This window comes from Erinaceus europaeus, chromosome 12, assembly GCF_950295315.1.
Source record: "Erinaceus europaeus chromosome 12, mEriEur2.1, whole genome shotgun sequence".
Classification (NCBI taxonomy): Eukaryota; Metazoa; Chordata; class Mammalia; order Eulipotyphla; family Erinaceidae; genus Erinaceus; species Erinaceus europaeus.
The window spans coordinates 70,059,483-70,346,901 of record NC_080173.1 but is presented as its reverse complement, the minus strand read 5'-3'; the positions used below and the strand labels follow the sequence as shown (position 1 = coordinate 70,346,901).

Below are 287,419 nucleotides of genomic sequence, written 5' to 3'. Positions count from 1 at the left end.
TCATGTAAGTCAGACCAACAGATAAGCTTTTACTTTTACCTGAGTGGAAAGTGTGTTATTTACTTAGATACTTAGGGCCTTTTTTCTTGTCTGACCTCCTCAAACAAATTTGAGGGTTGGTGAGGAGAGGAGTGTTAATTATAAGATCCAAATCATCATATACAGTGCCAGGGATTGAGCCTGGGACCTTATGCATGCAAACTGTATCACTAAACCACCTCTTTGTCCTCTGTGTGTATTTTAAGGACCAGAGTCCCTTGTATGCACAGTTTCACCACTCCTGGGTCAACTTTTTCATTCTTTCTATTTCAGATGAAGTTACAGATTTATATAGATCAGATGAAGGAGATCACAACATGGGAATTTACCCCAGTGTGTGGCACACCCATGTGATGTTAGGGCTCGAACGTGGGCTGCACACATGACAAGGCACACATCCTACCTGGAGAACTATTATGGCTCTAAAAGCTAACATATCAGTGAGTAAAGAAAAACAGGAGGTGGTCAAGATGAAACTCAAGGATCTGGGTTGCTTTTGAGTGTAGGTATATGAAGGAAGAAGAGAAAAAACTACCTACCTACCTACCTACCTCTTACTGAGAAAATTGTGGCTTGTGTGCCACACATTATTAGTTATTCTGCTGCCTTTGGCATGAAATATGCCTTCTTTAGCTGACAGCTCATAAGAGGAACAAGTTTAACTATTAGGAGGGCATGTCTGTCTCAAATGTAAAACCTATTTTTATTCAGTTTTTCTATTTTTTCTTAGTGCAAGAGAATGGACTGAGGGCCTTGTGCATATGTGACACTGCCAAGTAGCTTCCCCAGCCTAATTTTGGTTTTTTCATTCCTTAGACAGTAGAGTACCAGGGGCCAGCCGCTTAAGCACACACATTACCAAGCACAAAGGCCTGGGTTCAAGCCTCCACCCGCCACCTACAGGTTGTCTGCTTCATGAGCAGTGAAGACTGCAGATCCCTATTTAATATTTATTTATTTATTCCCTTTTGTTGCCCTAGTTGTTTTACTGTTGTAGTTATTGTTGTTGATGTCGTCGATGTTGGATAGGACAGAGAGAAATGGAGAAAGGACGGGAAGACAGAGGGGGGGAAAGAAAGATAGACACCTGCAGACCTACTTCACCACCTGTGAAGCGACTCCCCTGCAGGTGGGGAGCCAGGGGCTCGAACCGGGATTCTTTTGCATTTTGCGCCACCTGCGCTTAACCCGCTGTGCTACCACCCGACTCTCTCAATTTTTTTTTTTAACATTTACTCATTTCCCTTTTGTTGCCCTTGTTGCTGTCTCAATTTTTAACTGTCCTATCTAACAAAGAAAAAAAAAAAAGGCTACCAGGAGTGGTGGATTCATAGTGCTGTCACTGAGCCCCACCTTGGTGGTAATTTAAAAAAAAAAAAAAGAGGAACAACAGAGTACCATTCCACAGAGATCCCTTAAGTACTATCATCATGCTTTATAAGTGGTGAGATGTACTGCAGGTGGTTTTTGTTGTTGTTTGCCTCTAGGGTTATTGCTGGGGCTCAGCGCCTGCCCTATAAATCCACTGCTCCTGAAGGCCATTTTTCTCATTTTTGTTGCCTTTGTTGTTGGAGAGGACAGAGAGAAATCAAGAGAGGGGGAGAGAAAGATAGACACCTGCAGGCCTACTTCACCACTTGTGAAGTGACCCTCTGCAGGTGGGGAGCCGGGGGCTCAATCTGGGATCCTTATGCTGGTCCTTGTGCTTCTCACCATGTGCCCTTAACCCTCTGCGCTACTACCTGCCCCCCTGCAGGTGTCTTTCTTTCTCCCTGTCTCACCCTCCACTTCCTCTTTCTATCCTAGTAAATTAAAAAAAAAAAAAAATCAATATAATTATAGGGCCAGAGGAATATACAGAAACAGTGCACCAAATTTGCAATGCCTCAGGCCCAAGAGGTCTCAGATTCAACCCCTGACATTGCTGCATGCCAGAGCTGAATAGTGTTCTGATCTCTGTGTCTCTGTCTGAAATTTACAATAAATAAATATTGGACCAGAAGATAGCTCATTTGGTAGAGTACATACTTTACCATGCGCATGGACCTGAGTTCAGAATCCCAGCCACCAGGTGAGAGCCCCATGCAGGGTTGGGAGTTTCACAAGCGTTGAAGCAGTGCTGTGGTATCTTCTCTGTCTCCCTTTCAACCTCTTTCTAAGAAAATAAAAAGTTCCCTGGGGCCAGTGAAATCATGTAGGCTTAGAGCCCTAGTGATAACCCTAATAGCAAAAAAGTAAATTCTCTCTACTAGTGATTTAATGTTGATTTACAAAATTACAAGACAATGGGTATAATTATAAAGTGATCCCACCACCAGAGTTCCACATCCCCATTCCCTCCATTGGAAACAACAGTAATTTTCCCAAGATCACATATATGGGTTGACTTTCAAAAAGTAAATATCTTTTTATTAATGACATAATAGTGATTTACAAGATAATATATAAGGGTTTTCTAATAGGGAGATCATTTCACACCATTCCCATCACCAAATTTCTGTTTTCCCCTACCCCCAACGGTAACCACCATAATTCTCCCAAGGTCATAGTTATGGGTTGACTATTTTTTTTCTAAAGAAGTAAATCTTTGGGGGTTGGGCGGTGGCACAGTGGGTTAAGCGCATGTGGCGCAAAGCGCAGGGACCTGCGAAAGGATCCCGGTTCGAGCCCCCGGCTCCCCACCTGCAGGGGAGTCGCCTCACAGGCGGTGAAGCAGGTCTGCAGGTGTCTGTCTTTCTCTCCCCTTCTCTGTCTTCCCCTCCTCTCTCCATTTCTCTCTGTCCTATCCAACAACGAATTGTGTCAACAAGGGCAATAATAATAACCACAACGAAGCTACAACAAGGGCAACAAAAGGGGGAAAAAAATGGCCTCCAGGGGCGGTGGATTCATGGTGCAGGCACCGAGCCCAGCAATAACCCTGGAGGAGGAAAGAAAAAAAAAAAAAAGAAGTAAATCTTTTGGGGCTGGGCGGTGGTGCACCCAGTTGAGCACACATGTTACAGTGCACAAGGACCTGGGTTCTAGACCCTAGTCCCCACCTGCAGGGGGGAAGTTTCACGAGTGGTGCAGGGCTGCAGGTGTCTCCCTCTCTATCACTCCCCTCTAAATTTCTGACTGCCTCTTTTCAATAAATAAAGATAACAAAACATTTTTTAAAAAAGAAGTAAATCTTTATAAAATAAATATCATAGAGGTGGGGGTAGATAGCATAATGGTTATGCAAAGAGTCTCTTACCTGAGGCTTCAAGGTCCCAGGTTCAATCCCCGCACAACCATAAACCAGAGCCATGCAGTGCTCTGGTAAAAAAAAAAAAAAAAAATCTGTATATCATAGCCTGGGAAGTGGTGCAGTAGATAAAGCATTAGACTCCAGCACGAGGTCACAAGTTCAACTCTCAGTGTCACATATGTCAGAGTGATGGTCTGGTTCTCTCCTTTTATTCATTTATTTATTTTTCTTCTTTTTACCAGAGCACTGCTCAGCTCTGGCTTATGGTGGTGTGAGGGATTGAATTTGGGACTTGACAACCTCAGGCATTAAAGTCTCTTTACATAACTATTATGCTATACCTCCACCCGGTTCTCTCCTTTTTAATACTTTTAAGTTGGATAGAGACAGAGAAATTGAGGGGAGGGACAGATATAGAGGAAAAGACACACTCGCAGTCCTCCTTCACCATTCATGAAGTTCCCCTCCTTCCAGTTAGGATCAAGAGCTTGAACCTGGGTCCTTGTATAGTGTAATATATGCACTTAACCAGGTGTACCACTGCCTGGCTCCCTCACTAATTTATAAATAAATATTTTTTAACTTATTTATGAAGGGAGAGAAAGAGAACCAGAACATCACTCTGGCACACGCGATGCTGGAAATCAAACTTTGGACCTCGTTCTTGAGAGTTCAGTGTGGTATCCACTGCACCATCTCCTGGTCTATAGTAAATCTCAATGAATAATGGGCTGGCAAAATAGCTCATTTGGATAGTGTGCTGCTTTGCTATGTGCGTAACCCAGGTTTGAGCCAGGTCCCCACTGCATTAAATAAAGTTTTGGTGTTGTTCTTGTTTCCTCTTTCCCTGCCTCTCTTTAAAAAAAAAAATAATAAATATAACATATGACATATATACTGTTGATTCCCCAATAAATATCCACAGTCTTGACTTTTGCCCTTAGAATCATCCTGTATTCCCTTAGCCTTCAAATATAAAGCATTCATTAAGTCTTCATAGCTATGCCTCTAAAATAGACCACAAACCTGACCATTTCGTTGTCTCCACTTCTTCTAGCGTTTGCCCTTCTTCCGTAGCCAGTCAACAGCGTCAGGTTGAGCCTGATGTAAAGTTTCGAGACCTCCTTTGAATCTGGAGAGGTGGCAGTCGGTGACTATGTGGGTCACAGTCTGTCTGGAGCCGCAGGGGCAGTTCGGGTCGTCTCTGGCTCCCCAGCGATGGAACATAGCGGCGCACCGGCCATGGCCTGTTCGATAGCGATTGAGGAGGGCCCAATCATAACGTGCTAGGTCAAAGCCGGGTTGACGCTTGCAGGGGTCTGTGATGAGGTGTTTGTTCTTTGCCTCAGCTGACTGCCAACTCTGTTTCCAAGAGTCTGGAACAGAGAAGTTCAGTGTAGGCGTAGGGGACCAGATTGGGTGACGAGACGTCAAGCGTTGGACAGGGTGGGCGAAGATATCCGCGTATATTGGCAGGTCCGGTCGAGCGTAGACGTGGGAAATGAAACGTCTCCACTGGTCCTAAACAACAATTCTTGGATTAATTGTAGCCTATCCTGGGGGGGAGGGGTGGTGGCACACCCAGTTAAGTGTACATAGTTCTATGCGCAGGGGCCCAAATTTGAGCAAAACAGGCCTACAGGTATCTTTTTTTTTTTTTTTTTTAATCTCCAGGGTTATCGCTGGGGCTCAGTGTCTGCATTACGAATCCACTGCTCCTGACGGCCATCTTTTTTCCTTTGTTGTTATTGCTGTTATTGTTGTTGCTACTGTAGGTGTCATCTTTCTCTCCCTCTTTCTGTCTCCTCATCCTCTCAATTTCTCTCTGTCCTATATAATTTTAAAAAATAATTGTAGCCTATCCTCTTTGACCCTACCCTAGCCACAATCCATTATCAAGAAAATGTCAAGTCTTGATTCAAGTTACATCCTGACACTACATCACATTATTCTATGAATCCATGTGCTTATTTATTTGTATATAAATCAGGTTCCCCGTCAAAATATAATGATACCCACTATCATGCACAAAGATCTAATTTAAAAAATTATTATATTTATTTTCCCTTTTGTTGCCCTTGGTTTTTTATTATTATTGTTATTGATGTTGTCATTGTTAGATAGGACAGACAGAAATGGAGAGAGGAGGGGAAGACAGACACCTGCAGACCTGTTTCACCGCTTGTGAAATGACTCCCCTGCAGGTGGGGAGGCGGGGCTCGAACCAGGATTCTTAGGCTGGTCCTTGCGCTTTGCACCACATGTGCTTAACCCACTGTGCTACCACCCGACTCCCAAAGATTTGATTTCAAGCCCAGTTTACAAGGGACACCTTTACTATCAGTGGAGCAGAACTGTAGGTATCTTTTCTTCTCTTTGTTTCTCTCCATCTCTACCTCTTACTCTAACAAAGAGAGAGAGAAAAATTAGATTAAATATAAATAAAAATTTTAAAATACTGATCAAGTCACTCCATCACCTAAAACTCTACACTGTAAATTGCCTTCATGGGATGGAGGTGGTAAATGAAGAGTTGAGTGGAGGGATGTACTTCCGGATCCTTGTTTAGGCCTTTCATAGCATTAAGAAAAAGAAAAGAAGGGCAGAGGTGGATAGCATAATGGTGATGCAAAGAGATTCTCATCCCTGAGGCTCCAAAGTCCCAGGTTCAATCCCCCACACCACCATAAGCAAAAGCTGAGCAGTGCTCTGGTAAAAACAAAACAAAAAGTACACAAAAAGAAAAAGAAAATGGCCTTTTGCCTGCAGCTTCTTCTCCTGGTCACAAGCATGTCGGCAGTGGTGCCCCAGTCATCCATCCGCCATGTCTACTTCTCCTGGGAACTGAACACGTGTGACTCTGCAAGCCGGTAAACTTTTAGACCCCTCTACAGCCATGAGCAGCCTTTACCAGAGCTGATAATTGTTTATCTTATGGGACTAAACTTTGATAACCATATTCAGACTTCATACAGACCTAGCATACACTTAACCCTTGATGATAAGCATTTATTTTGCCTTTTACCTGTTTCACCCTAATAAACCGTGTATTGTTTAAATCGGTAAAAAAAAGAAAAAAAAAGTAAAAGAAAATGGCCAGCTGGAGTAGTGGATTTATCATGCAGACACTGAGCCCCAACTATAACCCTGGTAGCAATAAAAAAGAAAAGAGTTTTATTCAGGGCCAGAAAGATAACTCACTTGGATAGTGTGTTTCCTTTGTCTTGAGTACCACTTAGCTTTAATCCTGGCCCCCACCACACTCAGGGAAGTTTCAGTGCTGTAGTGTGTTTCTGTCTTTCTCTCTAACTCTGTCTACCTGAAAGTCAGCCTGGAGTTATGAAGTCCCAGTATCAATAAAAATAAATATACTCAATGGTGAAAAACTGGAAGCATTTCCACTCAGATCAGGTACTAGACAGGGCTGCCCACTATCACCATCACTAGTCAACATAGTGTTGGAAGTTCTTGCCATAGCAATCAGGCAGGAGCAAGGAATTAAAGGCATACAGATTGGAAGAGAAGAAGTCAAACTCTCCTTATTTGCAGATGACATGTTAGTATACATGGAAAAACCTAAGGAATCCAGCAAGAAGCTTTTGGAAATCATCAGGCAATACAATAAGGTGTCAGGCTATAAAATTAACATTCAAAAGTCAGTGGCATTCCTCTATGCAAACACTAAGTTAGAAGAAATTGAAATCCAGAAATCAGTTCCTTTTTCTATAGCAACAAAAACAATAAAATATCTAGGAGTAAACCTAACCAAAGAAGTGAAAGACTTGTATACTGAAAATTATGAGTCACTACTCAAAGAAATTGAAAAAGACACAAAGAAGTGGAAAGATATTCCATGTTCATGGGTTGGAAGAATTAACATCATCAAAATGAATATATTACCCAGAGCTATCTACAAATTTAATGCTATCCCCATCAAGATCCCAAGCACATTTTTTAGGAGAATAGAACAAATGCTATAAATGTTTATCTGGAACAAGAAAAGACCTAGAATTGCCAAAACAATCTTGAGAAAAAAGAACAGAACCGGAGGCATCACACTCCCAGATCTCAAACTGTATTATAGGGCCATTGTCATCAAAACTGCTTGGTACTGGAACATGAACAGACACACTGACCAGTGGAATAGAATTGAGAGCCCAGAAATGAGGCCCCACACCTATGGACATCTAATCTTTGACAAAGGGGCCCAGACTATTACATGGGGAAAGCAAAGTCCCTTCAACAAATGGTGTTGGAAACAATGGGTTGAAACATGCAGAAGAATGAAACTGAATCACTGTATTTCACCAAATACAAAAGTAAATTCCAAGTGGATCAAGGACTTGGATGTTAGACCACAAACTATCAAATACTTAGAGGAAAATATTGGCAGAACTTTTTTCCGCATAAATTTTAAAGACATTTTCAATGAAACGAATCCAATTACAAGGAAGACTAAGGCAAGTATAAACCTATGGGACTACATCAAATTAAAAAGCTTCTTCACAGCAAAAGAAACTGCTACCCAAACCAAGAGACCCCTCACAGAATGGGAGAAGATCTTTACATGCCATACATCAGATAAGAGTTTAATAAGCAACATATATAAAGAGCTTGCCAGACTTAACAACAAGACAACAAATAACCCCATCCAAAAATGGGGGGAGGACTTGGACAGAATATTCACCACAGAAGAGATCCAAAAGGCTGAGAAACACATGAAAAAATGCTCCAAGTCTCTGATTGTCAGAGAAATGCAAATAAAGACAACAACGAGATATCACTTCACTCCTATGAGAATGTCATATATCAGAAAAGGTAATAGCAGCAAATGCTGGAGAGGGTGTGGGGTCAAAGGAACCCTCCTACACTGCTGGTGGGAATGTCAATTGGTCCAACCTCTGTGGAAAATAGTCTGGAGAACTCTCAGAAGGCTAGAAATGGACCTACCCTATGACCCTGCAATTCCTCTCCTGGGGATATATCCTAAGGAACCCAACACATCCATCCAAAAAGATCTGTGTACACATATGTTCTTGGCAGCACAATTTGTAATAGCCAAAACCTGGAAGCAACCCAGGTGTCCAACAACAGATGAGTGGCTGAGCAAGTTGTGGTATATATACACAATGGAATACTACTCAGCTGTAAAAAATGGTGACTTCACCGTTTTCAGCCGATCTTGGATGGACCTTGAAAAAATCATGTTGAGTGAAATAAGTCAGAAACAGAAGGATGAATATGGGATGATCTCACTCTCAGGCCGAAGTTGAAAAACAAGATCAGAAAAGAAAACACAAGTAGAACCTGAAATGGAATTGGCGTATTGCACCAAAGTAAAAGACTCTGGGGTGGGTGGGTGGGTGGGGAGAATACAGGTCCATGAAAGATCATGAATGACATAGTGGGGGTTGTATTGTTAAATGGGAATCTGGGGAATGTTATGCATGTACAAACTATTGTATTTACTGTTGAATGTAAAACATTAATTCCCCAATAAAGAAATAAATTATAAAAAAATAAAAATAAAATAAATAAATAAATAAACACTTATTCATTTATCAACATGAGAGGAGAGGAAACCAGAGCATCACTCTGGCCATGCAATGGCAGGAATCAATCTCAGGACCTCACGCTTTGAAGTCCAACACTCCAGCCACTGGACTACCTGCCCCACCCACAAAAACTCATTTAGTCTTAATGCCCCTTTTTCAGATGTCATGAACAGCCATCCTCCCATCCTGTCACTACATGACGCTCCTCTACGAATCCATGTGTTTACTAATTTATACATAAACTATGTCTCCCTCCAGAATATAAATTCCACACAAGGACAGGGAATGTATCTGCCTTGTTCACAGCTTAAAATAACCAGAGATACATAATTAGGCTTAGCAAACTGCCAAATGTATAATACCCACATAGCAAAGTTGTTCAGAAATGTGATTTAACAAAAAAAAAAAAAAAAAAAAAAAAAAGCCACCGTGACTAATGAAAGTCTGAATCAGATAAAAATCGGTCAGGTAGCTTAAACAAATGGCTAAGCGACTCTCTTCTCTGATGAAGCTTTTGCCAGTTCCAAGAGCAATACGAGGAGGTATACTCAAACCTCTAGCATGTAATGGACCTCCCCAGCATTTAGCAGCTATTAAGAATCCCTATGACACCAAATAAGCAATGGAATGTGTCCATATATCAGTGGAATCAGATGGGCAGTCCTGACTGCTTAGAGGCCTCTTAAGTGGAAAAAAGAAGGAATAAAGTGATTCAAAATCAGATCAAGATGAAAGAATAGTAAGTGCACATGCTCAGGCTGCTTTCAGCCCTCAGTCCCCTCTTCTGCTATCACCATTTCATTTGCCTCACACCTTCTGTCACTTGGTACTCAGGGCTAATTCAGAATGAGTCTACATTCAATCATCCTTCATGGAAAGCACTCCCAGTCTCTCACAGGAGGAAAGGAGTTCCATCTGGCTGCACCTCCATTTTGTTAATAGCATTTGTTGCCTTTCAAGTGCACTAGGAAGCCAACAGTCACCTTTAGGGGAAGTTTGGAGAGTGGCATTGATTGGGAGGTTGACAGCAGTGCTGGTTCTTTACTGTGTTGTTTGTTATTCTGCTAAATACGGTTATAATAGAGTATCAACCAAACCAGGTTGTCAGGATTATTAATAGCTATCACTTAATAGAAAACTAACCCTATACTAAAATTTTTTTTAAGATTTATGAATTTACTAAGGGGAGAAAAAGGAGAGAGAGAACCAGAGAATCACTCTGGAACATGCGATGGTAGGGACTGAACTTGCGACTTCATGCTTGACAATTTAACACCTTATCCTCTGAGCCACTTTCCAGGCCTAGATCTAAGTCTTTTTTTTTTAATTAATTAATTTATGTATTTTTGGTTATTTCATTTTTTGGAATTTATTTATTTATTAATGAGAAAGATAGGAGGAGAGAGAGAAAGAACCAGACATCACTCTGGCACATGTGCTGCTGGGGACTGAACTCAGGACCTCATGCTTGAGAATCCAATGTTTTAGCCACTGCACCACCTCCCAAACCACTAGATCTAAGTCTTGATATACACTATCTCTAGGGGGCCAGCAACTCAACCATAGACCACATATGTTAGTTAGCATGCATAAGGACCCAGATTCAAGACCTTGGTCACCATAAGGGAGAAGCCACAGTGAGGAAAGCTTCACAAGTGGTGGAACAGTGCTACAGTGTCTCTCCTTATCTCTCCTTGTCTCTCCTCTCACTCTTTCTATCTCTCTCTGTCTCTCATCCTCTTTCTAAAGGAAAGAAAGGGGGTGGGTGCCTGCCAGAAGAAATTGTTTTGGGGACCAGGTGGTGGCACACCTAGTTGAGTGCACCTGTTACAATGCACAAGGACCCAGGTTCCAGCCCCCAGACCCCACTTTTTTTTTTTGGGAAAAAAAAAAGACACCATCTCTAATCTTCTTATCAAACCATTAAATTATATAATACCTTCATTTTGCAAGTGAAGCTGATGCTAAAAGTAAAAACTTGTTCAAAACTTCCTACTCTTCTTTTTACCCCATGTTATTATTATTTAACATTAACTTGAGTGGAGCAGATAGTATAATGGTTAAACAAAACCATTTCATGCCTGAGGCTCAAAAATCTTGGGTTCAGGGAGTCAGGCAGTCAGTGGTGCAGCGGGTTAAGCTCACGTGGCACAAAGTACAAGGACCGGAGTAAGGATCCTGGTTCGAGCCCCCGGCTCCCCACCTGCAGGGGAGTCACTTCACAAGTGGTGAAGCAGGTCTGAAGGTGTCTGTCTTTCTCTCCCCTCTCTGTCTTCCCTCCTCTCTCTAGTTCTCTCTTTCCTATCCAACAACAACGACATCAATAACCACAACAATGTTAAACAACAAGGGCAACAAAAGGGAAAATAAAATAAAATTAAAAGTCCTGGGTTCAGTCCATTGCACCACCATCAGCCAGGACTGGAGTGTGCTGGTAAATAAAAATAAATAAATAATTTTTTAAAACATTAATTTTTATTTTATTATTTTTAAATCTATTTTTCCTTTTGTTGCCCTTGTTTTGTTGTTGTTGTAGTTGTTGTTATTGATGTAGTCATTGTTGGATAGGACAGAGAGAAATGGAGAGAGGAAGGGAAGACAGAGGGGGAGAGAGAGATAGACACCTGCAGACCTGCTTCACCACTTGTGAAGTGACCCCACCCCTTGCAGATGGGGATCTGGGGGCACAAACCTGAATCCTTGTGCAGGTCCTTAAGCTTCATGCGATGTGAGCTTAATGCACTGTGCTGCCACCCAGTCCTCCACTTTGTACTTTTTAAGACCACACTTGAGGGGGGTCGGGCAGTAGCGCAGCGGGTTAAGCGCACATGGCCCAAAGCCCAGTGGTAAGGATCCCAGTTCGAGCCCTGGCTCCCCACCTGCAGGGGAGTCCACCTGCAGGGGAGTCGCTTCACAGGCGGTGAAGCAGGTCTACAGGTGTCTATCTTTCTCTCCCTCTCTCTGTCTTCCACTTCTCTCTCCATTTCTTTCTGTCCTATCCAACAATGACGACATTAACAACAACAATAATAACTACAACAACAGTAAAACAACAAGGGCAACAAAAGGGAAAATAAATTTTAAAAACATTTAAATAAAAAAAAAAAAAGACCATACTTGAGTCTTAAGTAATTATTTGTTGTTTCTGCCTCAGAGGCAATGTCACACCTCTACATATACTTTAATGGGAGGAAGTAGCTTTGATCTTTTCTTTTAGGTTACATTAATTAATTAATTTCTTTATTTTTGTCATTGCCACAACTTCACTGCTTAACCCCAATTTTTTTTCAAATAGAGACAGAGGGAGAAAGGGAAAGACACCAAAACACCACAGCACCTACACTTCCCCCAGTACCGTGGGGCCAAGCTAGAAGGAGAATCATACACATGACAAAGCAGGCATTCTCCCAGGAAAACTATCTTGTTGGGCCAGAATCAACATTTTAAACAAAAATTTCAGGAAATGCTGAAGTGGCAGAAAACAATGTTAGAAGTAATAATTTAGGGAGTCGGGCGGTAGCGCAGCGGGTTAAGCGCAGGTGGTGCCAAGCGCAAGGACCGGCGTAAGGATCCCGGTTCGAGCCTCAGGCTCCCCACCTGCAGGGAAGTCGCTTCACAAGCGGTGAAGTAGGTCTGCAGGTGTCTCTCTTTCTCTCCCCCTCTCTTTCCCTCTCCCCCTCTCTTCCCCTCCTCTCTCCATTTCTCTCTGTCCTATCCAACAACAAAGCAACGTCAACAATGGCAATAATAACCGCAACGAGGCTGCAACAACTAGGGCAACAAAAAGGGGGAAAAATGGCCTCCAGGAGCGGTGGATTCATGGTGCAGGCACCGAGCCCAGCAATAACCCTGGAGGGAAAAGAAAAAAAAAAAAAAGGCAACAAAAGGGAATAAATAAATATTTAAAAAAAAAGAAAGTGACTTTAAAAAAAAAAAAGAAGTAATAATTGAGGGGGTCGGGCAGTAGTGCAGCGGGTTAAGTGCACCTGGCGCAAGCACAAAGACTGGAGTAAGGATCCTGGTTCCCAGTTCGAGCCCTGGCTCCCCACCTGCAGGGGAGTCACTTCACAGGCGGTGAAGCAAGTCTGCAGGTGTCTCTCTTTCTCTTCCCCTCCTCTCTCCATTTCTCTCTGTCCTATTCAACAATGAAAGACATCAACAACAACAATAATAGCCACAACAATGCTACAACAACAAGGGCAACAAAAAGGAAAAAAAATAGCTTCCAGGAGCAGTGGATTCATGGTGCAGTCACTAAGCCCCAGCAATAACCCTGGAGGCAAAAAAAAAAAAAGTAATAATTTAATGTCAAGTCATCTGTTGTGATAATAATTGAACCTGTCTCAAGGTTTATTATGAATACTTTAAAATATCTGTTTCGGATAGAGACAAAGAGAAATTGAGAGGTTAGCAGGAGGTAGGGAGAGAGAGACATACACCTGTAGCACTGCCTCACCACTTGTGAAGCTTCTCCCCTGCAGGTGTGGACAAGGGGTTTGAATTCAGATCCCTCTACACTGTAACATGGGCACCCTACTGGGCCTGTCACTGTCCAGTCATTATGAAGTCTTATTTATTATATTTTACCAAAGCATTGCTCACTGCTCAACTCTGGTTTATGATGGCACCAGGGATTGAACCATGGATCTCTGGAACCTCAGGCATGAAAACCTATTGTGTAAACTGGTTTTGCTATTTTCCATGACCCTACCCTCATCCCTTTTTAAATTTGCTACCAGGGCTTCACAGTTACGTGATTCCACTGTTCCCAGCAGTCAGTCTGTCTGTCTGTCTGTCTGTCTCTCTCTCTCCTTTCAGATAGAGTATGAGAGACAGAGATAGAAAGAGGTGAAACACCACAGCACCACTCCAGTGCTCATGAGAATTTCCTTTTGCATGGTGTACCCATGTAGTGGCTAGGGGCTTGAACCCGGGTCCTTGGGCATGGTAAACTGTGCGTTTTACAGGGTGAGCTATCTCCCAACCCCCAAAGGTTTATTTTTTATGAGGTAGAGTTTGAGAGGGAGAGAAAGAGATGACAGAGCAGAGCATCACTCCCAGTACATGTGGCACTGATGATTAAACCAGGAACTTAAGCATGCAAGACTTAAGCTTTACCATTTGAGCTATTTCTCTAGCTACAACTATGAATATTAAATAAACACACAGGAGATGACACTGGGCAGAGCACTAAATTTGAAGGTATGAGGTCCCAAGTTTGATCCCAAGCACCACATATGCTACAGTGATTCTTTATCCTAGGATCTCTTGTGAAATAAAACACACACGCGCACGCACATGTGTCCAGACATTGTCTAGTGGTATCTAGCACACAAAAAGCACTCAACATTATTTATTAAGAATAAAAACCGCGGGAGTCGGGCGGTAGCGCAGCGGGTTAAACGTGCGTGCCACATAGTGCAAGGACCAGCGTAATGATCCTGGTTCGAGCCCCTGGCTCTCCACCTACAGGGGAATCGCTTGCTTCACAGGCGGTGAAGCAGGTCTGCAGGTGTCTTTCTTTCCTCCTTCTGTCTTCCCCTCCTCTCTCCATTTCCCTCTGTACTATCCAACAATGATGACATCAACAACAACAACAATAATAACTACAACCGGGAGAAAGTGAGTAGGGGGTAGATAGCATAATAATTATGCAGAGAATCTTATGCCTAAGGCTCCAAAGTCAGAGGGTCAATCCCCCACATCACCACCATAAACCAGAGTTGAGCAGTGCTCTGGTAAAGGAGAAAAAAAAGTGGGTGGCGGTGGCGGTGGCGGCTTGTGTCTGTGATTCTGAAGCCTCAGGCTTGAGAGTCTCTTTGCATAACTATTATGCTATCTCCCCTGCCCTATTGAATATTCACTATGTACTAGGCGTTGTGCAGAACACAAAATGGAATACAAAGAGAAAAGAAGTGAGTGATCTCATCTTTGCCTTCCTCACTCAGCTCAATGTAAGTTTTCTGGCTCTGTCTTTAAGAACAAAATCATCTCTAATAATAAGAAAAGGAGTGGCGTCTGCGGAAGCTGAAGCAGGGCTCCACCCTGGGGCTCCAATACTTCCAGTACCTCGATTTGTAAGGCCCAGACTGCAGAAACCGAAGCCAGCCCAAAACCCTGCACTGAGTAACATACCTCCCCAGGTTCAACCCCAGGCCTGAGGCCCACGTGGCGGGGGCGGGGCCGCCGGGCATACTAGACTTGGGCCTCTGCGTCTGCGCGCTGCTGCCCGCACAAAGACCCGGATTTAAAGAGACAGACGCTACAACCGTCGCGGGCAGGCAGCGGCCGGTCGGCTCCTGATCCCGAGGCCTGCGGCGAGTGCCGGAGCCGGAGAGGCAGGTGAGGGGCGGCCTGGCGGTGGGGAGGCGGCGGCCGGGGGCCCCAGGATCGGCGTGGCTCGCGGGCCGGCCCCTGGGCTCCTCCCCCGCCCACCCAGGGCCGAGCCCCGGGGCACACCCTCCGTGACGTGGCGCCCCCCGGGAGCGCATGGGGGCTGGTTGGCGTCTCCCCGGGACCCCCAGAGGCGGGCGGGGGCCAGAAGGGGGCTGCCATGGCCCCGGCCGGGACCCTCGCTCGCCGCGCTGGGGCTCCTTTGTGGGAGCTGAGGGCTCCCAGCTCCCGGCCGTGGGGTCCCTGGCCGGCTCCTTTCTTTGTGAAAGCGCGGGGCGGGGGCGGGGGTTGCTGCACAGGCCGCCTCTCCTCCAGCACCACGCGGAGCCTAACTTGTCCTGACCTCCCCTTGCGGGCCGCAGTTTCTGGGGTGGTTAGTGTTTGTGACGCTCATGCAAAATATACACCTTCTGCACCCCCCCGGGCTCCCCCCTTCCCAATATACTTACATTTTGTATACGGTTTTTTTTTCAAGTTTAGAGTCCCCACCACCAGCACCACCGACAACCACCAGATTTTAGTTTTCCCAGCCATCTTGCGACGCTTAGATTCTTTTATTTATTTAGATATTTATTGGATTAGAGACAGAGATTGAGAGAGCAGAGGCAGAGACAGAGAAACTGCAGTCCCGCTTCACCACTTGTGAAGCTTTCCTCCTGTAAGTGGGGACCAGGGGCTTGAACCTGGATCTTTGTGCACTCTTAACATGTGCGCTCAACCAGGGGGTGCCACCACATGGTTCCCGACACCTAGATTAATTTATACAACACTCAGTCTTGTCCCCTGTTTTAGAAAGAAAACTGAGGCTGAGAAGAGTTTAAAGAATCACCCAAAGGTAACATAGGCTATTAAAACCTGACTCCCACCTGCCCACTTTCTTCTAGTGTATTGCACTCCATAAGTAAAGCGTGCTTTTCATGATAAAGTAGCAGTTTTACTACAAAGCAGTGTGCAGACTGAAAATAAATCCCAGTATGTTTAAAATGAGAACTGTGATTATGCTCTGCTTTGCCCAGGTTCGAGCCCAGTCCCCGCTACATTGAAGCAAGCTTCCCTGCTGTGGTCTCTCTCTGTTTAAAAAAAAAAAAAAAAGGAGAGAGACTGAAAGAAAGATAGGCTATAATGAGCACAAAAAGTTGCAGACTGTGCCATGCAGAGATTCCTGTAGTTTCTCGCCATCCAGTTACTTCAGCATCCCAATCCAAGCTGCTGGATTATAGACAGGCTAATTGCACATGGGGAACCATTTATTCATTTCTTGCTGTGTGGCCAACTCTAAGAATTTTATTTGTAAAAACACCCCTTGTCGGGAGTCGGGCGGTAGCGCAGCGGGTTAAGCGCACATGGCCCAAAGCACAAGGACTGGCGTAAGGATCCCAGTTCGAGCCCCCGGCTCCCCACTTGCAGGGGAGTCGCTTCACAGACGGTGAAGCAAGCAGGTCTGCAGGTGTCTGTCTTTCTCTGCCCCTCTCTGTCTTCCCCTCCTCTCTCTATTTCTCTCTGTCCTATCCAACAACAACGACATCAACAACGACAATAACTACAACAACAAAACAAGGGAAAATAAATAATAAAAAAAAAATTTTTTTAAAAACACCCCTTGAGTTAGATGTTGATATCCACAGTTTTACACTTGAGGGAATTGAACAGAGCAGTGAAAGTCAGGTAGCAAGAATTTGAGCCCAAGTAGTCTGGTTCTAGGTGTTTTTTTTTTTTTTTTTTTTTTTTTAATTTTATTTATTCCCTTTTGTTGCCCTTGTTTTATTGTTGTAGTTATTATTGTTGTTGTCGTTGTTGGATAGGACAGAGAGAAATGGAGAGAGGGAGGGGAAGACAGAGAGGAGGAGAGAAAGATAGACACCTGCAGACCTGCTTCACCGCCTGTGAAGCGACTCCCCTGCAGGTGGGGAGCCGGGGTTTGAACCGGGATCCTTATGCCGGTCCTTGTGCTTTGCGCCACCTGCGCTTAGCCCGCTGCACTACAGCCCGACTCCCTGGTGTCTTTTTTTTTTTTTAAATATTTATTTATTTCCTTTTTGTTGTCCTTGTTGTTTCCATTGTTGTTGTAGTTATTATTGTTGATGTCCTCATTGTTGGATAGGACAGAGAGAAATGGAGAGAGGAGGGGAAGACAGAGAGGGGAGAGAAAGACAGATACCTGCAGACCTGCTTCACCGCCTGTGAAGCGACGCCCCTGCAGGTGGGGAGCCGGGGGCTCGAACCAGGATTTATGCCGGTCCTTGTGCTTTGCACCACGTGCGCCCAACCCGCTGTGCTACCGCGGATTCCCCTAGGTGACTTTTAGTTGCCTCTCAAAATACGGCTTAACTTCCCTGGGCAGATGACCCCCCCCCCTAGTGTGTCCTGGAGCCCTGCTTCCCTAGAACCCTGCCCCACTAGGGAAAGAGAGAGACAGGCTGGGAGTATGGATCGACCAGTCAACACCCATGTTCAGCAGGGAAGCAATTACAGAAGCCAGACCTTCCACCTTCTGTATCCCACAATGACCTTGGGTCCATATTCCCAGAGGGATTAAGAATAGGAAAGCTATCAGAGGAGAGGATGGGATATGGAGTTCTGGTGGTGGGAATTGTGTGGAGTTGTACCCCTCTTTTTTTTTTAATATTTAAAAAAGTTTTTAACATTTATTTATATATTCACTTCCTTTTGTTGCCCTTGTTTTATTGTTGTAGTTATTATTATTATTTTATATTTTATTTATTTATGAGAAAAATGGGAGGAGAGAGAAAGAACCAGACATCACTCTGGCACATGTGCTGCTGGGGATAGAACTCAAGACCTCATGCTTGAGAGTCCAAAACTTTATCACTGTGCCACCTCCCGGACCACATAGTTACTTTTTTAAATACTTATTTATTTATTCCCTTTTGTTGCCCTTGTTGTCTTATTGTTGTAGTTATTATTGCTCTTGTTATTGATGTCGTCGTTGTTAGATAGAACAGAGCGAAATGGAGAGAGGAGGAGGAGGAGGACAGAAAGATAGACACCTGCAGACCTGCTTCACTGCTTGTGAAGCAACTCTCCTGCAAATGGGGAACCGGGGGCTTGAACCGGGATCCTTGCGCCGGTCCTTGTGCTTCATGCCACCTGCACTTAACCCGCTGCGCTACCACCCGACTCGTAGTGTTTCCTTTTTATGAATAAAAAGATTTTTTAAAAATAGGGTTTATGATTAAATCACAGGCAAATACTTAACATTACAAAATTTATGAATGTAATGCAGCTTTTTCTTGATTAAAAAGAACTTCTGCGTTTTGTAATACCTATGGGTCATCATCCTTTATAACTGACTACCAGGGTTTGCTGATGGGGTCTGAAAAAAACTAGCATATTCTGTGGATTCCATTGATGATGACTGACTAGATATACATGTATACATTGATTGGATATCCTTTAGCAAACTGTATTTCCCAGTATTGGAATTCTTTATCAGAATAGCAGTGGACCTTTAATAGTTGGGAATATATTTGGCTAGTTAGCATAGACTAAATAGGGTTCTGACCTTTTAATAAATTGGAGTCCTTGCTTCTTTTATATCTCCCCTTTTCTGCTTCTCACCCTTCCATACAGCTGTATGACTTTGGCTTCCAAGATCTTCCCATCAGCTCTCCGCGCACTCAGCCAAAAAGAACTGTTCCTGTTCCGAAAACAACATTGCTGGCGTGACATCAGACAATTCAGCCAGTGGTCAGAAACAGATCTACTTCATGGGCACAGCATCCTCCAGAGAAGAAAGCGTGTTCTATCCTTCCAAGGAAGCAAGCTAAGACCACATGCCACTTGCCTGATTTACTTGCCAAGGTTGCATGTGGGACTGTGCAGTGGCCCCTGTGAGATGGCTGAGCAACGGTTCTGTGTGGACTATGCCAAGCGTGGCACAGCTGGGTGCAAAAAATGCAAAGAAAAGATAGTGAAGGGTGTATGCCGAATTGGCAAAGTGGTCCCCAATCCCTTCTCAGAGTCTGGGGGTGATATGAAAGAATGGTACCACATTAAGTGCATGTTTGAGAAGCTGGAGCGGGCTCGGGCTACCACAAAAAAAATCGAGGACCTCACAGAGCTGGAAGGCTGGGAAGAACTGGAAGATAATGAGAAAGAACAGATAAGTCAGCATATTGCAGGTTGGATGGAAAATACTGCTTATCTTTTTGTTTTCTTACTAGAAAAGAGAAGAAAATGAAAAGTTCATTTTTTTCTGTTAACTTTTTATTTGGAAATAATTTTAAACTCAGAAAAGTGGCAAGAATAAAAATGGTACAGAGATGCTAATGTTTACCCAGATTTACCTGTTAATTCCTTACTATTATTTGTATTATTATTCTTTTTACTAGAGCACTGATCAGCTCTGGCTTATCACAGTGGTGCATGGGATTGAATTTGGGACTTGGGAGCCTCGGCATGAGAGTCTTGGCATAGCCATGATGCTATCTACCCCACCCCTATTATTTGTATTTATGTGCACTGTTTCTTTAGTCTCTCTTCATACACACAATTTTTTCTTGTATTATTTGAGAGTAAGTTGCATGCACCATGGCCTTTTGCCTTCAGTGTCTATATCTTATTTTTACATTTTATTTGTTTGCCTTTTTAAAAATATTTTATTTATTTATTCATGAGAAATGATAGGAGAGAAAGAGCCAGACATCACTCTGGTACATGGTGCTGCCTGGGATTGAACTTGGGACATCATGCTTGAGAGTCCAAAGCCTTATCCACTGCGCCTCCCGGACCACTATTTGTTTACTCCCCCCCCCCCCCCCCCCAGAATACTGCTCAACTCTGGTTTATGGTGGTGCTGGAATTGAACCTGGAGCTTTGGAGCCTCAGCATGAGAGTGTCTCTTTGCATAACCATTATGCTATCTGCCCGGCCCTTATTTTTATTTATTTATTTTTTAATTTATAAAATGGAAATATTGACAAGACCATAGGATAGGAGGGCTACAACTCCACACAGTTCCCACTACCAGAACTCTATCTAATCCATTCCCCTGATGGCTTTCCTATTTTTTATCCCCCTGGGAATATGGGCCCATGATCTTTATAGGGTGCAGAATGTTGAAAGGTCAGGCTTCTGTATTTGCTTCTCCACTGAACGGGCGTTGGCAGGTCGATCCATACTCTCAGCCTGTCTCTCTCTTTCCCTAGTGGGGCAGGGCTCTGGGGATGTGGGACTCCAGGACACATTGGTGAGGTCATCTGCCCAGGGGAGTCCGGTTGGCATCATGGTAGCATTTGAAACCTGGTGGCTGAAAAAGAGTTAAGATAAAAAGCAGAACAAATTGTTGACTAATGAACCTAAAAGCAAGAATACTACAGATGAGATTTGGGGTCTCCATTTTGGAAAAAGCTAGAGAACCAGTTCTATTTTAGGTATATTCCAAGAGACCCATGACTTTACTAGTTGTTACCTGAGCCTGACAACTAACATGCTGGTGGACCCAAGGTATGTCTGGGAGATATTTTTAATGTTTATCCTTGCTGGGGTTTCACCACTGCAGACTTTTCAAATAGAGGGAGAGAACCATAGTAACGAAGCTTCCTCCAGTGCTATAGTACCTCCATGTGATGTTCCTGGGACTTTAACCTGGGTCACTCACCTGGCAAAGTAGTCAGTCAGGTGAGTTTTTTCACCACCCCAGTGTGTAGCTTGTGTTTTAATCTGTAGTACCACTCAGTTTAGGCTGTTGGTGCTGCTGGGGATTGAATCTGGAGCCTCTTGAATACAAGTCTTCTGCACAACCACTGTGCTAGCTCCCCAGCCCCACTGTACATATCTTAAGGATGAAAGCATTATTTTATGACTATGGTATGATTATCAGCTTCAGTAAGTTTATACTTGTTATAATACTGTTAAAACTACCATCTGTGTCCCAGTTTTTTTGATCAAATAACATCCTTTATCACTTTTCCTGCCTCAATATATATATATATATATAGAGAATTCCAGACGAGGAGGAGGTAGGTTGTCTAGTTGTCATGTCTGTTTGTGCCCCCCCCCCCCTTAGACTTACTTATGTATGAGAAAGAGGGAGAGAATCAGTAGTGCGTGTGCATTACTGGGGATTGAACTCGACCTCATACGTGAGCACCCAACACTTTATCTCTTTATTTATAATCTGGAATATTTCCATAGTCTTTATTTTTTCCTATATGCTATCAACATTTTGAAGTATAGATTACCTATCACAATTCCTTTCATCTCTGTCTATTTTATTTATTGATTGATTGATTTTTACCAGAGCACTGCTCAACTCTGGTTTAATGATTGTGTGGGGGATTGAACCTGAGAATTTGGAGCCTCAGGCATGAGGAGTCTCATTGCATAACCACTGTGTTGTCTACCCCCATGCTATTATTTATTATCTATATGGGCTTGCAAATAATTTTTCCCAGTGCCTTATAATTTTACTGTACTTAATCCAGTACTTAAGTGTCCCATATTTGGCCAACAGGGAATTTCAAGACGGACTTTGTGAACATGCCCTTGTTAATATATATATTTGGCAGGGCCAGGTGGTGGCACACCTGGTTAAATGTAGACATTTCAGTTTGCAGGCACCTAGGTTCATAGCCCTGGACCCCACCTACAAGGGGAAAGCTTCACGAGTGATGAAGCAGTGTTGCAATTATCTCTGACTCTCTTCCTCTTTACTTCTCCTCTCTTCTCAATTTCTCTTTCTATCCAATAATAAATAACACACACACTGGGGCATCTCAGGAGGTAGTGTTTGGGGTATATTGGGACAGTATATTGCCATCCCAAATTTGATGCTTGGCAATCAAATATTAAAATTTGATAATTTTACTGCCTATGCCAAATTGACATTCTGTTATCAGTAAATTAGGACTAACACCATAGAATTAAGGGTCCCAAGTTTTATCTATTGAGATTGAATTTCTGATTTTCTCCAGATAACTCAAAAGACTTCTAAATATGGGATGAGGTGGAGTTTGCTGATGAACATTTGAGCAGCTCAGGCTGGGGAGATAGCATAATGGTTAACTTAAAGACGTTCCATACCTGGGGTCCAGACGTCCCACGTTGAGTTCCCCTGTACCAGTGAGCAGTGCTCTGGTCTTTCTCTATATCTTTCTTTCTTACTAAAATAAAAATAACATTTTTTTTTGAGAAGTTAAAAATTTAAATAATGGGGGCTGGAAGATAGTTTACCTAATAAAGAATACACATTCCATCTATGAGGACCTGGTTTTGAAAGCCCGGCTACCACATAGGAGCATCTACTTGGGGAAGTTTCACCAGTGGTAGGGTGGTGCTGTTGGCTCTCCTCTCTGCCTCTTTCTGTGTGTCTCTTAAAAAAAAAATAAAAAGGAAAAAAAAGTGTAAGGGGGAGTAGTTCTGTTCCCAGAGACTCCCTCTTCCATACTCTCTTGCCTACTTTTTTCCAAAGAGTGGCCATTGCCACTCAGGTAGGAAGTAACAGTATGACTGTAACTTCCTAAGCAAGGCTGGAAGAACAGTTAGTTGATTCTCTGGTAGCTCTCTCGGGGGCTTTCACTGAAGCATATTTTCCTTCTGGAATCCCACAGATCTATTTTCTAAGGCAGCAGGCACACCAAAGAAGAAAGCTGTTGTCCAGGCTAAGTTGACGACCACTGGCCAGGTGACATCTCCAGCAAAAGGTGCTTCACTTGTCACCAATACCAATCCCCGGAAATTTTCTGGCTTTTCAGGTAAGATAGGCTAGCTAAAGACTCCTTTAGCTATTATAGTCTTCCTTTTAACTTGTTTTTCTTTTTTTTTTTTTGCCTTTGTTTTATTGTTGTAGTTATTGTTGTTGATGATGTCGTCATTGTTAGATAGGACAGAGAGAAGTGGAGAGAGGAGGGGAAGACGGGGGAGAGAAAGATAGACACCTGCAAACCTGCTTTACCGTTAACTTGTTTTTCTATTTGGGACTATGAGAGTGAAAAAAATCCTGTGCTGTCTAATCTCATTAATTGCTTCCCTCTTAAATATATAGGAATGGCTTAATTCCCAGTATGCCATTTGTATAACATTTCTTTGTATTAATCTTTGTTATAGCAAAATGTTTGTTTCATCAAGCCTCCTCCCCACCCCCTGCAGTAGTACCTGGGTTAGGCATTTAGGCAGAGATTATAATTTGTTTTTACTTCCTTGCTTTTTGCTAGTGCAAGGATTTAGTAAATTCCATTCTTAAATTGGCCCCTGTTGGAGGTAAAAATATGGAAGAAGGGAAGTGTCATGTATGGCCTCACATTACAGATAGTTTTGGCCTCATTATCTTCATTACAGAGTATATATACTGAAATCTTTTAATTCCAACATCTGTGCTCTTTTCCCCAATACCTTTACTTACTTGGAGACATCCTTGTGTCTGTTTGGAGAGACACGTGTGTCTGACTCAGGTAAAGAAAGAATGCCAAAACATGTGGACTCAAGTTATTAGCAGAGGTAGCATTACTGGAATGTAAGAAGCTTAGACTTGCAGTTAGAGGACCTGGGTCCTAGTTCTAGCATTGTCACCTGACATTATAACCCCTAAGCCAGCTGCCTCATTTCTTGGTCTCTGAGATATGGGAAGTGGGAATGGCACTGCTTGCTTTGTTTATTCTATTCTTCTCACAAGGACAAAAACAAACAAAATGGTGAGATTGCTGCTGTGTTGTAACTTTAAGAATGCTTATATGTCAGAATTGAGTAGAATTCTTAGGCACTTTACTGTTGTCCAAGAATCGCTTGATGGCTATGTGGGAAAAAATACTCCCTACTTTGGAATTGGAATTCCTTTAGTTGCAGAAGCAGTACTTGATTTTGTTGGATTTTTATTACTTTAAAACATGAATTTTAAATGGTAGACCAAGATAGGAATATAGAAATACAGAAGAGTCCATCTTACAATTAGACAGCATTTTTCTGGTTTGAGGAAGGAGTTTAGGAGAAGTTGATAGTAACTAGGAGTTGAAGAGTATGTTAATTCTTGCAGCCTGCTGTACATTATTGTGTTGGAGATTGTCCCCTATAGTCCTTTCTAGATTCCAGGTTAAGATGAGCATAGATTTATAATTTATAAGTCCACAGAAGAATCTAACAGCAGCAACCAGGTTGCTAAAGGTTCTGCAGCACAGTTGTGGACATTTGGTGAATGGTCACAAGGGGGAGATGAGAAGATTCACTCAGAAATTTTACAGTACAGTAGGGCTAGAGAATGGGAAAGCTATCATGGGAGGGGGTGGGTTATGGGGATTGGGTGGTGGGAATTGTGTGGAGTTGTACCCCTCCTACCTTATGTTTTTGTTCATTAATCCTTTCTTAATAAAAAATTTAAAAAAAAAAAGAAAGAAATTTTACAGTACGTTCTCACTTAACGTTGTGAATAGGTTCATGGAAACTGATTTTTTTTTTTTTAATGTCAGTTTGTGCATTTTATTTTATTTTTTAAATTTTTAAAAATTTCTTTATTGGGGAATTAATGTTTTATATTCAGCAGTAAATATAATAGTTTGCACATGCATAACATTTCCCAGTTTTCCATATAACAATACAACCCCCACGAGGTCCTCTGTCATCCTTCATGGACCTGTATTCTCCCCACCCACCAACCCCAGAGTCTTTTACTTTGGTGCGTTTTGTCAAATCCATTTCAGGTTCTACTTGTGTTTTCCCTTCTGATCTTGTTTTTCAACTTCTGCCTGAGAATGTGATCATCCCATATTCATCCTTCTGTTTCTGACTTATTTCACTTAACATGAATTTTTCAAGGTCCATCCAAGATCAGCTGAAAACGGTCAAGTCACCATTTTTTACAGCTGAGTAGTATTCCATTGTGTATATATACCACAACTTGCTCAGCCACTCATCTGTTGTTGAACACCTGGGTTGCTTCAGGTTTTGGCTATTACAAATTGTGCTGCCAAGAACATATGTGTACACAGATCTTTTTGGATGGGTGTGTTGGGTTCCTTAGGGTATTTCCCCAGGAGAGGAATTGCAGGGTCATAGGGTAGGTCCATTTCTAGCCTTCTGAGAGTTCTCCAGACTGTTCTCCACAGAGGTTGGACCAATTGACATCCCCACCAGCAGTGTAGGAGGGTTCCTTTGACCCCACACCCTCTCCAGCATTTGCTGCGGAAACTGATTTTAAGCAGAATGGCATATAATAAAATTAATTCCTCAGGAAAGAAAATTTCCATTCAACTAGGACAGGGATTCCTTTTTTTTCTCATCAGTGTTAAAACAACACAACAAAATTATTCACAGACCTTCCAAACAGTTATTTTCAGGTATCTGAAAGGAAAACCCTGCTCCTTGTTTTTCTTTTATTTTTTTTAATTAACAGTGAATTATTTATTTATTTATTTTTACCAGAGCACTGCTCATCTCTGGCTTGTGGTGGTGTGGAGGATTGAACCTGGTGGGGCTTTGGAGCCTCAGGCATGAGAGTCTCTTTGTATAACCATTATGCCATCAACCCCCACTAGATTAATGGTTTACAGTCAATAGTAAAATACAGTAGTTAATACATGTGCAACATTTCTCAATTTTCTGTATAACACCCTAACCCTCCATTACCTTTTATTTTTGACAGTAAGATCGACAGACTACATGAGAGATAACACAATGGTTATGCAAGATTTTCATGTGTGAGAATCTGCCAGGTCCCAAGTTCAGCCTCAGCACCACCACCTCACTTATAGGTGGAATTTAAGAAATAAGGACAGAGGGGAAACTTGCACTGGGTGGGGTGTTATTGCACCAAAGTAAAAGACTTGGAAAGAAAATTTTGGGGTTGAGGCTGGGCGGTAGCACAGCGTGTTAAGTGCCCATGGTGCGAGGCGCACTTACTGGTGGAAGGATCCTGGTTCGAGCCCCTGGCTCCCCACCTGTAAAGGGTCGCTTCACAAGTGGTGAAGCAGGTCTGCAGGTGTCTATCTTTCTCTCCCCCTCTCTGTCTTCCCCTCGTCTCTTGGTTTCTCTCTGTCCTATCCAACAATAATAATTATAACCACAACAACGATAAACAACAAGGGCAACAAAAGGGAAAAAATAGCCTCTAGGAGCAGTGGATTCATAGTGCAGGCACTGAGCCCCAGCAATAACTCTGGAGGCAGAAAACCCCAAAACTTTGGGGTCCTTTTGCATGATGATGGAAAAGGACTTAAGTTGCCAGTTAGGATGTTCTGCAGAGAACTTTGATGAGATGATAGATTATACCCATGTGTCAGCAACTACACTGTGAACCATTAACCACCCAGTAGAAATGATAAACACGTAATAATAATACAACAAAATTTGTGGTTGGGGGAAGAAAGGGAGAAAGTAGAGATAGGGGCTGGGAAGTTAGCATAATAGGTAAAAGACTTTCATGCCTGAGGCTCTGAAGTCCCATATTTAATCCCCAGCATCACCTTAAGCCACAGCTGACCAGTCTCTGTACCTCTCTCTCTTTCTCTTGCTCTCTCTCATTAAAATAAAATAATTAATTAAAAATATATATCACCATTAAAAAAATAAGAAGAATAGAAAAGAATGTAGTGATGGAGCAGGTAGGAGCATCTGGTTCCACTGGGAATAACCAGATGGGATCTGGCTATCTTAGTGCCCTTTAACTGGCTCTGCCACCAGGGATGATTTTGGAAGTTTTCTCAGACTGTGGTCTTCTTATCCATAAAAGCTTGAACTAGATTTTTTTTTCCAGCAAGGCAAAATTAATCAACTCTGCTATTTCACTCCTTTTTTTTTTTTTTTTTTCCCTTCTCTCTCTCTAATAGCTAAACCCAACAACTCTGGGGAAGCCCACGTAAGTCCTACCCCTAAGACAAGTCTGTCCTCAACTAAATGTGACCCCAAGCATAAGGATTGTTTGCTACGAGAGTTTCGGAAGCTTTGTGCCATGGTAGCTGAAAATCCAAGCTACAACACAAAGACCCAGATCATTCAAGACTTCCTACAGAAAGGCTCAGCAGGAGGTAAGGCTTAGAATATCCGGTGTTGGCTTTTTTTCTGAAGAACTTAGAGCCATGACTGACTTCATGGGCATATGAACTAAAGAGTACACATGGCTCTACCCTTCATATGTTTATTTCTACAGATTTATCTATTAATGAGAGACTGAATCAGAGCATCACATAGGTGGTCCCAGGGCTCAGACTTAGGACTTCATGTTTGCAAGTCTTGTGATTTGTCCACTGTGATTTATCCACTGTGCTACCTCCTAGGCCACTCTATGCTTCATTTACTTCTTTGATATTACCATTGTAAACTTACTAATAATTTTTAACAAAGACCCCTGCATTTTCAGTTTGCACAGACTAGCAAAGCATGAAGCCAGGTCCACTCAGAATATTGGCATCTTTCTTCCTCTATCCTCACCCTGCCCCAAAGAGACCAGAAGTACCCTCCATTTCACCAAGAGGGAAATTCACAGTCTGACACATTTGATTGTGTTTTTATGACTCACATGCATAGCTTGGAATAAAGTCTTTCAGTTCTTGTCTCTTCATCTAACAAATCATCATTGAACATCTGTAATGTGCTCATTAGCGGGTACACTAAAGTGGAAGTCATATCATGACTCTGCCCTCTGGGAGTTCATCCACAGGCTAAAGATGAGGCAGACCCATCAACCACCGCCACTGAAAGCTGTGACCTCTCCTAACCTGGTGAAATACACAGGATGCTAAGGGAGCACAGGCAGTGATAAGAGATCACTTTGGATTCCTTGAATTTATAAATTTACATGTTTAAACTCCATTTCTGAAGAAGGATTCTTTTCTTCTGTCTCCAGATGGTTTCCATGGTGACATGTACCTCACAGTGAAACTGCTGCTGCCAGGTGTTATTAAGAGTGTTTACAACTTGAATGATAAGCAGATTGTGAAGCTTTTCAGCCGCATTTTTAACTGCAACTCAGATGATATGGCACGAGACCTAGAGCAGGTCAGAGAAGGGGAGGGTAGGTGATATTCCAGGTGGGCCTTTGCTAAGCCAAGCATCTGTAATCTTTCTCTTCTGGTTGGGGCACATCTTTTAGAAAACTGAAATCCTTTTAAGCAAGCTTCCATCATGAGGGTAGCTAAATATGAGCCTACAGCTGTAAGTTTCTGAGAACTGAAACTACTGCAGAGCCACAAGAGACCTAGATCTCTTTTATTTATTTATTTTTAAGGATTTTATCTATTTAATGAGAAAGATAGGAGAAGAAAGAGAAAGAACCAGACATCACTCTGGTACATGTGCTGCCGGGGACTGAACTCAGGACCTCAAGCTTGAAAGTCTTGTACTATACTGCACTGCTTCTCCGGCCTTGAGACCTAGATCTCAAGTGTCAGGATTTGAGATTTCCTACTGGAGTCTAATTTTTTTTCTCTTTATACCTTGGATTACCATTTAATTTTTAATTGTTTATGACCCCAGCCTTGTCACCCAAAAAGTTTCTATGCAAACACCCCCATTATTTGGTGACCATATTTGTCTCAAAATACAAGACAGGCCAGCAAGATAGTTCACTGGATAGTGCACCTGCTTTGCCATGCACACGTCCCTGGTTTAAGCCCAGTCCCCACAGCACTAGAAGAAACTTCTGGTATTGTGGTGTCTTTTCCACTCTGCTTTTGTCTCTCTGTATCTGAAAAAAGTTGGCCTAGACCAGTGAAGTCCTGGCAACAACAACAAAATTCAAATAGGAATAAACTTGATTCAACCCTGGAAAAGTTCTTACTTCCCTTCTCTGCTATAGTGGGTGGAGGTGCCCTTCCTAAGGTGAAATAGATTCTTTAGTGAATTCACTATATTCAAGTTGGAGATAGTAATGATTAAAATCTCTGGTTCATCTTTAACCCAGAGGCTTGGGGAGAGTCACTCTGGGTGGGTTAAAGCAGTGACATTTTTATTTATTGGATACAGGGTGATGTGTCAGAGACAGTCCGAGTCTTCTTTGAGCAAAGCAAATCTTTTCCCCCTGCTGCCAAGAGCCTCCTTACCATTCAGGAGGTGGATGAATTCCTTTTGCGTCTTTCCAAGCTCACCAAGGAAGATGAGCAGCAACAGGCTCTGCAGGACATCGCTTCCAGGTGGGGAGCTGCCTGGTGTGGGTGGGCTCAGTGAAATCAGTTGGGAAATAGAAAACTCTTTGAAGACCAAGTTGAATGTGCCTCTTCCCCTTAGATGTACAGCCAATGACCTTAAGTGCATCATCAGGTTGATCAAACATGATCTGAAGATGAACTCAGGTGCAAAACATGTGTAAGTACTATCTCCTTGGGTAGCTTGAATTTCCTTTGTTGTTAGATTGTGCCTGATTCCAATTTAGTTTTGAATACTAATTCTACCTTTTCCCATCCTTCTTCGGCTTCCTTTTTTTTTTTTTTCATACATAATGCAGTAATAGCAGTACCCTTTTCACAGAGTTTTACACTTGAAAGTATGGAATACTGGGCCAGGTGGTGGCTCACCTGGTTGAGCACACATATTATAATGTGCAAGTACCCAAGTTCTAGACCCCGGTCCCCACCTGCAGGGGGAAAGCTTTGTGAGTGGTAAAGCAATGCTGCAGATGTCTCTCTGTCTCTCCCTCTCTATCACCCCCTTCCTTCTAGATTTCTGGCTATCTCTATCCAATAAATAAAGATGATAAAAATTTTTTTTTATGAAGTTAAAAAAGTATGGAATATGTAGTGTGGGGTTTGGGTGGTAGCTCTGAACCTGGTTGAGAGCACGTTACAGTGTGCAAGGACCCAGTTCGAGGCCCTGGTCCCCACCTGCAGGGGGAGAGGTTTGTGAGTGGTGAAGCAGTGCTACAGGTGTCTCTCTGTCTCTCTCCCTCTCTTTTACCCTTTCCCTCTCAATTTTTGGTTGTCTTGACCCAATAAATAAAGATGATAAAAAAATATGTAGTGTGGGTTGCTTGCCCACTCCAGCTCCCTCTTTGCTAATGCAGCATCCTCCTAGGCATAGTATCTCAAAAGAGCTGAACTTTCTAAGGATTTTTTCCTCCTATGAAAGTATTTTTCTTAAAAAAATAAATAAATAAACAATATGGAGGGATTTCATATATAGGATCCTTCCTCTCTGTGTGAGGACAGACTTCTGTGAAAAATAGTAAGGTTCCCCCCCCCACCCCATCCTATGATTTTGTTAATGTTTCCTTTCTTAAATAAATAATAATTAAAAAAAATAAATAAAAACAGTAAGGTTAAATATGGTAGTTTTGTCCCTCTGTTCCTATCCACATTGGCAGGTTAGATGCTCTTGACCCAAATGCCTATGAAGCTTTCAAAGCCTCACGCAACTTGCAGGATGTGGTGGAACGGGTCCTCCGTAATGAGCAGGAGAAGGAACCAGGCCAGAAACGAATTCTGAGCATCCAGGCCTCACTGATGACCCCTGTGCAGCCCATGCTGGTAAGGACACTGCTCTGGTCCTGTAAGTTTCCTACCCTGTGCATGAGTGATTTAGTGGGATGGGAATGTTGATAGCCTTTGTAGGTTGACTAGAGGAATTTGAGGAAGGAAGAATGAAGGTGCAGAAGGGTATTTCTCAGTTCTTAATGGTGGGGAATTAAAAGCAAGGGAGGAAGAGTGTGATCTGGTAGCATGACATTAGCTCTAATCCTGGCTCTGCCAACACATGCTATAGAATCACAGATGAGTTACTTACCTTTTTTAGTCTTTGTCTTTCTTACTCAAGTTTCCTTATATAAAGTTTGAAACCCTCTGAAGCATCTGCTTAAAATGGTTTATCTGCCATCTTATCTGAAGTCAGGTGGATGTATTAAGTGACTCCTGAGGTTTTGTGACCTGCCCCAAAGTGTCTCCAAGAGCCTGGCTTCATAAGATACGTTGACTTGGGTTTCCTTTTCTGTCTTATCGATTCCTGACCAGATGCCACTCTGCCAACCTCACTGTTATGTACTCCATTTATTTCCTATGCTTCGATAACCTGTGTGTTTAGTACTAAGGCATTGACCCTGCAATAGCAAATTGCTAAGGAAAAAAAAAATGAAATGCTCTGTCAGTGGAATTTTACTTGCTCTACAGTGAATTGGATCTCTTAAGTCTTCGGGCTTTTCTTTCTTCCACTTGAAGGCTGAGGCCTGCAAATCCATTGAATATGCTATGAAGAAATGTCCCAATGGCATGTTCTCTGAGATCAAGTACGATGGGGAACGAGTCCAGGTACATAAGAACAGAGACCACTTCAGTTACTTCAGCCGAAGCCTCAAGCCTGTCCTGCCTCACAAGGTATACTTCGTCCTTTCCACTGGGACTGTGTTTCTCTTCCTACTTCCATCATCATCATCATCATCATCATCATCATCATCATCACTACCACTACTACTATTGCAGGGTTATTGCTGGAGCTCTGTGCCTACACAATGAATCCACTGCTCCTGGAAGCCATTTTTTCCCTTATTATTATTTTTTTTCTTTATTTGATAGGACAAAATAAATTTAGGAGGAGGAAATAACAAGGGAGAAACTGCAGTACTTGGTTCACCACTTGTGAAGCTTCTCCCCTGATGGTGGGGACCAGGGACTTGAACTTGGGTCCTTTTGCATTATAATGTGTGCATTCAACTGGGTGCACCACTGCTCCCTCTCTTCCTACTTCTAGGAATTTCAAGGCCAGATCTCTATAGCTATTTTAGTTCTGATAAACAGCAGGCATTTATTTTGTATTTTTTTCTGATTGAATGAATTTTTTTTTTTAAAGTAAACCAGTCACCACCTCAATAAGACACACAATAAGAACAGCTCAATAGGAACAGCTGAAGAACCCAGACTGGGGGTTAGTTAGAGCAGAGTCCCCATGGGCCCTTGTTCACAATGACGTTGAAGCAGTGAGCCCAGCAGGGGAGTGATTTGCAGTGATGTTATTGTTTCCATGTCATATCTGTTCTCCCTGAGCTAACAGGGCTACTGGGCTGCCATTCATTTATTTGTTTAGATATTTACTAACTGCTTAATCTGCATTAGGGACTATTCTAGGTAGTAGGCATACTGTAAGGTAGAAACATACTTGTAGACTGCTAGTAAAGTTTTCCCCCCTACAGATGGGAGCCAGGGACTTGAACTCAGGTCCTTGCACACTGTAATGTGTGCCACGCAACTGGGTGCACCACTGCCCAGCCCCTTTCATATGCTTTTGATTCGTAATAGCCTGGGATTGGGGACTGATATGGAAGGGGATGGTTGTGCAGACTTTTCCTATCAGCACCAAGCATCATAAGTAATGATGACCTGTGGACCCTGCCTATATTGGACCATAGTAATGCTCTCAGTACCTCATTGCTGGTATTACTTGAGCTGGTCCTTGTGCGCTTAGCGCTTGTGCGCTTAGGTACTGTCCATTTTATTTATTTATTTATTTATTTATTTATTTCCCTTTTGTTGCCCTTGTTGTTTTATTGTTGTAGTTATTATTATTGTTGTCATCATTGTTGGATAGGACAGAGAGAAATGGAGAAAGAAGGGGAAGACGGGGGAGAGAAAGACAGACACCTGCAGACCTGCTTCACCGCCTGTGAAGCGACTCCCCTGCAGGTGGGGAGCCGGGGGCCCGAACTGGGATTTTTATGTCCTTGCACTTTGCGCCACATGTGCTTAACCTGCTGCGCTACAGCCCAACTCCCTAGTACTGTCCATTCTTATGGTGCTGGGAATTGAACCTGGGACCTTTGGTGCCTCAGCCATGAAAGCCTGCCCCCCCACATTCATTCTTTCCTTCTTTGGTTTTTCTTTTTTTTTTTTTTTTGCCTCCAGGGTTATTGCTGGGGCTCAGTGCCTGCACTACAAATCCACTGCTCCTGGAGGCCATTTTTTCCAATTTTTTTGGTGCTCTTGTTGTTGTCATTGCTGCCATTGTTGTTGGATAGGATAGAGGGAAATCGAGAGAGGAGGGGGAGACAGAAAGGGGGAGAGAGTGGGGGTTGTATTGTTATATGGGAAACTGGGGAATGTTATGCATGTACAAACTATTGTATTTACTGATGAATGTAAAACATTAATTCCCCAATAAAGAAATAAAAAAAAGGGGGGGAGAGAAAGATAGACACCTGCAGACCTGCTTTACTGCTTGCAAAGCGACCACCCTGCCAGGGGCTCAAAGTGGGATCCTTAGGCCGGTCCTTGATCCTTGTGCTTTGTGCCATGTGCACTTAGCCTGCTGTGCTACCACCCGGTCCCCTCCTTTTTCTTTTCTTTTCACATTTCTTTTTTAAAAAATATTTTATTTATTTATTGGAGAGTCAGAAATTGAGAGGGAAGAGATAATAGAGAGGGAGAAAGACACATGCAGCATCGCTTCACAACTTGTGAAGCTTCCTTCAGGTGGGACTGGGGTCTTGAAACTGGGTCCTTGTGCACGATAGCATGTGTACTTAACCAGGTATGCCATTCACTGCCCAGCCCCAAAAACCTTTTTTCATAATCATTTTGCTGTCTCCCTTCAATTTTTCTCTACCTTCTCTGCTATATACTTACATCCTGTTTCTTCCTTCTTCTTCTTAACTCTTCTCTGCAGTCCACTGAAAGTGATTTCAGTACAGGTCACCTTCTTGGGTCTGGACAGAGGTACTGAAGCAGCCTGTGTTCCTTTTATCTTGGTGATTGGCAAGGCCTAGGTCTGTCTTACTTGTTATCTAGTCTTACAGGTGTTAGTGTTTTGTATTCCTTTTGGACCTGGACTCTGTTCCGTACGACTTATATTTCAGTTCCTTCTGCCCATCCCTTCCTGACTTAAGTGACTCTTCTGCTTCTAGGTGGCTCACTTTAAGGATTACATTCCTGAGGCTTTTCCTGGAGGCCAAAGCATGATCTTGGACTCAGAGGTGCTCTTGATTGACAACAAGACAGGCAAACCACTGCCATTTGGGACTCTGGGAGTGCATAAGGTACTGGCCCATGGCCAAATATGTAAAAGTGAGTGTGCATGTATGTCAGCCTAAATGGGGAGGGATAATCATTCTTCCCCTCTTTTTTCTTTTTTGTTGTAACCAGAGCTTCACTACTTCTGCATGACTTCTTCAGATAGAGACAGAGACAAAGAGGCAGAGAGAGGAAAAGAGACCACAGCATTAAAGCTTTGTCCAGTGCCAGGGAGCCAGGCTCAGCCCTGACCCATGGGCATGGCAAAGCAGCACACTATCCAAGTGAACTATTTCACCAGGCCAGGTTTATTTTTCACTTCTGAATTTGATCCTAAGCTTAGATGTGCTTTTGTCTTTTCCACAAGAAAGGAGCTAGTATAGATAACGAGGTTTTCATTGGGTTGGCTATTCTTTTCAAGATTATCTGCTCTGAGCTTTGTGGTTCTGGAATTTTAAAGCACCGAAAGGACTTTATCATCAAATGCTTCAGAGGGGCTTCAGCACTGGACTGCTGTTTCCCATTTTTATGCCTTCTTGCCTTTTGCTCCTCATTTACCTATTATTACTTTTCTTTACAGAAAGCTGCCTTCCAGGATGCTAATGTCTGCCTATTTGTTTTTGATTGTATTTACTTCAATGATGTCAGCTTAATGGATAGGTAAGGAATCCATATTTTCAGCTCATAGAATGAAAGGTGGGAGATTCAGTGGAATGGAGGTGCTGACACATGCATTTGTATCTAGGAGCTCTAGGCAGGGGTTAGTGACAGGAGACAACTGAAGGATACCACAGACACCATCAAGTCGCCTTGGCTAACATGCCTCCCACATTGGCCCACATCCTTGAATATGAAAGAGGAAGGGAGAAAGAATTGGTGGGTTTGGGTTTCATGTCATAGCTTAGCCTGCTGACCCAAGAATCCACCAGTCTTGGGCTAGGGGTGGACAGGATATAGGGAATACAGAAACTTTTTTTTCAGTTGGCACCAGAATGTGTACAGTATTTGGGCTAGACTCCGCTTTTCCTATGGTGTGCTAAAGAAACAGGAACTATAGTGATGAAGTGGCTTTATTCCACAAGTCTCAATTGAAATATTCCTCATTAGTCATGGAGTTCTGAGAGCCCTTAGCAGGCCGAACTGTTAAGCATCAGTGCTTTAAGCCATAGCGGACACTCTTTAGGAAACACTAGGACTCCTTTGCTCCTTAGAACTCCTAGGGTTTGAGAGTAGCCTGACCACAGTTTTCCTATCCCTGCCTTCATTAGGCCTCTGTGTGAGCGGCGAAAGTTTCTTCATGACAACATGGTTGAAATTCCCAATCGGATCATGTTCTCAGAAATGAAAGAAGTTAAGGTAAGCAAAGAGGCCACTGAAGATAGTGTCCTTGTGTTTGAAAGCAGGACGGAAGCCCGTGCGTCAGGTATGATCGGGAGAATGAGTTTTTTATTTCCTATGGATGGCATCCTACTAGTCTCCACTCAGGAGAACATATCTTGAAGTGCCCCACCTAAGCAGGCTTGCTATGTCTCATAGCTAAAGCAGTTCTCTGGTTGGGAGGGTCCCTGTTTTTAAGTGGGAATATCTCCAGTGGGTACTTTACTAGTGTACTAGAAGGAACAGCCTCTACTACATGGCACTTTCTGTTTTCACACCACCTTCAACATTTCTATTTTCCCTCAGAAAGCTTCAGATTTGGCTGACATGATAAACCGGGTGATCCGGGAGGGGTTGGAAGGGCTGGTGCTGAAGGACAAGAAGGTAAGATGGTGGATCACATCCTTTGCAGACTTTAAAGTCCTCCCCCAATCCCTGACCAGCAGATGGCGATGTTAGTGTGAGGTGGTTGGTTCCCTGAGGGGAACTTCCTAGGTTGTGGCCAAGTCTGTTCTAGATCTGGAGGGTGGGTTTTTATCTATGTCTCCTGCAGTTCCTGAAGCCTCTGGTCTCTCCCAGTATGGGCTGTGCACTGTGATAGATCTGGAATGTCATGTGAAGAGATTAGTCTCCTGGAGTGTGGTATCTCTTGCTTCCCCTCAGGGTACATATGAGCCTGGAAAGCGACACTGGCTGAAAGTGAAGAAAGACTATTTGAACGAGGGGGCCATGGCTGACACAGCTGACTTGGTGGTCCTTGGAGCCTTCTATGGGCAAGGGAGCAAAGGTCAGGATGGTCTCTGATCCCTGGGATGGTACTTCTTTGGAAGTACTGCTTGAGATAAAGAATTATCTTTTTACTGGCTGCATCTGCCACACAGCCTGTCAGGATTTCCAAAATTCTGGGACTGGGAACCCCAGTAAGGTCCATGCCACCTCAAGGCAGGCCTATGTAGGAACAACAAAGTCGAGTAGGGAAAGGTCAGAAAAGAATACCCTGTTGAGACTTGGCACAAGGCAGCTTATTACTATTTCTTCCAAGCCTGATAGCTTTCTCTTCAGAGGAATTGAAATTTCCTAATTTAAGAGGAAGCTGGGGTTTGAGAAGCTTGTTCTTTTAGACAGTGTATGCCAGACACTTCAGTTACTTTTATTACTCTTTACAGGAACCCAGTAGATTGGGTGTGGTTATCCCTAATTTACTGAAGAGAAAATTGGAACTTATAAAGGTTAAAGTTACACAGGTTGTTGTCCAGGAGATGGCACAGTGGATAAAGCATTGGACTCGCAAGCATGAAGGCCCGAGTTCAGTTCCAGTAGCACATGTACCAGAGTGATGCTTGATTCTTTCTCTCCTCTCATCTTTCTCGTTAACAAAATCATTAAAAAGAGGGGCCAGGTGGTGGTGTACCTGGGTGAATGCACATGTTACACTGTGCAAGAACCTGGGTTTGAGCCCCCGGTCCCCACTGGCAGGGGGGAAGCTTTGCAAATGGTAAAGCTGTGCTGCAGGTGTCTCTCTCCCTCTCTGCCACCTCCCCCCCCTTGATTTCTGGCTGTCTCTATCTAATAAATAAGCATAATAAAAATATTTTAAGGGAGTCGGGCGGTAGCACAGCGGTTAAAGCGCAGATGGTGCAAAGTGCAAGGACTGGCGTAAGGATCTCAGTTCGAGCCCCTGGCTCCCCACCTGCAGGGGAGTCACTTCACAAGTGGTGAAGCAGGTCTGCAGGTGTCTGTCTTTCTCTCCCCCTCTGTCTTCCCCTCCTCTCTCCATTTCTCTCTGTCCTATCCAACAATGACGACAATAACTACCATAATAAAAAAGCAAAGGCAACAAAAGGGAATAAGTACATATTAAAATATATATATTTAAAAAATCATTAAAAAGAAACTACTCATGTTTAATAACTGTACAGTAAACCATTATTTCTCAAATAAAAATATTTTTAAAATAAAGTTACACAGCTAGTAAAAAGGTAGATCAGGAGGTGAACTCTGGCAGTCACTCTGATGATGCCGGGGCCCTTTCCTCTCTACTTGGCTTCCCTTCTCTGGGCATGTGGGGCTAGCAGAACCTTACTCCACCCACAGCTTAGCCCATTGCCCTCTCAGGTGGCATGATGTCCATCTTCCTTATGGGCTGCTATGACCCAGGCAGCCAGAAGTGGTGCACAGTAACCAAGTGTTCTGGAGGCCATGATGATGCGACGCTTGCCCGCCTGCAGAAGGAACTGGAGATGGTGAAGATCAGCAAGGTGAGCCCTGGGCCTCTAGACTGGACGTTATTGCCAAAATAGGCTATAGGTATCATTTCTCGGTCTCTACAGAAAGAGCTGCTGCTTGACTGTGGGGAAATGCCAGTTCTTATAAGTCTCCAAGTATCTATTTTGTAGAAACTGGCCTGTACCATGCCATCCTAGGCCACCATCTCTGGGCAGGGAAGACCATGAGAGATCAGGGTCACAGTCCTTTCTGCTAAGTCACCTCTATGCGCAACCTATGACCACGGGAGGGTTAGTCTTGTTATAGGTTGGGAACAGTCAAAGACAGTATCTTTTCTCTTCTAGGATCCCAACAAGATACCCACCTGGCTGAGAATCAACAAAATCTACTATCCTGACTTCATTGTTCCAGACCCAAAGGTATCAGCCCTGGTGGCCTGTGGTTCTGTAATTTGCAAGTTCTCTAGTGTCAGAAAGTCAGCATTTCAACCTCACAGTTCACCCAGGGATGGGCATTTGGACTGTTCAGACAAGTGGCAAGTATGAGGACAGCCAGTCAACACTGAGGCATCATCCTCAATATAGAGAAAGAAAACCTGTCTCCTACCACAGGAGAATTGACCCAGTCCCTTCTTGTGGTAACTCTAAGAAACCGAGACCCAGAGAAATCGCACAGCATCAGCAGCAACAGTAGTTAATCAGTGCTTTTCTTTGTTTTAACTGTTCTGTACTGCTTGCAACTGGTTGGGAAGTGTTTTCTTCTTAACTAGTGAGTGGCCTGTGTGACTTAACTCTTGACAGAAAGCTGCTGTGTGGGAGATCACAGGGGCTGAATTCTCCAGATCTGAGGCTCACACAGCTGATGGGATCTCCATCCGATTTCCTCGCTGTACCCGAATCCGTGATGACAAGGACTGGAAATCTGCCACTAACCTCCCTCAACTCAAGGTGCCAGCTCTTAGTTATATACACGTATCCTGTCTTCTTTCCCCCACTACACTGAAATGGAACTAAGACAGCTAAAAAGGGATCCCAAATTGTCAAGGGGCCAGAACTATAGCAGAGGACCTGCACAAGTCCTAAGCAGAGTATCCTCACATCACAAGTAGTGTTCTGCTTCCACCAGGCCCCCTGAACAGCCCTGGTCCTGCAGAGGGAGGCACTATTTTGCTGATAGAACCTGGGAACAGAGAACAGTGATTTGTACCTTGAGTACTCAAACAAGACCAGAGTTTAGAACTGAACTACCGAGGAGGTGAACTTTTTCCTGCCATTTGCCCTTTTACCTTCTTTATCCCCTGGTCATAGACACCTTAAACAGGCCATGCATACCTCTGAGGTCAGTGGCTGGGGAAAGAATGATAGCACCACTCTTCCCTCTCCCTGCCTCAGGAACTGTACCAGCTCTCCAAGGAGAGGGTAGATTTCACTGTACTGTCTGGAGAGCAGGAGAGCTCCACGACAGGGGGCAGCAACGGAGAGAATGAAGGCACCTCAGGGCCTGCTGTGTCTCACAAAGCCCCCGGATCCTCTCCTAATATGAAGAGAACAGGAGGGAAGCTGAGTAGCCCTAATAGCAAAGTTGGTAAGTGGCTATGGGACAGGGTTTGCTGAATGATAAAGGAAGCGGTAAGCGCCCCAGAGGTGGTGCAAGAACACTGGGCGAGGTCCCAAGTTCAGTCCTGGTACCACATATGCTAGTATTGTTCTACTTTTCTTTCTTCTCATTCTGTTAGTAAAAATCTTTTTTTTTTTTTTTTTTATAAATTATCTTTATTTATTTATTGGGTAGAGACAGCCAGAAATTGAGAGGGGGAAGAGGGTGACAGAGAGGGAGAGAGACAGAGAGACACCTGCAGCACTGCTTTACCACTTGCAAAGCTTTCCCTCTGCAGGTGGGGACTGGGGGCTCAAACCCAGGTTCTTGTGCACTGTAACATGTGCGTTCAACCAGGCGCACCACCACCCAGCCCCAAGTAAAAATCTCAAATTAGGGGGCCAGATGGTAGCGCAGAGGGTTAAGTGCTCATGGCACAAAGCGTAAGGACCAGCTTAAGGATCCTGGTTCAAGCCCCCAGCTCCCCACCTACAGGGGGGCTGCTTCACAGGCGGTGAAGCAGGTCTGCAGGTGTCTTCTCTCTCCCCCTCCTCTCGATTTCTCTGTGTCACGTATAACCACCACCACCACAGCAACAAAATGGGGAAAATGGCCTCCAGGAGCAGTGTATTCATAGTGCAGGCACCGAGCCCCAGCAATAACCCTGGAGGCAAAATAACAAAAAGAAAAAAACTATCTCATAGCTGGCACTGATTGTCCACCAATCTTTCTGCTAGGCAACCTCTGAATGACAGACCTTGGAAGGAAGAGCCCATGATACAGAGATAAACCACTTTTGAGCTAAAGGGCTGAGTTTCTAACTCTTCCCTCCTTTCTCACCCATAGCAGAAGTTAGGCCTGTCTTCAGGGGCCATTATCAGCTCCCTCTACCCTCTTGTTTGTTCTTATTCCAACTTAATCTTCTGCAGGCAACAAGCTGACTACACAGCAGCAGGTTGTAAAGTCTTCTGTGAAAGTGGGAGAGAAGCGGAAGGCGCCTGATGAGACCCCGTGCCAAACAAAAAAGGTGAGAATGAGAATAGCAATGTAGTTGCTCCTCTGCCAAGGGCAAGGCCAGCAGTGCCTGTTCGCTACCTTCTACCCTTTTATTGCCTTGCAGAGGCGGCTGACCAGTGAGCAGAGAGGAAGGAGAGCCGTGCCAGCAGGCAGGAGATAGAACAGCCCAGCCTAGGCTGCTGGTCCCAAGTGACACCTTACATTAAAAGGGAGAAAGCTCAGTATGGGTGTGGGATTGTAGCAGTGTGAATTTGTGCCTGGGTTGGGAGAAGGACCAGCCAGCAAGGAGCAGAAAAGGGCAAAGATTTGGTGACTGCCCTCCCACCTTGAGTCTTTTCCCCTTTTGTACTCCTGCCTTGTCAGTCTTCAGTTTGACAACACTTCTGGAGGCCAGTAACTGGCTCAAACATGGGAGGGAAACTAATTGCCCCCAATGGGCAAATAGAAGAATAGCATTTGATCACTGTACCTCGTAATTGTGCCCTGTCCCTACTCCTAGGCCAAGAATAAGCATGGAATTCTGTAGTTCAGCCTGCCCCGCTCAACCCTCCCCCCACCCCCCAACACACACCCTGCAGACCTTCCCATCTCTCCTTGCTTAAAGCCTTTAAACTAGTAATGAGTAGGGCTCTTGGCCCCAATCCATTATTCAGAGTGAACTGCAACATCACCGAGTCTGTGAGCCACTGGTCATCAGCTACTGAACACATACTTTTCCCATCTTCATGTTCCCAGCGTTGAAACTCTCACCTTCCTTCTTAAGCTAAGGATGGAGGGAACTCAGAACTAATTCAGAATGGCTGGAAGATAAGGGTTGATATTCATGCTTTTTCTCCAGTAAACTCTGTTCTGATCGCTAGGCTCCCTCCCATCTCTGCTCTTGCTCTGACCTCCTAACCCCTGGCCTGTGCTTGTCTGGGTGGTGACCTCTGTGACCCCTGTGCATTTGCAGGTGCTGCTGGACATCTTCACTGGGGTGCGGCTCTATCTGCCGCCCTCCACACCAGACTTCAGTCGTCTCAGACGCTACTTTGTGGCATTCGATGGGGACCTGGTGCAGGAATTTGATGTGGCCTCAGCCACCCATGTGCTGGGAAGCAGGGATAAGAGCCCTGGTGCTCAGCAGGTCTCGCCAGAATGGATTTGGGCATGTATCCGGAAACGGAGACTGGTAGCCCCATGCTAGGATCGCTGCCTTCCCTCTCCCTTGGGCAGTCCTCTTCCCACCACACTTGTGGGTGCTGGGCTGGGTTCCAGCTGAGGCAGGCAGGCAGGCGAGTGACAGAACAGGGTAGGGATGGGCTTTCTCCTGCAGGCAGTACATCTCCCAAAACTAACCAACCATGCATGGGCTCTGCAGACTAGGAGTTCGTTGCTGTGGGTACCACCAGTCAGTCAGTTTCTCTTTCTGGTTTACAAAGAACTTTGAGGTCTGGGTGCTGGATTTGTCTTTTGTTTTCTTTAAAAAGAAGCTTTTTATAAGATATAGTAACATCTTTCCCCCCAGCTTTATCTCCTATGATTTGAGTAAAGACTTAAGTAAAAACTGGACAATTGAAGCTCTGTCCTAAAGCAATCCTGGTGGAATCCTTCCTTGTCTTCCAGACCTATTTTAAAATTGTATTTAAAAAGATGGCCTCCAGAACTACGTTGGGCAAATCTTGTCTGGCTTTTTTTTTTTTTTTAATCTGGGAATGAAGCCTTATTTGAAAGAAAACAAAATGAATTTTTATGATATATTTCTCTATGCTCTCCTCAAACAGGGTATAAGTGGTTTGACGGGAAGGGTCCTGAATCAGGTTAGAAAACAGGGCCTTTGTGAAGAAAAGTGAGGTAGTCTGTGCTATGAGGATTCTGGGTAGGATCTACCCACCCCCCAATCAACCCCTGCCAAGTCCAGAAACAAAGACTGCTTTTTAAAGATAAAAATATACCTGAGGACAAATCTATACCAAGGCTGATTTAATAAAAAGAAAACAATACAGCATAGTTGAGTGCTGTTCTCCAGAATTATTTGTGGAAATAGAAATACCCTATAAAATCTGTACTAGGCAATATGAACTAGCCATATTCAGTTGAACACTTGAAATGTGACTAGCACAACGATGAACTAAAGTTTTCATTTCAATTCTTTTTTTTTTTTTTTTTACCAAAGCACTGCTCAGCTCTGGCTTATGGCGGTGTGGGGGATTGAACCGGAGACTTGAGAGCCTTAGACATGAAAGTCTCTTTGCATAACCATTATGCTATACCCCCACCCTCAATTTCATTTTAAATAGATTTGACCTTGTTCAAATCTGACCTCTGAAACTAAATAGCTATAACCTTAAGCATGTTATTTAACATCTGAGCCTTCATGGCCTCAAGTAGAATGGGGACAGAAATTGCACCTAAAACACAGGGTTTCTGTAAAGAGGAAATAAACTCATATACATTATGTAAGACATTTAGCAGAAAGTCTGGTACATACTAACCTAGAGCTGAGAAAGTTGACATTGGCATGCATGTCCAGATCTATCATGGGGGGGGACCGTGGGCCCTAATGTCAGAACACCCCCAGAGCCTCATGTCTGCATGCAACTACAGCTCACATTGGTCTGTGCTCATAAGGTCACCATCTGGCTATCGGCTGGCTTCCAGGTTCTGTTTTGCTGAATTCTGAGGGTCAGTTCTCTGTTGGTTCATCTTTTGTGAGTTGGACTAATTTGACTCAGCTTCTGGAATTTGAATGTCTGGACCTAAAAGATCAAGGGTCTCTACTGCTCCTCAGCCCCGCTCATTTACTAAGGTAATACTCAGCTGTCTGAATTCAGCTGGGAGACTACATGCCAGTCAACATGGAGGCTAGCTTTATCCTGACTAGCCTGGTTTTCTTCTTGCCTGTTAAAATGTGTTGGGTAGATGGGGCAAGGGGGAAAGTATAGTCCTGATTCTAGCCCAGTACATCTGTTGTTTTTAAATAGGCACCATTCAGTCTGGCTTCATTCAATACTGAGAATAAGAAACTTGTTTATTCTGTCCTCTGTACAGACAAAAAGCTCCTCCTTTGAGCACTGACCTACATAGATTTCCATCCCCCTATCCAGCCCTCAGACCTAGCAACTGGACAGGGCAGTAGAACAAGGCTCTACTCTTGGGGTTCTGCCAAAGGACACTGGCACTGCCCTCTAGTCTGGCTGACCCAACCCCACTTGCCCTTAGTGGTTGCTTACACTCAAGGTGCATCTTCACAGCCAAAGGGCCCTGCCAGCTGTGGAGAATCAATTCAGGAATGAGCTCATTCTCTTGACCTTTTCCTGTCTTGCTGGGCGTGATCTTCAATTCAGCGTTCAGATTTTGGTTTGTTTCCTTCCAGTCATTCTGATGCATCTTTTTCTTTGTTGCTAAGACTGCCATGTATATAGTTGTTTGCCCTTTCATGTATAGCCAGACACTAAATAACATCCTAACACTTTACTATCAGAATGCTAAAGACCTGCCTCTGAGGCTTCCTTCCTTCCTGTTAGTTGGTCATCTCTGGGTGCTCCATGGGTGAGCCACTCAAGGCAATAAGAACAAAGTGCTGTGGCTCATGCCCTTTGGCCCTAACTCCTTCCAGTCCTATCAGGCAAATCCATACACAGTGCTCCTAAAGTGTTTTTCTCAGGAATCCCCTACTTCCCTCATCTAATCGCCCAGTGAGGGGAATGTGTACCAGGATGGTAGCATGAGGCCAGAACCACCCAAGCCGTACACAAACTGTACCACAGCTGTATGCAAAAGCTACCGTCTCCCACTATTACCTGAAGACTAAAAAGTGGACATATTCTGGAGTCCTATCTATACTTATTTTTACCAGAACACTGCTCAGCTCTGGCTTGTAGTGGTGTGGGGGATTGAAACTTGGACCTTGGAGCCTCAGGCATGAGACTCTCTTTACATAACCATTTTACTATCTCCCCCCCTCCGCGCTATACATATATTTTTAATTTTTTTTTAAATATTAGATTTTGAATAGAGACAGAAATTGTGAGGGGAGGGTGAATAGTGCAGAAGAGAGACAGAGAACCTGCAGCCCTGCTTCACCACTCGTGAAGCTTTCCCTCTGCAGGTGGGGACCAGGGACTTGAACCCGGATCCTTGTGCACTGTAATGTGTGCACTTAACCAGGTGTGCCACTGCCTGGCCCTGCTATACATATTTTTAAGAGTGGTCTGCCAAATCATGTAAATGTCTGAACCCAACTGGTACTTTTTCCTCTTGTGGTCTTGTTCCTTCCTACCCAGTGCCCATCCTTTTCAGAATGTTTGTGGCCTCTCCCATACACTAATTGTGAGATCTTGAACAAATCATTAGTCTTCAGATTGATGTCTGTTGGACAGGGTAGCTTAACCAAGGCCATATGGTCCAAGATTTTCCAGAGATCGTGTAATTTCTCAAAACTTTATCTCTGCACATAGCCTGGAACTAGCCTGTTATTTGTCAATTCTTTTGTCAGTATTAACTGTCAGGCCTCTGGCATTTTCACACCAGATAAGACAGGCATCTATATTGAAACTTTATTACAAAATTATAAAGCAGAGCTTTGTAACAAAACAAAAAATACAAATTCAGGTTTGTTTTAACACCCTATTAAGTCTGAGAATCTTAATGTAAGCCACTTGAAGTAACACATTCACACCCAAAAGATTCCAACAAAATTTATGAAATGTATGTATATTGAGCACTAATTCCTGTACAGTTTATTTTTACTAATGAACCAGTCAGCTATCCAAGTCTTCAACAAGCCTCAACTGGAAATTAAGCAATCACAGCAAAAGTCATGGAATAACTGGATACATTTGATATATCTGTGGCAGTTATCCATGAGGGGCAGGAGGGATGACTCACGAATGAAAATCAAAGGTTTTCCACCTGGATTAGATATTGGAATGGGATCTTAGAATTCTCAATTTTTATTTGGTGTAATAATAAAGAAGATTAAAAGAAAAGATTGTTTGACACCTCTTTTCGTAAGTAGAAACTTTCACCTAAAGAGGAGACTTAACCAAATTCTCTAAAATCAGTAAGTAACAACAGTTCTAATTCTTAACTGGGGATATTTTTTAACTCATCTATGAAGGAAATTGGGAGGTTGAGGCAGTAAGGCCTCTGCAGAAAAAGCAAATTTTAAGTAGGGAGAGCCAGTTTTTTGCCCTTAAGTTGCTGCCAAGCCTTAACTGAGCTGTATTGAGAGAGTTGCTTCACAGTGAGATAGAGTAGCTGTATCCTTTGCTAGACCAGTAGGCATTGTAAACTATAGGATTTACTATCTAGCAGAAAGGCAGAAGATGATGTCTTCATGGGGAAATCCCTTGATCCCCCAAATTCCTATAATAGCTATGACCCAGAATTAAATCATCCATAATATTGAGGTAAGCAGTCAGTGACAACTACTTTATGGAATTATTTCCCCAAAGTAGGGAAATGGTTGAGGATGGAGGGAAACCATACGTAGGTCTGTACCAATAAATCGGTCCCTTAAAGGTTCCTTGCTGCCTTCCAGAGTCATGACTAGTTTTTTTGTTTTTTTCCTTTGCTGCTTGGGGTTTGCTGGGCTTTCATGCCTGCATGATTCTACTGCTTCTAGTGGACTCTTTGTTGTTTAAAAGATAGAGGGTGAGAGACACTGCAGCAATCCTCTACCATTCGTGAAGCTTCCCCTTTGCATGGTGTTCACATGTGGTGACTGGGGGCTCAAACCCAGGTCTTTGTGCATGGTAAAGTGTGTGCTCTACTGGGTGAGCCACCTCCCAGCCCCTGATTCTAGTCTGAGAGATCTTGGCTACAGAGAAAAGAGTCAGGTGTCTTCTAAGGACCTCAGTGTTGGCGGTTTGCATAGATCACCTACTGGATAGTGACAGCAGACAGCTCTTTTGACAGCAAGTGTGTACTTGGTTAAAATTCTTTAGCAAAGATCTTAAGACAGCTTGTGAATATCACCTTCACATTACATGGTCTTTTAGTCTTTTATTTTTCCTCCCCTCCAGAGCGAGGGCCATGTCATTACGGCTGGGCCAAATTTTTCATTCAGAGGGAGGGAGAACTAGGACAGCAACAGGTTTCTCATGGTGCCATGACCCTCTTGTGCTGGGGCTCCAGCATGACTACATGCATGGCAAAGGCAGACACCTTACCTAGAAAGCTATCTCTTCCCTCTCCCCTGAATGTAGTTGTTAAAGGGCCTAAAGAGTGCTGCTTTCTCAACAGACTCGGGGCTTAAGACTTCAAGTTGTCTGCTCAAGACTAAGCTGAGCCATTTCCAGTTTCTTCTAATGCCTGTTAGGTGCTCTGTCTCACATGTTTGGTCTATGACTTTGTGAGACATTTGGCTGCAGATGACCAAGTCTCTGTCTAATTAAAACTTTAATGAGATTACATTGAAGACCTACATGGGGAAGGATAGGTTTTTATTCTCAAGAAAAGTGGTTTAAGACTACTTCCTGTTGGAGCGATGTCAAAGATAAACAGAAAGCCACTTCTTTTATCCAATATTTTCCCTTTAAGATTAAAGATGGTGCAAGGCCCCAAAAGCAGCAGCAGCAGCAACAGAAAATCATCAAAATGCACCATCTCACAGAAGGACAAGGATTTCCCACAGCCAGATGCTTGTTGGTTCCCAGGGTTAGGTTAGAAAACTGGTAGCTTCAAATTGCAGCACTTAAGGAAGCAATTCTTAAATGATTTTGAAAATGTTTGAAAGCATTTGTGTCTCATTTCTCACCAGGCTGTTTACTGGTCCAAATTTGTCTTAATAAGGATCACTGTTGGTCTGGTAAGCTAACATCTTTTTGGTCTGAAGAAACATGGATTGTAGGCAATATAGCAAGGCTTTAGCAAAGCTTTAGATTAAAGCACAGAAAGCTGGAGAGGCCAGAAATCCAGATATGCTAGAGAAGAAAACCATTTCTACCAGGACTTCTGATTTGTGAAACAGAAGCAAGCAGCTTAAGAAGATCTTGGGGGTATAAGTGGAAGGTGAAACTGTCTAGCTTCTTGGGAGAAGGGAGGGAGATAACGGTTCAAGTTCCAGAAAGTTTCCACTTCATTAGTTACCATTATCACCCAAGATCATTAGAATAGGGCCTTGCCCATGCTGTCTGTACCGGTTCCCGCTGGTCTTGGGCTCTGCCAGCCAAGAAGTGCAATTCCCAGTGGCAAGACAAACCTGCCCAGAGGTGACATGCCACTTTTGCTTGCCCTTGTCTTAGGAACACCACAAATTCTGTTATCTTGCCGTTCTGCAAGCTGGCCTACCCTGAGCCCAGACACCTTGAGCTTTGTCCCTGTAAGGCACTTTAAAAGCTGGTATAAACAAGCCCTCAAGATCGGAAGACGTGCACAGCTCGGATCACATACTGCCGGCAAATAGGACACTCGTTCATGCGCTTGCCACACTTGGTACAGGTCACCATGTGTCCACACTCGAGCAAAACACAGTCAATGGGTGAGTCCATGCAGATCCTACACAGGTTCTCCTCCAGGATAGGTGGCACTGCTCCCCCTGTACATAAGTGACAGGAAAGAGGTAGAGGGAAAAGTGAGGAGATGGTTTAGGTATATAGGCTAGAGAGAACAGGTACACTGATCAACTTCCCAGCTCCCAGTCTAGACATTTCCCTCAATTATAACTATACCAAGAAAACATTCCCTCAGTAAACATTTTTAGTTGCTTGTTTAATCTACACACTATTTGGTTGGGTTATGGATTTGAAGAGTACAATATTTCTGGGTTAAATATACCCTAGAACAAGATAACTAAGCCAAAGTCCTCAACACTTAAAAGGAATAATTTTCAGACAAGTCTAATATAGTGAGTGAATAGTATTCAGGAACTCATCCTGCAAGGCAGAAGATGCAGAAAAGATAAAATGGGTTCAAGAAAGTTTAGATATAAAAGAAACTGGTGAATGACTCAGTAATTATCACAAGGCTTATCTGTAAACATGTTCTCACTTTTACATTCTCAAGCATCATGAGAGCTCCCTGGATTCTTCTAGGAGACTTTGGTGAAAGGATCTAGAAGAGACTATAGTTCCCTCTGCTGTGCTACTCCTACAGAACTTGATTTACATCCTACTCATCTTCCCCACTAGACTATGAGCTTCATAATTAAATAGATCTAATCAGTTTCTGTGATTATATACTTAGCAGCTAATACTCTGAGAACAGATACCTCTGCATCCCTAAAGCTCCAGTCATGTAGATGATAATCTACATGTTTGATAAATTAATGTCTCAGTGGAATGATAACAGCTCATATTTACCAAATGCTTACTAGGTACTAGGCAGAACCCTAAGAATTTTGCCTGCATTAATTTATTGCATCCTTGCAAAAGTAGATGAAGTAGGAACGCTTATTCCCGTTTTATAGATGAAACAACCGAGGTCAAAGAGCTAAGTGTGGCTTGCTCAAGGGTACATATCTATTAAGATTAAGAGTCTGGACTTAAACCTAGCCAGGGGAGCTTAGGACCTAAGCACAGAGAATCAAGACACTATTAACTACTTAGTACATAGAGAGTTCTCAATGATAGCCAACTGGCTTGTGAGTGGTGAAATGTACTAAGTCAGCATTCTTCTAGGTAAGGTGCACAAAGAGAAAAATACTCATTTGCAAAACCCAGGTATCACTTGTGTGTCTTCAATGGTAGCCTGAAGCAAACTGCTAAGTAAGAGTATTGGACTTCTACCAGTCACCACTGATAATCCTGAGGGCAACTCTTATTCTCTATTGCTTCTATACTTTTTCCTCCTGGATTATTTAAAAAGTCAAGAAATACTTGGTCTATGAAAAGTAATGAAAATCAGGGGGCCAGGTGGTGGCACACCTTGTTAAGCGCACACATGGAGAAGCAGGGCTGCAGGTGTCTCTGTCTCTTCCCCTATCTCCTGCCCTCTATCCAATAATAAATAGAAATATTTTTTTAAAGTATGTAAACTGGGAACCGGGCAGTAGCACAGCGGGTTAAGTACATGTGGCGCAAAGCGCAAGGACTGGCATAAAGATCCCAGTTCAAGTCCCCAGCTCCCCACCTGCAGGGGAGTCACTTCACAAGCGGCAAAACATGTCTGCAGGTGTCTATCTTTCTCTCCCCGTCTTCCTCTCCTCTCTCCATTTCTCTCTGTCCTATCCAACAACAATGACATAAATAACAACAATAACTACAACAATAAAACAACAAGGACAATGAAAGGGAATAAATAAATATAAAAAATATGTAAATCATTATATTTTATGAGGACCTGCCAGGTGCAGCAAGGAAGGTTTGAAAACTAAACCTAAGGTGAGCTGGAGCAATTTGTTAAATTTCAATTACTATTACTCTTCTCGGGGATAAGAAACTCATTAGCTCAGTACCCAGCATTCTCCCAAAGAATCAGTAAAAGGAAAGTGGACGCCAAGTGATGAACCTGAGCCTGGAATCAAGTGAGACGGTGGGTACACCAGTGGTTTTAGAAAACCAGCTCTTGAGAATTTATCAACTAGAAGACTGCTCCATTGAGGGACCTTGTGAAAAGTTCCCTAAGAATGTTCTCTGTTGGAGAGGAGTGCACAATATAGCCTTAAAGTTTTCAAAAAGGTAAAGCATTATTTAGTGTGTGTGTGGGGGGGAGGGAGTTACACCACATGGAGGTTTAATGTTGGTTGCTAACACATAGATGGGCATGTGGCAGCTGAGGTAGGATAAGCATCTTGTACTTAAAGACAACCAGATGTAACACCAATCTGTCCACAATGCCACTCAACTGTTAGCCTAGACTATATGAACAAGGGTCTCTGGAATTATCGTCCCTTCTTTTTAACTACTACCAGAAGCTTTTTGATATCCCCAGTGAGTTCCTTGGAGGTGCACACTAAGACCCTCCCCACCCAGAAGAGAAGTGGATGAAAGGAGTATCTTGGCACATGGTGCATGAAAAATGGACTTAATACAGGCCATCACTCACTTTGTTCATTATTTTTATAAATGCTGACATCGTATGCACATCAGTCTGTCCCCTGTCATTCACATCATATGCACATCAGTCTGTCCCCTGTCATTCGTATGCACGTCAGCCTGTCCTCTGCCATTTTTCTTCCTCTATAAGCAGAAGAGGATACTTTCTAAAGATGCTGAGAAGTACTGGTTCTCAGTGAATGTCCACCACAACTCTCTCTAGATACTCACCTGTTCACAAGTCTTGAACAGGAATAAGGGTGGAAGAAGAGAAAAGGTATAGAGTTAAGAGCCTATGTCTACATGCCAATAGAAACAACTACATACCGTTTTGGTCTTCAGCACCACACACTGAAAAGGAAAGAGAAGATAACTGAATACTAACAACACAAAGGAAATTCGACTACTCTGACTTAAGTTTTTATTCTAATAAATTTTCCTGCTGGGAACCAAGCTGACTTAAGAGTGTAACAATCCCTCACTCACATGCTCACACAGCGTTTGCTGGGGATCTTGGTCTTATCTTAGAAAAATGGATTACAGGCGTTGGGTGGTAGCACAGTGGGTTAATCTCACGTGGCTAAGCACAAGGACTGGTGTGGGGATCCTGGTTTGAGCCCCTGGCTCCCTACCTGCAGGGGAGTCACTTCACAGGCAGTGAAGCAGGTCTGCAGGTGTCTTTTTCTTCCTCTCTCTCTGTCTTCCCCTCCTCTCTCCATTTCTAACAACAACAATAATAATTACAACAAAAATAAAAACAAGGACAACAAAAGGGAAAAGGAAGAAAAATGGATTCCACGGGTTTCATGAACAGAACTTGCTAAGTAGGAAGGAAATTGCAAAAACCAGTATCTTTTTCTATTGATTTTGAAGCTAACAATAAGGCAACAAAGAGTCTTAGGGACTGGGCAGTGGTACACCCAATGAAGTACACACATGACTATGTTCTAGGACGAGGGTTCAAGATCCCAGTTCCCACCTGCTCTGTAGAAGGGAAGCTTCATGAATGGTGAAGTTGCAGGTACTCTGACTCTCTATCTCCCTTTCATTTCTTCATTTTTCTTACTAAAAAAAAAAAAAGTCACCAGAAATGATGGATTCTCCGTATAGACACAAAGACCAGCAATAACTTGGTGGCAATAAAAAAAGGAAAAAGAAAAAAAATTTTTTTTTTTTTGCCTACAGGGTTATTGCTGGGGCTCAGTATTAAACTACGAACTCGCTGCTCCTGGTAGCCATTTTTTCCATTTTGTTGTTGTTACTGCTGTTGCTGTTGTTGGATAGGACAGAGTGAAATCAAGAGAGGAGGGGAAGACAGAGGTGGAGAGAAAGATAGACACCTGCAGACCTGCTTCACCGCCTGTGAAGCGACCCTTCTACAGGTGCTTGAACGGGGAGCCTTTATGTGCGCTTAACCTGGTGCACTATTGCCCAGCTCCCAAGAGACAATCTTTTACTGGGGAGTGTGGATTAACTGTCTCTCTGGTCTCCATGTACTCAAATCTCTAGGCAGATTCTGGGGTAATCCCAAAGGGAAGAGTGAGTTTGCTCGGGCGAATAGTCTCATATACCCTAATTAACAAAGTCAAGCTATTTGGAAAAGGAGAGCCCGCAATCTGACTCCTACCATTGTTAGTTACCATGCAAGGAATCAAAATGCTGACCTGCAGGAGCTAATGCAGTTAGACTAGGGAAAGGGAAAGGTGTGGCATAAAGTAATTAAAAAAAAAAATTGAGTTCAAAACAGATAAACGTATTTCTCTTCTTTTTTTTTTTTAAATATTTATTCCCTTTTGTTGCCCTTGTTTTCTTGTTGTAGTTATTATTGTTGTTATTGATGTCGTTGTTGGATAGGACAGAGAGAAATGGAGAGAGGAGAGGGAGAGAAAGACACCTGCAGACCTGCTTCATGCTTGTGAAGCCACTCCCCCTGCAGGTGGGAAACATATTTCTCTTCTAAAGAACCTCTCTGCCTTCTCTGTAATAATATCCGCCAAAAATCAGTAATGGGACATAAAACATAATTTTTCCTTTTTTTTTTTTCTCTAAGGTTATCGTTGGTGCCTGCACTATGAATCCATTGCTCCGGGAGGCTGTGTTTTCCCCTTTGTTGCCCTTGTTTATCACTGTTGTTACTACTGTTGTTATTGCTTTGGTTGTTGTTGGATATAACAGAGAGAAATTGAGAGAGGAGGGGAGGGCAGAGGGGGAGAGAAAGACACCTGCAGACCTGCTTCACCGCTTGTGAAGTGACTCCCCTGCAGGTAGGGAATCAGGATAATATGCTGGTCCTTGCGCTTTGCACTATGTGTGCTTAACCCGCTGTGCTACTGCCCAGCCCCCAAAACATAGTTTTTCCCCCAAATCATCTGACCACAGACCTAAATGTTTTGTTGGGCATTGCCTAAAAAGGTACCATGTAGAACACTTGGGAAATAAACAAAAGGAATGCTCAAGTGCAGGCAGAACACATCAATTCTTATATTATGTTTGCAAATATTTGCTTCCTACCCTCTTTTTAAAAATTTTTAAAAGATTTATTTTCCCTGTTGTTGCCCTTTTTTATTGTTGTTGTTGTTGTTGTTACTGATATCATTGTTGGATAGGACAGAGAGAAATGGAGAGAAGAGAAGAGGGGAAGACAGGGGGAGAGAAAGACACCTGCAGACCTGCTTCACCACTTGTGAAGCGACTCCCCTGCAGGTGGGGAGCTGGGGACTCAAACCGGGATCCTTACACTGGTCCTGTGCTTTGCGCCACATGTGCTTAACCCGCTGCGCTACCGCCCGACTCCTGCTTCCAACCCTCTTAAGTGGTTAGAATAAGTATTTCTGGAAGTATTAATGAGTATGGTAGGGAGTGACCTATAATGTGAACGGTCATGGGCCAGGAAATTCTCCACTTTAATCCTGGCTTTACAGTAAGAGAGGATGCTCATAATGCCCATTTCAGAGGCTGCTGTGAAAATTAAATACACAGTGACAGAGTCAGGAAGATAGCATATGTGCTTATGCAAAAGACTTTCATGCTTGAGGCTCTGAAGTCTCGGGTAACCACCGCAAGCCAAAGCTGAGCAAAGCTCTAGTTTCAATATACATATGTGTACAATTTGTAGTAGCCCAAACTTGGAGTTAACTCGGATGCTCAACAACAGATGAGTGGTAGCTAAGAAAGTTGTGCTATATATACCCGATGGAATACTATTCAGCCATTAAAAGTTACAAAGTCATTTCCTTTGCCATATCTTGGCTGAACTTGAAAATATGTTGAGTGAGATAAACTAGAAAGAGGACTAATACAGAATAATCTCACTCATAGGTGGAACCTAAGAAGCAAGAACAGTAAGGGGAAACATAAGATGAAACTTGGACTGGGTGTGGTGTATTCCACCAAAGCAATGGGGAAGGAGGGAAAGAGATGGGATGGAGGGGCCTTGGGACCCTGGTGTAGAATGGAGGAAAAGGACCTAGGGTGGGGGAGAGAATGTCTTGACAACACCTGCTACGGAGGAGATGAGAGGTTGTACCTATGTGTAATAACTATATTATAAACCATTAACTGCCCCCCGACCCTAATAAAGTGGAAAAAAAATTTAAGACATGATGACAAAGCCTGACCTTGTTCTGGCACTCTGCTCCAAATGACAGTTTAGTACAAATGTATATAGTAACTCGGCTGAAGGTATGGAAATATAGTCAGGTGACAGTAAACCCTCCAGGACTCTGTGCAACTGCTCCCAGGAAGCCCCCTCACCCAGGTGCTGGAGTCCTTTCTGATCCTTGTATAGTCGTGTCACCCTCTCCATTAGCTCCCACTTCTCACAGCAGCCCTTGTAGTTGACGAAGTTTCGAGCCAGGATCTCTTTCAGTTGTCGCACAGTCAGGTTTTCAATGTCCTCGAGGTCAGTCAAGTCAGACAGAGAGGCCCTCCGGCCGGGGATGAAACTATCTTCTGAGTCAATGGACTGGAAAAACAAAGAGGGGCGTGTTCAGTATTTGCCTCTCCAAGAGCTCACTGCAAGAACCCTAGAGCACTCATCATACCCATTTCAAGTGACTGATTTCAAGAATAGGAACAGAGGCAGAAGGGTACCTGACGTGATAATTTGCATAGCCGTCTCTGCTTCACCCAGAGTTCTGTGCCCAGGCACACACAACCACAAACCAACCAATAAATCTAAGAAAGTCAAATGGCCCTAATTTTGGATCCTAACTCCTCCACTAATTACCATTAAACAATAATGGGGATGGTGGAGATAGTGTAATGGTTATGCAAAAGACTCAATGCCTGAGGCTGCAAAATCCCAGGCTCTATTGCCTGCAGCACCATAAGCCAGAGCTGGGCAGTGCTCTGGTAAAAAAAAAAAAAAGAAAAGAAAGAAAGAAAGCAGAAAATTGCTTATTTCTTTAAGCTTGTCTGACCCTCAATAATGGAGAAATGAGATAGCAGTCCTACCACATAAATTTCTGTTAAGATTAATGTTGCAGCTTGGAGCTGGCCTTTCTCTCCCCTGAAAGAGGCAGAACTCCCTAGCAAGGACTCCTCTGCAAGCAGTCCTGACCACCATTTTGTGGCCCTGATGGCAGAAGCCTAAACTTCTTATCTCTCTTCCTGATGATCTGACCTTCCCCTAATAATTCCTCCTAAGTGTTAGAAGCAAAAGAAAAGAAGATTTTCAGTAGAGCACCAGGAGCCCGACCTTTGGCGGCTCTTAGAAAGTCAAGAGACTAGAAACATAATGGGTCTGAGGCTTCCTTGTGACCTCTCAAGTCCTCATGAACAAACTGACAGTTTCAAAAATTAATAAATGCTACCCCTGCACAGAGAACTTCAGAACCATCAGGCTGACTCTTCTTGCTCCCATTCTGAGTTTGCTGAGCAGTTGTTAGACAACCTAAGAACATCAATGAAAGAGCAAAGGAAAAGGCACAGACCGGAGCAGAGGCCCCACCTGGGTCTCATCCTCAGCAGGTGCTCTGGCTGTGCTCTCCAGGCAGATGGGTTCCTCTGGATCCTGAGACACATGGCCATTGGCCTGTGGAAAGAGAAATGTGCCATCACATCCACAGAGAGGCTTCAGGGATTCACATACCACAGGCCTTTTCCACATCACATACCACGTCCAAGATGTATTCCCATTGCTCTAGAAGTCTGGAGTCTTGCACAACAGCATTAAAAATACTGGCTCTCTGATACTGACTTTGTTAGGCAAAAAACATAATACAAGTAGATATCAACTCTACAAGAGTGCATTAGTTCTGTTCACCACTAGTATGGCGTTGGCTGCTACTCATCATCAGTTCAGTTTCAGTTTGAATACTCCAAATGGGGGGAGAAAAGAAATACATCTAATTTACAGCTGGATCCTCTGCCATCCTTTTATTCTTGACTCTCACCCAAAACTGCCTCCCCTCTAACTTCTACCCACCATGGCTGGTTCTGTCCCTCAGACCAATGTCCAGTATTGTTTTACAAACTATTCACATCATGTCTTCCCTTCCTCCAACCAGTTCTTCCTGGTTTCCTAGTCTGGTCCAGATGAGACAAAATTTCCAGATACTCCTCATTCTATCCCCTATCTTCTGATCAGTCATTATTCTACCATTCTAGAAATGGGCTTCAAGAGGAAGGAGACACTATTACTAAGAGCTGTCTTGAAATCTTTTCAAAATCTATTTAAAATTTTGGTTTTAGTTATCTTTACTGGATAGAGACAGAAATCAAGAGAGAAGGGGAAGATATAGAGGAAGAGACACAGGGAGACACCTGCAGCATTGCTTTACTGCTCGCAAAGCTTTCCTCTTGCAGGTGGGGACTGGGGCTCAAACCTGGGTCTCAGTGCATTGTAGTATGTGCACTCAACCAGGTGTGCCACCATCTGGCCCCTCAAAAATCATTTTAATGCATCTAAGAATCTAGTAGCCTAAGACTGCATATGTCAATTGCCTATGCTTAAGGAGTTTCATTTTGTCTTCCTAGGTTCTCCTTCACATTTTTTTCAGAGCTGTGCACCTCCTAATCCTATCACTTAAACAACAAACTCTAGCTAGATCCTCTTTCCCCAGTGCTTCCTCCAAAGAGTATATATGTTGTGAATTCAGAGCAAAGAGACCTTTTCCATTAGTATCAGTAAAGGGACAACCTAGGAGAACAATCAAATGCTGATCCCAGATATTCACTCTAGATTCAGATGTACAGTATGGAGCTAAATAAGAAGAGGCAAACAAAAGAAAAGTAGAAATGGAAAGAAAGGCAGAAAGAACCACCACCAAAAATGACAAGTGATGATACATGAATGAAGATGCTTCCAAAACAGTATCTTCATCACCACCTCTAGTTTTCTCTTGGCTTTATGTCGATGTGATGAGCCACTGACCTGTATAGTATCACCATAGAATTACAAAAATTCTTTCAGAATTTGCCTCCCCCCCAGTCCCCAGAAAGATAAAAATGAACCTCAAGCTGTAACACATGCTCTGTTCTTTTCAGTTTGTCCAATGATTATTTCAAAATCTACAATTAGTATCTGTCCAGTTATGCTTGTTCCACACCCTTCCTTCCCTAGCAGCTACTGTCAGGGTATTAAAGGTAAAGGTAAGCACCCTAGTGGAGCTAGCATTATGAGAAGATTTGCATTCTAGGCACAACTCCTCATGGAGTTGTCAGGCAGCCTTCTACAAACTACTTCCCCCTACCAATTTTTATTGTTGTTGCTTTGTTTTCTTGACTAGAGCACTGATCAGCTCTGGCTATTGGTGTTACCAGGAACTGAACCTAGGACCCCTCGAATACAAGTCCTGTGCACTATTACTGTACGTCTCACCATCTCTCCTACCTGTTTTTCCTACCTTATATTTCCCAGGAGGGATACAAGTTAAAAAGAAAGCCCTCTGAAAATAACCTAGGGGCTGGGTGGTGGCGCACCTGGTTGAGCACACATGTTACAATGCACGAGGACCTGGGTTCAAGCCCTGGCCCCACCTGCAAGGAGAAAGCTTTGCAAGTGGTGAAGCAGTGCTGCAGGTGTCTCTCTGTCTCTCTCCCTCTCTATCACCCCTCCCTCTTGATGTCTAGCTGTCTCTATCCAATAAATGAAGCCAATAAAAAAAATTTTTTTTAAAAAGAAAAGAACTAAAGAAAAAGGACCAAATGAAACTCGGTGCAGAGTATGACTGTAGGTGCAAGTCATTTTTGTTTAATGACATGCCTACTTCCTCATTGAAGAAAATCACTTAAGCTTCTCGAGGGAAAAGCAATTTCTTCAAGTTCCTCTCACAGTTCCCTGTAATTAGAAGGCAAGCTCAAAGTTAGAGCAGAGGTAAAACCTAAGCAGCAGAGTTTAGGAAAGGGTTAACCTCCAGCTTAACTATTAAATAAATAAAATAGACCTCAACAAAGGTGAGTAAGTTGGAGGACAATCTGAGCAAAAGTAAATTTAGAGAGCTAAGTGTGAATTTTCTCAAAATATTTCTGGAATATGATGAATTCTGGAATAATGATTTTTTAAAAAACAAATGTCTGAGATATGTATGTATTAAAAACAAACAACTGAAGAAAAAAAAAAAAACGTCGGGGAGAAAGCATGTCAACAATAGAACTAAATGAGTTCACTGCAGGTAAATTATGCTATCATGCTGGCCTTTATGCCTCAGTGCCTGTCAGGAGCTGAGTCAGGAACCCCCATTCCTGGCAAAAGAAGTGGTCACAAGCAAGAGGTTGTAGACATCCACATCCTGTGTGGAAACTTACAGTAGTACTATGCTAGTTCTAAGTTTATCCAAGTTCTTGAGACATAATATAACACTAGCCAATATTCCCAGTATCCTGGCAAAAGGGAGAATAGTCTGGAAAGATTAATCCCACTTCACTGCTGAAGGGCTAAATCTATCTAAGGAGACCAAAGAGTCAGTGACAAGACTGCATGTGAACCTGGATCTTCTAGGCACTAGTCTTCTCACTGTGCCCAGACCATATAACTACCAGGTTCACAGAGGCACTTAGTGATATGTCACCTATGGGATGTAACCACTTGTTACCAGATAGTTAAATCATAGGCCTTTACTCTAATTCAATAGTTGATTTGTCCGTTTACCCTTCCCAGTAAAAGGGCTTTCTGAGAGCAGAGGCAATGTATGACTCATTTCTGTACATCCCATGCCTGGCTCATAGGTCAGTATGTGCTGCTCTAAGCTCACCATTTGCAAGGCCCTCTGAGATGATGTTAAGGCAGTTTACTGTCAACAGTACGCCAACCACTCCCCATGCCCAAATAGTGACTAGCAGCAGCAGCAGCAGTGTGCTTGCCTTGGTCACTATTTAATTCACTATCTTCTCTCTACATGTTCCTTTTTCTTTCTAGGCTCCATGTAATTGTTACTAAGGAACTAAGTTCCCCAGCCAGCTGATAAATAGACCTCAACAAAGGTGAGTAAGTTAGAGGGCAATCTGAGCAGAACTAAATTTAGAGAGCTAAGTGTGAATTTTCTCAAAATATTTCTGGAATATAATGAATTCTGGAATAATGATTTATTTTTTAAAACAAATGTCTGTATGTATTAAAAACAACTGAGGGGAGATAGCATAATGGTCATGCAAGACCTTTATGTCTGGGGCTTAGAGGTCCTAGGTTTACTCCCCAGCATGACTCAGCCAGAGTTGAGCAGTGCTCTGATAAATAAACAAAAGTTTAAAAAATAAAATTAAAACAAAAAACACCAGGTAGGGGTAGATAGCATAATGGTTATGCAAAGAGACTCTCATGTCTGGGGCTTCAAAATCCTAGGTTCAATCCCCCACACCACAATAAGCCAGAGCTGAGCAGTGCTCTGGTGTTTCTCTCTGTGTCTTTCTCTCTCTGCATCTCTCTCAAAAATAAAATAAAATACTTTTAAAAAGTGGGGGGGGCCAGGTAGTGGCTCACCTGGTTGAGTGCACATATTACAGTGTGCAAGGACCCAGGTTCAAGCCCCCAACCTCCACCTGCAGGGGGGAAGCTTCACAAGTGGTGAAGCAGGATTGCAGGTGTCTCTCTGCCTCTCTCCCATCACTCTCAATTTCTGGCTGTCTCTATCTAATAAAAAAATTTTATAAAAGATGATTTTAAAAAAAGTATAGGATGGGCACAATCATCTGAAAAAAAAGTCAATGCAGAAGTCTGATATTCAGAAAAACTGATGCATGCATCAGTGAACAGAGAAGTTTCACATAATCAAAAGACTTAAACTCACTCTCCACTCCCACAACACAGGCAGGAGAGGAAAATGAGCCTTGAAGTTGGCAGAAATTTGGCAAAGGGTCCATACCTGCTGGTTTTCCTGAGCCTGGGCTGGGGGGACAGAGGTGGCTTGTGTGGGTGAAGAAGGGAGGTTGGGTGAGGTAGACGGTACTGTGCTGGTGTGTGGCTGGGTCAGGAAGGACTGCTGTTCAGAGAAGTCAGGGGACAAGGTGGTGGTGTGAGTCCTTCCCTCCTGAGGCTGCTGGCCAAGCACCAAGAGCACCAGCTCCTCTTTCTCCCGGCACATTTCTGTAGAGATGTCATGGAGGCTGAGATAGTCCCTCAGGTCCTTCACCTTCATCTTCATGAGCTCCTCTCGTTGAAAAGCTGTGGCTCGGAATCGTTGGCAGAGAAGACAGAGACGAGGCCCATTCCCTACTTGGCTCGAACAGGTCATGCAGAAATTTTTCTTACAATCCAAACAAGTCTGCTGCTTAGAACAAAAGACAGGAAACCATGTCAGAATGCAAGAACAAGACAGAGTGGGATGGGAATGTAGGGTTGCCAGTCCTACTAAGACCTCTTCCAATCACCCTTATTTTTGCTGTTACTTCCAATACTCAGAGTCTGAGTTAAAAGTCACTCAGATGTTAAGAAGCTACCTATATTCATCTGAGTATTTATGTACAAAACATCGTATTTATCTTTCCATCTGAGACTTACTTTATTCATTTACTGAGAAATGATAGCTATTAATCATAACTACCAGATATAGAATCAAAAAGGTCCTAATTTTTTTTTAAAGACTGGTTTATTTATTATGAGAGAGCAGGGAAGAACAAGAGAGAATTAAGAGATAAGAGAGGAAAGGGGAGAAAAAGGGGCAGGGGGAGGGGAGCGTGAAGAAGGGGGGATGTGGAGGGGATGGTAGAGGAGAATGACAACGCACCAGAGTATCTCTCTAGCACATGTGATATTGGGACTTAAAGAAAGGACCTCATGCTTGGGAGTCCATTGTACCATCTCCTGTATTTTTACTGACTTTCTGGTGGTGTTAGGGATCACACATGAGAGGCATATACTCTACCACTGAGCTACATCCTAAAATGAAAAAAAAATCCTGAATTTTTATCAAGTCTCCTCTGCTTTTTGTGGTATTACCTTGACTGTACAACTGGCCTTCAGTAAATGGAGGTACAGCAGTATTTAATTCAGGATAGTTGTCAAGTTAAAGAAATATGCATTTGCCTTTTGGACGTGAGTTACAGAACATCATTTACATATGTGGTGCTGAGATCAAACTCAGAATTTTGGGCTATCCACTGTATCACCTCCCAGTCACCACTTGAGTCTGATAAGCATTGTTTTTGATTATTTTTTTAAGTTTTTAAAAACTTATCTTTATTTATTGGATAGAGACAGCCAGAAATCAAAAGGGTAGGGAAGATAGAGAGGGAGAGAGACAGACACCTGCAGCCCTGTTTCACCACTCATGATCTTTCCCCCTGCAAGTAGGGACCAGGGACTTGAGCCTGGGTCCTTGTGCATTGTAATGTGTGCACTCAACCAGATGTGCCACCACTTGGCCCCCTGCTTTTAATTATTACTGCCAGGAAATACAAGCTAATAATGAAAGCCAAGATTCAAACTACGAGTCTTTCTACTATATTGTTGAGACAAAAAATAAATGCAGAAAGGTTAGTTGTTATAATGGATACCATAAATTTGTCAAGGTGAAACTATATGCTAGTGCTGTATATGGTGCTTGTCATTTAATTCTCAAAGAAATCTCTCAAAGTAAATATGTCTCACAGACAAAGTAGCCCAAGCCCAGAAAGATTAAGTATTGTCTTCAAGGGAAGGCAGTGAAAAGTAGAACTAAGATTCACACTCAATGTCTGACTTGAATCTCCATAACCCTGCTGTTTCCACAAGTTGTGTTAGCTGATTCAGTCCCATTCAAGCCTCCAGCAGTACTGAGTCAAGAATCTAACTTTCCATATCCAAACACCCAAGTCAATGCCCTGTGGTTAGAGGCTGATGCTCAGCCTCCCCCATCCCAGGAAGGCCCACTCAGTGCTAGGAATTTGGTGGTGTATAAAAGCATACCCAAGACAAATATTTATATAGCTACAGGAGGACCTCTGGACACGATTACAGAGCTCTTGCTGTGAAAGTACAAAGTGTCTCGAGGGGTAATAAGAATGCCTGGCAGGCAAGCTGGTACTGCCTGGCAGAGCTACTCCCACAACTGCAGACAATATACCATATGAAGGCTTACTCAAGTCACAGGAAGCAAACTCTCACCCCATAGACTGAGCATGGTGACATCTGGCTGAATTCTATTCCTGCCAATAACAGGTCACAGGCCCCTAGGAAAGGTGATTTCTGGGCATACTGGGAGAGTTCTGGAAGCCATTCTCACTTTTAAAGAAACTTTTCAATCTATGGCAGTTAAGTATTAAATATGCCTGCTCCCTTTTTTCTAAGTACAGAAAGCTATTCAAGCTGAAAAGAATGCCTGAGAGACTTAAATTCTCTTGGTCAAGATCTCAGATGCTCTTGTTTTGAGCTGAAGTAATAGTCTGCATAGTAATATTTAATTTTGTCTGCACCATTCATATGTTAAAGAAAAATGGATATAACGTTTATTTTACCATACAGTCTTACTACTTAGAAGGCATTGCAAAAGGTGCATATCAAGCATCCTTATTCAGTACACAGTCATAATCAAACAATGAAACATTCAGAGACTGACACAGAAGGACCCATAGCTGTATCAGCACTGTAACTGTTCTGGAACCGGTAGCCAATGAGGTGAAAAATGAGATGCTTTAGGGTTCCTTCAAATCTAGAGTTTTTCTACTAGGAAATGAAATATGTTTAGTATAACTTACAGTGAAATGAAGAGGCTTCAGTGTCATAAAGCTTTACGCCCTGACATGGAATAGTAAGTCAATGCAGTTTGACGTGACATAGCATGACACAATTAAAAAGCCTCGGGTTGCTCAGTCAGTCAGATCTGAACAACTCTATTCTTTCCTCAGATGTGCTTGGTTTACTGAATGAAGACCAGAATGCAAAGACAGCAATCTGTCTTCTCTGTACCCCCCACCCCTTGCTCATCAGAGACTCTAAAGTATGCATATCTGAAACACACCCTAAAGGAATAAGCTATCACTCTGAGGGGAAAAAAGCAACACCAAAAACTCAGTTTGCAAAGGTAGGAGAGAACAAAATGAAGAGGGGAGCTGTCAACAAATGCATACTAAATGAGCAGAGAGAGCACCTATGTACACATTCTAGCAAATGGTGAAAGCTAATGTAGTAACAAGATAAGAAAGATGACTTAGTGGAACTACCCTGCCTGCAAAAATGCCAGGAATACCTAGAAATATCTGATATCAAAGATCTGGCAGCGGGGCTGAAGAGATAGCTTACCTGAAAGTCTGCCTGTACTGCCATGCATGTGACCTTGGCTTAGGCCCCCAGTACATGGGAAAACTACAGCACAGCACAGAGGGGGAAGCTTCAGTGCTGTAGTATCACTTTTCTCTCTATCTCTATCTGGAAAAAAAAAAAAAAAATCGACCTGGAATGGTGATGCTTCTGCAAGAACAAGGAAAAAATAAAAGTCAGAGCACCTCAAACAAACAAAGCCTTTCAGGGAGGCGGGCCATGTGGTTTCAGATAGGCTCCCCTTTGCCTATCTGACTTTTTTTTTTTGTCCCTCTAGCCCCAACCACAACCATTTATATTCCTGAACAGGTGAGGTCCCACCATTTACTCTTTCCCATCCTTCTAGTAGGTCTTCCATTCTTGCAACCTATTAGGAGGGAGAGACAGTGCAGTATGAGCAGTGACACCTTTAGGATCAAGTACCACCTGGTTGTTTCCAAAGTAAGGGCACTTGTCAGTTTACCTCTAAGAAAGAACTGCTGGGAGGATTATATGAGATAATGTTTAGAAAACCTTAGCATAAGATGGGTAACTCACAAAAAGATAATATGGTCACTTTTTTTTTTCCTCTCCAGGGTTATTGCTGGGGTACAGTGCCTGTACTACAAATCCATTGCTCTTGGAAGCCATTTTTCCCATTTTGTTGCCCTTGTCGTTGTTGTTCTTGTTGTCATTGCTGTTGCTGGATAAGACAGAGAGAAATTGAGAGAGGAGAGGAAGACAGAGAGGGCGAGAGAGAGATAGACACCTGTAGACCTGCTTCACCGCTTGTGAAGTGACCCCCAGCAGGTAGGGAGTCAGGGACTCGAACTGGGATCCTTATGCTGATCCTTGCACTTTGTGCCATGTGCACTTAACCTGGTACGCTACTGCCCCTCTTTTCTTTCTATTTGAATTGATAGGACACAGAGAAATTGAGAGGGAAGGGTGAAGTAGAGGAGAGAGAGAGAGACCTGCAGACTTGCTTCACTGCTCATGAAGAGTCCCCTCTGCAGGTGGGAACCTGGGGCTCAAACCGGGGTCCTTGCACATGGTAATGTGTGTGCTCAATCAGGTGCACCACTACCCAGCCCCCACGCCCCAGCCCCAGCAGATGGTTTTAAAGGTATATTTCTTTCAGTCCCCTGCATTACCATAAACCTGAGCTGAGCTGAGCAGTGCTCTGGTAGAAAAGAAAGGAAGGAAGGAAGGAAGGAAGGAAGGAAGGAAGGAAGGAAGGAAGGATGGAAGGAAGGGAGGAAGGGAGGAAGGGAGGAAGGGAGGAAGGAAGGAAGGAAGGAGGAAAGAAAGAAAGAAATAGAAAGAAAGGAAGGAAGGAAGGAAGGAAGGAAGGAAGGAAGGAAGGAAGGAAGGAAGGAAAGAAGGAAGGACGGACCCCACCAATGTGTACTGGAGCTCCACTTCCCCAGAAACCCACCCTACTAGGGAAAGAGAGAGGCAGACTGGGAGTATGGATCGACCATGTTCAGTGGGGAAGCAATGACAGAAGCCAGACCTTCCACCTTCTGCACCCCACAATGACCCTGGGTCCATGCTCCCAGAGGGCTAGAGAATGGGAAAGCTATCGGGGGAGGGGGTGGGATATGGAGATGGTAGGAATTGTATGGAACTGCACCCCTCTTATCCTATGGTTTTGTTAATGTCTCCTTTCTTAAATAAAAAAAAAGAAAAGAAAAAGGAAGGAAGGGAGGAAGGGAGAGAGAGAGAAAGAAGGAAGAAAGGAAAGAAGGAAGGAAGGAAGGAAGGAAGGAAGGAAGGAAGGAAGGAAGGAAGGAAGGAAGGAAATATTTCCTCTGAAACTTCCCATTATTACCATTTTAACATCACATATGGGCTGGAAGTCTCTCTGCAGAAGAAAGCAAACTGCAGGAGTTCTTCTCCAGGTTAGGGTTCACTTCCAGCCCCCCTAATAGTGACTGACCACAGAGAACATGCTGCCTCTGAGTGCTGACGAAGGGATGGATCACACCCACACGATTCCCAGTCAACAATTTTACTTTTTGTGGGCTAATCTGGAAAACACAACTACCACGCATTTCAAGTGAAATCTGCTACAGTAAATAAGCCCTAGTCTTTGTCTTGTTAGGGTCTTTATGTACCTTAGGTGCCCTTGACATCACTTCTGATAAAAAGAACAAATTAGTCTGCTCAAGGCTTTTTCCGATGGCAGCTAATGAAGAAAATAACATCAAGTACCTGCTGTGTTCCTAGCATTGTGCTAGGCACCTTCCTTCACTTTCTTGATTTGCACAACATTGTGAGAAGGTTACAACTATCATATCCCCATTTTATGGATGAGAAAAATGAAACTCAAGTGGTTAAGTCAGATAGCTAGAAAATGCAAAAGCTAATGTCTGAATTCAGGTCTGTCTGGCTCCAAATCTAGATGTTGTTGGGCCTTTCTTGGTCAGATTTTGGTTTTGCAGTAGTTAAGACTTTTGTGACAGGAACAGGTCTGGGTTACCAGCACTGTCAAAGCAAAGCCATGGGAGCAGAAATTACAGCGGGTCAGCAGGTTTGCCAAAGGGCCTGAGGTTATAGCAGGCAAACAGTCAACACTCACCTTCCTGGCTGTGCTTGCAAAGTGGGCTCCGCAGGTCTTACAGCTTGGTTCTGAGCCTGTTGGGGAAGGGAAAGAGCTGTACCCAGGGTTGGAATATGCCTGTGTCCTGGCTCCCTGGGATGCTGAGGCCTCCTCAGGTTGTCCATCCAGACAGAACCAGTTGCAGCAAGTTGCCCACATGACAAAATCTGGTGTAAGAAAGAGAAAAAGGTCAGAGTTAAGACACACCTCTACTGCCTTTGCCAAGCCCAAGGGCACAGGTGAGCAGGGATAATCAATCTACACCTGCTATCAGAGGTGAATAAAGGAAAAAAAACGTGTTTTCAGAGCCCACATATTTCTTGCCATCCATTCTACCACCACAGCTGCCATTGAAGAGAAGGTGAGTATAAACACCTGATCTGCCCGGCTGCCACACTACTTCTGAAAAGTTGCTGATTCTGACTGGGGGTAAGGACCCACCTGCCAATGTCATGTTCAGTGGAGAAGTACCTTCTGCACCTCAAAAAGAACTCTGGTCCCTACTCCCAGAGTGGTAAAGGACAGGGGAAGATGACCAGAGGGGTCTGAATCCCAGTTCCACTAAGACCCAAAGAATTTGTCACCAGGAATCCTGCATTTGTACCATCATGGAGAGGGAAACAAATATGGAAAACACCAGAGGAAGCCAGGGACTATTTCCTTTATCAGAGAGAAGAGAAAAAAAGGAAGCAGTAGTAGGTGTAGGTGTGACTTTAGAAAGGAAGTGAAAGAGGGTCCAGGCAGTGGCACACCTGGTTAAGTGCTCACATTACGGTGCGCAAGGACCCAGGTTCAAGCCCCTGGTCACCACCTGCTGGGGGAAAGCTTCATGAGCGGTTGCAGGAGTGTCTCTGTTTCTTTCCTTTCAATTTCTGTCTCTATCCAATAATAAATAAAAATATTTTAAAAAAGGAAAGAACGTGAAGGCAGAAATATAGAAAAAATGGGCAAAAGAATATATAAATATAGATATATAATAATAGATATAAAGTCAACCCATATCTGTGATCATGGGAGAACTACTGCAGTTTCCAATGGTGGGAATGAAAACTCTGGTGGTGGGAATGTTATGAAATTATATCCTATTATAAGAATTTTGTAACTCAATACTAAATCACTAATAATTGGAAAAAATCTTTCTTAAAAAAAGTTGTGTGTTCCTGGAAAGAGTCTAATCTAAAATTAATTGTTTTACTTATTTTAGCAATTACAAGTGCTCTAATATACAATTTATTTAGAAACATGTCCATAACCGTAGAATCCATGCACATACATGTATATAATCCCACATTCACACTGACCACAAAGAGGAGGTATTATTATTTCCTATAAACAAAAGGTAGCCTAGGCTCAAAGAAGTCAATGTCACCAAGATAATGTGGAGACAACTGAATTCTATAAACCCACTTCTTTTGATTCCTTTTTTAAACAGAGTACTGCTCAGCTCTTGTAGGCCATTTTTCCCATTTTGTTGCCCTTGTTGTTGATGATGTTGTTATTGGATAGGGCAGCCGATCTTGGATGGACCTTGAAAAATTCATGTTAAGTGAAATAAGTCAGAAACAGAAGGATGAATATGGGATGATCTCACTCTCAGGCCGAAGTTGAAAAACAAGATCAGAAAAGAAAACACAAGTAGAACCTGAACTGTGATTGGCGTATCGCACCAAAGTAAAAGACTCTGGGGTGGGGGTGGGTGGGTGGGGAGAATACAGGTCCAAGAAGGATGACAGAGGACCTAGTGGGGGTTGTTTTGTTATATGGGAAACTGGGGGATGTTATGCATGTACAAACTATTGTATTTACTGTTGAATATAAAACATTAATTCCCCAATAAAGAAATAAAATTTTTAAAAAAAGAAAAAAGAAGTAATCTTAAAAAAAAAAAGAATTTGTAATTTTTGGGAGTTGGGCACAGCAGGTTAAGCGTACATGGCACAAAGCGCAGGAACTGGTTAAGGATCCCAGTTCGAGCCCTTGGCTCCCCATCTACAGGGGAGTCGTTTCACAAGCAGTGAAGCAGGTCTGCAGGTGTCTAACTTTTTCTCCCCCTCTCTGCCTTCCCCTCCTCTCTCCATCTGTCTCTGTCCTATCCAACAACAATGACAATATCAATAACAACAATAATAACTACAACAATAAAAACAAGGGAAACAAAAGGGAAAATAAACATAAAAAACTAAAAAAAAAGAATTTATAATTTTTAATTTTTTTTATTTATTAAATTATAATAGAAACAAGAAGAGGGGAGCCAGGTAGTGGCACACCCAGGTGAGTTCATACATTACTGTGCACAAGGACCTGGGTTCAAGCCCCTGCTCACCACCTGCAGGGAGAGATGCTTCATGAGTGGTGAAGCAGAGCTGTAGACATCTTTCTTTTTCCCTCCCTTTCTAGCTCCCCTTCCTCACTCAATTTCTCTCTGCCCTGTCAAATAAAACAGAAATAAATAATCTTTAAAAAGAAAGAAACTAGCTGAGTGGTGACACACTTGGGTGAGCGCACATGTTACATCTTATGCCAGAGGAAAATGGTACTTCGGTCTCTTCTCTCAGTTCCTCCTCTCATAATTAATGCATGTCTTTTAAAAAACACCTACAGAGTCGGGCAGTGGCACAGCGGGTTAAGTGCATGTGGTGCAAAGCGCAAGGGCCAGCGTAAGGATCCTGGTTTGAGCCCCCGGCTCCCCACCTGCAGGGGAGTCACTTCACAGGCGGTGAAGCAGGTCTGCAGGTGTCTATCTTTCTTTTTTTTTTTTTTTTTTTTTTTTTGGGGTTCTTGGTCAATAATTTCTTTTTTTTTTTTTTTATTTAAGAAAGGATTAATTAACAAAACCATAGGGTAGGAGGGGTACAACTCCACACAATTCCCACCACCCAATCTCCATATCCCACCCCCTCCCCCGATAGCTTTCCCATTCTCTACCCCTCTGGGAGCATGGACCCAGGGTCATTGTGGGTTGCAGAAGGTAGAAGGTCTGGCTTCTGTAATTGCTTCCTCGCTGAACATGGGCGTTGACTGGTCGGTCCATACTCCCAGTCTGCCTCTCTCTTTCCCTAGTAGAATGGGTCTCTGGGGAAGCTGAGCTCCAGGACACATTGGTGGTGTCTTCAATCCAGGGAAGTCTGAGGTGTCTATCTTTCTGTCCCACTCTCTGCCTTCCCCTCCTCTCTCCATTTCTCTCTGTCCTATCTAACAACAATGACATCAATAACAACAATAATAATAACTACACCAATAAACAAGGGCAACAAAAGGGAATAAATATTTAAAAATAAATAAATAAAAACATCTAAAAATAAGTTTTGGGATCACTATTCCAATTTATATATCAAATACAAGTATTGAATACAAGGGGCTCATGATATTTAAATTCACAAACAAAGAGAATGAAATCCCACAAATGTCAGGATAACTAAAATTGCAAGAGGGTCTACATAATGCTCATCACCAAGGCAGTCAGTATGGATACTTTGAGGTCAAAGTCTCTGAAGAGTCAATACAGATAAAGATGGTACTTGCTAGCTCTCAGCCTTACTAGCTCATCCTCCAAGAGTGAGCTGCTACCCCTGGCCCTTGGTAACCATGTGTGAATGGAAGACCATGTTAAAAAATGCAGACATGTCAGAGGGGATGCAACAGGACTCTGGAATGAGCTATTCAGATGCTGGAGAGAGAGGGGAGGGAGAGAAAGAAACACACCACACCACACCACACCACACCACAACATAGCATAACATACAGCAGGATACTGCAGCCCACATTAAAAAGAAATGTGATAGTATTGCACCAAAGTAAAAGACTCTTGGGTTGGGGGAAAGGTCTGTTCCTGGAACATGATGGCAGAGGATGTCCTAGAGGGGGCTGAATTTACTATGTGGAAAACTGAGAAATGTTACACATGTACAAACTACTGTATTTCATTGTCGTCTATAAACCATTAATCCCCCAAATAAAGGGGGGAAAAGTCTGATGGGGCTAGGCAGTGGCACACCTGGTAGAGCAGACACATTCCCATGTGCTAGGACCCAGGTTTAAGTCCCTGGTCCCCACCTGCAAGGGGGAAGAAGCTTCAGGAGTGGTGAAGTAGTGCTGTAGGCATCTCTTTCTCTCCCTCCTCTATCTCCCCTTTCTCTCTCAATGTATCTGTCTCTACCCCCACCCCACCCCCCAAAAAAGGCTACACAGGAGCAATGGATTTGTCATGTAGGAACCAAGCCCCAGTGATAACTCTGTTGGCAATTTGGGGGGGCACTGAAGGGAGGGACACCTCATATGTTGATACTGGGCCAGGTAGTCATTCTTCTGTTTAAATTTGGTTAAAAACATGGATTGTGCTATACACCCAGTTATCCATTCAAAAGTAAGGGCAATGGGGTCAGGAGACAGCATAGCATAATGGTTATAAAGAAAGACTTTCACACCTAAGGTCCCGAAGTCCCAAGTTCAATCCCCTGTACCACCATAAACCAGAGCTAGCTAAGTAGTGTTCTGGTAAAAAAAAAAAAAAAAGGGGGGGGGAGCAGTAGCACACCAGGTTAAGTGCACATAGTGTGAAGTGCAAAGACCTGCACAATGATCCTGATTTGAGCCCCCTGGTTCCTCACCTGCAGGCGAGGGTCACTTCACAAGCAGTGAAGCAGGTCTACAGGTGTCTTTCTTTCTTTCTTTTTTTTTTTTTACAGGTGTCTTTCTTTCCCTTTCTGTCTTTCCCTCCTCTCTGAATTTCTCTCCTACCCAACCACAACAAGAGCAGTAACAACAACATCGCCAATAACAATAAGGGAAAAAAGATGGCCACCAGGAGCAATGGGTTCGTAGTGCAGGCACCAAACCCCAGCAATAACCCTGGAGGCAGAAATAAAAACAAAAACAAACCGAAAAACCAACCAACCAACCACATGGGCTACAGCCTAAACTCCAAATACCAGAGACTAATATCTTCAGCTTTGCCTAAGGGAACTTCCTAATCCTTGACTTTTATTATTGTTTTGTACTAATCTTTTTACTGTACTAATTTGCTGTGATTACAGCTTATAGTGGCTGGGAAAGTAGCTCAACTGACAGAGCACTGAATTTTCACATCTGAGGTTCCTAGTTTAATTCCCTGCACTGTATGTGATGCTCTGGCTTCTCTTTCCCTCTCTCCACCTTCCTCCTTTCCTCTCTCTGCTTCCTGTGAAATTCTCTCATTTATAATAAGTTATTTTAAAACAATTATAGAAGAAAAAATGTTTACACTTGTATTTAACTTAATTTTTTTATTGAACAGAGACAGAGAAATTGAGAGGAAAGGGGAAGATTGGGAGTCAGGTGTAGAGCAGCAGATTAAGCACACTTGGCACAAAGCGGAAGGACCTGCATAAGGATCGCATTCCAGTCCCGGGCTTCCCACCTGCAGGGCAGTATCTTCACAGGCGGTGAAGGTGAAGCAGGTTTTCAGGTGTCTGTCTTTCCCCCTCTCTGTCTTCCCCTCCTCTCTGTCTTCCCCTCCTCTCTCCATTTCTCTCTGTCCTATCTAACAATGACATCAATAAAAACAATAATTACAACAACAATAAAAAAAAAACAAGGGTAACAAAAGGGAAAATAAATAAAATTTAAAAGGGGGGGAGATAGAAACCTGCAGCATTGCTTCACCACTCGCAAAGCTTTCTCCTTACAGGTGGGAATTGGGGGGCTTGAACCTGGGCTCTTGTGTGCTGTAACGTGTGCTAAAGCTGGTGTACCATCACCTAGCCTTTTTCTTTTCTTTTCTTTCTTTCTTTTTTTCCTCCAGGGTTATTGCTGGGGCATGGTGTGTGCACTACAAATCAACTGCTCTTGGTGGTCATTTTTTCCTTTTGTTTAAAATTTTTTATTATCTTTTTTATTTATTGGATAGAGATAGTCAGAAATGGAGAGGGAAGAGAGAGATAGACACCTGTAGTCCTGTTTCACCACTCGTGAAGATTTCCTCTTGCAGGTGGGGACCGTGGGATCAAACTAGGGTCCTTGGGCACTGTAACATGTGTGCTCAACCAGGTGCGCCACCACCTGGCCCCTCCATTTTTTTAATTGGATGGAACAGAGATATACTGAGAGAGGAGAGGGGATAGAGATGGGGGGAAAAGAAAGACACCTGTGACCTGCTTCACTGCTTGTGAAGCGTGCCCCCTGCAGGTGGGGAACTGGGGGCTCAAATCAGGATCCTTGAACAGGCCTTTGAGCTTTGTACTAAGTGCACTTAACCCGGTTCGCCACCAGCTGGAACACCTTCCCCCATATTTATTTTCAATTTCATACTTTATTCTTTTGCCTCCAGGGTTATTGCTGGGGCTCAGTGCCTGCACCACGAATCCACTGCTTCTGGAGGCGATTTTTTTCCCTTTTGTTGCTCTTGTTATATCTATCGTTGCTGTGGTCATTATTATTGTTACTAGTGATGTCATTGTTGTTGGATAGGACAGAGAGAAATGGAGAGAGGAGGGGAAGACACAGAGGCAAGAGAAAGATAAGACACCTGCAGACCTGCTTCACCACCTGTGAAGCAACTACCCTTCAGGTAGGGAGCCAGGGGCTCAAACCGGATCCTTAAGCCAGTCCCTGTGCTTTGCACCACGTACGCTTAATCTGCTGTGCTACTGCTCGGCCCCCTATTTCATACTTTTCTGTTCCATGATTTTTCTCAACATTCATTCCTTTCTCCCCTCCCCCCAAAAAAAAATCTGATAAGAGAACAAAAAAAGAGCGATAATAAAAGAAACATTAAATATTATTTCTCAATAATCACCTCACACCAAAGAATGTCTGACTCCTGAATGACTGAAAGTGCCTTTGTAAAAGATAAGTAAGCTGAAAGGAAATAAGAAACCAGCTGGGTCAACCTTGGTTACTTTATAAAAGGAAAGAAAGAGACCCAGCATGGAGAAGTAACTTCCTGGTTTTTGAGTTATAAACTTAGGCCTCCTGACTCCTCTACGGCCTTTTTAGCTTCCAACACTGACTCCAAAATACCTGAGAAGTAATGTATTCAGTTTTGTGGGTGTGTGATTAAAACCTGTCTCCCTCCAACAAGGGCAACAAAAGGGAAAAGAAATTAAAAGAATGTAAAAAAAAAAAAAAAAACCTGTCTCCCCCATCTGTGATTCCCATGAGAACAGGAACCTGCCAGAGAGGTGGTTCAGCAAGGACTACTGAATAAATGAATCACAAAAAGTATTTAAATCTTAAATAACCACACATTTGTTTTATTTCCTACACATCAAGAACATTTCTTTCTGACTCACACTTGCCTGAATATTCTTAAATTTCTGTAAGACAGGTACCTTATTTTCCTTTCAATTAACAGTCACACTGAACAATGAAGTAAAAAGCCATTAAGCAAGAGTTCTTCACTGACAGAAGTTCTTTGTTAGAGACAATGACAGATCAGGAGCCCTCTGAAAGAGGACTCTGTGATGCTTTAATTCCCCTGTCAATAGGAGTATCTGGGGAGGGGGGTGGAATAGAAGCAAGGATCATAAGAACAGGGTCTAAAGCCCTGCTCTGCTTATGAACTGTGTTGTTTACCTCTAAAAAAACCCCATACCCTTCTCCCGTGTTTTTTTTTTTTTTCTTTTTCTTCCAATCTGGACATTCTCCAGGTTGTAAGGCCCTAAGTGAATACTAGTTGCAACCATCATCATAACAATGCTTTAACTTTAGGTTCTCTAAGAAAGCACATGTAAAAAGTAAACCTACATATTTTACCCTGATTACCATTTGGCTTCCTGGACGTGTCCTCAAAAGGATAGACAGATCTTTGATAGTATTAGCAGTATGTGTAAATTAAGTGAGTGAGGGGAGAGAAGGAAGAGCAGATGTGGAACAGGCTGGTGGGTAAATCACTAACTTTCATTAAACCCTTTGCTCATTCACGCATCTAACCTTTACTAAAGTCAATGCGTTGCTGCTGCCAGTGCTTAAGTGTACAGGGCAGAGTACATGTCCTGAAGGAGGAGTTCAGGATGTTGTAGGGGAACTAAAATGTGAAAACAAAAACTGAAATTTCAGGGTGAGCAGTGCTTTAATAGAGGGTTTAACTGTGTTTGGGGAGTAGGATTTATGAAGACGGAAATGATTAGCTCCTTAGGGGTGAACAGAAGACTTCTTAAATAAGGTACCATAGATATCCTGATGTGAGAAAATTTTCCAGAACGCCAAGAGCAAGAAAAATTTTCAAGAAAAAAAAAAATGCACCATAGCATTAAAGAAACCACTGGGGGAGGGGCCAGGTGATGGCGCACCTGGTTAAGTGCACACACAGTGCTTAGGGTCCTAGGTTCAAGCCCCTGGTCCCCACCTGCAGGGAAGAAGTAGTGGTGAAGCAGGGCTGTAGGTGTCTCTCTTTCTCCCTCCCTATCTCCTCCTCCCCTCTCAATTTCTCTTGGTCTCTATCCAATAATAAAATAAATAAATTTTACACACACACACACACACACACACATATATACCACTGCGGGGTTGGGCAGTAGTGCACCTGGTTATGGGCACAAATGACAATGCACAAGGTCCTGGGTTCATGCTCCCAGCCCCTACCTGCAGGGGGAAGCTTCATGAGTAGTGAAACAGTGCTACAGGGAGTTGGGCGGTGGTGCAGCGGGTTAAGCACAGGTGGTGCAAAGCACAAGGACTGGCATAAGGATCCCGGTTCGAGCCCCTGGCTCTCTATCTGCAGGGGAGTCGCTTCACAGGTAGTGAAGCAGGTCTGCAGGTGTCTATCTTTCTCTCACCCTCTGTCTTCCCCTCCTCTCTCCATTTCTCTCTGTCCTATCTAACTATGGTGACGTCAATAATAACAACAATAATAACCACAACAATAAAAAACAAGGGCAACAAAACAGAAAATAAATAAATAAATAAATAAAACAGTGCTACAGGTGTCTCTCTTCTCCCTTCCCTCTCAATTTCTCTCTGTCCTATAAAATAAAATAAGAGAGAGAGAGAGAAAAAATAAGAAAAAGAAAAGGAACTATTAATTGCTTGGCTAGATAAGAGTTAAGGTGAATGAGAGTACAGCCAGGGGGCCAGGCAGTGGTGCACCTGGTTAAGTGCTCACATTAGAGTGCTCAAGGACCCAGGTTCAAGCTTCTAGTCCCCACCTGCAAGGGGAAAGCTTCAGGAGTGGTGAAGCAGGGCTGCAGGTGTCTCTCACTCTCCCTATTTCCCGCTCCCCTTTCAATTTCTGTCTCTGTACAATAATAAACTATTAAAAATAAATAAATAATAGAAATTTTTAAAAAGTACAGTTAGTAAACAAGCAGTCATTTAAAAAATCTAGTATTCTATGGGGAAGAATATGGCTTTATTCTGTAGGTAGTAAGATATTGTTAGGATATTTGTGATCTTATTTGCATTTGAGAGAGGGCACTATGAGAGTAAACACTGTGGAGAATAAATCAGCAAAAGTTGGAAGCCCATCGTAAAGCAAGATAAGAAAATATTGGTATATAAGAGACAGAAATTTGAGAACTTGAAGGATTGCTCATTAACTGAAGCATTTGGGGGAAGGAAGATAAAGGAGTCTTGGAAAAATCCCAGGGTTGCTGAATTACAGGATAAGGGAATTGTTAACTGGAATAAACCCCTCAAGAGAAGGTATGTATCTTGAGTATGAAGGAGATGGAGGCTCAGTTTTAGATGATAACTTGAGTTTTGCACCCCTTAGACATTCTAATGTACACAGCACAAAGGATGATGATGTTGAGAACTCTCAGTCTTCCAAAGTAAGTTAAATCAGAGTGGGTCAGAAGGCAGATAAGATTAGATAGTTTGGGTTAGACAAGAGGAAGGTTTGGGAACCCTTAAAGACACCTGACCTAAAAGATGGGCAGAGGAAAGGAAAAATACTCAGAATGGGAGAAGCAAGAAGGCTTTTTGACTTTTAAGAATTAATGATCAAGGCTGAGAATGATGCAAAGAGTAGGGATACAAAATGCCCAATGAGCCTAATTTTAGGAAAGCATGTATTCTTTGCCTAGAAGAGAGAAGCTGATAATCATAGTCTGGAAAGTGAATAAGAAGCAAGTATCTGTAAGACTCTGAAGCATTTGACTATAAAGAGGAGACAGAATGCAACAGGACTGAAAAGACCTGGGGTCAATAGGGTAATATATATATATATATATATATATATATATATATATATATATATATATATATACACACACACACACAACATAAAGGAAACTTCAAAGATTTAAGAGATTATAGAGGAAAGAAACTGGCAATAAGTGATGGGACTGAGGGCCAGAACTAGAAAGAAAAGTGATCAAGAATTAGATTGGGGGTAGACAACTTCTGGGCAAGAAAAAACTCATCTAACTTTTATCAGAGAGTGGAATGGAGGTAAAGACAGAGAAAACCAAAGGTAGGTTTATACTAGTAGTAGAGAAATGTAAAAGAATAAAATAAAATGGGGGAAGATATACTTAACTACAAGAGGAAAACAAATTTGTCTTCCACACATCATGATTTTTTTCCTGAGAGGCTAGGACTTTTTCACATAATAGGTGGACCCAGTTGGCATGGCACACTCAGTAGGAAAAAATCTGAAAGCAGGGAGTCGGGCTGTAGTACAGCGGGCTAAGCGCAGGTGGCGCAAAGCACAAAGACCGGCATAAGGATTCCGGTTCGAACCCCGGCTCCCCACCTGCAGGGGAGTCGCTTCACAGGCGGTGAAGCAGGTCTGCAGGTGTCTTTCTTTCCTCCTCTCTGTCTTCCCCTCCCTCTCTCCATTTCTCTCTGTCCTATCCAACAACAACAACAACAATAATAAATACAACAATAAAAAAAAAATCTGAAAGCTGGTCAAGCTGCATAATTTCATGTGCTTTAGTAAGCACCCATGTGCAGGCCAGGAGGTGGCAAAGTAGATAAACAATTGGAGTCTCAAATATGAGGTCCTGAGTTTGATACCTGGGCATCTCTTCTTCCCTTTCTATCTCATAAATAAATAGATCATTTAAAACAAATAAATGTGTTTTTAAAAAGACACTTACAAAACACCAGCTATGCACTGGGCACTGAAGATGTCAAAATTGACTTCAACAAGGGCCATGTTCCCAGATTGCTTTGAGGCTAGTAAAGCATTATTTCAGCTGGGTCCTCCTTATCCAAGATCAAAGCAAGCTCTTAATTAGCTGAAAGTCAAGAAATGGCCTTCTTCAGCACAATTTTTATTCATTCAACTTTGGTTCCAATCTTTATTGCCTCTTTTGAATAGTTCTGAAAGAAAAGTTGCTAAATTGTTCGGGCAATCTGGTACTGTGAGAAGGATCTGATTCTGTGAGGAGACCTGAAAGTTGCCACTTCATATTTAGCTGGAGAGTAAGTCTTATGCTGGAGCTATATGTTTATGTGGGAAAAGGGTTGTTATGGAAAGGTCATGGTGGAAAGCGACTCCAATGCTAAAATACCTTAGACCGGCCAAGCTTAACAGAATAGGTTAATCAAAATCAGCAAACCAAGCATTTAGCCTTCCTTACATATATTTAAATGTAAAAAGGAAACACTGACAAAACTAGAACTCCATATCCCATCCCCTCCCCCTGATAGCTTTCCTATTCTTTCCTTGCATCTTGCCCTCACTGTGGACTAGCAGTGGTGAGGACTGCACCACTCTCTGAAGAGAGGCTGGGTTAGCCTATTCTGCCACTTGAAGAAGACTCATCCTGAGATGAGTGCAGCCTAGAATGTTCCCAGCTATGACCAGGTATTGTGAGCTCAGTCTGAGGTTAAATAGGTTCCAGTGCTAAATGAGAATGGATGTGGGCCCTGGCTCAGACTGATGTGGTAAACAATTAATTGCATTTATATGTTTTCTTTGATTTTGGGAGCCACTCTCTGCCCTAATCTGGCTTTCAGAGTTCTATTCACTTCTCAGGCTGCAAAATCTTTTATTTTATTTATTTATTTTACCAGAGCATTGCTCAGCTCTGATTTATGGTAGTAGGGAGTACAGAACATGGGAATTCAGAGCCTTAGGCATGAAAGTCTTTTTGTATACCCATTATGTCATCTCTTTGAGTAAGCCAATGGCTATCATGGAAGAGGGTCAGAATGGAAGCATGGCACAGAAGGGCTAGGATATCAGTGTTCAAGCAAAAATTAGTGCTAATCTATAAAGTAATTGCATCTTTTTTTTTTTTTAAGATTTTTATTTTTTTATGAGAAAGACAGGAGAGAGAAAGAACCAGACATCACTCTGGCACATGTGCTGCTGGGGATCAAACTTGGGACCTCATGCTTGAGTCCAAAGCTTTACCACTGTGCCACTTCCCAGACCATAAAGTAATTCCAAACAGCCTTGCTAACCACCAAACTCTAAAGCAATAAAGTCATGTTGCCAAGTTCCTATTCATTCTGCTTTAATTATATTAAGTGCCCTGTGCACCAAGGTACTTTTCTAATAACAAGCTTTACACAGATGTATAGAGAGATAGCTAAATTTTAGGGTTATCATCAGTATGGTGGACCCACTGTACAGACTACAAAAATCCTTTTAAAATAATTAAAACTCTCTCTATCCTCATGAAGTACCTTTCTAACATGTCAAGTCAGAAAGAGGAAGGATGGCAAGATTTATAGATTCACTTCTATGTATTGAGGGTGGATTGCCTACTGTCACTATTGTATTCCTGGAATTGTTAAAAGCATCTATGCTGTAAGTACTTAAGAAAAGTGCTCCACATTATGGATCATTAATACAGAATGGGCTTTGTTTCATCTTGTATATTACCCTTAAAAAGCAATTATAGTACAATTTCAATGGCTCTGAAAGAAAATGCTATGAAAAGCCTATCAGTATCACTTAGCTGTGTCTTTCTGAAACAACTGATAATTACATATTTTGAGAACTACAGAAGTAGTCATCCTTGTTATCTGCCAGGTACTGAACTATGCCCTACGTTATTTCCTGTGATGCTCACAACAGTTCTGGCAAGATTAGTTCTCCTCATTTTCTGGTGTAAAAACCCAGGTTCAGAAAAGTCAATTTTTTTTTTGCCTCCAGGGTCATTGTTGGGGCTCAGTGCCTGCACCAAGAATCCAAGAATCCACTGCTCCTGGAGGCCATTTCCTCCCCCCCCCCTTTTGTTGCCCTTGCTGTTGTAGCCTTATTGTGGTTATTATTGTTGTTATTGATGTTGATATCATTCGTTGTTGGATACGACAGAGAGAAATGGAGAGAGGAGGGGAAGGCAGAGAGGGGGAGAGAAAGACACCTACAGACCTGCTTCACTGCCTGCGAAGCGACGCCCCTGCAGGTGGGGAGCTGGTGGCTCGAACCGGGATCCTTAAGCCTGTTCCTGCCCTCCGCGCCACGTGCGCTTAACCTGCTGTGCTGCCGCCCGACCTCCATCAAGTAATTTTTCTTTTTTTCTATTTATTTATTCCCTTTTGTTGCCCTTGTTGTTTTATTGTTGTAGTTATTGTTGTTATTGATGGCGTCGTTGTTGGATAGGACAGAGAGAAATGGAGAGAGGAAGGGAAGACAGAAGGGGAGAGAAAGACAGACACCTGCAGACCTGCTTCACTGCTTGTGAAGCGACTCCCCTGTGGGTGGGGAGCCGGGGCTCGAACCGGGATCCTTATGCCGGTCCTTGCACTTTGCACCACCTGCGCTTAACCCGCTGTGCACGACTCCCAGTCAAGTAATTTTTCAAGGTTTACAGTGAAAGGGTACTAAAGCCAGGACTGGAACTTAGGTTGCTATGACACAAAATAAAATAAAATAAAATAAAATAAAATAAAATAAAATAAAATAAAATAAAATAAAATAAAATAAAATAAATCTATGTTCCGAAACCTTTAAGTGTTCCTGATTCTATTAAAAAAAAAAAAAAGTCTACCCTGTAGAGTTCATTCTCCTGATATACTCTCTCATCAAAATCTTCCCATCAACACAGTCATGCTTCAGATGTCCCAGATTTTATATTCATTCATTCATTCATTTTAGACAGAGATGGAGAAGACAGAGGCACAGAGAGTGAAAGTGAATACAGCACCAAAGCTTCCTTTAAAGCAATGGGGGCCAGGCCCAAACCTGGGTTGCACACATGGCAAAGCAGCACACTATCCAAATGAGCTATTACATCTGTTTTCTCCCAGGTTATTTTTTTAAATTATTTTAATTAATTTTTATTTTATTTATTGGATAGGACAGAGAGAAACTGAGAGGGGAAGGGGAGGGAAAGAGAGATACCTGCAAATCTGCTTCACCACTTGTGAAGCTTGCCCAGATTCTTTTTTTTTAAAGAATTTTTAAAATTTATTTTCCCTTTTGTTGCCTTTGTTTTTTATTGTCGCTGTAGTTACTATTGTTCTTGTTATTGATGTCATCATTGTTGGATACGACAGAGAGAAATGGAGAGAGGAGGGGAAGACAGAGAGGGGGAGAGAAAGACAACTGCAGACCTGTGAAGCGACTTCCCTGCAGGTGGGGAGCTGGTGGCTCGAACCGGGATCCTTATTCAGGTCCCTGCGCTCCGCGCCATGTGTGCTTAACCCACTGCGCTACCACCCAACTCCCCAGCTTGTCCAGATTCTTAAAAGTTCTTCCTTGTCATGAGATGTGCACATTACAACCACACTATCTCCCTCTGGTCACCAAGATGAAGATTCTTATCACCCAGAGGACTGGATGAGGTGGGAATACTAGCACAGCATATTACATCACCCACACAATAATATCAGCTGTCACCTTGAGAACTTACCTGAAACTTAAAATAAAATAATCTCTCAACTTGGAAGGCTGCTTACTTTTAAAAACAAGTTGGTCTGAAAAGAAACTTGAACTCCCTCAAAACTGTCTTACTTAAAACGGAATCAAGTTTTCAGTCGACTTGCCTAGGGTATCTACTCTGACTGGGTATGATTTAAGCTGCTGGTAACAAGAAAATAAGCATAGGGCAACTGCAGCATTTAAATAAGCAATTGACAAAGAAGATTGTATATGGGACAATGAAGCACGGTCTCTGCAGTATTATTTTTTTTCAAAAATATTTTAGAATAAAGAATCCAGGACACCTAAGTCATAGAGCAGACAAATACATTGTGGAACTTTAGAACCCAAACATGAATTATATCAGCAGTCCTGCTGAAGTGCTGTTTGGCCTGGACATGAACAAGGGATATTTCACAAGGTTTGAACACAGTAAAAGGTGGTCTGGGAGGTGGCACAGTGGATAGGGCACTGGACTCTCAAGCATGAGGTCCTGAGTTCGATCCCCAGCAGCACATGTATCAGAGTGATATCTGGTTCTTTCTCTCTCCTATCATTTCTCATGAATCAATAAATAAAATTAAAAAAAAAAAAAAAGGAACACAGTAAAGGGAAACACTTCCAAAGGCCTTAATCCTGATACACACTTTCTATCCTCCAGGGCAATCCTTTGGATGAGGACAGCCTATCTCCTAGATCCCAATTTTATTTTAGGGCTCAATTTTGGGAAAACAACAGTAGCGCAAAGAAAAAGTTCCCAATTTTGTTTTACTGTGATTTTAAACTGTTGTTCTAAAAAACAGCAAAAAACAAAATAAACAAACAAAAAAACCCACTTAGTTCTAACACTGAGTAGTGAGTTTGATAACGCTGCCATTCTGAGCTTCAGTATAACACAAAGTAAACTTACCTATATTTCACAGGCTGGACAAGTTATTTACACTGAGATGTCAAAGACCAAAGGCACCTGGGTTCAGGGCTCACATCTCCATTCCCCTCCAAGTTAGACTTCAATATGAAAAACCAAAACTTTAGTGGGAGAAAAAGACAGAGAGAGGGAGAGGGAGAAAGAGAAAGAGAGAAACTCTTCTGCTATTTCAGGTGGCATACAAGAGGAAAATAAGAAGAGTAACTCAGATTCAGGGGTCTGAATTCCCAGGCCCAGAGAGAGAGGCAGCGGTAAAGCACCGGAGCTATATACAAGGTTCTGAAAGCGCTTCTCAGCTGATCCTAGCACATTTTAAGGAAAAGGTGAAAATGCTTTAAGGCACCTATCGTATCCCAAGTGAGCTGTTACATCTACATCTACTAATTCAATACAATAAATCTGCAAAAGTCAGAATTAAAATGTTCATTTTATAACTGAAGAGGTTGGGCTTTAAGGGTTAGGTAACCAGGCCAGGATATACTACTAGAGAGTATTCAGAGTTCAAGTTCTTCGATCAATTTGCAGTCCTACAGATGCTTTTTCCATCCATGCTCCCTGCCCTTAGCATTAGTTATTTAAGAGTCTATATGCAGGAAGAGCAGAGTTAATGGATTGACTGTAGGAGAAGATAGGGAAATCACTTAAAGCAGTCATGAGAAGGAAGAATTAATTTCTGGTTTCTGCTCCCTTCTAAAGACACCAAAAAAGAATACTTTTACCAAGTGAATACCAAGTGAATCTTTTAACACTTGATCATCTGATCATCCTATAAAAGATATAATTGAAAGAAAAACATCCCTGGGGACCCAGAAATTTTAATTTATGCATCCAGTAAGTCATCTGCATTTCCTACTTCTATAACTTCAGAGTACTGGTGCCATAGATAGTTTCCTAAAGATAAAGCTCTTGATATTTAAAATGCTGATTTCAGTTACTATTCTTGTCTACCTTTGTCCCTGTAGGTTTTTTTCCCCCTTTAATTTAATAGTCTCAACTATAGTTGATGTTCTATTACATCTCTTTTCAATAATTAGTGTTTTCACTGGTAACCATTAAATAATAATGAAACTAAATCCTTATTGCTCTGGGCCTCATTCTCCTTGCTCATAGCTCCAGCTACCCTGCTATTCTTTCAGCCCTTTAAATGTCAAGTTTATTTTAATTCCAGGAACTTCCCTCAAGGTGTCTTTGAGATTTGACCACTATTCCTACCCTGCCTCCTTAAATCACATTCATTTTCTTGAGGAAGCCTTTTCTGGCCCTTGCTCTGTCTGTGCTCTCATAGCATTATGTACACCTCCTGATAGCTTTAATTCATTCATCTCATTCATTATCTTTTTAGCACTACTCTCTGCCAAGCCCCTTTCTAGCTAGCTGGAGATTCCAAAAGGAACAAAATCAGGCAAGAACACTGCAACACAGTGTTTATAAAGTAGATATCACAGGGTCTCCCCCATGAAAATTCTATGTATTTTGGCTTTTTTTGTTGTTGTAGTTATTGTTGTTGTTATTGATGTCATCGTTAATGGATAGGACAGAGAGAAATGGAAAGAGAAGGGGAAGACAGAGAGGGGGAGAGAAAGATAGACACCTGCAGACATGCTTCACCACTCGTGAAGCAACGCCCCTGCAGGTGGGGAGCAGTTGGCTTGAACCGGGATCCTTACGCTGGTCCTTGAGCTTTGCGCCACCTGCGTTTAACCTGCTGCGCTTCTACCCGACTCCCTTTTTTTTTTTTTTTTAAATCAGAGTTACTACTCACCTCTGGTTTCTGATGGTACTTGGGGATTGAATTTGGGACCTCTGATGCCTTGGGCAAGAAAGTCTTTTTGCATAGCCATTATGCTATCTCACCAGCCCAACACTATGCTTGTATCTGAGGGAAAAAGCATTCTGACAGCTCAGTATCTAGTCAAATGGCTAATAATTTGTGTAAGTCCTTTTCTGAAAAAGATGTATTTAGTATTGGAGAATGAGAGAGGGCAGAAAGGAGGCCAAAGTACTGTTCAGCTCTGGCATAAGGCGGTGCTGGGAAATGAACCTGGAGCTTCTACAGCCTCAGGCATGTAAGCAGAATGAACTACCTTACCAGTTGAGAGAGAGAGAGAGAGAGAGTTGTTTGCTTGATTTTTAATGCTCTGGGTGGGGCCTCACCCATTGCTCCCAGGCCACTTCTGCATTCACAGAGAAAGGGAGAGTTATCACAGCACCAGAACTGCCCTTGGTGCTCTGGTATCCCCATATGCTGCCAACTTAAACCTGGGCCATGCATATGCAACGCAGATGTTCTATCTGGTATGCTGTCCCTTTAGCTTTTTATAGTTATTTAAAAAATATTATGCTCTCATGGTTGGGATAGGGAAAATGAAAGAGGAAATAAGAGCTACTTCAAGGCAGTATTCCCAGTGTCAGATAAATGTGATCACCAGGTTATTTGTTGATAACAGCAATTTTTAAGAAAAAAAAAAATGGGGAAAGGCCAATCCAGGAAGGTGACTCAGCAGGACGATGACAACAGTTCTGGGTTTCATCCCTGGCACTGCATATGTCAGAATGGAGTGATAACTCTCACCCACCACCCTTTCTTTCATTAGATAAGTTTTTATGAAATATATAAAAAGGAAAAGGGGACAAAATTCATGCTTGAAAATTCCACAATTATGATTTCAGGAAGGTGGAAAAAAATTAAAAGTTTTAAACCAATACAATCAAAGCAACACCTTGAATGAAAAGCTTAAAAGTAACATGTGTACCATATACAGCTTAAGATCATTCGTAAGTGTCTAAGCTTCCCTGGAAAACAAGAAAAGAATGATAATAGCCTGATCTTCTAATAGTAACAGAAAGTTGTCAAAATTGTCAGTTTATTATAGCATTAGAAAACTAAAAGATGAATGAGATCATCACTTCCATCTCTATCCTACATCAAAATACATAAAAGCGTTCAATACCCTCTCAGTGGCTTTGATTTATGATTAGAATTGCAAGCAGAAGTAAAATAGCAGAAAAGAAATGCAAGAAAATTAAAGAAACAGACCTCTACCAGAAATAAACCCAGATAGATATAAGCAGAAATTTGCCTATTTCTGACACACAGCCCAAGCTAGGAGAAGGAGAAACATGATAAAAAAAAAAAAAAAAAAGATGAAAGAAAGTGCTATTCAGGAGGTTGGACAGTAGCGCAAAGTGTGAAGGTAAGGATCCCGGTTCTGGCCCCAGCCTCCCCACCTGAAGGGGAGTCGCTTCACAAGTGGTGAAGCAGGTCTGTAGGTGTCTTTCTCTCCCCCTCTCTGTCTTCCCTTCCTCTTCATTTCTCTCTGTCCTTGAGAGCTTGTCTGGAAGTTCTACCAGGGGAGTGCAGCTACTCACCCAAAGACTGGTCTGTGTCTATTGGGGAAGGCCGTCCTCTTAGGGAGGGATGCACATGGAGCTGTGAGAGAGGAAGGGGACACCAGCCTACCCAGCCAGATCACCGGAATCAACCCTGGCGATCAATGGGGTGACAGATGTCGCAGCCAGATCGCCCTCACATCCTCTCTGTCCTAACAATGACAACATCAACAACAATAACTACAACAACTATAAGACAACAAGGGCAACAAAAGGGAAAAAATATATATATATATAAAATTTTTTTAAAGTGCTATTCATAGGGTATAAAGTATTAACTAAACTATGAATATGGGGAAAAGGGAAAGCTTTCACTCTCCCTTAGTAATAAATAAACTTTTCCTAAAGTGGTAACTGTTGTAAACAACTAGAAAATATACATAATAATCACAAGTTACAAATGGTCTTGGAAACTCCCTGGCTTCAGATCATCTATGACAAATATCTGCAGAGGGACCTCAACATCTGCTATGAAGTTCAAGAAAAGTAATTCTAACCAATGGAATTGTGCCAAAATATCACTCTTGGGGTCTGACCAATTAAATGGCTGCTTCTTAGTGTGGTGTTTAGGAGAGATGACAGATTGAACACTACAGAATAGAAACCTACACATTTAATTTCAGCCCAGGCATTTTGCCCCAAAGGATGAGTCAATCAGGAAAGAAAGCAGTTCAAAGTCAACTCTTCTAATAATGCAGAAACAGAATAAAGGGACCTGCAGTTTAATTATCACAGAATACACCTTCCATCAAAAGCGATGACAAAGCTCATCAAGAATAAAGAGACTCTGATCCCTTCTGCATTCTTACGAAACAAACAGGACTTACCAGATCAGTTTTCTGGACCTCTTAACTGAAGCTACTCTCACACTTTCACAGGATATTATCACAATGACTAATAGGTAACCAAGATTTAAAAAACAGTCAGGAAGTTAGGGACTAGGTCAGAGGGTTTGATTCTTCTCTACCCTGAGAAAAGGCAATCCTCCAGGATAGGAATTGTTTAAATGAAATTTAATTACCCAGTTTACCTTCTGAAAGTGGGCTGCTCAAAAATTACTGTAGTCAAATGCACTGTGGTGTGGAATGAACTCTAGATTCTGGTGTTATCCCTCACCCCTAATCCTTTTTTTTCAGATATATTTATTTATGGGGGGGGGGAGAATACCAAAACTCAATCTGGTACATGTGATGCCAGGGATTAAATTTGGGACCCCATGCCTCCAAATCTCATATTCTATATGTGCCACCTCCCTGGCTGCTATTAAACCCAATTTCCTGAAAAAACAAGAGGTCAGAATAGACTTGTGTAACTATGGCCAGGATTAAAGATCTAGACTTTTGGGGCAAGATGCTTCAGAAGCTGCTAAAAACATCTGAAAGACCTGAAGGTGGAGTGGTCCCAATTCTGAGTCACCAAAATTACAGATGGTATATGACACCTAAGTTCTCCAAGATCCAAGCAGTTAGCAAAACTGCCAGCTGTGTTCCCATTGTCATTAACCAGACTTGAGGAAAGGAGGGGAAAAAAATCTTAGAAAAATCCTAGAAGGGCAAGAAGTACAAGCCCCTCTATCTGTGGCCCAAGAAAATATATGTCTTGCACCATCAGCTTAACAAGTACAAGAATCTCAACACAAGAAGTAACAGTGGAAGGGATGGCAATACTCACTGCAGAAAGCTGCTATCAAAGCCTAATCATCACAGCATCAATAAAGCACAAACTGGCTGGCAAAACAAAACAACCTGCTGTACTGAAATGATAACTGAAAGAATTAAAAATAATGGATGTGGTGGGTGGGTGGGGAGAATACAGGTCCATGAAAAATGATGAATGAAATAGTGGGGGTTTTATTGCTAAATGGGAATCTGGGGAATGTTATGCATGTAAAAAAAAAAAAAGAAGAAGAAGTAGAAACGCAAAGCAGAAATTGACTGAGTTTGGAGTATGGCACAAAAAAAAAAAATAATAATAATGGATGTTGGGTTTGAGGCCCCTGCTCCTCACCTGCAGGGGGGTCGCTTCATAGGTGGTGAAGCAAATCTGCAAGTGTCTTTTTCTCCCCCTCTCTTTCCTAACCAACAATGACAGCAATAACAACAACAATAAACAAGGGCAACAAAAGGGAAAAAAATAGCCTCGAAGAGCAGTGGATTCCTAGTGCAGGCACTGAGCCCCAGTGATAATCCTGGAAGCTAAATAAATAAATAAATAAATAAATAAACAATGCATGTCAAGCATTGCTCCAGAGTCTAGTATATAATCAGTTTTCAATGAAAACTGGCTACAAATAAAGAAAATATTATGATTCTTTAAAGTAAGATTTATCTGCCCCATCACCTATTTTTGCAGATTTGCTGGAAACTTTATCAGGCTCAATCTAGTTCTCCAATGATCTTCCAAGAACTAAATGTTTCTGGGCCCATCCCACCAGTTCTTACTTTTATAATCTCCAAAGGATTTCTCTCAGAGGTGGTCAGATAATTTATTCTCTACAGTCCTAAAATGCTACATTTCTCTCTACTGTTAATAAATCTGTTACTTTTCCTACAGTTCAACCAGTTTAGGGTTAGCTCCTACTGCCTCTTGTCTCCCAAATTCAGAAAACTGAACACATACCTTTGGCCCCCACACTGTGCTCTAACTACTTGCACTGTGCTAAAGTCAGATGGCATTTTGTGATAACTCTAGGATGAGTTCAGATTAACCACCTTTTTTCTTCTTAAAGACCTTTGGCTTGGTTTGGTATTTGATCTGAATGTGAAAATTATGAAGCTTCTCCAGACTGTTTTCTGCTCCTGCCAAGAAGATACACCCAGTATTTATCAAGAAGCAAAAATGTAGAGTTCTAGTTTGCCTAGTGCCAAGAGAAAATTCTTATATTTTCAGCATCTTCTCTTCTTGTGAACACCTGTACTTAGCCTGGTCTTCAGCCCTCAAGTTTTATGCTTTGCTTATGTATTCCACAACATACAACAAACCGGCTCATATTCACCATTCCCTGAGCAATTCAAGACACCTGTGCCGATACCAAGGCATAGAACTATTCTCACCGATGTTGAGATGTACTGCTTGTGAAGAGCAAAAACCTGCCACCCCAAAACTCATCTTTGGCAAAAAGCTGATTTCAATGGGAGAGGCTCTGAAGCCAGGGTGGGGTGTCTAGTATGTGTCCAGGCAATAGCTGGAGCTGAGTTGTACACTGGTTTAAAAAAAAAAAAAGAAAAAGAAAAAATGGAGGGCCAGGTGGTGGCACACCTGGTTTAGCACACACGTTACAGTGCATAAGGACCCAGGTTTGAGCCCCTGGTCCCCACCTGCAGGGGGGAAGCTTCATGAATGTTGAAGCAGGGCTGCAAGCGTCTTTCTGTCTCTCTACCTCCCTTTCCCTCTCAATTTATGGCTATCTCTATCCAATAAATAAAAAAAAATATTTTTAAAAAGTTCAAAAAAATGCTGATTTGTTTTTTAATTTATGTGAAAGAATGAGTCCACAGCACCTCTTTGGCATATATAATGGGTATGGAACTCAGAGCCTCTTAAATGTAAATCTTGTGCTCTGTCACTCCGCCCACCTTAGTATGTCACAAGAGAAATGGAATCTTAAATCTACATATTTTTGTTTTACTTTGCCTTTCTTTGGTGAAGGATTTTTAAACTCTTGTCAGAAAACCATGTTGATGAGTTATTTAGTTTTTCTGGGTTTCTCCCATGTTATGCATAGGAGGTATACACAGTATTAATAAATTTTTCCTTTTTCTTTGCTCACTATGCTTAAAGCTTTGTTTATTTATTTATATGTTTGCATCCAGGGTTATCGCTGGGGGTTGGTGCCTGCACTACGAATCCACTGCTCATGGAGGCCATTTTCCCCGTTTTTTGGTTGTCCTTGTTGTTACTGCTGTTGTTGGATAGGACAGAGAAATCAAGAGAGGAGGGGAAGACAGAGAGAGGGAGAAATAGATAGACACCTGCAGACCTGCTTCACTGTTTGTGAAGTGACTCCCTGCAAGTGGAGGTCCAGGGGCTCAAACTGGGATCCGTATGCCAGTTCTTGTGCTTCGTAGCATGTGTGCTTAACCTGCAGCACAACTGCCCAGCCCCCAATATACTCAATGTTTATTTATCCAGCTTCTAAAAAATTCAAGGAGACACAGGGTGGCTTACTATACAGTTTTATCTATTTGCTACTGAAATTACAAAATGAAAGGACAGTTTTCTTTGCAATGTGGCAAACAGACTGAATGAAGGGGACATTTTTTTTTATCTGCCTCCCTTCTTTCCAATCTAAAACTAGGACAAACCTATTCTGAAATAACTCAAACTGTTATAGTCTACAAACATTCCTATAGTAAATTATTTACATCAATGACCTCCCAGAAACTTCTTCAAGGAAGTTCATCTACACCGATGACATCTGCTGTGCAACTCAGGCATCCAAGTTCGATATCCTCGAGGAAACACTCACGAAAGACATGTCTCTGATATCTGATTACTGTAAAAAAAATGGCGACTAATCCCTAGCACTGCAAAAATGGTATCATCTGTTTTCCATCTACACCATGCCTCGGCCTCACATGAGCTTAATGTGCAGCTTGGCGATACGAGAATCCGGCATGAAGCCCAGCCAGTCTATCTTGGTGTTACTTTCGATCGCACTCTGTCATTTCACGAACATCTCATAAAAACTGCAGCAAAGGTGGGCGCGAGGAATAACATCATTGCAAGACTGGCCAGCTCCTCATGGGGCACGAGCGCTCCCACACTACGATCATCATCTCTGGCATTATGCTATTCCACTGCAGAATACTGTGCCCCAGTATGGTTCCGTAGCCCCCATGTCCACTTGGTCGATTCCAAATTATATTCCTCCATGAGGATAATTTCTGGAACCATCCGTTCCACCCCGGTTCCATGACTGCCAGTTCTTAGCAACATCGCCCCGCCAGATATTCGTCGGAATGCAGCATCATCGAAGTTCATTTCCCACGTCTACGCTCGACCGGACCTGCCAATATACGCAGATATCTTCGCCCACCCTGTCCAACGCTTGACGTCTCGTCACCCAATCTGGTCCCCTACGCCTACACTGAACTTCTCTGTTCCAGACTCTTGGAAACAGAGTTGGCAGTCAGCTGAGGTAAAGAACAAACACCTCATCACAGACTCCTGCAAGCGTCAACCCGGCTTTGACCTAGCACGTTATGATTGGGCCCTCCTCAATCGCTATCGAACAGGCCATGGCCGGTGCGCCGCTATGTTCTATCGCTGGGGAGCCAGAGATGACCCGAACTGCCCCTGCGGCTCCAGACAGACTATGACCCACATAGTCACCGACTGCCACCTCTCCAGATTCAAAGGAGGTCTCGAAACTTTACATCAGGCTCAACCTGACGCGCTTGACTGGCTACGGAAGAAGGGCAAACGCTAGAAGAAGAAAGTAACAAGATCCACCTGTGCAAAAGCAAGGGCAGTAAAAATCTAGCTGCCTTAGCTCCTTTCCGACCAAAAACAGACATTTCGGCCAAGCTCAAATATTAGAGGTCTTTAACTTTTAAACCACACCAAGTTTCAAAACACAGGCATGAAAGTCACAGCAAAGACAAGCACATCCTGTTTGCACTTGATTTCCTGTTCTGGGCTGTCTAATCTCTTTATACTGTTGCTCTCTAACCACAAATAGGTAACTTTTCACATTTGCTAACAACTATTGGTAATTCACTGCACAGGATTTTAGTGGCAATAAAATGCATTATTCTGAGTCAGATAAAAAATTCATCTAAAACACAACAAAAAACCAATCATGAGCCTCTCTAAGACATTTTCTGAATTGCTCGTGCCTCCTGCTGACATATGACCTAGAATAAATAATAAAACAAAAATGATGAGATTAAGAAATACTAAATTCATTTTCCAACTATGACACCATCTACCCAGACAATACCTTGGGTCCACCTGCATGTTACCTGTCAGGTTTAGGCAAAAACTAGTAAAGTCATGGGCCCCTTGGAATATACCTAAAATAGAACGACTAGCTTTTTCCAAAACAGAGACCTCCAAATCTTTATCTGCAATATTTTTGCCTTTAGTTTCATGATTAGTCAACAATTTGTTCTGCTTCATATCTTAACTCTTTTTCAGCCACCAGGTTCCAGATGCTGCCATGATGCCAACCTGACATCCCTGGGCAAATGACCTCACCAATGTATCCTGGAGCCCTACCTCCGCAGACCCCTGCCCCACTAGAGAAAGAGAGAGACAAGCTGGGAGTATGGATCGAGCTGTCAGTGCTCATGTTCAGTGAGGAAGCAATTACAGAATCCAGACCTTCCACCTTCTGCACCCCACAAAGACCCTAGGTCCATACTCCCAGAGGGATAAAGAATAGGAAAGCTTTCAGGGAGGGGATGGTATAAGGAGTTCTGGTGGTGAGAATTGTGTGGAATTGTACCCCTCTTACTCTATGTATAGTCTTGTCAATATTACCATTTTAAAAATAAAAATAAATAAATATTAAGACTGAAACTTGGAATACAGGGCTGGGAAAAAGGTAAGAAAAGTTGGGAAATATTTCTATTATTAAATGTAGAGCCCTTTTCAAACACAGAAGGCACAGATTTCTGTCAGCCACTGAGCAGGTGCTCAGAGGGGAAACATATTAAGTGATCACAACAGTTGAAAGACCCTTTCTGGTGAACAGTGCTGCCCCCAAACCCAACCTGCTACCAACCTGATTCAACTTCTCAGCACTGTAAAAGCACTCCAGAGACCTGACATCTCCACACTGAGTAAAAAGTTGGTTGCTTTCAAAGAGTTAGTAGTTACCTCATACCACATTCAATTTTAGGAGTAAATTCTGGGCAATAACTATGCTGAAGAAATAGCACAGTGTTTGCTTTTTTTAAGACTTAGTTATATAGGATGGGGGATATAGCATAATGGTTATGAAAACAGACTCTCATGCCTAAAGCTCCAAAAGTTCCAGGTTCAATCCCCATCATAAGCCAGAGCTGAGCAGTGCTCTGGTGTTCCCCCTCCACACACACACACACACACCCTGCATCTCTATCAAAAAGAAGAAAAAATATTTAGTTATAGATTACATATGAGAGGGAAAGGAAGCGGGGAGAGGTATGTCAGTAGTCTAGCAGATACAATGCCCAATCAAACCCTGGGTCTCATGTATGGAAGTCCTGTGGCTCCACCACTGAGCCACCTTCCCAGATGCATATACACAAACAATTAAAATAGCAACTTTGAGGGACATACCCTTTAGCCTCTTTGGGTCTGTTTTCTCATCTGGAAAACAGGAGGATTGAACAACACTAGTCCCTAATGTTTCTTCCAGCTGTAGGAAAAAAACAAACAAACAAAAAAAAACCCTGGGATTCAATACTCATAGTTAGTGGGAGCTTCTGTGGCTTCCTGCATTATTTTCTTCATCAAATAAAATGCCTCTAACATCCCACAGCATAAATACATATGCCCTGAACTACTTCCCAATAGCCAGGATTCCCCCTTTCCACTGAAAGATTCTAACAGACTTTAAGTATTGTTCTTTACACATTTTTTAAAAATAAGATCTTAATGTAATCACCACCAGGCTTCCACACTGGTCATATGATTCCTGGAGAGAACAGAGTCACAAAAGGATAAAGAAAAGCTGACCAGCAGCATTTGGCACTCCCACACAGGGAACGATAATGGGGAAATAATGAGGCAAATCTGGGTAAGAGAAGGGAGTGGTAAAGACAAGTTTGGTGAGTCAGCCTTATGGGGTAAACATAGCAAATATAGTAGAAAAGGAAATGGCAAAGGAAGAAAAACAAAGAGGGTAGGCATGTAAACAAATGAGCAGAAATATAAACCTGAAGTTATCCTTATCCATATATTCACCCAACATCTATTAACTGCCTACTATGTGCATGGAATTAAATACCCAAAGAGATACAAGTCAACAAGATTTGCTCAGCAAAGCTATGACATAGGCATATACACGAACAATTGAAAGCAGCAGAAAATCGATTTGCCATAAAAGAGACAAACACAAGAAAAGAATCCTCTATATGAAACCCAGATGAGGAAGTAATTACTTCCAGTGAGAGATCAGACTAGGGAGCTTCATAGGAAGAAAGTCACTCCAAGCTGAAAGCAACAGAAATGACAACTAGTAGGAATAACCGAATGTGTGTGGGCATAGGGTAACAGTGGTGATAACAGCAAGTGATCCCCAGAGTCAAAAGGAGGCATGACTAAATTTGACAGCTTAATCAGAATCAGACTGAATTTTCCCAAATCAGCCTCAGATTTGAATTTAAATCCAGTGGAGGAGGAAAGGTCAAAGGTGAGGGTGAGGAGGGAAGGTTGATAAAACAGGAACTAGAGGAATCTCATAACTCAACCCATAACATTAAGATAATAAAGTCAAGGGCCTGAAGAGGTTGCTTAGTGAGAGAATGTATACCTTCTGTGTGTGAGATCCTGGGTGCAGGATATGAACACCAAGGAAAGAGACAAGTAGGACTCCACAGATGGAGTCCTACCCTTTAGTGTTCCCACTATTCTTTTTTTTAATTTATTTTCCCTTTTTTTGCCCTTGTTTTTTTATTGTTGTAGTTATTATTGTTGTTATTGATGTTGTCACTGTTAAATAGGGCAGAGAGAAATGGAGAGAGATGGGGAAGACAAAGAGGGGGAGAGAAAGAGAGACACCTGCAGACCTGCTTCACCGCTTGTGAAGTGACTCCCCTGCAGGTGGGGAGCCAGGGGCTCAAACCCCCCCACTACTTTTTTAATGAAGCTGTTGATTCAACCTTTAGTTTACATTCCCTATCACAGCATTTTCTGGCACATAGAGGACATTCAGTTTTTTGTGTTTTTTTTTTTTTTAAATGAATAGCTAACTTGCAAACCTAAATATCTAGAATTATGGCCAGGAAGATAATGCAGCATATAGGACTTACATATACGACATCCCAGGTTCAATCCTCAGAACCACCAATAGCTACACTTGAATGATGTTCTAGTCCAAAAATTAAATAATTAAATAAATACTTCACAATCTTGTCCTGCAGTTTCAGTGCCTCCTTTATAAAAGTCAGCTGGATAGCCACACCTCAAGTTTAGTATACCAAGTAAACTCAAAACCAAATCCTTCATCTTTTCTGAGACCAGTTCCTCCAATCTTCTGAAATTATATGAGCAATATGTACAACACTTTCTACTTCAGAACTATGAATTTCCCATTAATTGCTCCACCTGTCCAAAATTCTAATTACCCTTTAAAACTAAATTCAAACATCAGTTTATTCATTCATTCAATCCACCATTTATTTATTTAATAAATATTGAGTGACATTTATGAGGTACTATGTCAGGAACTGGAAAGCAAAGCAGGCATATTTTTGTCTATTATACAGTCAAATAAGAACACAAATATCTTAATTATAAACTGGAAAAATGTCATAAAGGAAGCAGTGTTAGAAACAATAGGAAAAAAATTGGTGAGGTGTTAAGAAATGTTCCTTTTGGAACCCTCCTACACTGCAGGTGGGAATGTAAATTGGTCCAACCTCTGTGGAGATAAGTCTGGAGAATTCTCAGGAGAGTTCTAGAAATGGATCTACCCTATGATTCTGCAATTCCTCTCCTGGGGATATATCCTAAGGAACCCAACACATCCATCCAAAAAGCTCTGTGTACATATATGTTCTTGGCAGCACAATTTGTAGTAGCCAAACCTGGAAGCAACTCAGGTGTCCAACAACAGATGAGTGGCTGAGCAAGTTGTGGTACATATGTATACACAATGGAAAACTACTCAGCTATAAAAAATGGTGGCTTTACCATTTTCAGCTGGTCTTGGATGGACCTTGAAAAATTCATGTTACTTGAAATAAGTCAGAAACAGAAGGATGAATATGGGATGATCTCACTCTCAGGCAGAAGTTGAAAAACAAGATCAGAAAAGAAAACACAAGTAGAACCTGAACTGTGATTGGTGTATTGAACCAGATCCAAGAAGGATGACAGAGGACCTCATGGGGGTTGTATTGTTATATGGAAAACTGGGAAATGTTATGCATGTACAAACTATTGTATTTACTGTTGAATGTAAAACATTAATTCCCCAATAAATAAATTTTAAAAAATGTTCCTTTAATGATGTGCCACTGACTGAATGAGATATAACTTATACCAGGCAGACTGGAGGGCACATCATACCAGGCTGAGGATTCAGCTAAGTCCTGGAAGCAGGAGGAGATAAGCAGGCCTATCCTTTTTCAAAAAAATTATTAATTTTTATTATTAACTAATTACTTTCATGAGTGTCGTATGCTTTACATTGGTTTGTTCTAGCCCTCCCCTGCCAAAAGAATTGGATCAGTCCTGTTAATTTCGCGGGCCTGCTTGGCCCCGCCCCAAGGAACCCCGAGAGAGGGTTCCTGAGTCCAAGAGTTCCTGAGTTCCTGAGTTCGAGAGTTTCAGGGTTACAGAGTAAGAGACAGTTCCAGTGTGCCAGAGTTTCAGAGGGTTCCCCAGTACGAGAGTTCCAGAGTTCCAGAGTTGGAGAGTTCCTGAGTTCGAGAGTAAGAGAGAGTGTGCTTGCGCCGCCGCAAAGAGACAGCAGAGTTCTGTTTGGTGATTAGTTTGTCTTAGTTTATGAATCGTTGTTCCTGAATAAAGAAATACAACTTCCCTGCCCAGCCGTTGTCTCCGCGTCTCTGTTACCCGCCCGTGAAGCTAGCCGGCCGGCAAGAGCCTTCCGAAATTTTAACAACACATGAGAGTGAGACTCAAGAGTATCACTCTGGCATATGCAATGCCAGAGATCAAACCTAGGGCCTCAAGTCCTATACTCGACACACGGAGACACCTCTCTTGGCCACACAGACCTATTTTAAGGTGCTTTCCATTCTGTCTTACCTATTATACCTATCTGGATTTGCCTAATTCCTTTTTTGCTACTCCTACCTTCCCTTATTTTAGCGATAATGACTGCACCCTCAAGAGATACTGATTTAAATGTCTGATACTTATGGAATCCATGGTGGCAAAAAGTTTCCAGATAACTCTGATAGACAAGCAACTTTGTAAATCATACACCTAAACTACTTATTCAATAAACATGTGTTGATAATTCTGTTGTTAAAAATTCCTAAGTTAGCATGGTGAGTTGCTTCCAAAATTGCCTGCAATAATCCCAACAGTAGGGTGGGTGGAGATAGCATAATGCTATGTAGAGACTTTCATGCATGAGGCTCCAAGGTCTCAGGTTCGATCCCCTACACCACCATAATAAGCCAGAGCTGAATAGTGCCCTGGAAACAAATACAAAACAAACAAAGCAAACAATAATCCTAATGATACTGCATGCCCTTTTTGTAGCATGCCTTTGGCATGCTACTCTTGAAGAGGTGGAGTCCATGATGTTCCTTCCCCTTGGTGTACACTATACCTGTGACTTACTTTAACCAAAAGAATGGAGCAAAAGTGATGATGTCTGACTCCTAGGCCTAGACCTTAACAGGTCCTGTAGATTTGATATGGAAAAACTGAAAGTCAACCACTAGTGAGGGTTGAATTGTTATCTGGAAAACTAGGAAATGTTATATAAGTACAAACTACTGTATTTTACTATCAACAGTAAACCATTAATTCCCCTAATAAAGAAATTTTAAAAATAAAAATAACATAAAGAAAGTTAACCACCATGGAACAGGAACCTGATCTAGATTAATGAATGCTAAGAGTAAAGAACCAAATCTTCTTGATATTTAACTCAGCCAATAGCTAGCACCCAGATATGTGAGTGAAGCCATGTTGGAGACTCCAATTAGTATCAAATAAAGAGGCCAGCAGGTATCTCATGCAGTAGAGTGCACATATTACCATGTTTATAAGATTATAATCAAGCCATGTCTCCACTTAAACCTTCTCTGTGTTAGAAATCTTTCCTTATTTTTAAACTTTTACTCATCTTTGATTATTCTTTTAAGTATAAGGGGACCAAAACTGAATGTATATGACAGCATCTAACCAAGATTATTTCTTAGCTCTTGTGTTTTGCCTTACTATAATGAAATTCCACAAATTCCAAATATAGCATCTAGCACCCTGAAAGTTGTGACGTACCCTACAACAATCACTAACTAGAATTACTGTGAAATAGATTTTTTTTCTCTTAACATTCAATTTACTGTACTTTGTGCTGACTCCTTCACTCATCAAACTGGTTTGACACTCTACTCTCACAGTAGGTTTTAACAAATCCTACGTATGTAAAGTACAAACAAAAAGCTTAATAGGTTAAGTGAATGCTCTAGTTATACAAGTCAAGGTCTCATGGACATGGCCTTTCTTTTTCTGTGTGTATGGGGGAGAAACCAGGGCTTGAATGTGGGTCCTTGTCCATGGTAATATTAGTGTGCATTCAACCAGGTACACCCACCAATTAGCTCTAAGATTTTATTTCTTTATTGGTGAAAGAGATAGATGAAGAGAGAGAACCAGAACATCACTCTGGTACATGTGCTGCTGGGGATGGAATTCAGAACCTCATGCTTGAAAGCCCCACACTTTATCCACTGTGCTACTTCCTGAACCATTCCCTCTCCCGCTCTCTCAGTGTTAAGTTTACTTCCCCCAGGCAACTTTATTTTTTATTATCCTGTCAAGATTTAAATGTTAAAGATGACTTTATATTCCATTTATCTAATATTGGTATTTGTAGCACACATGCTCCAAGGCATCATTGCCATTTTAGAAGGGGTTTTGTTGTTGTTGTTGTTACTCTCGTACTTTGCTACTGGTGTGACAAGGTAAGATATTCACTGACACTTTCTTGCCATACACAAGAGGGCATCTCTTTCTACTGAAGTTTTCCTATGAACCCAGCAAGGGTCCCCTTCATCCCTCAGAAATCAGGTGACTTGTGACTTCTTCAATAACTTCCCCACTGAGCACCAATACCTGTCCTGCTGACTTTTTAATTGCCAAGCAAATCTAACACACAGTGGATGCACTGATTTAGAAAAAGTGTTTATTTTATTTTATTTACTGATTCATAAGAAATGATAGGAGAGGGAGTCAGGCTGTAGCGCAGCGGGTTAAGCGCAGGTGGCGCAAAGCACAAGATCCGGCATAAGGATCCCAGTTCAAACCCCGGCTCCCCAACTGCAGGGGAGTCGCTTCACAGGCAGTGAAGCAGGTCTGCAGGTGTCTATCTTTCTCTCCTCCTCTCTGTCTTCCCCTCCTCTCTCCATTTCTCTCTGTCCTATCCAACGACGACAACAACAATAATAACTACAACAATACAACAAAAGGGAATAAATAAATAAAATAAAATAAAATAAACTTTTAAAAAAATTGGAATTCCTTTAAAAAAAAATGATAGGAGAGAAAGAACCAGATAACACTCTAGTACATGTGCTGCCGGGGATTGAACTCAGGACCTCATGCTTGAGAGTCCAATGCCTTATCCACTGTGCCAACTCCCAGACCACAGATAAGAAGTATTTTATAGGAGTAAGATAATGGCTTAACAGAGCCTCCAAATATCATCTGTAGAAGCATCAACTATCTACTGGACAAGGCCTTCCCGTACATTAGCAGGTTCTGGGGTACCTCTACTAACTGTGGCCTTGCAATATATGCAGATGGTAGGAATAGAAGAAGAGCTATGGTGAAGTGGTAAAAGAACAGTCAAGATTTGGTTAAGAGTCCAGATAACTCAAATTCTTGGAAACAATATGATGCAATACCTTTAGTGTGTAACATCTGGAAGAATGGTGGTACCTGCAATCTTTGAAGAGCAGTCCAAAAATAACTTAAAATTATCAGTCTGGTTAAGTAAACTATCTGTTCTTTACATTTGGTGAATTAAGGCAATATAGTGGGAGTGAAGAAAAGCCACACGTCTCCAATATAATCAAAAGAGTTTAGTAATCACAGATATAGTATATTTAGAGTGTGAGAGAAAAAAAATGAAAAGGATTTCATGAACAAAGTTCAAACATATAGCAAAGCAAGCAGGTGGCAAATAACTAAAATGGGAAACATGAGTTATACACCTGTGGAAGTCAAGAAACCCTGTGAAAATTTTGGTGAGCTTCTGAAGTTGAATCAAGTTTGTTGAGATCTGTCAATCTGAAAATAAACAACTGAAGCTTCAGTCACACAGTTGAACAGTTAGAGAGGCAGAGAACAGATGAACTAATGGGCACATCTGAGATCCTTGAAGGGGACTGGGGGAAAAGTGAAAAGATAACCAAGGTGAAGCTTTAGAATATTTGAATATTTATGAGATAGTCAAAAGATAATAAAAAATGATAAAATAATGCTCTGAAAATTCAGAAGAGACATGGTAGCCTAAAAGTCAAATGATGCTCGTTGCTGGGAGAGGTTGAGGAGGGGACAGCGGTGAAGTAAGCATTCAACAGTGCCAAATATTAGGCAGATCTTAAATAAGAGACACTAAAACCAGGCCCTTGTGTTTGGTATTTATGAATGTATCGGTGATCTTCAGGAAAACACACACAAATAGAAGTCACAGAAACAAAGGGTTAAAAGGATCAGAGTTGAGTTCTTCATTAAGAACCTAAAATGTGGGGAAGATGGTGAAACACCTTGTTAAATATACACATTAGAATGCTTAAGAACTGGGGTTCAAGCCTCTAGTCCCCATATGCAGGGGGAAGCTTCACAAGAGGTGAAGGAGTGTTGCAGGTATTTCTCCCTCTTATTTCCCCATCCCTTTTCAATTTTTCTGTCTAAATAATAAATAAAGATGGGGCCAGGTGGTGGCGTACCTAGTTGAGCAGGCATGTTACAATGCTTAAGGACCCGGGTTCAAGTCCCTGGTCCACTACCTGCAGGGAAAAGTTTGGTAAGCAGTAAAGCATGCTTCAGGTCTCCCTTCTTGATCATGGTATCGCCCCTGCCAGGTACGTATCATGTCTCCCTTTCTATCTCCCCCTACCCTCTCAATTTCTGGCTGTCTCTAGCCAATAGAAAAAGAAAAATAAATTTAAAAAATAGGAAGATAATTTTTTGCAAGACTTATTTCCCCCCATATTTTTTAATTTCTTTATTGGGGAATTAATATTTTACATGCAACAGTAAATACAGTAGTTTGTACATGCATAACATTCGCAAGTTTTCCATATAACAATACAACCCCCACAAGGTCCTCTGTCATCCTTCTGTATTATCTGTATTATCCACCCCAGAGTCTTTTACTTTGGTGCAATACACCAATCACAGTTCAAATTCTACTTGTGTTTTCTTTTCTGATCTTGTTTTTCAACTTCTGCCTGAGAGTGAGATCATCCCATATTCATCCTTCTGTTTCTGACTTATTTCAAGTAACATGAATTTTTCAAGGTCCATCCAAGACTGGCTGAAAACGGTAAAGTCACCATTTTTTTTATAGCTGAGTAGTATTCCATTGTATATATATACCACAACTTGCTCAGCCACTCATCTGTTGTTGGACACCTGGGTTGCTTCCAGGGTTTGGCTATTACAAATTGTGCTGCCAAGAGCATATGTGTACACAGATCTTTTTGGATGGGTGTGTTGGGCTCCATAGGATATATCTCCAGAAGAAATGCAGGATCATAGGGTAGGTCCATTTCTAGCCTTCTGAGAGTTCTCCAGACTGCTCTCCACAGTGGTTGAACCAATTTACATTCCCACCAGCAGTGCAGGAGGGTTCCTTTGACCCCACAACCTCTCCAGCATTTGCTGCTATTACCTTTTCTGATGTATGACATTCTCACAGGAGTGAAGTGGTATCTTGTTGTCTTTATTTGCATTTCTCTGACAATCAGAGACTTGGAGCATTTTTTCATGTGTTTCTCAGCCTTTTGGATCTCTTCTGTGGTGAATATTCTGTCCATGTCCTCCCCCCATTTTTGGATGGGGTTATTTGTTTTCTTGTTGTTGAGATTTGCAAGCTCTTTATATATTCTGGTTATTAGTCTCTTGTCTGATGTAAAGATCTTCTCCCATTCTGTGAGGGCTCTCTTGGTTTGGGTAGTAGTTTCTTTAGCTGTGCAGAAGCTTTTTAATTTGATGTAGTCCCATAGGTTTATACTTGCTTTAGTCTTCTTTGTAATTGGATTTGTTTCATTGAAGATATCTTTAAAATTTATGTGGAAAAGCGTCCTGCCAATATTTTCCTCTAAGTATCTGACAGTTGTGGTCTAACGTCCAAGTCCTTGACCCACTTGGAATTTACTTTTGTATTTGGTGAAATATAGTGGTTCAGTTTCATTCTTCATGAATGAATGTTTCAACCCATTCTTTCCAACACCATTTGTTGAAGAGACTCTGCTTTCCCCATTTAATAGTCTGGGCACCTTTGTCAAAGATTAAATGTCCATAGGTGTGGGGGCTCACTTCTGGGCTCTCAATTCTATTCCACTGGTCAGTGTGTCTATTCATGTTCCAGTACCAAGCAGTTTTGATGACAATGGTCCTATAATACAATTTGAGATCTGGCAGTGTGATGCCTCTGGTTCTGTTCTTTCTTCTCAAGATTGTTTTGGCAACTCTAGGTCTTTTCTGATTCCAGATAAACATTTGTAGCATTTGTTCTATTCTCCTAAAAAATGTGGTAGAGATCTTGATGGGGATAGCATTAAATTTGTATATGGCGCTGGGTAGTATATTCATTTTGATGATGTTAATTCTTCCAACCCATGAGCATGGAATATCTTTCCACTTCTTTGTGTCTTTTTCAATTTCCTTGAATAGTTACTCATAATTTTCAGTATACAAGTCTTTCACTTCTTTGGTTAGGTTTATTCCTAGATAGTTTATTGTTTTTGTTGCTATAGTAAAAGGAATTGATTTCTGGGTTTCAATTTCTTTTTTTTTTAATTTTTTAAAAATATTTTATTTTATTTATTTATTCCCTTTTGTTGCCCTTGTTGTTTTATTGTTGTAGTTATTATTGTCGTCGTTGTTGGATAGGACAGAGAGAAACGGAGAGAGGAGGGGAAGACAGAGAGGGGGAGAGAAAGATAGACACCTGCAGACCTCCTTCACCGCCTGTGAAGCGACTCCCCTGCAGGTGGGGAGCCGGGGTTCTCAATTTCTTTTAACTTAGTGTTTGCATAGAGGAATGCCACTGACTTTTGAATGTTAATTTTGTAGCCTGACACCTTACTGTATTGCCTGATGATTTCCAAAAGCTTCTTGCTGGATTCCTTAGGTTTTTCTATGTATACTATCATGTCATCTGCAAATAGGGAGAGTTTGACTTCTTCTCTTCCAATCTGTATCCCTTTAATTCCTTGCTCCTGCCTGATTGCTATGACAAGAACTTCCAACACTGTGTTGAATAGTAATGGTGATAGTGGGCAGCCCTGTCTATTACCTGATCTGAGGGGAAATGCTTCCAGTTTTTCACCACAGAGCATGATGTTGGCTGTAGGTTTGCTATATATAGACTTCGCTATCTTGAGGAATTTTCCATCAATTCCCATTTTTGTAGTGTTTTGACCATAAAGGGATGTTGTATTTTGTCAAAGGCTTTCTCTGCATCTATTGATATGACCATGTGGTTTTTGATCTTGCTTTTGTTGATGTGTTGGATCACGTTGATTGATTTATGTATATTAAACCAACCTTGCATGCCTGGGATAAACCCCACTTGGTCATGATGAACAATCTTTTTAATATACTGCTGTATCTGGTTGGCTAGAATTTCATTCAATATTTTCGCATCTATGTTCATCAGAGATATTGGTCTGTAGTTTTATTTTTTGTTTGTGTCCCTGTTTGCTTTTGGTATCAGGGTGATGTTGGCTTCATAGAAGCTGGCAGGGAGTATTCCAGTGTCTTCAATCTTCTGGAAGACTTTTAAAAGTAGAGGTATTAGTTCTTCTTTGAAGGTTTTGTAGAATTCATTTGTAAGAACCATCTGGTCCAGGAATTTTTTTTGGGGGGGGGAGATTTTTGATAACTGTTACAATTTCATTAGCTGTGATGGGCCTGTTCATGTTATCTACTTCCTCTTTACTTAGTTTTGGAAGTTGGTAGGTATCTAGGAAATTGTCCATTTCTTCTAGGTTCTTTAGCTTGGTGGCATATAGTTGTTCATAGAAGCCTCACATGATATGTTGAATTTCTGTGGTGTCAGTTGTGATAGCTCCTCTTTCATTTATTATTTGATTTATTTGGGTCTTCACCCTTTTTTGTTTTGTGAGTCTGGCTAAAGGTTTGTCGATTTTGTTCACTCTTTCGAAGAACCAACATTTACTTTTCGTTGATTTTTTTGTATGGTTTTCTTATTTTCAATGTTATTGATTTCTGCCCTAACTTTAGTGATTTCAGTCCTTCTGGTTGCTTTAGGGGGAAGATGGTTTTTTTAAAAAAGAGGAAAACTTAAAAGAAAAAAAGATACTGATTCTCAATGTACTATAAGAATGGAGTAAACACAAGTAGAACCTGAAATGGAATTGGCGTATTGCACCAAAGTAAAAGACTCTGGGGTGGGTGGGTGGGGAGAATACAGGTCTATGAAAGATGATGAATGACATAGTGGGGGTTGTATTGTTAAATGGGAATCTGGGGGATGTTATGCATGTACAAACTATTGTATTTACTGTTGAATGTAAAATATTAATTCCCCAATAAAGAAATAAATTATAAAAAATAATAAAAAAAAAGAATGGAGTAAATGGGGCCGGGTGGTGGCACACCTGGTTGAGTGCACATGTGACAGTGCACAAGGACCCAGATTTGAATCCCCACCCCCCACCTGCAGGGGGAAAGCTTCACAGGTGGTGAAGCAGGGTGCAGGTGTCTCTATTTCTCTCTCCTTCTCTCTCACCCCTTCCCTCTCAGTTTCTGGCTGTCTCTATCCAATAAATAAATAAAGGTATTAATAAAAAAAATGGAGTAAATGGGGTCAGGCAGTAGCACAGCGGGTTAAGTGCACATGGCACAAAGTCCAAGGACCGGCTTAAGGATGCCAATTCAAGCCCCTTGCTCCTCACCTGCAGGAGGGTTGTTTCACAAGCAGTGAAGCAGGTGTGTAGGTGTCTAGCTCTCTCCCTCCCTGTCTTCCCCTCCTCTCTCAATTTCTCTCTGTCCTATCCAACAACAGCAACAACAATAATAACAATAAGGGCAACAAAAGTGTGAGACAAAAAATGGCCTCCAGGAGTAGTGGATTGGTAATGCAGGCACTGAGCCCCATCAATAACCCTAGAGGCAAAAAAAAAAAAAAAATGGAGTAAACACAGAGTTTTCATGAGTATACATCTAGTCTTGGTGATGGGGCAAACTTCATGGAATAAGTGACTTCTAGGCTAAAGCTAGGTGGCTTAGGTTGACTTGGGGCAGGATGTTTCATAGAAGGCTCACTAACTAGTACAAAAACTTCAAATAAAGAAGATCATGGACCATCTGGGGATAATTATAAACTGCAGAAGCAAATGCTGAGAAATGCAACTTCATAGTGGTTGACAGTATAATGGTTATGCAAAGAGACTCTCATACCTGGGAGTCCAAGGGCCCAAGTTCAATCCCCCATATCACCATAAGCCAGAACTATGCAGTGTACTGGTAGGAGGACAAAAGTTTTAGTGAAGAACAGATGACAGACTGGACATGGAGAAATCCTTCAGATTACTGTTCAGGAAGTAATATGGATACACATAGTAAGAAAGTGTTCTCTGCAATTCAGTATTCACAATTATTAGGTAGATAAGAAAATATTTGTGGGAGTCAGGCAGTAGCACAGCGGGTTAAGCGTAGGTGGCGCAAACGCAAGGACCAGCCTAAGGATTTCAGTTCGAGCCCTCGGCTCCCCACCTGCAGGGGAGTCACTTCACAAGCAGTGAAGCAGGTCTGCAGGTGTCTTATCTTTCTCTCCCCGTCTGTCTTCCCTATCTCTCTCCATTTCTATCTGTCTGATCCAACAATGACAATGTCAATAAAAATAATAATAACTACAACAATAAAACAACAAGGGCAACAAACGGGAATAAATAAATAAATATTTTTAAAAATGAAAGAAAATATTTGCTCTTTCTCTGCCTTTAACAAAGGTTTAGGGTGGAGGTAGATAGCATAATGGTTATGCAAAGAGACTTTCAAGCCTGAAGCTCCAAAGTCCCAGGTTCAAGCCCCCACACAACCATAAGCCAGAGCTGAACAGTGCTCTGGTTAAGAAAAAAAAAAAAAGAAAGAAAGAAAAGTTTTACTCAAGCAGATAATTTCTCATAAGATAAAAAAACAAAAGAGTGGTCTGGGTGATGGCTCAGTGGATAAAGCACTGAACTCTCAAGCATGAGGTCCTGAGTTCAAGCCCTAGCCACACATGTACCAGGGTGATATCTGGTTCTTTCCCTCTCCTATCCTTCTCATTAATAAACAAAAAAAAATTTTTTTAAAAAAGGAGCAAGATAAAATATGAATAAAGCTGTAAACCAAACACATTTGTTCTCTAAAGTTTATGTAGTAAACGACTGAATTAGGTCTAAAGCCACATTCAAATGAAAGGAAACTTGTCCTTATAAAACCTCCAACTACAAGCTGAAGGACTAATTTTAAAATACCTACAGTGATAAGCCATTCACTCACTTCTGAAGACTGAAGAGGTTTCCATTTCAACTGCAGTTCAGTCTAGTCAATGAAACTAAGAGAAAACAGTCTGGGATTACCTGATTTTGCCTGTTTCAAAACATTGCCATGGCAGAAAGCAATTTGCCTCCAGTTCCTGCCGCTGAGGTCCTTGGAGCCATGTTCAGATGAGATCATCTCAGGAACTAACAGCAGTAGCTTTCAGGCAAAGTGAATGGTGCCGCCTGGGGACGTATCTTTGGTAAGCAAGATTGCAACAGAGCAGGCAGTTTACCCAGGGCAGTGCTGACTCATGCTAGGCAAAACTCATATTTCCCAAACAACTCAGCCAGAGCCAACCGCAATCAACTGCAACTTAGAAAAGAAGGAGCACCCCACTGACTTGTTTAAATTGAGGGCTGATTACTGGGGGGAGATGAGACCTCATTCCCCTACTGATGGTATTTGTCTACCTCTGGAGCCCTTACTGAAAAGCTCCAGTGGTCACATTCTGAAATGTCATCTGAGAACCATTTGGGGTTTAGGACCTCAAAATTAATGAAGGTAGGGATTCACAGATTTTCCCTAGAGGCTCTCAGGTCCCAGGTCAATCCCCTGCTCCACCTTAAACCAAAGCTGAGCAGTGCTATAGCAAAAATAAAATAAAATAAAATAAAGATATTACTAAGTAAGTAGATAAGTCACTTTGCATTTAGAAGTTAGAACACCTGGGTCAGAGGATACTGGAAACGTCCCCAATCATTACTAATTGGTCAGATCATTAGGGTGAATTTTTGACAATTCTAACCAGGTTCAAAGTTCTTTTTCTTCCCACTTGGCCTTCTCAGATCTATTTTCTAATACAAATCAAGTTCTATAGTTTAGACAGAAATACTGGACATTTCTGTTTAAAGCTATTACTTTCTGTATGCTAAAGCTAAATGTCCACCGTCACACATATGAGATGCTCAAGAAGCCTATGAAATCACTTGCTTTAAAAAGAAAATATCTGGGGGCTGGGCAGCAGCAGGTTAAGCGGGTTAAGTGCACATGGCACGAGCACAAGGACTGGCATAAGGATCCCAGTTCAAGCCCCCGGCTCCCCACCTGTGGGGGGATCGCTTTATAAGTAGTGAAGCAGGTCTGCAGGTGTCTTTTTCTCTCCCTGTTTTCCCCTCCTCGCGATTTCTCTCTGTCATATCCAACAACGGCAGCAATAACAAGGGCAACAAAACTGGGGAAAATGGCCTCCAGGAGCAGTGGATTCTTAGTGCAGGCAGTGATAACCCTGGAGGCAGGCAGGAAGGAAGGAAGGAAGGAAGGAAGGAAGGAAGGAAGGAAGGAAGGAAGAAAGGGAGGAAGGAAGGAAGGAAGGAGGAAGGGAGGGAGGGAGGGAGAGAGGGAGGGAGGAAGGAAGGGAGGAAAAAAGAGAGAGAAAAAGAAAAGAAAGAAAGAAAATACCCCAGGGCTTTGAAGCTAGAAATAGTAAGATTTTCATGCTCAAGATTCAAACCCCAGTAGCACCATAACTCAAAGCTAGCAGTGCTCCAGTCAAAATAAATAAATAAATAAAACAAAAATTCCTGTGGCCTGGTTGTGTAGTGGCAGAGTGTTGGGGGGTAGAACTCACAATAAAGGGGTCCAGCAGTAGCGCAGCGGGTTGAGCGCACGTGGCACAAAGAGCAAGAACCGATTTAAGGATCCCAGTTCGAGCCCCCAGTTTCCCACCTTCAGGGGAGTTGTTTTACAGGCGGTGAAGCGGGTCTGCAGGTGTCTGTCTTTCTCTCCCCCTCTGTCTTCCCCTCCTCTCTCCATTTCTCTCTGTCTTATCCAACAATGAACGACATCAACAATAACAATGATAACCACCATAAGGCTACAACAAGGGCAAAAAAAGGGGGGGAGGCCTCCAGAAGCAGTGGATTCATGGTGCAGGCACTGAGCCCCAGCAGTAGCCCTGGAGGCAAAAAAAAAAAAAACCAAGAAAACCTCAAAATAAAATCCCTAACTTTTGGTAAACTCTAACATATCAGTCAGTTTATTAAAAAGTCCATTCTAGAATGACATCAACAGCTATTAATTATTATTAAATTTTCCCTGGCAAGCTAAAATAGGCTCTGGTGTTATACAAAGACAAGAGATTAAATTCTTTCTTTGTGATTTCATTTAACAAGAAAGAAACTAAATTTAGTATCAGATCCTTCTGTTCTCAGCTATAAACCTCCCCCAGCCATCAACTATCCCTTGGCATGAGCATTTGAGGCCAACACACTTAGTCTTGTGCATTCTTCAAGGTAAACTCTCAGCACAGATTTTCTGTGAACTGCTACTACAGGCTGTCAAGTTCCTTCCCAAGGGGCTAGCTTCTTTTTTTTTTTTTAAGTTATTTGTCTAACTGACTTACTTCTCCTTAGTTATATTATTCCAGTAGCATAGACACAATGAGCTTTTATGTTTAAAAATATATCCCTTTTATTTACTCTCCTTGAGGACAGGGGTAGATAGCATAATGGTTATGCAAAGAGATTCTCATGCCTGAGGCCCAAAGTCCCAGGTTCAATTCCTTTCACCACCATAAACCAGGGTTGCTCAGTGCTCTGGTAAAAAAAAAAAAAAAAAAAAAATGAAATGATGAAAGGAAGTAAAAAGAGAGGGAGGAAAGAAGGATGGGTGGATGGATGGATGGATGGATGAAGATGTTTAAGAAGCTGCCCTGAGGCCAGGCAGTGACGCACCTGGTTAAGCACACACATTACAGTGTGCAAGGATCCAGGTTCAAGCTCCTGGTCTCCTAGTCTCCATCTGCACAGGGAAAGAGCTCCACAAGTGGTGAGGCAGAGCTGCAGTTGTCTCTCTGTCTCTCTCTCTCACTCACTATCTCCCCCTTCCCTCTCAATTTCTCTATGTCTCTATTCAATCATAAATAAATATTTTCAAAAAACAAAAGAAGCTGCCCTGAGCCAGGGAGATAGAATAGTGGTTACGGGGGGCAGGTGATGGTGCACCTGGTTAAGTGCACACATTGCAGTGCACAAGGACCTGGGTTCAAGCCCCTGGTCCCCACCTGCAGGGGGAAAACTTCACAGGTGGTCAAGTAGGGCTGCAGGTGTCTGTCTCTTTCCTTCTCTAGCTCCCTCTCCCCTCTTAATTTCTCTCTGTCTCTGCCCAATCATAAATAAATAAATTTTAAGAAAGAATAGTGGTTACAAGGGCAATAAAAGGGAATAAATAAATAAAAATAAATATTAAAAAAGAAAAAAAGAATAGTGGTTATGCAAAAAAGGTTTTCATACATGGCCCCAGGTTCAGCTCCCAGAACTACCGTTAAGCTATCGCTGAGCAGTGTTCTGATAAAAAATAATATATAAAATAAATAATAAAATTAAGAAACTGCCCGTGTATGTTAATAAGCCCTTTCCAAGTGGTAAAATCAACTTTATATCCGCTGACAAACATTATCTCATGAACCATGCTTTAAAAAATATTTCTGTCATTGATGATAAGACACAAATTCATCTAGAACAAACTTTTTTTTTTTGCCTCCAGGGTTATTGCTGGGGCTCGGTGCCTGCACTAGGAATCCACTGCTCCTGGAGGCCATTTTTTTCCCATTTTGTTGCCTTTGTTGTTGTCGTTATCGCTGCTATTGCTGTTGTTAGATAGGACAGAGAGAAATCAGAGAGAGGATGGGAATACAGAGAGGGGGAGAAAAGACAGACATCTGCAGACCTGCTTCACCACTTATGAAGCGACCCCCCCCCCCCCCCCCCCCCCCGCAGATGGGAAGCCAGGGCTCAAAATGGGATCCTTATGCTGGTCCTTGCGCTTCACATCATGTACGCTTAGCCCACTGCGCTACTGCCTGACCCCTAGAACACCTTTTAAGGCACACACAGGATAGAAATACAGGGAGGCTCTTCTGGAAAAACAGTACCGCTAAAAAAAAATTCCTGACTCACTCTATATTAGTAAACTTTAAGCAGGAAGAGAAAAATCTAGATGGTCTAATGCCCAAAATTTTATTTCCACCTGAATTTTCTTTTTTTTTTTTTTAACACCTGCAGATCTGCTTCACCGCCTGTGAAGGGACTCCCCTGCAAGTGGGGAGCCGGGGGCTCGAACCGGGATCCTCAAGCCAGTCCTTGTGCTTTGCAACATGTGCTCTTAACCGCTGTGTTACCGCCTAACTTCCTCCACCTGAATTTTCTAATTCTAGTAAGATAAACACTTTTGGAGGGGTGGTGGTTAGGGGGAGGGGGAGAAGAGCTTATACAAGTTAACCATTTCTGTCTGGAATTTTATATAACTCCCAAAATTTCCTTAAAATATGACCAAACTCCAGCCTAGTTTCTTCTTTTAGACCAGGAAGGCTGAGGATTACAAATTTAGAGCTTATAAGAGTTACTAGATTTGAACTAATGGCTTCAGGCACTTGAAGTTTTATAAGGTTACACGAGAGCATGAGACTGTGTTAGAAATAAAATACTTGTGGCTGTGCATTTAAGTTCTTTCAACACACTGTTTTTCTAATTCACACAAGTCATTTATCACCCAGAGCTACTTCTAGATTTACCTATTTTTATTATTTATTCTTATTTATGAGAGAGAGAGAATACGAACCAGAGCATCACTCTCACATATGCTATGCCAGGGATTAATTTGATGCTTTCAAATCCAATGTACTATCTTCCAGGCCTCCTAAGCTTGCTTATTTATATTTTTATCTATTTTGGATAGAGACAAAGAAGAGGAAAAGGAAGCTAGAGAGAGAGAGTAAAGAAGTAAACAAAGAGAGTAAAGAAGTGGCACTTCTATCGCTTTCCCTTTCCCCCTCAAATAAAAAAAGTAAAATCAAAATTGGGCCAGGGAAATGGCTCAGTGTTAGAGCAACTCTTACATGCATGAGGCCCTGGACTCAACCCTGGCACAGGGAAGTGGTAACGGACTCTCAAACATGAGATCTTGAACCCAGTCCCCAGTGCCAAAGATGTCATAGTGATGCTCTGGTTCCATATGTCTCTCTCTCTCTCTCTCTCCCTCCTCTCCCCTTTCTTCATAAATCTAAAAAAAAAAAAAAAAATCAAATAAAAATAGACAAAAGAATATCATAAATAGTAGGATGGTGCGCTATTATTAATTTTTTTTCTCAATTAAAAAAAAAGATGGGAGTCAGGTGGTAGCACAGCAGGTTAAGCACACGTGGCACAAAGCTCAAGGACCGGTGTAAGGACCCCGGTTCGAGCCCCCGGCTCCCCACCTGCAGGAGAGTTGCTTCACAGGTGGTGAAGCAGGTTTGCAGGTGTCTATCTTTCTCTCCCCCTCTCTGTCTTCCCCTCCTCTCTCCATTTCTCTCTGTCCTATCTAACAACAATGACATCAATAACAACAATAAAATAACAAGTGCAACAAAAGGGAATAAAATTTTAAAAATCTAAAAAGACAATGTGTTGTCAATCAAATAGCTCTCATCTAATAAATTTCAGAAATTAAGCAAGAAAAATGAAGCAAACTTTAGGACACTCGAGAATAAACTCTGGGAATACTTAAGAATCAACAGGGGTGCTTATCATAAATTACCATTTCCTATGTCAGTCCTTCATACTCTTACTATTAGCATTAACAGAAGTGAATGGAGCCCCAGAATCTGAATTTTTAATAAAAATCTCCATATTCCAATATTTCTGGTGAAAGGCAGGGCCTTTTAAGAGATAGGCTGGGGTGGGTGGGGGTGGTGCACCTGGTTGAGTGCATGTATTATAATGTGCAAGGACCCGGCTTCGAGCCCCCAGTCCCCACCTGCAGAGGGAAAGCTTTGTGAGTGGCAAGGCAGTGCTGCAGTTATCTCTCTGTTTTTCTCCCTCTCTATCACCCCTCCCCTCTTGATTTCTAGCTGTCTCTATCCAATAAATAAAGATAATAAAAAAAATTTTTAAAAAAAGATCCAGGTCATGGTTATGTTCCCCAAATACTATCTACACTAGTGTCCTCATCCACAGGAACTGCCAAGAATATAGCATTTGAACTGTATTTGCTGGATAGACTATTATTTTCTTGGGTTTTTTTTTTAAGAATTTATTTATTTATTCATGAGAAAGATAGGCAGAGAGAGAAAGAACCAGACATCACTCTGGTACATGTGCTGCCGGGGATTGAACCTGGGACCTCATGGTTGAGAATCCAGTGCTCTATCCACTGTGCTACCGAAAGACCAGACTATTATTTCTTAAAGCATCCAGAGAGAATTATCCTAACTAGTCTTAAGGATTCTATCTATCATCATAGAATTTGTTATACTGTGACATTTTCACACCTGAGATGCAGAATGAAGCATTTAAAGGAACCAAATATCCATGAAAATTAAAGTTCATGTGCTTCAACAGAAAAGTCAAATAAAACAAAGGAAAAAACTTTCTCTCCAAAGGTTAAAAGAGGCTCAAGGTTAAAAGAGGCTCTGACTTCCTGATGAGGCAGTTTTGCCCAGAAATTCAAACCATGATATGCTATATGGATCATATGTCTTGAAAGAACCCAAAGGCCAATTTATCATCACAGCATCGGTCAATGCAGGCTCACTCTAACATTTGGAAGCACAAACCTTCTGTATAAAATGGCTTCTCCTGGGAGACAGAGGCGGTTGCCATGGCAGGGATCATTCCATACTGGGGCCAGAAGAACCAGGCAGGTCCATTAATCTTTAATGAGCCAATTTCATATTCAGACACAGGAACTGGCACTGCGTGCTCAACCCACTTCACAACAAAACACCCTCAGGCTACATGGGGGGCACATGAATGGAGTCTGTTCCCAAAGGTGCAGTTACCAGAATCTGTCCATAATGTAGTTCTGAGCACTTTATTATCCACTGTGGTATAATATTTCATAACCTAGAAAGGTATCCAATATCAAAAGGGTTGCAACTGCCTATCTTGGGCACAATGAAATACTGGGTTCCCAAATGTCAGTGACTGAAAAAGGAGCATGTTTAGAAGAAAATAAACAATCTAAAGCTGATAAGAAAGACATAGTATGAGGACCTGGTAACAAAAACTAGAAGAAAGGAAGCCAGTGGCATGACTATACTGCTATCTTGGGCAGTTTACTTTAGAAACTGTACAACAGAAAGCTTCAAATCACTTGATGGGTGTATTTTTCAAAGCTATTTCTTCTTTTCCTAAGATGCTAATATAGAAGAAGGAAGAAGGAAGGCCCTTATCATCAATATCCACCATCTAAATGACTTTATATTTGAAGTGACTAGAAAACTCACTTATTATTCACTAGAAACTACTATCCCCTTGGAACAAAGATTCTGGAATTCACCTCAGAAGATCTCCTGAATTCATAATTCTTTGTGAATATTCTGGATTCTTTTCGCCAAATACACTTGAGCTCTCTCTCACATACACAACACACACACACACACATACACACACCATTCACATGCCCTGACTCCAGGAAGTAAAATTACTTTTTTTTTATAAGTTTTCATTAAAAATATCACATGAGTGGGCGAGGGTAGATAGCATAGTGGTTATACAAAGAGATTCTCATGCCCGAGGCTCCGAATTCCCAGGTTCAACTCCCCGCACCACCACAAACCAGAGCTGAGCAGTGCTCTGGTGTTTCTCTATGTGTCTTTCTCTCCCTGTATCTCTCTCAAAAAATAAAATACTTAAAAAAAAAAAAATCACATGATTAAGTTACCTCCATTCAGGTCTCCGAGTCTAGGAGGCCATTGTTGACATGTACTCCATCTTGACAGGTTATTTCTAGCAAAGTAGATAATAACATCTATTCACCTACAGTTAATCTTCAAACTGGCTTCTGCAGGCTATAGAAATAAAGGATAAGACTGCACAGCTTGAATGTCCCATCAAGGTAATCAAAGTAACAGAAGAGGGAGAGAAGACAGAAGGAGAGATTTGAAATTAAAGACTGAACTGTGCATTTCAGTAGCACTTAAAAAAAAACAACACTCCATCTGACTAAGCAGCTGATAGTAGACAAATACCCAAAGGACTACAAATTCTCTGAAGATTATTGTGCTCACAGTTATTGCTTTCCCTCAAGGTTCTGCAAGAGATCCCATCATAAAATCAGTCTTGCATTATTTAACATAACCTGATTAGATATACCCTTACATCCAGAATTCTACTCATTTATTTGTAATTAAAGAAGCCACAACCTTATTTCAACCCAAACCCAGGTAACAAGGAACAAAATAGTTTTAAAATACAGGTGTTTCAAAAGTAGCACTCTCATCCCATCTAGGGATTACAGAAAGGAACCCAAAGCTCTGTCCTAGGCAGCTACTGCCTTAAAAAAAAAAAAAATCACAGGGAAGAGTCAGGTTGAGCAAACATATTACCAAGGACCATGTCTTTCTCCTCTCTCCCTGCTCTCCTACTTCCATTCTCAATTTCTCTCTATCCTATTAAATAAAGAAGGGGGGGTGGTGGCCACCATGAGTAATGGGGAAAAAAAAAAGTACAAGGAGTAAGTGCCCATAGTATATTGATCACTAAAAATACTGGTGAAATTGTATAATAGTACTTCTCTGGAATTAGTATGGCAGTTTAAAAAACAAACAAACAAAAAAACTTACCATATGACCTAGCAACCAAACTCTTAGACATTTATCCTAGAGATATTAAACCTATATCCATATATATAACCTGTAAACAATGTTCATAATGGCCCCAAACTGGAAATAATCAAAATACCATAAGTGAATGGTTAAAAAACAGATGATACAGTCATACTCTAGAGTACAACTTACCCATAAAAAGAAATAAACTATTGATACATACAACAACTAGACAAAGGATATGTCCTGAGGGCAAAATGTCAGTCTTAGAGACCAGAGAGATAGTTCAGATGTCCCAGTTCCAATCCTGAGGACCACCACAAGCAAGAGCTGAGCAGTGCTCTGGTCTTTCTGCTGTTTATAAAAACAAATAAATATGGGATCAACTAGGATACCAAAGGAGACCATCTGGGACCAAAACAAGACAGGACTAGAAAGACTCCAGGAACCCACCAAATCATGGGTGAGTGCAAACACGTGTGGCTCGTGGACAGCGAAGAGCCTAGGGAGAGATTAAGTGACTGGTAACAGTCCGGCAGTTTATCAGTTGAGACACTACCTCCAGTCTGTTTCATCAATAAGGGGACAGCTGAAAGGAGGAGAGGACACCCCTGAGATTCACCAAATGCAACTATGAGTCTCCATTGCTATTGCCCTCAGAATTTGGAGCAACAGCAGGGAGGCCCTGTGCTGACACCAGGGGACAGAGAACTAGCCAGGAAATTCAGGAGAAAATCTATAACTCGTGGCATAGCAGTGGGGCTGTGAAAGCCTCTTTGCATAACCACTGGATTATCTCTGCCACACCCTGCTTTATCTCTTGGTCAGGAGTCAGTGTTTAACCTAAGAAGCCTATTTATAGTTTAAAAGCCCTCAGGCTCCCATAGCCTGCAGGGAAGAAAAAGCACAAAAGAGGCTTTTAAGCCACTGAGCTCCAAATCAGGGATTAAAATACTATTGAAATAACTGTTAACGTCCACAACTGTGAACCCTTTAACTACGTTACTTAAACACAAATCAATCCAGACAAGAGTGACCAGTAGTTTGAAAAGTACTGAGAGGGCCCTCATAACATACTATATAAAATGGTTAAACCAACAAGAAGAAATACTGGCAAAATGAACTAGGACTAAAAGCCCCCCAAAATGGTGAAGCACAAAATAATGAGGTAAACATCCAAACACTAGTTAAGGAAATAATCACAGGAGTGAGTAAAGAGTTTGAAAGAATTGTCATCAGAAATTCAGAAACACCAATTGAAACTCTGGAAGAAAACACTAATTATCTCAAGGTTATTAGAGAACTGAAAGCTGAAATAGCTGAGTTAAGAACACAATTAGCTGAACAAGCTAAAACATATCAGAACAGGGTAACAAAATAGATGAACTCCAGAAAACAGTAGAGGGGAGAGAGAATAGAATAAATGAGGCTGAAGACAGAATTAGCAAGATCGAGGACGTATTAGAGTCAACTAAAAAATAAGTAAGAGATCTCAAAAATAGATCGAGAGATACTGAAAACAACAACAGAGACCTATGGGATGACTTCAAAGGAAAAATAATATGCACATTATAGATTCAAGAAGCCCAGAGGGTCCCAAACAGAATTAACCCAGACCTAAAGACACCAAGACATATCATACTTAGAATGGAAAGGAATAAGGATAAAGAAAGGATCCTGAAGGCTGCAAGAGAAAAACAAAGAATCACCTACAGAGGAAAACCCATAAGATTAGCAGCAGACATCTCCACACAAACACTACAGGCCAGAAGAGAATGGCAAGATATCTACTGAGTGCTCAATGAGAAAGGCTTTCAACCAAGAATACTGTATCCTGCTAGACTGTCACTCAGACTAGATGGAGGCATAAAAACCTTCTCAGACAACCAACAGTTGAAGGAATCAACTATCACCAAGCCTGCTCTGAAAGAAGTTCTGAAAGGTCTTCTATAAACAGTCAGACCATCATAAATAGGCCATATATCAGAACATTCTAAAACTCTACAAGAATGGCATTAAAACATCTTCAATCTTTGATATCAATAAATGTCAATGGCCTGAATTTACCTATTAAAAGACACAGAGTAGGAAGATGGATCAGAAAACACAACCCAACATTATGCTGTCTACAGGAAACCCACCTAACTCAACAAGACAAACACAAACTCAAAGTGAAAGGATGGAAAACTATCATACAGGCCAATGGCCCACAAAAAAAGGCAGGAACAGCTATTCTCATATCTGACACAATAGACTTTAAAATAGATAAAATAAAAAAAGATAGGAATGGACACTACTTAATGCTCAGAGGATCAGTCAATCAAGAGGAATTAACAATTATTAACATCTATACACCCAATGAGAAGCCATCTAACTACATCAAATGTCTACTGAAAGAGCTACAGCAATATATTAACAGCAACACAGTCATAGTAGGGGACTTCAACACTCCACTTTCTCAACTTCACAGATCTTCCAGGCAGAAAATCAATAAAGACATAAGTGAGCTAAATGAAGAGATAGATAAACTAGAACTATTGGACATTTTCAGAGTCTTTCATCCCAATAAACTGGAATACACATTTTTACTCAAGTCCACATGGGTCATTCTCAAGGATAGACAACAACAGCAAATTCAGGAGCATTGAAATCATCCCAAGCATTTTCTCAGACCACAGTGGAATTAAACTAACACTTAACAATCAACAAAAGATTAGTAATAGTCCCAAAATGTGGAAGCTCAACAGTACACTTTTTAACAACTACTGGTTCAAAGAGGAAATAAAGGAAGAAATCAAAATGTTTTGAAAGTTCAATGAAAATGAAGACACAACCTATCAAAATATTTGAGACACAGCTAAGGCAGTACAGAGGGAAGTTCACAGCCATACAAGCACACATTAGGAAACAAGAAAAAGCACAAATAAACAGCCTGATTGCACATCTTAAAGACCTAAAGGAAGAAGAAGAACAAAGAAACCCTAAAGCAACCAGAAGGACTGAAATCACTAAAGTTAGGGCAGAAATCAATAACATTGAAAATAAGAAAACCATACAAAAAAAATCAATGAAAAGTAAATGTTGGTTCTTCGAAAGAGTGAACAAAATCGACAAACCTTTAGCCAGACTCACAAAACAAAAAAGGGTGAAGACCCAAATAAATCAAATAATAAATGAAAGAGGAGCTATCACAACTGACACCACAGAAATTCAACATATCATGTGAGGCTTCTATGAACAACTATATGCCACCAAGCTAAAGAACCTAGAAGAAATGGACAATTTCCTAGATACCTACCAACTTCCAAAACTAAGTAAAGAGGAAGTAGATAACATGAACAGGCCCATCACAGCTAATGAAATTGTAACAGTTATCAAAAATCTCCCCCCCCAAAAAAAAATTCCTGGACCAGATGGTTCTTACAAATGAATTCTACAAAACCTTCAAAGAAGAACTAATACCTCTACTTTTAAAAGTCTTCCAGAAGATTGAAGACACTGGAATACTCTCTGCCAGCTTCTATGAAGCCAACATCACCCTGATACCAAAAGCAAACAGGGACACAAACAAAAAATAAAACTACAGACCAATATCTCTGATGAACATAGATGCGAAAATATTGAACGAAATTCTAGCCAACCAGATACAGCAGTATATTAAAAAGATTGTTCATCATGACCAAGTGGGGTTTATCCCAGGCATGCAAGGTTGGTTTAATATACATAAATCAATCAACGTGATCCAACACATCAACAAAAGCAAGATCAAAAACCACATGGTCATATCAATAGATGCAGAGAAAGCCTTTGACAAAATACAACATCCCTTTATGGTCAAAACACTACAAAAATGGGAATTGATGGAAAATTCCTCAAGATAGCGAAGTCTATATATAGCAAACCTACAGCCAACATCATGCTCTGTGGTGAAAAACTGGAAGCATTTCCCCTCAGATCAGGTAATAGACAGGGCTGCCCACTATCACCATTACTATTCAACACAGTGTTAGAAGTTCTTGTCATAGCAATCAGGCAGGAGCAAGGAATTAAAGGCATACAGATTGGAAGAAGTCAAACTCTCCTTATTTGCAGATGACATGACAGTATACATAGAAAAACCTAAGGAATCCAGCAAGAAGCTTTTGGAAATCATCAGGCAATACAGTAAGGTGTCAGGCTACAAAACTGACATTCAAAAGTCAGTGGCATTCCTCTATGCAAACAGTAAGTTAGAAGTTGAAACCCAGAAATCAATTCCTTTTACTATAGCAACAAAAACAATAAAATATCTAGGAGTAAACCTAACCAAAGAAGTGAAAGACTTGTATACTGAAAATTATGAGTAACTATTCAAGGAAATTGAAACAGACATAAAGAAGTGGAAAGAAACCTGGAAGCAACCCAGGTGTCCAACAACAGGTGACTGGCTGGGCAAGTTGTGGTATATATGTATACATAATGGAATACTACTGAGCTATAAAAAATGGTGACTTCACTGTTTTCAGCTGGTCTTGGATGGACCTTGAAAAATTCATGTTACTTGAAATAAGTCAGAAACAGAAGGATGAATATGGGATTCAACTTCTGCCTCTCACTTTGAGGCAGAAGTTGAAAAACAAGATCAGAAAATAAAACACAAGTAGAACCTGAACTGTGGTTGGCGTATTACACCAAAGTAAAAGACATTCCGATCCAAGAAGGATGACAGAGGACCTAGTGGGGGTTGTATTGTTATATGGAAAACTGGGAAATGTTATGCATGTACAAACTATTGTATTTACTGTTGAATGTAAAACATTAATTCCCCAATAAATAAATTTTTAAAATATCAGAAAAAACACACAAATACAAAATTGTAAAGTTATGCACAGTTGTGGGGGGAAAACTGACAGTCTTGGAAGATCATATCCTATTATGATTCCATTTCCATAACTTTTCAGAAATGGTATAATTATAAAGATCAGATTAATGAGCCCAGACCAGGGCATACCTGGTTAAGCACACAGATTATAGTGCACAAGGATAAAAGTTCAAGCCCCTGGTTCCCACCTGCATGAAGAAAGCTTCACAAGTGGTGAAGCAGGGCTGTAGGTGTCTCTCTGTCTACCCCTCTCCTCTCAATTTTTCTGTCTCTATGCAGTAATAAGTAAATAAAAATATTTAAAAAATATTTTTAATTTATTTTCATTTTTGTTGCCCTTGTTTTTTATCGTTGTTGTCGCTACTATTATTGTTGTTATTGATGTCATTGCCAGATAGGGCAAAGAGAAATAGAGAGAGGAGGGGAAGACAGAGAGGGGGAGTGAAAGATAAGACACCTGCCGACCTGCTTCACCACTTGTGAAGCGACCCTGCAGGTGGGGAGCTGGGGGCTCAAACCAGGATCCTTACGTTGGTCCTTGCACTTTGCGCCATGTGTGTTTAACCAACTACACTACCGCCCAAAAATAAAAATATTAAAAAAAAAAAAATCACTTCCTAGTTGCCAGAGATTAGAGATGATATGAAGACATGAGGGTAACTATAAAAGTGAAATTATTCATTCTACTGGTCACTCAATGGGGAACTAAGGAAGGAAGGTGAAAAAGTTTGTAATGAGAAGCACATTTCAGATTCATTTGCACCTTTTACATCAGGAGGAGAATGAGGAAGAGGAGGAAGAGGTAAAAACTGGCGGTGAAGAAGAAGGAGAATGTGAAGGAGGAGATAATATTTAACTACAGATCAACTGCTAACCCAACCACCTGAAATACATTTCAGGTATTACCTATATACTACTGCTCTTAATATTTCTTTTTTTTTAGATTTTTATTTATGATTAATAGTGAGTCACAAGATTGTAAGATTACAGAGAATAATTCTATACTGCACCCACCATCAAGGTTCTGTCTCCACCCTCCCACCACCTCCAGATAACTACCATAGTTCTTATAAAGTTTAGAAACAGTTTGTTCTTGGTCTTCTTCTCCTTCTCCTGTTTGCAAGTTCAAGTATTTCAGTTCTCTAGATGGTTTCATGAGTGAAACCATCTGGTAGTTGTCTTTCATCTCTTTACTTCCTTTGCTAAGTATAATCACCTCCAGTTCCCTCCAATTTCATCTTTTTTGATTGCAGAGTAGTATTCTACGGCAACAGATAACGTCTTAAAATATTTATTTCCTTTTTGTTGCCTTTGTTTTTATTGTTGTTGGAGTTATTATTGTTGGATAGGACAGAGAGAAATGGAGAGAGGAGGGGAAGACAAAGAGGAGGAGAAAAAGATAGACACCTGCAGACCTGCTTCACCACCTGTGAAGTGACTCCCCTGCAGATGGGGAGCCGGGGCCTTACACAGGTCCTTGCATGGATGCTTAACCCATTGCACTACCACCCGTCTCCCAACAGATAACTTCTTTAGACAGACATCTGTCAATGAACATTTTGGCTGCTTGGTCACAGCATAGGTCCATTTCAGCCTTCTCTGAGTTCTCCAGACTACTCTCCACAGGGGTTGGACCAATTTACATCCTCCAGCTGTGTAGGAGGGTTTGTTGTTGCTATTGTTTCTGATGTATGACATTCTCACAGGGGCAAAGTAGTATCTCACTGTTGCCTTTTATATGTGCTTCATATCAATCATTTGTCAGATGTATGATGTATAAATATCTTTTCCCATTTACTAGGTTGACTGGTTATCCTTGTGTAATTTGCTTTTGGTGTGTAGAAAATTTTTTGTTTGATGTAGTCCCATTTATTTACTCTTGTTTTCTGATACTTGTTACTGGAAATGCTATATACTGTCACTTTTGTATCTATGTTTGCAACATATATGTTTTGCTTGTTATTGTCTACAAGGCTCATTCTTTTGTAATACACCATGAGGTCTGTATTTCAGGGTCTGCTCAGTTATCACAAAATCCTGCTCTAGTGAAGTTTGGATATTTCAGAGATTTCTGCCCACAGGCAGTGGTGAGTTGTATTGCCACATGAGATCACACATGTCTGGCTGCTGCCCTGACCATCTGGAGATTGTGCCTGGGATAAGTAGACTAAACACAAGAATGTACCTGACACAATAACATTTGGATAATGACAGGTTTTTTTTTTTAAAGATTTTATTTATTAATGAGAAAGATAGGAGGAGAGAGAAAGAACCAAACATCACTCTGGTACATGTGCTGCCAGGGCTTGAACTCAGGACCTCATGCTTGAGTCCAATGCTTTATCCACTACACCATCTCCTGGACCACATATAACGAAAGTTTTAAGCACCTTACCCTGATGTCTTCTCTCTTAGAAATGTATTCTGGAGAGTTGGGCGGTAAGGCAGCCAGTTAAGCCCAGGTGGTGAAAAGTGCAAGGACCGGCGTTAAGGATCCCAGTTTGAGACCCCGACTCCCCACCTGCAGGGGAAATCATTTCACAAGCGGGGAAGTCACTTCACAAGTGGTGAAGCAGGTCTGCAGGTGTCTATCTTTCTCTCCCTCTGTCTTCCCCTCCCCTCTCCATTTCTCTCTGTCCTACCCAACAACAATGACATCAATAACAACAATAACTACAACAATAAAAAAAAGGGCAACAAAAAGGGATACTTTAAAAAATAACTCTTAAAAAAAAAAAAAAGAAAAAAAGAAATGTATTCTGATGGGGTGGCGGTAGATAGCATAATGGTTATGCAAAGAGACTTTCGTCCCCTGAGGTTTCAAAGTCTCAGGTTCAATCCTCCATACCACCATAAACCAAAGCTGAGCAGTGCTCTGGTTTAAAAAAAAAAAAATGGATTCTGATGTTTGTCTATGTGATATATAACCACCTGTTATTTGTATCTTAATAAAGACTCTTGGAAGCTAGGGATGGGGGTGGGAGTTACACACCTGACACTGTCCTAGCTAGGGATATCATATGAGTGTGATCAACTGAATAGTGACTAGCTGTAGTTTTTCTCTCTTCACTCTGGCATATATCTAATCTCAGGGCCCTGGCAACTGGCTAAGGTTCTCTCCACCTGAGTATTCCCCATTCCATGCCAACAGGGTTGAGTCTCCAAATACATCTCTAATGGGAAGATCCTGCAATGTTTCATAGATGTTTTCTTGAAATTTTAGGAATTTCTGGTTTAATAGCCAGGTCTTTGATCCATTTTGATTTTATTTTGGTGCATGGTGTTAACTGGCAGTCTAGTTTGCCTTTTCCACATGTGGCTATCCAATTTTCCCACCACTCTTTGTTGAAAAAGCCTTCATTACCCCCATTGAATCACTAGCCCCTTTGTCATATATTAGGCGGCTATATATGTGTAGGCTCACTGCTCCTAACATTTTTATCTGAGTCCCTCCAAAGCCATAAGCTGATCCATAAGGCAGCAGAAAGTAACTCATGAAGAATATATTCTCACTGCAATTTTAGCTCAGCATTCAGTCAACAGTGTCCCGTTTGTTATAAAAAAGAACTGAAAAGCTGTAGTAATTAGACAGACTGTAAGAAATGTAGTTTCCAAGTGGAGCATCTCACATGTGAAAGGCCGACTGACTACAAATAGTTTCCTTTACAGAAGTCTCAGAAGCAGTCTCCAGAATATAAAGAAGAGGTTAATGGGTTTTTACAGGCCCTCAGCATGTACCTAAAGCAATACCTCTGGCCTAAGCACAGTTCAAGTTTTACTTTTTTGTTGGGGAGGTATCTCAGCCTACTAAAACACAGAACTTGCATGCTTGTGGTGCCAGAGGTTGCAGATTAAAACCCGGGCACTATTTTATGTCACAGCTGAATAGTGCTATGGTCCTCTTCCTTTCTCATCTCTCTCATAATAAGTAAATAAATAAATTCTTTTTTAAAACTTTAGAATGGGGCTGGGTAGTGGCACACTTTACCATGTCCAAGGACCTGAGTTCAAGTTCCCAGTCCCCACTTGCAGGAAGGGAAGCTTCATGAGCAGAGCTGTAGGTCTTTCCTTCTTTCTTTTCTTTTCCTCTTTCTTCCTTCCTTCCTTTCTTTCACTCATTCTTTCTTTTTTTTTTTTTTTTTTTTTTTGGTAAATAGAGCACTGCTCAGCTCTGGCTTATGGTGGTGCTAGAGATTGAACCTGGGACCTTTCGTGCCTCAGGCATGAGAGTCTCTTTGCATAACCATCATGCTATCTCCCCAGCCCTCTCTTTCCCTACCTTCCCTCCCTCTCACAATTTCTCTGTCCTATCAAATAAAAATTAAAACAAAAACCAAACTTTACAATATTTTACTTTCTATACTGAGCAAGACTTCTTCCTGAAAGTGGAGTAGCACTAATTATTCAACTATCAGTTATGAGGTCCCATGGGACTAAATCAACATCTATATGTCTTGTATTGAAAAGTATTACTGACAAACAGGACTATCCCTACCTATTTACATGAAAAACAAACAAAACCCAATGTTTTTGCTGTTAGTAAAGTCTTTTTTTTTTTTTTTTAAAGATTATTTGATGAAAGCAAAAGACATGGTAAGCACTCAGCATATGCAGTGCACCTGGGACGGGACTGCCTCACATATGCAAGTCCTATGCAATAGTCTTTTACAGATGACTAGCTTATACAGCAAGTACACTACAATTTTGAGGACTTGGGATTTGAAAAGTAAATAAATAAACAGTATTATTAATCTCAAAATTCCTAATTTTAGAGTTAGGAGTAATTTTATAAAAATAATCTTTCAGTGCAAAGAGATCTAAAGTTAGTCAAGCAAGGAACAAGTATTGCTGATATTTCTAAAACACATTCCACACAGAGGTCTATGGATAAAATGTGACAGGCCACATTATATGAAATGAAACTTATATCTATCCAATAAATAAATAAAAGAAAATTTTAAAAAGTAAATCCAGGAGGCCAGGTGGTAGTGAACGTGATAAGCACATATGATGCAAATCGCAGGGACCAGCACAAGGATCCCAGTTCAAGCCCCCAGTTCCACACCTGCAGGGGGGGAGGTCACTTCTCAAGCAGTGAAGCAGGTCTGTAGGTGTCTATCTTTCTCTCCTGCTCTCTGTCTTCCCCATCTCTCTTGATTTCTCTCTGTCCTATCCAAACAACAATAATAACAATAAGGGCAACAAAAGTGGGAAAATAGCCTCCAGGAGCGGTGGATTTGTAGTGCAGGCACCTAGCCCCAGTGATAACCCTGGAGGCCAAAAAAAAAAAAAAAAGAGGGGAGGGGAAGGGAGCCCATCAGAAGTGGAATCTTGCAGGCACAGAGCCCTAGCAATAACCCAGATGGCAATTAAAAAAAAAAAAAAGTAAAAAGTAAATTTATTTAAAAAAAAAAAAACCTCAAAAATTACTGGAGTGGGTGGACAGGAGCTAGCTCACCTGGTAGCATGCCTTACTATGCATGAGATCCCAGGTTTGAGCCCTGACACCACATGGGAACACTGTGGCAACTAGTGAAGCTCCATTGCTAGTGGAGTGGTGCTATAATATCTCTATTTCTGTCTGTCTGTCTGCCTGTCCATCTCCATATATTTCACCCTCTATTTGGAATACAGAATGAAAAAGTTGAGATCATTAGAATCTCACATGTAGAAGGCCCAAACTTTAATAACAAGTCCTTAAGATGTCCACAGAAACAATCCTCTCCCAATAATGCTATCCAAAGAGTCACAGATCCTTCACAAAAGTCATTACACTCAATGCAGAGCTAGGGAGGATGCCTGAGTGAGGCCCAAGAGATTCTGGGCCCCATTAATGACATCACCATATGCCAACATTGAACAGTGCTCTGATTTCTTGCCCACTCATGAAAATTAATTTTCAGAGGTTTAAAGAAAAATGCAAAAGGACAACAAAAAACATTTATAGTATAATGCTGATGCTATGACATTTATGTACATAATTTTTCTGATAAATCCCTTTTTTGTACTTCAAATGCACTAAGTTTCCACACTGTAAAGAGCCAATTCAGTGCTTTATTGTTTTGAAGAAATCCACCTATCACCCTCACCATTAGCAGCTTTTGATTTGAAGGTCATGAGAAAAAACAATAGGAGGCACCATGATGTAATTTAAAGGAAAGAGTTGATGAATTAGGAGTCAGCAGATGCTCTGCTAGCCTGAAAGAGCTAATCAGCTAGTTAGGGATTCTGGATGAGACCAATGAATGTCTTCATTTTTCTGTGCCCTAAATTCTTCCTCTGCAAAATAAAAGCAGCCCATTAACTGATAAATGAAGTTTCTCAACATTGATATTATTATTAATTTTAAATGTGCAGGTACTTTTCTATGTATGGCCAGCAAATAAACATCAGAACACAGTTTCATCCCCAAACACTTTGATTCTATAGGTCTGTGCTAGCAATCAGAAACTACATCTTTTACAAGCACCTAGATGACCCTGACGCACATTAAATTTGAATACTATTGTAGTACTATAACATCTTACAAATGCTTTCAGGAAATTTTTTAAAGCTCACAGTTTTTCTGTACTCCCTGACTAGTTATTTTAGGTGAAAAAAAATCAGTATATTTAAATATATGGAAAGAACAGTTTAATATGCATTTCGTAATATGTAATAATAACAAATTTCAATTTCCCCATTTTGAAAAATTATATTCGGTTGGAAAGACTAAATGTACATTAAGATGCACATAAACATCTAATTATGTGCTAAACCTTAAACATTTGCTTTATTAACATGATATTCAGAACTTCTGAATTTTGTACAATCCCTTCCAATCAAAATTAGTGGTGAATCATAATTTTATAATGTTTGTGCTGTTACTAAAGGATGAAACAAAGAGAAAGATTTTAGGGTGCTATTCATGTTTTCACAAATAATTCAGGTATGAACAGCCTATCACTTAAGCAGAAACTATATCAGATATACATGTCAACATTTTTTAAATGTAAAAATAGCCTATATGTTTTCTAATTTTTAAAAAATATTTATTTTCCCTTTTGTTGCCTTTTTCATTGTTGTTGTAATTACTGTTATTGATGTTGTCATTGTTGGAACTGGGATCCTTATGCCTGTCCTTGTGTTTTGTGCCACCTGTGCTTAACCCACTGGGCTACTGCCCAACTTCCCCTTTAGACTTTCTGTTGAAAAATCAGCTGATGGGGCTAGGGGCTAGCTCAACAGAAGGAAGGGAGGGAGGGAGGGAAGGATAGGAAGGATGAATCCATGGGGAATGGTAGGGTTGTATAGGCATGAAGACTCAGTAATAGGTCTGGTGGCAAAAGTAAATAAAGAAGGAAGAAAATAAAGAACAGAAGAAGGAATCAGCTGAGAATATTTTTTTGTTAATTTTATTTATTTATTCCCTTTTGTTGCCCTTGATTTTTTTTTATTGTTGTAGTTATTGTTGATGTCGTTGTTGTTGGATAGGACAGAGAGAAAGGAGGGGGGACAGAGAGGGGAAGAGAAAGATTGACACCTGAAGACCTACCTCACTGCTTGTGAAGCGATTCCCCTGCAGGTGGGGAGTGGGGGCTTGAACCGGGATAGTTACACTGATCCTTGTGCTTTGCGCCACGTGTGCTTAACCCACTGCACTACCGCCCAACTCCCATCAGCTGAGAATCTTTTTTTTTTAAATATTTATTCCCTTTTGTTGCCCTTGTTTTATTGTTGTAGTTATTATTGCTGTCACTGTTGGATAGGACAGAGACAAATGGAGAGAGGAGGGGAAGACAGAAAGAAACCTGCAGACCTGCTTCACCACTTGTGAAGTGACTCCCCTGCAGGTGGAGAGCTGGGGGCTCAAACTGGGATTCTTATGCTGGTCCTTGTGCTTTGCACCACATGCGCTTAACCCGCTGCACTACCGCCTAACTCCCTCAGCTGAGAATCTTATGGGATTTCCATTATAGGTGACTCTTGGTTTTTCTCTAGGAGTCTTCAGAATTACCAGTCTTTGATCTTTGCCATTTTAATATGTGCCTGGGGAAACTAGGGTTTGAATTCTTTTTTTTTTTTTTCTTGGAGCTTATCAAGTCTCCAGGATCTTTTGGGGGAGAGGAAGGTATCTATCTCCTTCTTTAATTTGGAGGGAATTCTCAGCTAAAATTCTTTCTCTCTTGTTCTTCCCCTTCTTGTACCAATATGGCAGAGATGTTACTTGATGTTGTTCCATAACTTTCTTATATCATTTTAGTTTTTTTTTTCTTCTCTTCACTTTTGGAGGGGGTAAGTGGCTTTTTCTGCTTTTATTTTTTCCCCCTACTCTCCACTTCAATCCTTGCATCTCTTCCTCTAAGTATTCCCCTCCACTGTATTTTGTTTTAGCTCAGTCACTGTACTCTTCATTCTTCTGATAACTATTATGAACTTCTCTATAAATTTCATCATCATTTCTCTGAATTTATTGCAGTCTTTCTACACAATTCTTCTCAATTCAGTGAGCATCCCTAGGACCACAGGTTTGAAGTCTTTATCAGGTAGATTATACAGCTTGATAATTTGAGGTTTTCTTTAAACTGCTGTATTGGTCTACTATTGCAGGTAACTTACCTTGTCTTCCTATTATGTTCGATTCTCTGTCAAGATCAGAGTCAGCAGTCTTGATAGGTGCTGGCTGCAGTGGATGCTGAGGCAGTGGGTGACTAGGCCCTAACTAGAACTGAGTGATAATCACTGAGGCAGAGGAGCTAGCCAGAACAGGGCAGAACCAGGCAGACTAAACTAGCTGGTGGAATCAGACAGCTGCAACAATTGAGTAGCAGCACTGAGGCATTTGGACCACAGCTGTTGGTTGTGACAGAAGTGGCAGCAGAAACAGCCAGAACCAAAGCAATGAAGCCAAAGCAGCTGGAACTGGCAGTGATGGAAATTTAGTAGGGAAGATGGCTCTAACAGCAAGATCTTGGTTAGACAGTATAGAATTGAGAATTGATCAGGAAGCAGATTTGGCTTTATTGTAAGAATCTCTCTGTCCTTGCCTCCTAGGGTCTGGACTTTCTTTTTGTTGTTAGTTTGTCAGCGCTCCAAGTTAATTTTTATATTGGTTTTTACATGTATGTTGCAGTTTTGCTTGTTTGTTTTGTGGTAGTGACAGCAAAAATTTTTTGTCTTTTTTTAATATTAGTTTTGGTATTATGAGACATTTTCATGTGCTATACAACATTTGATAAGTAAAATTTAGAAATCTGCTAAAACTCATCTGGAATTGAAGTTGCAGATAACTACTGTTTTAACTGGCTGGTTTGCTATTACTCTTCTTCAAGTTGCAGGTCTGCAATTGTGTCAACAGTCCAGGAAGATGAGAACACTGACCCAGACCAACAGATGTAGGATAATGATTAGAGTTAGTTACAGCACTGTCTCTAGATATATGGCCAGTCTAATAGGAGAGGTGGTGAGGATATTTTGGCACCACTCTCCCCACGCACTCTGCAGCAAACTTCAAGGTAAACTTCAGCTTTGACACACAATGATTATACCAACTCTTCCATCAGTACATGATGAAATGATCAAGAATGGTACTGAATCTAGCCATGCCCAAAAGGTAGAAACAGGTAGGCAAATGCAAGAGAATCAGTAAAACAGAGAGGCAAATGCAAGAGAACCTGAAAAACTAAGAATGCCCACTATGGACTGCACAAGTCCTAGTCTCTGTAGTTAGTTATTCCAAACCCCTACACTACATCATAGCCTGTAACTACTCTTTTTAAAATTTTTTTATTTTAAAATAAAATAAAAATAAAAGGGAGGAAGGGATGAGAAAGACACCTGCAGACCTGCTTCACCACCTGTGAAGCAACTCCCCTGCAGGTGAGGAGCCGGAGGGCTCGAACCAAGATCCATATGCTGGTCCTTGCACTTTGCGCCACGTGCGCTTAACCCACTGCGCTACCACCTGACTCCTGCCTATAACTATTCTTTTTCATCCCTTCATAAAGCACAAATGGCCCAAACGGCTGCTAATCTGCATCAACAATTCCTCCTCTGGAATATCAAAGACTGCTCAAACTAGCAGAACTTCAGCTGATTCACTCCTGCCAAAGTCCTAGAAAACTCTGTCCTCTTTCCATAATTTAAAGTTCTTCTTCTATCCAGGACTTTTTTTTTCAATTAAGGCTTAAGTTCTTAGCTTTCTCCTTCCATACCATGTACAATGACTTAGTCAATGGGTGGATGAGGGTTCAGGGGGGAATATAATTAACTGGCTATGGACTCAGTGGCTCAAGATAACATGAAAGGTTGAAAATCAATAAAGGACTGGGCTTGGTTATTTCTCAGTCATCTGAATCATTATGCAAGTAAAAAACATTCACAGAAAATGTTAAGGACAGCCTAATTTTCTACATAATATAGGGTAAGCTAAATTGATTCATATACAAGTGATCAGTACCAAGACTGGAAACAAATTTACAAAGAATGAAAAGAGTACAAGAAAAGGATGGAATGGGAGAGTAAAACTATTTATGTAAGAAAAGGCCCCCACACCACCCCCACTTTTTTTTTTTTGTAATTATTCGCTTTTGTTGCCCTTGTTTTGTTGTTGATGATGTCGTTGTTGGATAGAACAGAGAGAAATGGAGAGAGGAGAAGACAGAGGGGAAGAGAAAGATAAGACACCTGCAGACCTGTTTCACCACTTGTGAAGCGACTCCCCTGCAGTTGGGGAGCTGGGGACTCAAACCAGGATCCTTACGCTGGTCCTTGTGCTTTGTGTCACCTGTACTTAATCCGCTGTGCTACTGCCCGACTCCCCCCACCCTGTCTTTTAACATATTTCAGCATTTGTAAATAAGCAATGGTGCTGGTCACTGGCTAATTGCATTAACTACTCAGAGGATCCAGGTGGCCTATTACCTTCTAGATGACCAGGCAGCATGTCTTTAAAAAGGATCAAGACAGTCAAATGTTTCAGCAAATGAAACCAAACCTAAATGGCTCAAAGTCAGGTGGGTTTGAGACAAGCTAGCTAGACAAACAGAGAACATAGGAGAAGGTTATTAAATATATAGGAAAAATGTATTAAGAACCAACAATAGGTGGGAGAGATAGTATAGTGAGGCTTTAAGATCTCAGGTTCAGGGAGTCGGGCAGTGGTGCAGCGGGTTAAGCATGCATGGTGCAAAGCACAAGGACGCCATAAGGATCCCAGTTCGAGCCCCCGGCTCCCCACCTGCAGGAGAGTCGCTTCACAAGCAGTGAAGCAGGTCTGCAGGTGTCTATCTTTCTCTCCTCTTCTCTGTCTTCCCCTCCTCTCTCCATTTCTCTCTGTCCTACCCACCAATAACAACATTAATAACCACACAATGTTAAACAACAAGGGCAACAAAAGGGAAAATAAATAAATTAAAAATAATAAAAAATATCTCAGGTTCAATCCCCAACACCACCGTAAGCCAGAGCTGAGAAAAAAGGAGGAGGAGGGGAGGAATCAACAATAAAAGGAACTGGGGGGGTACACCTGGTTGAGTACACATTACAGTCTACAAGGAACAGAGTTCAAGCACTCAACCTCCACCTGCATTGGGGAAGCTTTATGAGTGGTGAATCAAGCAGTGTTACAGGTATCTCTATCTATCTCCCTCTCTCTCTCTCTCACCCCTTCCTCTCAATTTTCCTTGTCTCTAGCGAAAATAAATCTTAATTTAAAAAATAATAAAATAAAGAAAACCTTAATAAAGCTTAAAAAAAAAAGAACCGGGAGTCGGGCGGTGGTGCAGTGGGTTAAGCGCACGTGGCGCAAAGCTCAAGGACCAGCATAAGGACCCGGTTCAAGCCCCCAGCTCTCCACCTGCAGGGGAGTTGATTTACAGGCGGTGAAGCAGGTCTGCAGGTGTCTGTCTCTCTCCCTGTCTTCCCTTCCTCTCTCCATTTCTCTCTGTACTATCCAACAACAAACAACATCAACAATAACAATAATAACCACAACAAGGCTACAACAACAAAGGCAACAAAAAGGGAGAAAATGGCCTCCAGGAGCAGTGGATTCATGGTGCAGGTACTGAGCCCCAGCAATAACCCTGGAGGCCAAAAAAAAGAAAAAAGAAAGAGAGAAAAAAAAAAAAAAGAACCAACAATAAGTCTTTGTATGGCCTTTTAAAGAATCTCACTGCCTCCATTTGTCCCTCACTGTAGCCTCAGCTGGTGGCCAGAAGGGCAGACAAAGCCTGGAGCTGACAGGAAAATCTAAGTGAAGGAAAGTTCAAAGGACTTTGTTCATAAACAAAATTTGTAAGCCTGCTGAACAAGAACCATTATGTTCAGCCTTTAATATACTTTTCCACATTCCTGGGACATGCCTATGGGGGGAGAAATTCAAAGAAAATCAAGCTGTCACTAATCAATATTTAACCCCACCTGACACAAAGTCCAGCTGTTTCTAAGGTAGCTGACTCACAGCCACAGTTCACTCCTAACAAACTTTTTTCTAAAAGATTTTATTTATTTATGAGAAAGAACCAGACATCACTCTGACACATGTGCTGCCGGGGATCAAACTAGGGACCTCATGCTTGAGAGTCCAAAGCTTTACCACTGCGCCACCTCCCGGACCACAAACTTATCTTTATAATCTATATCCTAAGAAGTCTTGTTCTAATTTTGTGGGGAAGAACCCAGAGCTAAGCTAGCTGGCAACAGACATCCCTGGGAAGGGTAGGAAAAAGATAGCTGCCCCAGGGAACCATGGCCATTCCATAACCCAGAAATAATAATACCGTATCTTTGTTTATAAATATTTATTTTCCCTTTTGTTGCCTTTGTTTTACTGTCATAGTTATTATTGTTATTGATGTCGTCGTATTTAGATAGGACAGAAAGAAATGGAGAGAGGAGGGGAAGACAGAGGGGGAGAGAAAGATAGATACCTGCAGACCTGCTTCACTGCAGGTGGGGAGCTGGGGGCTCAAACCCAGACACTTACTCCATCCTTGCTTTTTGCGCCACCTGCGCTTAACGCGCTGTCCTGCCACCCGGCCCCCAATAAAACTATATCTTAATATGCAATTCTAGAAAAGGCATGTGGTCAACAACTGTACTGTGGGCCACCAGCCTCCCAATAAAGTGGGGGGAAAAAGAAGACTTGTGAACATTAAACCAGGAAATAAAGGCATAACTGATGCTGGCTAGCTATGTTTTTTCCCCACAAAGCTGGAATTTCCTGATGCAAGATATAGAGAATGTGCAGCCAATAGAGCATCCACTTTATCAAGTGCAAAAACTCTGGTTTGAGACCTCAGCTATCACATGAGAGGACCTGCACAGAGGAAAGTCCTAATTAGTAAAGAAATGTGACGGAGTCTCTGCTACTCTGTCTCACCCCCTCCATGTCTCTCCTAAAAAGAGTCTGCTAGGAATGGTAGAACTGTACAGGCATGAAGCCCCAGCAAAAACTCTGGCAGCAAAAATAAATAAATAGTTCAAATTCAGCTTATGGGTGGAAGCAGTGAGAAAGGTTACTAGCAGAACAAGATGGTTTTGCTGTATCTTTTAAAAAAAAATTTTTTTTTAATAGGACAGAGAGAAATCGAGAAGGGACGGGATGATAGGGAGGGAGAGAGAAAGACACCTGCAGACCTGGTTCACCGCATGTGAAGCAACCTACCTGCAGGTGGGGAGCCCGGAGGTTCGAATCGGAATCTTTGCACAGGTCCTTGCGCTTTGTACTATGTGCACTTAACCCAGTGTAACCCTCTGTATTTTTTTATAGGAGAGAACAAAAGAAAAATTAACAGACAGGTGAAGGTAGATAGCATAATGGTTATGCAAAGAGGCTCTTGTGTCTGAGGCTCCTAAGTCCCAGGTTCAATCCCTCACACCACCACCATGAACCAGAACTGATCAGTGTTCTGGTAAAAAGAAAAAAAGGGGGAAAAAAATTAACAGATCAAGATCACTTTCCTTTTTTTTGTTTTTTCCAAAAGGCAAACAGCCTTAATAGAATTTTCCTTTTTAATTAAAAAAAAAAAAAACCTGTAATTCAGCATAACTCCTTAAAATCAGAAGCCTGGTGAGAACCTCTCCAGAATCCTGTAGAAAATTAAGTGTAGACTAGAATAATTAAATTTAGGGGGCCAGGCAGTGGCGGACCTGGCTGCCACAGTGCACAAGGACCCTGGTTCAAGCCCCCTGTCCCCAACTGCAGGGGAAAGCTTCACAAGTGGTGAAGCAGGGCTGCAGGTGTCTCTATGTCTCTCTCCCTGTCTCCCTCTCCCCTCTCAATTTCTCTGTCTCTATCCAGTAAATAAAGATAATTTTTAAAAAAATAATAATTAAATTTAAAGTCTCCTTCAGAGCAACTACTGCTCCTGAAGACTAAAGCCATTTCAGTGAAAAATTATCAGAAAAATTGTGAGCGGGCTGGGCAGTAGCATGACAGAGATGCTGGGCCAGGTATGGTGGCAGCAGCTGGGAGGTTGTCTGAAGGGGTGGAAGCAGGAGGTTGGGCAAGGAGACAGAAATGACTGAGGTCCAGGGACTGGGTAGTGGCACACTTGGTTAAGTGCACTATTATCATGTGCAAAGACCTGGATTCAAGCCCCAGGTACCTACCTGCAGGGAGAATACGCTTCATGAGTTGTGAAGCAAGTCTACAGGTGTCTTGTCTTTCTCCCTCTTTATCTCCCCCTCCTCTCTTTTCTCTCCATCCTATCCAAGAAAATGAAAAGGAAAAAAATGTCTGCCAAGAAGCAACAGATTTGTAGTGCCAGCACCAAGCACCAGCCATAATCCTGGTGGCAATAAAATAAATAAATAAATAAATAAATAAATAAATATAAAATTTTGATGGGCTGGGAAGGTAGCATAATGATTACGCAAAAAGACTTTCATACCTGAGGTTTCCAGGTCCCAGTTTCAATCCCCAGCACTACCATAAGGAGTGCTCCAGTCCATTTCTCTCTCAGTCTCTCTGAAATAAAATAAAAAGCATTAAAAAAAAAAAAAAAAAAGAGTGGTACGGGAAGTGGCATAGTGGATAAAGCACTGGGCTCTCAAGCATGAGGTCCTGAGTTCAATCCCCGGCAGCACATGTACCAGAATGATGTCTGGTTCTTTCTCTCTCCTCCTATCATTCTCATTAATAAATAAATTCTTAAAAAAGAGAGAGAGAGAGAGAGAGAAAGGAGAAAAAAAGAAAAGAAAGGAAGGAAGAGGATTTGCCAAGCATCTTAGGTCTTTCCACATAAAGTCTGCAAATGCTAGCATCTAAAAAGAGCCTGGCAGTGGAAATTAAATACTTCAACTTATGAAAGAAAATTACTCCACAGTCTAGACTTGACAAAAGTTTATATGTTCATGCAACTATAATATACTTAGTTTCCAAAAATTACACACATTTCCTCAAAAGAAATGTGGAAAAAAATATAATCACAGGGTAAAGGCCAAACATTGTTTTTTTCTGAATGCTTAAACAGTCAATTATGGGTCTTAACACATTAATTCTACAGAGAGAAAGAGACTATTAGAGGAAAGTTGAATAAGACATCTCTAAAAATGTACCCTGGGGCCCATGTCCATTTAAATGATAGTAAAATCACCCCTCAAAAAAGCAGTTTTACGCAACATCTAGTATTTTAATTTCCCAGCTGCCAGCAGAAATATATAAGGAACAGAAATTAAACAAATTGTCAGCAGTGCAGTGAACAAAACTTTAATTGTATTGCATTTGTGGAACAATACAAAGGCCCTTAAGGGTAGAAACCTCTTTAGAATATAAATGACTTCCAATCAATATGATAGAAACTAGTCTATTTGAGCAGTAAAAAAAAAAAAAAATTCGTTTAGATGTTAGTTCACCCTACATTATAATTCAAAATAAGAATATACATATAATATTTAACTTGAAACCACTGATAAATAAACTGTACCTTTAGTAGGCCCTTTAAGTAAATGCTGAACTAATCAGTTTTGGGTTTTTTTTTTTTTAACATCCTGTCCACAAAAGAGCCTATTCATTTCGCTAGGAGACAGGTGTTAGCAACCAGCAAATTCTTTCTACCCGGAGTACTAGGGGTCCTGGACTGTGATTACTTAATGGCATATGACTGGCAGCTAGAAAGGAAGGTAGGTTAAAAGAGAAACAGAAGAAAGTGAAATGCAGATAAGGAAGAAATGCAAGTGATGTACTACTTGGTGTGACCATCAAAGCTTCCTAGATTCATCCGCCCTAGAGGGTTACCACCCAAATGTAAAAGACAAAATTTGGATGTTAATTTTATTCCTGCAGATAACCCTGGACACATGCCTACTCTGCTCATTCTAATACAAGTTTTAAGTGTCAAATGGTTCATTCTTCTTACCCATAGTCTTCAGTTTTCACTTTAGCCTTCACTGAAACACTTAAAAAAAAAAAAAAAGAACTAACCTACACTGCCATGCGCGTGATCTATGTTTGAGCTTTTAACACATGGGAAGTTCTATGGCGATGGAGGCTGCTTCAGTGACACGGTGTCTCCCCCTCACTCTGACTGTCTATTGAAAAAGTAGCCCAGACATTGAAAAAAAAATGTATGCACAAGAACCCCAAGTGCTCAGGACAAAGTGAGAGGAGAAAAGGAAGGAAGGAGAGAAAGGAAGGGAAGGAAGGAAAAGAAGCAACAGAAGAACTCCTCTAAGGCAGCATGGCAAGGTTTATCTGCTTCCGACATTTTTTCTTTTTTTTTAATATTTTTATTTATATTTTATTTTTGAGAGAGTCGCAGAGAGAGAGACAGAGAGAAACACCAGAGCACTGCTCAGCTCTGGTTTATGGTGGGGACTGAACCTAGGACTTTGGAGCCTCAGGCATGAGAATCTGTTTGTATAACCATTATGCTATCTACCCCTGCCCTGTCTCCTAAGACTTGTTAGGCTTTTCCCAAGTTAATTTTCCTAACACTTGGAGCTAAATAGTGGCACACCTGGTTGAGTGCACATGTTATAGTGCACAGGAAACCAGGTTCGAGTCCCCGGTCCCCACCTGCAGGGGGAAAGCTTCATGAGCGGTGAAGCAATGCTGTAGGGTCTCTCTGCCACTTTCCCTCCTCTCACCCCCTTCCCTCTCAATTTCTGGTTGTCTCTATCCAACAAATAAATAAGGATAACTTAAAAAAAAAAAATTCACCCTTTTTAAAAGAACTCACTGGGCCTCTTACTAGTGACCCATTGAGCCGTCAAGAAAGGGAAGAGTAAAGACACCACTTTTGGGTGAAGCAACAGCATGTCCTGTTGTTTGCTTCCATCAGTGGTATGACAAGTTACATACACCAAGTTTGGCAACTGTTTGGGCGTGCGAATGGGTGGGGAGACATGGGTATCAAGGGACGACTGAACAGGCTTCCTGCTGCTGGTGTGAGTGACGTGGTGATGGCCACAGTCAAAAAAGGCAAATCAGAGCTCAGAAAGAAGGTACAGCCAGCGGTGGTAATTCAACAACGAAAGTCATACCGGAGAAAAGATGGTGCATTTCTATATTTTGAAGACAATGTGGGGGTCATTGTAAACAATAAAGGTTCTGCCATCACAGGACCAGTTGCAAAGGATGCGTGCAGACTTATGACCCAGGATTGCATTCAATGCTAGCAGTATTGCATGATTCTTTGGTGTATTTGTAAAAAATAAAAACTTATTTGTTCCCATAAAAAAAAAAGTTCCTAATACTTTCAGTAGCCCATTCTGTTCTAGAGAATTCTGTACTTCAGCAATTAATCTTCCTTCCATAAATTCAGCAATGGACCTGTGACTAAATTTTATTTTCTATTAAGTATCCTTTTCTTCCCCCCCAATAATGTGCTTGTGCTAAGTTGGCTTTATTTTTAAATCCTACAGAGAATTCCCAGGCATCTCCCCTATCCAACACTGATCTACAACTACATTCGCCTACCTATCCAGACCCCAGTGGTTTCCACATTATCATTCATTTGTCCTCTCAGGAAACAAAAGAAGCTACTTTCACACATTTTCCCTCATGACTCAGGACATAATACAGCAAAGGAGAGGGAGGGTGCCTCTTTGTAATTTACATAAAAGTTGTAAAAGCTCTTTGTTATCAGTAGTGACTAGGAAATGGCTTATTCTAGCAAATCAAACATCATAAATAACATAATACTTTTAAAGGGGCTACTAATTTATAAAGCATTTCAAAGCAATAGAGGTTCCCAATCCTTTCTGCATATCAGACTCACAAAGGTGCGGAGGGAGTGCAGGCTTTTGGAAATTAATACCAGAGTGTATTTTTTTAATTTTATTTATGTATTAATGAGAGGGGGAAGAGAGAGAGAGAGAGAGAAGCAGACATCACTCTGGTACATGTGCCACTGGAGATGAAACTCAGAACCTCATGCTTGAGAGTCCAACGCTTTAACCACTGTTCCATCTCCTGGCCCACCAAGAGTGGTTTTTAAAATATACATTAGTATCACCCAGAAATGCTCAACTGGTACAGCATCAGACTGCATGCCTAAGGCTGCCAGTTTGATCACAAACACCTCAATTCCCTGCCAGACTGGTAGTCTGGCTTTTCTCTCTTGTAAAACTATCTCATACACACATGTGAAGGGTTATACAAAAAGGTGGGCTGAGGAACACGCCTTGCAAATCTGAGGTCCCAAGTTTGATTCCTGCACTGCATATGGACAGTGTTATTCTGGTCTCTATAAACAAATAAATTTTATTTAATGGGGGGGGGGGTACTCTCATGCCTTAGGCTCCTAAATCCCAGGATCAATCCCCCAACCACTATAAGCCAGAGCTGAGCAGTGCTCTGGTAGAGAAAGGTGCACCAGAAAGACTACAGCCCCACTCTGATATATGTGATACCAGAGCCCCAAGAATCAAAGCCCTGCACTCTACCAACTAAGCTACTTTCCAGGTACCATTAATATATATATATATATATATATATATATATATATATATATATATATATATATATATGTGTGTGTCTTACTGGCCATTACATCTTCACTCAATCAGAATCTCCTGTAGATGGGACTAGGAAATCTCTAATTCTAAAGAATGCCTGGATACCTCAGTAACAAATTGCTCAGTATGAAATCTATCAATGAGCAGCTGTTTTTTGACAACTCCTTGTAATAAAACATGCTAAACAAGCAAAAGCTGACTGAAAACCTTTCACTGATGATTCAGGAAGCTTCAGGACCTGCTAAAGACTCTTGATTCATCACTCACTACCATACTAGTCACTGTACTAGCAAAACCAGAAAGTAAGAAAAGGTAAAGAAAATGTATTTGTAGAAAGCTGGGGAGGAAAGGTTTCTATTTTGCTAACAAGTACAAAGAACTAATCTTTCCCCAGAGGAAACACAGATTTTTATGTTTGCTTTGAGAAAGGACAATGTTTGAAAAATCAGAGGAGTCTCTAAATGCTTAGTTATGGCTCAGAATGTTAACAGGTACAAATGCATCAGGCATGTGGAACACTAAATCTGACTTAAAAGAAAGCAGAGAAATTTCACAACAGTTTTGTGGTCTGGAAGGTGGTGAAATGGATAAAGCACTGAACTCTCAAGCATGAGTCCCGAGTTCAATCCCAACATCACATGTACTAGAGTGACACCTGGTACTTTCTTCTATCTTTCTCATTAATAAAATAACTAAGATCTTTAAAAGAAAAAAAAAAGGGAGAGGGGTGGCGGGCAGTAGCACAGGTGGCAAAGCTCAAGGACTGGCATAAGGATCCCGGTTCAAGCCCCCCGCTCCCCACCTGCAGGGGAGTCGCTTCACAGGCGGTGAATCACAGGCAGTGAAGCAGGTCTGCAGGTGTCAGTCTTTCTCTCCCCCTCTGTCTTCCCCTCCTCTCTCCATTTCTCTCTGTCCTATCCAACACTGAAGACATCAACAACAATAATAACTACAACAATATAACAAGGTCAAAAACAAAGGGAAAATAATATGTTTTAAAAAAGGAAGAAAGAAAATTATACAAGTCTTGAAAAACAAGGGAATGATGGGTTTAAACTGAGAAAGGCATTACAAGATTAGATAAAAATCCCTTTCCTAACAGTGACAACTACTAAATCCTGGAAATGGGGAGAGTTGAGGTCTTTCAATACTAATGCCAATGATTCCTATCTATCTGGATTGGCTTTCATGTGGGATAGAGCAGGATATACTTAAGAGTCTAACTAGTTTTAGGGTTTTAAGACTCTGTAAATAATACAGTCATTAAACTTTTAACAGTTTTGTATTGCAGGGGTTAAATCTTTCTCCCAAAACAGGGAGGAAAATACTACAGCCAGTCAAAGCTTGGTATGTCTCATTAAATAATAGCAATATTAAAGGTTCTACTTTATGTATTTATATGCTACTAGTGTTGTTACTGAGGCTCTGCACCTGCATGAATCCACCATTCCTGACAGATGTTTTTGGTAGAAGGTGACAGCCAAAGAGGGAAGAGGAGGTACACCACAGCACTGATTCACCATTCATGAAACTTCCCCTGTGCAGGTATTCCAGGTGGTGGCTAGGGAGCTTGAATTCTGAGTACCCAAAGATGGCAGTGTGCACTCTACCAGGAGAGCTATATCACAGCCCCTTAAAGAATTTTTAGGGTAGAGGTAGACAGCATAATGGTTATGCAGAGTGCCTGAGGCTCTGAAGTCCTAGGTTCAATCCCCCACACCACCATAAGCAGTGCTTTAGTTAAAAAAAAAAAAAAAAAAAAAGAATTTATAAAATCAAAGTGGACTCTCCAGAACCCTACCCAGTAGGGAAAGACAGTAAAAGGCTAGGGGTATGGATCGACCTGCCAACGCCATGTCCAGCAGAGAGTCAACTACAGAAACCAGAATTCCAAACTTCTGTACCCCATTAGGAATTTTGGTCCATACTCCCAGTGGGGGAGAAAGATGACCAGAGAGCTCTGAACTCTAACTTCATTAGGGCCCAGAGAGAGAAGTGGTTTAGGAAGGACATTCATAAGTAGTAACAGGTGTTAAGTGTGACTTAGAAAGGAAAAAAAGGTGAGAGAGATAGCATAATGGTTATGCAAACAGACTCTCATGCCTGAGGCTCCCAGGTCCCAGGTCCAAACCCCCCCCCCCAATACCACCATAAGCCAGAAATGAGCAGTGCTCTGGTAAAAAAAAAGAAAAAAAGAAAGGAAAAGGAGGCAGGACCACAGAGAAAATGAGAAGTCCAGGTGGTGACACACCTGGTTGAGTGCACATACTACCATGTGCAAGGATGCAGGTTTGAGCCCCTAGTCCCAGCCATGGGGGATAGCTTTGTGAGTGGTGAAGCAGGGCTGAAGGTGTCTGTCTCTCTCCCGCTCTATATCTCCCTTCTTCTCAATTTCTGGCTGTCTCTAGCAAATATTTTTTTAAAAGAATGCAGAAATATCTGTATTTATAGATAGATAGTTACAGAAATAATAGTTGGGTGGGAGTAGATAACATAATGATTATATGAAGAGACTCTCATGCCTGAGGCTCCACAGTCCCAGGTTCAATCCCCTGCTCCACAATAATCCAGAGCTAAGCAGTGCTCTGGTTAAAAAAAAAAAATAAGGGAGTCGGGCTGTAGTGCAGCAGGTTAAGTGCAGGTGGCGCAAAGCGCAAGGACCGGGATAAGGATCCAGGTTCGAACCTCAGCTCCCCACCTGCAGGGGAGTTGCTTCACAGGCGGTGAAGCAGGTCTGCAGGTGTCTATCTTTCTCTCCTCCTCTCTGTCTTCCCCTCCTCTCTCCATTTCTCTCCGTCCTATCCAACAACGACAACAACAATAATAACTACAACAATAAAACAACAAAGGGAAACAAAAGGGAATAAATAAATAAAATAAATTTTAAAAAAAAGGAAAAAAAAATAATAGTCAACCCATTTCTGTGACCTTAGGAGAACTACTGCAGTTTCCAATGGAGGGAATGGTGACACAGAACTCTGGTGGTGGGAACGGTATGGAAGTGTTCTGTTCTCTCATAATTTTGTAAATCAATATTAAGTCACTAATAAAAAAAAAAATCAAGGTGGACTTGGACCCCTAATACTGCTTAGCTATGTAGGTGTTTCCAGAAAGTTCAAGGTACAGTACTCCTAAGAAATGGGTGTGGCTGCGTTAAACATCACAAGGAGTATGGTAATAATTGTGCCCATCTTTGCTAGGTATTGTTTGTTTTGCCTTCTCAAATGCTGTAACTGAAAATGTCTTTTCCACTGCAATTTTAAGAGCCCTTAAAGAGCCAATCTTATTAGTGGTGCTAAGCACACCACTATGTCAACTGGCTTAGCAGTGAAAAAGCTTGAAAACAGGGGCCAAAGAGGTTACTGAATAGGGTACGTGCCTTCACTTGTGGGTAGCCCAGGTCTGAGCCCTGGCACTAAATGGGAAATGCTCTGACATCAGAGGAAACTCCAGTGCTATAGTGTCTCTTTCTCTTCATCTAAATGATAAAGCAGCAAGGAGTGGTGAGAGTATGCATGTCTGAAAATTAATTTCTAGTCTCTTTGCTGTCACATTTTGCACTTACTATTGTGCCAGCTGGTTAAGTAAAGTCAATTTAGAGTTTACAACCACTGGCTCCACTGTAAACTGGGTGACATCTGTCTCTACCTGATCAGTATAAAAAGTGTTCAGTGAGTTGCTTCACAGGTGGTGAAGCAGGTCTGCAGGTGTCTATCTTTCTCTCCTCCTCTCTGTCTTCCCCATCTCTCTCCATTTCTCTCTGTCCTATCCAACAATAACAACAATAATAACTACAACAATAAAACAAGGGCAACAAAGGGAATAAATAAATAAAATAAATATTAAATAAATAAATAAAATTTAAAAAAAAGTGTTCAGTGAGCAGTTCCCCTTAAGAGATAAAGACATTTAGTACCAAGCTGAGCAGTGGCACACCTGTATTCAAGACTCCAGTCTCCACCTGCAGGAGGCAAGCTTTTTGAGTGGTGAAGCAGTGCTCCAGGTGTCTGTCTCTTGTCTCTCCCTCTCTTCTCAATTTCTGTCGCTACCCAATAAATAAATATTTTAAAAAATATATATGTATGTATGTGTCATTGATTACATGGCAATTTTCAAGCACAATAGGTTATTAGCTAGTTCTGCTACATCAATCTACAATTGGTATACATAATCTTCAAATTTAAAACAATAACATCTCTAGATAAACTAATTTATAAAATGTACTCAGAAATTCCGAGATTCTTTTTTTATTTCTTTCTTTTTTTTCTCCTTCAGGGTTATTGCTGGGCTCGGTGCCTGCACCATGCATCCACCGCTCCTGGAGGCCATTTTATTTTTATTTACTTATTTTTTTTAATTTATTCCCTTTGTTGCCCTTGTTGTTTTATTGTTGTAGTTATTATTATTGTTGTCGTTGTTGGATAGGACAGAGAAATGGAGAGAGGAGGGGAAGACCGAGGAGGAGAGAAAGACACCTGCAGACCTGTTTCATCGCCTGTGAAGCGACTCCCCTGCAGGTGGGGAGCCGGGGGCTCGAACCAGGATCCTTACGCCGGTCCTTGCGCTTTGCGCCACGTGCGCTTAACCCTCTGCACCACCGCCTGACCCCCAGAAGTTCCGAGATTCTTAGGGAATGTGCCATGAAGTTTCAGAAATGCATTATCTTTCCTTGAATGTGAAAGAGAATGCAAACTGTGAAAGTAGTAAAGACCTCTGTCAAACCTGAAATCCCCAGAACAGAAAGGGAAATGTCAATGCCTGCTCCCAAGCCCAGAATTCTGTATAGGAACTCAGTACAGCACCATATCCCTACCTTCTCCTGTTCCTGGGGGGGGGGGGGGGACATACAGTAAGTGGGGAGTCTTGGCAACACTTCAGAAACTTGAACTGTCACTGGGAAAACCACAAGCGTCCCCAAACAGTTGTCACAACAGGGGTGACACAAGTCTTCTCTGTCCTCCCAGCCACCTGTAAAAAAATAACAACTATAGGAAACACTACTTCCTGAAAAGGACGACCGCCCGGCCCTGGGTCAGTTTGCTCATCACCTCCCGGTGGCCTCCAGCCAGGATACAAAGTGACATTTGGGGGGGGGGGTGTTGCAAAGCCCTATTTGCAAGCTAGCTAGATAATCTCTCCCTGGGGTAGACTGGGAGGAGGCACGGTAAATTCTTCCTGGATGATACAAAGCAGGTTGGGGTTTTTTTGCTCTCCACCCCCACCTCCTCCATCCCCAAAACGTTCTCCTCTTCCCCATCCCTGAACAAATGACAGAAGCGGTCTCCAAGAAGTCTTCAACCCAAAGGGGAGACAGAGAGAGAGAGAGAGAGAGAAACACCACGAATGTCTATTGTTTACATCCCCTGGCAGCCTGCAGCGCAGCTCGGGGCGGACAGCTCGGGGCGGACAGCTGCGGGCGGCGGGGCGGGGGCCGGGGCGCGCCGGGTAGCCAGCTGGGGAGAGGCCCCACTTCCCTCTGCCGCCCGCGACCTCGCTCACATCACCTCCTCCGACCGGCAGAGGACGACTTTCACAAGGGGGGAGGTGTCTACATTCCCAAACTTCTCCTTGCAGCCTCCCAAGTCCCGCCGCCCCTCTCCTCCTCCAAGGAGCCCGCGGGGCTCCCTCTCCCTTCCTTCCTGCAGGACGCAGGGCCGGCCCAGGTCCCAGCCCCGGGGGAGCCGCAGGCCGCCGCCAACCTGCCTCAGTTTCCTCCGCGATGGGCGCACTCTTGTGTCCGCAGCCAAGTGCAGCCTCCAGTTTGGGGGCGTGTGAGGACGCGCATCCCCCCGGGGCACTGCTCCCCCCAAACACGGGTCAGACGCTTTCTTTGGGTGGGGGGCCTTTTAACGGGACAGGTAGTGACTCCCCTGAATGAGGAGACTCCCCCATCTCAGGAGGGGAAGGAGTCCCAGGCCGCGCCAGGCAGAGAGGCGCCGCCCCCGGACCGCCACAGCTTGGGGAGCCCGGCGGCCGAGCCCCCCGCAGCACCTCGGCGTCTCCCCGCACAGCCCCCCCACCCCCGGCGACAAGCGCCCCGCGGTTCCCGGCGCCGCCGCCGCCACTGCCGCCTCACCTGCCGCCACCGCCTGCCCAGCCCGCACCTGGGAGAGAGGGGAGGGGCCGGATCCGCGCCGCCGACGCCTCAAGCTGGGGGTCTGAGGGCTCTGCTGCCGCGATGTCTCCCGGGCTGAGGGGCACTGGGGGGCGGTCGCGACATCTTCACACGCGGCCCCAGGAAGTTGGCCCCCCCACCCATCCCCGGCCGGCCCGGCTGATCCCGCCCCGCGCGAGGCCCCGCCCCGGCCCCGCCCCCTGGGAGCGCGCCCCCGCTGCCGCCGCGCGCGAGCCACCATAGAGAGGGGCGAGGCGGGCGACGGGGCTCGAGCGCCGGCTCCGTGAGCGCCCCCTGGCGGAGCCGAGGCTGACCGACGCGGTAACTGCGCGGCTCTGAGGCCCAGGAGAGTGATTCCTGTTGTTATCTGTTCCTCCTCCTAGTCTGGAGCACCCACCTCCATGCGAGGAGCTGAACGGTCCAGGTTCTAGTCTCAGCTGGGTCATGGTTGGCTTGGTGACCTTGAGCGAGTCGGCTGACACGTCTGAACTTATCTCATAATAAGTTGGGTAGTTGCCTCACTTTTCTGTCTTAATGCTCCTCACAACAGTGCTCTCGGTGATGATAATGGCTCGCTACATGGCACTGTAGTAAACCAAGTCATCAGGGCTCACTGCTGGATTCAAGTACGTCTTGCTAAGAGACATAGGAAGGCATATCTGTAGACATCAAAACCCATGTTTGACACCTTTCTCCTCTAGCATTGTACTGTATAGACCTCCTGGAATTATGATAGCTGGCTTCACCTGAGAAAGATGAGACTGCTCAGAGAACAGCCTTGATGTGACGAAAATGATTCTGTGTAAAAGAACACACATGGCGCAAAGTGCAAGGACCTGCATAAGGATCCCGGTTGGCGTCCTGGCTCCCCACCTGCAGGGGGGGGAGTCTCTTCGCTAGCAGTGAAGCAGGTCTGCAGGTGTCTATCTTTCCACTCTCTGCCTTCCCATCCTCTCTCCATTTCTTTCTGTCCTATCCAAAAACAATGACAGCAGTGACAAAAAAAAAACAAGGGCAACAAAAGGGAAAAAATTAGCCTCCAGGAGCAGTGGATTCATAGTGCAGGCACTGAGCCCCAGCAATAACTCTGAAGGCAAAAAACAAAAACAAACAAAAAAGAACTCACATGAACTGTTCCCGTGTTTTGTTTTGTTTTTTAAGATTTATTACATGAGATAGAAACAAAGGAGAGAGAGGTCAGAGCAGCACTCTGCTGCTGGGGGTTAAAACTGGGAACTCTTGAGCAAGTTGTGGTATATATACACAATGGAATACTACTTAGCTATCAAAAATGGTGACTTCACCGTTTTCAACCTATCTTGGATGGAGCTTGAGGAGATCATGTTAAGTGAAATAAGTCAGAAGCAGAAAGATGAATATGGGATGATCTCACTCTCAGGCTGAAGTTGAAAAGTAAGGGGAGAATACAGGTCCATGAAGGATGATAAATGACATAGTGGGGGTTGTATTGTTAAATGGGAAACTGGGGAATGTTATGCATGCACAAACTATCGTATTTACTGTTGAGTGTAAAACATTAATTCCCCAATAAAGAAATAAATTTTTTTTTAAAAGTAAGATCAGAAGATAAAACACAAGTAGAACCTGAACTGGAGTTGGTGTATTGCACCAAAGTAAAAGACTCTGGGGTGGGTGGGGGCAGAGTACAGGTCCAAAAAGGATGATAGAGGACCTAGTGGGGGTTGTAGTATTGAAAACTGAGAAATGTAATGCATATACAAACTACTGTATTTACTGTTGAATGTAAAACATTAATCCCCCAATAAAGAAATTTTAAAAAGTAATAATAAATAAAAATGAAAAAACAAACAAACTGGGACCTCTTACTTGGAAGTCCGGAGCTCCACCACTATACCTCCCATGTGTCTTTCAACATGGTGCTGAGCCTATCTCCACTCCAGTTTGTTGATCTCTGAAATGGAGGTTGCTGCGAGACTAACTAAGCTACTGTACACATATTAAGTGTTTAGTAAGCTCTGATGCATCAAGATTCCCCGGGGAAGCACTAACTAGCATAGCTAGGATAATAATTAGTCTTGAAAACAATACAGATTCTGGGGAATTGGGCGGTAGTGCACCCGGTTAAGCACACATGCTACGAAGCACTAGGACCCGCGCAAGATCCCGACTCTTGCCCCAGCTCCTCACCATCAAGGGTGTTGCTTTATAAGCGGTGAAGCAGGTCTACAGGTGTCTATTTCTCTCTCCTTCTCTCTGTCTTCCCCTCCTCTCTCAATTTCTTTCTGTCCTGTCCAACAACAACAGCAGCAGCATTAACAACGGGGGGAGAGGGGGGATGGCTGGCAAGAGCAGTGGATACCTAGTGCAAGCGCTTTTTTTTTTTTCACCAGAGCACTGCTCAGCTCTGGCTTATGGTGGTGGTGGTGGGGATTGAAGTCTCTTTGCATAACCATTATACTATCTACAAGATAGTACAAGAACACATTTTTTTAAAGAATTTTTTTAACATCTTTTTAATTTTTATTTATTCCCTTTTGTTGCCCTTGTTATCATTTTTGTTATTGTTATTGCTGTAGTTGTTTACGGATAGGACAGAGAGAAATGGAGAGAGGAGGGAAAGACAGAGAAGGGGAGAGAAAGACAGACACCTGCAGACCTGTTTTATCGTTTGTGAAGTGACTTCCCCCCCGCAGGTGGGGTCCTTATGCCAGTCCTTGCACTTTGCGCCACGGGCGCTTAACCCGCTGCGTTACCGCCCAGCTCCCAATAACACAGATTCTAATCCTTCTTCTGACTAGTGTCTAGTGGTTTCTCTTATACTTTAGGTTCCTATTGAGACCTCTTCCAGTGCTGATCAATTTGTATTTGAATATAAAGTCGGTAGTTGGGCGGTAGTGCAGTGGGTTAAGTGCATACGGGTCCCGATTCGAGCCCCCCACTGCAGGGGAGTCGCTTCACAGGCGGTGAAGCAGGTCTGCAGGTGTCTGTCTTTCTCTCCCCCTCTCTGTCTTCTCCTCCTCTCTCCATTTCTCTTTGTCCTACCCAACAACGAAAACAACAATAATAACTACAACAATAAAAAAAAAAAAAAAAAACAATGGCAACAAAAGGGAAAATAAATAAAATATTTAAAGAAAAAAGAAAAGAAAGTCTAGGCAACCCAGGAGGTGGTGCAGTGGATAAGGCTATTAGACTAACAAGCATGAGTCATGTGGTCAACCTTACCCAGTCTTATATACGCCAGAGTAATGCTCTGGTTCGCAATCTTTCTCTCTCTGCTCTGGTTCTGTTCTTCTTGTTCTACTTCCTCCTCTTCTTCCTCTCTCCCTCCCCCTTTCATATATATATATATATGTGTGTGTGTGTGTGTGTGTGTGTATTTTTTTTTTTTTGCCTTCAAGGTTATTGCTGGGGCTTGATGACTTCACTATGAACCCACTGCTCCTGGAGGCTATTTTTCCCCTTTTGTTGCCCTTGTTGTTTATCGTTGTTGTTACTGATGTCGTCGTTGTTGGATAGAACAGAGAGAAATGGAGAGGAGAGGGGAAGATAGGGGGAGAGAAAGACACCTGCAGACTTGCTTCACCACTTGTGAAACGATTCCCCTGCTGGTAGGGAGTAGGGGTTCCAACCGGGATCCTGATGCCAGTTCTTGCACTTTGCGTCATGTTCACTTAACCCATTGCACTACTGCCCTACCTCCATAAATAAATCTTAAAAAGAAGAATGAGGAGGAGTCAGGCGATAGCACAGCAGGTTAAGCGCAGGCGGCTCAAAGCGCAAAGATTGACTAAGGATCCCGGTTCAAGCCCCCGGCTCCCCACCTGCAAGGGAGTCGCTTCACAAGCGGTGAAGCAGGTCTGCAGGTGTCTATCTTTCTCTCCCCCTGTCTCTCCATTTCTCTCTGTCCTATCCAACAATGACATCAATTACAACAATAATAAAAAACAACAAAGGCAACACAAGGGGAAAAAAGTGAGGAAGAGAAGAAAAGGGAAGATAGCTCATCTGGTACAGCACAGACTTAACTATGAGTGGGGACCTAGGTTCCAGCCCTTGTGCTACATGGGAGCACAATGATACCAAGGGTAATTAGTCCAGTGGATTAACACTTGTGATTTTTTTTTTTTCCTCCAGTGTTATCACTAGGGCTCACTCAGTGCCTACTGCTCTTGGAGGCATTTTTTTTTTCCATTTTATTGGAAAGGACAGAGAGAAATTGAGAGGGGATGGAGAGGTAGGGAAAAAGAAAGATAGACACCTGCAGACCTGTTTTGCCGCCTGTGAAGCGACTCCCCTGCAAGTGGGGAGCCGGGGCTCGAACTCGGATCCTTACTCCGGTCCTTGCACTTTGCACCACGTGCGCTTAACCACTGCGCTACCGCCTGACTCCCCGAAAAACATTTTTTTAAAAAGTCTGCCAGGAGAAATGAAATGATGCAGGAACAAAGTGCTGGCACCACAATAAATAAAATATCCAAAAATTAAAATATCCACCACCTGCACCCCATAATGATCCTGGGTCCATACTCCTAGAGGAATAAATAGGAAAGCTTCCAATGGAGGGGATGGAATGCAGAACTCTGGTGGTGGGAACTGTACCCCTCTTATCCAACGGACTTGTTGATCATTATGAAATCAATAAAAAGAAGAAGAAAAAAAGAAGAAAATATGATAAGTAGTAATTTCCCAGGAGGTTGTGAGGTGGGTTGAGTGTCAAGACTTGCATGCATATATCTCAAGTTGAATCCCTGGCACACATACACCTGAATGATACTGATTCTCTCTATTCTACAAGTAAATCTAGGACATACATGTATAACAGAAGGGCCAAAACTCTTCAGTGGGGGAAAAGAAGGCATCTTAAAGAAATGGTGCTGGTAAGACTAGACGTCCAAATATCGAAAGATGGAACTAGACTATCACTGAACACCATAAACCAAAATTAACTCAGTATGGATCAAATACCAGGATATTGGACCTGAAACTATAAAACACATAGAAGGAAAAAAATCAGTGAAACATTTCAGCATCAAAAATTTATTTGGAAATTCAACCTCAAGTTAACTAAAAGATTATCAAATAAACAAGGCTATAAAACTAAAAAGCTATATATTGGAAGAAAACTATACAAGGATAAACAGGTAATATAAATAAATCTAATAAAATAAAGAGTATAGTGGTCTAGGAGGTGATACAGTTGATAAAGCATTGGACTCTCAAGCATGAGGTCCCAATTCAATCCCTGACAGCACATGTACCAAAGAGATGTCTGGTTCTCTCTCCTCCTATCTTTCTCATAAATAAATAAAATCTTTAAAAAAATAAATAATAGAGTATTGAAAGGAAGTAAAAAAAATTATCAATGCATGCAGGCTCTACTGCTTTACAAGCATTTCTAATCTTCACAAGACAGTAAATGAAATACTATTGTTCCCATGTAATTAACAAAAAGGTGCAGGTTAAACAATATACCCAAAATCAGACAGTTAGCAAAAGGCCAAGCTGAGGTCTGGAAGGTGGCACAGTGGCTAGAACTTTGGATTTCAATGCATGAAGTCCTAAGTTCAATCCTAAGCATCGAAAGTTATGAGAGTAATGCCCTAGTTCTCACTGTCATGTAGATAAATAAATAAGGAGGGATGGAGGGAGACAGGGAGAAAGAAAGGTAGAAAGAAAGTAAAGAAGGAAGGAAGGAAGGAAGGAAGGAAGGAAGGAAGGAAGGAAGGAAGGAAGGAAGGAAAGAAGGAAGGAAGGAAGGGCCAAGTTGAGCAGCCAGGGAGGTGGCATAGTGTTTAAACATAGGACATACAAATGTGAGGTCCAGTTTCCATCCCCAATACCTCATATGCCAGAGTGATGCTTGGTTTTCTTTCTCATTAATAAATAAATACATCTTAAAAAAAAAAAAAAAAAGCCAAGATGGAATGTAAAATGAAGTCTTTACACCAGGAGGCATGCAGGCATGGAAAGACCAGCCTTCTGCACCTGAATTAAGTGTGCCTGTTTTTTGCCTACCTATTTTAGACAGTAATTTGCTTCTCTACAGGGACTTATTTCTCCCCATGAAGACACTGATTGTCTCTTCTTTCCTCTTCCTTTGAATCTCAGGACACAGTATTCATCTTCTCTTACTTCTGAAATGGATTCATGACCTGTGACTAAAGCATGGCATTCTCACCCCATCTCTCATTCTGTTAATTATAGTCACAGAAAGTTGATAGGTCCAGGACAAGAATGGGTGTGGGTTAGGGAGACAGCATGATGGTTCTGCAAAAAGACCTTCATGCCTGCGACACCAAAACTTCCAAATTCAATCCCCAGCACTATCATAAGCCACAGTTGAGGGCAGGGGAGATAGCATAATGGTTATATGAAGATTCTCATGCCTCAGGCTCTGTAGTACCAGGTTCAATCCCCCACACCACCATAAACCAGAGCTGAATAGTACTGTAGGAGAAAAACAAAGCTAAGCACCCAGAGTTGAGCAGTACTCTTCTCTACCTTTCATTAAAATTAAAATGAATACATAAATATATTTTTTAAAATAACAAGAATGGGTGAAACCCAGAAATGACTTTTATAAACTTAGTTTATTTATATTTAATTATTTTTGTCATCACTGGGGCTTTTCTGCTCAAATATGATTTTTTCAGATAAAAAGTGACATAGTCCAGGAAGTGCTGCAGCAGATAAGGTGCTGGATTTGCTAGCATAGAGTTCTGAGTTCAGTCCCTGGAAGAGAGAGAGAGGAAGAAAGAAAGGAAGAGAGAAAAGATACCTGCAACATTGGCTCCACTGTTTGTGAAGCTTTCCCCCTGCAGGTGGGGTCCAAGGGCTTGTACCCAGGACCTTATGCATGGTAACATATGCACTTTACCAGGTTCACTGCCCCCTTGCTCTGTTTCTATCTCACGAAACAAATATATATATATATATATATATATATATATATATATATATATATATATTTTTTTTTTTTTTTTTTTTTTTTTTTTTTAAACCAGAGCACTGTTCAGCTCTGGCTTATCTGGCTTATGTTGGTGCAGGGGATTGAACCTGAGACTTTGGAGCCTCAGTCATGAGAGTCTGTTTGCATAACCATTATGCTATCTACCCTCCACCCACAAATATATATATATTTTTAATATCTTTATTTATTTATTACTGGGTAGAGACAGAGAGAAATTGAGAGGGGAGGGGAGGGAGAGATAGAGAGGGGAAGAGACAGAGAGACACCCGCAGTCCTGCCTCACTACTCGTGAAGCTTTCCCCCTGCAGGTGGGGACCAGAGGCTTGAACCTGGGTCCCTGCACACTGTAATGTGTGCACTTAACCAGGTACGCCACCGCCTGGCCCTAAAATATTTTTTTAAAAGAGCTTATTTATTTATTCATGAGAAAGATAGGAGGAGAGAGAGAAAGAACCAGACATCACTCTGGTACATGTGCTGCCAGGGCTTGAACTCAGGATCTCATGGTTGAGAATCCAAAGCTTTATCCACTGTGCCACCTCCCGGACCATGTGGAGCAAATATTTAAAAACAAACAAAAAAGGCAGGAGCTGGAAAGATACCACAGCACTAGAGCTTCCCCCATTACAGTGTGGGCTGGGTTCAAATGTGGGTCATGAGAATGGTGAAGCAGGCAGCCTCCCAGGTGAGTTAGCTTGCCAGCCCTGCAAGCTAAGTTTACAAACTGAATATTCAGTTCTGAAAGAGTGTGTGGTTCATCCAATGATTAGACCCAGCAATTGGAGTCTGAACTCATGACATCATGCAGAAATATTCTTTTCCTAGGTCCCCTGGACCATCTTACAGCTAAATCACTGGAATACTGCTCAATAATGTGCATGTGAGTACAGTGAGGAGGCCTCAGAGCTGCACTTAACCACACTCCTCCTTTCTCCACCTTTAGCATTATCACCATCACTATTATTCATCTTTATCGTGCCCTTCTGCAGAGGCACCCAATAATGTGCCCATTGTGCAAGTAATCTGAAATCCTTTTCGGCAAGCAAGAGTATTTAGAAGTAATAAAACACTGATTTGTCTGCCAAGTGACATATTTATAGGAGCTGTTTACTCTGACATGTTTTTATTATTTCTACTCATTTGCTAAGTACTTTGCAATACATATTTATGAAGCACAGACCTTTCCCCAAATTGCAGTGAAACAAATAAATCACATTATTTCTTTTATTAGTAGAAGCATGGTTTGCAAATCCTACTATCATTTTGTTGTTGTTTCTGGCTTCAGTCAGTCTGTCTGTCTCCCCTTCCTCTTCGTACCCTGTCCTGCCACCTGTCGTGTAAAACTCTCATATATATAATGCTTTACATTATAACAGCAAAATACAGTAATTGATACATGTGTAACATTTCTGGGTTTTCCACATAACACTCTAACCCCCCACCTAGGTCCTCCTCTGCCATTATGTTCTAGGACTGAACACCCCCTACCCCCATGCCCCAGAGTCCTTTACTTTGGTGCAGTATACCAAACATCCCATTTTCTTTTTTAAAATTTTTATTTATTATTGGATAGACAGAGAAACTGAGAGGGAACGGGGAGATAAGAGTGGGAGAGAGAGACACACATACCGGCAGAATTGTTTCACCACTCATGAAGCTTTCTCCCTGCAAGTGGGGACCAGGGACTTGAACCTGGGTCCTTGTGTACTGTCATGTGAACACTTAAACCAGGTGTGCCACCACCTGCCCCCTCCCATTTTCTTTTTTTTTAATAAATATTTTTATATTTATTTTATTTATTCCCTTTTGTTGCCCTTGTTGTTTTATTGTTGTAGTTATTATTGTTGTCATTATTGTTGCTGGATAGGACAGAGAGAAATGGAGAGAGGAGGGGAAGACAGAGAGGGGGAGAGAAAGATAGACACCTGCAGACCTGCTTCACCGCTTGTGAAGCGACTCCCCTGCAGGTGGGGAGCCAGGGCTTGAACCGTGATCCTTATTCTGGTCCTTGTGCTTTGAGCCACCTGCGCTTAACCCGCTGCGCTACAGCCTGACTCCCCCCCCTCCCATTTTCTTTTCAATGATCATAGCATTTGTCTCCAGTCCCAGCTCAAGGGCTATTTCTAAGTTGGTCTGAACCAATCACAATGGTCATGTTTCCCTTATATTACTTAGATGTGAATGAATGGAGCAATTCTGCACCAATGAAATACAAGGTAAACTGGCTTTGGTTGGAAGGTAATTCTGAATTTCCCTTGTCCTTTAAAAATACAGTAAGGGTAGGAGTCGGGCGGTAGCGCAGTGGGTTAAGCGCAGGTGGCACTAAGCTCAAGGACCAACTAAGGATCCCGGCTCGAGCCCCCAGCTCCCCATCTGCAGGGGAATCGCTTCATAAGCGGTGAAGCAGGTCTGCAGGTGTCTGTCTTTCTCTCCCCCTCTGTCTTCCCCTCCTCTCTCCATTTCTCTCTGTCCTATCCAACAATGACAACATAAATAACAACAACAATAACTACAACAATAATAAAAACAACAAGGGCAACAAAAAGGAAAATAAACAAATAAACATAAAATATATATATAAAAAATACAGTAAGGGTAATAATCATGTTCCGGTTTGAAGATATTGTCATGTCTGAACTAATGTTCACACACAATGGCTGCAGTCAGGTTTTGATGTGAGTGGAAGGCAAAAACAACACAAAAGGAGAACAGAGCAGAATGATGGAAAGACTACACCCATTGACATCAGGCACTGAATGAACCAACTTTGAGTTTCATGTTACTATAGATAAATGTTCTTATTGCCGAAACCTCTTTATGCCATTTTACTACTTACAATGCAGAGCAGCCTCAATGACACAGAGACCTTTGAGTCTTCAGGAGTGCAACTGCCTGACTTAATATTGTCAAGGCTCACACACAATAAAGACTTCAACATTAATTTTGTCTCATATCTAAGGACATACAACTGTCCTCCACAGAAAGATATGTAACAGGAAACTCTAGTGACTCAGTGATTATCTATTGACAGGTAAAAACATTCCTCCATCCCTCCTTCTTTACCATCTTTCAAATGCAGTGAAGTTAATATATTTGACAACTGCTGACTCCCCGTGATATGGAGACAGAAAAAATTGACATGGGAGCTCTTAAAATAAAAATTGAGCAGATGAGTGAATGGGGGTTGGGTGGAGGTGGCAGTGATGGTAGCAGCAGTAGTAGGGTTATTATAAACATCTATCTAGACCTCAATTGAGGCAGAACAAAGGGAGGATGTCAGGGTGGGTGTGCACCAGACACCTAAGCAAAGGGACAGGAGAGGGGAAATTGAACAGTACGATGAGTTCAAAATAGCAGCCCACAGGGCAAGATGAACTGAGAACAAAGTCTGAAGCAGGAAGCAAGTTCTGAAGGACAAGGTCCTGCAGGAATGACAGGAGCAGGTCTGGAATAGCAGTGAATGGGGGACCTTTTCTCGTAGAAACCACGTGAAGGCTATGGTGTCTTAAGCTAGAGTAGAGGCTTCCACAGGAATCAAAATACGTGGATTAGAAGCTAAATGCGATTCGACTTCCGGAGGCGGAGCTACGAGCAGCAGATCGCTTTCTCTCCTCTCCTCTCCTCTCCCGGATCAACTAGGAATACCAAAGGAGACCACCCAGACCGAAACAAGACAGGACTAGAATGACCACAGAAACCCAGTAAATCACCCGTGAGTACAAACACGCATGGCTGGTGACAGAGAGGAGAGAGGGGCCTAAGAAGAGATTAAGTGACTGCTAACAGTTCGACAGTTTCTCAGTGGAGACACCACCTCCAGTCTGCTCCACCAACAAGGGGACAGCTGAAGGGAGGAAAGGACTCCCCAGAGACTCACCAAGTACAACTCTGAGTCTCCATTGCTACTACCCTCAGAATCTGGAGCAGCAACAGGGAGGGACACCAGGGCACAGAGATCTAACCGGGAAACTCAGGAGAAGACCTATACCTCGGTGGCATAGCTGAAGGGCTTTGAAAGTCTCTTTGCATAACCACTGGATTATCTCTGCCACACCCTGCTTTATCTCTTGGTCAGGAGTCATTGATTAAGCCAAGAAGCCTATTGATAGTTTAAAAGCCCTCAGGCTACCATAGCCTACAGGGGAAAAAAAAAAAAGGCTTTTACACCACTGAACTCCAACTCAGGGATTGAAAAAACTGTTAACTTATATAAAATGGTTAAAACAACAAGAAAAAATAATGGAGACTCGAACCAGAACAAGAGTCCAGCTAAAGGTCCTCCAGAGGGCGAAGCACAAAACAACGAGTTCAACATCCAAACATTAGCTAAGGAAATAATAACAGGAGTGAGTAAAGAATTTGAAAAAATTGTAATCAGAACTGCAGGAACAACAAATGAGAATATGGAAGAAAATTCTAATAATCTCATGGTTATCAGAGAGCTGAAAGCTGAAATTGCTGAGCTAAGAAGGCAACTAGCTGAACAAGCTAAAACAGTATCAGAGCAGGGCAACAAAATAGATGAACTCCAGAAAGCAGTAGAGGGCAGAGAGAATAGAATCAATGAGGCTGAAGACAGAATTAGCAAGATTGAGGATGAATTAGAGACAACTCATCTCAAAAAGAGATTAAAGATGCTGAAAACAACAACAGAGTCCTATGGGATGACTTCAAAAGAAACAATATACGCATTATTGGCTTACCAGAGGAAGAAAGAGAAGGGGAGGAAGAAAGCGTTCTCCAGGCCATAATAGCTGAAAATTTCTCTAGTCTAGACAACACCAAAGACATAAAGATTCAAGAAGCCCAGAGGGTCCCAAACAGAATTAACCCAGACCTAAAGACACCAAGACATGTCGTACTTAGATTGGAAAGGAATAAGGATAAAGAAAGGATCCTCAAGGCTGCAAGAGAAAAACAAAGAGTCACCTACAAAGGAAAACCCATAATAAGATTAGCAGCAGACTTCTCCATACAAACACTACAGGCCAGAAGAGAATGGCAAGATATCTATCGAGTGCTCAATGAGAAAGGCTTTCAGCCAAGAATACTATATCCTGCTAGATTGTCATTCAGACTAGATGGAAGCATCAAAACCTTCTCAGACAAGCAACAGTTGAAGGAAGCAACCATCACCAAGCCTGCCTTGAAAGAAGTTCTGAAAGGTTTCCTATAAACAACCAGACCACCACAAATAGAACATATATCAAAACACTCTAAAACTCTACAAGAATGGCGTTAAAATATCTTCAATCTTTGATATCAATAAATGTGAATGGCCTGAATTCACCTATTAAAAGACACAGAGTAGGAAGATGGATCAGAAAACACAACCCAACAATATGTTGTCTACAGGAAACTCACCTAACGCAACAAGACAAACACAGACTTAAAGTGAAAGGATGGAAAACTATCATTCAAGCCAATGGCCCACAAAAAAGGGCAGGAACAGCTATTCTCATATCTGACATGATAGACTTTAAAATAGATAAGATTAAAAAAGATAGGAATGGACACTACTTAATGCTCAGAGGATCAGTCAATCAAGAGGACTTAACAATTATTAATATCTATGCACCCAATGAGAAACCATCTAAATACATCAAACTTCTACTGAAAGAGCTACAGCAATATATTAACAGTAACACAATCATAGTAGGGGACTTCAACACCCCACTCTCTCAACTTGACAGATCATCCAGGAAGAAAATCAGTAAAGACATAAGGGAGCTAAATGAAGAGATAGATAAACTAGAACTATTGGACATTTTCAGAGTCATTCATCCCAAGAAACTGGAATACACATTTTACTCAAATCCACATGGATCATTCTCAAGGATAGACCATATGTTAGGCCACAAAGACAGCATCAGCCTATTCAAGAGCAATGAAATCATCCCAAGCATCTTCTCAGACCACAGTGGAATTAAACTAACACTTAACAATCAACAAAAGATTAGTAACAGTCCCAAAATGTGGAAGCTCAACAGTACACTTCTTAACAACTTCTGGGTCAAAGAGGAAATCAAGGAAGAAATCAAAATGTTTCGAGAGTTCAATGAAAATGAAGACACAAGCTATCAAAATATTTGGGACACAGCTAAAGCAGTCCTAAGAGGGAAGTTCATAGCTATACAAGCACACATTAGGAAACAAGAAGAGGCACAAATAAACAGCCTGATTGCACATCTTAAAGACCTAGAAGAAGAACAACAAAGGAACCCTAAAGCAACCAGAAGGACAGAAATTACTAAAGTTAGGGCAGAAATAAATAACATTGAGAATAGGAAAACCATACAAAAGATCAATGAAAGTAAATGTTGGTTCTTCGAAAGAGTAAACAAAATCGACAAACCTTTAGCCAGACTCACAAAACAAAAAAGGGAGAAGACCCAAATAAATCGGATAGTAAATGAAAGAGGAGATATCACAACAGACACTGCAGAAATTCAACATATCATGCGAGGCTTCTATGAACAACTATATGCCACCAAGTTAGAGAACCTGGAAGAAATGAATGATTTCCTAGATACCTACCAACTTCCAAAACTAAGTAAAGAGGAAGTGGAAAACATGAACAGGCCCATCACAGCTAATGAAATTGAAACAGTTATCAAAAATCTTCCCAAAAATAAAATTCCTGGACCAGATGGTTTTACAAATGAATTCTACAAAACTTTCAAAGAAGAACTAATACCTCTACTTTTAAAAGTCTTTCAGAAGATTGAAGACACTGGAATACTCCCTTCCAGTTTCTATGAAGCCAACATCACCCTGATACCAAAAGCAGACAGGGACACAACCAAAAAAGAAAACTACAGACCAATATCTCTGATGAACATAGATGCGAAAATATTGAACAAAATTCTAGCCAACCGGATACAGCAGTATATCAAAAAAATTGTTCATCATGACCAAGTGGGGTTTATCCCAGGCATGCAAGGTTGGTTTAATATACGTAAATCAATCAATGTGATCCACCACATCAACAAAAGCAAGACCAAAAACCACATGGTCATATCAATAGATGCAGAGAAAGCCTTTGACAAAATACAACATCCCTTTATGATCAAAACACTACAAAAAATAGGAATAGATGGAAAATTCCTGAAGATAGTGGAGTCTATATATAGCAAACCTACAGCCAAGATCATACTCAATGGTGAAAAACTGGAAGCATTTCCCCTCAGATCAGGTACTAGACAGGGCTGCCCACTATCACCATTACTATTCAACATAGTGTTGGAAGTTCTTGCCATAGCAATCAGGCAGGAGCAAGGAATTAAAGGAATACAGATTGGAAGAGAAGAAGTCAAACTCTCCTTATTTGCAGATGACATGATAGTATACATGGAAAAACCTAAGGAATCTAGCAAGAAGCTTTTGGAAATCATCAGGCAATACAGTAATGTGTCAGGCTATAAAATTAACATTCAAAAGTCAGTGGCATTCCTCTATGCAAACACTAAGTTAGAAGAAATTGAAATCCAGAAATCAGTTCCTTTTTCTATAGCAACAAAAACAATAAAATATCTAGGAATAAACCTAACCAAAGAAGTGAAAGACTTGTATACTGAAAATTATGAATCACTACTCAAAGAAATTGAAAAAGACACAAAGAAGTGGAAAGATATTCCATGCTCATGGGTTGGAAGAATTAACATCATCAAAATGAATATATTACCCAGAGCCATCTATAAATTTAATGCTATCCCCATCAAGATCCCAAGCACATTTTTTAGGAGAATAGAAAAAATGCTACAAATGTTTATCTGGAACCAGAAAAGACCTAGAATTGCCAAAACAATCTTGAGAAAAAAGAACAGAACCGGAGGCATCACACTGCCAGATCTCAAACTATATTATAGGGCCATTGTCATCAAAACTGCTTGGTACTGGAACATGAACAGACACACTGACCAGTGGAATAGAATTGAGAGCCCAGAAATGAGGCCCCACACGTATGGACATCTAATCTTTGACAAAGGGGCCCAGACTATTATATGGGGGAAGCAGAGTCTCTTCAACAAATGGTGTTGGAAACAATGGGTTGAAACATGCAGAAGAATGAAGCTGAATCACTGTATTTCACCAAATACAAAAGTAAATTCCAAGTGGATCAAGGACTTGGATGTTAGACCAGAAACTATCAGATACTTAGAGGAAAATATTGGAAGAACTCTTTTCCGCATAAATTTTAAAGACATTTTCAATGAAACGAATCCAATTACAAGGAAGACTAAGGCAAGTATAAACCTATGGGACTACATCAAATTAAAAAGCTTCTTCACAGCAAAAGAAACCACTACCCAAATCAAGAGACCCCTCACAGAATGGGAGAAGATCTTTACATGCCATACATCAGATAAGAGTTTAATAACCAACATATATAAAGAGCTTACCAGACTCAACAACAAGACAACAAATAACCCCATCCAAAAATGGGGGGAGGACTTGGACAGAATATTCACCACAGAAGAGATCCAAAAGGCCGAGAAACACATGAAAAAATGCTCCAAGTCTCTGATTGTCAGAGAAATGCAAATCAAGACAACAATGAGATATCACTTCACTCCTGTGAGAATGTCACACATCAGAAAAGGTAACAGCAGCAAATGCTGGAGAGGGTGTGGGGTCAAAGGAACCCTCCTGCACTGCTGGTGGGAATGTCAATTGGTCCAACCTCTGTGGAGAACAGTCTGGAGAACTCTCAGAAGGCTAGAAATGGACCTACCCTATGACCCTGCAATTCCCCTCCTGGGGATATATTAAGGAACCCAACACATCCATCCAAAAAGAGCTGTGTACACATATGTTCTTGGCAGCACAATTTGTAATAGCCAAAACCTGGAAGCAACCCAGGTGTCCAACAACAGATGAGTGGCTGAGCAAGTTGTGGTATATATACACAATGGAATACTACTCAGCTGTAAAAAATGGTGACTTCACCGTTTTCAGCCGATCTTGGATGGACCTTGAAAAAATCATGTTGAGTGAAATAAGTCAGAAACAGAAGGATGAATACGGGATGATCTCACTCTCAGGCTGAAGTTGAAAAACAAGATTAGAAAAGAAAACACAAGTCGAACCTGAAATGGAATTGGAGTATTACACCAAAGTAAAAGACTCTGGGGTGGGTGGGTGGGTGGGTGGGGAGAATACAGGTCCATGAAAAATGATGAATGAAATAGTGGGGGTTGTATTACTAAATGGGAATCTGGGGAATGTTATGCATGTAAAAAAAAAAAAGAAGTAGAAACGCAAAGCAGAAATTGACTGAGTTTGGAGTATGGCACCAAAGTAAGAAAGCAGAAGTATACTAGAGTTTGCAGTGAGTACCTCCCTAATACTTCCTCTCCACTTTTCCAAGCTTTGGGTCCATGATTGCTCAACAATTTGTTTGGCTTTGTATGTTAACTCTCTTTTCAGTCACCAGGTTCCAGGTGTCATCAGGATGCCGGCCAGACTTCCCTGGATTGAAGACACCACCAATGTGTCCTGGAGCTCAGCTTCCCCAGAGACCCATCCTACTAGGGAAAGAGAGAGGCAGACTGGGAGTATGGACCGACCAGTCAACGCCCATGTTCAGCGAGGAAGCAATTACAGAAGCCAGACCTTCTACCTTCTACAACCCTCAATGACCCTGGGTCCATGCTCCCAGAGGGATAGAGAATGGGAAAGCTATCGGGGGAGGGGGTGGGATATGGAGATTGGGCGGTGGGAATTGTGTGGAGTTGTACCCCTCCTACCCTATGGTTTTGTTAATTAATCCTTTCTTTAATAAAAAAAATCAAAAAAAAAAAAATCAAAAAAAAAGAAGCTAAATGCAACATGGGGAAAGGAGACAGAAATCCTAACCTAGAAATGAGGAATGCAGGAGGGCCAGGCGGTAGCGCAGCGGGTTAAGCGCACAAGGCGCAAAGCAAGGACTGGCGCAGGGATCCTCCACCTGCAGGGAGGTCGCTTCACATGTGGTGAGGCAGGTCTGTAGGTGTCTCTCTTCCTCTCCCTATCTCTGTCTTCCACTCCCCTTTCCATTTCTCTCTGTCCTATCCAACACAACATCAATAACAACAACAATAATAATAACCACAACAAAGATAAAAAACAACAAGGACAACAAAAGGGAAAAAAAGGGGCTGGGTGGTGGTACACCTGATTGAGTGCACATGTTACAATGTGCAAGGACCCAGGTTTGAGTCCCTGGTCCCCACATGTAGGGGGAAAGCTTCATGATTGGTGAAGCAGTGCTGCAGGTGTCTGTCTCTCTTCCTCTCTATCCAACCCTTCCTTCCCTATCCCTATTTCTGGCGGTCTCTATCCAATAAATAAATAAAGATAATAAAAAAATAAAAAAAATAAAAAGAACTATTTTTTTAAAAAAGGGTGGGGGACAGCCTCCAGGAGCAGTGGATTTGTGGTGCAGGGACCAAGCTCCAGCAATAACCCTGGAGGCAAAAAAAAAAAAAAAAAAGAAATGAGGAATGCTGGAGTTCAGTCTCTGTTTTGCCAATGGGATTGTCATGTCTCTTTAGGCCTGTTTTCTTCTCTATTAAATGACAGATTGGGAGACAAGGGGCAGCTCAGCAGGTAAAACACATGCCCTCTATGCCTAAAGGCCTGGGTTTGATCCCAGGAACCATATGAAAGCATTAAAGACAAAAACAGGTTGAATCCATGGGTGGTGGAGTGGTGTTTTTGGTGTTTCTCCCTCTCTCTCCTTCATAAAAACATAGAAATAGGGGGCCCAGGGGGCTGGGTAATAGCGCAGCAGGTTAAACACACATGACAAGAAGCTCAAGGACTGGTGTAAGGATCCCAGTTCCAGCCCATGACTCCCCACCTGTAGGGGGAGTCGCAGTGTCTATCTGCATAAACAAAGATGTCTGCAGGTGTCTATCTTTCTCTCCCCCTGTCTTCCCTTCTTCTCTCCATTTCTCTCTGTCCTGTCCAACAACAATGGCATCAATAATAACTACAACAATAAAAACAACAAGGGCAACGAAAAGGAATTTTTTAAAAAATTTTTTAAAAAAAGAAAAAAGAAAAGAAAATTGACTGGGGAGGTGACTCAGCAGTAAAGGACATATAGGTAGCATACTTGAGCAAGTCCCTGGTGATGAGATTAGTGAGATGATCCTGATAGGCCTCTCCAATGACATTATTCTACTTTCTCAATCAGGGGAACAGTCCCTGACTTACCACATACAGGGAACAAGGCAGATATGCTCAGGGTGGAATATTTACTGACTCCAACTTTTATTGTTCTGTGCAGAAAAACTGCAAAACATACCCCCTGGAGTCAAAAAGAATGCTGATTGCTTGTTATCTTGGGTCAGGGTACCCAAAAGGTATGAATGGTGATTCTATGTCCTACTCCTTAGCATAAGGTATTGCTTCCTACCAACTGAAACTGTCACCCACCCATGGTCAGAGGAAGATTAATTGCTCCTGTGGGTCTTCTGTGAAAGCAGCAATGTCAGTATACCCTAGTCTCAGGCTCACCAACCCGATCCTCACTCAGGCACCTACATACCGTCAGGCCAGTTTGCTGCTCTTTCTTAATCCTCTGTGCTTCTTGCTTTTCTATCCTTGTTGCCTTTGTCATCACTAAATATAATCTTCCTCCTGTAACTGTGACCCCTTTCCTGCAGCTGAGATAACTAATTAATTACACAACAGGCTCTCTACCCGAGAGGCCACCTCCCTTTAAAAAAAAAAAAGTGATCAATAAACAATCCTGCTCATTTCTTTTTTTTGCCTTTATTTCCCTTCCCTGGTGTCCTCCATGCCTCTCGCCAGGGTTACAGCTCTCAGACAAATGGATGGGTGCATTGCTGCTAAGAGACAGTGAGGTGATTTCGTACACATGGGCACTAGGCTGTAGTACAGCTGGCAGGAAGAGAGGAGTAATTATATTGTACCTCAGAGCCACCAGCAATGAGTTTCTGCATAAAGGACTACATTTGCCATGTATTATTTACGTCAGCATCAATTTTCCCAGCTGGCTCTATTTACTGTGCAAATTCTACACTATCTGTTTATGGACGAGGCCATGGTTCAGCACCCTTGGTTACTCTATCCTGTAGTGGGGCCCCACGGAGCACCATGCATATTAAACAAGTAGCTGGATTCCCCACTAGCAGGTCATTTCCTGTAAATTATATCCCTGGGACTGTAGTGAGCTCACATTCTCACCTAGCCATGGTGATGCCTGCAGGTGTGTGAAACCAAATCAGCAAGAGGAATAACCACTTTGGGGACCCATAGTGGTGGGGGAGAGGGTTAAAAACAACCTCTGAGGAGAAATCAGGTGACAGTGGGGTTCAGGAAAATTTCTTATATTTTTAAGGTAGGAAACAGATGAAGAATTTTGCATGTATAAAGTTCCAGCCAGCAGTTCAGAGACAGCTAAGGGAAAGGCAACCCTATTTTACAGATGGAAAAACAGAGGCAACATTAACAAAAAAGACAAGCAAAAGAAAGTTCAAGACTTCATGGCTCCGCCACTGGGCTAGGATGGACCACAGACATGATGGTGCCTATAGTCACCCATGTAGTCACCCATGTAGTCTCTAAAGATTTCTCCAGACATACATCAAGCCAGGGTGAACTTGGCTCCCACTGGAAATGTGTAGTAGAAACAAAGGCATCAATCATTATGAACGTCTTGGTGTCTCCACCACAATATCCTCTCTGGCTTGCAGTTTCAGAGAGAGTTGCTGAGGAAACCAAGATGTCATTTCTTCTCAGCCTGAGAACTTCTATTGCCACCCTAAGTGCTGAGTGGCAGGGAACAGAAAAGACTCCATGCTTCTCCCATTTCTATTGACAGTACAGTCATACTGGGTCTCCCTATAATGTTGGGCTCTGTTCTGGAGCCCCCCAGCTCTCAAAGTCCACCATCTCCTGGGAACCTATTGGCTGGAAAAATGAGAGAAGTCTAAGTTTTTTAGTTAAGCAACCCAGTAAGATGTCACAGGGTCTCAGCATCCAAGAACTGAGACATCTGGGTTGAGACTCCCAGCTTTCCCCAGGGGCCAGCTCACCAGACGGGGAGATTTGGTCAGACATGCAGAGCGCCAACTGCCTGATGCTCCTGTCCCTTCGCCAAGATCTAGGAGAATCCGAGTGCTGGGCACAAAGCTCCAGGAAAGTCCAAGGGCAGGTTTAAGCTTTCCGCTGTCCCTGTCTCTGGTCACGTGATTAGTCACCTACAGTGAAAGAGCCAAAGAGAAATTGGGAAAATAGTTCAATGGTAAAGCATGAGACTTGTAAGACTGAGGCTCCCAGTATAAGGGATTCTGGCTCAGTCTCTCTCTCATGAAATAAATATTTTTAAAAAGGGAAAAGCCAGAGATTTGTAGATCCATAATATTAACATAGATAACTTAACAGAATAGGTCTCCTACTTCATTAAACAGATGAGAAAACTGAGGCCTACCACTGAAAAATGATTCTCCCAGGGTTCTTTAACTTATCAGCAGGAGGCCTGAAAACAGAACTCTGAGCTTCTCACTATGCCCATCTCTATCCACTGAACAACAATGGCTCAGATTTGACACCAGTCAGATGGTGATAGAGCATGTGACTGTTAATAAGCAGTGTTGGCAGCACTTTCCTGAGGGCCTTCTACACTCCCAGTTCAGCAGACAGGCCTCCTGAGACCTTGCCTACCTAGCCCTTTGTATAGAGGACAGTGTCTGTGTATACTGGGAGTGGGGAGGATGTGGAGGATGGTAAAAGAGGGATCCTGCTCTAGTCAGCCAGCTCTAATCTGCCCAGGCTAGTCATGGGGAAGCAATGTGAGTCTCAGCAGTCTCTGATAAAGTCCGCCCGTCCCCAGAGGAGGAGCTGTGATTAGTTCATCATCAAATTTCCACTGCTTAAGGCAAAGCCTGGCACAGACAGGGTGATTACATACATCCTAAACTAGGGGAATATGGGTCTTGGGATCCACTTTAAGAACCAGAGAATAGGAAAACAGATCCTCTTTCATTGTCCATGGATGCACAAATTAATATAGCCAACCTTCCTGGAAATCTAGCAATGTCCTATCTATTTTATTTCTTTATTTTTTTGGCAGAGCTGGACCCTCATGCATATACGACTTCACTGCTCCAGGCTGATTTTTTATTCAGAAAGATACATCACAATATCAGAGCCTCCTCTGGTGCCATAGCAACTCCCATGATGCTGGGGCTTGAACCTGGGCCACTTGATTAGCAAGGTATGCACCTTCCCTAGTAAGCTACCTCCTCTACGGCCCAATTTTATCTCACCAGTGATGCTGGTGAGTCAACCCAGGGCCTCACACTTGCAAAGTATGCATTCTACAATTGCGTTATCTCCCTGTCTCAACTTTTGTTTTTGTGAGAAAGACGTAGAGGATGCTCCACCATCCATGGAGTTCCACCTGTTTTATCTTTGTTGCTTTCATATATATATTTCCCTTTTGTTGCCCTTGTTGTTTTTTATTGTTGCTGTAGTTATTATTGTTCTTGTTATTGACGCCGTTGTTGTTGGATAGGACAGAGAGAAATGGGGGGGGGATACAGAGAGGGAGAGAGAAAGATAGACACCCTCAGACCCGCTTCACTGCTTGTGAAGCAACTCCCCTGCAGGTGGGGAGCCGGGGACTTGACCCCAGGTCCTTGAGGGTTGTAGCTTGTGCTCAACCAACTCAGAACACCAGAGCATCACTCTGGCACAAGCACTGCTGGGGATTGAACTTGGGAGCTTATGCTTGAAAGTCCACTGCTTCATCCACTGTGCCACCTCCTAGGCCATACAATGTCATATTTAAACATTTAAAATAAAAGCATTACCAACTCAGTTGTTATATTTTCAGGAGTTTAAAGAAATAATGTGAGGGGCCAGGCAGTGGCTCACCTGGTTAAGCACACACATTTCAGTGTGTAAGGATCCAGGTTCAAGCCCCTGGTTCCCATCTGCAAGGAGAAAGCTTCCCAAGTGGTGAAGCAGGGCTGCAGGTGTCTGTCTCTTTCCCTCTCTTTTGCTCTCCTCTCAATTTCTGTCTCTATGCAATAATAAAAATAAGCATTTTTTTAAAAAAAAGAAATAATGTGGACCTAGGAGCTGAGTATCCTACACATAAGGATCCAGGTTCAAGCCTCCAGATACAATGTGAAGGAAGAAAGTTTTCAAGTGGTAAAGCAGGGGTACAGGTGTCTCTCTCTGTCCCTTCCTCAATATCTTCCCCTCTCTATCCAGTAAATAAAAAACAAATACATGGGAGTCGGGTGGTAGTGCAGTAGGGTTAGGTGCAGTTGGCGCAAAGCACAAACTGGCGTTAAGGATCCCGGTTCGAGTCCCCGGCTCCCCACCTGCAGGGGAGTCACTTCACAGGCGGTGAAGCAGGTCTGTAGGTGTCTATCTTTCTCTCCTCCTCTGTCTTCTCCTCCTCTCTCCCTTTCTCTCTGTCCTATCCAACAACAACAACATCAATAACAACAACAATAATAACTACAACAATAAAACAAGGGCAACAAAAGGGAATAAATATTAAAAAATTAAAAAAATAAATGCATATGAGAAATAATTTGACATATGAAGAAAGATTAGTTATAAGGATATTCAGTGGGGTGGGCAGTGGCACACCTGACTGAATGTACATGCTACAATGTGCAAGACCTCAGGTTCTTTTTTTTTTTAAGTATGTTTTTTTCCCCCTTTGTTGCCTTTGTTTGTTTTTAAAATTTTTTTAATATTTTTATTTATTTTCTCTTTTGTTGTCCTTGTTGTTTTTCATTGTTGTTGTAGTTATTATTGTTATTGATGTCGTCGTTGTTAGATAGGACAGAGAGAAATGGAGAGAGGAGGGGAAGACAGAGAGGGGCAGAGAAAGACAGACACCTGCAGACCTGCTTCACCGCTTGTGAAGCGACTCCCCTGCAGGTGGGGAGCCAGGGGCTCGAACCGGGATCCTTATGCCGACCTTGTGCTTTGCGCCACCTGTGCTTAACCCACTGCGCTATAGCCCGACTGCCGCCTTTGTTGTTTGCCCTTGTTCATGCCAACTGCGCTTAACCCGCCATGCTACCACCTGACCCCCAAGAGCCCAGGTTCTTGTCCCCAACCCCCACCTTCAGGGGGGAAGCTTCACTTGTGGTGTAGCAGTGCTGCAGATATTCTATCTCACTTTCTCCCCTCAGTTTCTCTCTGTCCCTGCAAATAAAACATAATAAATTAATTTGAAATAAGGATGGATGTGCCCTGTGACCCTTAAAAAAATGGATGTTCACTTATTATTCCTAAACACACAGCATTTGCATTCCTGAGGTCCCAGAGGCCCTAGGTTTGAGCCTCAGCACCATCATCTATCAGAGCTAAGCAGTTTTCCAGTCTTCTTTCTCTCTCATTCTCCATTTTTCATAAAAATAAATGAATAAATCTAAAAACAGAACACAAAATTAGCCCTGATCCCTTGCTTATCTGTGGCCTGAACCCTTCACTGTCCCAGTTTCCTAGATAGCATCCATCCTACAGGGTCACTATTTGGGTACAGAGCTGCTTTTAAGAGAAATAAAACAGCTATAACTACACATCAAGTTTATCTCCCCTTTTGGGAAGCCCAGATTCATAGATAAGACAGACTCTTGTTACACCCACTTCCTTACCACCACCGCTACACCAAGGTCCCGGGCCAGGGTCTTTAGCTCTAGGGCCAGCTGCATCATCAAGGCCAAGCCTGGAGGAAGAAAAGAGAGGAGTGCAGCAAGGAATGGGCAGGTGAGCCAGACATGATTCCATAGTTGGGAGGTGGGATCACATCCCCTGACCCAGGGCTCTGACCAGAGTCCACTCACCTTCCCTCTGCTGACCTCCCAGAAGTGGGGAGACCACTGCAGTGACTGAGTCCACAATCACCACCTTCACAGTCCCTGAAGAACTGCTCACCTGGGGGTGAGAAGTAGGTGGAAACAATGGCCATGAACCAGTTGGTTTCCAGGGACATCCATTACAGGACAAATTGGCAATACATAACTTCCTTCCACCCAAAATACAGCTGTCCAGGCACCCTAGAATTTTAGCAGTTGTCTTTTCTTCCCAACTCATTTCTATGTGTAACCATTTACAAGACTTGGGTACACAGAGAGGGTTTGAAATCACAATAGATCACATATCTCAAGCCACTAAATTTGAGAAATCTCAACTCAAGAGTCAGGGGTTTTGTCAGTGGCCTTTTTTGTTTTTTTAAAAAATATTTATTTATTCCCTTTTGTTGCCTTTGTTGTTTTATTGTTGTAGTTATTGTTGTTATTGATGTTGTCGTTGTTGGAAGGGACAGACAGAAATGGAGAGAGGAGGGAAAGACAGAGAGGGGGAGAGTGAAACAGACATCTGCAGACCTGCTTCACCGCTTGTGAAGCAACCCCCTGCAGGTAGGGAGCCGGGGGCTCGAACCGGGATCCTTACACTGGTCCTTGCACTTTGCGCCACGTGTTTGCGCTTAACCCGCTGTGCTACCACCCAACTCCCTCTCTCTGTGATGTCACTGGGTTTAAATTCCCTGGGGTGACTTCTTTTTTTTTAAATATTTATTTATTTATTCACTTTTGTTGCCGCCATTATTGTTGTTATAGGATAGGACAGAGAGAAATGGAGAGAGGAGGGGAAGACAGAGAAGGGAAGAGAAAGACACCTGCAGACCTGCTTCACTGCTTGTGAAGCTCCTCCCCTGCTGGTGGGGACCAGGGGCTTGACCCCGGGTCCTTGAGGATTGTAGCTTGTGCTCAACCAACTGTGCCACTGCCTGGCCCCCTGCTAGCTTCCTAAATTCCTAGCTTTCCTTGCTAGAGTTTCACCTTCTCGTTCTTTCATTGTCTCTTATATCATTCCTCTCTGGGCTCATCTCCCATGTATAAAATGAGGGCAAATATAGATAGTTTTTACTTATGAGGAGCACTAATGCCATCTATTGAAACCAAAATTTATGGCTCAGTTTAGCCTTAGGATCCTCCTAGTTTGTATGAACCCCAGCTTCCTATGCTTCTCTTAGATACAAGTCATACGTTGTTTTTGTTTCCACAACTTTTTTTTGCCTCTAGGGTTATTGCTGGGGCTCAGTACCTGCACTATGAGTCTATTGTTCCTAGAAGCCCTCCCCTTTTTTCCATTGTTGTTGTTATTGTTGTTGCTACTGTTGTTGTTGGATAGGACAGAGATAAATTGAGAGAGGAGGGGAAGACAGAGAGGGGGAGAGAATGACAGACACATGCAGACCTGCTTTACTGCTTGTGAAGCAACTCCACTGCAGGTAGGGTTGGGATCCTTGTGTCGGTACTTATGCTTTGCACTGTGTTTGCTTAACCCAGTGCACTAAAGCTCAGCACCTCCTTTTTTCCTTTTTTAATCTTTATTTACTGAATAGAGACAGCCAGAAATTGAGAGGGAAGGAGGTGATAGAGAGGGAGAGAGGGCCCAGGAGGTGGTACACCTGGTTGAGCACACATGCTACAATGTGCAAGGACCCAGATTTGAGCCCAGTCCCTACCTGCAGGGGAAAGTTTTGTGAGTAGTGAAGCAGAGCTGTAGGTGTCTCTCTGTCTCTCTACCTATCTCCCCCTTCTCTATTTCTGGCTGTCTCTATCCAATAAATAAGGATAATAAAAAAAATTTTTTTAAGAGAGAGACCTGTATTATTGTTTCACCACTCACAAAACTTTCCTCCTGCAGGTAGGGACTGGGATTTGAACCCCAGTCTTTGCCTACTGTCGGGCATTAAGCCAGCCCCCCTGCTCCATCCTGCATTGCTGATAGTATGGCCTACTTACATAATAACTGTTTTGCCTGAAAGATCCCCACCCATTGATCTATCTTCTTTCTACCTCAAGACCCACCCTGCCTGTAGGGTAACATTAATCCCACCAGGTGAAATCATCACAACAGTTGCTAAGAAAGCTCCCAGAGTGCCTTATTCCTTTCTCCACCCCTTTTCCTAGCCATTTCCGTTTCTGACTTGCCACTTCTGGTTTTTATCCTATAAAAAACCACTTCTGTTTCTGGTTTCTCTCTTTCCGTGTCCCGACCTGGAGGAGGGCAGGTGTGCAGACAGGGAGGCGGACGCAGGCCACAGAGGTTTGGTGCCATGAGCTTAACCCATTGTGCTCATACCCGACTCTGGGGCTCCCACATGAATAAAGAATTGTATTATCACTCCGCCATGAGTTCCTGGTCTCTATCCTGCGACGCAAGCCCGGCAGCATACTGTAATATGTGCGCTCAACCAGGTGTGCCACCACCTAGTCCCTTACTTTTTTTTTTAAGCTTTTTTGCTTAATGTTACTCAAATCTCAGCTATTCAGCATCACCTGCATGTATTCCTTTATCTTCCAGTTACTTAATTTTGTCTAGTCATCAGTTTAAGAGATGAAAGTACAGAAAAGCAATGTTAAAACAAATCATTTAGCCTTTCCTTACCATCTCTAGGGCCAGAAAAATAGCTCACTTGAGCTAACTTGGATAGTGCACCTGCTCTGTTATATTCACAACCCAGGTTTAAGCCTGGTCCCTATCATTTGAAAGGAAGTTTTGGGAGCCTGGTGGTATTGCAGTGGGTTAAGCTCAGGTGGTGCAAAGCACAAGGACCAGCATAAGGATTCCGGTTTGAGCCCCCCTGCTCCCCACCTGCAGGGGAGTTGCTTCACAAGCAGTGAAGCAGGTCTGCAGGTGTCTTTCTCTCCCCCATTCTGTTCCCTTCCTCTCTTCATTTCTCTCTGTCCTATCCAACACCAATGACATCAGTAACTACAACAATAAAACAAGGGCAAGGGAATAAATAAATATTAAAAAAGAAAAAAAGAAAGGAAGTTTCAGTCTTTCCTTCTCTATCTTCTAACCTCCACCTTTGCTTCCTACTGAAAAAATCAGTCCTGAGTGGTAATGACCTAGTGATGACAAAAAGAAAAAATATCCATACCACTTCTGGACAAGCAGGTTGAAGTTTCTGGGTAAAAAGTATGGCGATTTTTTCTTATTTGTAACTAAAGAGTTATCAGGTTATCTGTTTCAGCCAGGACCTAATGTTGTCCTATGAGCCTCAACTCTAGTTGTCAATACTTTGAAAAACTTCTATTCTTTCACTACGATTTAATCCTGTGACTTGCCTCTGACTAATATGTCAGAGGACTAGGTAGTATTATTTATAAGACTGTGTGTTGGGGCCAGGCGGTGATGCATCTGGTTAAGTGCTCACATTACAGTGTGCAAGGGCCCAGCTTCAAGCCACTGGTCCCCACCTGCAGGGGGAAAGTTTCATGAGTGATGAAGCAGGGCTACAGGTGTCTCATCTCATTGTCGCTCTTCCTCTCTATCTCTCCCTCCCCTCCCTCTCAATTTCTCTTTGCCCTAATTAAAAAAAAAAAAAAAGACTGTGCACTATCTACATTTATAACTGCATTATTCACAGTAGCCAAGGAATGGGAGTAACCTAAATGTCTATCTATGGGTGACAGAATAAAGAAGCTATGGGTTGGGGGCCTGGGAGTAGCACAGTGAGTAAGGCGCTGAACTTTGAAGCATGAAGTCCTAAGTATGATCCCCAGGACCCCATGTGCCACAGTGATCCTCTGGTTTAAATGAATAAACAGAAATTAATTAAATATCTTGAATTAAATATCTCTCCTATCTTTCTCATTAATGATTTAAAAAATCTTAAAAACAAACAAAAAAACCCACCAAGAATCCTACTTATAGTACATACCCTAGTAGGTGCCTTAAAGATAGCCTAGCAGGTAAGTACATGATTTATCACGTATTAAAACACAGACACACACATTGTATTTGCTTTGTCATGGCATGACCCAGGTTTGAGCCTCCCCCCGCCCCCCCTCAACAGAAGTTTTGGTGTTGTGGTTCCTTTCTCTCTCTCTCTGGTCCCTTTCTCTCTGTCTCTGTCTTTCTATCTGAAAAAGTCAGCTTCAAGTGATAAAGTTTCAGTGATGAACAAATAAAACAAAACAAAAAACTCAAACAATACAGCTGACAACTTAGATACAGTTTAGTAAGATCCTGAGCAGAGGATCTAATTACCCTGTGCCTAGACTCCTGACCCAAAGAAACTGTGAGGTTATAAATGCGTTGTTTTGTTTTATGCTATCAAGTTTGTGGGAATATGTTATATAAAAACAGATAATAAGCCATCTACTTGTCCTAAAATAAAGAATATAGTCTCTTGGCTTAGGAGTTGAGAGATATGTGATATGTTTAATTTTTGTCTTAAATAAGTAGGTGCCTCAGGGCAACCAATGACTGAACTTTTCTGGCCTCACACATCTCTAAAAAAAAAAGAGAGAAGATTGGATTAAATCAGAACTAGGTGCCAAATAGTTCACTGAGTAAGATATGTGTCTTGCCATGTATTGTGGTCTAGGTTCAAACCCTGATACAACCTAGGAGTGTTGTAGACATCTCTGTACTGGGAGTTGGGCTGTAGCGCAGCAGGTGAAGCGCACGTGGCACGAAGTGCAAGGACCTACGTAAGGATCCTGGTTTGAGCCTGGACTCTTTTTTTTTTTTAATATTCTTTCTTCTCTCTGCCTATTAAAGCATTTTATTTGTTATTTTTATTTTTTTACCAGAGCACTACTTAGCTCTGACTAATGGTGGTGTTGGGGAATATTTTTTAAAAAAGAGAGTCATGTGGGCTGGGAGGTGGCGCAGTGATAAAGCTTTGGACTCTCAGTCATGAGGTCCCAAGTTCGATCCCTGGCAGCACATGTACCAGAGTGATGTCTGGTTCTTTCTCTCTCCTCCTGTCTTTCTCATAAAAAAATAAAGTCTTTAAAAAAAAAAGAGTCAGACACACCAACCTAGTGTCCCAATATTACAGACCTACTAACCTTCAGACACCTATGCATATAAAAGTCCTTCAGTTTGAAGTGTCTGTCATATAGACTCTATTACTTGCAGCTGAAAGTAAGCCTAATTGACCCAGTAAAGAATTGCAAAGATGGTGGTCTGGGAGATGGTGCAGTCGATAAGTCATTGGATTTGCAAACATGAGGTCCTGAGTTTAATCCTTGGCAGCACATGTACCAGAGTGATGTCTGGTTCTTTCTCTTTCTTCCTATCTTCCTCATTTTCCTCATTAATAAAGAAATAAATAACTAAAATCTAAAAAAAAAAAAAAAAAACTGCAGAGATGAATGACATGATTCTTACACTGGAGAGATTTAGTGTGGAAAAGGTATGTGAACAATGAGGCATAGGAAGCACTCAGGAATTCTGCTCTGGTAGTGGCTAGCTCAGCTGGATTCACTGGATTGCACATCTGTAGTTCCAAACAAAATCTGTAGTAGGATACCTGACAACATACAGATAGCACCTGGCAAACTGGGTAAAGCAGGAGAGGACAGAAAAGTAGGTGCACCTGCTGAGCCACAGTGGCCCGGAAGTCCTGTAGCGCAGCCAGCATCTGGAAGATGTCGAACGCATGCACGACCTGGATCCTCTGGAGGGCTCTGGCCTAAGGGGTGGGAAAGACGAGGCAGAGTTTGGGATAAGATGAAGCATGGAGTCAAATACCAAAAAGAAGGATATTAAAGCAGAGAAGGGGTAACTGGGTTTTGCCTAAAGGCCCTGTTCTCACAGTGATGTTTACTTGGGCGCTGAGCTGTAAAACCAAACAAGAAAAGTACTCAGTGGGAAGCAACCTAGCAGGGGGTAGAGCTCTGGACCTATAAGCACAAGGTCTTGTGTTCAATCCCTGGCATCATTTATGTCAGAGTGTTGCATTGGCTTCTTTTTTATTTTCACTTTATTATTACTTTTTTTTTTTTTAACTAGAGCATTGCTCAGCTCTGGCTTATGGTGGTGTTGGGGATTGAACTTGAGACTTTGGTGCTTCAGGCATCAAAGTCTTTTTGCATAAATATTTTGCTGTCTCTCCAGGCCTATTTTCTTATTTTAACCAGACCACTGTTCAGCTCTGGCTTATGGTGGTGCTGGAGATTGAACCTCAGACCTTTGGCACCGTAGGCATGAAAACCTTTATTATTATTATTATTATCATCATTTATTTATTGGATAGAGACAGCCAGAAACTGAGAGGAAAGGGATGATAGAGAGAGACACCTGCAGCACTACTTCACCATTTGCAAAGCTTTCCCCCTGAAGGTGGGAATGAGAGCTCAAACCCAGCTTCTTGCACATTGTAACATGTGTGCTCAACCAAGTGTGCCACCACCCGGCCCCACCCATGAAAGACTTTTTGCATAACGATTATGCTATCTCCCAAGCCCTCTGGCCTCCCTTTCTTGTTCAGGAACTAGAATATAAATATATGTATATGGGGGCCAGAAAGTGACACGCCAGGTTAAGTGCACATAGTAAAAATATATGTATGTATATGTTATGTATCATATATGCACACATATGCATATATCATTTAAAGAAAAAATAACTCAATGTATGCCTGAACCTCCCAGATTCAATCCCACCATAGGCCAGAACTGAGCAGTGCTCTGGCAAAAATAAATAAATAAATAAATAAATAAATAATAACTCTGGAAAAAGCTATAGGGCTGATTAGTGATGTCTTCCTGAGGCAACAAATAGGGCAAAAACACAGATGCTGGGCATTTAACAGCCCTGAATAAAGGCATGTGACAAGAGTTTCCTGGAAAAATGTGTGGAGAGCCTCCAAGTTGTTATGATAACTGGGAAGGCTTGAAGAATACAGGAAGTGGTAATAGAAGAGCAAATTTCAAAGCCAGAAATGACTATTCATCCAAATGGCCAAAAGTATTGCAAGGCAAGGGACAATGTTCTTTCTGTGTCAGAACCTTTAAGAAACCCAGCCTTCCTACCTGTGTCTCTTCATCAGGAGTTCTGGCTTGAAGTAGCTGGAGGAGGCGGGAGGCTGTCAGCCCTCCATTAGAGTCAACATAGAGAACATTCTGCTGCAGACCACAGGCCACGTTTGCAGCCACACAAAGACATACCTGAAGAGAGGTGGCTTATTGAGGTAAACCTGAGCCTTCAAAGTGGGCCCAGAATGTGAACTCCCCCACCAAATCTTACTCAAAGCCCAGCAAATTGAAAGAACCAAGAGCAAGTCCCATTCCACACTGCTCATAAACTCCCTCAGAGGCCCAACACTTTCCCAAACCTCCTGGCTACTGCCACATGTATACCTGGGTTTTGCCACTACCTGGGCCTCCTACAAATTCAGTCATTTCTCCAGTATAGAGGCCAGCATCAAGAAGTTTGTCCAGGCTGATGGGAGAAGAGGAGAAAAGAGAATCAATCCAGAGGACTAAGGGGAAATGAGCAGAGGAAGAAATAAGAAGGGCCAGGGTAAAGCACACATGCTACCATGGAAAAAGACCTGGGTTCAAGCCCCACTCCCCACCTACAGAGAAGCTTCATGAGTAGTGATGTAGGTCTGCAGGTCTCTTTTTCCCTCTCTATCTCCCCCTCCCCCTCCCCTATCAATGTCTCTCTGTGTTATCAAATAAAGGAAAAAAAATGGTAGCCAGGAATAGTAGATTTGTCATGCAGGCACCGAGCCCTACAAATAACTGGTGGCAATTAAGGGGGGAAAAAATCCTTCCAGCCCTTTGTGGTTTCCTTGACAGCATTTCCAATAACTTTTAAAAAAATATTTATTTCCTTTTGTTGCCCTTGTTTTATTGTTGGTAGTGATTGCTGTTGTTGTTATTAATGTCGTTGTTGGATAGGACAGAAAGAAATGGAGAGAGGAGGGGAAGACAGAGAGGGGGAGAGAAAAATAGACACCTGCAGACCTGCTTCACCGCCTGTGAAGTGACTCCCCTGCAGGTGGGGAGCCGGGGGCTCAAACCAGGATCCTTACGCCGGTTGCTTTGCGCCACATCCGCTTAACCCGCTGAGCTACTCCTGACTCCCTTTTTTTTTTTTTTTTTAACTTTGAAATAACTATAGAATCAGGAAGTTTCAAAAAATCTTTTTCTTTTCTTTCCTCCAGGGTTATTGCTGGGGCTTGGTGCCTGCATAATGAATCCACTGTTCCTGGAAGCCATTTTTCCCCATTTTGTTGCCCTTGTTGTTGTTATTGTTGCCACTGATATTGTTGTTGGATAGGACAGAGAGATCGAAACAGGAGGGGAATCAGAGGGGGAGAGAAAGATAAGACACCTGCAGACTTGCTTCATCAATTGTGAAGTGACCCCCCTGCAGGTGGGGAGCCGGGGGATGAACCAGGATCCTTACGCCAGGCCTTGAGCTTTGCACCATGTGCACTTAACCTACTGCACTACCGCCTGACCCTCAAAAAATCTTTTGTTTTAAGTACAGGGAGGTCTGTGTACTGTAGTTTCCTCTAATGGCACCATCTGCACTACAAATAAGTGTTTTACTAGAGTGCATATTGCAAGTTGACACTGGTGTGAAGCAGAGTTTATACATGTGCTGGTCTGTAAAGCTCTGTGCATTCTATCACCCATGTAGGTTTATATAACCACCACAATCAAGAAAGATGACATTTTCTTTCTTTCTTTCTTTCTTTCTTTCTTTCTTTCTTTCTTTCTTTCTTTAACCAGAGAACTGTTCAGCTCTGCCTTATGGTGGTGCGGGGATTGAACTTGGGACTTTGGAGCCTCAGGCATGAGAGTCTTTTGCATAACCATTATGCTATCTACCCTCCACCCAAGAGGACATTTTCATTGCCATTAAGTTCCCTTGTACTACCTTTTGCACAACTATACCCCTCTTAGCAACTTCAAGTCCCTGGCAACCGCTAACCTACTCTGCATCTCTACCATGGCTGTATCAGTACTGCTAGACACAGGCTGGGACTGAAGGTCAGTTCAGCCTTCCCTTGAAACTCATCTAAGTAGTGTATATCGACATTTGTTTGTTTTTATTTACTTCCTTATTTTGGACAGTGACAGAGAGAAAATGAGTGGGAAGGTGGAGACAGAGAGAGAGAGACACCTGCAGCACTATTTCAGCACTTGTGAAGTTTGTCCCCCCTGCAGGTGGGGAACCAGGGGCTTGAACTCCGGTCCTTGTGCTTAGTGCTATGTGCACTTAATCGGGTGTGACATCACCGTTTGTTTGTTTTACCACAGAGTAGTATCCCATGGTATAGATATGTCAGTTTGCCTAACAATTCACTACCTGAAGACCATTTGGTTGTTCCCGGTTTGGAGTGACTCTGAATAAAACAGTTAGGAACATTGGTGTGCAAGCTTATTTTAAAATTACTACACTTTTTGTGTGAGAGAAAAAAATTGAGCACCACTCTGGCATATGCAGTGCTAGGGATCAAAACAAGGGCCTTATGCACGCAATACACATGCTTTACTACTAAACCGCCTCCCTGGCCCTTGACTAATTTATGGTTTTGATTACTTATTTAACAATTGCTCAGTGCCATCAGCAGCAGCTTTTTTTTTCCTTCCTAATTTTTATTAGATAGGACAAGAAAGAAATTGAGAAGGGGAGACAGAGAGAAGGAGATAAAGATAGACACCTGCAGATCTGCTTCACAACTTGTGAAGCATCCTTCCTGCAGGTGGGAGTGGGGGTTCACACCCAGGTCCTTATGTTTGATAGTATGTGTGCTTAACCAAATGTGCCACTGCCCAGTCCCATTTGATTAAATTTTTATCTTAAAAAATGATCATACTTTTGGTGAAACAATTTTGTTCTAAAAGCTTGTTAATTTTACATTTTTATATACAGATGATCCATTTTTAAGTTTTGTATAGCTTATGAAGCTGAGGCTTAGACTTCTTTATGTACTATCTATGATGTTCAATGCCTCCAGCACCATTTGTTCAAAGGCTCTATCCCTTCTCAGCTACAATGCTTTTTGCTCCTTTGCCAATCATCAGCTTGACATAGTCATGTGCGTCTTTTTTTTAGGGTTCTCTAGTATGGTTCACTAATTTCTGTGTTTATCCTTTCATCAATACCATGCTTGTCTTTAATATTGTATCTAAGTATTAAAACTTAATATGTGGTAAAGTGATTCCTCCAACTTTATTCTTTTTTCAAAATTATTTTAGTTGTTCTAGGTCACTGGCTTTCCTATGTAACTTTTCAGACTAAGTCCATTTCTTTTTTTAATATTTATTTATTCCCTTGTTTTATTGGTCTAGTTATTATTATTATTGATGTCGTTGTTGTTGGATAGGACAGAGAGAAGTGGAGAGAGGAGGGGAAGACAGAGAGGGGGAGAGAAAGACAGACACCTGCAGACCTGCTTTACCACTTGTGAAGTGACTCCCCTGCAGGTAGGGAGCCAGGGGCTCGAACCTGGATCCTTATACCGGTCCTTGCACTTTGTACCACCTGCGCTTAACCCGCTACACTACCATTCGACTTCCTAGACTAAGCCTACTTCTAAAAAGAAAAAAAAATTCCACTGTAGAATCAGGGGAGATGGCTCCACTGGTAGAGCATCAGACTTGCATGCCAGAGGTTCCCAGTTTAAACCCCAGCACTGCCATCTACAAGCGTGGTACTCTAGTTTATGTCTGTCTCATGTGCAACACTTTCTCATAAGTAATAAAGTAAATTTTTTTTAAAAAAAAAATTCTGTTGCAATTTGGTAGAAACTGCATTAAGTCTACAGATTAGTTTGGGAAAAACTAAAATCTTCAGGTCGCCTTTGATTCATCAGAACTTTTTTTTTCTCAGCAGATGAATCCTATATGTGCTTTGCTCAATTTATACTGAAATATTTCATTTTCTTTGGAGTAACTGTAAATGGTATTACATTCCTAATTTTTTTCCTCATGTTCACTGTGAGAAATGCGATTAACTTTTATGTGTTGATCTTATTATCCTATGACCTTGTTAAACTCACTCGTTAGTTCTAGGTGTTTACAATTATTTTTCATTTTGCTTGTTTTTGTCTGCCTTCCTCATCTGGCCCAGAGTGCCCTGGGCAAAATTCTATCACATTCCCAGCACTGGCACAGTGCCTGTCACATAATAAATGCTCCAAGAGAAATAATGATACAATGGTTCTATTTAGTTCTATTTACACACACACACACACACACACACACACCCTTACCTTACAATGGAAGCCTTAGGATATACACAAGATTTCGCCAACTAGGCCAATCCTCATCCAGATTATAGCCCTACACCATGAGACAGCTCACCACCCACACTCCACAACCTGTAGGCTTAAGTTCCTCCTCCATTATAGCCTATACCAATGCCTCTGTATTCAGAACACACACACACACACACACACACACACCCATACACACACACACACACACACACACACACACACACACACACACCCTTACCTTTCCTACATTGCAGTCATCATCACGGGCTTCAGTCCCTGAAATGGTTCTTAAAGATCTCCTGTGACCCTTTGCATATTCTTTGCATTCTTCCTTTCCTTTTTCAAGCCGCATCTTACTAAGCACCTTCTTTTTCACTTCCAGAAACTTCATGGTTACAAGCACAGGTCAAATCACTGTAGTTACTACTCTAGGCCTGTAGTTCTTCAGACAATGATGCTCCCTCATCTCCATTTAATAAACACCAAGTCCTGGATTCCATTTCTCCTTCTGTGATCAGAGGACCCCGAGTACCAGGACAGCAGTGGTTCTCTCTGTTGTCCTCATACCAGAATCAACACCAGCTGGGAACTGGTTAGATATGCAAATTCTCTGGTCCTACCCCAATCAGAGACTGGCAATATACCATATCGAGTTTCAGTAAGACATCCAGGTGATCTGGTTAGTGAGTTCAAGTCTGAAAACCATTAGACTGGACTAGTGATTCTCTATATCATCATTAGAAAAAAAAAAAAAAGTCTGGAGGTAATGCAATGGATGAATTGCTGGACTTTTGAGCATGGAGTCCGTATGCCAGAGTGATGCTCTGGGTCTCCCTCTCATTAATCTTTAAGTTAAAAAAAAAAAAAATCACTAGAAAAAAATTTTGCCTTTTTTTTTTGCCTCCAGGGTTATCACTGGGGCTCAGTGCCTACAGTAAGAATCCAGTGCTCCTGGCGGCCATTTTTTCCATTTTATTGGACAGGACAGAGAGAAACTGAGAAAGGAGGGGAGATAGAGAGGAAGAGAGACAGACACCTGCAGCCCCCTGCTCCACCACTCATGAAGCTTTCCCCCTGCAGATGCGGAGAAAAATCTTTTGAAAAGAAGTATGTTGCAGGGGACTGGGTAGTAGTGCACTGAGTTAAGTCCACATAGTGCGTGCGAAGCACAAGACTGGTGCAAGGATCCCCCCCTGTAGGAGGTCTCCTCACAAACGGTGAAGCAAGTCTGCAGGTGTCTATCTTTCTCTATCACTCTATCTTCCCCCTCCCCTCACAATTTTTCTGTCCTATCCAAAAAAAATTAGAAAATATCCCCACCTGAAGGGGGGTTGTTTCACAGGTAGTAAAGCAGGTCTGCAGGTGTCTTTCTCTCTCCCTTTCTGTCTTCCTCTCCTCTCTCCATTTCTCTCTGTCCCATCCAACAATGACGACATCAATAACAATAACTACAACAATGAAAAACAAGGGCAACAAAAGGCAAAATAAATAAATTAAAGAGTTTGGGTGTGTAAAAAAAATCAGAAAATAAAAACAAGGCCACAGGAGCAAGTGATTGTGTAGGCACCAAGCCGCAGAGAAAAAAAAAAAGTATGTAGCTAAGATGTAGTTATCCTGTTAGAGTGCTAAATTTGCATGCCTGAGCCCTCTGTGACCACAGGCTCAATCCCAGCTCTATAGTAAATCAGAGCTGAGCAGTGCTTTGGTTAAAAAAAAAAGTTATATTCATTGAACTTGTCCATCAACACTGTGAAGACGTCTAGAAATCTAGTGAGTCATCTTTTTCTTTTTCTTCTATTATTATTAATTTTTTCTTGCTCTTGTTTATTGTTGTTATTGCTGTCACTGTTGAATAGGACAGAGAGAAATTGAGAAGGGATGGGTGGTAGAAAAAGGGAGAGAGTGGTCCGGGAGGTAGCGCATTGGACTCTCAAGCATGAGGTCTTGAGTTCGATCCCTGGCAGCACATGTACCGGAGTGATGTCTGGTTCTTTCTCTCTCTCCTATCTTTCTCATCAATAAATAAATAAAATCTTTAAAAAAAATAAAAAAAAGAAAAAGAAAAAGGGAGAGAAAGATAGACACCTGTAGACGACTCCCCTGCAGGTGGGGAGCTGGGGGCTGGAACTGGGATTCTTACACTGGTCCTTGCGCTTTGTGCCACCTGTGCTTAACCTAATGTGCTACCCCCCGACTCCCACTACCTTTGCCTACACCCCACCAGTTTGTATAGCTTGTTATGTCTCCACTAGCTGGAAGACGTAACATCTCCCACCAACACTGGCATAGCTCTCCCCTGGCCTCGCTCCTTCCAGCCCCATTCACCCCACACATCTCACACATCTATACCCCAATGGCTACAGCTCTTACTGTCACAAGGCGGTGTCTTTCCAGGCAGGTCTTCCAGTTAAGAGTGGTGGTCAGGAGTCGGGCTTAAGCAGTGGCTTAAGCTCATGTGGTGCAAAGTGCAAGGACCGGCATAAAGATCCAGGTTCGAGCCCCGGCTCCCCACCTGCAGGGGAGTCGCTTCATAGGCAGTGAAGTAGGTCTGCAGGTGTCTATCTTTCTCTCCTCTTCTCTGTCTTCCCCTCCTCTCTCCACTTCTCTGTCCTATCCAACAACGACAACATCAATAACAGCAATAATAACTTCAACAAGGGCAACAAAAGGGAATAAATAAATAAATAAATAAATAAATATTTTTTTAAAAGAGTGGTGGTCATGGTCTTTTTCTCCTCCTCCTTCTCCTCCCCCTGCCTCTCCCTCTTCTCCTTCTTCCTCCTCCTCTTCTATGTCTTTTCACTGTCACCAGGGTCATCACTGGGGCTCCGTGCCTGCATGATGAATCCACAACTCCCGGAGGCCAGTTGTTTTTCTTTTTAGTAGAGACAGAAAAGGAGAAGGAAGTGAGTTAGAGAGGGAGAAAGAGACACAGCATCAGCACTCCTTCACTGTAGACGATGCTTCTCCTCTACAGGTGGGGCGTGGGGGCTTGAATCTGAGTCCCTGGGCAGGGTAATCTGTGTGCTCTACCAAATAGGCCACCACTTACCCCTCATGAGTGAAGTTCATAAGGAATGTAACAGCCATGATTTCCAATGTCTGGTTGATCAAATATGACCTGCTCTGCTCAATCCTTTTTTTTTTTTTGGCCACCTTTCCTGGCTTCTACCATTCCTGGCCACTTTTCTTTAAATAGAGGGTTAGACTCAACGAGGAAAAAAAAAAGTGAGAGAGAAAAGAAAAGATGCCACAGCACTGCTCCATTGCTTGTGAAGCTTTTCTGATGCAGATGCTCCTATGTGGTGATCAGAGGCTCAAACCTGAGTCCTTGCACAGGGTAAAGAATCCAGTCTAGGGAGTCGGGCGGTAGCAGAGCGGGTTAAGTGCACGTGGCACAAGGACCGGCTTAAGGATCCCAGTTTGCACCCCCAGCTCCCCACCAGCAGGTGAGTCGCTTCACAGGCAGTGAAGCAGGTCTGCAGGTGTCTATCTTTCTCTCCCTCTCTGTCTTCCCCTCCTTTCTCCATTTCTCTGTCCTAACAACGACATCAATAACTACAACAACAACAACAACAACAAAAAGGGCAACAAAAGGGAAAATAAATAAAAAGAAAAAAAAATTAAAAAAAGAGTTACACTCTACTGGGTGAGCTATCTCCTAGGCCCTACCTATTCAATATTGAGCAAATCACCTCATTACCTCCCTATACTTTAGTCACACCGTGCTCATTGGTGACAAATATATGTAACCATGTACCATGAAGTGGTACCAAGAATCAGTGCTGATTCTTGATAAGTACTCACTGTAAACCTATCTGTACTCTTCAGTGCCCGAGGCCTGCCTCCTTCACAGAGCTTTCCGGGAGTACTCTGCTCTCCCCTGCAGTAACCCACTGCGGCTGCCATCCTGCCAGTTTACCACATGATTGTTCCCTAAAGCTTCCTAGAGTATGCTGGTTTTATAAGCTGCCCGAACGCAAAGGCCAAGTCTGCTTCCTATTAACCACTCTGTCTTTATGCTTACACTTCTGGTGTTCACCTGTTCTTGTCTCTCCCACCTAGTCCCCACACCACAAAGCAGGAGCCCTGCCTCACTCATACCTATACCATCAGCATGAACCTGGCACCCAAAGGGGTCCTCAGGGAAGGACACCGGAGCAACCTCACACTGTGCAGTACCCAGTAGGTACTCAGTGTTTGATGCAGGTTAGACTCAAGCCCCAGAGAAGCAAGCACCGTGTTGTGCTGTGTGAACCTTGGCAAAGGGACACTTTATGGCAACAGTACAAGCCAGGCTAATGCAGAGACCTTTGTGGTGGTAGAGTTCTTTCATCAAATTCTGTTCAGATAGGCCAGGAAAGAGGTCAGAGTGCCTTGGCCAGAAACTACCTGTCATCTTCCAAGTCTTTCCCTTTCCAAATAATTTGGTGGAAAGTACCAACATGGCCTTTAGGAAGCTCTCTGGCCCCTCTTACTCACTGCACACTGTGAGGAATAAACCAAGTTCCTGGAGATCCAGTACTCTGGGGTCTGGGCTCCTTTTCTGCCACATGCTCCTCCTGAGCTAAACTCAAATGAGATCAATCGACACTACTGGTAGGGTCAATGAAGAGGTTCCTAGTTTGTGGTGGCACATGGTAGGCACTCGGTACATTGTAATCCTTCCATTTTCTCTTTTGCCCCATTGATTTTTACTTTACCCCATCCATGCACAAAATCACTGCTCCTAGCGAAATTTATTAGAGACTTTTCCATTCACAGTGGATTTCCATTCAGAGAGAGAGAGAGGGAGAGAGAGAGAGGCTACAGCAGTACACAGCTTTCCCACGTGATAATACCTCCCATGTGGTGCTAGGACTCAGACTTGGGCTGTGCTACTGGCAAGACATACACACAAAAAACAGGCCAAAGAGACATCTCTTTGGCCTTTTTTTTTTTTTTGTAATTGTCACCAGGGGGTTATACTTGGGGCTCGGTGCCTGCACAACGAATCCACCATTTCCAGCAGTCATTTTTTTTTCATTTTGGTAGAGGAAGAGATTGAGAGGGGGAGACTGACACCTACAGCACTTGCTTCACTGCTCATGAAGCTCCTCCCCCACCACGTACCCCCGCAGGTGAGGGGGTGCTTGAACCTGGGTCCTTGTGCATGGTAATGTGTGTGCTCTACTAAGTGTACCACCACCCGTTCCCCTCCTTTCCCATTAAGTGAAATGGGAGGCAGGGCTAGAGATCTGCTGAACAGTAACAGTATGCTGTGTTCTGGGACAGGTTCTGCCCCAGGGGGTCATGTCACAATAGGGTGAGGGGTAATGTTACTGGCCTTTAGTGAGTAGCGGTCAGAGATGCTGCCAATCGTCCTACAAGGTACAGGCCAGTACCCACCCCCACCCCCATATAATTGAAAATTCTGGGCCAAGGTTGGGAAACACTGCTACAGAGTAAAACAAACTCAGAACTCCTGGCGGGCCACCCATGCTGGCTGCTCTCTCTAGATTCAAACATCAACAGCTGAGCTGGAGGCGGCCACAACTCCTGCCTCTCATTTCTTTCCCGACTACACACACAAACCTCCCAAGGCCGGTGGACAGGATGGCAGTGGAGCTCTTCAGTTCGTCGTAGAGATCGGCGCCATTGAAGGGGAAAGATGAGAACTGAGCCAGCAGTACCCGCCTCAGAGCAACCAGGGCCTGAGAAGGGGGTGGGGTAGAGAGTCACTAGGGTCCGCCCGGGGCACTTGAACCCGAAACAGCCCTAGTGTTCCGCAATGGTGGAGCAGGCGAGACACTGTCTCATTCCTCCCCTGCACCCCACCCCTCCGGGCCTCCACCCCCGCCCGCCCCAGCTTTTACTCCCTGGCCTCAGGAGAGCACTTAGCCCAGGAGTGCAGCGTGGAGGCGGCCGCTCACCTTATAGGACAGGCCACAGGCCTGCGCTACCTCCTCCAGGTCTGCAGAAACCAGGTCCACCACTGACAAAACACAACACGTGCAGTTGAAGGGCAGGGAGGGAGGCCCGGCCTCCTACACTGGGCGCCGCCTCCTCTGTAAAACCGGGTCACGAAGCTTCCGCAGAGCGGGCAGGCCAGGGGAGCTCTGTGATAGGCGCCAGCAGAGTTTCGGCTCGCCGGCTCCCACCCTGCCCAGCCCTGGGGGGTGGGGGGGGGTGCGGCCCAGGCGGGGCGGGGTGGGGTGCGGCCCCCTCCCGGGGAAAGCGGGCAGCGGTACTGGCCCAGCAGTGCGCGCGCACGCGGCCACCTGTCCGGATCCCGCGGCTCCGTAGAAGCTGGACCATGTCCTGGGAGAGGCCCGGGCACAGCCCGGCTCTCAGTACGCCCATGTTCCCCGTGGGCCCGGGGCGGCGCTGGGCTCGGGGCTGCTCCTGCTGTGGGCATCCGTGGGGCCCCAACCAGACGCCCTTCGGCGCCCCTTTCTGGAAAAGTGCGGGCAGCGGCGTGAAGGGCACAGCCGCCGCGGGCTCTCGAGTGCCCGGCCGCCCACCCCGGTAGCGCCGCTCCGCTTTGCCGCTTTGTCGCTTCCGGCTTCCAGGTTTCAGGACACCTGTCCTGCGGCGCCACCTGCTGGCCGCGCGCGGCGGTTGGGGCGGAGACCACGTGGGCCAGACCTGCTCCAACCGCGACCACAGCGCCCCTCTCTGGCCAGAACCCGCACACCCCCGACTCGCACGAAGAGCCGCCCTCTGATGCCCAATTTAAGATTTTCGTCTCCACCCTCTCCCGCTCGCTCTCTGTCCCAGACACTGGCTTCCGTTCTAGACGCCCCACCAGAAAGTTCACAAGACCAGAGAGGACAATGAAGTGGAATTAAATAATACAGATAGTTTTTTTTCTTTTTTTTTTTTTGGTAATTGTTATTTATTTATCTTCCCTTTTGTTGCCCTTGTCTTTTTATTGTTGTAGTTGATGTCATCGTTGTTGGATAGGACAGAGAGAAATGGAGACAGGAGGGGAAGACAGGAGGAGGGAAAGACTGACACCTGCAGATCTGCTTCACCACCTGTGAAGCGACTCCCCTGCAGGTGGGGAGCGGGGGCTCAAACCGGGATCCTCATGCCGGTCCTTGCGCTTAGCGCCACCTGCGCTTAACCCGCTTTGCTACCGCCCGGCTCCCAATAATACAGATCGTTACAGACTATAGGATAAATGCTAAGCAGCAGAGTGCGGAGAGTGTCACATCTCTGTATTTCCCTTTCCACCCCAAGTTTTAAAGAGAATCAGAGCAAGGCTCTGGCATATAGGATACTGGGGAGTGAATTCAGAACCTCATACTTGTAAGTCCTGCCCTGTACCCACCGGACCTCCTCCCTAGTTGCCACCACCCCCTTTTTATTTTTAAATATTTTTATTTATTATTAGATAGAGACAGAAGTTGAGAAGGAAGGGGATAATAGAGACAGACAGATACCTGCAGCCCTGCTCCACCACTTTCCCCTGACTATGGCCTGCCCCTCCCCCTCCCCCTTTTTTTTTTTTTGCCTCCAGGGTTATCACTGGGTCTCGGTGCCTGCACTACGAATCCACTGCTCCTGGAGGCCATTTCCCCCAATTTTTGTTGCCCTTGTTGCTGTATTTATTGTCATTGCTGTTGTTTTTGGATAGGAGAGAGAAATCGAGAGAGGAGGGGAAGACAGAGAAATACAGACACCTGCAGACCTGCTTCACTGCTTGTGAAGTGACCCCCCCCTAAAGGTGGAGAGCCGGGGGCTCAAACCGGGATCCTTACTTCAGTCCGGTGCCCTTTGCGCTATGTGCACTTCACCTGCTGCGCTACTGCCCGCCCCCCTCCTTCCCTCCTTGTGAAGCTTCCCCTGCAGGTGGGGACTGAGGGCTTGAACCCAGTTTTTGAGCATTGTATGTGCTTTATCAGGTGTGTTACCGCCTAACTCCTTCCCCCAATTTTTTCAATTTTCTTCAAATTTATTTATTTATTTTTCCTTTTGTTGCCCTTGTTTTTTACTATTGTTGTAGTTAATGTTGTTGTTATTGATGTCATTGTTGTTGGATAGGACAGAGAGAAATGGAGAGAGGAGGGGAAGACAGAGAGGAGGAGAGAAAGACACCTGCAGACCTGCTTCACTGCCTATGAAGTGACTCCCCTGATGTTGGGGAGCCAGGGCCTTGAACCAGGATCCTTACGCCTGTCCTTGCCCGCGCCACGTGCGCTTAACCCGCTGCGCTACCACCTGACTCCCCAAATTTATTGAGAAAAGAGAGACAGAGAGAGGGAGAGAACCAGAGCCCAACTCTGGTCCATATGATGTTTGAGAACAAACTTGGGACCTCATGCTGGTGATTCTAATTTTTTATCCACTGTATCACCTCCTGTCCCCTCTCTGTTTCTTTAAATGAACAAGAACATATGATTTTGGTATTTTAAAAAATTCTCTTATTTTTGTTTACAATAAGATTTTGTTAAAGAGATAGTTTCACTAGTTTGTGTGTATCTGTATGATTATCCACTCCCACCACCAAAGTTCCTGTGCCATCACACCAGATTTGGTATTTTTTAAAATATTTATTTATTCCCATTTGTTGTCCTTGTTTTTGTTATAGTTATTATTGTTGTTATTGATGTCGTTGTTGGATAGGACAGAGAGAAATGTTGTAAGGAGGGAGAGATAGGAGGAGAGAAAGATAGACACCTGCAGACCTGCTTGTGAAGCTACTTCACTGCAGGTGGGGGGCTCCAACAGGGATTCTTACACTGGTCCTTGCACTTTGTGCCACCTGCACTTAACTCACTGGCTACCGCCGGACTCCCCAGATTTGGTATTTTTAATGCCTTTTACTTTGTTTCAACTTCTGGAAGAGACAAAACTTTAGAGAGTATCTCCTCTCAGTCCACTGAGAGGAGTGGTGAGGTGAAGTCACTTGGCAAAGGTTCCACAGCAGGTAAGGGCAGAGCTGGATTTAGAAAAGACAAGTCCACATCTAAATGCAAAGCCAGCGCTTTAACTGACCCCTCAGAGTGCATGGCCATACCCCAAAGTTGTATGTTTTCATACTGTAGTTTCCAGGGGATCAAAAAAAAAAAAAAAAAACCAATTTTTGTGTTCTTCTGAAAGACCCACCATTTAGTCAGCATATGAAAACATCTGGAGTAAGGATGTGATAAGTTTTGAATTCTGGCTATAAAACCCAAATGTGTGTAAGCTATGACTTTATGAAGCATCTGGGCTTTCCATACATATTAGGGTTTTGCTGCCTGGGATTTGTGGATATATGAACCTCAGGATTTGTATATCAAGTTTCCCATACAATCTTCCTCCTTCTCAGGGGGCTCTGAATATATATATATGCATGGTACTCACTATGAGAGCTCTGGAGAAAGGCAAGTGCTGTTAACATCAGAGCTGGAAGGGTCTAGGGGATGGCCTATTCCTGGGCTCTGCCCCACTCCCCACACTGGCAGAGGCCACAGCAACTCCCGCTCAAAGGGGAGGCTAGACTGTAATTGTTACTCTGATGATTATGAAGTCAGCTCATTGAACCTCAATCCCACCCAAACTAAGGGTGGGTCCACTGTCCCCAGTCTCTCTCTGCTTCCTGTCAGCTCGGTTGTCCTGTAGGGTGAGGGCTGTGGCCCCAAACAAACCAAAATGGCATCAGAAATGTTCTGTAAAGTGGGAGGTGGGGAAGAGGCCATGCTGAAAAAGGAAACACTAGATGTTCTGAATGCACTTGATCAAATGCCGAAGCCCTTTTCAAACCCCAAGCCTATGAACAGGACCCTCACTACCAAAGGACTCCCACTTTCCTCCAGGGGCAGTTTGATTAACTTCTCAGAGGAAGATTCCATCAATCTACTGTAAGATATAACCCAAGTCTTTTCCTCTTTTTCAGGTGGGGACTGGGGGTAGGAAGAGGGTGTTACTTTCTTGGCCTGGCCCTGGTCCCCAAAGTTGGACTGTGTGTGCAGGCTGAACTATGGAGTTGTGATTCTTGTGTGGAGGGGAGGAAGATTCAGGTCTTGTGCTCCAGGAGGCTTTATCATTCAGGTAGAGACAAAGAAGTACCACAGCACTCAAGCTTCCTGTGGTGAGTGCAACACCACCTCCCATATGGTACTGTTGCAGAAATTACAGGTTAGCAAGAACCAAGTGTCACTCAGAGATTAGGAGGAGAGCACACCTTTATTATGCTGGCATGGTCCCAGCCAATTTGTGCTCTAAATCTGGGCCCCAAAAACGGTTGCACAGGGGCTTTTATTTGTCTCAATGAGATTCTCAGGGCAGAATCAGAAGTAAAAGGCAGGAAATATAAAAAAAAAATGCATTATCAGTTAGAAGGAAGGGTTTGTCACATCAAGCTATGTATGTATTTTTGTCTTATCTCTGGGGCTAGGTGTTCTGTGGAGACAACTGTTCATCAGGTCAGGTAATTCTTTGTTTTATTTATTTATTTATTTATTTATTTTTTACCAGAACACTGATCAGCTCTGGTTTATGGTGGTGCAGGGGACTGAACCTGGGAAGCCTCAGGCATGACAGTCTGTTTGCATAACCATTATGCTATCTACCCCTGCCCCAGGTCAGGTAATTCTTTATGTTAAGATCCGTTGCTGTGCGTGTCAGTTTGCATAATGGGGGGAGTCAATTTTAGGGCTTATTTTTTTTTTAATTTTTAAAAATTATCTTTATTTGTTGGATAGAGACAGCCAGAAATTGAGAGGGCAGGTGGAGATAGGGAAAGAGACAGACATCTGTAGCACTGATTCACTACTCAAAGTTTTCTCCCTGCAGGTGGGGACCAGGATCTCAAACCTGGATCCTTGTGCACTGTAACATGTGCGCTCAACCAGGTGCACTACTGAGCTGCAGAGCATGCACTCTACCCAATGAGTTCTCTCTCCAGTCTGCCTTTTCTTTTTGCCTCCAGGGTTATTGATGGAGCTCAGTGTCTGCACTACAAATCCACTGCTCCCGGAGGCTCTTTTTCTCCCTTTTGTTGCCCTTGTTGTTTATCGTTGTTATTGTTTTTGTTATTGCTGTCGTTGTTTGACAGGACAGAGAGAAATTGAGAGATGGGGAAGACAGAGAGGAGGAGAGAAAGAGAGACCTGCTTCACCACTTGTGAATTGATTCCCCTGCAGGTGGGGAGGCGGGGGCTCGACCGAGATGCTTATGCTGGTCCTTGGCTTTGTGCCATGTGTGCTTAACCCACTGTGCTACCGCCCGGCCTCCCTTTCTTTCTTTTTTTTTTTCTTGGCTACAGATAGAAATATAGAAAGGAGGGGCCAGGTGGTGGCGCACCTGGTTGAGCACACATGTTACAATGTGAAAGGACCCAGGTTCCAGCCCCTGGTCCCCAACTGCAGGGGGAAAGCTTCATGAGTGGTGAAGCAAGGCTGCAGGGGTCTCTCTCCCTCTCTATCTTAGCCTCCCCTCTCAATTTCTGGCTGTCTCTATCCAGTAAATAAATAAAGCTAATATAAAAAAATTTTTAAAGAAAATATTTTTAAAAAATCTAGAAAGGAGAAATGGGAGAGAGCAACACCTGCAGCACTGTTTCACTGCTTATCAAGCTTCTCCGCAGGTGGGGACCTAGGGCCTGAACCTGGGTTGTCCGTGATTTTGGTTCAGCCCCCTCTTACTTCATGTCATAAAACTCTTGGGGAACCTGCAAGGTATCTGGTCCAGTGTTAAGTTCTGGGAGGCAGAATTGGAAAGTAGTCTCTGCCCTCAAGGAGTTTCCAGTCTGGGATGTGTTTGCTGGGGAAATGTCAGGCAATAACTGAGGATAAGACAATGTTAGGTTGTAGGAATGTTTAAATTCCCCTCAAACTGAGACAGTAATTTGAACATAAGAAGCGGGTACATCCAAGAGACTAAAGCTAAACTTGCCCTTGGCCCCCAGCTGCAGGAAGGAAGCTTCATAAGCAGTAAAGCAGTGCTGCAGGTTTCTCTCTTTTTCCCACTCTCTTCCCCCTACCTTCTCAATTGCTGTCTCGATTCAAAAATAGGTAAATAAAATCCTGACAAAATGAATACTGACACTAGAAGCCAGGAATTATGCCATGCATTTCTATAGGTTCTATCAGGATTTTTGTGGTTTCACAGATATGTGTGTTTCAATAATAGTTAGAATGCACGCTTACTTCATTTCTAGAATACCGTTAATATTGACCATAGGCTTGCTTATAAGAAAAATTAAGTCAGTCCTACACAGTAGTATAGTATGCCCTGTGTTGTAAAAGGACATCTTAAAGAGCTGGAAGTATAACAAATGGAGCTTGGGAGCGAGTGCAGTTAAGGGGAGCCTCTTGGAGATGATATATGAATCTCCTAGAAAGGGAAGGTGTTAGCCAGTGAAGTGCGGTGGTGTAGTGATGTGAATGAAGGAATTGTTTAGAAGGCAGTGTCATGTGTGGTAACACACAGGCCCACACTTAGAAGGGCCCTGTACTTGGTTTAATGTCCTGATGTCACTGAAATTCTTTTAAGTGTAGATAAAGAGGCCCCCAAAACTACATGGGTAATTCAGATTACTTGAACTATCGAATAAAGATGGTGTCCATTCCCTAAGCGATATAAGTATGCAGATGTGGTAAAGTGACAGAGACTTGTAGGAAGCTTCACGGTTTAGTGGAAGAGTCTTGGGCTAGGAACTCAAGTTCAAATCAAGAGTTCTGCCACTTCTTCTTCTTCTAGCGTTTGCCCTTCTTCCGTAGCCAGTTAATGGCTTTGAAAGTGACTGGGATCCATGTGGATTCAGTCGGCTAGGAAGGATCGTCAGTTTCCCCAATGAATGGGTACTCACAGGATGCACCACAGGAAGGTCGATCCAATGCATCTCCAGTTCTGCCACTTAAAACTACCATTTCACTGTACAAATGTTAAGGTCAGGAACCTTCAGCCTCTCAAATGCAAAACGGAGCTAACAGCAGCTCTGCAGGACTATTGTGAAGATCAGAAAGATGTTCTACTATATAGCATGGTGCCTAGCCATCTTCCATGTCCATTTCACCACTGCTGTTTTGTATAAATAAATCTAAAATGCAGATTCATCAGGGCAATTTTAAGTATAAGTGACAACTGGTACTCAGAATTTGACCTACAGATAAGTTCAGTGGGCTGGGGGCTGGGGGGTCACCTATTCTAAGTGTCCACAAAGAATTAGCATAGGTTTGAGCTGACAGGGATGTCTTAGGAGGCCAATGGGGCTCAGAAAGGAAAAGTGTCACCCATCATGCATGAAGCTAGAAGTGTTATGGAATGGCATATGGCTATTGCACCTGGTTAGAGGAGTTGAGATGGTAGAATGGATGCAGAGAAGAGGAACTTAAAAGTGCCAGGTAGATGACAGCTACTTAGTTTGGAGCAGGCTACTGGGAGGAGGGAATGAGAAGTGAGGTAAGGGAGAGAATTATCCAGGTGCCTGATAAGGTCTAAGTCATATAGTCATATGTTGGCTAAATGGAAGCTTAAGATGTTTTTTTTTTTTCACCCCCTAGGAAAACTTTTATTTTTTTAATGAGCAAAAGATCAGAGCACTGCTCTATCATATGTAGTGCTAAAGACTGAACATGGGAACTTACACATTCAAGTCTTATATCCCACCCACTAAACGACTTTCCTGACTGCTTAATACATTCTTATTGTCTTAAAATATTTTATGTAATTATTGATAAAAGAAAGAGAACCAGAGCTCTGCAAATGTGATGCTGGGGATCAAACTTCAGGACCTCGTGCCTATGGGTCCACTATGTCACCTCCAGTGCTTCTGGATTTATTTATTTTTAATGGGAGAGGGACAGCACTACTCAGTTCTGGTTTATGTTGGTGCTGAGGATTGAACCTAGGTCCTCAGGCAAGCAAGTCTTGTATTCTTTGCTGAGCTATCTCTCTAGCTTGCTTTTTTTTTTTTTCAATTAGTGCCCTGGTGGGTTTGATGCCCTGCTGCAGAGTAACAAAAATGTTCTGAGGTGTTGAGAAGCAGTGAGAGACGGTGGCAAGTCCTCCAGGGGCTTCCAGGATGCATATATTGGGGTCACCTTTTCCATCTGACTCAACTGCCTTTCTTCCCACTCCAGGAAACCCATGCCACTGGAAGATTCTGAATGCAGCTCTGATGACACCAGCATTTCCCCCATCTCATCTACTTTGTTAAATCCCATCAAGTTGGCTGTGACCCAGCCCAATAGCAGCTTCTTTGCAGGGATGCTAGAGGGTGAGCTAAACAAACTCAGCTTCACCTCAGTGCCCAAAAACACAGAAAAAGGGGACCTGGCTCTGTGCTCCCAGTCTAAGTCCCAAATAGCACCTGGGGGCCTGCTTGATCTTGACAACCCCGAAGTGGACACGGACACTTCCTCGACACCCTCAGAGTCCTCTGTGGTCATGGACGTGCCAGAGGCACCCTTCATCTGTGAGCATACTGTCAGTGATTCCACGGCTGTGGTATGTTGTTTCTCTCCTCATATATTCAGCAAAGGTTTACCAGCTATCCCTGTGTACCAGGCAATGAACTTGAGCTCCATGGGAATGTGATGATGCCTACCACCGCATCCTCACATCAAGTTCATGGGTTAGGAGAGGGAATGTCTGTGAAGAATGCCAATGTGAGCTAAAAAGGGCCCAATGCTGTAGTAAGGGTTCAGATCTATAGTCATTAGGAGGGAAAGAAATATTACTCTCAGAGGGCCAGCTGGTGGTGTACCTGGATAAGTGCACACATTTCAGTGCACAAGGATCCAGGTTCAAATCCCTGGTCCCCACCTGCAGAGGGAAAGCTTCATGAGTGGTGAAGCAGGGCTGCAAGTGTCTCTCTGTCCCTTTCCCTACCAATATCCCCTTCCTCTCTCAATTTCTGTATCTATTTCATAATAGATTTTTTTTTTTTAAAAAAGGACTTTAAGAAAATATTACTTCCAATGCAGGAATAAGCTTGATGGCTTTGGAAATACTTGAACTGGAGCACAAGAGGCAAGATTTAAATATCTAGCAGTGTAGTAAAGATATTTTATAGAGACTGAGTCTAGCAAAGATTCACAGAGGCAGGAGATTTTGAGTGGAAACACCAGGTCCTGTTACAGGGCCCTTTAGTACTTTCATGAGCCTGCACATCTGGTCATCCTGCTAACACTGGGTCTCTTCACTAGAGGTTCTGCTTTGGTAGGTTAAGGGTGTGGCTGGCAAATTCCCAGGCGGTGCTGATGACCCATGGACCACATATTAGTAGCACTGTTCTAGAGCATAGGAAGGGAGATGCAGGAGGAAAGTTAATCTGGGGTCATTTTCTTTTCTTTTTTTCTTCCAGAGCACTGCTCAGCTGTGGTGGTACAAGGGATTGAACTTGGGACTGGGGAGCATCAGGCATGAAAGTCTGTTGGCATAAACCATTATGTTATCTCCTCCACCCTGGAGTCATTTTCTAATGTCCTTCAACCTCTTGTAGATTGTTTGTTTGTAGGTAATAAGGAATAGCTTTTAGCAAAGCTTTCTATCAATCAGTGGGTACAATGCGAACTATATAGTTCAGTGTTTGTCAAAGTGTGGTTCTCAGCTCCAAACATCAGAAACTGTGGGACTGTAGGCTAACAATTTAACAAGAACTTCAGGGTATTCTGATGTACACTAAATTTGAGGACTACTGACCTAGGTGGAGGAGAAACTAGAAATGGGTGACCAGACAGGAGAGAGTAAGGTCTGAAGTCTACAATAAGAACTTCTTCAGATCCTTATCTGAGTTTAGTAACTACTATTGCACACTACAAATTATATGGGTGATGGACTATTGTTTGAGTTCTGGTTCATCATTTAATTGCTCTGTGATCATAGGTCAGTCACTTACCTTCCCTGAATCTATATCCCCATCTGCAATTAGCAGGGGGAGATGAGATCTCTTTATGATCTAGGAAACACATACTGTCAGAAAATAGACTGACAATCTAGAAAATACAAAGACTGAGGGTGTACCCTGAGGTTGTTATGGGATGGTGGTTTCATATCCAGCACTGGAGAACCTTAAAACTTTTTATCAGCTCTGGCAAGAGGAAATTGGAGTCAGATATTCTGATCTCAGTGGAGGTGTGGGTGATGCAAGGGTGAGGGGTGAATAGACCGGATCTAACGAGGCCTTGGATTCTCTTTTCCTAGATTTCCTGGACCTATGCTTTGGGAAAGCAGCAGGTCAGTTTCTACCAGGTCCTGCTGCAGGAGGTGGCCAAGAAAAACAGTGATGGGACACCCAAGGCAAAGAGTCGTCCATGGATCTTCAACAAGATCTTGGGCACCACGGTTAAGCTGATGGAGCTGAAGCCCAACACAAGTTACTGCCTCACTGTTCGTGCAGCCAACACAGCTGGGGTGGGGAAGTGGTGCAAGCCCTACAAAGTGAGCCCCGGGAGAGGAGAGGGCTGAGGCCAGGGAGAGGGCTGAACGGGGAGCTCTAGAGCTTGTGGAAACCTTTATATTCCCATGACTTATCTCCATTCTTGCTTCCCTTTTACCTGGGCAAATAGCATCAATTTCAGACTGCTCTCTCTTGGGAGGTTTAAGGATTAAATTACTCACAAGGGAATGTAAATACATTCATGACCTCTAATGTTCATCTTCCAAAGTCATTGGTTTCCTTTTTAACTTGGTAAGACAGAGAAGTTGAGAGAGGAAAGGAGAGATACAGAGGGAGAAAGACATCTGCAGACTTGCTTCACCAACTTGTGAAGTTTCTCCCCTGCAGGTGGGGGCTGAGGGTTTGAACCCAGGTCCTTGTACATGGTAATGTGTTCTACCAATTGTACCACCACCCAGCCATTATATATTTTTCATCTTGTTATTAGTAACTGTGGATGGGCCAGGAAGTGAAGGGCAGTGAGGAAAACAGGGAAGAGGGTGAAGACCAAGAAAGGGGGCAGCCTAGAGGCAGGCAGGGGAAGTGGGGGAAAAGTTTCAAGTACAGATAACCTTGCAGTAAGAAACACTAAAAAGCTGAGGAGGCAGATTTAGATCATGCCTAATTTTTAGCTGCTTCCAGTTGACACTGGAAATAGTGTCAACTACTTGACACTAAATAGGTTGGTAAAGCTAAGGAATTCAGAGGATTTTTCTCATTCTATTTCAGTTTGCAACTGTGGCCACTGACTTGAACAGCTTCCCTGAGAACAATCCCATCCAAATCACTGTGCAGCGCAAGGAACCCCAGCGGAAAACTGTGTCCCTAGGGTTGGAGGACATGCGGAGGCTAGAAGACCTAGAATACCTATTTCCCTACTAAGGGAGAAGATCCCAGGAAACCTTTCATCAGCTTCCACCCAGAGCCCTCAGGAACCAGAACCATAAAATGTACCACCAGCACTATGCCAAGGAACCACTGACCACTCCTCCGGCCCAGGGCCTGACAGCAAAGGCAGCAGGAATCCACCCCTGGACTGGGGTGAGGCTAGATTAAGAGCTCCATCCACCCAAAATCTGCAGGCCAGGCCCAACCACAGCTCATAGCTGTGAGGCCCCTTCACCCCCAGATCTAGGCTGGGCCCAGGTCCCTCATTAAAGAACTGCAGGTCACCCAGCACCCCTAAATTCTGCTTTATGTTGTAGACAGCATCAGCTGCACTGCTTTCTAGCTTTTGCCAAAGTCAGGTGGTTTAGGGGAAGGAAAAGCAAAGGTGGCAGGGCAGTGGTGGTGCTGCTAGCACTTACTGCGTCATTCTGTCAATACCAGCCCTTTCCCTGTGGAAGAAAAGATGGGAAAACATCAATGCTGGACAGAGGTGGCGGTAGTCCAGGAACTGAGTGGGAGAGGAACTCTGGAGGGACAGTGCAAAGTACACATTTTGAGACAGTTTGATTTAGCCCTGGCCCGCTCAGGATATGAGCCCTCCCTTGGCTCAGTTTCCTCACCATAAATCTGGAGATGTGAGCCCCCCCCCCCCTTTTTTTTTGCCTCCTGGGTTATTGCTGGGGCTTGGTGCCTGCACTACGAATCCACTATGAATGCACTGCTCCTGGAGGCCATTTTTCCCATTTTGTTGTCCTTGTTGCATAGGACAGAGAGAAATGGAGAGATGAGGGGAAGACAGAGGGGGAGAGAAAGACAGACACCTGCAGACCTGCTTCATCACCCGTGAAGTGACACCCCCCCACCCCTGCATGTGGGGAGCAGCTGCAGGCATCATGGTTGCACAAAAGAGCACAGTAAAAATAGTGTCAGCACACAGTAGGAGTAGCTACCTTTGGCCCTCATCTCAGTGTTGTACAAGGTGGATCCAGGCAAGTGTGAAATCATGAAAGTCGGGGAGGTGAGATGGCACAAGAGGTGAGGAATGCTCTGGCTGGATCTCAGATGGTTGGGAAACCAATCTGAGCAGGTCTTACTAGCACTGGAACAGGACAAAGAGGCAGGAAGCTTTGAGGGTACGGTCTTGGTTAAGGGTCCAAGGAGATCCACGTGAGGAGTCTTTTCATTTTGTGAAAAGTCCTCATGGGGCAGAGAACCACCCTCCTATAGCACAGCACAACCACTTGGCTAGAGCACTCACCCTGTCATTGCAGCTCTATGGAGAGGGAGCCAATCTGAGGCAGCCAGCACCCTCTTCACCATACCCCGAGCACCCAGCATGGCACTGACACAGCTCTAGATGTGTGGCAGGGTCCAAGGTATGCTGTGGGAGAGGCAGAGGGTAGTATCCCCTCGCCAGCTGTATGCAAAACTCCCTGGAAGACAGGTTCTCTCTCTGTGCTACCCAACATAGCAAGTGGCCTGGAGCTAGTGTCTGAGAACTGTCTTTTCCACTGTGGAATTCTAGTTAATGGGAATAGCCACACATGGCCAGTGCCCAGCACACAGTGGCATAGCCAGTTTCCCTGGCCAGAGCGGGACCTGAGGAATGGAAGAAAAGCAACACTTTGGTCAGTATAGTTTTGGTAAATTACAGGACAGAAGGACTTAACACAAACTTTGGGTATGCCCTAGGATTCTAACAAGAAATTATAATCCAAACACACAAAATATAAATTATTTATTTGGTCACAGAATCTGGGATGTGACCTTAAACTAAGATGACACAGGAAAGGAAGCAGGGGTAGCAGCAGGGGTCCAACCACTGCTTGGCCTCCTGCCACCCCTGCCAGCACTGGCAAGGCAGGGTCATGGCCAAGGGCAGAGTTGACTCTCCTTCGACCTTCTCTCTCCTGCTCTGGGAGGATCCCCACTGGGACCTGGTCGAGGACAGCAGGTCAAGTTCTTTCTCAGGATCACTATGCTGGCCTTAGGTCTGTCAGAACAGGCAGCTGGCAGAGGTGGAGTCCAGGTGGGGGTCAGAGAGACCCACAGAATTCCTCATCTCCTCCATCTGTAGAGAAGAGAAGAGGAGGAACAGGATGGGGGTCCCACCTCCAGCAAGGGAGGCTGCCCTACAATGCCAGGAGCACAGTGCAGTGCTCATCCTCAGTCATCAAGACTCTGGCTCTTGTCACTAAACTTAAGATTTTGAGGCCCACTTCCCAGGTCCTGGCCCCTGGGATTTCACTAAGGCTGTTCAATGACAATTCAATATTTCACCCCTGTGACCTTGTCTATTGAGATCTGAGAACTTCTAAGAGGTCAGCTCTCTAAAACTGAAAAGCAAAATCAGGATTTGAACTAGGTCTTGGGAATCCAAAGCCCAGTGCTCTAAAAAGGAGCTACTGTCACATTCACCCTCACAAGAGTGGCCCATTACTTCTTGGGTCTCCCATAACCCCTACAGTTTCCACAGACCTCTCATTTGCTCACTGAACAGCTGATTCCACACATCATCTCACGACAGTCTGGGCACCCAGAGAGTTCTCAGAACTCTACACCTTGTAGGAAAGTTGCAGGGTAACTGATATCAGAGCAGAGGGGCCAAGTACACCAACCACCACATCTGCAAAACTCACATCCGGAGGCATTTGTCCTTCCCACCACTTGCCACTCTTTGGCCATCTGGACTCCAGTCGACAGCATATACCTGTCAGGTGGGTAAGAGGAGACAGTGAGGAGGGCTCTGGGGAGAGGACAGTTTGATTATACCTGCTTCTTGCCAACAAGGACTCATTATACCTCGTCTGCATGGCCTGGAAGGTCTGTTGCCAGCTTCTGGGCCTTCACATCCCACACCTTCAGTGTGCTGTCACTGCTGCCGCTGACCAAGAGCCGGCTGTCGGCTGACCAGGCAATCTGGTACACAGCAGCCACGTGCCCACGCAGGGAAGTCAGGTACCTGGGCCAGGGAAAGATCATGCCAATTTCATAATTACCGGTCATTATGACTTTATAAAACTTCTCTAAATGAACTGCTTCTCAGGTGGTTCTTGCCAGGTCCCAGTACCTGCTTGACTTTGCATGCCATAGAACTCATCGCAGCCATCTGCTTAGCCCATCTGCCTCTCTCCACCCACAGCACAAAAGCTGCTGACAGGAAGCACTGAATAATAGTGGGCCAGGCCCGCCTGAAACAATGGGGGCATTATTGATGCTGTTTCTAGTTAAAAAAGTCACTGCAAAGAGTTTCCTTATGTTAAAGAGCTGAATGAGAATGACCTTTTTCAAAGGGTGGTGGTGGGCAAATACAGTGACTGATATACAACTGTTCCTTCAGCATCAACCAGGGTCCCCCTTCTCTTTACCCTGCCCAATCTTTTCCCTCTCTTCCAACCAAATCATTCCCAAGGGCATATTTCTCATGACATGAGTGTTTCTCAGACATTAACAGCAAGCAGAATCACCCAGTGATCTTATTAAAATGCAGATTTGGATTCACAGGGTCTGGGATGGGGTCCTGAGTTCTGAACTCCCAGTGATGCTGAAACCCCTGGTGTGTGGACCACACTTTGTGGAGAGCCAGATAATGACAGTACACAAATCCACACTTCTGCTACATCCCTGGCCCTGTTTTAAGAGTATTTTTCTCTTTAGATAAGTGAACTAGTATTTCCAGTTCCTACCTAGTGCTGATCCTAAATATACCACCTCATTTCATCCTGGTAAGAAGATTAAAAAAAAAAAAAAGAAAGTATACATATTACTTAAGAAATAGGAGTTCAGAAAATCCACACTTGCCAAGGCCACCATAGATAGAAAGTGGCAAAGTTAAAATCCCACCTCTACGTCCCCACAGCCCCTACTTACTTGCCTGTCTTGCCATCCCACAGTTTGACGGATTTGTCAAAGGAGGCACTGGCGATGATGCGTGAGTCAGGGGAGAAGAGCACCTGGTTGATGAGGGCCTGGTGTCCTGTCATCCTTGCGAGGGGCTTCTTGTCCTCTGCTGGGGACCACAGGAATAGGGTGAAGTCATCTGAGCCAGACACCAGCCTCTCTGGGCCCTGGCCCTGGGGAAGGCAGAAAGCACAGTGCATTGAACGTGGTCTTAGAAGATGTGACAAAGAGACTCTCTAACTTTCTGTATTCTTTAAACCTTAGACCAGGTGAATGTGTCACTTAAAACAAATGAAATATATCTTGGGGGGGCTGAATGATGGCACACCTGGTTGAGTGCACGTGTTATAATGTGCAGGGACCCAGGGTCAAGCCCTCAGTCCCCAATGCAGGAGGAAAGCTTCACAAGTAGTGAAGCAGTGCTGTAGGCCTCTCTGACTCCTGTCTCTACCTTCCTCTTCCTCTGAATTTCTGGCTATCTCTATCCAATAAATAAATAAGGATAGGAGGCTAGGCAGTGGCACACTGGGTTAAGTGCACATAGTACAAAATGCAAGGATCCCAGTTTGAGCCCCCAGCACCCCACCTGCAAGGGAGTCACTTCACAAGTGGTGAAGTAGGTATGTAGACCTCTCTCTCTCTCCCTCCCTCCCTTCTCAATTTCTCTCTGTCCTATACAATAAGAAATAAAGATAGAAATAAATAAAATGAATCTTGGGAATGTAATAAATAGACAAAAGCAAAATGATTCCAGCACATTAAGATTTTAAGACTGTTAACTAGGATTATCAAGAATAACTTCCTGAGTTGGAGAAATAACATAATGATTATACAAAAGATTAGTAAAATATCACAATTTTTTTTCCCTCCAGGGTTATTGCTGGGCTCGGTGCCTGCATCATGAATCCACCGCTCCTGGAGGCCATTTTTTTCCCCTTTTGTTGCCCTTGTTGTTGTAGCCTTGTTGTGGTTATTACTGCCACTGTTGATGTTGTTCGTTGTTGGATAGGACAGAGAGAAATGGAGAGGAGGGGAAGACAGAGAGGGGGAGAGAAAGATAGACACCTGCAGACCTGCTTCACCGCCTGTGAAACAACTCCCCTGCAGGTGGGGAGCCAGGGGCTCGAACCGGGATCCTTACGCTGGTCCTTGCGCTTTGCACCACATGCACTTAACCCACTGCGCCACCGCCCGACCCCCAAAATATAACAATTTTTTTAAAAAGTCTTTCATGCCTGGGGCTCCAACGTCCCTGGTTCAATCCCCAGCACCACCAGAAGTTAGAGCAGAGCACTGCTCTGATGCTTACCCTTCCCCTCCCTCCACCCCTCACCTATAATAAAACACTAAAAATCTTAAAAACAAACAAAACCCTTCCTAGAAAAAGCATGTTCAAAACTGGGGCTGGAAAGGAGGGGCTTAACTACAATGTTCTGTAACTAGTAGAGAAAGAGCATGGAGCTGGGCTGCTGGTGGCTGGTACTCACTCACCCGCACAATGTTGTACCGTTTCAGAGCCCTCTCCTTCAACTCCTGCACTGTGTCCAGAAACCAGAAAGGGGAAAGATGAAGAACAAGGCCAGTTAGAATATCCAATACAAATAGCCAATGCCCCTACCTAGGTTCAACTCTCACATAATAAGCTAGAGAACCAGCTCCTCCCCAAATGGTCTTCTCTCATCCTTCTTCCTCTTACTCACAGGAGCCTTGGAGGTCTTGGGCATTGATTGTGGCCTCAGCTGGCTCAAAGGCCCCTGTGCGCAATGCATAGTCGATGCTGAGTGCCATAGTGTTCACCCAATGGCCATGGCCTTGCAGAGTACGACATAGCACACCCTAGGACAGATAAATGAGAATGAAGATGGACACATCACTCCCCACCTGCAGGAACCTGCATCCCCACATCAGCCCCGGAAGACAGAGCCACGTGACTCATCAGACCTGAGGCCTCATCACACATTCAATGTGATCTTTTTTTAGACCATCTTTATTGGATAGACAGTCAGAAATCGAGAGGGACGTCAGAGAGGGAAGGGAGTGACAGAGAAGGGAAACAGAGAGACAGACACCTGCCACACTGCTTCACCACTCGCAAAGCTTTCCCTCTGCAGGTAGGGACTGGAGAGTCGAACTCGGGTCCTTGCGCACTGTAACATGTGCTCAACCAGGTGTGCCACCACCTGGCCCCCATTCAATCTGATATTAATCGATTTGATCTGTAGGCTCAAGTCTCTCTTCATTTATAAAACAAGGCTGCAGATTCAGACCAATGTTTCTGAAAATATGTCTCAGTGAAAGGAGGTATTGATATATCAGGAGAAAAGGGTTCCAGTCACCTAAATCCGGGATACAGCAGGTTCATTAAAGTTACAACAGCATTCCTGTAACAGGAGTTTCAAGAGCTTGGCCATGCTAATGGAACAGTTAGGAAACACTGGTCAAAGCTCCTTCCAAAGCTGCATCTCCTGGTCTGAGGTTAGCCCAAGCTGGTCTCTGCTCTTACATCATGTGCACGCCAGACTTTGATGGTGCGGTCCTGGGAGGCGGAGTAGAGAAGTCCATCACCTCCCCACCGGAGACAGGTGACTGACTGCGTGTGCCCAGTAAGAATACGTTCACAGCGGCCCGCGGTTGTATCCCAGACCCGCACGCTACCGTCCTTAGAGCTGCTCGCTACATAGCGGCACTCAGGGTTCCTGGAGGGGAAGGGAAATGTAACCTCAGGCCTGTCCAGGCAACATCTGCCTTCTCATCACCCCCCACCCCCAACTCAAGGGTAAGGGACTTTTTTTTTTTTTTTTTTGCCTCCAAAAACTCCCAGTTATCACTGGGGCTCGGTCGGGGCCTGCACTATGAATCCACAGCTCCTGGAGGCCATTTTTTCTCTTTTGTTGCCCTTGTTGTTTATCATTGTTGTTGTTATTGCTACCATTGTTGGATAGGACTGAAGAGAAATTGACAGAGGAAGGGAAGACAGAGAGCGGGAAAAACAGACATCTGCACACCTGCTTCACTGCTTGTGAATCAACCCACCCTACAGGTGGGGAGCCGGGGGCTCAAACTGGGATCCTTGTGCTTTGAGCCATGTGCGCTTAACCCATTGTGCTACCGCCGGCCCCCAACTTTTTTTTTAAACCACCAGAATTATTATTAGGGCTCAGGGATTTAAAGAGAGAGATAGACAGACAGACAGAAGCTAACTGTGGCATCATTTTACTGCTTGTGAAGCTCCCCCCACTCTGTCCCTACAGGTAGGGACTAGGGGCTTGAACCCAGACCCTCATGCCATGGCAATTTATATGCTATACTGGGTGAGTCACCACCCAGCTCCCTTGACAGTTTGCCAACCCAACTCGACAACACAGACATCCTCAGGCCCCAGAATAAGCAACACAGGTGTGAAGATTTGTTTGCCTCAGTCCCTCCAGAAAAATTCTTCTAATCAAGGGGGTCAGCTTTCAGCTCCTGTCTCCATAGTCACCCTATTTCTGTTGATGTCACTTACGCATGAAGGGGCTCCCAGCTCAGGCCTGTGATCCACTTGCTATGGCCAGCAAGGGGCCTGCCCACCTGCTTCCCTGTGCTGGGGTCCCACAGAAGAATCTGTAAGACAGAAATTCACCAAGTAATCCTTTCCAGTTTGTCCCTGGTCCCACCTAAGTATCACCTCCCAGTGTCCCACACACCCTCCCTAAAGATCCTGGAACCTATCCAGAACCATCTTCCAAGAAAGGAAGCCCCAGAATCCTTTCCCAGTTACCCTGGTCCCTGTCTACCTGGCCATTCTTGCAACCTGAAGCCAGCTTCTTGCCATCTGGGGACCAGGATATGCTCAGAACCCAGTGTCTGTGCCCTAAGTAATCATAGGAGAGAAAAAAAAGGATGGGCCACATCTGTTTGTTTGAATTTTTTTATTTGATTTACTTATTTTCCCTTTTGTTGCCCTTATTGTTTTTCATTATTGTAGTTATTATTGTTATTATTGATGTCGTCATTGTTAGATAGGACAGAGAGAAATGGAGAGGAGGGGAAGACAGAGGGGGAGAGAAAGATAGACACCTGCAGACCTGCTTCACCACCTGTGAATCAACTCCCTCCGGGGGCTCAAACCGGGATCCTTATGCTGGTCCTTGCGCTTTGCACATGTGCTTAACCCGCTGCGCTACTGCCGATTCCCACAACCATTTTCTTGTTACTGCCATTTTGTAATGATTCCTAAACATTATCCTTTATAATTCTCAAGAAGAATTACTAGTCATTAGACTTAGTAAAATTCCCTCTGATCTTTCACCCATTCTCTGCTGATTGGTTAGTGATCGGTTAGGTTCAAGGTACCTTCCTAGGAACTGGATGTTAAGGACTTGGAGATTGCTCCAAGCCTTCTCAGGAACAAAAGAGCTGAGTAAATAAATTATGTGCCCTCCACTGCATTAAACGGCTAAATGCATACTGACCCTGGCATGTGAAATGCGGTGTCTCAGTGCTAAGATCCCAGAAGCGCACTGTGGTGTCTCCAGAGCCACTAGCGAGGTACCTGGGGAGGAACAAAAGTTGCTTGTCTCTGCAGTGGGGGTCTACCCCCAAATACTCCACTTGTGTATTTCTTCTGCCTGCCAATCCTCTGTAGAGAATCTGGACTCAGATATTATTATATTATTATTGAGATAGAAGAGATATAGAGATGGAGATAAGGAGATGAGGGTGGAGGAAATAGCATAATGGAAAAGACTCTCATGCCTAAGGCTCCAGATTCAGTCTCCTATGCCACCATCCACCATAAATCAGAGCTGAGCAGTACTCTGATAAAAGATAGGAAGCAAAAGAGAGACACCTGCAGCACTCCTTCACTGCTTGTAAAGCCTCCCCCCCTGGGACCAGGGGACCAAGGGCTCAAACCTATTCTTTTTTTTTTAGCCAGAGCACTGTTCTGTTCAGCTCTGATTTATGGTGGTGCAGGGGATTGAACCTAGGACTTTGGAGCCTCAGGCATGAGTCTGTTTGCATAACCATTATGCTATCTACCCTCTGCCCTCAAATCTGTTCTTATGCATGGTAATGTGTACACTCTACCAGGTGCAGCACCAGCCCCTAGATTAATTTTTTTTCCCCGCTCCTCCCACTCCAGAGAAAAGATTCAACCTAGAATACCCCAGAAGACCATTTCCCTCCTGTCTTATAAAAGAAATAAGTTTATATTCATCTCATTATCTTCACAGAACTGTAAAAAAAAAAAAGAGAGAGAAATAAATGCAGTTTCACAGAGGAAAAATGAACTCAGAAAGCTAAGTGCCTTGTCCAGGTTAGTTAGCTGGGAAGAGGCAGAAATGAGAGTGCAATAGAAACGAGCATGCAACTTGGATCTCCTGAAATCTAGTCCAGAAATGTTCTTTTGACTGGCATCATTGGCCTTTGGGGACCAAGTCCCACTGGGGAAATCTCTTACTTATACCTTGAGCTCAGAACTTGGACCTAAATTAGTCAGCCAGAGGCTCTATTGATAGTAACTTGAAGGTACTCTTCTCACCCCAGCCAGAGGTTATACCCCTCACCCCCATGATTTTACAGCTATCCTTACTTTCCAGTGGGGCTGAAAGCCACAGAAATGACTGCCTCACTGTGACCTTCCAAGGAACTGGTGCAACGGGTCACAGCACGGACACGGAAGATAGCCTGTGGCTGGTAGATGATGTCGAGGACCTTCTCTGTCTCCACGGATTGTGACTCCAGTGTCCTTCCCAATGAGGAGACAATTTCGGCATCGTGGACATAAAAAGCCAGTGGCAGGGGATCCTCCTAGAGGGCAATGGCAAAAGGGTAACTCTCCCACCAAAGAAGCAGGAAGCTATAGCCTGGGAGGTGGTGCAACAGCTAGTCCTTTTGACCTAAGAGGATGAGGTACCAAGTCCGAGCCTCAGCACTGCATGCACTGGAATGACGTTCTGGTTCACCTGAACCCTCTCCCCTCCCTTAATAATGGAGATGGGGAGGAGGTCCCTGCTGTGCTATGAGATGAAGCTTCTCTTTTCAATCACACTGCTTGGGTGACCCATCCCACCCCCACTGAGTGACACCCTCTTAAGACCAACTGTAAGGATTACATTGTACTTGAAAACAGGCTCAGAGAAACTAAATAATCCAATGTCCTATAGCTAATGACTAATTCAGATTTTTTGGTGTTCTTCAAAAAAGAAAAGTCCTGAATTAGAATGAATATACATCATGCAATGCTTTCTTTCTTTCTTTTTTTTTTTATTAGTAAGACTTATTTAGTAATGAGGGAGAAAGAGAAAACACCAGAGTATCACTCTGGCACCTGAGATGCTGGTAGTGGAACTTAGCACCTCATGCTCTCAAGTTCAACTCTCTAGCCATTGTATCACCTTGCCAGCAGCATTTTCTATCCTTGAAAACAACAACAACAACAACAACTTTATTTTCACATGAAAAGAGAGAAAGCCAGAGCATCCTTCCAGCACATGAGGCACCAGGCATCTAACAGGGACCCTCAGGCATTCAAGTCCTGTGGTTTACCAGCTGAACTATTTCCCCTGTGTCGCAATGTCTGCTAAACTACATCCACTATGCAGAACAACATGGACGAAGCATCCAAAAAGCTAGTGGAAAATGCAGAATCTCCATCACCATGGAGTCTACCTGGGATGCGGTCCAAATACTACACTGCTAAGGACCATTATTACCCCACTATGCTCTCTCCCCGCCCTCTCTACCGTAAGTAGAAACGAGCACTTTGGAAAACACTGGGTTTTTTTGGGGTCTGATGCATTTGGGTTTCAATTCCAAGTCTACCACCTAGTGTGCATGCTATCGACTGGATGATTGAATGCCTTTGGCACACGCTGTAAAGCTGGGATATGAATAAGGCGTGGTGCCGCCGAGAAATCAACACGACAGTGCACTCAGTGTCATTGCCGTCCCTCTCCGAAGGCGGACCCCGCAGGTGGGCCTGCATGGTGCACGCACACCGATGACATCCCCTGACCCTCCCCAAGGTAGGTGGCTGCCACCCTGTGGGCCCCACCCGGGCAGCACCGCTCACCTGGGCCAGCAGGGCGTTGCACACGAGCTGCAGCTTTTCCGGGGTGATGTCCACGGGCACGTCAAACGGGGAGCCCAGCAGCTGGCCCCCTTCATCCTGGAACTGCACGAGCAGCCGCTGCACGTCGCGCGCCTCCGCCGCCTCGTCCTGCGCGCACAAGCGCAGAGCGCGTCACCCGGAGGCCCCGACGCGGGTCGCCCCCACCCCCATCTCCTCCCTTCTCCGGGCCCCCGGGAACGAACACCCGGACCGGGCGCCCCCGCCCCCACTCACGCACACCCACCGCCGCCACCGCCGCCAGCGCCGCCATCCTGCGTCCGCACGTGGAGGAGGAAGTGGCGCGTGACAGCGAGCGACAAGACGGACATGCAGCGGTGCCGCAAGTCGCGCTGTCGCCCCCTGGTGTTGCGGAGGGGAAGTGTCACTTTGCGCCGGGCCTCAGGCGCTGGGAGTGATAGATATCCTGGACCCGCCTCCAGAGCCTCTGCTTGCGTGGGTCTCTGCCTCCTCTTTCAGTCCCTCCTAACCCCTCCCCGGATTACTCAATTTTGAGCGGCAAAGAGCAAGCCAGAACGTCATCATTCCAGGCCTGCGTAAGGGGCCTTCACTCTTGTAAGCCCTACACTAACCTCTGAGCTACCTCGCTGGAGGCACTCCTAATTCCTTAATTCCTTATGGATATAAACCATATCTCCGGAAGAGGAATTCTTGTCCTACTATGTAGATGAGGAAATTGAAGCTTGGAGCTTTTAATTTTTCCCCTTTTTTCTTGTTCTATTTTATTTTACTTTAGCTAGAGCAGAAAAGGGGGGGGGGGAGAGAAAGAGAGAGAGAGAGACACCACCACAGCATTGAAGCTTCATTCAGTGCAGTAGGGACTGGACTCGAACCTGTGCCATGCACATGGCAAAGCAGCGCACCTATCCATGATAGGTGTCTGCAAAACACTCTCACCCAGCTGAGGTCTTTTTTTTTTTTTTCACTTTTTATGTACCTTTTTTTTTTTTTTTTTAAGATTTTAATTATTTTCCAGGAAGCTAGAAGGAGAAAGAGAGAGAAAGAACCAGACATCATTCTGATACATGTGCTGCTGGGAATTGAACTCAGGACCTCATGCTTGAGAATCCAACATTTTATCCACTATACCACCTCCCAGACCTCACACTTTTTGTGTATTCTTAAGCTTTCTTTATTTGGCCCTTATTTATTATGCTTTTTATTCAGTGTTGATATCTGGTCTAGTCAGGGTAAGTTTGAAGATACATCCAGAGAAGCAGGGGAACAGTAATAATCAAAGCTAAAGCAGGCTCATTCGACCACTCAAGAAACACACATTAGGTACTGACTAGGCAGCTTCTTTGCCAGTGAGTCAGTTGCATAAGGTGGTGTCCCATTCCTCCAGGTTGGAGCTCACCGTCCAAACATGGAAACAGTAAAAAAGCAGGAAAGTTCTGAGTTCAGGTACAGCTTGTAAAGCTGTCCAGGAAAGCTTATAAATTTGCCTCGGGAAAAAAATTGCCTCAGGGACACTCAGTGGGATGGGAAGAAGTAATTGCTGTTTTTATTTATTTATTTATTCCCTTTTGTTGCCCTTGTTTTATTGTTGTAGTTATTATTGTTGTTGTTATTGGTGTCATTGTTGTTGGAATGGACAGAGAAATGGAGAGAGGAGGGGAAGACGGGGAGAGAAAGACAGTTGCAGACCTGCTTCACCACTTGCAAAGTGACCCCCCCCACCGTAGGTGGGGAACCAGGGGCTCGAACCGGGATCCTTATGCTGGTCCTTGTGCTTTGCACCACTTGCACTTAACCTGCTGCGCTACTGCCCGACTCCCATAATTGCTGTTTTATGGGGAACCCTTTCTGGTGATAAATACAAACTTAGTTTTAAAAGTATTTATTAGTTAATTAGAGAGAACACACCTGTGCATCACTGGCATATGCAGTGTTGGGGGGGAAACTTGGGACCTCATGCTTTAGTGTCCAACACTTTATCCACTATGCCACCTCTTGGGCTGCAAATATAAACTTCTTATCACAGGAAAACTCTCTGTAGTGAATGAAACCCAGCTTGTCCCAAGAGAGTCTACAGTCAGATAGGAGCCACAGTCCTTATTCTCAGAAATTTCCCAGTGGACACAATTCTTACCCTAAGATAGGATTTCAGTCTTGGTGTGGTGAATGTACACAGAGCTCATGCTCAGGACCCACTGTTCCATATGGGAGAGGCAGGCAGAATATATTCACTTGATGAAGATGGGGAAATACAAGAGAAGACATACAGACCAAAATAAAAAGCTCACTTATACTAAACTGAGTTAGAAAGTTCTCTGCTCTGGCAGAGGGGTAGATAGCATAATGGTAGATAACATAAGTAAATAGACTTGCATGCCTGAGGCTCCAAAGTCCCAGGTTCCAGCCCCTGCACCACCATAAGCCAGAGCTGAACAGTGCTCTCTCTGGTAAAAAAAAAAAAAAAAAAGAATAAAGAAAGTCCTCTGGCCCTTTTTAGAAAGGAAGGACACTTCCAATAAATGAAAGCTGAGGAGTAGGAGCGGCATGGATGAGTGTTAAGAAGAAAGGAACTTTCCTCCTCCATTTTCTCTCTCTCCAAGGGCATTTCTGGAAGTCTCCAGTTGGTCTGGGATGTGGGCAGCTGCTCTCTGCACCCAAAGCTGTCAATCCCTCAGCTGTCACTCTGCTCCCAAAATAGCAGTGGTTAGGGGGAGGGGGAGGAGGTTGTTTATCTGAGCTGGAGGTGGAGAGCGGTCTTTATAGCTGTGTCTAGGAAAGGGGTCCTACAAGGGGGTTCTTGCTCCTTCTAGATCTTTCTATTACCCTTTGGGGTATAAGTGTCTCAGTTCCTCAGGTCTGCCTCTGAATGGGGTTCTGGGACAGAGGTCAGCCAGCACCTCCACATGTTGATGACTGTCCAGTCTGGGGAGGGGGAGGGCCTTGAGTATCAATGACAGACTCCAGGGACACCTGACCCTGTAGCCAAATATGGTCTGGAGCCACTGGCAGAGGCGATAAAGTCTGCTGGGCGGGGTCTAGGGGGAGACTGAGACCTGCTAGCTGGGGGTTCACTTGGAGCTTTGAGCAGCACATCCATAGGAGGAGAGAAGGATAGCATTGCACTTGCAGACAAAGTGAGCCAAGCAGAGTGTTTCTTGGACTGGGGAGAGAAGATGGAGACTGAAAACTCTTAAGCCCTGAATTGAGAGCATAGGCCTTTGACACAGTGTTTTCACTGGCCCAGCTGGGAGGAATAGAAGTGGAGATTTGGAGACTCTGAAATCCTTTCTAGTTGGGTCCATGCTTCCAGCACAAGCTGTCATGTCCTTCTGGGCAATGGGCTTGGGTGTTAGGGATATATTTCTTCCAGAAATAATCCTTACCTTCCAGCCGGGTGGGTAGGCACCCCAGTTCTGAATCTGGGAAAGGGGTTGGTATAACAGAGCTACCCCTTCCCTGACAGATGGCAGAGGCTGAGGCAGTGCAGCTGAAGGAGGAGGGTAACCGTCATTTCCAGATCCAGGACTACAAGGCTGCAACAAAGAGCTACAGCCAGGCCCTTAAACTGACCAAGGACAAGGCGCTGATGGCTACTCTCTATCGGAACCGGGCGGCCTGTGGCCTGAAAACGGTAAGGGGTTGATGGGCAGGAGGCCAGGGCTGGAATAGCATGCAGGTGTGTGGAGGCAGCCCCTCATCTCCAGTAACATGGTTCATCATTAGCCTCTCACCTGGATCTCTCAGCTTGGAGAAGGGGACCTCCCACTGCTTTCTTGACCCCTTCCTGGGGGTGACAGAAATCCTGCAAGTGGCCTGGGACATAGAGCAGTAGATAAAGCATTGGACTTCCAGGCATGAGATCCTGAGTTCAAAATCGAAATTGCATGTGCCAGAGTGATGCTCTGGTTCTGTCTCTCTCTAATTGATAAATAAATAAATAAATAATTTTAAAAATATTTTATTTATTTATTTTATTTTTGAGAGAGATGCAGAGAAAGACACAGAGAGAAAAACCAGAGCACTGCTCAGCTCTGGCTTATGGTGGTGTGGGGGATTGAACCTGGGACTTAGGAGCCGCAGGCATGAAAGTCTGTTTGCATAACCATTATGCTATCTCCCCCACCCATCAATAAATCTTTTTTTAAATTGAATTTCCTGCAGATGGGAATCAGTTTAATGGAAACTAATATCATGGAGAGGGCTCTGTATGTTACTTCTTTTTTAAAAAAATTTTAAAATTATCTTTATTTATTGGATAGAGACAGCCAGAAACTGAGAGGGAAGAGGGAGATAGAGAGAGGGAGAGAGACAGAGAGACACCTGCAGCCCTGCTTCACCACTTGCGAAGCTTTCTCCCTGCAGTTGGGGACTGGGGGCTTGAACACAGGTTCTTGCGCACTATAACCTGTGTGCTCAACCAGGTGCTCCACCACCTGATCCCTGTATGTTACTTCTTGTTATCCTGGTGACAGCCTTTGGGCAGCTGCTGTTGTTATACTCCTATTGTGAATAAGAAACCCAGGAGCCTAAAATAGAGAGAGAAAGAGAGTGCTGGGGAGATAGCTTAATGGTTATGCAAAAGAGAGAGAGAGACTCATTCCTGAAACTGAGGTCTCAGGCTCAATCCTGGTACCCAACCAGAACTGAGCAGTGCTATGATTAAAATTAGAAAGAAAGAAAGAAATTCAAGACTTGCCCAAAGTCTTCCAAGTAGTAATAGAACTCACATTCAAACCCAGATTTTGCCTGATGACAAAGCCATCCACTTTTCCATATCCATCAAGTGGTTCTCCCCTGAGCTTGTGACAGTCAGCAGCAACTAGTACCCCCCCCCCCCCCACGACAGGGAGCCTCTCTGCCTGTCTCTGCAATGGACCCACAGTAACTCAGTCTCCTTGTTCTCCACTCCTCAGGAGAGCTATGCTCAGGCAGCTTCTGATGCTTCCCGAGGTGAGTTCCTATCTCCTTAACCTTGTCCTCCCCTCACAGTGTTCCCCACCTGTACTTTTTCTTGCTTTGTCGTAGAGATTTTTGAGAGGCTGGGTGGTGGTGCACCTGGTTGAGTGTACACGTTAACATGTGTAAGGAACCAGGTTCAAGCCCCTGGTCCACACCCACAGGGGGAAGCTTCATAAGTGGTGAAGCAATGCTATGAGTGTCCCTCTTTCTCTCTCCCCTTCCCTCTTAATTTCTCTCTGTGCTATCAAATAAATAAACAAATATTTTTAAGAGGCTTTTGATGTGCTTAGGAATTATAGAGTATGTAAACATCATCCTGGGCTTCAGCTATACCTTTCTTTCTTCTTTTTTTTAATGAGAGAGATAGGAGGAGAGAGAAAGAACCAGACATCACTCTGGTACATGTGCTGCCAGGGATTGAACTTGGAACCTCATGCTTGAGAGCCTAATGCTATATCCACTTTACCACCTCCCAGACCACGAGCTGTACCATTCTTAAGTGAAAGAAGAGCTCCAGAAAAATCATCTCCAAGTCACATTTTTACATTTTTACATGCTAAATATACTGGGGAAGCTTCTTTTTTTTTAAATTATACATTTAAATTTTTTTATTATCTTTATTTATTGGATAGAAACAGTCAGAAATCGAAAGGGTAGGGAAGATAGGGAGAGAGAGACACCTGAAACCCTGCTTCACCACTTGCAAAGCTTTCCTTCTGCAGGTGGGGACGGGGGCTCGAACCCGGGTCCTTATGCACTATAACATGTGCACTCAACCAGGTGCACCACCACCCAGTCCCGGAAGCTTCTTAAAATGATAATTTCTGGGTCTGGGCAGTAGAGCACCCAGCTAAGTGTACACATTACCATGTGCAGGGAACTGGGATCAGGCTACAGGTCCCCACCTGCGGGATGGGGGGGCTTCATGAATGGTGATGCAGTGCTGCAGGTATCTCTGTCTTTTCCTCCCTTCTCTCCTTCTGTATCTCCCTTCCCTCTCAATTTCTGTCCTATGGGGAGATGAGGGCGGGAGGGTGGTGGATGGGGGTAAGCTGCCTGAAGCAATAGATTCATTGTACATGCTCCATGCTCCTGGTGGCAGTAAAAAAAATTAAAAATTTAAAAAGTTGCTTCTGGGGAGTCGGGAGGTAGTGCAGCGGGTTAAGCGCAGATGGCGCAAAGCACAAGGACCTGCGCGAGGATCCCGGTTTGAGCCCCCGGCTCCCCACCTGCAGGGGAGTCACTTCACAGGCAGTGAAGCAGGTCTGCAGATGTCTATCTTTCTCTCCCCCTCTGTCTTCCACTCCTCTCTCCATTTCTCTCTGTCCTGTCCAACAACAACGACAACAATAATAACTACAACAACAACAACAAAAAACAAGGGCAACAAAAGGGAATAAATAAAAAAATAAATATTGTCTTAAAAAAGTTGCTTCTGGGGAGCTGTGAAATTGTTCAGAAGTAGAGTGCATGTCTTCCACACTTGAAGCCCTTGGTTCAGTCCCCAGCACCACATGGGAGCACCATAGACTGAACCTAGGAGGAAACAGTGGAACAGTGGAACTCCCTGGATAATGAAATAGTACATAAGTCTCTCTCTCTGAAAAAATATAGGGTCAAAATTAGCCTAGGGAAGTAGTTGAATAGTATCTTGCATTTTCCAGACCCCAAGTGCCTTCCCAGCATGATATTAAAAATAAATAAATAAAAAGATGTTGGTCTGGGGGGGGGGGGCTGGCGGTAGCACACATAGTGTGAAGTGCAAGGAATGGCACAAGGATCCTGGTCTGAACCCCCAGCTCGAATAGGGGGGTTGCTTCACAAGTGGTGAAGCAAGTCTGCAGGTGTCTATTTTTCTCTCCCCCCTCTGTCTTCTCCTCCTCTCTCCATTTCTCTCTGTCCTATCCAACAGTGACAGCAGCAGCAACAACAAAAATAATAGCAAAACAACAACAATGGAAAAAAGGTGGCCTTGAGGAGCAGTGGATTTGTAGTGCTGGCACTGAGCCCCAGCGCTAACACTGAACCTCAGGAAAAAAAAAAAAGTTGGTCAAAGTTGGTCTATTATACCAAAGTAAAGGACTCTGACAGCAAGGAGGTTTTCTTTCTTTTAAAAATTTTTTAAAATATTTTATTTATGTCTGTGTCTACCTGTGCTCAAATTAAAAAAATATATATATATTTTATTTATTTATTTTCCCTTTTGTTGCCCTTGTTGTTTTTTTACTGTTGTTGTAGTAGTTGTTGTTATTGATGTCATCGTTGTTAGATAGGACAGAAAGAAATGGAGAGAGGAGGGGAAGACAGAAAGGAGGAGAGGAAGATAGACACCTGCAGACCTGCTTCGCCACCTTTGAAGCACTCACCTGCTGGTGGGGAGCCAGGGGCTCAAACTGGGATCTATATGCCAGTCCTTGCGTTTTGCGCCATGTGCGCTTAACCCGCTGCGCTATGGCCCAGCTCCCAGCAAGGAGGTTTTCAGTTCTTGGTACACGATGATGGAGGAGGACCTAGGCTGGGAGTAAGAGATTTTTTCAGAAAAGTGAGAGATGTTAAACATGTACCAACAGCTGTATTTGCCGTAGACCATTAATCCCCCAATAAAAAATAATAAATTTTGTTAAAAAGTATTCCTAGACCAGGACCAGGTGCTGGTGCACCTGGTTAGGCACACACACTACAGTGCACAAGGGCCTAGGTTCAGGCCCCTGGTCCCCACCTGCAGTGGGGAAAGCTTCATGAGTGGTGAAGCAATGTTGCAGGTATGTCTCTGTCTCTCTTCCTCTCCTCTTTCAATTTCTCTCTGTCTCTCTAAAAAAAAATTCCTAGCCAAAAAAAGAAAAAAAGATGTTTCTAGAAATCTTTTGCCATTAAAATGAGACATTGTTGTGTGTTAAAATATGCTTATTCTTAGGCTCCCCAGAACTGGGAACAATAGCTTAGGACACCCTATAGTGGCTTGGCTTCCTGAAGGAAGGAGGCAGACAGTAGTTTACTTCTCAGACTGGGAGAAGTAGAGGCCAGTGCAGGCAAAGAAGTGCCTCGGGTTCTCAGAGAATTTAGGCAAATGTACATGATCAGAGTGGGAAGACTTCCCTTGGCTGCTTTTTCAGGGGCAAGTTATGCAGAATGAAAGAAAGTCTCCTACACACACAGGTCTATAGTTGATTTTTATCTGGTTACCATTCTTATAGGAGTTACAGGGGATGGAGTGAGTTCAGAAGGCAGAGAACCAGCTGGAGAGGGGACTGGAAACACATCTTATGAAGAGCAGTTGAGGGAAGTGGCAGTATTTAGCTCAGAGAAATCAACTCTGGTGGGCTGGAATGCCTTCAAATACTTAACAGGTTGCCACATGAAAGAATGATTGGGTTTCGTCTTGGGGGTTCCAAGGCTGGACTGAGGATAAAAGGGCAAAATTATAGAGAGATGTAGTTCAGATAGGAAGAAGAAAGGGCTTTCTGATGAGAAGGAGGGAGCTCCTCACCACTGGAACTAGTTGGACAAGAACTTACATCATCATGTTCAGAGGCAGGAGCATCAGGAGTTGGATGATATGACCCTGAGGCTCCCTTCCAGCCTCAAGACTATAATTCTTACTCTATCCTAACCAAGGAGAGCCTTAGACCAGATGATCCACCTGGGTGAGTAACTTCAGGGAAGATGCAGCAGCCCTCGAGCTGGGAGCATTATTGTGTGGGGGCGAGAGGAAGGTGGTCTGAAGCCCAAACGCCCAAGCCCCTGCCTGTCCCCCTTACTAGCCGTTGACATCAACTCCTCGGACATCAAGGCTCTGTATCGGAGATGCCAGGCCCTGGAGCACCTGGGGAAGTTGGACCAGGCCTTCAAGGATGTGCAGCGCTGTGCCACTCTTGAGCCAAGAAACCAGAACTTTCAGGAGACTCTGAGGAGGCTCAACACCAGCATCCAGGAGAAGGTGAGCCATCTCCTCACATTTTTTTTTTCCTCTCACCCCGCTGTGAAAGCAAGGTCCTCTCCTCACATTTTTACTGGTGTCAGATTAGGGAAGCTGGACGTCAGGGCAAGGATGGTTTTACCTCCACATTCTTTTTTAAAAATATTTTTTAAAAAATATTTAAAAATATTTATCAATGAGAGGGCAAGAAAGAGAGAGAGAAAGAACCAGACATCACTCTGGTACATGTGCTGCCAGGAATCAAACCCAGGACTTCATATTTGAGTGTCCAATGCTTTATTCACTGCACCACCTCCCGGACCACATCTTTTTTTTTAAATTATTTATTTTCCCTTTTCTTGCCCTTGTTTTTTATTGTTGTTATAGTTATTGCAGGACAGAGAGAAATGGAGAGAGGAGGGGAAGACAGAGGGGGGAAAGAAAGATAGACCTGCTTTACTGCTTGTGAAGTGACTCCCCTGCAGGTGGGGAGCCGGGGGCTTGAACAGGGATCCTTATGCTGGTCCTTGCTCTTCGCACCAAGTGCGCTTAACCCACTGCGCTACTACCCGACTCCCTTTATTATTATTTTTTAAATCCATTTATCTAAGGCATGAACCAGACATGGGCACAGGCCTAAAGTCAAGCTGAGATAAACAACGGATTTCTTTGTCCTTGGCTGATACGAGATGGACACCACAAGATAGATGCCACTCAACCCAGGACAGGGACACACACTCTTTTTAAAAGGTTTCTGTTTTCAAAATTTTATTGGATAGAGAGAAATTGAGAGGGAAAGGGGAGACAAGGAGGGAGAGATAGAGAGACACCTGCAGCACAGTTTCACTGTTTGAGAAGCTTTCTCCCTGCAGATGAGGACTAGAAGCTTGAAGCTGGGTAATATAAGCACTCAACCAGATTGTGTGTGTGTGTGTGTGTGTGTGTGTGTGTGTGTGTGTATGTATTAGAGACAGACAGAGAAGTCAGTGAGTGGGAAAAGACCACAGCAATAGCTCTGAAGTTTCCTTCATTGTGGTGGGGGGTCAGACTCAAACCCGGATTGAGCACATTGGAAAGCTACTCACTAAGTGAGCTGTTTCTATTTTGCTGGCCTCTAGCTTGCACTCTTGATGAAGAGAGCAGGCAGGTGCTATAGAATGGCTACACAGGTGTACTATCTGTGAGAAACTCAGAGTTACAAGTGATGAGCGATGAGGTGAATGAAACTATCCCACCCCTCAGGAATTGAGCTCAGGGTGAAGATACATGGAACCATGGACCAGCAGAAGGAAGTAGTTGGAAGTACAGGAGTTGGAGAAATAGGACATGATAATAGGACAGTTAAGCCATTTCATGAAAGCCTCAGAGAACTGGGAGTAGGGACAGAAGTGTGACTAAACACACATCCAAACATAATCTGCTAGAAGCGGTACTTGAAAACTGTCATAAGTTTCTGACACTGAAGCCATATTTCTGCTTTAGTCTGTATTTAAATGCCTCATAACAGATGGTAGCGATAGCATAATGGTTACACAAAAAGACTTTCATGACCGAGGCTCTAAAATCCCAGGTTCAATCCCCCACATCACCATCAGCCAGAGCTGAGCAGTGCTCTGGTAAAATTAAACAAACAAACAAACAAACAAACAAAAACCCCAAACTAGTAACTATTTGTTTACTAGATTCCAAAACGAAAATGATGATCACCTGCTTTCCAAGACTTGTGATGACTAGTGGACTAGCACGTCATTAGATGATAAGGTTCATACTTAGGACTTCTGTTCACTAGCCTGTCCACAGCTTCTGCAACAATGTCTGCACGTAGCATCTGTTCAGTAAGCACTTATTGAATGGAATGATGGATGAATGATGTTGGGGGAGGTGAAGAGTAGATACTCTAAGATTTACTGAAATGAACTTTCTATGGAGCCGACTGAAATGTGGGTCTCTGTCTGCCTCCTTTCTCACTTTCTCCTTTCTCCTCAGCTCCGTGTGCAGTTCTCCACAGACTCCAGGGTGCAGAAGATGTTTGAGATCCTTCTGGATGAAAATAGTGAGGCTGATAAACTAGAGAAGGTGAGTGTTGGCCAGCTACAGGAGCAGCAAGAGGTGTTCTCAGGACCCTCTAAGTAGCTGCAGGCCTCGCCTCTGCCTCCCAGATGGTAACAACTACCAATAAATGGGATCAGGTTGATGGAAGATATCTTCTTTTGAGACCAGACGAGATTGGGTGTGTTTAGGGGGCACTGGGCAGTAGTGCAGCGGGCTAAGCGCACTTGGTGCGAAGCTCAAGGACCGGCGTAAAGATCCCGGTTTGAGCCCCCGGCTCCCCACCTGCAGAGGTGTTGCTTCACAGGCGGTGAAGCAGGTGTCTATCTTTCTCTCCCCCCTCTGTCTTCCCCTCTTCTCTCCATTTCTCTCTGTCCTATCCAATGCCGGGCTCTTGTGGGGAGACCTCTCTCAGGTACAGAATCTCTGGCGTGGCTGCCTCTGTTGCACACCAGAAGTGGCTGCCTATGAGAATATGCCCTCAGGTAACAGGAGTGAGTCTTACGGGATCTTTCTCAGTGCCCGTGGCTAGTGACGCAACAAGAGATCACCCAGGGACTGTGTTGGTGAACAATCTGTTTATTGAACAGCAAAGCAGGGTTTTTAAAGGGTGGCAGGGGAAAGTAAATGGTCTATACCATATATGGTCAGAGAGGCAAGGTTTGGGGGAGGGTCAGAATCAGTTAAAGGAAAGAGGAAGCAGGGTTATCAGTAACCAGCAGCCAGAGGGGGGTCCTGAGGGCAGAGAGAAGATGGATCAGATGTGATCAAAGTAACGGAAGTGGTGGGGAAGTCGGGAGTTACTGTTCAATTACTGTTTCATAGAGCAGAACAATGATATATAGATAACAAGGGAGTGGGCTATTGTGTCAGAAAACACAGGGTCCTTGTGAGGCAGGGAGGCTAGTAGGTGGGGCAGATCCTGGAGATCGTGTCCTTCCTTGCTCAACCTCTTAGTAGAGAGAGACTGATAGGATGGTCATGCCCCTCAGGCACCCATCTTTCAATGGGGCATCCCACCATGCTCTACCATATCCTCACAATTCCCTACAATCCAACAACAATAATAATAACAACAGCAACAATAAATAACAAGGGCAACAAAAGGGAAAAAAGATTAATAAAAAACTTAAAAAAATAATATAGCTAGAGGCTAAGTATTTGATTTTTTTTTTTTTCTTCTACTAGAACATCGTTTAGTTCTAGTTTATTAGATCTGGAACCTTGGGACCTCAGATCCTTAGGCACAAAAAGTCTGTAAGAACTTTAGAAAACAAAGTCATCATACAAAGAGGTAATGTTGGGGGCCAGGAGGTAGCACACTGGATTGAATGCACATAGTGTGAAGTGCAAAGACTAGTTTAAGGATCCTGGTTCAAGTCCCCAGCTCCCCACCTGCAAGGGAGTTGTGCTTTGCAAGCAGTGAAGCAGGTCTGCAGGTGTCTATCTTTCTCTCCCCCTCTCTGTCTTCCTGGGCTCTTTCAATTTTTCCCTGTCCTATCCTCCAACAACAGCAGCAACAAAACAATACCAGCAACAACAACAAGAATGATGGGGGAAAAAGAAGTCCCCTAGGAGCAGTGGATTTGTAATCAGGCACCGAACTCCAATGATAATCCTGAGGGGGTAAAAAAAAAAAGAGGGTAATTTAAAGTGAAACCACTGAAGGGAGTCATGTAGTCATGTAGAACAAAGCTGGATCCTGTCTTTACTTAACTTTTTAATATTTTGTTAACCCTGGGTGTATGTGTGTGTTGCACTGTTTTTTTAAATACTGCATTAAATATTAATATGACTATTTTTAATTTTTAAATTATCTTTATTAATTGGAAAGAGACAGCCAGAAATTAAGAGGGAAGGGGGATAGAGAGAGGGAAAGAGGGGGGCCAAGTGGCTGTGTACCTGGCTAAGCACACACATTACAGTGTTCAAGAACCCAAGTTCAAGCCCCTGGTCCCCACCTGCAAGGGGAAAGCTTCATGAGTAGTGAAGCCATGCTGTTAGCATCTCTCTCTCCCTCTCTCTCTCCCTCTCCCTCTTTATTTATCTCCTCCTCTCTCAACTTCTCTCTGTCTCTATCCAATAATAAATAAATAAAAATTTAAAAATAATAGCAAAAGAGAGGGAGGGAGATAGAGAGACACCTATAACCCTGTTTTATCACTTGCAAAGCTCTCCATCTGAAGGTGGGGACTAGGGGCTCACACCTGGGTCTTTGTGCATTGTAATATGTGTGTTCAACCAGTTACGCCACCACTCACCCTCATAAATATTATTGCTATTGTTTTTATTTTATTCATTCATTTATTGGATAAAGACAGAAATTGAGAAGGAAGGGAGACATAGGATATGTACCTTGCCATGTATATGGCTTGGTTTTCAGCCCTGGCACCACATGAAAGTGTCATGGTATTAGAGGAGATTTGGGGGTTGACATCTTTCTCTTTCTGGCTCAGTCTCTTTACCTATCTGAAATAAGAGGAATGGAAAAAGTCAGTCTGGTGGGGCTGGGTAGTAGTGCACCAGGTTAAGTGCACATATTATGAAGCACAAGCGCCCCCTCAAGGATCCTGGTTTGAGCCCCTGGTACCCCACCTGCAGGGAGGGACGCCTCACAAGCAGTGAAGCAGGTCTATAGGTGTCTGTCTTCCTCTCTCCTCTCTATCTTCCCCTCCTTTCTCAATTTCTTTCTGTCTTAGCCAATAAAAAAAAAAAAGGAAAAATTGGCCTCCAGGAGGTGTGGATTCAGTGCAGGCACCAAGCCACAGCAATAACCCTGAAGGCAAAAAGAAAGAAAAAGTCAGTTTGGGGATGGTAGAATTACACATTCACAAAGCTCAGCACTATATATACACAAAAAGCTCATGAAAAAAAATTTTTTTTTTCTGGGAGTCAGGTGGTAGCCACCGGGTTAAGTGCACATGGCGCGAAACACAAGGACTGGCGTAAGGATCCGGGTTTGAACCCCCGATTTCCCATCTGCAGGGGAGTCACTTCACAGGTGGTGAAGCAGGTCTGCAGGTATCTATCTTTCTCTCCCCCTCTCTGATTTCCCCTCCTCTCTCCATTTCTCTCTGTCCTATCTAACAATGATGACATCAATAACAACAACAATAACGGTAACAACAATAAAAAAACAACAAGGTCAACAAAAGGGAAAAAAATATATATGAGAGCTTATATAAGAAAATTGATTTGAAGACGCAAAATTGAAAACAGTGCAGCTGGGGAGGTTACTTAGTGCTGGAGTTCATGGTTCAAATTCTTAGCATCATAAGCCAGAGCTGAGGAGTGCTCCAGCTAACCAAATAACAACAATAATATTTTTTTTAAAAAGAAATCAGAAAGTGGTTATACAGTTTTGTCTCGTCTTTTGAATCTTGTCCTTTAACAATATTTCCAGGAGTAAGAACATGGAGTGATCCTCACAGGATGAAAGAACATGAAGATATTTTAAAGACTGTTCTTGCACTTGGCACATTGTTAAGACCTCCACAGCCAAACCCCCCTGGTGACCCTCACTGTTTCTTCCCTCCTTCAGGCGGCCAACAACCTCATTGTCCTAGGTCGTGAGGAAGCAGGGGTGGAGATGATCTTCCAGAGCAATGGCGTGGCCCTGCTGCAGCAGCTCATGGACACCAAGAAGCCTGAGCTGGTGCTGGCTGCAGTACGGACACTGTCGGGCATGTGCACTGGTCACCGAGCAAGGGTGAGGGCCTGGGTGTGGGCTCTTGGCACAGACAGCTGCCAATATCAGGACCTGGAAGGTGACAGAGGGGCAGGGCTGTGGCTGACATGAATAAAACCTGATGCAAAGTCTAGAGAGTCCCCAATCTTGATTAGATGGCTTCAGATCCAACAGAGCTTGCTCACTCCTTTCTTTTTTCCTTTGAGCGGAAAGTAGGTCTTGGCAAAGATAACATTGTTGAAAGCGGCTTACAGGAGCCAGGCAGTGACGCACCTGGTGGAGTGCACATGTTACAATGTGCTGTGACCCAGGTTCAAGCCCCTGCTCCTCACGTGTAGGGGACAGCTTCAGAGGAATGAAGCAGGTCTGCAGGTGTCCCTTTTTCTATTCCTCTCTATTTTCCCCTCTCCTCTCAATTTCTCTTTGTCCTATAAAGCAAAAAGAAAGGGAAAAAAATTACTGCCAGACAAGGTGAATTTATAGTGTGGCAACAACTCTGGTGGCAAAAAAAAAAAGATAAAAGAAAAAGGAAGTGGTTTATGAGGAAGAGCTATGATAGTCTACTTTTTGGTACTGTACTGAGTCTTCAAGACATAGTGTGTATTTTACAGTCACAGCGCATCTCACTGTGGACTCCCATACCTGAAGTGCTCAGTGACTCATGTGGCTGCTATATTGGATGGTGGCGGCTCTAAACCTCTGGAAAGCAGCTTTGCTTGTTTCAAAGGCCTGCCCAGACCATACTCCTCACTGGCTGTCTGGCATATTTCCCTACTGCACAAGATGGTTATTGTCCATTCCATTACCTTCAGGGCAACTAAAAGGGAAGGGAGGATACTGACTAGTTCTTGCTCGGGACCTAGGCCACAGCAATTCTCCATGCAGTCCGCATAGACCGAATCTGTAGCCTCATGGCCGTGGAGAATGAAGAGATGTCCCTGGCCGTCTGCAACCTGCTTCAGGCCATCATTGACTCTCTGTCTGGAGAGGACAAGCGGGAGCACCGAGGCAAGGAGGAGGCCCTGGTTCTAGGTAGGAGACATTCTTCAGTGTTGCTTCAAGTGGGAGGGAGGGAGGTACTCAGTTACCACCACCTCAGAATCCCTAGTCTGTGAAACTGCAGCATTATTTACAATAGCTAAAGTATTTGGAGATCTGAGCTCAAGTACAAACTCAGTGGACTGTTTTCTTTGTTACAAGGTCATTAGGAGCACTGCATATGTTGTAATGAATTTACATCATACTGAAAGGCCTTTCTGTCCTAAGTTGTCTTAAATTAAAATTATGAAGGGAAGCATTCAGTTAAACTTTAAGTGAAGATTTTGGTTTTTCTTCTTCTTCTTTGAATTTTTGTATTATCTTTATTTATTTATTGGATAGAGACAGCCAGAAATTGAGAGTAAGCGGGAGATAGAGAGGGTGAGAGACAGAGACACCTGCAGCACTGCTTCCTCCCTGCAGGTGGGGACCAGGGGCTTGAACCCAGGTCTTTGTGCATTATAATATGGGCATTCAACCGGATGCGCCAACACCTGTCCCCCCCTTTTTTCTTTTCTTTTTACTGCCTGTTTAAAAAATATGGTCTTTGGGGTTGGAGGTAGATAGCATCATGGTTATGCAAAGAGACTGTCATGCCTGAGGCTCCGAAGTCCCAAGTTCAATACCTCACATCACCATAAACCAGAGCTGAGCAGTGCTCTGGTAAAAAAATAAATAAATAAAAAATGATAATTATATATACATACATATATATGCATATATATATATATTGCCTTTGGCTCATAAATAGTGGCCAACAAAAAGTAAGTTTAAGAGTCATGTGGGATGAAAGTTGATGACAGATTATTTGCCATTTGATAGTGATTTGAATGATATAGAACTAAATATTAAGCAGTATTAAAAAAGGACGGTTTGCAGGCGGTTTCATCTGAAACTTGAGGCTATTATGTAAGTAAAATAAAAGCCCCCCAAAAGACAAATATTGGGTGACTCCACTTATATGAGGTATCGGTAATAGTGGCACTCATAGAAACAGACAATGGAGTGATAGTTGCCAGGGACAAGGGAAAGAGGAAAGGAGTGTTTAATGGTTTCGTCTCTTTATATCTTCTATCTACCTCTGGCCCTAATTCTGTCCTCTAAAACCTTCCAGAATAAGTGTGTTATCTCACCTGACATACTTTTATCTGAAAACAAGTTACTATGTCCACTCACATCTTTCCTCCTCCAGTTAGACAGTCCCTTTGCTTCATCTATTATTTATATGACATGGTTTAGAGATCTTTCCTTTTCTACTTGCATGGGACCTGCCTTGACATAGAACAAAAATCTTGAAGTCTCAGAGATGTCCAAGGAAAAACCAAAACCAGGAAACAACATTTGTCTTTTCTTCTATAGTCTGGGAGGTGTCGCAGTGGATAAAGCATTGGACTCTCAACCATGAGGTCTCGAGTTTGATTCCTGGCAGCACATGTACCAGAGTGATACCTGGTTCTTTCTCTCTCTCCTCCTATCTCTTTCATGAATAGTGAATAGATAAATTCTTCTTTTTTTTTTTTTTTAGATAAATTCTTAAAAAAAACCACAAAACATTTGTCTTTTCTGATCCCCAGTGGACAGAAAAGAGCTGGCATCTCAGGCAAAGGCTTGAATTCAGGTTCCTTTCCCCTAGCTTCCTTCTTCTCTACATCTATTATGAAGATTGGGTGCCAGCCTCTTCTCTTGGAACTAAGATCTAGGCCTAACACATAGTTTATAGGGTAGGATGGAGGGGACACAATGTTTGTTATTCTATGCACCAGAATGCCTCAGTCTGGGGGAAGTAAGATGTCTGTAAGGAGTATGCGTTTCCTTTCTGGAAAACATCTTATTATAAAAGATGTTAAAAACTGCATGCAGTATCCTTGGATCCCTGCCAGTCATTGCCTGGAAGTGAAGAGCTTTCTAAGAACCAGAGCTATTCAAGGGTTCTCACAGAAAGCATTATTCAGACTGGATGATTTCTTGGGGGTTTTGCCCATGGATTTCTTTCTTTTTAAGGATGAGGAGAGTAATGTTAGACTTTCTTGGGACATGTCAATCTCCAGGAAGCAAGGGATTTGATATTTCCAGAGTACATCTAGTAGCCTCTGCCATTTGTGGTCCTATGTATCTGAAACCTTAGTCATCCCTGTTCACTTCAGTCCTCTTCTTCCTTAGACACCAAGAAAGACCTGAAGCAGATCACCAGTCACCTGCTCGACATGCTTGTTAGTAAGAAGGTGTCCGGTCAGGGCAGGGACCAAGCCTTGAACCTGCTGAACAAGAATGTCCCCAGGAAGGACCTGGCCATTCATGACAACTCACGTACCATCTATGTGGTGGATAATGGTGAGGAGGTGGGGGGCTCTGGGATTCGCTCCAGCTTTTTCAGAGGGCATCAGGTACTAAGCAGAAGGCAAAAGAGGTATAGTAGAAAGTGGTAGAGATGTATATTTGGGAGAAATCTTTAGTCTCAACTGAAAAGCCAGAAAAAGACATTAGCATGCTAGAATCCATCAGTGGAATGGCGAAGATATAGGTAAAGAAGGTTCAGAATACAGGGCCTGAACACATTCAGAAAATGTTCAAACACACCCAGAACCACCTGAGTCAAGGAATGGGTACAACTGTGGAAAACAACAATAACAACAAACAAACAAACAAAAACAGGATTCTACCAACCACAGGGAAAAGTTCCTGAAATCTCATGTTGGTAAAATACTTTATAGGCCTTCCAAAAAGGAGAAGTGAAATCAAGTGTGCATTATATGATATACAGTAAAAATGGTCTAGTTGAAAGTCACCAAATTTGTCAGCCCTAGGGTATTATCCCTCTTTTTAATCATTTTCTTTTTTTTTTCTCTTTTTTTTTTTTAATTTCTTTATTGGGGAATTAATGTTTTACATTCAACAGTAAATACAGTAGTTTGTACATGCATAATATCCCACAGTTTCCCATATAACAATACAACCCCCACTAGGTCCTCTGTCATCCTTCTTGGACCTGTATTCTCTTCACCCACCCACCCCAGAGTCTTTTACTTTGTTGCGATACGCCAATTCCATTTCAGGTTCTACTTGTTTTTTGTTTTTTTTTTTCTGTTCTTGTTTTTCAGCTTCTACCTGAGAGTGAGATCATCCCATATTAATCCTTCCTGAGATCATCCCATATTAATCCTTCCGTTTCTGACTTATTTCACTCAACATGAATTTTTCAAGGTCCATCCAAGATCGGCTGAAAACAGTGAAGTCACCATTTTTTACAGCTGAGTAGTATTCCATTATGTATATATACCACAACTTGCTCAGCCACTCTTCTGTTGTTGGACACCTGGGTTGATTTTCTTTTTTAATTCTTTTTTTTTCTAATTTTTTAATCTTTATTTACTTATTGCATAGAGACAGCCAGAAATCTAGAGGAAAGGGGGAGACAGAGAGGAAGAGATACAAAGAAACACCTGCAGCCCTGCTTCACAACTTGCAAAGTTTTCCATCTGCAGATGGGGACTGGGGGCTCGAACCTGGGTCCTTGCACATTGTAACATGTGCACTCAACCAGGTATGCCACCACCTTGCCCCCTTAATCAGTTTCTTTAATTGCTTGTGCCTGTGGCTTTATAATCTACTCTAAATTCTCCAATCAGTTTAATGACATATAGACCTTGTTCTAAAAATTCAAATCAGTTTGACATTCATTCTCTCTCTTTTATTTTTATTTTTTACCAGAGCACTGATAACCTCTGGTTTATGGCGGTATGGGGGATTGAACCTGAGACTTTGGAGCCTCAGGCATGAAAGTCTCTTTGTATAACCATTATGCTATCTACCCCCACCCTATTCATTCTCTTTTGATAGTATACTTTCCTTGTTTGAGCTTCACAGTTCAAGTGGTTAGAATTTAACAATAAGGGGGGCAAGCAGTAGCACAGTGGGTTAAGCACACATGGCATGAAGCACAGGGACCAGCACAAGGATCCCGGTTCGAGCCTTGGCTCCCCACCTGCAGAGGAGTCACTTCACAGGCTGTGAAGCAGGTCTGCAGGTGTCTATCTTTCTCTCCCCCTCTGTCTTCCCCTCCTCTCTTGATTTCTCTCTGTCCTATCCAACAACAAGGGCAACAAAATGGGGAAAAATGGCCTTCAGGAGCAGTGGATTCATACTGCAGGCAACCAAGCCCCAGCAATAACCCTGGAGGCAAAAAAAAAAAAAGAATTTAACAATTAAAGGATTTATTTATAAGAGAGAGAAGACATGAACACCAGAAATCCAGAACATCAAGAGCTCATGCTTGCAAGTCCAACATTTTATCCACTGCACCACTTCCTGGGCTGCAGAATTAACTCTATGTTTATGTCTGCCTCCTCCCCTGAAAAACCTTTCCCCTAGCTTCCTTCTTCTCTACATCTATTATGAAGATTGGGTGCCAGCCTCTTCTCTTGGAACTAAGATCTAGGCCTAACACATAGTTTATAGGGTAGGATGGAGGGGACACAATGTTTGTTATTCTATGCACCAGGATAGATAGTACTTGGGGAAAGAATAATGTGGACTTAAACATCTTGCTATCATAAAGAAAAACCACTATATTGGGGTTGAATGTTTGGTAAACTGGACTGGGAGATTTGTGGGAGAGGCATCAGGATGTCATGCCTGAAATGAGTCTTGTGGGTCAACAAAGGACAAAGAAAGACAAGGAGCAGGTTTAGAATATTTTAGAAGAGAAATTAGTTTTTCAAAGCAAGGGCAGGAGTAGAAGGAAGAGTGGAAGGGGAGGTTGGGGAAGAAAATCAGGTACATTTGATGGAGGCTTTGAGAACCATGCTGGGGATTTAAACTGATTCATCCATTTCCTTCCTATTATCCTCCAGCCCTGCCAATACCTCCTGTGTTAGCATAATACATTCAAAGCAAACTTCACTGCTGAGCACTCACAGCTCCCTCTTAGCCTCCAGAATTTGTGCTACCCTGTATTTTCTGTGGGTGTATCTCTTCCCACTTGCCTTTGCTTTGCAAGGTCTGACCACCTCTAGAACTTGACCCTGAGATCAAGCTTTCTTTCTTTTTCTTTCTTTCTTTCATTTTAATTTTTAAAATATTTATTTATTCCCTTTTGTTGCCCTTGTTTTTTTTATTGTTGTAGTTATTATTGTTGTTGTTACTGATGTCATCATCATTGAATAGGACAGAGAGAAATGAAGAGAGGAGGGAAAGACAGAGAGGGGGAGAGAAAGACACCCACAGACCTGCTTCACCACCTGTGAAGCGACTCTCCTGCAGGTGGGGAGCCGGAGGCTTGGACTGGAGATCCAGCTTTCTATTGTCCCAGTGGCATCAGAGTCTAACAGTTAGTGTTGTAGACACTTTGAAACAAGACATTGCTGGGAGCTTGTCTTTATTATATCATTTGTCAGCTGTAGGATCTTGTACAATTTATTTGACTTCTTGGTCAAGTCTTGGTTTTCTGCTTTGAACTATGGGAATAATGATTCCTAACCATGAGATATTGTTAGAACATAGTACAATAATGTGTATAAAGCTCTTGATACTTAGCAGGTGCCCCAAATAGCTTTCAGCCCTTCTTTGGTATAAACCATGTATTCACAGTGTTACCACTCTCCCTTCTCATACTTTTTGTAATCCTTATCTATTTTATCTATTGTATTGTAAGATTTAAGGTCAGTATTGTGTCTTTTACCCACTGGGACTTCATGCTCATGTGATTACACTGCCTCCAGCAAACTCCCTCCCTTTTTAGTTTTAGATAGAGAGGGAGAGACAAAGAAAGAGAGCGACACCATAGCAGTGTTCCTCTGACACCATGCACGGTGCCCTTATGTGGTGCTGGGGGCTCAAAGTCAGATTCTCACACATGTAAAATGTACATTCAACTGGGTGAGTTATCTGCTGGTAGTCAATATTAAAAATGAGCCCGTTCATTCATTCATTCAACAAATCATCATAGTAGAGTTAGTCTCATGAGTAATAGGATATATTGAAGAAAAGAGAAGAGATAAAACAACTAGTAAATCTATGCTTTACTAAATAAATGAATTTTTAGCATTTTTTTTCTTTATTGGGGAATTAATGATTTACAGTCAACAGTATACTACAGTAGTTTGCACATGTGTAACATTTCTCAATTTTCTTTTTTCTTTTTTTAACCGGAACACTGTTCAGTTCTGGCTTATGGTGGTGCGGGGGATTGAACCTGGGATGCTGGAACCTCAGGCATGAGAGTATGTTTGCATAATCATTATGCTATCTACCCTCCACCCCATTTCTCAATTTTCCACATAACAATTCAACTTCCTTTAGGTCTTCCTCTGCCATCATGTTCCAGGACCTGAACCCTCCACCTACTACCCCAGAGTCTTACTTTGGTGCAATAAAATGATGAAGTTTTATTGTGTGATACTTTGTTGAATGATATTAAGTCTAGATTGGTACTGGCAATTTCCATACATTACCTTGTTGAATCCTCAAAACTCTTGAGTTCTGAGTGTTGTTCCCACTTTACAAGTAAAGAAACTAAAGCCTAGGGAAAAGAGAATATAACTTGTTTTAAAGATGGGTAGACACCTACTCATAGAGTGTGAGCACTGGTAGAGTGCTCTGAGGTCACCCAGTCTTCCTTTTGTAAATGTGGATAGAGTCCCATGATAGGAGATGAAGTGATAATGTAGGGGAAGAGCTGGATGTTAAACTTAGGTGTCTTGCCCCACTTCAGTGCCCTTGACTGGGTAAGCCATGTGCTAACTGGAATCAGGCAGTAGAGAAGCTGTGATAAAATAAGAGAAGCAAGGGACCATCTCGTGGAGACGGAGCTCAGGAAGAATCTTCTCCCATCTTGCAGGTCTGAGGAAGATCTTGAAGGTTGTAGGGCAAGTTCCAGATCTGCCCTCCTGCCTGCCCTTGACCGACAACACCCGCATGCTGGCCTCTATCCTCATCAACAAACTGTATGACGACCTGCGTTGTGACCCAGAGCGGGATCACTTCCGGAAGATCTGTGAGGAGTATATCACGTGAGTTCCTGGAGGCCTCAGAGGAGCCAGCTGTATATCTAGCAGCTTGAAACAATAATCATTTGTCCTCTTACATTATGGCAGGAATTTGGGAGTGGCTTAGTGGGGTGGTTTTTGCCTTGTCTTCACCCCAGTTTGGAACAGTTTGGAGGTCTGGCTCAGCTCTAGCACTTTTCAAAGGCTGAGGCTTTAGGACAACTGTGTTGCAGCATTGGCCTCCCTGCCCGAGTCTTGCTTCCTGCCCTTTCCCAATACGCATCGATTAATACTGCACTAATAAACTTCCTGCATATCAATGCCCGTCTCAGAGTGTGGAAACATAATCCATGGCAATCTGCTATATTGTTTTCTAATTAATCAATAAATTAATAAATTAAAAAAAATTTTTTTTTGCCTCCAGGGTTATCACTGGGGCTCGGTGCCTGCCCTGTGAACCCACTGCTCCTGGAGGCCATTTTTTTTTTTCTTTTGTTGCCCTTGCTGTTTATAGTTGTGATTGTTATTATTATTGTTGTTGTCATTGCTGTCATTGTTGTTAGACAGAGAGAAATCGAGAGGAGAAGAGAAAGATAGACACCTGCAGGCCTACTTTACTGCTTGTGAAGCCACCCCCCTGCAGGTGGGGGCTGGGGTCTCGAACCGGGATCCTTGTGCTGGCCCTTGTGTTTCATGCCATATGTGTGCGCTTAACCCACTGTGCTACCACCCAGCCTTTGCTATATTGTTTTGTTAAGTATTTATTTTATGTATTACATATGAGATAGAGGTTCACATGAAGCAGAGAGAGAGAAAGATAAGACAGCACCACCCTGGTACATGTAGCAAGACAATTAAACTGGGAACCTCAGGTAGAAAAGTCCAATATTCTGCCAGTTGAGCCATTGCTCCAGCTACATTTTTTTGTTAAGTTTTTTCTTTCTTTATTTTCCCCTTTTTATTCATTATTTTATTTTTTTTATCAGAGCACTATTCAGCTCTGGCTTATGGTGGTGCTGGGGATTGAACCTGTGACCACAGAACCTCAGGCATGAAAATGGCATACCCATTATGCTATAACCCCAGCCAAAAAAAGATTTATTTTTATTTGTTACTTATGACAGAGAATTTCACGAGACAGAAAGAGAGGGAGAAACAAACCAGAGCACCACTTTGGTTCATGTGATGCTGGGGCTCAAACCAAGAACCTCAGGCACACAAGTCCAATGCTCTACCAGTTGTGCTATTTCCCTGCTCTCCTGTTATGTCATTTATCCTCACTATAACTGAGAAGTACCACCCTTCGTTTCCAGATTTAGAAGCTGAGGCTCAGAGAGGTTCAGTGAACTATCCTAGGTAGCACAGCACATGAGTGATGGATCCAGGATACAAGTCCAAATCTGTCTGCCACCAAATTTCACTCTTCCTACCTCCATAAGGCTATTCTCTTGACCATGTTTATCCTGTGTTTTAGTGGAAAGTTTGACCCCCAGGACATGGACAAGAATGTCAGTGCCATCCAGACAGTGTCGGGGATTCTGCAGGGCCCCTTTGACCTGGGCAATCAGCTGCTGGGGCTGAAAGGTGTGATGGAGATGATGGTGGCTCTGTGTGGCTCGGAGCGTGAGGTAGACCAGCTGGTGGCCGTGGAGGCCCTCATCCATGCTTCCACCAAGCTCAGCCGTGCCACCTTCATCATCACTAATGGCGTGTCACTGCTCAAAAATATCTACAAAACCACCAAAAATGAGAAGATCAAGATTCGCACACTGGTGGTGAGTGGGCTCAGTGCTGGACACAGTGCCAGGCACCAGGGACACCAGGATGAAAAAGGGGTGGTCCCTGTGCTTGAGGAGACCACACTGTGGGGCATCCAACTCATTCACAGCTTGTGAGCAGGATTATATGGAGGAGGCTGTGAGACCTAGACTCGGAAACTTGAGCCCAGGGCTGGGCAGTGGTGCACCCGGTTACAGGAACATGTAGCCGTGTGAAAGGACCCGAGTTCAGGGCCTTGTCTCCACCTGCAGGGGGAAGTTTTCACGAGAAATGAAACAGTGCTGCAGGTGTCTATCTTTCTCTCTCCCTATCTATTTCTCCCTCCCCTCTCAACCCCTCTCTATCCTACCAAATGAAAGAAAGAGAGAAAGAAAGAATAATAGAAAGAAAGGAAAGGAAAAGAGAGAGAGAAAGAAGGAAAAAAAAAAGACTGCTAGTAATTATCTCATCGTGTAGGTGCCAAGCCCTGGTGATAATCCTGGTTTGGGGCGGGGGGAGAGAAAGAAAAAGAAAAGGGAAAAAGAAGGATCCAGGTGGTGGTGCACCTGGTTGAGTGCACACATTACAGTGCACAAGGATCCAGGTTCAAGGCCCTGGTCCCCACCTGCAAGGGAAAAGTTTCACAAGTGGTGAAGCAGGGCTGCAGGTGTCTCTCTGTCCCTCTCCCTCTCTATCCCTCCTTCCTTCTCAATCTCTCTGTCTCTATCCAATAATAAATAAATAAAATATTTTTTAAAAAAGAAAGGAAAAAAGAGAAGAAATATAGGCCCTTCTTCTTCTTCTTCTTCTTCTAGCGTTTGCCCTTCTTCCGTAGCCAGTCAACAGCATCAGGTTGAGCCTGATGTAAAGTTTCGAGACCTCCTTTGAATCTGGAGAGGTGGCAGTCGTTGACTATGTGGGTCATAGTCTGTCTGTAGCCGCAGGGGCAGTTCGGGTCGTCTCTGGCTCCCCAGCGGTGGAACATGGCAGCGCAACGGCCATGGCCTGTTCGATTGAGGAGGGCCCAATCATAGCGTGCTAGGTCAAAGCCGGGTTGACGCTTGCAGGGGTCTGTGATGAGGTGTTTGTTCTTTACCTCAGCTGACTGCCAACTCTGTTTCCAAGAGTCCGGAACAGAGAAGTTTAGCTCTAAGAATATTTAGTTTAGCTCTAAGAATATTTGCCTTTTGGGGGTCGGGCGGTGGCGCAGTGGGTTAAGCACACATGGCGCAAAGCGCAAGGACCGGCATAAGAATCCCGGTTCGAGCCCCCGGTTCCCCACCTGCAGGGGAGTCGCTTCACAGGCGGTGAAGCAGGTCTGCAGGTGTCTATCTTTCTCTCCCCCTCTCTGTCTTCCCCTCCTCTCTCCATTTCTCTCTATCCTATCCAACAACGAACAACATCAACAATGGTAATAATAATAACCACAATGAGGCTACAACAACAAGGGCAACAAAAGGGGGAAAAATGGCCTCCAGGAGCAGTGGATTCATGGCGCAGGCACCGAGCCCAGCAATAACCCTGGAGGAAAAAAAAAAAGAATATTTGCCTTTAAGCTTTTGAATGACATGGACATCTAGGAGCTTTTGTCCAGCAGCAGTTTCAGAGAAAATGCTGAAAGTTAGTTTGTTCCCTTAATCAGTTTCTATTGGACACACTTGCACCTGTTTCATTCTTACCATTATCATTTTACATTGATTACATATCATTTTACAAAATGATTTACAAAAATCATTTGTATTGATCTTTGTTTTGTAAATAGTTGCAGTGAAGAATTGGTATGTGTTACTGTGGCTGTATTAATTGTTGTTGTGTGCGGGCCACGGAGAAGAGAGAGAGGGGGTCCGGAGCGAAGAGGAAACACAAATCTTTATTTGCGCTGGCACCTCAGAGTTGGGTGCTAGAGAGGCAGGTTGGGCCACATGGAGGTAGCGAAAATGGCTGCCTCACGCAGTAACCTTTCCTGCGTCTGAACACTGGAGTGAAGCGCTGGCAAGAGAGCGAGGTGCGGAAGAAGAAGGGCTTTTATAGGAGTAGCTTTCACGAGAATGGGAAGGGGGAGGAGTAACCATAGCACTCCAGGATAGGATGATAACTCTCGTGAGAATGGGAGGGAGGAGGAGTAACCAAAGCACTCCAAATATCGTGGGGATATAGACAATGCCCTGAGGAGGGCACAACATGGCTGAACAGGCACTCCGAGAATGTCCCAACTCTTTCAGGAACTAGCAGTAGCCTGAGGGGACAACATGGCAGATGTGACTGCATCGGCACAATTTCCCAGCAATTAATTTTTTGGCCTCTGCTATTTTAAGTTTCCTTTTACAAAGACCCATATTTGGACATAAGTGTTTAGTTTTTGCTGGGTCAGTGTCCACACATATGAATTTATTAATGAAAGCTGTGATTTCTCTGTTTACATAAAACTGTAACATGCTTCACCACTGTACCTTTAAATGTAGTCAGTGTGATCTAGTACTGACTTTTCATGATACCAGACACAGCACCCATGGGGCCAGAATGGGATAAGGAGGGCAGTGTAGAGACCTCCACCTTTGTGGGCATCTGTGCTAGTCTAGAAGCCTCACAGAAGGCACTTTTAGTGGAAATGATACCCAAAGCAAGTTGTGTGATATAAACTAAGATTTACTCAGGCACAGAAAATGGGAGCCAAGTCTTTCAGCTACAGGGACATACTTGAGTGAGACTTTAGAAAGAGATGCAGAGAGGATGGTCATTTACACTCTGGTCCCCAAGTCTTGGTGTCTTTGATCCTGCAAATGGCCACTGTTTTTTCTCTTCCACAGGGACTCTGTAAGCTTGGCTCCGCAGGTGGCACAGACTATGGTCTCAGGCAGTTTGCTGAAGGGTCGACGGAGAAACTGGCTAAACAGTGTCGCAAGTAAGGGGGGCTTGTTCCTTAGTCTGCCAGCTCCTCTCTGGAGCATGCCCTAGCAGATGCCATGTGTGAGAGGCCCATTATCTGCTATGGCCCACTACCCTGGAGTAGCTTCACTCTCTTGATACAAGCCTAGCACCACCCAACACAGCTTCTTTTTTCTATACCCAGATGGTTGTGCAATGCATCCATTGACACCCAGACCCGGAAATGGGCCGTGGAGGGCATGGCCTACCTCTCACTGGATGCTGATGTCAAGGATGACTTTGTGCAGGACCTCCCTGCCCTGCAGGCCATGTTTGAACTGGCTAAGGCAAGTATGGCTCTGACCTCTGGCCTTAGGAAAGGTCTTCTGGCATCCAGGACTGTCCACTGAGCCTGGGAGGTTAGACCCAATTGCTATTCTTGCTCTACCATCTAGTACCTAGGTGAACTGAGATTGCCATTTCCCTCTTTATAGCCATCATTTTCCCTGACTTTAAAATGGGCCCACAGCACTTCATGTATTCTAGGAAGTAGGCAGATGAAAAAGAAGATGCTGGGGTTGGAGAGAGTATAATGGTTACACAAAAGATTATCATGCTTGAGACTCTGAGATCCCCAGCACCACATTAAGCCTGATCCCAGTGGTGCTCTGGTTGGGGAGTGGGGGAGTGTATGTGTGGACACACTTGTAGACACACACACACACACACACACACACACACACACACACAGAAGGGGAGCACGAGCACGCCATTTTTCTTCTGGGATCTTAGGAAATGAGGTCTTAAGGGACCTAGAGGCAGTGTTTCCCTATTCTGAACACCTTTTCCTTCCTAGCTCTTCCAGGAAGACTGTTTTCCCCTTCTGCTGGGCAGCACCCTCTCCCCTCAGCCTTCTAACCCCATCCAGCATTTTTCTACCACTAAGTGGTGGGTGCTTTCCACCACGGCAGATCACAGGGTGCCTGGTAGGAAAGAGATCTGGGTTGGGCTTTTGAAAGAGCCACAAAGCAAGGAGCATATATGTAGGACTGCCACTCATACTCACTGGGCTGCTGTCGAGGGTGCAGGAGAAATTCCTGCCCACCCTGTTCCTCTCTCTCTGTGCTGTCTTTCTCTAAGCAGAGTCTCCTTTGCTACTTTTCCTCCCAAATCAACTTCCTGCCATATGTGAGTCCTTTCGGAAGCAGAGATTCATTCTTTTAAAGTTCTCTCCATGCCTTTTCTCCCTCTTCTCACCTTGTACCCCTAGACCTCTGACAAGACCATTTTGTACTCAGTGGCCACCACCCTGGTGAACTGCACCAACAGCTATGACGTGAAAGAGGTCATCCCAGAGCTGGTCCAGCTCGCCAAATTCTCCAAGCAGCACGTGCCTGAGGAGCACCCCAAGGTGGGGACAGGGACAGTGGGGGAGGGGTTGTACCATCTGACCTGCTGCAAAGAGATGGGACAGAAGGAGAGTGATCTCAGGGCCACCTAGCCTGTGTGTTGGGGAAGATTTTCCACCTTTGGATGAGAATGGTAAATTTCCCTCACCAGGTAGCACTCAGGTACTTTCTTAGTTTCAGTTTTCTATTTGGGGGAAACAATTCACATTTGAAAAAACAAATAGTCATGATGAATGTTTTGCAGTTTATGCTGTTGATTCTACAAACATCATATTTCACTTTTCCAACACTTGTAAAATTGTTATTTTCTGGGATATCTGGATTTGGGGATACAGGTGTAAGTTGGAACAATAAGAGATACAAATTAATATTAATTCAGGTGACATAAATCCCTCCTGAAAGATTCTCTGGGCATAAGGATATATTTTGTATGCGATTTGCATGTGGACATATGAACTATATCTCCATCTGGTAAAACTCTCTAGATTTTCAAAATTATTTTATTCATTTATTAAAGGGATAGGAGGAGAGAGAGAACCAGAGGATCACTTTGGTGCATTTGCTACCAGGAATTAAGCTCAGGACCTCATGCTTATTAGTCCAATGCTTTTTTTTTTCCATTTTAAATTTTTTATTTGTTTATTTATTTATTTTTATTAGTGATTTACAAAATAACAGGGATATAATTCAATACCATTCTCACCACCAGAGTTCTGTGACTGCATTCCCTCCACTGGAAGCTACAATGGTTTTACCAATGTCACAGATATGGATTGACTATTATTTATGTAACACACACACACACACTCACACACACACACACATATACTGCCTCATTTTTCATACGGTCCTGCCTTCTCTTCCATGTTAACTCACACCTACACCTGTTCCTACTTGCAAATGTCCTTCCTTTTCACCTCTTCTCTTTCTGGGTCCTGATGGAGTAGTCTAGTACTTTATCCACTGCACCACCTCCCAGACCACTAGGTTGTTTTCTTATTAATGATAAAGGTAATATATAATATTGCAAAACAAGCAAAAAGATGAACAGCAGAGAAAAAATAATAACCACCAGCAATTACATTATATACCCCTGTCTATTATTGATGTATTGGTGTATTAGCTACCAGAGGCTTTTTTTTTTCTTTTTATAGTTATAATCAGATGTAACAATCTTGTATCTGGTTTGGGGGAAATGTTTTTCACATTACTATGTAATTCTCTAAATTCTGTTTCTTTTTTTTTAAAGAACAATGATGCTTTAATGTTTATTCATTTACTTACTTTATTTATTTATACCAGAGCACTGCTCAGTTCTGGTTTATGGTTATATAAGGGATCGAACTTGGGACTTCAGAGCCTCAGGCATGAAAGTGTCTTTTGACCATTATGCTATCTACCCCTGCCTTTAAATTCTCTTACTTATTGAGTTATCACTATATGATATTGCATTATTTTTAATTGTACTACATAGTAATTTTTTGTATGTCTAAATCATTAAAAATTGCATAGTATTTCATACAGGCAAAATTGTATATCAGGTTCTGCTGCTGTAAAGTTCAAAAGTTCTAGAAATTGCCCATGACCTTTAGCCTCTTTCCTGACACTTTGAGGCATAATTATAGAGATTTTTAAAAAGAATTTATTTATTTATTCATTCATGAGAAAGATAGGCAGAAAAGGAGAAAGAGCCAGACATCACTCCGGCGCATGGGCTACCAGGGATCGAACTCAGGACCTCATGGTTGAGAATCCAATGCTTTATCCACTGCACCACCTTCCAGACCACTGTAGAGATAGTTTAATCATGGATCTGTCTTTTTAAAAAAGTATTTATTTATTCCCTTTTGTTGCCCTTGTTTTATTGTTGTAGTTATTATTGTTGTTATTGATGTCGTCATTGTTGGATAGGACAGAGAGAAGTGGAGAGAGGAGGGAAGACAGAGGGGGGAGAGAAAGACAGACACCTGCAGATCTGCTTCACCACCTGTCAAGCGACTCTGCTGCAGGGGCTCAAACTGGGATCCTTACATTGGTCCTTGCGCTTTGCGCCACGTGCGGGTTAAGCACACATGGCACTTAACATTCTGTGCTTCCGCCCGGCTCCCAATCATGGATTTGTCTTTGGCCTTGCAGTAAAATATATATATTTTTTATTGCCACCAGTGTTATTTCTGGGGCTCAGTACCGGCACTATGAACCCACCACTCCCATGGCAATTATTTCCTATTTTCTTTCTTTATTTCTCTCTTTCTTTCTTTCTTTCTTTCTTTCTTTCTTTCTTTCTTCCTTCCTTCCTTCCTTCCTTCCTTCCTTCCTTTCTTCTTTCTTTCTTTTTTTAATATTTATTTATTCACTTTTGTTGCCCTTGTTGTTTTATTGTTGTGGTTATTATTTGTTGTCGTTGCTGTTGGATAGGACAGAGAGAAATGGAGAGAGGAGGGGAAGACAGAGAGGAGGAGAGAAAGATAGACACCTGCAGACCTGCTTCACCACCTGTAAAGCGACTGCCCTTGCAGGTGGGGAGCCTGGGCTTGAACCGGGATCCTTGCACTTTGCGCCACGTGCGCTTAACCTGCTGCTACCGCCCGACTCCCCTCTTTCTTTCTTATTGGAGCCCTGCTCAGCTCTGGCTTCTGGTGGTGTGGGGGACTGAACCTAGGACTTTGGAGCCTCAGGCATGAGGATATTTTTTAAAAATATAATTAGATAGAATAAAGAGAAATTGAGAGAGGAGGGGGAGATAAAGAGGAGCAGAGAAAGATACCTGTAGACCTGCTTTACACTTGTGAAGCATCCCCCCTGCAGGTGGGGAGCAGGGTCTTGAACTTGAGTCTTTGTGTTTGGTTAAATGTGCACTTAACTGGATGCGTCACTGCCCAGACCCATAAAATTTAATTCTTAATTTTGTCAGTTTTATTCGCTCCCTATTCATTCTAACACCAGCCTACCTCCCCCAGCCTTCCCTCTTACACACGTCCTAATAGAAAGTCAACTTTTTGCAAGAATATATGGTCACCTGATATTTTGCATTATCTCCTCACTTCTTGGTGGAGTCTTTAGGAAGTGATTTTCTCCCCAAACAAGCTGCTAGGTCTCTGTATTGAGGTGGGGGAGGGAAAAGAACATACACAGCAACAGAACACACTGCCCTTCTCCCTAGGCTGTGGCTTGAGGGAAAGGAAGCAAGAAGAGTGTGAGTTTCCTTTTGCTTTTATTAACAATGACTTGAAGCAACATTAGCTTACTATCTTCTAGTTCTGAAGATGAAAACCTTTAAGATCACTGGGTCAAATCAAGGTGTCAGTAAAACTGGATCTTTCTGGAGGCTCTGAGGCAACAATCTGCTCCTTGCTCTTTTTCATCTTCCGAGGACCACTTTCCTTGGCTTGTGACCTTGATTACTCCACCCTCTCACTTCTGGTGTCTCTTTTACTACTGACTCAGACCTTCCTACTTCCCTCTTTTCTTTATTTTTTAATATTTATTTTCCCTTTTGTTGCCCTTGTTGTATTTTATTGTTGTTGTAGTTATTGATGTCGTCATTGTTAGATAGGACAGAGAGAAATGGAGAGAGGTGGGGAAAACAGAAAGGAGGAGAGAAAGACAGACACCTGCAGACCTGCTTCACCACCTGTAAAGCGACTCCCCTGCAGGTGGGGAGCCGGGGGCCTGAACCGGGATCCTTACTTCAGTCCTTGCGCTTTGTGCCACGTGCACTTAATCCTGCTTCCCTCTTATTCAAACCCTTCGACTAAATTGGGCCTACTCAGGTAATCCAAGATCATCTTTCCTCTGAAAATCATTACTCATATCTGTAAAGTTCCACTGCCTTGTAAGGCACTCACAGATTCCTGGGTTTAGCATGAAGGCATACTCGAGGATTGTTACTCTGCCTACCTCAAGAATCCAGAAATACACCATCTTTAGTTTCAGTACTGACTGGTGTCCAGATCCCTATCCCACCACCACCTTTCATCTCCCCAGGACAAGAAGGACTTCATAGACATACGGGTGAAGCGACTCCTGAAGGCTGGTGTCATCTCTGCGTTGGCCTGCATGGTGAAAGCAGACAGTGCCATCCTTACTGACCAGACCAAAGAACTGCTGTCCAGGTGCGGTGGCAGCAGACTGGGTGGGGGTCTGAGGTGATGGAAGCAGGAAGCCGGCAGGAGATAGAAATGACTAGGATAGGGGCAGGGCAGTAGCACACTTGGTTGCACCTGAATATTATTACCATGTGCAAGGACTGAAGTTCAGATGCAGGGAGGGAAGAGTTCCAGGCACAGAGGCACAGATTATACAAAGGCATAGGGACAGAGGGAGAGTGAGTGAGTTTGTGGTTTTCCTGTAGTACATCCAGAGCATGGAGTGTACGGGTGGGAGTGGTGCTAGAGGGGAATGGAGAGGGAGAAAAAGGGCAGATCACAGAGGTCCTGGGTGCCTGCATGCTGAAGAATTTCTCCTGGGTAGTCAGCAGTGTCTCTTTTAACAGGGCCTCGTGTGCTCTCTGCAGCCTCATTTGGCCTCACTTGCCCTCCAGCTCCTCACCCCCATGGCAATATCTTGCCGAGACAGCCCATCCTGAGGCTTGTGCGTGCTGACACTTTCCAGGGCTTCACTAGGTCTGCCTGACTGCCTTGCTGGTGCCTGAGGATGGCATGCCACTGCACTGAGTATCCTTTATCCTTGCCCCACAGGGTGTTCCTAGCATTGTGTGACAACCCAAAGGACCGAGGCACCATTGTGGCTCAAGGTGGTGGCAAGGTAATTCATTACAGGACAAGTTTCTTGCCATCCTGGAAGGTGCTCCTATGGAGAGAAGCACACCTGAGGTGTTTTTATGTGTTCATGTACACTGTCTGGTCCAATAATGTACACCCAACTTCAGCCCACTTGGAATCTAGTCAGTCAGGCATCCGTGCTGTGTTTAGAGTACAGTTTTCGGTCTAAATTGATGATGTGTTTGGGGAGTTACTAGGGGGCCCTATTGGAAGGAAACATAGTACAAATAGTTTGTGGGCTTTGCTGCAGAATTTGTTTCACTGAGTCTTTGTTCTTCCCTCTTTTAACTAACCTAGGCAACTTATGTAACTTCCCTGAACCACAGTTTTCTCATCTGTGAAATGGGAAAGGGTATCACAACTCTTTGAAGAATGTCAGGGGATTAGAGAAAACACTTGGGGCCTGGGTGGTGGCACACCCAGTTAAACACACATAGTACTAAGTGCAAGGAACCACACAAGGACCCAGGTTCTAGCTCCCACTCCCCACTTGCAGCGAGGATGCTTTACAAGTGGTGAAGCAGGTCTGCAGGTGTCTATCTTTCTCTATTTCCCTCCCTTCTCTCTGTTCTATTGAATAAAAAATGGAAAGAAGGGAGTCGGGCAGTAGCACAGTGGGTTAAGTACAGGTGGTGCAAAGCACAAGGACTGGCATAAGGATCCCAGTTCGAGCCACTTCACAAGCAGTGAAGCAGGTCTGCAGGTGTCTATCTTTCTCTCCCCCCTCTGTCTTCCCCTCCTCTCTCCATTTCTCTCTGTCCTATCCAACAACGAATAGCGTCAACAATGGCAATAATAACTAATAACTACAACAATAATAAACAAGGGCAATAAAAGGGAATAAATAAATAAATAAAAGAAGTTAAAAAAATTTTTTAAATGGAAAGAAAAGTAGGAAAAAATGGCCACCGGGAGCAGTGGATTCCTAGTGCAGGCACTGAGACCCAGCAACTTGAGGCAAAAAAAAAGCGGGGGGGCTGGGCAATAGCTCAGCAGTTTAAGAGCACATGGTGCAGAGCACAAGGACTGGCGCATGGATCCTGGCTCAAGCCCCGCCTCCCCACCTGCGCGGGAGGGAGGGAGGTTGTAGTGAAGCAGGTCTGCAGGTGTCTGTCTTTCTCTCCCCTTCTCTGTCTTCTCCTCCTCTCTCGATTTCTCTCTGTCCTACCCAACAACAATGACAATGATAACGATAAACAAATAAACAACAAGGGCAACAAAAGGTAAAAAATAGCCTCCAGGAGCAATGGATTCGTAGTGCAGGCACTGAGCCCCAGCAATAACCCTGGAGGCAAAAAAAATAAATTAAAATAAGAAAGAAGATACATTTAAAAATTTACCTCACAGGGGGTTCCTGTTATGACCAGGATTAACTTGGGGAGGAAGTAACATTATCAGTGTATTGACATATTTGTTTTTCCCAAAGCGAAAGCAAATGTATAGATGATTTAGGGGCTGAAGGTGAGGACTTCCATGCATGCTGGGGGCCAGGGGAAGGAAATCCATGATTAGGTATTTGTTTCTCATGATGCTCCAAAGCTGATAACATTGCAGTCTTTCTGACTATATAATGGGACAGAGAGACATCATTTGCAGGGAGAGGATGGGGAGAGAGATCTCTGAAGGTCTGTTTGAGGAGTGACTTGTCCTCTCTTGCAGGCCCTGATTCCCCTGGCTCTGGAGGGCACAGACGTAGGCAAGGTGAAGGCAGCCCATGCCCTTGCAAAGATCGCCGCCGTCTCCAATCCTGACATCGCCTTCCCTGGAGAGCGGGTAGATGTCTGGGTGACTGGGATGGGGCAATGGGAGGAATCTCCTCTCCCCTAATGCCTTTTCCCCTTGTTTTTGCCCCTGGCCAGAAAGAGGGCAAGGTGCTGTGTGTCAGTAGAGACTATGAACTGGAGGCACCAGCATGCCAGGCTTTGGTTTTTGCTCTAACAGGGAAAAACTTTCCTCTTGGAAACTAAGTCATTTCATCCACAAAGTAAAGGGAATTATCCCACCTGTTTGGAGAGAATTGGTTAAGACATTGGCTGGTCAAGTGCTTCAGATATTCCAAAGCTGGATATATGATAAGCTAGGCACTGGGATGGGGTGGGAGACGCATAATCTCTGCCCCACCCACACCTCAACCCTTCCCACAGGTATATGAGGTGGTGCGGCCCCTTGTGAGTCTCCTGGACACGCAGAGAGATGGGCTTCAGAACTACGAAGCTCTCCTAGGCCTCACCAACCTGTCTGGGCGGAGTGACAAACTCCGGTGAGTAGGGCAAAAGGGAGTTGGGACAGAGAGAGGTGTCTCCATCAAGTGTTTGAATGTGATCTCAGGGGGCCAGGTGGTGGCGCACCAGTTAAGCAAATATCTCATTAAGCACAAAGATCTGGCTCCCTATTGGTAGGGGGATACTTCACAAATGACGAGGCAGGTTTGCGGGTGTCTATTTTTCTCTCTCTCCTCTCTATCTCCCCCTCCTCTCTCAATTTCTCTTTGTCCTATCCAATTAAAAAAAAAAGAAAAAGAAAAAAATGGCTGCCTGGAGCAATGGATTTATAGTGCCAGCACTGAGCCCCAGCAAAAACCCTGGAAGAAAAAAACAAACAAAAAAATGAGATGTCAAATACATGGCATTGTGAAGGTTACTTTGCTCAAAGGACAAGACCAGCAGGAATAGGTATAAATGAAAGAGAAAAGGATTTGAGCTTACACTTGGGGGGGGGAATCTCGTGAGTGTACTAAGACCATAGAGATTGCATAGAGACTTCCTTCTGAAGCAGTAAGAGATAACCAGGTGGATAAAGTATTTCTTCTGTAGAATATGATGTAGATGATTATGGAATATATAAGGTTGAGATTCTTTTGATTGGCAGTAAACTCAATTCCAACAGGTTTAAGATAAAGGAATTTTATTGACTTATGTAAATAAAATCTAGGATAATCAGATTCAGGTGAGAGTTGGTGCAGCGTTTACAAAGCTCTTGCAAAGGCTGATTCTTTCCACTTTTTCTGTTTGTGTCAATTCTCAGATGACCTTTTTACTCTCTCATGTAGTCAGTCACAAGAGTAACTCCAGAACTCACATCTTGGCTCTTTCACCAGGAAAGACAGAGTCAGAGAGACTGTCTCTTCTCCAGCAATAACATGTGAATTTATTCCCAGAAATCTTGCTGTTCCTGTTTAGGTCAGCATCCTACCTCTGTCACTTAGTTTATGTTCACTGATGGCATCTGAACTGGAGGGGCCTGGGCAGGTGGGTAGGGAGGGTCAAGGCCATCCAAACCATGCTGGGTGGGAATGGAGAAGGGATACCACTAGAATAGGGAATGCCCCTTAGTGCCACTCCAGACCCCAAGTACCCAAGACAGGGAATTTAATGGCCTTTTTTCCTTCATCCCTCACACTCTAGGAAGAAGATATTTTATGTTTTATTTCTAATTTTTTAAAGTTTATTTCTTGGGGACAGGTAGTGGTGCACCTGGTTAAGCATACAAATGCACAAGGACCTGAGTTTGAGCCCCTGCTCCCTACTTGGGGGAAGGGAAGACACTTCATGAGTGGTGAAGCAGGTCTGCAGGTGTCTTTCTCTCTCCCTCCCCCTCCTTTCTCAATTTCTTTTTTTTTTTTTTAATTTCTTTTTATTTATTTATTTTATTTAAGAAAGGATTAATTAACAAAACCATAGGGTAGGAGGGGTACAACTCCACACAATTCCCACCGCCCAATCTCCATATCCCACCCCCTCCCCCGATAGCTTTCCCATTCTCTATCCCTCTGGGAGCATGGACCCAGGGTCATTGAGGGTTGCAGAAGGTAGAAGGTCTGGCTTCTGTAATTGCTTCCTCGCTGAACATGGGCGTTGACTGGTCGGTCCATACTCCCAGTCTGCCTCTCTCTTTCCCTAGTAGGATGGGTCTCTGGGGAAGCTGAGCTCCAGGACACATTGGTGGTGTCTTCAATCCAGGGAAGTCTGGCCGGCATCCTGATGACACCTGGAACCTGGTGACTGAAAAGAGAGTTAACATACAAAGCCAAACAAATTGTTGAGCAATCATGGACCCAAAGCTTGGAAAAGTGGAGAGGAAGTATTAGGGAGGTACTCACTGCAAACTCTAGTATACTTCTGCTTTCTTACTTTGGTGCCATACTCCAAACTCAGTCATTTTCTGCTTTGCGTTTCTACTTCTTTTTTTTTTTTTTTTTACATGCATAACGTTCTCCAGATTCCCATTTAGCAATACAACCCCCACTATTTCATTCATCATTTTTCATGGACCTGTATTCTCCCCACCCACCCACCCACCCCAGAGTCTTTTACTTTGGTGTAATACTCCAATTCCATTTCAGGTTCGACTTGTGTTTTCTTTGCTAATCTTGTTTTTCAACTTCGGCCTGAGAGTGAGATCATCCCGTATTCATCCTTCTGTTTCTGACTTATTTCACTCAACATGATTTTTTCAAGGTCCATCCAAGATCGGCTGAAAACGGTGAAGTCACCATTTTTTACAGCTGAGTAGTATTCCATTGTGTATATATACCACAACTTGCTCAGCCACTCATCTGTTGTTGGACACCTGGGTTGCTTCCAGGTTTTGGCTATTGCAAATTGTGCTGCCAAGAACATATGTGTACACAGATCTTTTTGGATGGATGTGTTGGGTTCCTTAGGATATATCCCCAGGAGGGGAATTGCAGGGTCATAGGGTAGGTCCATTTCTAGCCTTCTGAGAGTTCTCCAGACTGTTCTCCACAGAGGTTGGACCAATTGACATTCCCACCAGCAGTGCAGGAGGGTTCCTTTGACCCCACATCCTCTCCAGCATTTGCTGCTGTTACCTTTTCTGATGTGTGACATTCTCACAGGAGTGAAGTGATATCTCATTGTTGTCTTGATTTGCATTTCTCTGACAATCAGAGACTTGGAGCATTTTTTCATGTGTTTCTCGGCCTTTTGGATCTCTTCTGTGGTGAATATTCTGTCCAATTCCTCCCCCCATTTTTGGATGGGGTTATTTGTTGTCTTGTTGTTGAGTCTGGTAAGCTCTTTATATATGTTGGTTATTAAACTCTTATCTGATGTATGGCATGTAAAGATCTTCTCCCATTCTGTGAGGGGTCTCTTGATTTGGGTAGTGGTTTCTTTTGCTGTGAAGAAGCTTTTTAATTTGATGTAGTCCCATAGGTTTATACTTGCCTTAGTCTTCCTTGTAATTGGATTCGTTTCATTGAAAATGTCTTTAAAATTTATGCAGAAAAAAGTTCTTCCAATATTTTCCTCTAAGTATCTGATAGTTTCTGGTCTAACATCCAAGTCCTTGATCCACTTGGAATTTACTTTTGTATTTGGTGAAATACAGTGATTCAGCTTCATTCTTCTGCATGTTTCAACCCATTGTTTCCAACACCATTTGTTGAAGAGACTCTGCTTTCCCCATGTAATAGTCTGGGCCCCTTTGTCAAAGATTAGATGTCCATAGGTGTGGGGCCTCATTTCTGGGCTCTCAATTCTATTCCACTGGTCAGTGTGTCTGTTCATGTTCCAGTACCAAGCAGTTTTGATGACAATGGCCCTATAATATAGTTTGAGATCTGGCAGTGTGATGCCTCCAGTTCTGTTCTTTTTTCTCAAGATTGTTTTGGCAATTCTAGGTCTTTTCTGGTTCCAGATAAACATTTGTAGCATTTGTTCTATTCTCCTAAAAAATGTGCTTGGGATCTTGATGGGGATAGCATTAAATTTGTAGATGGCTCTGGGTAATATATTCATTTTGATGATGTTAATTCTTCCAACCCATGAGCATGGAATATCTTTCCACTTCTTTGTGTCTTTTTCAATTTCTTTGAGTAGTGACTCATAATTTTCAGTATACAAGTCTTTCACTTCTTTGGTTAGGTTTATTCCTATATATTTTATAGTTTTTGTTGCTATAGAAAAAGGAACTGATTTCTGGATTTCAATTTCTTCTAACTTAGTGTTTGCATAGAGGAATGCCACTGACTTTTGAATGTTAATTTTATAGCCTGACACATTACTGTATTGCCTGATGATTTCCAAAAGCTTCTTGCTAGATTCCTTAGGTTTTTCCATGTATACTATCATGTCATCTGCAAATAAGGAGAGTTTGACTTCTTCTCTTCCAATCTGTATGCCTTTAATTCCTTGCTCCTGCCTGATTGCTATGGCAAGAACTTCCAACACTATGTTGAATAGTAATGGTGATAGTGGGCAGCCCTGTCTAGTACCTGATCTGAGGGGAGAAATGCTTCCAGTTTTTCACCATTGAGTATGATGTTGGCTGTAGGTTTGCTATATATAGACTCCGCTATCTTCAGGAATTTTCCATTTATTCCTATTTTTTGTAGTGTTTTGATCACAAAGGGATGTTGTATTTTGTCAAAGGCTTTCTCTGCATCTATTGATATGACCATGTGGTTTTTGGTCTTGCTTTTGTTGATGTGGTGGATCACATTGATTGATTTACGTATATTAAACCAACCTTGCATGCCTGGGATAAACCCCACTTGGTCATGATGAACAATCTTTTTGATATACTGCTGTATCCGGTTGGCTAGAATTTTGTTCAATATTTTCGCATCTATGTTCATCAGAGATATTGGTCTGTAGTTTTCTTTTTTGGTTGTGTCCCTGTCTGCTTTTGGTATCAGGGTGATGTTGGCTTCATAGAAGCTGGCAGGGAGTATTCCAGTGTCTTCAATCTTCTGGAAGACTTTTAAAAGTAGAGGTATTAGTTCTTCTTTGAAAGTTTTGTAGAATTCATTTGTAAAACCATCTGGTCCAGGACTTTTATTTTTGGGGAGATTTTTGATAACTGTTTCAATTTCATTAGCTGTGATGGGCCTGTTCATATTATCCACTTCCTCTTTACTTAGTTTTGGAGGTTGGTAGGTATCTAGGAAATCATTCATTTCTTCCAGGTTCTCTAACTTGGTGGCATATAGTTGTTCATAGAAGCCTCGCATGATATGTTCAATTTCTGCAGTGTCTGTTGTGATTTCTCCTCTTTCATTTACTATCCGATTTATTTGGGTCTTCTCCCTTTTTTGTTTTGTGAGTCTGGCTAAAGGTTTGTCGATTTTGTTTACTCTTTCGAAGAACCAACATTTACTTTCATTGATCTTTTGTATGGTTTTCCTATTCTCAATGTTATTTATTTCTGCCCTAACTTTAGTAATTTCTGTCCTTTTGGTTGCTTTAGGGTTCCTTTGTTGTTCTTCTTCTAGGTCTTTTAGATGTGCAATCAGGCTGTTTATTTGTGCTTTTTCTTGTTTCCTAATGTGTGCTTGTATAGCTATGAACTTCCCTCTTAGGACTGCTTTAGCTGTGTCCCAAATATTTTGATAGCTTGTGTCTTCATTTTCATTGAACTCTCGAAACATTTTGATTTCTTCTTTTATTTCCTCTTTGACCCAGAAGTTGTTAAGAAGTCTACTGTTGAGCTTCCACATTTTGGCACTGTTACTAATCTTTTGTTGATTGTTAAGTGTTAGTTTAATTCCACTGTGGTCTGAGAAGATGCTTGGGATGATTTCAGTGCTCTTGAATAGGCTGATGCTGTCTTTGTGGCCTAACATATGGTCTATCCTTGAGAATGATCCATGTGGATTTGAGTAAAATGTGTATTCCAGTTTCTTGGGATGAATGACTCTGAAAATGTCCAATAGTTCTAGTTTATCTATCTCTTCATTTAGCTCCCTTATGTCTTTACTGATTTTCTTCCTGGATGATCTGTCAAGTTGAGATAGTGGGGTGTTGAAGTCCCCTACTATGATTGTGTTACTGTTAATATATTGCTGTAGCTCTTTCAGTAGAAGTTTGATGTATTTAGATGGCTTCTCATTGGGTGCATAGATATTAATAATTGTTAAGTCCTCTTGATTGACTGATCCTCTGAGCATTAAGTAGTGTCCATTCCTATCTTTTTTAATCTTATCTATTTTAAAGTCTATCATGTCAGATATGAGAATAGCTGTTCCTGCCCTTTTTTGTGGGCCATTGGCTTGAATGATAGTTTTCCATCCTTTCACTTTAAGTCTGTGTTTGTCTTATTGCGTTAGGTGAGTTTCCTGTAGACAACATATTGTTGGGTTGTGTTTTCTGATCCATCTTCCTACTCTGTGTCTTTTAATAGGTGAATTCAGGCCATTCACATTTATTGATATCAAAGATTGAAGATATTTTAACGCCATTCTTGTAGAGTTTTAGAGTGTTTTGATATATGTTCTATTTGTGGTGGTCTGGTTGTTTATAGGAAACCTTTCAGAACTTCTTTCAAGGCAGGCTTGGTGATGGTTGCTTCCTTCAACTGTTGCTTGTCTGAGAAGGTTTTGATGCTTCCATCTAGTCTGAATGACAATCTAGCAGGATATAGTATTCTTGGCTGAAAGCCTTTCTCATTGAGCACTCGATAGATATCTTGCCATTCTCTTCTGGCCTGTAGTGTTTGTATGGAGAAGTCTGCTGCTAATCTTATGGGTTTTCCTTTGTAGGTGACTCTTTGTTTTTCTCTTGCAGCCTTGAGGATCCTTTCTTTATCCTTATTCCTTTCCAATCTAAGTATGACATGTCTTGGTGTCTTTAGGTCTGGGTTAATTCTGTTTGGGACCCTCTGGGCTTCTTGAATCTTTATGTCTTTGGTGTTGTCTAGACTAGAGAAATTTTCAGCTATTATGGCCTGGAGAACGCTTTCTTCCTCCCCTTCTCTTTCTTCCTCTGGTAGGCCAATAATGCGTATATTGTTTCTTTTGAAGTCATCCCATAGGACTCTGTTGTTGTTTTCAGCATCTCTTAATCTCTTTTTGAGATCTCTTACTTCTTCTTTAGTTGTCTCTAATTCATCCTCAATCTTGCTAATTCTGTCTTCAGCCTCATAGATTCTATTCTCTCTGCCCTCTACTGCTTTCTGGAGTTCATCTATTTTGTTGCCCTGCTCTGATACTGTTTTAGCTTATTCAGCTAGTTGCCTTCTTAGCTCAGCAATTTCAGCTTTCAGCTCTCTAATAACCATGAGATTATTAGAATTTTCTTCCATATTCTCATTTGTTGTTCCTGCATTTCTGATTACAATTTTTTCAAATTCTTTACTCCTGTTATTATTTCCTTAGCTAATGTTTGGATGTTGAACTCGTTGTTTTGTGCTTCGCCCTCTGGAGGACTTTTAGCTGGACTCTTGTCCTGGTTCGAGTCTCCATTATTTTTTCTTGTTGTTTTAACCATTTTATATAAGTTAACAGTTTTTTCAATCCCTGAGTTGGAGTTCAGTGGTGTAAAAGCCTTTTTTTTTTCCCCTGTAGGCTATGGGAGCCTGAGGGCTTTTAAACTATCAATAGGCTTCTTGGCTTAATCAATGACTCCTGACCAAGAGATAAAGCAGGGTGTGGCAGAGATAATCCAGTGGTTATGCAAAGAGACTTTCACAGCCCTTCAGCTATGCCACCGAGGTATAGGTCTTCTCCTGAGTTTCCCGGTTAGATCTCTGTGCCCTGGTGTCCCTCCCTGTTGCTGCTCCAGATTCTGAGGGTAGTAGCAATGGAGACTCAGAGTTGTACTTGGTGAGTCTCTGGGGAGTCCTTTCCTCCCTTCAGCTGTCCCCTTGTTGGTGGAGCAGACTGGAGGTGGTGTCTCCACTGACAAACTGTTGAACTGTTAGCAGTCACTTAATCTCTCCTTAGGCCCCTCTCTCCTCTCTATCACCAGCCACGCGTGTTTGTACTCACGGGTGATTTACTGGGTTCCTGTGGTCATTATAGTCCTGTCTTGTTTTCGGTCCGGGTGGTCTCCTTTGGTATTCCTAGTTGATCCGGGAGAGGAGAGGAGAGGAGAGAAAGCGATCTGCTGCTCGTAGCTCCGCCTCCCCTCAATTTCTTTTTTTATATATTTATTTATTCCCTTTTGTTGCCCTTGTTGTTTTATTGATGTAGTTATTGTTGTTGTTGTTGTTGTTGTAGTTGGATAGGACAGAGAGAAATAGAGAGAGAAGAGAAGCAGAAGACAGAGGGGGAGAGAGAGATAGACACCTGCAGACCTGCTTCACCACTTGTGAAGCGACTCCCCTTGGGGTGGGGAACTGGAGGCTTGAACCAGGATCCTTATGCTGGTCCTTGTGCTTAACCCGCTGCAATACCTTCTGATTCCCCCTCCTCAATTTCTATCTGTCCTATCTAATAAAAACAGAAAGAAAAAAATAATAAAAGGAAAATGGCTGCTGGGAGTGGTGGATTCACAGTGCCAACACTGAGTCCTAGTGATAGCTCTAGTGGCAGTTAAAATTTATTTATTTATTTATTATTGGATAGAGACAGAAATTGAAAGAGGAAGGGGAGGTAGAGAAGGAGAGAGACACCTGCAACCCTGCTTTACCACTTGTGAAGATTCCCCTCTGCAGGTGAGGACCGGGGGCCTGAACCTGGATACATGTGTGTGCTTAACCAGATATGCCACCGCCTGGCCCCAATTTTTATATATTTTAGTTTATGTTTTAATTTTTCAGAGCACTGCTCAGCTCTGGCTTATCATGTGTGGGGATTCAACCTGAGACCTCAGCACTTCAAGGCATGAAAAGGCTTTTGTATAACCACTATACTATCTTACCACCTAGGCAGAAGATCTTTTTTTTTTTTCAAGATTAATTTTTTTAAAAAAATTTTTTCAGGCAGAAGATCTTTAAAGAGAAGGCTTTGCCAGACATCGAGAACTACATGTTCGAGAATCATGACCAGCTGCGACAGGCAGCCACCGAATGCATGTGCAACATGGTGGTAAACAAGGAGGTGAGGGGCCTATTGTAGGGATGGCTGTGATCAGGGCCTGGAAATCACAGGTCAGGCCTGGAGTGACAGAGCGGACTGTTACAATGTAATTTTGCCGGACAACCCAGAAGTCCACTAAATCTTTTCTAGATGATAGCTATCTTCCCTCTATTGACCCCAAGAGGAATATATGTCTATAGGATACAAGGGAAAACAAAAAGTCACATTACACCTGGATGGAGCTTTAACCTGAAGCTTGGGCTGCATGAAGTAGAAGGTACCACTTTTCCTGAGCTACTTATTTAGGTCTAAGTCAACTCATAGCAAAATAAGAGACCTGGGTCTCTTACAGGTCAAGAGAAGCTACTAGACCTCTTGCATTTATTGAAGTTTCGCATAAATATAGGAAGAAATGCAAAAATAAGGACCAGCATAATTGCTCACTTGGACAGTGCTCTGCTTTGTCATGAGCAAGACACAGGTTCAAGCCTGGCCCCCACTGCACTGAGGAAAGTTTCTGTTCCGTGGTGTCTTTTTTCTTGCTCACTTACTTGCTCTCTCTTTTCCAAATCATTTTAGTGGGTCTGTTTCTTTCTGTCAGAAAAAAGTCATCCCAGAGAGGTAGAGCCCTTGAGTGACAAAAACAACAACAACAACAACAATTAAATTAAAATTTAAAAGTTACAATTTTAGAATAGTTTAAAATAGAAAATAGAATAGTTTTAAATGTTTACATTTAATGAACTATCACAGATTCCACATAGACTTTGATCACTGTAACTATGTTCTTCACATAATTATTATAGGATTATAAATATAAAGTGAATTCAGGAGCCAGGGGATGGTTCACTGGATAAAGCATATGAGTGACTGTGCTTGAGGCCCAGGTTTGATTCCATGCCACATGGATATCACGGGGTGGGGGGGACCTCAAATGGTGGAACGTGCTTTGATGTCTCCTTTTCTCTCTACACTCTCTGTACTGTCTTTCCTTCTTTCTCCTTTTATTTTTCCTCTCTCAAAAAATACAGAATGAAAAATAGGGCAGGGAGAAGGATCAATATCATATCTGAGTGAGGCCCTGGGTTCCTTCCCAGGCACCACATTAAAAAAAAGGGGAAAGAATTCAGAACATCCCAATGGTCACATGGTCCAGTAATGGGATAAACTGTAGCCTTAGGATGATGAATGTCTTCTTTATACCATGTCAGAGGACTGTAGGTAAGACCTGACCAGAGATAACAAGGTTTTATTTTTTTTATTTTTTATTTTTTAAATTTATTTATTTTCCCTTTTGTTGCCCTTCTTATTGTTGTTGTAGTTATTATTGTTGTTGTTGATGTCGTCGTTGTTAGATAGGACAGAGAGAAATGGAGAGAGGAGGGGAAGACAGAGTAGGGGAGAGAAAGATAGACACCTGCAGACCTGCTTCACTGCTTGTGAAGCGACTCCCCTGTAGGTGGGGAGCCAGGGGCTCGAACCGGGATCCTTAAGCCGGTCCTTGTGCTTTGCGCCATGGTTTATTTTATTTATTTTAAACAGAGCACTGTTTAGCTCTGGCTATTTAATTAGGGAAGACTTTCTGCTAGAGGTCAAAGGAAAACTCAGTGAAATTCTTGGGCAGATAACATGGCTTCAGATGCATTGATATGTCTCTGGGTTGGGCATATGGGGCCATTTTCCTCAGAACTGTGTGCCTGCCTCTTACAGGTGCAGGAGAGGTTCCTGGCTGATGGGAATGACCGTCTGAAGCTGGTGGTTCTGCTCTGTGGGGAAGATGACGACAAGGTGCAGAATGCAGCAGCAGGGGCCCTGGCCATGCTGACAGCAGCACATAAAAAGCTGTGCCTCAAAATGACTCAAGTGGTAAGAGTGGACCCTGGGGGGCAGAATAGGCCAGATAGGATGCAGCCCCCCTCACCACCCCCAGACTTTTCTGAGTGATCTTTTGGGTAGAGGTAAGCTCTACAGAGCCCCTCCCAGCCCCATGGGTATCTCTTCCTACCATCTAGAGAGGGGCCAGGAAACATAAGGTAGGTGTGCACTCAGCTGTGTGTACCACCCACCCACAACCCCACCTTTTTTTTTGTAGTACAGAACAATGCCACCTTTCCCCAGTGGACTTCTTGTTCTTTTTCACCTCAGATAGAAAAAGAGGGAGGAGTGGCTGGGCTGTAGCTCAGCGGGTTAAGTGCACATGGCGCGAAGTGCAAGGACTGGCATAAGGATCCCGGTTTGAGCCCCCGGCTCCCCACCAGCAGAACCCAGTAGAATGTGTACCTTGCTTAATGCATGAGGTGTTGGGTTTGAGCCCCTGACACCACATGGGATCACCATGAATGGTACATAGAGAGTCCCACAGATGGTGGCTTAGTGCTGTAGTTATTGTTCCCCCTTTCCCTTTCTCTTCCTTTTTCTTTTTTTTTACTTTTTTTTTTTTTGCCTCCAGGGTTATTGCTGGGACTCTGCCTGCACTACAAATCCCTTTTGTTGTGCTTGTTGTTTATTGTTGTAGTTATTATTATTGTTTATACTGGGTAGAACAGAGAGAAATTGAGGGAGGAGGGGAAGACAGAGAGGGAGAGAGAAAGACAGATACCTGCAGACCTACTTCACTGCTTGTGAAGCAACCCTCCTGCTGGTGGGGAGCCGGGGGCTCAAACCGGGATCCTTATGCCAGTCCTTGCACTTCGCACCATGAGCACTTAACCCGCTGAGCTACAGCCCAGCCACTCCTCCCTCTTTTTCTATCTGAGGTGAAACAGAACAAGAAGTCCACTGGGGAATGGTGGCATTGTTCTGTACTACAAAAAAAAAGGTGGGGTTGTGGGTGGGTGGTACACACAGTTGAGTGCACACCTACCTTATGCAAGGACCCGAGTTCAGCCCCTGCTCCCTATCTCCTCCCTCCCCTCTCAATTTCTCTTTCTCCAGGCTTTGGAGTGTTTATATCTATTATTTGTATCTATTATGTCATCTCATCTTCCTAACAATCCTCTGTAGTGGGTCTGACTATTATCATTCATATTTTACAAATGAGGAAACTGAATGCATAAAAATAATTAGCCCAAGGCCACACAGCCAGGTAATTAAGAAGGGATATGAACACTTCAGGGTCATGTCTCCCAGCTAACCCTTCCTGGTCACTTCTTCCTTCTTGAGGAGTTCAGAAATCTTGGCTGCACACCCATCCACATCCTGGTGTTATGGGGAGTCAGTAAACTCATTTTGGGGCCATGTTGGATGCTTGACCTCTCTATAGTCTAAACATCTGCTGGAATATGCCCTGGGAATCCTGGCACCAGTTCCTCCAACACTGAGATTTTACCCAAGTAGAACCTATTGCCCCTTCTCTCAGCCCCCAGGATGCATCCCAGGAAGTGATGGGCCCTGGGCCCATTATCATCTATCCACTAGTATTAAACCGTTCCTTAAACTCTGCCACAACTACTTGAAGTTAATGTTATTATTATTGCCACCAGGGTTATTGGCGGCCATTTTTTCCTTTCTCTTTTTCTTCCTTTTTTTCTCTGTGTTACGATAGAAACAGAGAAAAGGGAGTCGGGCTGTAGCGCAGCGGGTTAAGCGCAGGTGGCGCAAAGAACAAGGACCGGCATAAGGATCCCAGTTTGAACCCCGGCTCCCCACCTGCAGGGGAGTCGCTTCACAAGCGGTGAAGCAGGTCTGCAGGTGTCTATCTTTCTCTCCTCCTCTCTGTCTTCCCCTTCTCTCTCCATTTCTCTCTGTCCTATCCAACAACAACAACAACAATAATAACTATAACAATAAAACAACAAGGGCAACAAAAGGGAATAAATAAATAAAATAAATATTTAAAAAAAACTAAAATAAAAAAGAAAAGTTAACTCTTTAAAAAAAAAAGAAACAGAGAAAAATAGGGGGAGAGAGGAAGAGAAACACAGCCTACTTCACTGTTTATGAAGCTTACCCCCCACAAACAGAGGTAGGGGCTTAAACTTGGCAACTTGTGCACTTTACCAACTGCACTAGCCAGTCCCACTAGTTGAATCTGCACTTCCTTTCCTTATGATAGAACACTGAGTGCAGAGTTTATGGAAATCATATTGTTGGTAAGTGGCTAAGATGGGACTAGAGTACTGTTCTCTCTAACTTGAAAACCTTTTCAACTCTACTTCCCATAGGAGTATGTTGAATATGTATTTTGAGCTTCATAACCCTGGTCTCTGCTCCATCTCATTTCTGGGGGTGATTAGACTAGTGTAGAGTCCTTCCCCAGCCAACAGTTGGGCTGCTTCAGATCTGGAAGCAGGGGAGAAATGAAGGCTACAGAACAGAATCTACTACTGATTTCAGTTGAAGTTGCAGCTGGTAGAAAACATGCATAGGGTCATGTCTCATAGGGTGCCAGGGATGGCAGAAGCAGGCAGCCAACATGCCTAGCATTAGGATCCTCCTTTATGAGTACTTTTGTTTTCTTTCTTTCTTTCCTTTTCTCTTTCTTTCTTTCTTTTTTTTTTTTTTTTTTTTGCCTCCAGGGTTATTGCTGGGGCTGGGTGCCTGCACTACTCCTGGAGGCCATTTTTTTCCTTTTTGTTGCCCTTGCTGTTTATCGTTGTTGCAGTTATTGTTATTGCTGTCATTGTTGTTGGATAGGACAGAGAGAAATCGAGAGAGAAGGGAAAGACAAGAAAAGGAGAGAGAAAGATAGACACCTGCAGACCTGCTTCACCACCTGTGAAGAGACCCCCTTGCAGGTGGGGAGCTGGGGGCTTGAACTGGGATCGTTACACCAATCCTTGTGCTTCACGCCATGTGCACTTAACCTGCTGCGCTACCTCCTGCACCCGCCCCTCCCCAACAGTTTTCATCTACTCTACTGGGATACATCATAGTTCTCTTCCCTTATTTCTGAAGATGCTTTTAAAAATAAATGTATGAGGGGTCAGATGGTGGCACACATGGTTAAGTATATTACAGTGCACAAGGACCCAGGTTCAAGCCCCTCACCCCCCACCTGCAGGGGCAAAGTGTCACAGGTGGTGAAGCAATGCTGCAGGTGTCTCTCTCCCTATCTTTCTCTCTCTTCTCAATTTCTTTGTCTCTACCCAGTAGTAAATGAAAAAAAATTTAAATAAATGAATGGATGTCTTTCATTTAGAATTTCTAGATGTGTGACCACGGCTAAATTTTCTCCTCTCCCGGACCTCAGTCCTTCCTCTTGGAAAGTGAAAAGAGACTGAGGTGTGTGTGTGTGCGTGTGTGCACATGTGCAGGCAGTAGCACTCTTGGTTAAGTGCACAGATTACCATGTATGAAGACCCAGGTTCAAGCCCCTGTTCCCTACCTGGTCCACAGGTGCCTGTCTCTCTCCTCTGTCTCCTTCTTCCCTCTCAAATTCTATCTGTTCTATCAAATAAAAATAAATAAATTAAAGTGTAAATGGGGAGTCAGGCTGTAGTGCAGCAGGTTAAGTGCAGGTGGCACAAAGCACAAGGACTGGCTAAAGGATCCCGGTTTGAGCCCCCAGCTCCCCACCTGCAGGGGAGTTGCTTCACAAGCGGTGAAGCAGGTCTGCAGGTATCTGTCTTTCTCTCCCCTTCTATGTCTTTCCCCTCCTCTCTCCATTTCTCTCTGTCCTATCCAACAATGACAACAACAATAAAACAACAAAAGGGAATAAATATTTTTAAAAAATAAAATAAAAGTATAAATGGCTGCCAGGAGCAATAGATTTGACCTTCAGGCACCAAGCACCAGCAATAACCCTGGTGGCAATAAAAGAAAAGAGAGCTAGATAATAGGTTATTTCACTTCTTTAATTCCTGCCGTGGCTCTGGTAAGAAGATGGGAATCACCCAACTAGTCCCAAGAAACTCATGTCCCATAGAGAGATAACAAGATGTATGCTTTACCTTTCTTATATTTCACAGCCCAGAATCTGGACCCCAGCTAATACCTTCTGTTAATCTTGTTCAAAGTCTCTTCTGTTCACTCCCCTGACACACACACACACACACACACACACACACACACACACACACTGATTTCTCCAATCCTTTCTTCTCCTGTCCACTCTAGACAACTCAGTGGTTGGAAATCCTACAGCGGCTCTGCTTGCATGACCGGCTGTCAGTTCAACACCGTGGCCTGGTCATTGCCTACAACCTGTTGGCAGCTGACGCTGAGCTGGCCAAGAAGCTAGTGGAAAGTGAACTTCTGGAGATCCTTACTGTGGTGGGCAAACAAGAGCCAGATGAAAAGAGAGCCACAGTGGTTCAGGCTGCCCGGGAATGTCTCATCAAGTGCATGGATTATGGTTTCATTAAGCCTGTGTCCTAGACAGGGGCTTCTTTAAATTTGTGTCTTATATGATTGGGCTGGTCCTATATACTGTGTAGAGTCCTGAGTTGGGCACTTTCAGGATGTCATTTCAGCTAGGTATCATAGCAGTGGTGATGAAGTATCCATGAAAAAGAAAGTCTTGGTTACTCCCAGAGTTATGAGTCTTCCGTTTTGCCCTAGGAATGTCTAGATGTTTCACTGGTTCTCTTATTCCCTCTCTCTTTACATCTGTCATGTTCCAAAAATACCTCAAATAGCTTTCATCTGAGATTTGGGAAGCAGGTAGGAGAATTGTTTCTATACTTAATCCATAGGCTAGGATAGTGGGCTGAAGTTCTTTATATTTTGAATAATGATTGCATGTTTAAGTAGGACCTACTAATGTGTGAATATAAAGGTTACTGCTGTTGTAACGGATGTGGCTTTGTGCTGTTTTTCATACCCTCTTTCCTACACTGTTTGAATAAGACTGCCTCCTTCTATGTGTCAGCTACAGTCCTGTCTCAATCCCATGTAGACTCCCTTCACTCAGCTGTGATGGAAATACAGGTTATAAATGGAAAGTTTGCATGGGAAGGTCTTCAAGATGGACTTAATGAATTACACTAGATGGATGGACATAAGAACAACTTAAATACATTAGGAGCTTGAGAGATAACTGACTGGGTAGGGTACATGTGTTGCCATGCATACTGGCCCCAGCACCACATGGGAAGTGCTAATGTACCAGGAAAGCTCTCTCTGTGTGCAAAAAATAGTCCAGAGTGGTGAAACTGTACATGCGCAAGGCCCCAGCTCTGAAAACAAACAAACAAACAAAAAAATACCAACAAAACAAAAACTTTATGCCAAAATGTTCATTGCCTCACACTTCTTGACTAAGGAAAATTCTTTATTTATCCATTTTTATTTGCAATTAATAGTAGGTTACAAAAGTGTAAGATTACAGTGTATATAGTTCCACACTACACCCATCAACAAAGTTCTGTGTCTCCACCCCCTTGCTTCCCAAAGTCTAAGGAAAATTATGATATTGTTAAACTAAGGGTTCAAATGCCACAAGTGTTTTCCTCTAGTGTCTTTATCTCTCTTTCATTCCCTCACTCTTTATCTTGGTTTTAATTTTCTCTTGGAAAACAAAAATGGGTTGGCCATATCTTCTGGCAGACTCTTTCCATGTGGTAAGAGAGTTATCCCTAGAAACTGCAGCCTTTCACAGTTGTTACAGGTTATAATTATATAAGAGAAGTAAGAAGACCATTAATTATCAACAAGCCAGCAATAATCTCAACAACTCTGATATGTTAAACTTTTATCACATTTCTATTTCAGATTAAAGAATGCAATACATTTCCATCTTGCATTACCAGAATAAAGAGGGAAAAAAGAGTATGATGATTTCAATAGGAAAAACATTTGATAAAATCCAACAATCCATGATAAAAAATTTAGTAAATTAAAAGCAGGACACATCTTTAGTTTGATCATGATTATCTAAATCAATTCTATAGTCAACATCATATTTAACAATTTCCCTGAGGATAAGAATGAAATGATGGGGAGTAGGGGAGCAGGCAGGTTAAGTGCACATGGTAAGAAGCACAAGGTCCCCAGTTTGAACCCCCAGCTCCCCACCTGCAGTGCGGTTACTTCACAAGCAGTGAAGCAGGTCTGCAGGTGTCTGTCTTTCTCTCCCCCTCTCTGTCTTCCTCTCCTCTCATGATTTCTCCCTGTCCTATCCAGCAACAACAACAGCAGCAGCAATAGCAACAATAACAGCAACAGGGCAACAAAAATGGGAAAAAGGGAGTCGGGCAGTAGTGTAGTGGGTTAATCGCACATGGCGCAGAGCGCAAGGACCTGGCGTAAGGATCCTGGTTCGAGCCTCTGGCTCCCCACCTGGATGAGAGTCGCTTCACAGGCAGTGAAACAGGTCTGTAGGTGTCTTTCTCTCCCCCTCTGTCTTCCCCTCCCCTCTCCATTTCTCTCTGACCTATCTAACAATGATGACATCAGTAACAACAATAATAACTACAATGACAATAAAAAAGACAACAAGGGCAACAAAAGGGAAAATAAATAAAATTTTTTTAAATTTTTTTTATTTTTTATTTAAGAAAGGATTAATGAACAAAAACATAAGGTAGGAGGGGTACAACTCCACACAATTCCCACCACCCAATCCCCATAACCCACCCCCTCCCATGATAGCTTTCCCATTCTCTAGCCCTCTGGGAGCATGGACCCAGGGTCATTGAGGGTTGCAGAAGGTAGAAGGTCTGGCTTCTGTAATTGCTTCCCCGCTGAACATGGGCGTTGACTGGTCGGTCCATACTCCCAGTCTGCCTCTCTCTTTCCCTAGTAAGGTGTGTCTCTGGGGAAGCTGAGCTCCAGGACACATTGGTGGGGTCTTCAATCCAGGGAAGCCTGGCCAGCATCCTGGTGACATCTGGAACCTGGTGATTGAAAAGAGAGTTAACATATGAAGCCAAACAATTTGTTGAGCAATCATGGATCCCAAGCTTGGAATAGTGGAGAGGAAGTGTTAGGGAGGTACTCACTGCAAACTCTAGTGTACTTCTGCTTTCAGGTATATATTTTGCAGTAGTTTATGGATACGTGTGCACATAAGCTCTCTCTCACAGAAACTGGTGTATATCTAGGTTATGGGACTTTGTTAGAAAGTGAACTACCTGAGATGAAATTAGAATGTACTATAAAAGGAAAGGTCTCACCTGAGTAATGAAGCTGAAGGGTTGTCATTCCACACATGAAGTCTCTGGATACAGTCTGAGGTGAAGCATGTTGAGGTGGCAATCGTTGCGTTGGTTAGGTTGTGATCGGTGGATGCAATATTATTTGGTTTGGATTGGGAGATGCATATGGGAAAGTGGGCCCTATCCAAGGGTTCCAGGACTGGGGGAAGTAGGGGCTCTATAGTGGAGATGTGAGGTTCCTGCTGTCTTAGGGTTCAAAAAGACAATCGATAGTTAATATTATCATCACATTATTTGTTAATTGGGTTAACTTTGAAAAGTCCCTTAGTTATGGTTTGCTGTACAGTATCCAGTATCTTGTATATAGCTGTGCTATTGGATGCTTCTAATCTACTTGGTCTAGGCTTTTGAGAGAGTCCGCATATCAAATACATAGCCTATATATTAAAAAGATTCAGTTTGTCTTTTGAGAAACTTTGAGACATACAATTGATTTCCCCCCCTCTCATATTAATTAACTACTGATTTATATGTCTACATTTTGCTAGGAGTATACATAAACACCATTCCCACCACCAAAGGACTGTGACCCATCCCTCCTGCCCACTCCCACCCCCCACTGGCCCAGGAAGCTGCATGTCTTCCCCTCACCACAGGGTTTTTACTTTGGTGCCCTACTTACAATTTGATCAGGTCCTGCTTTTAGTTTCCCTTTCAGATCTTCTTAGTCAGCTTCTGTTGATGAGTGGGATCATCCCATACTCATCTTTATCTTTCTGACTTAGTTCACTTAACATAATTCCTTCTAGCTCTGTCCAAGATGGGTCAGAGAAGGTGGGTTCATTGTTTTTGATAGCTGCATAGCATTCCATTGTGTATATATACCACAGCTTTCTCAGCCACTCATCTGTTGTTGGGCACCTGGGTTGCTTCCAGGTTTTAGCTATTATGAATTGTGCTGCTATGAACATAGGAGTACACACCTCTTTTTGGTTGGGTGTTATGGAGTCCTTGGGGTATAACCCCAGGAGAGGAATTACTGGATCATATGGAAGGTCCATGTCTATCCTTCTGAGAGTTTTCCAGACTGCTCTCCACAGAAGCTGTACCAATTTACATTGCCACTAGCAATGTAAAAGGGTTCCTCTGTCCCCACATCCTCTCCAGCATTTGTTGCTGCTGTCCTTTTTGATGTATGCCATTCTTACAGGAGTGAGGTGGTATCTTAGTGTTGTCTTAATTTGCATTTCTCTGACAATCAGTGACCTAGAGCAGTTTTTCATATGTTTGTTAGCCTTTTGGATCTCCTCTGAGGTGAATGTTTTGTTCATTTCCTCTGCCCATTTTTGGATGGGGTCATTTGATTTAATAAATAAAATTTTTTAAACAATTTTTTAAATGGGGGGAAATGGCCTCTAGGGGCAAGGGGCAGTGGATTCGTAGTGCAGGCACTGAGCCCCAGGAGGGAAACAAAAAAAGGGCAACAAAAGGGAATAAATATTAAAAAAAAAAAAGAATGAAACAATGATCGTTGGTATTATCATATGCATTCAATTTTATACTAAGAGTTTTTACTCATGCACTAAGATAAGAAAATGAAATGAAAAATACAAAGATTAAAAAATCAATGAAAGGTGAAAACCAAACTTTTCCTCACAGGGCATGAACCAATTTATATTCTTGCCAACAATGTCAAGTATTCCTCCTTCCCCACATCCTTGATAACACTGTGGTTTCTGTACTTTCTAATATATGACACTATCACACTGAATTCTCTTTGTGAAACTTCAGGGGTAAAGGAGGCATTTATCCTTACCAGGTCCTGTTAGACTGAGATCTTCTTACCAATTATTTAAGTTCCAGTATATATACAGCTGCTTCTTTGCTCTGGAAGCCAGACAGAGCAAAAGATTGTCGGAAACAGCTGTCTCAGCAGCTGTTGGATTGATCCCAAACACGATGTTTCTTTCCAGGCCTGAAAATCTACGGACACTGTCCAACACAATGTAGTTGTCAGCAACATGCGATGCATCCACAGTCTTGAACAGATTAGATTCTTCATCAAGCTGAAACATTCTTTTCCTCATTACTTCTTGAAACGTATCATTATATTCTTCTATTTCACATGCTTTACTGAAAAGTATAGCAATATCCTTGGGAGAATAACCATTCCTGAAAAGAAGCTGGCATTGTGTTGCTACCTGAATCAGCATGGCATCTTTGTTAATAAATGTCTGAGTCTTGAAGACACCAAAAACACCCTGAGTCCACTTAGCATCATGGATCATCTCCAGGGATCTATGGGGTATGTTTGGTGGAGGATTTTCCCTGATTGTATTCACTAATTCTTGGATGTAGTTGGCTATTTGATCTGCATTTCGGACCACTCTGGTGAGCATTTCTATTGAACTCTGAGCTGAGAGAGGGGGGAGGCCACTGTCATTTGTATGGCTAGTCTGAAAGTAGTCCAGAAAGATCCAGAAAATTCCTGGGCAATCACTTTCTTTTCTAGAAATAGCTTTTGCCTTTGCATACCAGTCCCCATTTTCAGTGCGGAAATTCTGGGCTTCATCGATGACTACATGTTGAATATTTTCAAATCTATGAAATTTATGTTTCATGAAGGATTTCCGGGTCATTGCATTGCAGATCTGTTTGTTACTGTAAAAATTAAAACGACACACTCAGGTTTTCTACAGGTAAATGCAGGAAGAAAATTATTCTATCATGCTCCCTTGAAAAGAAACTGTAATCATAGATCATATTATCACTTAACTCTCAAAGAATAAGATTATTTGGGTTGAGAGGTGTGAAGGGTGAATTCAAAAAGAAACTCTTTTAATGACAAGATTCAACTGCTGGGTGGAGGAAATAGCATAAAAGTTATGCAACAGACTCTAATGCCTGAGGCTCCAAGGTCCGAGGTTCAATCCCCTGCACCATCATAAGCTAGAGCTGAGCAATGTTCTGGTAAAACTAACAAGATTCAGCTGCTTACCTGATAAAATTTCTCAGAGGTGTTTTCACAAATGTAAAGAATGTTCTCTTTCTCACAGTGAAACACATTCTTGATCTTCTCCATGATCTTCATAGCCAGCACAGTCTTCCCCGAGCCAGGTAAGCCATGGATAAACAATTTTCTGTTCTTGTGGAGGTTTTTTGAGAAGATCTCATATTGTTGCTCTGTGAGCAGATTTAGAACCTCACAGCCAAGCTGGTCACTCAGGAAAGACCTGAAGCCAAGCAAGACAATCACAAGGGACTGAAGCAGGGTTTCCATTTGCTGGGTGTTTAGAAGATTATAGGCCTCCGGGTAACCAAGGGGACAGCCTGAACCCACCAAGGTCCCTGCATTGTCCTGAGGACTCAGGTGGAGGACCCTGGTCAGGACACACAGCTTTCCAGTGTAGCCCCCGGTGTTCACCGGCTTTTGCTTCAAAGCAAAGGCGGTGCGAGTGCAGTAGAGCTGCCCATCTACACGCTGGTTCCCAAGAATGGTGTAGAGAACTGGAGGGCTGTCCTTTGCTATCAGCAGAGCGTCACAGATGACTTCCTGTTCCTCTGGCAAGTTCAGGTCCATAGCCCAGCTTCTGGAGAGGATCAGAATTCCCTCACAGAAATCCTTCACTTGCTGGTTTACTAATTCTTTCAGTCCTTCATGTTGTGAGCACAGCTCTTTCCAGAGGGGGTTGGGGACATGTTGCAGATGTCCTGGTTGCACTAGAAATTAAAAATAAAGGAGATAATTTAAATTTTTTTGTACAAATCACACATAACATTTAAAAGGTGGAATAAAGGGATAGGTAAATGACATACAAAAAACTCTCATGCCTGAAGAGCCATGGTCCCAGGTTCAATCTCTAGCAATAACATAAGCCAGAGTTGAGCTTAGCTTAGCTCTGGTCTAAAAGAAAGGAAGAAAATCTCCCCTCCCTCCACATGTAGAACTTCTGGGAAGTTCCTTCTACTTCACATCTCTGTATTGCAGACCCTACAAATCAGGTGACATGAATAAAGTCTTCCTCTCTGACTCTCTTGAAAAAGAAGAATGTCCACTAAAATGGATTTTGCTGATCCTGAGGAAATGAAAACCATGTATTTAGTTATTCCTGTATCTAATATTCTTATTTAAAAACTCAGGGCAGGCTGGGAGTATGGATCGACCAGTCAATGCCCATGTTCAGCCAGGAAGCAATTACAGAAGCCAGACCTTCCACCTTCTGCACCCCATAATAACCCTGGGTCCATGCTCCCAGAGGGATAAAGAATAGGAAATCTATCAGGGGAGGGGATGGGATATGGAGTTTTGATGGTGGGAATTCTGTACTCTCTTATCCTATGGTTTTTGTCAGTGTTTCCTTTTTATAAATAAGAATTATATATATATATATATAAAACTTTTGGGGGTCAAGCGATAGTGTAGTGGGTTAAGCGCACATGGCACAAAGCACAAGGACTGGCATAAGGATCCTGGTTCGAGCCCCTGGCTCCCCACCTGCAGGGGGTCACTTCATGGATGGTAAAGCAGGTCTGTAGGTATCTTTCTCTCCCCCTCTCTGTCTTCCCCTCCTCTCTCAGTTTCTCTTTGTCCTATCCAACAATAACAACAACAACAACAACAATAATAACCACAACAATGATACAACAACAAGGGCAACAAAAGGGGAAAAAGTGACCTCCAGGAGCAGTGGATTCGTGGTGCAGGCACCAAGCCCCAACAATAACCCTGAAGGCAAAAAATAATAATAATAACTCTCTCAGGGCCAGGTGGTGGCACAGCTGGTTAAGCGCTCACATTAGAGTGCAGAAGGACTCAGGTTCAAGTCCCTGGTCCCCACCTGCAGGGGGAAACTTCACAAATGGTGAAGCAGAGCTGCAGGTGTCTCTCTGTTTCTCTCACTCTCTATCCCCCCTCTCAATTTCTCTCTGTCTCTACCCAATAATAAATAAATAAATAAAATTCTCTCGTAAGCTCTACAATGAGCTCAGGTAAATAAAAATACTTGAAAAGTGATATGGGGCCAGGCAGTGGTGCAACCAATAAAGCATACAAGTTACTCTGCATGAGAATTCAGGTTTGAGGCCTCTGTCCACACCTGCAGGAGGAAGCTTCACGGGTGGTGAAGCCAGCTGCTGGTATCTTTTTCTCTCTCTCTCTCCCTCTCATCCTATTTCTCTTTGGCTCTGTCATATATATATCATATATATATATATATATATATATATATATATATATATATATATGATCAGTGGTGGATTTGTTGTGCTAGGACAGAGCCCGATTGGGAAAAAAAAAGTGATGTAAGTTAGGTCCTTACAGTAGTTACTTGGCCCCTGATAAATATTTAAACATATATGACATCTGTATATCATATTCCACTATCAGATTTCATGTTTAGGGCAGGGGAGATAGCATGATGGCTATGCAAAGGACTTTCATGCCTGAGGCTCTGAAGTCCCAGACTCAGTCCCCAGTAACACTATAAGCCAGAGCTAAGCAGTTCTCTGGTAAAACTAGAACAAAACAAAAAAAGAATCTGCATGTCTAATATACTCAGTGTATGAAGTTAAACATGCCATTTTAATTGTTTATATGAGCAAATACACCCAGGAACTGTCTTTCAGGCAAACGTGGGTCATTTGGAAACAGATATGAACTATAGCAATAGGAGTCCTTAAACACACAAAAAAACTGAAGGCTAAAACCTCTTGATATTACCTCTCCTCAACGCACACACTTTTCAATATCATAGATGCAGAGAAAGCCTTTGACAAAATACAACACCCCTTCATAACCAAAATGCTACAAAAATGTGAATAAGTGGAATATTCCTTAAGATAGTGGATTCCACATATAGCTAACCTACAGTCAACATCATGCTCAGTGGTGCAAAACTGGAAGTATTCTCCCTCAGATCAAGTACTAGACAGGGCTGCCCACTATCACCATTACTATTCAACATAGTGTTAGAAGTTCCTGTCATAGCAATCAGGCAGGAGCAAGGAATTAAAGGGTTACAGATTGGAAGAGAAGAAGTCAAACTCTCCTTATTTGCAGATGCCATGATAGTATTCGTAGAAAAATCTAAAGAATCCAGCAGGAAGCTCTGGGAAATTATCAGGCCATATAGTAAGGTGTCAGGCTACAAAATTAACATACAAAAGTCAGTGGCATTCCTCTATGCAAACACTAAGTTAGAAGAAGAAATCCAGGGGCCAGGTGGTGGCACACCTGGTTAAATGCACACATTACAGTGCACAAGGACCTAGGTTCAAGTCACTGGTCCCCACCTGCAGAGGGAAAGCTATATAAGTGGTGAAGCAAGATTGCAGGCATCTCCCTATCTCTGTCCTTTTCTATCTTTCCCTCCCTTCTTAATTTAAATCTGTCTGTATCCAACAATAAATAAATAAAAAATTTTAAAAAGAAGTCAAAGACTTGTATACTGAAAATCATGAGTCATTATTCAAGGAAATAGAAAAAGACACAGGGAGTCGGGTGGTGGCGCAGTGGGTTAAACGCACGTGGCGCAAAGCGCAGGGACCGGCTTAAGGATCCTGGTTCGAGCCCCCGGCTCCCCACCTGCAGGGGAGTCGCTTCACGGGCAGTGAAGCAGCTCTGCAGGTGTCTATCTTTCTCTCCCTTCTCTCTCTGTCTTCCCCTCCTCTCTCCATTTCTCTCTGTCCTATCCAACAACAAAGCAACATCAACAATGGCAATAATAACCGCAACGAGGCTGCAACAACTAGGGCAACAAAAAGGAGGAAAAATGGCCTCCAGGAGCGGTGGATTCATGGTGCAGGCACCGAGCCCAGCAATAACCCTGGAGGAAAAAAAGAAAAAGACACAAAAAAGCAGAAATATATTCCATTTTCATGGGTTGGAAGAATTAATATCATCAAAATGAATATACTAACCCCCACCCCCCACTTCTTAAAAATGCAGAGCCAGGAGATAGAGGAATGCAAGAGACTATCATGGCTAAGGGCCCACAGTACTGCCTATAGTCTTTCTGATAATCAGTCAGTTGGCAGCTACTAAGCTGGATAATTTGTAAGGGTCCCTAACACTTATCTCCAAAGACTTGTGGTGCTGTCACTTTATATAACTAATTATAGAAGTCTTCTATATATTTTTAAAATTTCTTTGTTGGGGGGATTAATAGTTTACCGTCAACAGTAAAATGCAGTAGTTTATATGTGCGTAACATTTCCACATAACAATACAACCCCCACTAGGTTCTCCTCAGCCATCATGTTCCAGGACTTGAACTACAAATTTGTTTTTAACCAAATACATTAACTTATCTCTCATTTTCCTAAAATAAAAGTTGAAACTTCGTACCTGGAAATAGATGTTGCTGGAGAGCCTCTTTATGTTCCAGTCCTTTCTTAGAGTATACTGGTCTGCAGCTTGGTGGGCTGTGAGATATACTCAGCTGAGATTCAAAAGCTTTGGCCAAATCTGAAAGGAAGAAAGTTCATTTTACCCTATATATCGTCATCCCTCAGCTCTGTAATAGTCCATACAAATGGAATCTGTGTTTCATTGAATATGGTTAGATTCATGACAAGAAGACAGATACTTCATTTAAAAAAATTTTTTTTATTTGTTATTGGATAGAGACAGAAAGAAATTGAGAGAGAAGGGGGAGATAGAGAGGAAGAGAGACAGAGAGACGCCTGTAGACCTTCTTCATCGCCTGTGAAGCAACTCCCCTGCAGGTGGGGAGCTGGGGACTCAAACCGGGATCCTAACTTGCCCTTTGCGCCACGTGTGCTTAACCCGCTGTGTACCACCCGATTCCCCCAGATACTTCATTTTATCTTGACTTTTATGTCACCTTCCTTACAAAGAACCCTTCTTTGGAATATTGAAAGATTTCTCTGTTCAATACAATGGTCCCATTTCTATGTTTGAGTAGTAATGGGTCTCAGAACACGTTTTAAAAATTTGTATCATTATGTAAACATCCACCTTCACCAATCATAGTCAAAGCAAGCCTCCAACACTGGCTCTTATCTCCCAAAATTGCTACCCAAGTAAGTAGGAGATAATTAACACTTTTTAGCAAGTTCCAGTTCGATGATTTTTTTTTCTTTTAATTCAGATACAGTTACAGAGAAAGGAGAAGAACCAGAGAGAGGGAAAGAGACCATAGCACTAGGGCTTCCCTCAATGTATGGCACTCCCATGTGGTGCCAGGACTCCAGGCTAAGCCATGCACATGACAAGACACACATGCTACTAGGCGAGTTATCTTTCTGCCCACACTAAGAGAGGATTTAAAAAAAAAAGATTTAAGTTGGAGGAGTCGGGCGGTAGCGCAGCTGGCTAAGCGCACATGGCGCAAAGCTCAAGGACAGGCATAAGGATCCCAGTTCCAGCCCCTAGCTCCCCACCTGCAGGGGAGTCGCTTCACAGGCAGTGAAGTAGGTCTGCAGGTGTCTATCTTTCTCTCCCACTCTCTGTCTTCCCCTCCTCTCTCCATGTCTCTCTGTCCTATCCAACAACGATAGCACCACCAACAATAATAACTACAACAATAAAATAACAAGGGCAACAAAAAGTAATAAATAAAATTAATATTTTTTAAAAAAGATTTAAGTTGGCTAGGGAACTGGCTCAATTAGTAGGGCACCACACTTGCATGCCTGAGATTTCTGGTTCAAAAGTAAGACTTCAGTCACCTAAGGAACTAGTTTTGAGGCCAGGTAGTGGTATACCTGGTTGAGCACAAGGACCTGGGTTTGAGTCCCCAGTCCCCACCTGCATGGAGAAAGCTTTTCAAGTGGTGAAACAGTGCTGTGGGTGTCTGTCTTGCTCTCTCTCTGTTTCCTCCTTCCCTCTGAATTTCTCACTGTCTCTACCCAATAAATAAATAAAGATAATTACATGATGGACCTAAATCTCGAATAGATTCCTCTCTCCATTGGTACTGGTCATCTCTATCAGGAACAACACAATAGACCCCTTTGTGGGCCCCCATAGGACCTTGCCCTCAACATGACTCAATAACGGTAGAGAATGTTCCATCCTCTGAAGGGAGGCTGGACAACATGCTTTATGTTCCACCTGAGGAAGATGGGTCCTGAAATTGGGGCAGCTTGGAATGTTCCTACTTATGATCACAGAATGTGAGCTCGGATCTACAGGGATGCAGAGGTCACATAGGCTCCTAAGCTGAATATGGGCCCCAGATCACATCAAATCAATGGGGTTTACAGTCAACAATATTTATACCCTTTCCCATATTTGGAAGCTACTCTCTTCCCTGATCCAGCTTTCTGGCCCTTTTTCCAGCCATGACATCATCTCCCCAGACAATAACTTAGATTCACCTGCATATCAGATGTCAGGCTCAGGGAGAAAAAAAACTTAATAGTCATGGGCTCTTTAGAATATAACTAAAATATGGAGTAGGGCACCAAAGCAAAAACCCTGGGGTGAGAGTGAGGGTAGATATTCTGCTTCCCAGGGCATGGATGGGTTGGAGGGGGTGGGATGGGACACAGTCTTTTGGTGGTGGGAATGGTGTTTATTACAGTCCTATTAATTTGTAGTCATATAAATCACTATTTAATGAATCTGAGAGGGAAAAAATTGATTGTATGTCTCAAACTTTTTAAAGCACAGACTGAGTCTTTTTAATACATAGGCTGAGTCTTTGATATGTTGACTCTCTCAAAAGCCTAAAGAATAGGAAAGCTATCAAGGGAGGGGACGGGATACGGAGTTCTGGTGGTGGGAATTATGTGGAGTTGTACCCCTCTTATCCTATGGTTTTCATCAGTGTTTCCTTTTTATAAATAAAAATTCTTTAAAAAACAGGGAGTCGGGCGGGAGAACAGCAGGTTAAGCGCATGTGGCACAAAGTGCAAGGACCGGCGTAAGGATCCCGGTTTGAGCCCCTGGCTCCCCACTTGTAGGGGAGTCGCCTCACAAGAGGTGAAGCAGGTCTGCAGGTGTCTATCTTTCTCTCCTCCTCTCTGTCTTCCCCTCCTCTCTCCATTTCTCTCCATCCTATCCAACAACAACGACAATAATAATAATTACAACAGGGAGGCGGACCTACGAGCAGCAGATCGATTTCTCTCCTCTCTTCTCCTCTCCTGGATCAACTAGGAATACCAAAGGAGACCACCCGGACCGAAACAAGACAGGACTAGAATGACCACAGAAACCCAGTAAATCACCCGTGAGTACAAACACGCGTGGCTGGTGACAGAGAGGAGAGAGGGGCCTAAGGAGAGATTAAGTGACTGCTAACAGTTCGACAGTTTGTCAGTGGAGACACCACCTCCAGTCTGCTCCACCAACAAGGGGACAGCTGAAGGGAGGAAAGGACTCCCCAGAGACTCACCAAGTACAACTCTGAGTCTCCATTGCTACTACCCTCAGAATCTGGAGCAGCAACAGGGAGGGACACCAGGGCACAGAGATCTAACCAGGAAACTCAGGAGAAGACCTATACCTCGGTGGCATAGCTGAAGGGCTGTGAAAGTCTCTTTGCATAACCACTGGATTATCTCTGCCACACCCTGCTTTATCTCTTGGTCAGGAGTCATTGATTAAGCCAAGAAGCCTATTGATAGTTTAAAAGCCCTCAGGCTACCATAGCCTACAGGGGAAAAAAAAAAAAGGCTTTTACACCACTGAACTCCAACTCAGGGATTGAAAAAACTGTTAACTTATATAAAATGGTTAAAACAACAAGAAAAAATAATGGAGACTCGAACCAGGACAAGAGTCCAGCTAAAAGTCCTCCAGAGGGCGAAGCACAAAACAACGAGTTCAACATCCAAACATTAGCTAAGGAAATAATAACAGGAGTGAGTAAAGAATTTGAAAAAATTGTAATCAGAAATGCAGGAACAACAAATGAGAATATGGAAGAAAATTCTAATAATCTCATGGTTATTAGAGAGCTGAAAGCTGAAATTGCTGAGCTAAGAAGGCAACTAGCTGAACAAGCTAAAACAGTATCAGAGCAGGGCAACAAAATAGATGAACTCCAGAAAGCAGTAGAGGGCAGAGAGAATAGAATCAATGAGGCTGAAGACAGAATTAGCAAGATTGAGGATGAATTAGAGACAACTAAAGAAGAAGTAAGAGATCTCAAAAAGAGATTAAGAGATGCTGAAAACAACAACAGAGTCCTATGGGATGACTTCAAAAGAAACAATATACGCATTATTGGCTTACCAGAGGAAGAAAGAGAAGGGGAGGAAGAAAGCGTTCTCCAGGCCATAATAGCTGAAAATTTCTCTAGTCTAGACAACACCAAAGACATAAAGATTCAAGAAGCCCAGAGGGTCCCAAACAGAATTAACCCAGACCTAAAGACACCAAGACATGTCATATTAGAATGGAAAGGAATAAGGATAAAGAAAGGATCCTCAAGGCTGCAAGAGAAAAACAAAGAGTCACCTACAAAGGAAAACCCATAAGATTAGCAGCAGACTTCTCCATACAAACACTACAGGCCAGAAGAGAATGGCAAGATATCTATCGAGTGCTCAATGAGAAAGGCTTTCAGCCAAGAATACTATATCCTGCTAGACTGTCATTCAGACTAGTTGGAGGCATCAAAACCTTCTCAGACAAGCAACAGTTGAAGGAAGCAACCATCACCAAGCCTGCCCTGAAAGAAGTTCTGAAAGGTCTCCTATAAACAACCAGACCACCACAAATAGGATATATATCAAAACACTCTAAAACTCTACAAGAATGGCGTTAAAATATCTTCAGTCTTTGATATCAATAAATGTCAATGGCCTGAATTCACCTATTAAAAGACACAGAGTAGGAAGATGGATCACAAAACACAACCCAACAATATGTTGTCTACAGGAACAAACACAGACTTAAAGTGAAAAGGATGGAAAACTATCATACAAGCCAATGGCCCACAAAAAAGGGCAGGAACAGCTATTCTCATATCTGACATGATAGACTTTAAAATAGATAAGATTAAAAAAGATAGGAATGGACACTACTTAATGCTCAGAGGATCAGTCAATCAAGAGGACTTAACAATTATTAATATCTATGCACCCAATGAGAAGCCATCTAAATACATCAAACTTCTACTGAAAGAGCTACAGCAATATATTAACAGTAACACAATCATAGTAGGGGACTTCAACACCCCACTATCTCAACTTGACAGATCATCCAGGAAGAAAATCAGTAAAGACATAAGGGAGCTAAATGAAGAGATAGATAAACTAGAACTATTGGACATTTTCAGAGTCATTCATCCCAAGAAACTGGAATACACATTTTACTCAAATCCACATGGATCATTCTCAAGGATAGACCATATGTTAGGCCACAAAGACAGCATCAGCCTATTCAAGAGCACTGAAATCATCCCAAGCATCTTCTCAGACCACAGTGGAATTAAACTAACACTTAACAATCAACAAAAGATTAGTAATAGTCCCAAAATGTGGAAGCTCAACAGTACACTTCTTAACAACCTCTGGGTCAAAGAGGAAATCAAGGAAGAAATCAAAATGTTTCGAGAGTTCAATGAAAATGAAGACACAAGCTATCAAAATATTTGGGACACAGCTAAAGCAGTCCTAAGAGGGAAGTTCATAGCTATACAAGCACACATTAGGAAACAAGAAGAGGCACAAATAAACAGCCTGATTGCACATCTTAAAGACCTAGAAGAAGAACAACAAAGGAATCCTAAAGCAACCAGAAGGACAGAAATCACTAAAGTTAGGGCAGAAATAAATAACATTGAGAATAGGAAAACCATACAAAAGATCAATGAAAGTAAATGTTGGTTCTTCGAAAGAGTAAACAAAATCGACAAACCTTTAGCCAGACTCACAAAACAAAAAAGGGAGAAGACCCAAATAAATCGGATAGTAAATGAAAGAGGAGATATCACAACAGACACTGCAGAAATTCAACATATCATGCGAGGCTTCTATGAACAACTATATGCCACCAAGCTAGAGAACCTGGAAGAAATGAATGATTTCCTAGATACCTACCAACTTCCAAAACTAAGTAAAGAGGAAGTGGATAACATGAACAGGCCCATCACAGCTAATGAAATTGAAACAGTTATCAAAAATCTTCCCCAAAATAAAAGTCCTGGACCAGATGGTTTTACAAATGAATTCTACAACACTTTCAAATAAGAACTAATACCTCTACTTTTAAAAGTCTTCCAGAAGATTGAAGACACTGGAATACTCCCTGCCAGCTTCTATGAAGCCAACATCACCCTGATACCAAAAGCAGACAGGGACACAACCAAAAAAGAAAACTACAGACCAATATCTCTGATGAACATAGATGCGAAAATATTGAACAAAATTCTAGCCAACCGGATACAGCAGTATATGAAAAAGATTGTTCATCATGACCAAGTGGGGTTTATTCCAGGCATGCAAGGTTGGTTTAATATACGTAAATCAATCAATGTGATCCACCACATCAACAAAAGCAAGACCAAAAACCACATGGTCATATCAATAGATGCAGAGAAAGCCTTTGACAAAATACAACATCCCTTTATGATCAAAACACTACAAAAAATAGGAATAGATGGAAAATTCCTGAAGATAGTGGAGTCTATATATAGCAAACCTACAGCCAACATCATACTCAATGGTGAAAAACTGGAAGCATTTCCCCTCAGATCAGGTACTAGACAGGGCTGCCCACTATCACCATTACTATTCAACATAGTGTTGGAAGTTCTTGCCATAGCAATCAGGCAGGAGCAAGGAATTAAAGGAATACAGATTGGAAGAGAAGAAGTCAAACTCTCCTTATTTGCAGATGACATGATAGTATACATGGAAAAACCTAAGGAATCTAGCAAGAAGCTTTTAGAAATCATCAGGCAATACAGTAATGTGTCAGGCTATAAAATTAACATTCAAAAGTCAGTGGCATTCCTCTATGCAAACACTAAGTTAGAAGAAATTGAAATCCAGAAATCAGTTCCTTTTTCTATAGCAACAAAAACAATAAAATATCTAGGAATAAACCTAACCAAAGAAGTGAAAGACTTGTATACTGAAAATTATGAGTCACTACTCAAAGAAATTGAAAAAGACACAAAAAAGTGGAAAGATATTCCATGCTCATGGGTTGGAAGAATTAACATCATCAAAATGAATATATTACCCAGAGCCATCTACAAATTTAATGCTATCCCCATCAAGATCCCAAGCACATTTTTTAGGAGAATAGAACAAATGCTACAAATGTTTATCTGGAACCAGAAAAGACCTAGAATTGCCAAAACAATCTTGAGAAAAAAGAACAGAACCGGAGGCATCACACTGCCAGATCTCAAACTATATTATAGGGCCATTGTCATCAAAACTGCTTGGTACTGGAACATGAACAGACACACTGACCAGTGGAATAGAATTGAGAGCCCAGAAATGAGGCCCCACACCTATGGACATCTAATCTTTGACAAAGGGGCCCAGACTATTACATGGGGAAAGCAGAGTCTCTTCAACAAATGGTGTTGGAAACAATGGGTTGAAACATGCAGAAGAATGAAGCTGAATCACTGTATTTCACCAAATACAAAAGTAAATTCCAAGTGGATCAAGGACTTGGATGTTAGACCAGAAACTATCAGATACTTAGAGGAAAATATTGGAAGAACTTTTTTCCGCATAAATTTTAAAGACATTTTCAATGAAACGAATCCAATTACAAGGAAAACCAAGGCAAGTACAAACCTATGGGACTACATCAAATTAAAAAGCTTCTTCACAGCAAAAGAAACCACTACCCAAATCAAGAGACCCCTCACAGAATGGGAGAAGATCTTTACATGCCATACATCAGATAAGAGTTTAATAACCAACATATATAAAGAGCTTACCAGACTCAACAACAAGACAACAAATAACCCCATCCAAAAATGGGGGGAGGAATTGGACAGAATATTCACCACAGAAGAGATCCAAAAGGCCGAGAAACACATGAAAAAATGCTCCAAGTCTCTGATTGTCAGAGAAATGCAAATCAAGACAACAATGAGATATCACTTCACTCCTGTGAGAATGTCACACATCAGAAAAGGTAACAGCAGCAAATGCTGGAGAGGGTGTGGGGTCAAAGGAACCCTCCTGCACTGCTGGTGGGAATGTCAATTGGTCCAACCTCTGTGGAGAACAGTCTGGAGAACTCTCAGAAGGCTAGAAATGGACCTACCCTATGACCCTGCAATTCCCCTCCTGGGGATATATCCTAAGGAACCCAACACATCCATCCAAAAAGATCTGTGTACACATATGTTCTTGGCAGCACAATTTGTAATAGCCAAAACCTGGAAGCAACCCAGGTGTCCAACAACAGATGAGTGGCTGAGCAAGTTGTGGTATATATACACAATGGAATACTACTCAGCTGTAAAAAATGGTGACTTCACCGTTTTCAGCCGATCTTGGATGGACCTTGAAAAAATCATGTTGAGTGAAATAAGTCAGAAACAGAAGGATGAATACGGGATGATCTCACTCTCAGGCCGAAGTTGAAAAACAAGATTAGAAAAGAAAACACAAGTCGAACCTGAAATGGAATTGGAGTATTACACCAAAGTAAAAGACTCTGGGGTGGGTGGGTGGGTGGGGAGAATACAGGTCCATGAAAAATGATGAATGAAATAGTGGGGGTTGTATTGCTAAATGGGAATCTGGGGAATGTTATGCATGTAAAAAAAAAAAAAAAGAAGTAGAAACGCAAAGCAGAAATTGACTGAGTTTGGAGTATGGCACCAAAGTAAGAAAGCAGAAGTATACTAGAGTTTGCAGTGAGTACCTCCCTAATACTTCCTCTCCACTTTTCCAAGCTTTGGGTCCATGATTGCTCAACAATTTGTTTGGCTTTGTATGTTAACTCTCTTTTTAGTCACCAGGTTCCAGGTGTCATCAGGATGCCGGCCAGACTTCCCTGGATTGAAGACACCACCAATGTGTCCTGGAGCTCAGCTTCCCCAGAGACCCATCCTACTAGGGAAAGAGAGAGGCAGACTGGGAGTATGGACCGACCAGTCAACGCCCATGTTCAGCGAGGAAGCAATTACAGAAGCCAGACCTTCTACCTTCTGCAACCCTCAATGACCCTGGGTCCATGCTCCCAGAGGGATAGAGAATGGGAAAGCTATCGGGGGAGGGGGTGGGATATGGAGATTGGGCGGTGGGAATTGTGTGGAGTTGTACCCCTCCTACCCTATGGTTTTGTTAATTAATCCTTTCTTAAATAAAATAAAATTTAAAATAATAATAATAATAATTACAACAATAAAGCAACAGGGCAACAAAAGGGAATAAATAAATAAATTTTAAAAAATTTAAAAAAATAAAAAATATTATAATAAGAAACTAATTTTTATTATTTTCTTTTACTTTTATGGGAAATTCACAAAATACCTCAACAGGCTTTTTCTCACTCAATAAAATCCATTACACAAATCATGAAGATATAGAGAAAGCAAATGCTAGTGTGTCTATGAATTCAAAATTACAGAGAACAAAGGAAGGCATGGAGATGTACAGGAAGAGAAAAGAACAAGGCAGAATTTTCTCTCTCTTACCTGCATTTATGTCCATCATCATCATCTCTACCCATTCCTTGGTTGTCAAGCTACAAACTTCCTTGTCCTTGACCATCCATGAATTAGGAGCTTCTGAGAAAACTGCACAGCAGAATGATTCCACTTTGATCATCAAGAGATAACCATACAACTCTCCTTTCTGAAACACATCTGCTTTCTTCATCTCATAACGCACTGATGGCCGAGAAGAGCAAAAATGGATAATAGGCAACTTGGAAACTGCTCCTTTGACTGTGTTTTCCAAAGAGTTAAACTCAACATTTTCTTTAGGACATCCCAGGACTTTCTTACTCTTGTCATCTACTCCAATAAAAAGATATCCTCCTCTATTATTTGCAAATGCAGATATGTACTCTGGAATTATGCTTTTTAAATATTTATTGATGCATTCAGTAGCGAACTGCTTAAACTCTGCAAACTGGGACTCAGGAAAAGGCATGATTTCACCACGTTCAAACTTGTCTCTTTGGAAAGCTTGGCTAGGAAAATGTGATTCAGAACTCACATATACAGTTCTGGGAATCTTACTAAGTGGTGCTCCTTCATTAACCAGACTACATTCAGCACTCTGCTTCTTGGTCTTCAGGAAACTGAATGCCTCTTGTGAATCCATGGGGAAAGCAGAAGTAGCAGAGCGGCGGTATAATGATGAACTCAGGCTGCAAATGCGAGGCCTGAAAGGTCTGTCTTCAGGAAAATAGTCACTGCTCCAAGATTTAACGAAAATGTAAAACCACCTGCCTTGTTGCCTCATCTCAAAGAAAGACTGAAAATCTGAAGACTGAATGAGCCCTCTCAAAGCCTCTTCTAAATCCAGTCCCATTTCCACAGGTTGCTCATCCTCATTTGCCATTTTTATCAGGATCACTCCTCCTCCTGAATTTAATAAAGCACAGACAGCCTGTAGAAGTTTCACCTTCTCTTGGGTTTTTTGAGATTTCTTTAATTTATTCCTGTTTCTCTCACCAAGAGTTACTTTTCCCACATTGATAACCAAGTCTGGGTAAGATGACTCCACCATCAAGGAGTTTTGAGTTGCCATCATGTTGATCTTGACAGCTGAAATGATTAAAACACTTATTATTATTTTTTTAATCTTTTATTTATTTCTTGGATAGATACAGCCTGAAATGGAGAGGGAAGGGGGAGATAGAGAGGGAGAGAGACAGAGAGACACCTACAACACTACTTCACCACTTGCAAAGCTTTCCCCTGAAGGTGGAGATTGGGAGCTTGATCCTGGGTCCTTGTGTGCTCAACCAGGTATACCACCACTGGTCCCTAAAACATTTGTTTTACCATGACTAAAGAACAAAGCACTTGTGGTCCAGGAGGTGCTGCAATAGATAAGTCACTGAACTCTCAAGCATGACGTCCCGAGTTCATTCCCTAGCAGCACATGTACCAGAGTGATGTCTGGTTCTTTTTCTCTCTCCTCCTGTATTTCTCACCAATAAATAAATACAATCTTTTTAAACGTTTTTATATTTAATTATTTATTGGATAGAGAAACTGAGAGGAAAGGGGAGAGAGAGAAGGAGAGACATAGGCACCTGTAGCACTGCTTCACCACTCAAGAAGCTTCCCCTCTGCAGGTGGGGGCTGGGGGGTTAAACATAGGTCCTTGAGCATTGTGACATGTGCACTCATCCAGGTGCACCACCACCCACTCCCATAAATAAAACCTTTTGTTAAAAAAAATCACTCCAAGGGGGTCATGTGGTAAAGCAGCGGGTTAAGTGCACATGGTGCGAAGCACAAGGACCAGAGTAAAGATACCAGTTCGACACCCCCCTGCTCCCCACCTGCAGGGGGGGGTCGCTTCACAGGCGGTGAAGCAGGTCTGCAGGTGTCTATCTTTCTTTTTCTTTTTTTCTTTTCTGATTTTTTTTATTGGGAAATTAATGTTTTACATTCAACAGTAAGTACAATAGTTTGTGCATGCATAACATTCCCCAGTTTCCCATATAACAATACAACCCCTACTAGGTCCTCTGAATCCTTCTTGGACGTGTATTCTCCCCACCCACCCACCCCAGAGTCTTTTACTTTGGTGCAATACGCCAATTCCATTTCAGGTTCTACTTGTGTTTCTTTTCTGATCTTGTTTTTCAACTTCGGCCTGAGAGCGAGATCATCCCATATTCATCCTTATGTTTCTGACTTATTTCACTCAACATGATTTTTTCAAGGTCCATCCAAGATCGGCTGAAAACGGTGAAGTCACCATTTTTTACAGCTGAGTAGTATTCCATTGTGTATATATACCACAACTTGCTCAGCCACTCATCTGTTGTTGGACACCTGGGTTGCTTCCAGGTTTTGGCTATTACAAATTGTGCTGCCAAGAACATATGTGTACACAGATCTTTTTGGATGGGTGTGTTGGGTTCCTTAGGGTATTTCCCCAGGAGAGGAATTGCAGGATCACAGGGTAGGTCCATTTCTAGCCTGCTGAGAGATCTCCAGACTGTTCTCCACAGAGGTTGGACCAATTGACATTCCCACCAGCAGTGCAGGAGGGTTCCTTTGACCCCACACTCTCTCCAGCATTTGCTGCTGTTACCTTTTCTGATGTATGACATTCTCACAGGAGTGAAGTGATATCTCATTGTTGTCTTGATTTGCATTTCTCTGACAATCAGAGACTTGGAGCATTTTTTCATGTGTTTCTCGGCCTTTTGGATCTCTTCTGTGGTGAATATTCTGTCCATGTCCTCCCCCCATTTTTGGATGGGGTTATTTGTTGTCTTGTTGTTGAGTTTGGCAAGCTCTTTATATATGTTGGTTATTAAACTCTTGTCTGATGTATGGCATGTAAAGATCTTCTCCCATTCTGTGAGGGGTCTCTTGGTTTGGGTAGTGGTTTCTTTTGCTGTGAAGAAGCTTTTTAATTTGATGTAGTCCCATAGGTTTATGCTTGCCTTAGTCTTCTTTGTAATTGGATTTGTTTCATTGAAGATGTTTTTAAAATTTATGCAGAAAAGAGTTCTGCCAATATTTTCTTCTAAGTATCTGATAGTTTGTAGTCTAACATTCAAGTCCTTGATCCACTTGGAATTTACTTTTGTATTTGGTGAAATATAGTGGTTCAGTTTCATTCTTCTGCATGTTTCAACCCATTGTTTCCAACACCATTTGTTGAAGAGACTCTGCTTTCCCCATGTAATAGTCTGAGCCCCTTTGTCAAAGATTAGATGTCCGTAGGTGTGGGGGCTCACTTCTGGGCTTTCAATTCTATTCCACTGGTCAGTGTGTCTATTCTTGTTCCAGTACCAAGCAGTTTTGATGACAGCGGCCCTATAATACAGTTTGATATCTGGGAGTGTGATGCCTCCGGTTCTGTTCTTTTTTTCTCAAGATTGTTTTGGCAATTCTAGGTCTTTTCTGGTTCCAGATAAACAATTGTAGCATTTGTTCTACTCTCCTAAAAAATGTGCTTGGGATCTTGATGGGGATAGCATTAAGTTTGTAGATGGCTCTGGGTAGTATATTCATTTTGATGATGTTAATTCTTCCAACCCATGAACATGGAATATCTTTCCACTTCTTTGTGTCTTTTTCAATTTCTTTGAGTAGTGACTCATAATTTTCAGTATACAAGTCTTTCACTTCCTTGGTTAGATTTACTCCTAGATATTTTATTGTTGCTATAGTAAAATGAATTGATTTCTAGATTTCAATTTCTTCTAACTTAGTGTTTGCATAGAGGAATGCCACTGACTTTTGAATGTTAATTTTGTAGCCTGACACCTTACTGTATTGCCTGATGACTTCCAAAAGCTTCTTGCTGGATTCCTTAGGTTTTTCCATGTATACTATCATGGCATCTGCAAATAAGGAGAGTTTGACTTCTTCTCTTCCAATCTGTATACCTTTAATTCCTTGCTCCTGCCTGATTGCTATGGCAAGAACTTCCAACACTATGTTGAATAGTAATGGTGATAGTGGGCAGCCCTGTCTAGTACCTGATCTGAGGGGAAATGCTTCCAGTTTTTCACCATTGAGTATGATGTTGGCTGTAGGTTTGCTATTTATAGACTCCACTATCTTCAGGAATTTTCCATCTAGTCCCATTTTTTGTAGTGTTTTCATCATAAAGGGATGTTGGATTTTGTCAAAGGCTTTCTCTGCATCTATTGATATGACCATGTGGTTTTTGGTCTTGCTTTTGTTGATGTGGTGGATCACATTGATTGATTTACGTATATTAAACCAACCTTGCATGCCTGGGATAAACCCCACTTGGTCATGATGAACAATCTTTTTGATATACTGCAGTATCTGGTTGGCTAGAATTTTGTTCAATATTTTCGCATCTATGTTCATCAGAGATATTGGTCTGTAGTTTTCTTTTTTGGTTGTGTCCCTGTCTGCTTTTGGTATCAGGGTGATGTTGGCTTCATAGAAGCTTGCAGGGAGTATTCCAGTGTCTTCAATCTTCTGGAAGACTTTTAAAAGTAGAGGTATTAGTTCTTATTTGAAGGTTGTGCAGAATTCATTTGTAAAACCATCTGGTCCAGGACTTTTATTTTGGGGAAGATTTTTGATAACTGTTTCAATTTCATTAGCTGTGATGGGCCTGTTCATGTTGTCCACTTCCTCTTTACTTAGTTTTGGAAGTTGGTAGGTATCTAGGAAATCGTCCATTTCTTCCAGGTTCTCTAGCTTGGTGGCATATAGTTGTTCATAGAAGCCTCGCATGATATGTTGAATTTCTGCAGTGTCTGTTGTGATATCTCCTCTTTCATTTACTATCCGATTTATTTGGGTCTTCTCCCTTTTTTGTTTTGTGAGTCTGGCTAAAGGTTTGTCGATTTTGTTTACTCTTTCCAAGAACCAACATTTACTTTCATTGATCTTTGTATGGTTTTCCTATTCTCAATGTTATTGATTTCTGCCCTAACTTTAGTGATTTCTGTCCTTCTGGTTGCTTTAGGGTTCCTTTGTTGTTCTTCTTCTAGGTCTTTAAGATGTGCAATCAGGCTGTTTATTTGTGCCTCTTCTTGTTTCCTAATGTGTGCTTGTATAGCTATGAACTTCCCTCTTAGGACTGCTTTAGCTGTGTCCCAAATATTTTGATAGCTTGTGTCTTCATTTTCATTGAACTCTCGAAACATTTTGATTTCTTCCTTGATTTCCTCTTTGACCCAGAAGTTGTTAAGAAGTGTACTGTTGAGCTTCCACATTTTGGGACTGTTACTAATCTTTTGTTGATTGTTAAATGTTAGTTTAATTCCACTGTGGTCTGAGAAGATGCTTGGGATGATTTCAGTGCTCTTGAATTGGCTGATGCTGTCTTTGTGGCCTAACATATGGTCTATCCTTGAGAATGATCCATGTGGATTTGAGTAAAATGTGTATTCCAGTTTCTTGGGATGAATGACTCTGAAAATGTCCAATAGTTCTAGTTTATCTATCTCTTCATTTAGCTCCCTTATGTCTTTACTGATTTTCTTCCTGGATGATCTGTCAAGTTGAGATAGTGGGGTGTTGAAGTCCCCTACTTATGATTGTGTTACTGTTACTGTACTGCTATAGCTCTTTCAGTAGAAGTTTGATGTATTTAGATGGCTTCTCATTGGGTGCATAGATATTAATAATTGTTAAATCCTCTTGATTGACTGATCCTCTGAGCATTAAGTAGTGTCCAGTCCTATCTTTTTTAATCTTATCTATTTTAAAGTCTATCATGTCAGATATGAGAATAGCTGTTCCTGCCCTTTTTTGTGGGCCATTGGCTTGTATGATAGTTCTCCATCCTTTCACTTTAAGTCTGTGTTTGTCTTGTTGAGTTAGGTGAGTTTCCTGTAGACAACATATTGTTGGGTTGTGTTTTGTGATCCATCTTCCTACTCTGTGTCTTTTAATAGGTGAATTCAGGCCATTGACATTTATTGATATCAAAGACTGAAGATATTTTAACGCCATTCTTGTAGCGTTTTAGAGTGTTTTGATATATATCCTATTTGTGGTGGTCTGGTTGTTTATAGGAGACCTTTCAGAACTTCTTTCAGGGCAGGCTTGGTGATGGTTGCTTCCTTCAACTGTTGCTTGTCTGAGAAGGTTTTGATGCCTCCAACTAGTCTGAATGACAGTCTAGCAGGATATAGTATTCTTGGCTGAAAGCCTTTCTCATTGAGCACTCGATAGATATCTTGCCATTCTCTTCTGGCCTGTAGTGTTTGTATGGAGAAGTCTGCTGCTAATCTTATGGGTTTTCCTTTGTAGGTGACTCTTTGTTTTTCTCTTGCAGCCTTGAGGATCCTTTCTTTATCCTTATTCCTTTCCATTCTAATATGATATGTCTTGGTGTCTTTAGGTCTGGGTTAATTCTGTTTGGGACCCTCTGGGCTTCTTGAATCTTTATGTCTTTGATGTTGTCTAGACTAGAGAAGTTTTCAGCTATTATGGCCTGAAGAATGCTTTCTTCCTCTCCTTCTCTTTCTTCCTCTGGTATGCCAATAATGCGTATATTGTTTCTTTTGAAGTCATCCCATAGGACTCTGTTGTTGTTTTCAGCATCTCTTAATCTCTTTTTGAGATCTCTTACTTCTTTTTTAGTTGTCTCTAATTCATGCTCAATCTTGCCAATTCTGTCTTCAGCCTCATAGATTCTATTCTCTCTGCCCTCTACTGCTTTCTGGAGTTCATCTATTTTGTTGCCCTGCTCTGATACTGTTTTAGCTTGTTCAGCTAGTTGCATTCTTAGCTCAGCGATTTCAGCTTTCAGCTCTCTAATGACCATGAGATAATTAGTATTTTCTTCCATATTCTCATTTGTTGTTCCTGCATTTCTGATTACAATTTTTTCAAATTCTTTACTCACTCCTGTTATTATTTCCTTAGCTAATGTTTGGATGTTGAACTCGTTATTTTGTGCTTCACCCTCTCGAGGACTTTTAGCTGGACTCTTGTCCTGGTTCGAGTCTCCAATATTTTTTCTTGTTGTTTTAACCATTTTATATATTATGTTATGAGTTCCCTTTATCAGTACTTTTCAAATTATTGATCACTATTGCCTGGATTGACTTGTGTCTAAGTAAGTTAATTAAAGGGTTCACAGTGGTAGAAGTTAACAGTTGTTTCAATCCCTGAGTTGGAGCTCAGTGGTTTAAAAGCCTCTTTTTTTTTCTTCCCTGTAGGCTATGGGAGCCTGAGGGCTTTTAAACTATCAATAGGCTTCTTAGCTTAATCACTGACTCCTGACCAAGAGATAAAGCAGGGTGTGGCAGAGATAAACCAGTGGTTATGCAAAGAGACTTTCACAGCCCCTCAGCTATGCCACCGAGGTATAGGTCTTCTTCTGAGTTTCCCAGTTAGATCTCTGTCCCCTGGTGTCCCTCCCTGTCGATGCTCCAGATTCTGAGGGTAGTAGCAATGAGACTCAGAGTTGCACTTGGTGAGTCTCTGGGGATTCCTCTCCTCCCTAAAGCTGTCCCCTTGTTGGTGGAGCAGACTGGAGGTGGTGTCTCAACTGATAAAACTGCTGAACTGTTAGCAGTCACTTAATCTCTCCTTAGGCCCCTCTCTCCTCTCTGTCACCAGCCACACGTATTTGTACTCACCAGAGATTTACTGGGTTCCTGTGGTCATTCTAGTCCTGTCTTGTTTCAGTCTGGGGTGGTCTCCTTTGGTATTCCTAGTTGATCCGGGAGAGGAGAGGAGAGGAGAGGAGAGAAAGCGATCTATTTTCCCTTTTGTTGACCTTGTTTTTTTATTGTTGTTGTTGTTGATGATGTCATCATTGCTGGATAGAACAGAGAGAAATGGAGAGAGGAGGGGAAGACAGAGAGAGGAAGAGAAAGATAGAGACCTGCAGACCTGCTTCACCATCTGTGAAGCAACTACCCTGCAGGTGGGGAACCGGGGCTTGAACCAGGATACTTACGCCAGTCCTTGAGCTTTGTGCCATGTGCACTTAACCCACTGCACTACTGCCCGACTCCCAGTTTAATTGATTTTAAATGAATAAAAAGTATTAATTTAATTGATTGTTTTTTGACAGAAGTGTGTGTCTCTCTCCCTAACACACACACACACACACACACACACACACACACACACAAAATGAAGCACAGAACAGGTTCTCATGCCTGGTAAGGTAGACACTCTACAGGGGGAGCTACCTCCCAGCTTCCCAAACACTTTAGTGTCAAAACAATGTAAGGTGATAGGTCTTAAATCCTTTCAAAATAGCAACCCTACATATTTAATTATTTTGCAGGCAGAAGTGCTCAGGGAGCTCTAAGTTTCTCTCCTCTAAGGTCTCAGGGAAAATTATAATCAGTGACATTCTCTCATTTTAATTTTTTGAAGTACCAAATCCTGACACATATGCAATACCAGTACTTCCAAACCAATGTATTCTTTTTGCTTTCAGATAGAGTCAGAGGGACAGACAGAGAAGAAGAGACATCATAGCACCTGTGGACTTTCCTCTGGTGTTCTTCAAATGTGGTAATGTGTACACTTAACCAGGTGCACCACTGCCTGGCCCCTGAGTTTTTGTTTGTTTTGTTTTGTTTTCAAGCACCTGATTCTACTGGGAGAACTTCCTCAAAATTTTAAACATTTCCAGTTCCCCTGATTCTATTGGGGGAACTTCCTCAAATTTTAAACATTTCCAGTTCCCAAAGCTTCTGCCAAATGAACTAGCACCATCTGCAGGCTTCTTCCACGAAAATCAGTTCTGAAGGATTCAAAGATCAAAAATAAATTAGCCAGTATGATAGAAATAGCAGAGTTGAGCAATAAAAATGTCCTAGGTTGAAACCCCAGCTTTGTCATTTATCAGTGGTGTGATTTTTTTTGTTTTTGGCCTCCAGGGTTATCACTGAGGCTCTATGAATCCACTGCTCCTGTGACCATTTGTTTTCCAATTTGTTGTTATTGTTGTTGTTATTGCTTTTGTTGTTGGATAGGGCAGAGAGAAATCAAGAGAGAAGGGAAGGATGGGGGAGAGAAAGACACCTGTAGACTTGCTTCACCACTTATGAAGCAGCACCCCCTACAGGTGGGGATCCAGGGTCTCAAACCGGCTTAAGCCAGTTGGGTCCTTGGCCTTGGTGCCATGTCCGTTACCGCCCAGCCCCCAGTGGTGTGATCTTAAGTCTACTTGCTTAACAATAAGCTTTCTGCATCAAATTAAAATAGCAATTTCTCGAGCTCTTGGAACCCCATACATATCCACTTAGTGTGTTCCTAGGTCCAGCTCCTTCCCAGCTCCTGGAACCTGAATTTCTTCCTACCCACCCCAGGCCTCTCTCTCCATCTTCCAAAGTCAAACTTTCAGGCAATTTACCACTGAGGTTCAGCGAACAAGTTGGGTCTCCCAGGCGGTTGTTCGAGGCTGCGTCCTGGCTCCTCTGCCAGCTGATTCCCAGCACCTGTCGCTGTGGTGTCTGTGTTGATTGCGGCGGGGGTGGGGGAGATGTGCAAAAAGCGGAAGCTCTGAGGAGTCGAGCAAAGGAGCTTAGACCCTTTCAGAACCTATCGCCTTTGAAGGTCCAGTCTAGTCTCCCCGAGATACTCAGATCCAGTTTATGTATTCGCAGCAGGCGCCACAGCTGCCTGCTCTAACCAACAGAAAAACCTTTCCGCATTCCGGAAGCCTGGCGTCTTGCTTACTGCAGCGATTTTTAGTTTCTTTTTTTTAGCCCCCCCTCTCCACCCGCTTCTCTTCCCCTTCTGGCACACCCTCCCCGCCACTCCCCTCCTCCATCTGTCATTTCTGTTTCACAATCAAAGGAGAATGATTTAAGCCCGGGGATACAGCTCAGGGTAGAACGCAAGCCTTGCGACAATATAGATAAGGTCCAGGGGAATACCTTGCCCATCCCCGCCTAGAAATGGAAAAGCATAATCTATATGTAGATGTGTCTTATGTAACACACACATATATGACATATCTGCATGTCTCTACATCAAACCTTATTGGAAATTACCAGTGACGACTGGTTAAATTTTTTATATTTATTTATTTTCTCTTTTGTCCTTGTTTTTTTTAATTGTTGTTGTAGTTATTGTTGTTGTTATTGTTGTCGTCGTTGTTAGGACAGAGAGAAATGGAGAGATGAGGGGAAGACAGAGAGGGGGAGAGAAAAATAGACACCTGCAGACCTGCTTCACCACCTGTGAAGTGACTCCCCTGCAGGTGGGGAGCAGGGGGCTCAAACGGGAATGCTTACACCCTGGTCCTTGCGCTTTGCGCCACGTGCACTTAACCCTCTGTGCTACCACCCGACTCCCCTACTGGTTATTTTTTTAACTATGTTATTTATTTATTTACTTATTTATTTATTTATTTATGGGAAAAATAGGAGGAGAGAGACAGAGAACCAGACATCACTCTAGTACATGTGCAACCAGGGACTGAATTCAGGACCTCATGTTCTAGAGCCCAATACTTTATCCACTGCACCACCTCCCAGACCACAGATATATATATATGAAACCAGAGCACAGCTCTGATATATGCAGTACCTCAGATCAATCCCAGGATCTCACACAGGCAAGGCATGCATACTCTCTATCACTATGCCAACTCTTGATACCTTAATCTTTTTTTCTCTCCCTTTCTCCTTTTTTTTTTTTTTAATTTTTTATTTATAACAAGGAAACATTGACTAAACCATAGGATAAGAGGGGTACAACTTCATACATTCCCACTAC

General features: G+C 42.9%; 7 protein-coding genes and 2 non-coding genes across 25 annotated transcripts; 4 read left to right on the top strand and 5 right to left on the bottom strand.

Moving 5' to 3' along the window:
- The first annotated feature begins 15,042 nt into the window (after positions 1–15,042).
- On the top strand, positions 15,043–42,293 carry LIG3 (DNA ligase 3). 2 transcript variants are annotated; one of them, XM_007516936.3, is made up of 20 exons: positions 15,043–15,168; positions 18,811–19,361; positions 22,791–22,934; positions 26,994–27,191; positions 28,010–28,161; positions 29,128–29,294; positions 29,389–29,466; positions 30,461–30,623; positions 31,308–31,463; positions 33,983–34,114; positions 34,669–34,748; positions 35,357–35,444; positions 35,772–35,849; positions 36,129–36,252; positions 37,581–37,723; positions 38,036–38,110; positions 38,492–38,638; positions 39,083–39,275; positions 40,217–40,314; positions 41,257–42,293. In XM_007516936.3, the coding sequence occupies exons 2-20, from the start codon at positions 18,815–18,817 to the stop codon at positions 41,488–41,490; spliced, it is 2,997 nt and encodes a 998-aa protein (XP_007516998.1). In that variant the 5' UTR covers positions 15,043–15,168; positions 18,811–18,814; the 3' UTR covers positions 41,491–42,293. The 2 variants fall into 2 exon arrangements, with proteins under 2 accessions (XP_007516998.1, XP_060059943.1); XM_060203960.1 differs by lacking the exon at positions 41,257–42,293 and adding an exon at positions 40,408–41,234.
- Positions 42,294–44,824: 2,531 nt separating this feature from the next.
- RFFL (ring finger and FYVE like domain containing E3 ubiquitin protein ligase) lies at positions 44,825–143,796 on the bottom strand. 8 transcript variants are annotated; one of them, XM_060203965.1, is made up of 8 exons: positions 143,659–143,794; positions 142,368–142,522; positions 65,500–65,687; positions 59,566–59,970; positions 55,215–55,298; positions 54,017–54,227; positions 50,591–50,614; positions 44,825–47,826 (listed from the first exon to the last, which is right to left on the bottom strand). In XM_060203965.1, the coding sequence occupies exons 3-8, from the start codon at positions 65,677–65,679 to the stop codon at positions 47,645–47,647; spliced, it is 1,086 nt and encodes a 361-aa protein (XP_060059948.1). In that variant the 5' UTR covers positions 65,680–65,687; positions 142,368–142,522; positions 143,659–143,794; the 3' UTR covers positions 44,825–47,644. The 8 variants fall into 8 exon arrangements, with proteins under 8 accessions (XP_060059948.1, XP_060059947.1, XP_060059949.1 ...); XM_060203964.1 differs by lacking the exon at positions 142,368–142,522 and having other exon boundaries at positions 143,659–143,796; XM_060203966.1 differs by lacking the exons at positions 142,368–142,522; positions 143,659–143,794 and adding an exon at positions 133,486–133,577.
- LOC132542319 (small nucleolar RNA SNORA21) lies at positions 135,755–135,889 on the top strand. Its single transcript, XR_009553407.1, has one exon. It is a non-coding gene; the product is annotated as a small nucleolar RNA SNORA21 (small nucleolar RNA).
- Positions 143,797–162,949: 19,153 nt separating the features above from the next.
- On the bottom strand, positions 162,950–185,222 carry RAD51D (RAD51 paralog D). Of its 4 annotated transcripts, XM_060203959.1 has the most exons (11): positions 184,924–185,222; positions 184,576–184,637; positions 184,238–184,356; positions 174,783–174,864; positions 174,456–174,590; positions 173,018–173,113; positions 167,454–167,544; positions 167,257–167,335; positions 166,731–166,812; positions 163,674–163,838; positions 162,950–163,548 (listed from the first exon to the last, which is right to left on the bottom strand). In XM_060203959.1, exons 1-11 carry the CDS (start codon positions 185,003–185,005, stop codon positions 163,480–163,482), a joined length of 1,062 nt encoding a protein of 353 aa, XP_060059942.1. In that variant the 5' UTR covers positions 185,006–185,222; the 3' UTR covers positions 162,950–163,479. The 4 variants fall into 4 exon arrangements, 3 of the variants coding, with proteins under 3 accessions (XP_060059942.1, XP_007517000.1, XP_016040979.1); XM_007516938.3 differs by lacking the exon at positions 166,731–166,812 and having other exon boundaries at positions 167,265–167,335; positions 184,924–185,221; XR_009553125.1 differs by lacking the exon at positions 162,950–163,548 and having other exon boundaries at positions 163,713–163,838; positions 167,265–167,335.
- Positions 185,223–185,810: 588 nt separating this feature from the next.
- FNDC8 (fibronectin type III domain containing 8) lies at positions 185,811–196,196 on the top strand. 2 transcript variants are annotated; one of them, XM_060202442.1, is made up of 4 exons: positions 185,811–185,956; positions 192,718–193,084; positions 194,783–195,019; positions 195,747–196,196. In XM_060202442.1, exons 1-4 carry the CDS (start codon positions 185,829–185,831, stop codon positions 195,897–195,899), a joined length of 885 nt encoding a protein of 294 aa, XP_060058425.1. In that variant the 5' UTR covers positions 185,811–185,828; the 3' UTR covers positions 195,900–196,196. The 2 variants fall into 2 exon arrangements, with proteins under 2 accessions (XP_060058425.1, XP_007517002.1); XM_007516940.2 differs by lacking the exon at positions 185,811–185,956 and adding an exon at positions 188,226–188,493.
- Positions 196,197–197,623: 1,427 nt separating this feature from the next.
- Positions 197,624–207,272, bottom strand: NLE1 (notchless homolog 1). Of its 2 annotated transcripts, XM_060203957.1 has the most exons (13): positions 207,146–207,272; positions 206,863–207,009; positions 205,381–205,598; positions 204,260–204,339; positions 203,582–203,658; positions 203,311–203,408; positions 202,309–202,501; positions 201,506–201,641; positions 201,297–201,343; positions 199,776–199,978; positions 198,708–198,867; positions 198,545–198,615; positions 197,624–197,976 (listed from the first exon to the last, which is right to left on the bottom strand). In XM_060203957.1, exons 1-13 carry the CDS (start codon positions 207,170–207,172, stop codon positions 197,964–197,966), a joined length of 1,470 nt encoding a protein of 489 aa, XP_060059940.1. In that variant the 5' UTR covers positions 207,173–207,272; the 3' UTR covers positions 197,624–197,963. The 2 variants fall into 2 exon arrangements, with proteins under 2 accessions (XP_060059940.1, XP_060059941.1); XM_060203958.1 differs by lacking the exons at positions 197,624–197,976; positions 198,545–198,615 and having other exon boundaries at positions 198,730–198,867; positions 199,780–199,978.
- UNC45B (unc-45 myosin chaperone B) lies at positions 206,797–257,829 on the top strand. Of its 4 annotated transcripts, none has more exons than XM_060203956.1 (20): positions 206,797–206,815; positions 210,341–210,508; positions 211,791–211,827; positions 215,598–215,773; positions 217,739–217,828; positions 221,343–221,510; positions 222,353–222,521; positions 224,688–224,858; positions 229,363–229,534; positions 230,985–231,285; positions 234,076–234,170; positions 234,339–234,480; positions 235,404–235,544; positions 239,530–239,657; positions 240,243–240,309; positions 241,986–242,099; positions 242,471–242,586; positions 250,992–251,109; positions 252,799–252,954; positions 257,149–257,829. In XM_060203956.1, the coding sequence occupies exons 2-20, from the start codon at positions 210,341–210,343 to the stop codon at positions 257,407–257,409; spliced, it is 2,790 nt and encodes a 929-aa protein (XP_060059939.1). In that variant the 5' UTR covers positions 206,797–206,815; the 3' UTR covers positions 257,410–257,829. The 4 variants fall into 4 exon arrangements, with proteins under 4 accessions (XP_060059939.1, XP_007517005.1, XP_060059937.1 ...); XM_007516943.3 differs by lacking the exon at positions 206,797–206,815 and adding an exon at positions 209,922–210,011; XM_060203954.1 differs by lacking the exon at positions 206,797–206,815 and adding an exon at positions 210,018–210,168.
- On the bottom strand, positions 216,351–216,485 carry LOC132542330 (small nucleolar RNA SNORA48). The gene has a single exon (XR_009553418.1). It is a non-coding gene; the product is annotated as a small nucleolar RNA SNORA48 (small nucleolar RNA).
- A 3,639-nt stretch (positions 257,830–261,468) lies between the features above and the next one.
- Positions 261,469–286,252, bottom strand: LOC103108114 (schlafen family member 13-like). Its single transcript, XM_007516982.3, is given in 6 exon segments — positions 261,469–262,790; positions 263,128–263,148; positions 263,150–263,849; positions 267,475–267,594; positions 276,725–277,804; positions 286,050–286,252. Coding segments are annotated over 5 exon segments (2,727 nt in total). The 5' UTR covers positions 277,791–277,804; positions 286,050–286,252; the 3' UTR covers positions 261,469–261,970.
- Positions 286,253–287,419: the final 1,167 nt, after the last annotated feature.

Coding starts and splice junctions, on each gene's coding strand:
- UNC45B (XM_060203956.1), top strand. CDS start 210,341: ATGGCAGAGGCTGAGGCAGTGCAGCTGAAGGAGGAGGGTAACCGTCAT. Junction 211,828..215,597: donor AGCTTCTGATGCTTCCCGAG/GTGAGTTCCTAT, acceptor CCCCCTTACTAG/CCGTTGACATCAACTCCTCG. Junction 240,310..241,985: donor TGGCTCAAGGTGGTGGCAAG/GTAATTCATTAC, acceptor CCTCTCTTGCAG/GCCCTGATTCCCCTGGCTCT.
- NLE1 (XM_060203957.1), bottom strand. CDS start 207,172: ATGGCGGCGCTGGCGGCGGTGGCGGCG. Junction 203,659..204,259: donor ACCGCATTTCACATGCCAGG/GTCAGTATGCAT, acceptor ATGATTACTTAG/GGCACAGACACTGGGTTCTG. Junction 202,502..203,310: donor AGCTGGGAGCCCCTTCATGC/GTAAGTGACATC, acceptor CTTCCCCTCCAG/GAACCCTGAGTGCCGCTATG.
- RAD51D (XM_060203959.1), bottom strand. CDS start 185,005: ATGGGCGTACTGAGAGCCGGGCTGTGCCCGGGCCTCTCCCAGGACATG. Junction 173,114..174,455: donor CTCCTGATGAAGAGACACAG/GTAGGAAGGCTG, acceptor CCCACCCCTTAG/GCCAGAGCCCTCCAGAGGAT. Junction 166,813..167,256: donor GTAGCGGTGGTGGTAAGGAA/GTGGGTGTAACA, acceptor TTTTATTTGCAG/GGACAGAGAGAAACTGAGGG.
- LIG3 (XM_007516936.3), top strand. CDS start 18,815: ATGACTTTGGCTTCCAAGATCTTCCCATCAGCTCTCCGCGCACTCAGC. Junction 19,362..22,790: donor GATAAGTCAGCATATTGCAG/GTTGGATGGAAA, acceptor GGAATCCCACAG/ATCTATTTTCTAAGGCAGCA. Junction 29,295..29,388: donor CTGCAGGACATCGCTTCCAG/GTGGGGAGCTGC, acceptor TCTTCCCCTTAG/ATGTACAGCCAATGACCTTA.
- FNDC8 (XM_007516940.2), top strand. CDS start 188,285: ATGGCATCAGAAATGTTCTGTAAAGTGGGAGGTGGGGAAGAGGCCATG. Junction 188,494..192,717: donor GAAGATTCCATCAATCTACT/GTAAGATATAAC, acceptor TTCCCACTCCAG/GAAACCCATGCCACTGGAAG. Junction 193,085..194,782: donor TCAGTGATTCCACGGCTGTG/GTATGTTGTTTC, acceptor CTCTTTTCCTAG/ATTTCCTGGACCTATGCTTT.
- RFFL (XM_016185492.2), bottom strand. CDS start 105,359: ATGATCTCATCTGAACATGGCTCCAAGGACCTCAGCGGCAGGAACTGG. Junction 65,688..105,262: donor TTTGAAACAGGCAAAATCAG/GTAATCCCAGAC, acceptor TTCTTACACCAG/ATTTTGTCATGTGGGCAACT. Junction 47,827..50,590: donor TGGTGCTGAAGACCAAAACG/GTATGTAGTTGT, acceptor ACTTATGTACAG/GGGGAGCAGTGCCACCTATC.